At 34.9% G+C, this 288358-nt stretch overlaps 1 pseudogene; it reads right to left on the reverse strand.

The window, feature by feature from the left end:
* Positions 1-23256: 23256 nt before the first annotated feature.
* LOC112931072 (eukaryotic translation initiation factor 3 subunit J-like) lies at positions 23257-192470 on the reverse strand (annotated as a pseudogene).
* Between the last annotated feature and the right edge of the window lie 95888 nt (positions 192471-288358).

The raw sequence follows: 288358 nt of genomic DNA on the forward strand, positions 1-288358 counted from the left end.
GGATTTCCCAGGGAGGAGGCATAGGTCCTTGGAGTTCTGAATTTTCACAGAACTCAGAACACCTAATATGTAAATGACTTTTGCAAGGTCCATCTTCAAGAACTCCTTGTCAAAGACTCATGATACAAGGGAATTGCCTGTTTCATTCCATTCTGGAAGGGCTCTTCAGTTTTACACAAACTGTTATTTTTTTAGATGTGCTTTTTTTAGATGTGCTCAGCTGTTGATTTGTGTAGAAAAATGTCAGTGCTTCAATGATTCCGTGATGATTAATGAAAATAAAACTAGGAATAGATGAAACATGAGATGCCTTTTATATTCAGAGTCATTAGTAGCCATATAGGGAGTTCTGAAAGGCCCATTAAAACAGATTATTATAACAAGGCAAATTAATGGTTTCTTTAGAGTTTAGAAAATAAACTCGATGAGTTATATGAGAAATTCATTACCAAAAATCATTTTTCATATCTGAATAATAAATTACAGGCTATGTACAACCAATTTAGATCCATTTTTGTGATGACATATTTGACCTGCCTTTGTTTATGGAATAAATGCAGCTGCTAAATGTGTTTATATAATAACTAATTAATGGTTGATGGTCCATCAACTTGATCTATGAACTCTATTGTAAAGAAAGCAAATAGAAACTACCAATTTGTGTTCCATGCCTTGAAGCAGCCAAGATTCTTATCAGGAAAATACTTTGAAATAACTTTTTTTTTGCAGGGTATATTTTATTATTTTGCACAGTAATATGCAAGTCAAATAGCTCATTTCAGAAGTGCTATTTTTCCCCAAGTAAACTGATTACCAACAGAATCTTTACTCATCTCCATCTGTTGAGAAGTAATACACCTTAATTTCAAAATATCACCTTAAGATAATGTATTTTGAGGTGAATAACTTTTAGGGGGCAAGTAAAGTTAATGGGGAAAATTGATTTTTTTTTTACAACAGAAATTTTATACATATATTGGATTTATGCATGTTGACATTTTCTATTCAAAATAAGAATATGAAAGTTAGCTTTAAGTTTCTATTTAAATCATGGCTGGAGAGCAGGCATTTGTCTCCTTTTCCTTCTGAAATCTCATTGTTATTCAGTGAAAACTACAGAAAGGAATAATCTCCTAAACCCTATCAAGCAGCATATGATATGGTTATCAGCAGATGAGAACTCTTAATAAATTTCTGGAAAATGGAATATGGAAAGTAAGTTGATGGATGAAATGATGAAAGTAAGCCACTACCTAGGATTAGTATTTAGGTGAAATTCACAGCTGTGGTGAAGATGCTTTGAGGCCCCTGGTCCAAGCAATGGGCAGGGCAGGGGGTACTAAATAATGAAGATTGATTCTCTATTTAACTATGGAACAGCTAGGCAGCTCAACATCCTATATACCTTCCTTAATATGAGAGCAGAACAGCCAGTTTTTTACTCCCTGGTCAAAAAATAATGAAATTTAGTGAACTATTTGCTTTCTAGTATTGGGGTTAGTGCTTCTGAGTTAAGTGCTCTTCACTCTGGCATTGCCTAAATACCACAATAACTTAAGAGGAAGTACATTGCTGGATTTTTCCTTTTTTGCTGTAAACATTAAATCAGCTAAAACCAGCAGATGAAAGAGGAAAACAAAGAAACAAACAAACAACAAAAAAAAAACTAAAGGAAAAAAATCTTAATTCCATAATGGAAGGAGGAAAATATTTAGGCATGAAATGATACAAATAAAGGAAAATAAATCCTAAAAGGGAAAAAAAATGCAAGATCTAATTAGAATTGAAAATTAATAGAGAACTAGAAGTCAATGTTTTGGGGGAAGGTACTTCTTCAGAGCAAACAAACAAACAAAATAAAGTAAATAATCTGGGATTCAGGACACAGTGAATGGAAAGACAAGAGTGCAGTGCAGTGAAATCTATGACAACTATGTTGCCGGCCTAATCTGAGAACAGATCTCTCTCTTTTTTGACCAGGGAGTAAAAAACTGGCTGTTCTGCTCTCATATTAAGGAAGGTATATAGGATGTTGAGCTGCCTACCTGTTCCATAGTTAAATAGAGAATCAATCTTCATTTTTTAGTACCCCCTGCCCTGCCCATTGCCTGGACCAGGAGCCTCGAAGCATCTTCACCACAGCTGTGAATTTCACCTAGAGAAGGAGTTTGAAAAGTCTAGGAGGGAATGTGGCTAGCAAACACACTAGAGGAGTACATGAAACTCTGGATAGAGTAGATATATTGTGGCTATAAGAAACACTCATTACAGTTTTGTTAATAGAAAAGAAAGGCAATTAAAAGCCCCAGGAAACAAAATATGTAGACCATCATTTACATATAAAATACACATTAAATGCAATTTGAACTTAAGCAAACAGTGGAGAGTAGGACAAAAATTGATTTTGCTTTGATGCTAGACACATTTTATGTGGTGCAAGAGTTGTCATGTTGGGTATAAAGACAAAGAAAAGTAATTCTAACATAATAATTAGCTCTGATGCTAAAAAATCCACACAATAATTTCTCTCTTTAATATTGAATTTATATCATAATAAATTATTAAAATATGTATATTATATATACATATATATTATACTTTTTAGAATTTGGAAACTAGCTGTAGAGAAAGCCAATGACTTACATGTTATTACAGAACAGAATGCAAACAGTACCAAGTAAAGTCAGGCAAAAAATGTTGCAAGAATAAAATGGTGGGAAGGGTTTGTAGGAAAACATAGTTGTTTTAAAATTTTTATCTGAAATAGTGGAACATTTGGAGAAAATGTATCAAGTAGGTGGGGGTAAAAAACAGATTTAAGCACATTTTATATTTAGTAGTATCTAAGAGAATCATACAAATAAATAATGCACTGTTTGATCATTACCACCAAAATATTCCACTGTCTTTATGTACTTCTTTGTTTATCCATTAACAAGGACTTCTTGGTCGTGCCTAAGTTTTGGCAATTATGAATGAAGCTGCTATAAACATCTGTATGCAGGTTTTGGTGTGGACATAACTTTTCACCTCATTTGGTAAATATCAAGGAGTGCAATTGCTGTAATATATGGCAATCCTATGCTTAGTTTTCTGAGAAACTGTCTTCCAAGGTGACTATACCACTTTACATCTCCCTCAGCAATGAATGAGCGTTCCTGTTAGCCCATATCCTCGACACCATTTGGTATGGTCAGTGCTTCGGATTTTTGCCATTTTAATAGTGAATAGAGGTATTCATTGTTTTAATTTGCATTCCCCTGAGGATATATGACCTTGAGCATCATTTCATATGTTTATTTGCCACCTATATGTATTCTTGGTGTAATTACAGATCTTTTGCCCATATTTTAATCAGGTTGTTTAAAGAGTTCTTGTATATCTTGGATAACAGTATTTCATCTAAGGTTTGTCTTTTCATTCTCTTGACATTGTCCTTCATGGAGCAGAAGTTTTGCATTTTAATGAAGTCCAATTTATTAATTTTTTTCACGAATTGTGTCCTTGGTATTTTATTTAAAAAGTCAGTCAAACTTGTATGTTATCTTCTAGGAGTTTTACAGTTTACATTCTATATTTAGGTCTATAATCCATTGGAGTTAATTTTTGTGAAGAGTATAAAGTCTGTGCCTAGAATCATGTTTTCCATGTAAATGTCCAATTATTCCATCACCATTTTATCAAAAGACTATCTTTGCTTCATTGTATTGTAATTGCTTCTTTGCGAAAGATCAACAGTGTCTTTGTATATTTGTATCACTCTATTACATTACATTTTAAAAGGTGGTATAACATGTCTAACAATTATTTGCACTATCACCCTTTGGAGATGTTTCTGATTTAGTGACTTGAACAGACTCAAAAAAGAAAACACAGGAGGAGAAACTTAGTGGGGGAGGTGCCTGGGTGGCACAGGCAATTAAGACCCCAACTGTTCTCCACATTCTGATGTCCAGGTCTGCCTGGCATCAATTTTTCTGCTTTTTGAATCTCTTTGGCATTTTACTGTATGTAATTTAGATTTATTCAACAAGCAGATATCAAATACGTAATGTATATCAGGTCAGGCTACACTAAGATAGTGCATCTTTCATGATAGAAACTGCAAAAAACCAAAAACTGTACATGTTTTAGGTATCCATTATAATTCAATGGGATCAAAGCACCTAATATGATGGAAGGGGGCTTTATTTTCATTATTTAGAAAATTGAAAACATTTTGACTATCTGCCACTGGTTAATTCTACTGATGGTCCACTATGTGAAAAATAGTCCTCAAATTGAGAAAATTTGAGACATTCTCTATGGTTATAAGGCAATATTATACCTACTACTAAAATATTTCTCAGAATAAAATCTGTTGAGAAAGTAAAACTTCTTAGTACATTATTACAGAGAATTTTAAATGTTTCTGTGCAATAAATGAACTCCATAATAAGTATTTTTATGACTTGTTTCTGAATTAATATCTACCATTAAGAGAGGAAATGAAGATAATTTCCTGTTGGGGTGCATGTATGTGTGGAAAAAGACAGGGATGGAAGAGGTAGAGAGATGGGAGAAGAAGTAAAAGTTTAGAAGCTTAGATTTTATTATCACATATTTCCTTAATAGTTACTTGATGAGGGTTTTTTTCTTTTTAACATTTTTGACATTGTACTGACATCTTGGAAAATTTCAGTATGGTATCCTGAATTCTTTACTTTAGGAGACAAAATAATTCCTTGATTTGACTTAGTTATACATAGAAAGAGCTGGAAAAGGATAGCTCAAATTGATGTAATTTTTAAAATTAATTACATGGATATTTTAAGAAGAGATGAAGCTTGAGGAAAAGAAAAGAAAAAAGTAAGGTACCTTTCTATGAGAAAACCATTAAAATGCTATTTTGGTCTACTATTTGCCACAGATATATCTATAAAACAAACTTTCATATTTTTTCTAATTTCTTTTATTAAAAAGTGAGTTATTGGTGAAAATGTCAATTGGTGCAGCCCCTATGAAACAGAATATGGAGGTTTCTCAAAAAATGGAAATAGAAATACCATAAGACCCAACTATTCCACTTGTAGGTATTTGCCTGAATGAAACAAAAGCGCCAGCGCTAGAAGATACCTGCACCCCATAGTGCAGCATTATTTATGGTAGCCAAGATATGGAAACAACCTAAGTTTCCATCTAGGCATGGGTGCATAAAGAAATTGTGGTGTATATTTACAACGGAATATTATTCTATCATAAAAGAGAATGAATTCTTGCTATTTGTGACAGTGGGGATGGACTTTGGGGGCATTATGCTAAGTGAAACAAGTCATATAAAAAAGGACAGATGCCATATCATGTCCTAAACATGGAATCCAAAAGGGAAAAAAAGTTCATTGATACAGAGAACAGATGGGTGGTTGACAGAGGCAGGGATCAGGGATGGAGAAAATGGGCAAAGGGGATCAAAGGGTTAAAAATAAAAGAAAAAAAATAAAGATGCCTTTCTGATTAAAAAAAAAAGCTGAGTAACAAAATATGTCATTATTTTCTCCATTCCTTTGAGTAATGTAGCTGAATTTATATTTTATATGCTTTAAGACAGAAGAAGCAGAAATTTTTCAGTCAATGAAGAAACCAGATCCAAACGTATGCTTTATTTTATAACTCAGCTTGCCTTTTTGTGTTTTGCCTGAGAGTCATGTAATGATGGCGGAGTAAGTTTTTCCCAATTTCTGATATTTATGTGGGATAGCCTGATTTAAAATATAGTCAAAACGATGCACATAATATTCCTCTGGGGCCTTTAGAAGCAGCACTTCAAGAGGCAGGTTGTTACCCTCTGGGGCGACAGAAGGCACAGTGTAAGGAGAAGCCCTGGTAATGCTGACCAGGAACAATTCCCTGTGACTTCCGACACCGAGAACACTGAGAAGAATGGTTTCATACTGAACTCCAAAGTCAAAGCCAAAAAGATAGACAGTGAATTGCAAGCATTGTTTGGCTTTGGGAATGCTTCTCTGTTGAACATGTTGCTCCACAAGAAGCAGCATCCAAGCTTCATTTAATGAGTGATGATAATTTTCAAAGTACTTAGATAGGCTGGGGTGTATTTTGAATATATGGAAGCATGTAGTGTTAGCACAATAACAGTCTCTGGAATAGATCAGCTCATCATGAACATCCGTTGTCCCAGTTCTAATTTCCTACCTCAAGCAGTTTGGTTTGAGTATCCAAAGGATTTTGAAAACCTAAACATACTGATCTGTAAGCAGGTTGCTGCCACTGAATTTCTAGTCTACTATCTGAAATACCAGCACTTGCCACTCCCACCCCCAGAATATCACAATCCCTGCTGTTTTGGTCAGTTAATCAAGTGACTGTGGGATGCCTGGGTGGCTTAGTGGTTGAGCATCTGTCTTCAGCTCAGGTCATGATCCAGGAGTCCTGGAATCGAGTCCCACATCAGGCTCCCTGTGGAGCCTGCTTCTCCCTCTGCTTATATCTCTGCCTCTTTCTCTGTGTCTCTCATAAATAAATAAATAAAATCTTAAAAAAATCAAGTGGCTGCATTTATATTCATATTTATTATGAGATTTGTGTTAATATGTTCAGAATTTTAGTTCCTAAAATGTTGGTAGTGCTGTTAAAGGACTTTAATTACAGAGAGAAAAAAATATTTTTTAAATTGAATTGCTTATTTCCTCTTTGCAAATATACTCTTGACATATTTTTATTTAAATCCTTCTGTAACAATAACAAAAAAATCGAAACAACATTTTAACTTTTAAACTATAAGTTCCCCATAATGTTCAAGGACCATATTTTCAATAAATATTGTAAACTATTCCTAGAAAAGTAATGCTTTTTGTTCATAGATGGGTAAATATTTAAATAAAATATTTTAGGGATCTCTATATTTTGTCTATCCAATATTAAAGGCAGTTATATTATGGGAAATTGAAAGACTAAATCCTTTATTTTTATGTCAAAATTTGGTGAATAAAAACATCTTTAGAAAAATATAGTTATAGCTTATAGAAATTAATTTTAAATATGTTATTACAAATTTGAACCTCTAATACATTCTATATAAATGTGAAAATAGCACATAAACAATACATTAAAATTTTAACAATGCCAATTAATGTCTAGAAAGATTATCTGTTTTCAGATATATGTTTTTCAGTAGTGGAAAACTTCCAACTTTCATAATAGGGAAGAAACTTCAGATATATTCATTGTGACTTCATAGTATAGACATAGACCCAAATAATTAAGCAATCTCTCTCCCTCTCAAATAAATAAATTAAATCTTTTTTAAAAATCCATCTTATTTTATATATTTTTTCACTAGGTGGAGATTGGAAACAAATGATTACTAAGGTCCTGTCTGATATCTAAGATACTCTGATTGTTTCTCTCCTCCCCATTCACACAAATATCCTATAAAAATGCAATTTTTCTAGCTGTAAGTTTATAAAGTAAAAGCATTCTTTTGGATTTATGCTGTGGACCTTCTTTATGTACCAAGAGAAAATTTTCTTGATATTGAGTCACAATATTCTGCATGTATATAGTCGAAAATAGTTCAGTTACGTTCTGTTGCTCAGCTTAAAATTTATTTGGCAGACTTTTCTTAGAGTTTTCAGGACTCCATTCAAGTATGACCAGCTCTCTGCAACCTTGCCTGACACCCTTCCCTTTCAAGCAAGTAGAATCAACCTTTGTGGGGTTTGTATTCTCACTGCAGCCTCAATAGTTTTCTATTTTTGTCATAGTCATTCTATTGCCCATGATTCTTTATAAATCTTTTGTCCCTTGATAAACATAAGCTACCCAAGGACAAATTCTTATTTATCTTAATTGTTTCTAATGTCTAGCATAATATCTGGTACCAGATAGGTGTCCAATGATTATTTAAAAATGAGTAAGTTAGTATATAGATAAGAAACTCACAGGTAGCTTCTATAAATTTGCTTCATTTGCATAATTCTATATCCTATAAGACTAAAATTAGAAAGTAGGGATTGTTTCTGTTTTCCTAAAAAATTATCTCTTCCATAAAATAACTTGATAGTATATTATTTGGATAGTGTACAATTTATATTGAATTTCAACAAGGGAAGCTTGTCTGTGACTAAGCTTTTAAATTATTTTATTCTGTCATTAAATATCAATCGACTTTTTAAACTGCTATCCAATAATCTAAACAAAATCCACATCAGGTTTAAAATAATGTAGTAAAAGAAGAGCCAATGAAATTGCCACTAGGAGTTAGAGGATAGTGATATCACCAAGAATGTGTGCTTGGTATCTACTTCCATTTATTCCCATACTTAAAGCATTTCTTCTCACTTGATAGTTCGTTTCTGAGTGACTGGAAATATTTTATCTTGCTTCTTTGAAATTCACTTTTGCAAAGTATATCATAAGAAATACACAGGGTATTCTTTAAAATCCAATGTAAAATGTTTTGATGTCCACTATAATATGTAACATAAATCACATATAGGTCTACATGTTTTTGCTAGTTATTATATGTACCATTTATTTTGATATTTAAAAATGGTCCCACTTTTTTTTATGTGTATGGAACCCATCTATTACATCTGATTGTAGTCCATCAAAAATAATCCAATCTTACTGTTACTTGGACAAACAGATTCCCAATATTTTCTTTTTACACTTTTAGAATTCTTTGCAGTCTTGAATGACTGCAAAACATGAATGACCAGATATACCCTCTTCTTAGTCAATCTAGAATTTTCATTTTCCAGCAGGCCTTTTATTTCTCCCTCAGTTCTAGATCCATTTTCTTTGTCTTGGAGACAGTAGGACTCATGTCACATCGCTGTGACTTGTCTACACACTGGCAAGTCCTATTCGCTGTATGTATGTATGCACATGTGTATGTACGTATTTTTGTTTTGAATCCTTCCTTTCTTTTTTCCCCTTTATTTTTATAACACCCAGTGCTCGCTGCAAGTGCTCTCCTTAATACCCATCATGCATTTAACCCATCCTCTCACCCATCTCCTTTCCAGCCACCCTCAGTTTGTTCTTCATAGTTAGAGTCTGTTTTATGGTCCTGTCTCTCTTTTCCCCTATGTTCATTTGTTTTGTTCCTTAAGTTCCACATGTGAGTGAAAGTGTTTGTTATTTGTTTTTCTCTGACTGACTTATTTCACTTAGCATAACACACTTCCTCCAACCAAAAGCTTTCATTCCTTCTGTGGCTGAGCAATATTCCACTGTATATCTTCCACATGTTCTGCATCCATTCATCAGCCGATGGACACTGGGCTCTTCCCATAATTTAGCTATTGTAGATAATGCTGCTATAAACATTGGGATGCATGTATCCTTTTTAATTAGTATTTTTGTATCATTTGACTAAATACCTAGTAGTGTGTTTGCTGGGTCACGGCAGAGTTCTATTTTTAACTTTTTGAGGAACCTGCATACAGTTTTCCATAGTGGCTGCACCAGTTTGCACTCCCACCAACAGTGTAAGAGAATTTTTCTTTCTCCACATCCTTGGCTATTTGCTTTAGATCCTAACAATGCTCCAGAGAGAAGCTTCTACAGAACAAACAGATCATCCAGCATGCTCCACTGGTATGAAGAGAAAGTCTATTGCAAGAGACAGGGATGCTTATTCTATAAGTTTTTCACAAGTGTCTCCCCAATATAAAGATTTTTATTTTCTGAATGGTAGGGATGTTATAGATTCAAATTGCATTCACTCCAACACTGAAAAAATGTTTCATATTGAGTAAATACACAGATGTATTTATCAGTTTCCTTTTTTCATTCAGTACATGACTTAAATGATCATGAGAAAAATTTTACCTTACAATGATTTCAAACTTGGAAAATCCAGTGAAAAGAAGATATCATCTTATAAATGAGAAAAACAATTACAAATACAAATTAGATTTTAAAATAAACTATGGATCTTAGGGATTTCAGTGTGAATTTTCATTCTCAAAAGTCTATATGTCATTGGACTATTACTAATCAAATATCATTAAAGAGCAGTGATTGCAAGAGAATTATCACAAACCATCTGATTAAATATAAATTAAAACAATTTCATGAGATAGTTTCAATTTATCATTAAAATTATGTTTACACTGAAGGTAAAAGAAGTATTATGTGCTTCTTTTATAGCCACTATGTCTTCTAATGCTATGTTTTGATTATATCTAATAATCAAACTATATTTGTGAAATAAATAAAGAATACTTTGTGGTATTAAAAATCGAGCAATATGAAAACAATATATTAAAACACTCATTTCTGTAATGAGAAATAAAGGATAAGAAACTTGCTAAGTACCTTTTGTATTTTTCTAGAACCTGGTATAGAAATATTATTTTAAAATGGCAAATATTTCCAGTAACTTCCCATGTATTATTACTTCTTGGAAAAATTTTGTCTGCTTTTAGTCTTGCACATAAAAGAGCATGACATTTTCCTATACAATATCTATGAGGCATCATACACAGAAACAGTTGAAAATCTTTAATACTTTGAATGATAAAAAATGTATGTTATTTTACCTTTCACTTTAATAGACTTTTCCCTGTCTCTAACCATTTCTAAGCAATTTCAACTTCCTTGTCCTTGTCCTTCCATTTGATAAGCAGAACATAAAAATAGATGACACAAATATCTGTGACCAATTCAGAAAATCCGTCAGGGCTGAGAAGGCAGGAATTGACGGAGGGTCAATAACTTGTGTAAATGTGAACTGAAGTGAAAGGTGCAAAGCATTTGAATTCCAATTACATCTACACCTTTTAGGTGTGTTTCTGGAATGCAGAATGCAGGGGGGGATAAACCTTTCATCCCCTTAAATCCTTCTCTTTGAGCCTCTCCCTAGGAGAATCTTTTAGCTGGGAGAGTGCGTGTACAATACTTAGTGGGCCATTTAATCTAAAATACTACTTTTCTTATTAGATTTTAGGGGAATAAAAAGATAATTAGTTAAAAATACTGGTAAATAAAAAGTTTTGTTTAAAAAAATATTTAACTTCAACATTAAAATGTAAAATGGAGGCAAAAGAGAGTCTTCTGAAATCTTTCAGTTTGAACATTTTCAGATATTCTCAGAGAATTTATATTAGCTTTATGTCTGTGTGTCTTCTAATTACAAAAGTAATGCTTGTTTATTTATTTACTTAGTAATTTCTATAACCAACATGGGCTTGAACTCCTGACCTGAGATTATCTCATGCTTTATTAAATGAGCCAGTCAGAGGTCCCAAAGTAATGTTTGTTTATAATGAAAATAAATGAAAGGATAAAGAAGAAAACAGTACCTAAAGAATCTTAGCAATTCATTTTTTATTTACATCAATTAACAAAAACCCTGGGATATACTTTTTGAAATATATATTTCACATGTTGTTTTATGTATGGCCTTGGGTAATTTTTTCCCACTATTCCTGTGATTTTTTGCAATATTTTCTCTTGTCTTCCTCGTTTCTGTTTTAAATACATACTTCTGTATTAAATGCATGCAAATCATTTATAACATGTGGAATTATTAAGAAAAAATAAGATGAACTCCCATATGCCCAGTACAATTTAAGAAACAGTATTTTGCTGTGGGATATTGCAGATTAAGCATCCCATAGGCATTTAGGAATGTAAATGTAGAACGTCACACTACCAATTTATAAAGGTCATGAATAAAAAAACAATTATAGGATAAATATGAGTTTACTGAGGAATACAAGAAGTGTGAAGAGAAACACAAATTAATTAACTGTATAAACCACCTGAAATTCAGTTTTAATCTTTTTCATGCCATATTCATAACAATTTGTCCCTAAATCATTTATATTTTAACAGACTATTCCCTTAGTGTGCTACTTTAAAATATGATATGTTTCTATAAAATGTTTTGATCACATTCGGGACATTATTCAAATCCACTGATAAATTTTTTTTAATAGAATCTGATAACACAATATAAAATGTTGCTGGAAATCTGGCATGGCAAAATACAACTATTTTTTTATTATTTTAAAGATTTTTCATACTTATTTCTTCAGCATTAGATTTCCATAAGCATTTTAGAATCATTTTTCCAAATCACCTCTAAATTGCTTTTAATCCATAGGTTATTTGTGGAAGAATTTTATAATATTATCATCCTGTTCTTTGACCCAATATTTATTTAGGAGCTTATATTTAACCTTGATCTCTCTAGTGTATATTGTTTACAATTTTGCAACTAATTTGAGATATTTTGCACCCTATTTCAAGAATGTGTCCTGCAAATCAGGAGGCCCAAACTTCTCAATCTCTCATCACAAATCTTTTCATAATTAGGATCTGTTTTACTTTCTAAATAGCTCTCAAGTGTCTATCTGTCTTGGGAATCCATCTGGGAAGGGAAATATATGCCAGTAAATAAATAAATAAATAATATATAATTACAAGTGAGACATATGATATTAGGAATTAATATATTGGCACACCTGGGTGGCTTAGCAGCTGAGCATCTGCCTTTGGCTCAGGGCTTGATCCCAGAGTCTGGGGATCAAGTCCCTCATCAGGCTCCCTGCATGGAGCCTGCTTCTCTCTCTTCTTCCTGTGTCTCTGCCTTTCTCTCTGTGTGTCTCTCATGGATAAATAAATAAAATCTTTTAAAAAAATCAATGACTTCAGTGCTAAAATAAAATGCTAAAAATTCCTGGAGAACAGTAATTTTAAAAAGTGCACAATAATTAAAATTTTAAAAACATAGTACTAGTTAAATGAACCAGAGTGAAATAAGCATTTTTAAAAATAGCTTTTGTTTTGTACTTTATTTCAGCAAAAACAATTTAAATACCAAACTGAAAGAGCCTCAAGGAAATCTTGGTTTGGTTTTGTTTTGTTTTATATTTAGCACTTTAATCTCTTATATTCATTCTTAAATAAGGAAATACCTACCTATATGTAATGTTTTCCAATATACAATGAAAGTTTAATACATTATCTACCTACTTCTCTTTATTTTCACTCTTGCTCAATAATTGTGGGTAGAAAACCTAGTCAAAAATTAATCTGAAGCACCATCTCCCATCCATTAGAATAGCTATTATATATAAAAAGAAAAAGAAAGGGATCCCTGGGTGGCGCAGCGGTTTGGCGCCTGCCTTTGGCCCAGGGCGCGATCCTGGAGACCCGGGATCGAATCCCACATCAGGCTCCCGGTGCATGGAGCCTGCTTCTTCCTCCGCCTGTGTCTCTGCCTTTCTCTCTCTCTCTGTGACTATCATAAATAAATAAAAATTAAAAAAAAAAAATAAAAAAAAAAAAAGAAAAAGAAAAAAAACATAAAATAACAAGTGTTGGCTAGAATGTGGATAAATTGAAACCATTGTTCACTGTTAGAGATACAAAATGTAGTGACTATAGAAAACAGAATAGTTGTTTCTTAAAACAACAACAAAACAATGAATTACCATATAATCCAGCCATTCCACCTCTGGGTATATACCCCAAAATATTGGAAACAGGGTCTCAAAGATATATTTGTACACTAATGTTGTAGCAGCATCATTCACAGTAACCAAAAGGTGGAAGTAACTCCAGTACCCATCAAGAGATGAATAGATAAACAAAACAAAATGTGGTATTTGCATACAATAAGATACTATTTAGCCTTAGAGAGGAAGGGAATTCTAACATACACTACAGTATGGATGAACCTTAGGACATTATACTTAGTAAAATAAGCGAGACACAAAAGGACAAATAATGTAGGATTCTGCTTATATGGGATAATTAGGACAGTTGAATTTATTAAGACAGAAAGTCAAGTAGTAGTTGCCAGGGGCTGGAAAGAAGGAGGAATGAAATTTAAAAGGTAGAGTTTCAGTTTTGCAAGATGACAAGAGTTCTGGGGTGGATGGTAGTAAATGCTGCACAACAGTATGAACATATCTCATGCCAGGAACTATACATATAAAAATGGTTATAATGGTAAATTTTATGCTATATGTATTATACCAAAATTTTAAAGAATAAGGAAGAAAAATAATAATACTGAAGAAGCCAAGAATTGGAAACAACTTAAATGTTTATCATATAAATTAAGAATTTTAAAAAAAGATATTAAAGAGTAGTGTGCCAGGACTTAGGTAAGTTCTTCATAGCGTGGTCCCAATGAAAAAGCTATGTCAGAATTTCAAACATTTTTGTCTCTCCTAAAAGCTTGAAATAAATCAACCTCTAAAGTAACTGTATAAATGCTCAATTTACACATCACTTTAAAATAAGAATAAAAATGAAACTTGAATGAATTTAGACTGTGTTTTCAGAAAGCTTACATTTATTCTTACAGGTTTTTTCTTAAAACACATGCTAATGATGATTTAATTGAACATACATTGGCCAAACGGAACATTTTAGGATTGAAACATATTCTAGCAATATGCCACATTTATACCTCTAGGCACTGAACAAACTTTTTGCCATTGTTTTATTTATAGAAAATCAATGGGTTTTTTGGTTATTCTCAAATGTATTAATCATGCCTTTGATTGAATCATCCAAATAGAATCCATAAAAATGGTTTAATTTTAAGCAGTTTGGTTTTCTTTCTTAAGTAAAACTTTAGTTCTTCCAGTATCTCAACTTTCTTTGAAAAGGCAAAAAAAAAAAAAAAAAAAAAGAAAAGAAAAGAAAAGAAAAGAAAAGGCATATCTGCTTTTTAAATCAGTGTATATCTATCTCTTATACACAGTGTGATCGATAACTTTGAAAAGTTGTGTAGAAGGAAAGCCCAGACTTAAATGTAAAAATACAACCTGTGAGATGTGCACCATAAAGACACTTGTACTCAACCTCCTTCTAAGAAGAAGGATCATTGATATCAACCAAAGTCAGAATTGTTGGAGAAGCATAAATGTAAAGCCTTATATTATAACATGAAGGGTTTTGTTATACAATAAGGTATCCATAGGTGCTTTTTTCTCCTTTGTGACTAGTGATGGCTTGGGTCCAGGCAACTTTTTGGGGGAAGTTTGTGCAGATCAGGGTGGGCTCCAAAGTCAATGAAAGTGATTGGAGAAGATACTATCTCTGTTCTAGCATTAAGATCTTTCTTTAGTTTACCTTTAAATTATTTGCACTCAGCCTCAAAGTGTCAAGACTGAGAAGAATAAGATCAGATCATTAGTCTGAAGTAACTTGATCATGAAGACAACATAGCTTCTTATATTTCACATTGGATCTGTTCAATTCTCTTTATTAAAAAAAAATTGTTCTGGAGCCAAAGTAATGTAACATAATGTAACATAAAGTAATATAAAATTGAAATGCTCGTACCTCTTTATCCTAATTGATTTTACTTAAGGCAAGTTCAATCTAAGCATGTGGAGGCACGGATTCAAATACTCCACCTATTCTCTCCATTCTATCATAGTTTCACAAGAAACATGATATTTACGTGGAAAAGGAATATAAACAAAGTATGATTCTAAAGTAAGATCCTATCTTCTACATGAATTAGAATATCACAGAAATTATTTTAAGAAAATGCTGTCTTAAAATTCTATAACTTTTCCATATGAGATTACAGTGAATAAAAATTTTAGCTATAATTTATGAGTTATTAAAAACTTAGTATTCACTATATGTCTTTAACAAGTAGGTACTTGTCAAATTTGTTTTATCTTGATATGACAAGTAAGAGAAAGGTTTTCTGACCTGGCATAGATGTGTTATATTTCAAGTAAAATATAGTCAGTTATTTTCCAAAGAATCCAAAATCTTGATGGCTTGTACACAGAGGAAATATGTCATGGAAATAATATTATTAAATTGAGTTTAGGAAAAAAAAATTGAGTTTAGGCAAGTATTTTGAACTATGAACACATAGATGCCTTGTGACGTGTAGAGATAGCAATTTTTTTACATATGTACATTTCAAAATATTTAGCAATGGACAAAAAGGATCTTTGCAACTGGGCTATAAAGAGACAGAAAAACACACGGATATATACACACAAAAAAGTAATATTTTCTGGAGTTGAAGTTGTGTCAGAATAAAAATATAAACTTGCAATCACAATTCTCAGCTTCTGAATTCTTAAAAACTAAGTGTGTAGGAGAATGATGCATGTTAAGAGACTTTCTAACTTCTGAAAAAATCATTCTGATATTTATTAATCTTTAATGACTTTATTGTGCATTAAAGAAATGGAAAATAAGTTGGTTCTGTGTGCAATCAGACCCAAATTGTTTGCTTCTTCCTCACACAAGCAAAATCCTTAATGCCTATATTAAGATTAAGAAAAAGAAGATCCACCACATTTTGGATCACCCCACCATGCCACGCACAGGATAAAATAGAACACTTGTAAAAAAAACAAAAAACAAAAAACATGTGATTGTCCGTTAGCATTCAGACAACTATCTATATAGACTAAATTGACCTTTTTAAAAAATATATTTATTTGAGATAGAGAACATGTGCATGTGCATGTGAGCAGAGAGAGAGGGAGCAGAAAAGAAACAGACTCCCTGCGGAGGGCAGAGCCCAAAGCAGGGCTTAATGTCACCACCTTGAGATATCGTGACTTGAGCTGACATCAGGAGTCAGACAGTTGACAGACTCAGTCACTCAGGTGCCCCTAAATGAACCTCTTTAAATAAAATTAAACCTGAAGTGAAATATGTGCCTTTCACATATCCATACACTTTCTCTAAAATAGTACATTTTTAGTAGTTCAGGATCAATAGGCAAACTCTACTAAAAATATCAGGGAAAATGCCAATGTTGTTTTCTCACAGAGACTTGTTTAGAATTTGGTAGGTAAACTTGCTAGAATTATATAGTCATAAATACATTAATTTGGCTGAGTTCTAAAGCATAGATTTAAAAATAGCAAACTCACTTTTGCCATACGTATCAACATGATAATATTTTTTGTTTGTTGTATGTTTTCTATGAACTTAATTTACTTGGTGGGGAATATCCAACTTTAACAATTTCATCCTCATGATCAACCAATTCTTAAAAGTGTATATATATCATTAAAATACACACTTGATTAATCATGCCATGTATATTCTATACCATTTTTGCAGTTTCTCACTTAATCTTTCTTTATCTGATCTACCTGTGCATAATTATCACCTGGGAATTTTGTGGAATGTGAGTAAATCTACACTATGTAAAAACAACCTCAATAACTCTAATCGAGGTGATGTCAAGACTGAAAATACTGGAATAGTACATTGTAAAGTGGTGAATTGAAGAAAAATTTGCATTCTGCCACAAGTCCGCCAGAATGATTATCTGAGAATCCCTTTCAGCTCGTACATTATCTCCATCTTTTGTCAGTTGCTCTATGTTTGCCAAACAGGATTCTTTTGGATAAAATACTGCATAAAAACCAAGAACTAAAAAGAAAAAAGAAAAAAAAAAAAACAAGAACTTGTTCCCTCTCATTCGTTCTTCTTTCTCTTCTTACCTCACCTTCCCTTTCTTCTCCTCCTTGCCTGTTCTTTATCTTAAAGTATCTTAGGATAGGGTGTGGTCTATATGATCTATAAACTTTTAGGGCAAATGTTTAGGCTTTCACCACAAGAACTCTTTATTTACTTCTAAATCACACAGTTACTCATCAGTCGATTCAAAACCTAAGATTTCATCTTGCTTTGTAATCTATTACTTTTTGGTTGTACCACTTGGAGGACAGTACTAAATCTCATAGTACACCATTTCCAGAATTCAGGAATGTCAGCCTAGTTGGTATATCTTGGCAGTTTCTACCTCTAACATGAATGGTGCAGAAGGAAAAGAGTTTGTGTTTTTACAAATCTGGATTCTTGATACTATGCAGCCAGGTATTTTTAAAAGGGGAAGATTGAGATGCCCTTTAATTTTATCAAGATTTATTTTATTCACATGTAACCATAGTGTGAAAATAAACAACATAATAGGAAATAATAACATAATAGGAAAACTACCTTAATTTTCCCAATTCCTTACACTTTTTTTATTGTTTATTTTTTTTTATTTTGTTCAGACCTTTCTGTCCTAATCATTGTCAGTGCCTGCTATATTATGTCTAAGGCCTATTTTTCTTTCATTTTGCACATTGGAATTCTTCTAACAATCTATACAATCGTTTTACTTTATCATAGTAGTCTTACTTAGAGTCTGCTTTACTTTCCAATATTGTGTCATAAACAATTTCTTAAAAATTTAAGTCTGTTCCACTTACTTCCAGCAATTCCCTAATTTGAGCAGTGGTCACTACATCTTATCTACTTCTCAAAATACCATTTGGCATTTGAAAATTTTATCAAAATCTATCACTTTGTTCCATATTCTGTAAGTTTACTCTTTCTTCCTAATTCTAATTATTGTCATGCTGTGATAACAAACCCATTCCAATTTGAAAATAGTGTTGAATCTTGAATAAAACAACACTTTTACCAGTTATAGATTGGAACCAAAGTTTTGTTTTATTTTTTTAGTGGGTTCTCATTAGTGTTAGCTAAGAATGGATGTGGGACTGATAATAGGAAATATCCTGTAGAGATGTAGTTTGACATTAAGGACCCACAAAGTAGAGATTTTAGAGAAAGTATGTGAACAACCAGTGTTTATTATATACAGACTAGTACCTTGTTTTAGAATTTGTCAAATGTGACAGCAAAAAAGGAGGCAGAGAAAACAATGAGCTGAAGATACAAACACAGAAACACTGTGACTTAAAGGGTGATTTGCTTTATCTTCATCAATACCTCAAAGCCAGTGTAGACACAACTCAAGATAAAAATATAGTTTCCTATATTTTTATAAAATATGTTACATATTAATATTCCATAAAATATATATCATATATTAATATTTTATATATTTATATATTTATGAATATTTTATAAAATATATATTATATATTAATATTATAAAGAAAAAAATTAAGTTTCCTGAAAAAGAAACTTGATCCTGAAAATTCAAAGGGCATGCCTTATTAAAAAAAATCTATCTATCTATCTATCATCTATCTATCTATCAACTATCAATATTTATGAAGAGAGAGAGAGAGAGAGAGCAAGCAAGTAAGCACATGCAGGATTTATACCAGTCAGATAACTTTGATAACAAATTAACCCTAAATTTTAATGCCATAGTCTAACAAAGCTTTGTTTGTAATCCAGGCTACATGTTCATTGAAATATATGAGATTGATTGCCATTTTCTGGGTAAAAATGGTCAAGTAAAAACAGTTTCATGTGGTTCAAGCTGTAGATTGACAGTGGGCTCTGAATCACAATCCACTAGCTTTACCAATTAGAACATGGTGGCTCCTTGACATAGTAGCATATGTCAATTTACTCTTTTTCATGATTTTGCCAAGTTTTGTTTATTACCTTCTCCCATATCCCATTGGTTAGAACTACTCATATGGTCTTCCTTTTCAGCAATCAAGTTGGGAAGTATAGTCATCTGTGTTCCCAGAAGATAAGGAGAACCGAATATTGGCAAGTATTTGTAATGTCAATACAGAGACAATCAAGTACAATAAAAGGTGAAATATTAAATAGTCTTCATAGTTCTACATGGCAATACAAGCCAGGATGGTTGAGTGAGTGTAGAAAATTCTGGTACAATTAAAATAAAATTTAATGTTTTTCTACACAGTTGACTTTCAAGTATGCAAACTTGTTTAAGTATACTCTAACTTAGAACATAATTATGACATTCATAAAAAAAAAGCTGCGAAAAGATAGACAAATAGCCCAACAATCTAATAACAATCTAATAAAATCTAATAAAATAAATCTAATAAAAAAAATCTAATAAAATAAAAATGGCAATGACGGGATCCCTGGTTTAGCATCTGCCTTTGGCCCAGGGCATGATCCTGGAGACCCAGGATCAAATCCCACGTTGGGCTCCCGGTGCATGGAGCCTGCTTCTCCCTCTGCCTATGTCTCTGCCTCTCTCTCTCCGTGTGACTATCATAAATAAATAATAAATAAATAAATAAATAAATAAATAAATAAATAAAAATAAAAAATAAAAAATAAAAAATAAAAATGACAATGAGCTATTCAAAAAAGAGAAACCATGATTTAAAAGATAAATCTATTCATATATAAACAAAGCCTAGACATCTGTAACCATTATGCATCAGGGGAAAATGTAATTTTTTACAAAAATTAATTTTGTAAAAGTAATATTTAACCCAAATAAGTCATTGATAGGAAGAACAAGAATTGGAAATAAAAATAAGTGTAGTGATCCCATTATATTTCATTTTGATGTCAGTAGATATTGCTTGATATAGTGATAGAAATTTTTAAAAAAATGACTAAAACCTTTACATTTTCTAAACTGCAGAGGAATCTCAAAATCAGCATCTCCTTTGACAAAGAATTATAGCTTTATTTTAGCCATTTTTTCGATATTAATTTATTTATACTTGGTTAAATAAGGATTCAGTTCAATATTTTTATTTGAAAAATAATATAGAGCAGATTCTGATCTAATCAAACTTTAAATTCCTAATATTTGATGAATATTTATTTTATGCTCACTAGGTGCCACTCTGTCGTTGCAGGTAAAATTACCTTATTCCCTGTCCCTATAGAGTTTGCATTCTACAGGGAACACATTCAATAACATTACCCAAATAATCATACGATATAATTCTCAGTAAATATAAATGCTAGGAAGAGAAAGACAGTGGGGTAAGAGATAAGACACGGAGCTGGCTATTTTAGGATGGTCAGGTAATTCCTCTCTGTGGTCATATTTTAGCAGAAATCTAATAAAATACAGGGGCAATGCATGAAAAAAAAAAAAAACAGGGAAGAACATTCTTGGTGGGGAAAAGAGCAAGTGCCAAGGCCCTGAGAAGAAATGACCTAACGTCTCAGTATGAATGAATCTGAGTGGCCCAACGGGGAATTGTTTGAAGATACTCTCAGCTCAGGGACACAGGCAGGACCACATATGCCACACTGAGTTGCATTTTATTGTAAAGGTGACAGGAAGCCCTATTATGGTTTTGAGTGAGGGAATAAGAAGGTCTGATTTTTATTTTAATGGGCAATTCTCACTACTCTGGTGAAATCCCATGAAAGAAAGAGGTGAAGCAGGGAGACCAGAAGCCTATTGAAATAGTCAAGGAGAAGCATTAAGAGGAACTTAGCATTATTGCTGGCATTGATGGTAAAGTGGTCAAAATCAGGAAACATGGTTTCTTTTACTGAAATATATATTTTTTGGAGTTGGTAGGAAGTTAATGCTATTTAAAGCCACAGAACTACATGAGATCTTCTGGGGGTGAAAGTGGAGGGAGCTCTTAATTTCATCCATTCATCCATCTTCCATCTGTCCATCCACTCATCTGTCCATCTATCTCTGTACATCTCTGTACATCTTGAAAAATATTCTGTGATGTTATGAGATTTTTAGTGACTTTTTCTTTTGTTTTTTATTTACTTTTTTGGTCTTACTTGATGACGAATATATGCATATGCCATTTTTATAAAAATAGTAACCTCAGTTATTGACGAAGAGTGTGAGATACAAATAAGCATGATGGTTATTAAAAATCTGACGAATTAGTGTCCCCTGGAATAATGAGGTTATTTCATGTGAACACTTTTAGTGACAAAAAAACAAAACTTAAGTATCATCTAAAATGAGAATGCTGAATGCCCACACATGTCATTTTCTGGACATCTGTGTTTAGAGTTTGCCATTCGGCTTCTCAGAAAGAACTAGAAGAAATAGGTAATAGCAACAAACAACATATGGTGGGAATTAAAGGGATAAATAATCCAGAGAAAATGTGATCACTAACAGTTAAATTTTAATCTTTTAGGAGTAATGCCAAATAGTAGATTGAGTAAGAGCTTTTCAAAATTTCTTGGATAAACTTTTGTTTGTTTTTCAAGCAACACTTTGCTAATTAAAAATCCAAATACTCTGTGCTGCATATTTAAAAGGCAAATGTTGACATGCAACTTTGTCAGATTTTGACAGATTTAGGTTGAGAAATTTTGAATTTCACAATAAAGTGAAATAAATTCACAACACCACAAGTTAATTGGACCAGAGTTTTAGTCACAGTTTTGTAAATACCTAAATGAGGAAACAGATCAAATGACATTGTTAAAAAAAACTTATGTAACACTACCAGCCTGAAATGTTCCACCCCTGGCACATTCTTTGAAACTAAAATGACAAAATGTAACATGCCAACATTTTGAAAATAATGAAGTTGTCTCATAATAGTCATTATTACATTATTATACAAGAAGCCAGTTCTATTTCTCTCTCATGCTTTCATTCATTAAAAAATAAAATCCCCTCCCAACTTTACAGTACCCACCTATTATCATCTTTCTCTGATGCTGTTTTTTGTCTAGATGGTTGACTTCATGGCTAATAATCAAAGGTAGAAAGGGGCTGCAAATTTGTGGATCTTAACTCAAACACTGCTGTGGCACTTCTGCCTTTTATCAACAGCTCTCTATAGGGATTGATGATCTTCCAAACAACCACACATCGGTTTCCTGATTGCTAGCTCTCCCATTTGTACCAGTATTTTAATTTGCTTTATTTCACATATTTTTTAAAAGAATTTACTGTTAATATATGTAGCCACAATTCAATATGCTTTGTCCATCTATGAAATTCTATTTTGTACATATGAACAATAAAACTATTTTGATTTCTTTTTTTTTTTTTTTGAGAGATTCCACAAGTTGTAATGCAACACAACGGAGAGGTTTACCTTCTTCAGCTTCAAAGTTGGAGGGTTTTGGTCATTTTAATTTTTAAATATCAAGCTAGTGCTTTTCAGCCGTTTTATCTTCACTCTGAGATAAGCAGTCTTCTTCACAATGTAATTTAATATCCTCACGCTCAATTTTAAGACACAGCAATTTTAATACGAGGTGCACACCTCATGCCCTTGCTGCAAACTGCTTTTCTTGACAAGTTATGAAGTAGTTCAAGGAGGTATGGTTAAGGCTGTATTACTGAATGGTGCTGGTAAATACTACACAATTTTTGTCATGTTGCAACCTTTGCTTCCAAGTCAGTGACTGCTGCTATGGAATCAGATAGCAACAATGACAACATTATTAGGTTTGTTTTTTTAAACTATGATTTAGTAGCAACTGAGGTTCCCAATTTTAACCCCTTGGCAGCAAGATCCAAGTTCCCTGGTTCGCACATTAGCACCTAAGTGTCAAGGGGTTAAATAACCAGCACAAAAGATACTGCACTTCTGATTGTAGCATTTGGCAGAACTGAAAGGAAAGGAAGTTGTGCTACATGTTGAAGGGATTGTGGGCAACAGAAAGAAGACACCAGGAGAAGAGAAAATGTCACAAGAAGTCTTCATAGTCTTGTACATATCCTCCGTCATAGCCACCATAATCTGCCAGATCGTCTTTCATGGTGGCCTTTAATCCCCCTCCAGGGACCACACCTTTCTTCTTCTTTTTGGCTTTGCTTTGCTTTTCTTGCTTTTGTTTTTCACTGCAAAGCACGGTCAATGAATTGGTAATCTTTTTCAAGTCATCAATTTCCAATGAAATACACACATCTCGAACTAAGGCTTCCAAAAAACTGGCATAATATAGTGACTTTTCATATTGTGTAATTTTATCTTTTAGTAACTTCCCAAACTCTGTGAAGTCATCTCTTGAAGATGGGTTCATAGCATCCATTCCATAAACTGTATTATTAACACCAAAAGTTTCTTTTGCTAATATAATTCAAGGTCTGACTCTTCCTGTAATTTCTTTAGCCTCAGTTTATCTGCTAATAGTTCTTCTGGTGTTAGCACTTTAGGTTCTTCAGGTTCTTCTAACCTCTTTTTAATTTCTTCTTGCCTTTTCTTCTGTTGCCGTTCTTTCTCTTTTATTTTCTCTGCTATTTTTTTCTTTTCTGAAATTTTTACTTCTGGTTTTACTTCTGCTTCCTCTTTTTTTCATCGTCATCATCATCCCAGTTATCCTGGACGTCCTTGTCCTCGTCCTTGCCTTCCCAGCGGTGCCCCCCGCCCCCCCGGCGGTGCCGCCGCCCCCACCTTCCACACTGGGTCTTCCACCAAGACCGTGTCGGCGTCCCAGGAATCAGAGTCCCCCTGCCGCCGCCACCACCATCTCGAACCGGGCGACTATTTTGATTTCTCCATGAAAATCTGGACCTTGTTATTTTTTAAACCAATGTATTTCTCTTTTTTGAATTACAAAATTTATAGCATTTATTTTTCCTGTGACTATACTTTCTATATTAAGAAACTAGAAAAAAGATGGACAGATTAAATCAAAAGCAAACAAAGAATGCAATGATGAAGGACAGAAATCAATATAATAGAAGCAAACAAGTAATTTTAATGCTATAGTAATAAAAATAACTTGGTATTGGTTATAGTATAGACACACAGCAGAATGGAATGGAACACAGAGCTTGGAAACAGGCACACAAACACAGTCAACTGAATTGTAATTAAGATCAAAGCCAGTTAACTAAGGAACAGGTAACTATTTTAACAAATTGTGCTAGAACTGTTGAGTGTAAACACACAAATATAAGAAAACTCACCTATATCTTGCAAATTATTCAGAAGTTAACTCAGAATGGAATATAAACCTAAATGTAAAATGTAACTATACAATATCTAGAAATAAACAGGAAAAATGTCTATGCTACCATGTTCACTAAAGACTTAAGATATTTATTAAAAATGAAAAATCAAGTACTTCTGATATGTGACACTATTAAGAAAATGAAAAGACAGACCATGAACTCAGAGAAATTGTATTTGCAAATTGCACTTATGATAACAAATATAGAATGAGGAACTTTCAAACTCAATACTCAGTAAGAAATCAGAAAAAAATACAAAGTTCAGCAAATGTCTTAACAGATACCTCACCAAATAATGGCAAATAAGCATGCAAGAATATGCTCAACAGCAGTAGTCATTAGAAAATTGCAAATTAAAACAAGATGCTACTACATACCTATTCTGACAATACCAACTGATTGTGTAGTTGTTGAGTTTCCAGACTTTCATACAATCTGGTGAAAAAGAGAAATGGTAGTTACTTTTTGACATTTTTATAAAGTTAAATATATGTTACCCAATGACCCAGCAATCCCATGGCTACCTGTTTACCAAAGAAAAGTGAAGACTTATGTTCACACAAGAACCTGTATGTGCATATTTGTGGAAATTTTACTATAAATGTCCAAAGGTGGGAACAACACATACATCTTTTGGTATATTCAATAAATGGAATATTATGCAGCATTAAAAAGGGTATAAACTATTGAGTCATGTAGCAACATGGATAAATCCTAACTGTATTTTGCAAGTAAAAAGGAGACAGATTGCAAAAGCTAGATCTTGTAGGATGCTGTTTATATGATACTCTGCAAAAAAAAGATAAATTTTAGTGATAGGGAATACTGTTTTCTAGAATACTGGGTATACAAATTGTAGTCATCCCTGAAAGATGAGCCTAAATGTATTGTAAATTCCTTTTCTCCTTTTTAGTATTTCTCTCCATCAGATGCTTGGCCTAGGGACACGTTTGTGTTCATAGGATCATATTTTATACATAATAATTGTACAAGTGGAAAAGGAGAATGGGCATATCTAAGGATATGGCAAAACTGCCCTCGTATATAAAGTAAGAAATGTTTATAGCACTGAAAATTATAATGCCTTGACATATTTTCTTAATTTCATTAGTTTTATCAATGAACATACAAATGCATTGAATGTTCTCAACAAATCTACTCATTTTTATCAGTGAAATATCTTTTTCATGACAGATTATTTTTAAATAATTCTACTAAGTCTTTGCAAACGGCTTTCTTTCTTAATACTTAATTAAATTACTTAATCCTAATTAAGATATTCTAGATGTGAGGAAACTAGAAATGAAGTTGATTCACTCACTTTAAGTGACACCAAGAAAAAAAAAAAAGGTTTATTTCAATGGTAGTATATTATTTCTTACAAAAATGGAAGATCAAGTATCATATTTGTGCCTTTCTTCATTCATGGCAACTGTGTAGGTAGGCACTTGACTATTAAAGGTAAAGTTCACAGATCATGTTGCTCTTCTGAGAAAATCTTTTAGTGGCTTAGCATTACTTTTGGAATCAAGTCTAAATTCATTTTCATAGGTACTCCATTCATCACCAAGCCAAGTCATTCTGAATATCATCATATCTACAAGAAAACAAAAGGTTTTTACTGTTTTCATTTTCTTTTCTTCCTTCATCTACTCTCCTTATCAATATTTCATATGAAACTAATAGTGAAAGCACAACTTAGTCCCACTGAAAAGAATCTGTGTCTCCAGAAGAGGTATATCAGCTATTTAAACTCAAGGGGGTATCAAAAAGATAGCTAAATATCCCAGTTAAGTGTCCTACTTAAAGTTGCTACTGCTGAACTACAAACGATCACCGCAATAAACAGTGAGAGAGAAAATATCATTTAATTAGAAGAACTAAATTGACCAGAGTACTGCCAACAGAAACAGATTTTTATTTCTGAAACTGGGCTAATTATGATAGTCATTATACGCAAGTACATTTTTAAATTCCAACTTGGTATACATTCCATTCTGACATAAATCATGAGAGACTGCATAAGGGAAGTACACTATCTGCCCCATACAAAGTTGAATAATTTTTGCTATATTGGACTTTTGAATAAATAGAGGATTTAATAAGAATGATGATTTTTAAAATGTGTGTTGTAACATTCCCCTAACATTACAAACTAAACTTAAATCCATTTCACCCTTAAATCTTTACAAAATAATAATGGGTACTGGAACAAAGACTGTTATCTCTACTCCAAAGAGCAACAGCTAATATTTATTGACAGCAGTGTATGAGATACTGTACCTGGTAATCTAAACTGTGGAGGCCGAGAAAATTAAGGCCATTCCACTTTAAGTTCAGCGTTATCACAAGTGCAGCCGTCCCAGGCCCCTGTGAATGAGAGCTGAACTTTACCTTACTTCAGTTACAGGAAGAAAACAACTTACAGCTTAATGTCCCAAGCTCGAGCTTATAAATAAACCCTCGTGTGTTTGCATCGGTGTTGGCTCCTTGGTGGTTTCTCAGATTCACAATCTTGGGCACAACATAAACACATATCTCATTTAATTCTCAAAGCCATCCTACAATAAAATGACTACTGTTTTACTATTCAAAAGACACAGCTAGACTTAAAGGTAAATGGCAGGCCAGGTACTAAGATTCAGGCCCACTGAAATGTTCTTAATCCCTACGTGTGACGGCCTTCTGAATGAAGACACTGAAAACCTGAAAGCTAGAATTAGGTAGCTAAGCCGGATATAGAATCCAAGTTTCTAACTGCTTATCAGACAAATTTTACTTCTATTTCACAAACCATATCTTTATGTAATGCCTTCTCCAGCATGCACACAACCTACTACTATCCGCCTTTTCATTTCAGAGTTATGCAATAGATCTGTTCATAGGTAAACATGCCAGCATAAAACTGCTTTTCATCTTCATTCAGTCATTGGTACCTTTAAAAGAGTTACATTGCTGAATATTGATAGTTACATCAAACAACTCATTTCACAATACCTACTGATCTCTAAGAAGTTACTCAGTGCTTTTACTCACACACCTTTTCACTTATCTTTATTAGCAAACAAGACAACAAATATTTGCCATTCATCCAATTGAGAACCAAGCCCTTTCCTTCTTTCTTTCTTTTTTTCCTTCTTCTTTTCTTTCTTTCTTTCTTTCTTTCTTTCTTTCTTTCTTTCTTTCTTCTTTCTTCTTTCTTTTTTTGGGAGGGGGCATGTGGAGGGTTCACAGAAAGAATACTTGGCTCTGAAAATAGTTCTAAACATAATTTTTGATGCTTTACCCGTAAGAGAAAATAGTATCAACAGCAGCTGTGAGTCTTACCTGGACAATGTCCACAGCATTAATGTAAGAAGGTTAGGTTGTCTGGATCATATGCTAATTGCCCTACCATTTTGCATGTCTTTCTGAAATCTTCCAAATGTTAGCATGTTTGAATTTAAGATTTAGAGTTTCCATGTACATTAGATAACATTGGGTCCTACTGCCCTACCTTAATAAAGCAGTAAGATTCAAGTGTCATTTTCAATTTGTACTTAATTTTTCTTATAGTATGCACTGAGGCTTTTTTTGTTGGTTAAGGAAAGGTAGAATTTAATTCTTTTTAAAAGATAACCATCAGATTACTCTTTGTGATAGATAATACATTCAGAATCTTAAGAAGCATGGCAATGATTTAATTGCATAGAATTTACATGTGTTTTGTCATAGACTGGGCTGAGATATAGGTTTAAGATCTCACTGGAGAAATCAGTTGTTACAAGAGTGAAGATGGAGTCTGGAGCCAGAGTAGTGTGCAGTCAAAAGAGCCAAAGGTGAGTGAGATAATTCTTTGTGTTACCTCTGTATCCTTGGACAAGCTTTCATTTCTTTCTTATCTGTAAATCTGGAATAATACTTATTGTTATAATGATTTGGTGAGTCCATGCTAATAAACTCTTACTGTAGAAGCTGACCACAGAAAGTACTTAAAACATAACTGCCTTTAATAATCAACATTTCCAAAGGTCAAATAGCCAAATGAATTTCCCCAGATATTACATGACCAAATCAATTATATAATATAAATGTATACATAGCTCATTTATAAGTATAAAATATTTATCAAAATCGGGTTAGTCACAAGTTTATGAAGAAATTATGTTAAATTTTGTAATATTGCAAACATATGGAATAGTTAATATCATAATCACCATAGGTAAATAATATATTCAATATCTCAAAGCCTTCATAAATCTTAAAATATTCTCATATTTTCTATATTTACATTTTTAACTAAAAGTTGAAAATAAAGATGAAGTCCCTAGTATACCCTTCCCTAGGCCATGACTATGAAACTTAATTTTCCCCAGAACTTTACTACATCTTAGAGAGTCTTCCTCCTGACACTAGGCTCTAAGCTCCCTTTTCTTAGAACATTTACTTTAGAAAATTACTTTAGAAAATTCTTTTCTCTGCTTCTTTGAGATGTCCACACAATTTTTTTTAAAGCTTCTAGCCAGTTTCACAACCTAGGAATGTGATCCTGAGAGGAGATAGCACTCCATCTCCTGGTTTCTGAGAGAGAGTAGAAAGCCTTGGTTTGATGAATGCTTTGCTCCAAGTTGTAAAATTACCACCTATCTTAAAGCCAATTAGCAAATTCAGATGGATTTATATCCTACAGTACTTTCCTACCAGCTTATGCCAAGCTTTAAAGCCTACTGATGAGGGAGCAGGAGGCAAGCTGAGGACCAAGCACAAGGTGACACCCTGCAACCCGACACCACCCCCTCCCGCCCCGCCCCCCACACAATCCTGGGTGGGATATGTGTGACATTCCTCCAGAAAGCTGCCACTTGTCTTAATGTTAATGCTTTACTATAGGGAAAATAACCTTAACTTGATAATGGCCATGCCTCAGGTATCTTGTAGGTCCTCTTTAGCATGTGAAAGTTCTTTTGAAACCTCTTTTTTCCCTACCCCCAATTCCTATGTATATAATCAACCACTCTCACAACCACGGTGCACCAGCTTTCTCTGCCCATGAGTTCTGTCTCCTTGCTTTAATAAAGCCACCATTTTGCACCAAATGCATATCAAGAATTGGGTCTAGGTATTTAGCTCCAGACCTCACTTTACCCAACCTCACCTCTAAAACTACATCACTACCACCACCCTGCTTTAAGTTCAGACTTAGTCCTGGCCTTTCATTCCTATTAAAATAGTCTTTCACAGAGTCTTCTTCATCTGTTTAAGATGTTCAGCACATTTTTTGCTGTGATGTGCATTATCTTCTATCCCCAATTCCACTGAGAAAATTTGCAGCATTTGCACAAAATTCAGAAACAACAAAGCATACCATAAATAGTTAAAAACAAATAAAACAAGCCAAGGCTTCAAACAATATACTAAATGAATTGATAGTTTTCTCATAGACACAGGTATAACCCTCTGTCTTTTAAAGCAGGTTTGCAAATTCTGTCATTATTTCTAACATATTGCTCAGATTGCAAGACATACTCACAATTTCTTCTTTGCCAAATATCTGTTATAACTAAGGACATACTCAGAAGTTCGGCACATGTATATTTTAATCTCCATGCTTTCCTCCTCTAATGTTATCAGTCTTAAGGTGGAACAAGGAAGGACATTAAAACTCCAAATAACAGACTCTGAGGTTTGACTTTGAAAATATCCAATGCAAACAAAACTAGATTATGTTTTGACAAGTTCTCCTGCTGAACCTTACTTACCACCTAGTGTGCCTTCCCCTATAAATGGGCTTTTTCAAAAAGACTACATGATGGATTATCCATTCATTCAGCCTCTTTAAATGACTCACTAGGACCCCTTCATTTACAATGAGAGCAGCTGAGAGAGCTAATTACCAAACTAAGCAAGACACAGCAGGAAGCAGTAATCATTAGTCACACATTTACCACACCTGGTAGAGGAACACTTTTAGGGAAGAGAGCTTTGCTGTCTATCATTATTCAATCCAGAGTTAAGTGAAATTCTTGATATGAACTATTGGTGGACAAATGTCCTCTCTAAAAAGAAGCTAATTTCCATAAAAATTTTATAGAAGAGAAATAAAGAAACTGAAAGAAGGTGATAAAAGTATTGATAAATTAAGGAGGAAAAACCAGTCCTTCTCTTTCTTTTTCAGTCTCTGTCTTGGCTTTTGGAAAAAAAAAGAAAGAATATTAGCATGAATGGATTTTTAATGAACAAAAAGATTGCATATTTTGCTTGTGATTGTGGCATAGCGACAATATTTACATTCATTATTCATTTAGTAGATAACACTATTTTTTTTTTTTCTCAATCCTGCAAAGTCCTTTCAAGGCTAATTCTGTGGGACCCAGGAAATTTAACAAAAAATCCCCTACACCTGGACAAGCAGAGCAGGACTAACTCCATTTTGTGCTGCACCTGCCACCTCCTGTGTGACCCCCACATAACCTGCTTATTGCTTAAGGCGCTGGCCCGCCCTAGTCAAACCGCCGGGCACACCCTAATGGGAAATCGGCTCATAACAATGTAACCCTGCTTTGTGCCCGCCAAAACTGCGCGCCCATTCTGACCAAAGTATAGGCCAGCTCAAGTGGATACTATAGGGTAAGGTGCAATTCAATCGGCCACCTGCGTGTGGACCGACATGACTGTGCAACTTTCTGTGTATCCCATGGGCCACTGGCCCCTACAAGGCTGCTATGCCTCTTAGTCTCGGGGTCCAAGTCCCTGCTCCACTGCATTGGGTACACTTGGACCCAGGCTCTAGCTTGTAAATAAACCCTCGTGTGTTTGCATCGGTGTCGGCTCCTTGGTGGTTTCTCGGATTCGCAATCTTGGGCACAACAATTCCAAAATAGAAAAAGATTGATTTTTCTTCATACTTTTAACTGTGAAATTTAAATTTTAAATATAACTCATGAGTGAATGATGAAAAAAGAAAGACTCATCATTTTTACAAGTAGAGATTTCCATCAGACAGCTAAAGAAATAACAAGAAAACAAAACAAGAGCTATGGATATGATGGGGAGCAGAGCGATTGCTGAGGACAAAGCACAGACTGATATCCCACAAACGACCCCTCACCTGGGTTGGGATATAAGTGACATTCCTCAGGAGGCTTCCAATTGTCTTAATGTTTAATGCCTTCCTAGAGGGAAAAACCATCTTTAACTTGATAACTGCAAGGCCTCCAGTATCTTGTAGGTCCTCCTTAGCACATGAAAATCCTTTTGAAATCTCCCTTTTACTTACCTCCCCCAACTACAGGCTATATAATCAGCCACCCCTTCAGAGTCCCGGGGCAGCAGCTCTTCCTGCCCATGGGTCCTGTCCCCATGCTTTAATAAAACCACCATTTTGCCCAAAGATGTTTCAAGAATTTTTACTTGGTTATCGGCTCTGGACCTCACCTATATTCCAAAACGTCATCAGATATACATGTACATCCAGTCTAATATCACGCCTAATGTCATTTTACTCACTCTGATGGGGTAACAGAGGACTAGCTGAGGACAAAACACATTGACAAGTCCTTGAAACAGGGAGAGTGACATTCCACCACAGACATAACTGCCTCGATGTTCATACTTTGCTAAGGGCAAAAAGCAATCTTAGCCTGACCACCAGGAACCTCTAAGTCTACCCTGACATATAAAAATTACTTTATAAATTTCTCTTTATCTCTAAACCCCCAAGATACATGTTCACAATCATCCTCCAAGCACATGGCCCACCAATATACATCAGAAGGGGTCTCATGACTCAGGTTTTATTAGATGGTAATAAGTGATCTTTTCCCAACAATAGCTAGCTCCCTCAAGGTCCTGGAAACCTTGCTTCCAAAATTCCTTAGAGAATACACTATCTTCAAACCCCTCCTAACTCCCAGGTGTGTAATCAGCCATGCCTCACAGACCCAGGGCAGCAGCTCTTCCTGCCCACGGGTCCAGTCCCTGTGCTTTAATAAAACCACCATTTTGCACCAAAGATGTCTCAATAATTATTTCTTGATCGTCGGCTCCAGACCTCACCTATGTTCCAAAACTTCACAAACTCTATCAAGGAAAACAGCAAAATTAGTGTAGCAAAACTTTTCTTTCTGAATCCATGCTGACTGTAGTAATCATCTTTGTTTTAGTAAGGGCTCACATTTCATGAGTTTAAAGGTTCAATTTAGAATAATAGCTTCTTAATTCATAAACATTTTAATGATATACTCAATTCTGAAAAACAATAAAACTTTGAGAGATCTATTTGATTAATGCATTGTGTTTTGAAATTCCCCAAATGTGCATGTATTTATAAGAAGCACTATTTTCAGCGTGGGTCTGGTCCACCAAATATCCCTCTGATATAGGGAAGCTGAAGGGACTCCATTTTAGAAAGGCTCGGTCTCTGGCATTTTTCTGTTAGGCCTTATTTACTTGTGTTGTATATTTTGTCTCTGAATAAACCAAAGAAGCTATGTTCTCACTTCAAGGGGGAAGCAAAAGTTAGTCATTCTTTGAGTTTTATCTTAGGTCCCGAACACCTAATAACATTTAAGAAGAGACAGATCCCAAACCCATATCAGGACATTAGCTTAGAACAAACCTCAGCTGACAATACCATCAATACCCCGACCTTCAGTGATGTATGGAATAACACCTATTGTTCACCTGACACTTGCTTTTGATCGGAACCTACCCTGGATTCCTGAGGGAACATGTACCCTAAACCCCTTTCCAAGTGACAAGACTCATTCTCTTTTCCTTTCTAAGTCTTCCAGACATTGTCTGCTATTGATGTGGGAAACATGGAAGAAGAAAAATCACTAAATTTCCTTACTACTTACAGCCTACTGACAAGTCATTGAAACAGGCAGAGTGACATTCCTTTAGCGACTTAAAGGCCTGGATATTGACACTTTGTTTAGGGCAAAAGGCAATCTTAGCCCATGCCCCCCTCACTCCCATACCCTGAGGATCCTGTGAGTCTATCTTAAAATATAAAAATTCCTATGGAAACTTCCTTTATCTCTACCCCCAAGATACATGTGGGTACTTATCCCCCAAGCATATGACCCACTGATATACATCTGAAGGGGCTCACGACTAAGGTTTTATTTATTTTTTTGTTTTTGTTTTTTTGTTTTGTTTTGTTTTTTGTTTTTGTTTTTTTCCGACTAAGGTTTTATTAGACAGTAGTAAATGACCTTTTCCTAAACAATAGCTAGCCCCCTCAAGATCCTGGAAACTTTGCTTCCAAATTCCTTAGAGTCTTACCCTTTCCCTAACCTCCTAATTGAAGGTATATAATGGGCCACTCCTCATGACCCCGGTGCAGCTCTTTCTGCCTTCAGGTCCAGGACCCTGTGCTTCAATAAACTCACCTTTTTGCACCAAAGATGTCTCAAGAATTATTTCTTGGTCATAGGCTTGGGACCTCACCAACGTTCCAAAATTACATCATTTGGCAACCTATTAGAGAATTTGGCAACCTATTAGAGAATGTCTCTCACTCTAAAGAGCTTTCATTCTGTTCTAAACTTCACTTGAAATAAACTATCACTTTACTTTTTTGTGTCCTCAAGATTCATTCTTGGACTCCCTGAGACAAGAACCCTGCAATACTGCAACACTATTTCCTGTCACTTAGACTATTCAATAGCTGTTTTCACTTTCTCAGTTTCAAGCTTGATTTCTATCTTGTGTGAAACCAAGGACCCTCTTGACTGGACTTGTGGGACCCCCTCTGGGTCCTCAGATCTATGTGCCTGCATCACCTTTCCTAAAACTGCATCTGGATCCTCCCGCAATGGTCACACATGCAAAGTGTGATCCCAGCCTCCTGACATGGGCATCTGAGAAATGGTGGGCACACAAACCAAGTCGTGATTATCAGAAATACTCTGCCAGGAATATGGAATATGTACTGAAAAACAACCAGTAAATCTATGTGCACAACTAAAACTTCAATATTACAATCTCTGGAACATTGGAATGTCTAATTTCTATGATGTAGTTTGAAAATAGGAATGTCTAATTTCTATGATGTAGTTTGAAAATAGAAAAAGAAAAATAATGATGCAGATGTACAGAAATAAAGCAAGAAGGATGCCACAACTTAGGTGCCTCGGAATCCTTCTAGCTCCCCACTCCAGTTCCTGATGTCTATCTGCAGGTGTGTTTTAAAGGTGCCGTTCTTGTTTCTTGTTACCACAATTTCCCTTTTTACAATACAACTGGCAGTTGCTCAAGTTGTATTCCTTTATGTATAAGATGACCAGTAAACTGTTTGCAGAGTCCTAGTTAATGTCTATTGCTCCAATTCCCTAACCAGTGCAACATTTCACATGACTTAATATAAAAAGGTGTTGTTATTAGCACTTTGCCAAGTGTATTGTAAACGATATTTTACTTAACTATCATAATAATTCATGACATAAATAAGATTACATTACATATTTTTACTGATAAGAAAGGTAAGTTTTTAATAGTAAATTTTGCCAGGAACCAAAGACAGAAAGTAATAGAAACTGAACTTTAAATCTAGATTTATCCAATTACAAAGCTTCTAATATTTCATCAATGATTATGTATGCTCTGAAAGGCAGATCTGTTGAGAACAAATGATTTGTTACAAAGGACAAAAATGTATATGTCAAAATGTTCTCAATTGGATCAAAAGAAAGAAATTTACCTATTTAACAGTTCAAGTAATAAATGTGTTGAGGAAAAAAGATTTTATCAAAATTGTTTAATCAGATATTATTTTTAATTATTATTATTTTAATTATTGTTATTAAGATTATTTAAATAAACCAAGATAGTTTGGTGGACTTTCTATTTAAATTTCTAATCTATGTAAACACAATTCCAAGGTAATTTAACACTTTCTTTCAATAGAGAGTAGTCAGTAAGGTATGCTCAATCAGGGATAGCTATTTGATACTGTTGCCCTTGCTGGCCATTTGGTGTAAAAACCAATTGTGCCATTGCCATTGTTGGAAACTGTACGACATAGGGAGCTGCTAGTTGCTACCTGGTAGTATCAGTGGGAAATGTGGAAAATTATCTCATAAAAAAATATGAGAGAACACTTTCTAGGGGGGAGGGGCAAGATGGCAGAAGAGTAGGGTCTCCAAGTCACCTGTCCTCAACAAATTACCTAGAAAACCATCCAATCATCCTGAAAATCTACGAATTCGGCCTGAGATTTAAAGAGAGACCAGCTGGGGGATCCCTGGGTGGCGCAGCGGTTTGGCGCCTGCCTTTGGCCCGGGGCGCGAACCTGGAGACCCGGGATCGAATCCCACGTCAGGCTCCCGGTGCATGGAGCCTGCTTCTCCCTCTGCCTATGTCTCTGCTTCTCTCTCTCTCACTGTGTGCCTATCATAAATAAATAAAATTTAAAAAAAAAAAAAAAAAAAAGAGAGACCAGCTGGAACGCTACAGTGAGAAGAGTTCGCGCTTCTATCAAGGTAGGAAGATGGGAAAAAAGAAATAAAGAAACAAAAGGCCTCCAAGGGGGAGGGGCCCCGCGAGGAGCCGGGCTGAGGCCGGGGCGAGTGTCCCCAGGACAGGAGAGCCCCGTCCCGGAGGAGCAGGAGCTGCACCGACCTTCCCCGCGGAAAGGCCTCCCGGGGATTGGAGCAGGATCCCCAGAAAGGCGGGGATGCCCTCGGGCTCCCTGGGGCAGTAACAGAGGAACTGGGCCCCGGGAGAGTGCGCCGAGCTCCCTAAGGGCTGCAGCGCTCGGCGGGACCCGGAGCAGCTCAGAGGGGCTCAGGCAGCGGCTCCACGGAGGGGGCTGCGGGGCGGGAGCGCGAATCCAACAGCGCAGGCCCCGGAGCACAGGGCGCCGGGACACAGCCCAGGATCCGGCCTCCCCCGGGACAGGCAGAGGCCGGGAGGGCCCAGGACAGCGAGGACGCTCTTGCCTGGAGCTGAGCAGATCAGCGGCCCCGCCCCTGAGCCTCCAGGCCCTGCAGACCGAGAGCCCCAGAGTTACTGCGGGAGCTGACTCCAGGGTCCCAGAGCTGCCCCCGCCACTGTGGCTTCCTCCCGGGGCCTCACGGGGTGAACAACCCCCACTGAGCCCTGCACCAGGCAGGGGCAGAGCAGCTCCCCCAAGTGCTAACACCTGAGAATCAGCACAGCAGGCCCCTCCCCCAGAAGACCAGCGACACGGACCAGTTACAGGCGAAGTCAAGGGACTTAAAGTATACAGAATCCGAAGATACTCCCCCGTGGTTTTTTTGTTTTTTTGTTTTTTTGTTTTTTGTTTTTGTTTTGTTTTTGTTTTGTTTTGTGCTTTTTTTTCTTTCTTTCTTCTTGATTTCTGATTGCTTCCCCCACCCCACCCCACCCTTTTTTTTTCTCCTTTCTTTCTTTTTCTTTCTCTTTTTCTTCTCTTTTTCCCCTTTTTTTCTTCTTTCTCTTTTTTTTTTCTCTTTTCTTTCCTTCTCTCTCTTTTTCTCCTTTTCCCAATACAACTTGTTTTTGGCCACTCGGCACTGAGCAAAATGACTAGAAGGAAAACCTCACCTCAAAAAAAAGAATCAGAAACAGCCCACTCTCCCACAGAGTTACAAAATCTGGATTACAATTCAATGTCAGAAAGCCAATTCAGAAGCACTATTATACAGCTACTGGTGGCTCTAGAAAAAACCATAAAGGACTCAAGAGACTTCATGACTGCAGAATTTAGATCCAATCAGGCAGAGATTAAAAATCAATTAAATGAGATGCAATCCAAGCTAGAAGTCCTAAGGACGAGGCTTAACGAGGTGGAAGAACGAGTGAGTGACATAGAAGACAAGTTGATGGCAAAGAGGGAAACTGAGGAAAAAAGAGACAGGCAATTAAAAGACCACGAGGATAGATTAAGGGAAATAAATGACAGCCTGAGGAAGAAAAACCTACGTTTAATTGGGGTTCCCGAGGGCGCCGAGAGGGACAGAGGGCCAGAATATGTATTTGAACAAATCCTAGCTGAAAACTTTCCGAATCTGGGAAGGGAAACTGGCATTCAGATCCAGGAAATAGAGAGATCCCCCCCTAAAATCAACAAAACCCGTTCAACATCTCGACATTTAATAGTGAAGCTTGCAAATTCCAAAGATAAGGAGAAGATCCTTAAAGCAGCAAGAGAAAAAAAGTCCCTGACTTTTATGGGGAGGAATATTAGGGTAACAGCAGACCTCTCCACAGAGACCTGGCAGGCCAGAAAGGGCTGGCAGGATATATTCAGGGTCCTAAATGAAAAGAACATGCAACCAAGAATACTTTATCCAGCAAGGCTTTCATTCAAAATGGAAGGAGAGATAAAGAGCTTCCAAGACAGGCAGGAACTGAAAGAATATGTAACCTCCAAACCAGCTCTGCAAGAAATTTTAAGGGGGACTCTTAAAATTCCCCTTTAAGAAGAAGTTCAGTGGAACAATCCACAAAAACAAGGACTGAATAGATATGATGACACTAAACTCATATCTCTCAATAGTAACTCTGAACGTGAACGGGCTTAATGACCCCATCAAAAGGTGTAGGGTTTCAGACTGGATAAAAAAGCAGGACCCATCTATTTGCTGTCTATAAGAGACTCATTTTAGACAGAAGGACACCTACAACCTGAAAATAAAAGGTTGGAGAACCATTTACCATTCAAATGGTCCTCAAAAGAAAGCAGGGGTAGCCATCCTTATATCAGATAAATTAAAATTTACCCCGAAGACTATAGTGAGAGATGAAGAGGGACACTATCTCATACTCAAAGGATCTATCCAACAAGAGGACTTAACAATCCTCAATATATATGCCCCGAATGTGGGAGCTGCCAAATATTTAAACCAATTAATAACCAAACTGAAGAAATACTTTGATAATAATACACTTATACTTGGTGACTTCAATCTAGCTCTCTCTATACTAGATAGGTCTTCTAAGCACAACATATCCAAAGAAACGAGAGCTTTAAATGATACACTGGACCAGATGGATTTCACAGATATCTACAGAACTTTACATCCAAACTCAACTGAATACACATTCTTCTCCAGTGCATATGGAACTTTCTCCAGAATAGACCACATACTGGGTCACAAATCGGGTCTGAACCGATACCAAAAGATCGGGATAGTCCCCTGTATATTCTCAGACCATAATGCCTTGAAATTAGAACTCAATCACAACAAGAAGTTTGGAAGGACCTCAAACACGTGGAGGTTAAGGACCATCCTGCTAAAAGATGAAAAGGTCAACCAGGAAATTAAGGAAGAATTAAAAAGATTCATGGAAACTAATGAGAATGAAGATACAACCGTTCAAAATCTTTGGGATGCAGCAAAAGCAGTCCTGAGGGGGAAATACATCACAATACAAGCATCCATTCAAAAACTGGAAAGAACTCAAATTCAAAAGCTCACCTTACACATAAAGGAACTAGAGAAAAAGCAACAAATAGACCCCACCCCCAGCAGAAGAAGACAGTTAATTAAAATTCGAGCAGAACTCAATGATATCGAGACCAAAAGAACTGTGGAACAGATCAACAGAACCAGGAGTTGGTTCTTTGAAAGAATTAATAAGATAGATGAACCATTAGCCAACCTTATTAAAAAGAAGAGAGAGAAGACTCAAATTAATAAAATCATGAATGAGAAAGGAGAGATCACTACCAACACCAAGGAAATACAAACGATTTTAAAAACATATTATGAACAGCTGTACGCCAATAAATTAGGAAATCTAGAAGAAATGGATGCATTCCTGGAAAGCCACAAACTACCAAAACTGGAGCAGGACGAAATAGAAAACCTGAACAGGCCAATAACCAGGGAGGAAATTGAAGCAGTCATCAAAAACCTCCCAAGACACAAGAGTCCAGGGCCAGATGGCTTCCCAGGGGAATTCTATCAAACGTTTAAAGAAGAAATCATACCTATTCTACTAAAGCTGTTTGGAAAGATAGAAAGAGATGGAGTACTTCCAAATTCGTTCTATGAGGCCAGCATCACCTTAATTCCGAAACCAGACAAAGACCCCACCAAAAAGGAGAATTACAGACCAATATCCCTGATGAACATGGATGCAAAAATTCTCAACAAGATACTAGCCAATAGGATCCAACAACACATTAAGAAAGTTATTCACCATGACCAAGTAGGATTTATCCCCGGGACACAAGGCTGGTTCAACACTCGTAAAACCATCAATGTGATTCATCATATCAGCAAGAGAAAAACCAAGAACCATATGATACTCTCATTAGATGCAGAGAAAGCATTTGACAAAATACAGCATCCATTCCTGATCAAAACCCTTCAGAGTGTTGGGATAGAGGGAACTTTCCTCGACATCTTAAAAGCCATTTATGAAAAGCCCACAGCAAATATCATTCTCAATGGGGAAGCACTGGGAGCCTTTCCCCTAAGATCAGGAACAAGACAGGGATGTCCACTCTCACCACTGCTGTTCAACATAGTTCTGGAAGTCCTCGCCTCAGCAATCAGACAACAAAAAGACATTAAAGGCATTCAAATTGGCAAAGAAGAAGTCAAACTCTCCCTCTTCGCCGATGACATGATACTCTACATAGAAAACCCAAAAGCCTCCACCCCAAGATTGCTAGAACTCATACAGCAATTTGGTAGCGTGGCAGGATACAAAATCAATGCCCAGAAATCAATGGCATTTCTATACACTAACAATGAGACTGAAGAAAGAGAAATTAAGGAGTCAATCCCATTTACAATTGCACCCAAAAGCATAAGATACCTAGGAATAAACCTAACCAAAGAGGTGAAGGATCTATACCCTAAAAACTATAGAACACTTCTGAAAGAAATTGAGGAAGACACAAAGAGATGGAAAAATATTCCATGCTCATGGATTGGCAGAATTAATATTGTAAAAATGTCAATGTTACCCAGGGCAATTTACACGTTTAATGCAACCCCTATCAAAATACCATGGACTTTCTTCAGAGAGTTAGAACAAATTATTTTAAGATTTGTGTGGAATCAGAAAAGACCCCGAATAGCCAGGGGAATTTTAAACAAGAAAACCATAGCTGGGGGCATCACAGTGCCAGATTTCAGGTTGTACTACAAAGCTGTGGTCATCAAGACAGTGTGGTACTGGCACAAAAACAGACACATAGATCAATGGAACAGAATAGAAAACCCAGAAGTGGACCCTGAAATGTACGGTCATCTAATATTTGATAAAGGAGGAAAGACTATCCATTGGAAGAAAGACAGTCTCTTCAATAAATGGTGCTGGGAAAATTGGACATCCACATGCAGAAGAATGAAACTGGACCACTCTCTTTCACCATACACAAAGATAAACTCAAAATGGATGAGAGATCTAAATGTGAGACAAGAATCCATCAAAATCATAGAAGAGAACACAGGCAACACCCTTTTTGAACTCGGCCACAGTAACTTCTTGCAAGATACATCCACAAAGGCAAAAGAAACAAAAGCAAAAATGAACTGTTGGGACTTCATCAAGATAAGAAGCTTTTGCACAGCAAAGGATACAGTCAACAAAACTAAAAGACAACCTACAGAATGGGAGAAGATATTTGCAAATGACATATCAGATAAAGGGCTAGTTTCCAAAATCTATAAAGAACTTATTAAACTCAACACCAAAGAAACAAACAATCCAATCATGAAATGGGCAAAAGACATGAAGAGAAATCTCACAGAGGAAGACATGGACATGGCCAACATGCACATGAGAAAATGCTCTGCATCACTTGCCATCAGGGAAATACAAATCAAAACCACAATGAGATACCACCTCACACCAGTGAGAATGGGGAAAATTAACAAGGCAGGAAACCACAAATGTTGGAGAGGATGCGGAGAAAAGGGAAGCCTCTTACACTGTTGGTGGGAATGTGAACTGGTGCAGCCACTCTGGAAAACTGTGTGGAGGTTCCTCAAAGAGTTAAAAATAGACCTGCCCTACGACCTGGCAATTGCACTGTTGGGGATTTACCCCAAAGATTCAGATGCAATGAAACGCTGGGACACCTGCACCCCGATGTTTCTAGCAGCAATGGCCACAATAGCCAAACTGTGGAAGGAGCCTCGGTGTCCATCAAAAGATGAATGGATAAAGAAGCTGTGGTTCATGTATACAATGGAATATTACTCAGCGATTACAAACGACAAATACCCACCATTTGCTTCAACGTGGATGGAACTGGAGGGTATTATGCTGAGTGAAATAAGTCAATCGGAGAAGGACAAACAGTGTATGTTCTCATTCATTTGGGGAATATAAATAATAGTGAAAGGGAATATAAAGGAAGGGAAAAGAAATATTGGGAAATATCAGGAAGGGAGACAGAACATAAAGACTCCTAACTCGGGGAAATGAACTAGGGGTGGTGGAAGGGGAGGAGGGCGGGTGTTGGAGGGGAATGGGTGACGGGCACTGAGGTGGACACTTGACGGGATGAGCACTGGGTGTTTTTCTGTATGTTGGTAAATTGAACACCAATAAAAATTAATTAAAAAAAATATGAAATAACCAAGTTCATCTATTATTTTATTTATTTTGTTGTTGTGTAATTATTTTTTATAGCTTTATTCATTGCCTTTTTCCCTGCAATAAACTAAAAAATGCAACTTTATGCTTAATGAAAAAACACTGACTTTCCCTGTTTCATTATTTAGATTTTTCATTTATAATAAATATAATTTGCTTCAAATTAATTTTGCATCTTTGCCTTTTTTTAAAGATTTTATTTATTTATTCATGAGAGACAGAGAGAGAGAGAGAGAGAGGGAGAGCCAGAGACATAGGCAGAGGGAGACGCAGGCTCCATGCAGGGAGCCTGAGAAGGGACTCAATTCCGGGTCTCTAGGATCAGGCCCTGGGCCAAAGGCAGGCGCTAAACCGCTGAGCCACCCGGGCTGCTCATTATCTTTTCTTTTCTTAAGAAAGATTTATTCATTTATTTGAGAGAAAAAGAAGAAAAAAACGTCAAGCCACTAAGTTTGTGGTAATTTTTTACAGCTGCATTAAGAAATTAATACTCATGGCTTCTACTAGAGAGAAAAACAAGAAAGATCAGGATGGAATCTTCATAATTTCTTTTATAATCGAATTGTGGAGGGGATATACCATCACTTTCACTGTATTCTATTGTTCCTGCAAACTAACATTGATATAATGTAGTAGGGGGTTAAAAGCATATATACCAAATGTCAGGGGTTTGGGAGGAGGGCATTTGAAATGTATCTAGTACATGGGATATCCTTAAAGTTACAAAATCACTTAAAATAATTGTTCCTGTGGCAATTGGAAATATATGCTTCCAAAATGTGTTTAAGCAATCATAATGTTAGTATTTTGTAAAAAGAAGCTTCTATCCATGCCTAATGTCTAGTTCTTTCAGTGTTGAATTAATTTGATTATAAATTTTCAAAATTATTTCTAAAACTGAAAAATGTACTTGTTACACATGGTACACACTGATATAATTCATGCAAAAATTTCTTTAACCTTGAAATTGCAACAAAAATATTTTTCCAAACAAAGCTCTGTGTAGTACTAATCAGGAATTTTGAGTTCATTATTGTATTAGACATAGGAAATGATTGTGGACTTTTCATTTGCTTATTTAATAAGACTGAAAATAAAACTCATTCAAATCAAACTATCAATGGTATTATAAAAGTTAATCAATGCTTACATTTTGATGGAGATGACAAAATTAAAGCATTTGAAATTAAAAATAAAGTACAGGTATGATACTTATTACTTAATACTTTGTTATAAAATACAACAAAAGAGATTAAAAGTGTTGACAAGAGAGGTATCAACAAACTATTTTTTCCAAAGGAAAATATGAGTATATACATAAAGATAAGACTAGAGAAAATGTCAAAAATTGTGAAGACTACATTTGCATAATGAGGCTAGACAACAATTATGGATAAGCTTGAAAGCCTAGCAAGTATATTTAAGTTGATATAATGTAAATAGGGAGCAATTGTTGAAGTTGACCAATAATGTAAGCTAATAAAATTACCACAGCTTACAGTAGGACTAAGCATTTTTTAAACACCTATATTTAGATCAAACTTACTAGAAGATGATTTGGAAAACTGTGTCAGAAGAAACAAGTTGATTATTCTATACATGCATTTATTTTTTATTTGATGCAAATGGATGATTGCTGTGCTAGAAATGTTTCAAACAGCAGTAAAACACATTGCCTCTGTTCCCAGAAGATTTAAAATATAATGAAAAGGACAGACAAAGAATAATTTGCAATTCTGTAAATGGAGTGCTGTATTAGATCTATTTTCACAGATTGTTATTGAAGAATATAAGCAGGCTATAATCTAGATTGGAGGGTGAGAGATCACAGGGAAAATCTTAAAGTTTGAGATACATGGCTGAGTCCTAAGGAGTGAATAGAAATTTCCCTAGTAAAGAGTTGTGTGTGTATGTGTGTGGGGTGGGGTAGGAGGGCAGATTAATAGCATATTATTCACCTAAAACTACACAAAATTACTGTCTTTCAGTTTTGAAGGTCAAAAGGTCAGAAGTATGGTATGGGCCTTATTGGGTTAAATAAAGGAGGCTGCAGCGCTGTATTCCTTTGTCTCTGGGGAAAATGAATTTCCTTCTTATCCGGGACTTTAGCAGAATTCCGTCTCTTATAGATGAAGGACCAAAATTCCCCTCTTTTTACTGACTGTTAATAAGGGTTGTTCCCGGCTTCTAGAGCCTATTTGTTTCATAGATATTTTCTTCCATCTTCAAAGTCAGTTATTCATTTCTTATTGATACAATAATCCATTACCATAAACTCATGGCTTAAAACAGTACGGATTTAGTTTTTAAAATGAAAGTTTTGGCAGAGCTGTATTTTTTTTCCCTAGGGGCTTCATGGGAGAATCTACTTCCTTGCCTTTGTCAGCTTCTAGAGGCTTCTTGTATTCCTTGGCTTATATCTCCTTCCTTCATCTTTAAAACACATCACTCCAATGTCTGGTCACATCTTTTTGTCACTTCAATCCTTCTGCCTCCCTCTTACAAGAACCCTTGGGATTAGTTTGGGCCCACCTGGATAAGCCAGGACATTCTCTCCATCTCCAGATGATTAATGTAATCACAACTGCAAAATCCTTTTTACCATTTAAGTAACATATTTGCAGGTTCTGGGGATCAGGAAGTCATATTCAGAGGATCATTATTTAGCCTATCACTGCCAACAACCGTGGGTCAAATGCATTTTATTGTGATTTTTCTCTTCTATACTTGTGTATTTTGAGGCTCTGTGATTAGATGGACTCATCTGGACAATTCAAGATAATCTCCCTATCCCTACCTTCACTATATCTGCTAGGTTCCTTTTGCTATTCCAGGAATCAAGACATGGATAATATTTGGCAAATATTATTATGTCTTCCATAAACAACTGTTAGGCTTTCCACAGAAAAAGAAAGCATGGTGACTGGAATAAACAAAACATACACTACTAAATAATACACATGATCCCAGAAGGTTGAAATATACAGCATGAGGCAAAGAGAAAACATAAGAAATGGTATAAAGGGTTTGTCAGTTAAAGAATTTGCTTTTTTTTCCTTAGAAAATGAGGAGCCTATGAAGTTTACAATGAAGAGGAATGACTGTTAAATCTGCAATTGTAAATATTTTGGCAGCACAATTGTGGACACACAGGACATTGCCACAGAATGTAAAGTTCATTATAGCAAGAATTTTCATCTATTTTTTTTAACCAGTGTATTCCAACACCTAGACCTAATGACTGGCATATAATTTTTATTTAATAAATATTTGTTCAATGAAAGCTTGATGACTGCATGATGACTTGGCAGTGAGACACCACATTTTGCCAGAGATGTAAGCATGAAATGACAAATGCCATAATTAAACCAGTAAAGTGAAATAGGATACAAAAAAGATCAAGGAGCTGAATTAACCTGACTGAGGCATTGATTTTGAATGGGGAATAAGAGAGAAGAATGATTCAGATTGGCTACTTACTTTTTTGTTTAGGCATTTGGAAGCATTATGGTACATTCAGAGAAATAAGAGCTATAGGAAGAAAAGCAGGTTAATAGGGGAGCACAACTCTGGATTGAATGTGAGTACATCCAAGAGGAGAAATCAAGCAAATGAATACTGAGGTGTAGGGCTCAGGGAAATGACAATGTTAATGCAGGAATATTTATATTCAATAACTATTCTTACTGGCTTTTCTTGGAAAAAGGAAGCTGTATAAAGGATGATCTTATTATTTATTTATTTGTTTGTTTGTTTGTTTGTTTATTTATTTATTTATTTACTTTTTAGAGATTTTATTTCTTTATTTGAGTTAGAGAAGGAGAGGTAGCATGTGCGGTGGGCAGAGGCAGAGGGAGAGCAAGAAGCAGACTACCTGCTGAGTGGGGCACCCCATGCTGGGGCAATCCCAGAATTCTAGGATTATGACTTCAGCAGAAGGCAGACACTTAACCAACCTAGACACCTAGGTGCCCCAAGATGATCTCATTTAGATGGTAGCAATTTTCTAATTAGATACAAATTTAATATGGAGTGTAGTTAATGTGTTTATTTAATGACTTGTCTGTTTACATTTGAAGTACGAATTTTTCCTCATACTTATGAAACCAGGGTAAAACCAAATAGTGTTAGGTAATATTACAAGCATGAAAGTTAAGTAAAAAGGGTTTAAATAGATCCATGGTTACTCTTTAGGACAACAGATTTATGAAGTGTATGTTAGATGTTTCCAGAAAGATTCAACCAGAAAATAGAGACTATTTTATGGAAGATAAATAAACCCTATAATCTTGTTTGATTTTGAAAGAATGTTTCTTTTATTTAGCAGTGGTAACTGAAGAATTGTTTATTATTGATTTAAACAAAATTTTTCATACTGCATTAGACAAGGTTTTGCTTTTATTTGGAATCAATAATAGTCCAAGTTACAGATAGATTTCCTGGAATTATGGGCCAAAATTCATTGTTCCTGTGTTTTTTCAAATTTTATTACCCATTATGAAGAAGAAAATTATCACTTATGTACCATTCTTATGACTACAATATCTTTAGGGATTAAAATATTTTATCAATAAGCCATATTAAATTAATGTTTTCTCTCTCTCTTAAATATAAACCTTATAAAAGAAACATACTCTATTACTTTGTTATATTACAGTGGCTTTAAGTTTATAGGAACCAAGCTAAATAAAAATAAAAGTCTCTTGCCTCCTTAGAATAAGAGTTAAATATGAAATGGAAAGAATTTCTTACAAACGTGAATGACAATGGGATATTAAAATTATTAGGCAACTATAACCAGCATCACTTTCTCTCTGCCAATACAATCTACTTCTACATCCTGAATGCACAGAAACTCCTCTAATAACTTAAGTAGATCAATAATTACAAAGGATATTCTGTTGTCTACTTTACAAGCATTTAAATTATATTTACTTATTTTTAGTTTAACAATGTATGATAAAAATTTAGAATATAAATATATAGAAAATTCACCTCAATTAAATTTTATACATTATCAAATTCCAATATCTGCCCTTCTTGTTATATTTATCACATAATATTTCCATTGAAGCTTTAAAAAAAACTGTAACATTTATTGTTTTTTCCTGTAAATATGTTGTATGTATAATAAACCAAGACTTTGAAACATAATACAAAACAAAATAAATTACAATCCCTTAATATTACCTAATGCTCAGTGTGTGTTCAATTTTCCGTGGTTACCATAAAACTTTTATGTTGATGAGCTAAAATCACTATCCAAAACATACTCACTTGGTTACTAGATCCTTTAATAATCTTTTTTATTGGCTTTATTTTTAGAACAATTTTAGGTTCACAGAATAATTGAGAGGAAAATATAAATAATGCCCATCTACCCTGTCCCCACACATGGGTAGCCTGTCCCCTTATCAACACCATTCATCAGAGTGGTATCTTGGTTATGATTGATGAACCTACATTCACAAATCATAATTACCTGCCTAAAGTCCATAGGTTTTTATTTCATTCTCTTGGGATCATGCATTCTATGTGTTTAGACAAATATATAATGACATGTATATCCATAATTACAGCATCTTATGGAATATTTTCACTGCCCTAACCATCTTGTGTTTTGCCTAGTCATCTTTCACCACCTCTTTTCTCCCAACCTGTGGCAACCACTGACCTTTTTACTGTCTCCACAGTTTTTTTTTCCAGAATTCGTGTAGTTGAAATCACATAGTATGTAGCCTTTTCATATTGCTTTCTTTCACTTGGTACTATGCATTAAACACCCCTGTAAGTCTTTTCATGGCTTGATAGCTCATTTCTTTTTAGTGCTGAAAAATATTCCATTGTTCTGATCTACCACTCTTTATCCATCTCGCTGCTGCAGGACATCTTGACTGCTTCCAAGTTTTGACAATTATGGATAGAGCTGCTGTAAACATATTTGTGTGCATGATTTTGTGTGCATATAAGTTCTCAGTTCCTGTGGGTAAATACTAGTGAGCAGGACTGTTGGATTGTATGGGGAAAGTATATTTAGTTTTGTAAGAAATTACCAGTCTTCCAAAGTGGCTGTACTATTTCTCATTTCCACCAGCAATGAATGAGATTTGTTGCTCCACATCCTTTCCAGTATTTGGTATTGCCAGTGGTCTGGATGTGGGCTGCTCTAACAGGGGCGAAGAGGTATCCTGTTGTATTAATATGCATTTTCCTGATCCATATGATGTGAGACATCTTTTCATGTGTTTGTTAACTGTATCTCTTTGGCGAGCTGTTTGCTAAGGTCTTTGGTTCATTTTTTAATCAAGTTGTTTATCTTCTTATGGTTGGGTTTAAATGTTTACTGTAAATTTTATATAAAACTCCTATATTGGATATTTCTTTTGCAAATATTTCATATATTTCATCACAGTCTACAGGTTGTCTTATTATTTCCAATATTACCTTGCACAGAGTGGAAGTTTTTAATTTTAATGATCAACACATTGATTACTTTTTCACGGTTCATGCCTTTGGTGTGGTATCTAAAAATTCACCACCATACTCAAGGTCATCTAGGTTTTCTCCCATGCTATCATCTAGAAGTTTTACAGTTTTATATTTTACATTTAGATCTGTGATCCATTTTGAGTTAATTTTTGTAAAGTAAGTTCTGTGTCTCAATGCATTGTTTTGCATGTAAATGTCCAGCTTTTCCAGCACCATTTGTTGAAAATACTGTTTCAGTTCCATTGAATTACTTTTGCTCCTTGGTCAAAGATCAGTTGACCATTTTTATGAGGCTCTATTTCTGGGCTCTCTATTCTTTTCCATTGATCTATTTGTCTATTTTTCATCAATGCCACACCTTCTTACTGTAGTTTATAGTAAGTCTTTAAATCAAGTAGTGTAACTCCTCCAACTTTGTTCTCTTCCAGTATTGTGTTAGCTCTCCTTGGTCTTTTACTTCTCCATATTTACTTTAGAATCAATTTGCCAATATCTATAAAATAACTTGCTGAGATTTTGACAGGTTATGCAATGAATCACATTAAGAAGAACAGATATCTTAAAAATATTGAGTCTACCTATCCATGAACATGAAATATTTCTCTGTTTATTTAGTTGTTTCATTTTGTTCAACAGATTTGGGAGGCTTCCTCCTATAAATCTTACACATAGTCAGTTAGACTTATATCTAAGTATTTCACTTTGGGAGATACTAATGTAAATGCTATTGTGTTTTTCATTTCAAACTCTACTTGTTCCTTTTGGTATATAGAAAAAGGGTTGACTTTTGTATATTAAATTTGTACCTTACAACCCCTTTAAAACTGTTTATTAACTCCAGCAATTGTTTGGAATAATCTTTTGATATATACCAGTTTTTCCACTCCAGATATCTTTTTTACTCTCCATTTAGTGGATCATATCATTGTATAGACTTTTAACATATTGCTTTATCCCATATATTTCTAGGTATTTAGATCTAAAGAGTTTATTAGATTAACATTTTCTGCCCCCCTCTTTATTACTATTTTTCTTTATTTGTTTTGTTTTTGGTAAGCATACTGCTTAGTGTTGCTATTTAGTTTTTATCACACACCATCATGAGGCACGTAAACTCTGGCCATTCCAATTTAAATGATGTTAGGATTGGTTGAAGTGTTGTTAACCTTATCCATCCATTATGAAGTTTGCTGTCAGCATTTACCTATGGGTTTTAGCAACACTTGATTGATTGCAAAGTGCTTGCTTTTCTAATTCTGACATGTCTTACATTTACTAGATATGATTATTTTAGAAAAAAAATTCCCCTTTATTAACTATTGGTTTCTTGGCAATATAATCTGTATGTGACAGATAGATAAATGCTTTACTTTTATATATTCAGACTACTGAGTTGGTAATCTAATTCATTCCAAAAGCCATCAAATTTTTTTTAATAAAGATATTATTTATTTATTGAACAGAGAAAGCACAAGCACAAGCAGGGAGAGTGGCAGGCAGAGGGAGAGGGAGAAGCAGGCTCCCCACTGAGCAGGGATCCTGATAACAGGGCTTGATCCCAGAACCCTGGAATCCTGACCTGAGCCAAAAACAGAGGTTAACCTACTGAGCCACCCAGGGCCCTACAAGTCACTATTTAAAAAAAAATGTTTTGGACAATTACTATAAATTCACAGATTTTTATTTATTAGACATGCTATATCCACTGTAGTCATTATAACAGCTCTATTTAGGGGTAATAGTATATAAAGAACTTACACATACTTAATGTGTGCAATTCAATGAGTTTGGAAATATGCAATAAGCAAACACCAGTGATGCCATCACAATAATCAAGATAATGGATAAACTCAACACCTCCCAGAGTTTTCTTGTATCCCTCAGGGTTTGTTGGTTTTTTTTGTTTTCTGTTTTGTTTTTTTTTGTGTGTGATAGAAACAGTTAACATGGTATTTACCTTTTTAATAAATTTTGAAGTGCACAATGCTGCATCAATACAGTTTCAGTTATGATGGGTGCGTAAGTTCTAGAGATCATTATCACTTTGGTACTCTAGTGGTCTTATCTCTTCCCAGTGGAAGACTTTTCAAATTGCATCCTTATCCCTATAGACATGACATCATTAGTGGTGCTGGCTTTGAAGCCAGACAAAATATTCCTGCCTCATTTTGTGCATATCCTGCTCAAAACAAATAAACAAACAAACAAACAAACAAAAATCAACTCATTCTCTAAGGAGAATTAGCTCCTTTTAGTGAGAACTGATATTTAGAGACTATGATCAGATGCTAGCATCACTCACTCGGTTTTATTGGTGTCTTTTCTGTTTACTTAGGAACTATGCAGTTTCTAGAAAGAAAAAGAAATAATCACATGTTCATGCTGATATTTTCAGTTCACTGTTTAAAATTACATAGTTTTTAAATACAATTTTTGGTTCTATATCATTACCTCTTTACCTTATGCTGAAAATCTACATAGACACACACAAAAACACACATATACAAGTGTGTGTATATTGCATACCAATATCACTAACAATATGATTCATGAATGCAATAAGTGCCATTATCATTATTGCTAAATGACATTGTTATTATAATTTGTTAGTATAATTTATTTTCATTGTTTGCAAAAATATTTATACATATATATTTATATATCATTATATATAATGATATATATAAGCAAAATGCTATTCTAGTTACTTGACAGTTTTTCTCTCTATGATTTTACCACCAAATTGATATGATATGCAGTTAAACTCAAAATTTAATTTTAAAAAATATTTTACTGATTGGGTTTTTTAAATTCTTAAATTTGCCCTTTAGTTATATAAAATATTTACATCATCCTTAGCATGATCTAGCCTTTATATCTAACTCGTATATCCTGTTCTCTCCCTTTGACACAGGGTAGCCATTGTTATTCAAATTTTGTTATTTTTATCTCATCTTTTTAAAAATATAGATACAAAAATACATATACAATCCATTTTCCTACACATTTCCTACTGTCAGACAAAATTTAATAGGGAGTTTGATGTCCTTCATTTGAGGTAAAACCACCCTTGGATTGGAGGAGTACAGGGTCTCACAAGCAAAGGAGCACTGTTCGTTCTTTCTTTTTTTTTTTTTTTTAGCTTTTATTTATTTATTCATGAGAGACAGAGAGAAGCAGAGAGACATGGGCAGTGGGAGGAGAAGCAGGTTCCATGCAGAGAGCCGGATGTGGGACTTGATCAGGGACTCTGGCCCTGAGCCGAGATAGGTGCTCAACTGCTGAGCCACCCAAGCTATCCAAGGGAGCACTACTCTTGTGGGATCTGAGGCAACAGTGAGTTTTCTAGAACATTAGATGAAGCAATGAGGAAGCAGCACATGATTACCAGGAGATCACTAATTTCCTTATAAGGCTAGCAGGTCCTGCTTTCTAGGGTAAGATAAGTCAGCTAAAGCGGAGTAGGAGAATTGTGATAAGTGTATGTTAGGATCCTTCAACAAGTGTTCTCAGTCAGTGTGGGGTGATACAGGTTTAAGTCTGTGTGATGGGCTGTGTGATGAGCCACTGGAGTGGCTTCCGTTTTGTAGCTCCCATATAGAAATTAACTGTATCACTACAAATTATCAAATTGTGTATTTTCTCTTCAGGATATTACTTAAGAATATACACAAAATAGTATGTAGAGATGATGTCTTTTTAATACAGCAGGCTGCCTCTTTATTTGGATGCTCCACAGTCTTCCTACCAGCATTTTATTATAGAACATTTGAGGTGCCTTCTGCCTTTGCCCCTTATTAATACGCAGCAATGAATTAATGGCTTTGTGTCAAAATCATTTGGTTTTGTCAATGTATCTTTGGGACAGAGATCAGTTTGTTAACTTATCTTTCTGTTTTGTTTATTGTTTGCCATGTAAATTTTTTTCATGTAGTCATATTTATTAACCTTTTCTCATTTTTTTAGATTAAAATCAGAGTAAATAATTTTCTCCATTTAGTTACTATAAAAAATCTAATCATGTTTTATTCCATTAATTTCATGGTATCAGGGTCACTTGGGCAGCTCAGTGGTTGAGCATCTGACTTTGGCTCCGGTCATAATCCTGGGGTCCTGGGATCAAGCAGTGCATCAGGCTCCTTGCAGGGAGCCTGCTTCTCCCTCTGCCTATGTCTCTGCCTCTCTCTGTGTGTCTTTCATGAATAAATAAATAAAATCTTAAAAAAAAATTACATGGTATCATTTTTTTTCATTTAGATTTCTTACTTTATTTAGAATTTATTGTTTTATGGTGTAAAATGAGTCTGATGTAGAAAATGTTGGGGTTCAGAGCTAATGGCTAAGAAAGAATTCTTGAGATGTCTTTGGTACAATAGACGGTTTTATTCAAGCACAGGGACAAGACCTGTGGGCAGAATGAGCTGCAATGGGGCTATGAGGCGTGGCTGATTATGTGCTTTCAAGTTGGGAGGGGGCTAGGGATAGGGTAAGTCTCCAAAGAATTTTAGAAGCAAGGTTTCCAGTATGTTGAGGGGGCTAGCTATTGTTAGGAAAAGGTCATTTACTACTGTCTAATACACCCTTAGACATGAGACCCTTCAGAGGTATATCCATGGGCCCTGTGAATGACTGCCAACATATATCTTGGGCTTGCGGAGGTAAGAGATAAAGGAAGTTTCCAAGGGAATTTTTATATGTTACAGTAGATTTACAAGATCCTGGTCAGGCTAATGTCAAATTAAGGTTGCCTTTTGCCCTTAGCAAAGTATTAGTACCAAGGCAGATGAGTTCTTAGAGGAAGGTCACTCTGCCTGTTTCAAGCACTTATCAATGGGCTGTAGGCAGTAAGGAAATTTACTTTTTTTTAAAATTTTGCCTTTGTTTCCCACATCAAATCCATTTTTGTACTTTTCCATATAATTATCCAGTTGTTCTTACACCAATTATTACAACTCCTTCTTTTCTCCATCTATTTCAGATGCCACCTGGGGCTGTCCAGGCAGTGATGTATGCTGTATTTGCAATTAAGGAGATAGTTTTCTCGTAGGCAGAATTCGCTTTGGCTCTGCTGGCACCATGACAAACAGGAAATGCATGCCACTAACTGGCAGGGACAGATTGTTACCCATATGCTCTTGCCTTAGTGGACTTTTGGGGACTCTGGCATTCTGTGATGCTCCTCCCTCTGCCAGAGAAGGCCAGGTGCTACAACAAAGCAGGGCAGGGAAATGACTGAATAATTGGGGATGAAAGCAGCTGATGACTAATCATTTCCTTTCTCTTCTCTCAGATGAACTTTTCCCAAGTGCAGTATTTCATTTGGTTTCTCTAAGCAAATACCATTAGCCTGAGCGATCAGTTTGAAGCTGTGGTAATTTGGTGAACACTCTCACTTAGGGTCTCCTAACTCTTCCGCCACACCTTTTCCCCCATTTCTCTTTTGCTTCCTTCAATTTTCCTTCTCACATCCTTAACCTAAGCCTCTTGGCTCAGGCTCTATTTGTTTGGGAATCTGGGCTGAGAATTATCTGTCAATGCATATAGCAATCACAAATTGTTTTAATTATAAAGCCTCTGAATTATTAGTTAATATGGACCATGATAGCCTTAATGTTCCCCTCACTGGGACTAAACTTTCAACGGATGACTTGCTGACTCCTAGTTCCTGGTCCCCTCTTCCTCGAGGTCATTACTTTAGAAGATTTATAATTGTAAACTCTGTTTCTTCCCCATTGGGCTGGAAATATTTTACAAAGCCTTTGACCAGTTTTATAGCCCAGGCCATGGGAAGTCAGAGATCGGGGCACCTGCACAGGGAGGCTCTTGGTGAACACCTTCCTCTTGGGTTACAGAGGGCTGTCTTCTCGCTGTGTCCGCACATGGTGGAAAGAGAGCTGGCTAGCTGCTGAACCTCAGCATTCACATTAGGAGTTTAAAGACAGATGTTTATATGCTATATTAGAATGTCAAAAAAAGATGAAATATGGTATCATGTTAGGGAGGTGCATGGCACATGAAAGAAGAATTTAATTATGTTCTGCATAGTAGGGATCCCTGGGTGGCACAGCGGTTTAGCGCCTGCCTTTGGCCCAGGGCGCGATCCTGGAGACCTGGTATCGAATCCCACGTCGGGCTCCCGGTGTATGGAGCCTGCTTCTCCCTCTGCCTATGTCTCTGCTTCTCTCTCTTTCTCACTGTGTGCCTATCATAAATAAATATTTTTAAAAAAGGTTATGTTCTGCATAGTAGAAAATTTTCCCAGAAGAAAAAAATATGGTGGTATCTGCATTGGAAAAAAAAAATATCAACAACCATAGAATATCTAAAGAATATGTACTAGTATAAACTCTTCAGAGGCAGATGGTGTGACAGCACTATCTTTAAAACAGTAATTATTATAACTATGTGTTGAAATCAATAAATATATTATGAAAGGGCCATCACAGTAGCTTGGCCAAATAGCATGAAGAACATAGCAAGGGAGATTTAAACAGCCTCTGCTAAAGAATTTCTCTAGAATGAAACTTGAGTCAACCTCACATTGGCCGATTTTTTTTTCTTTAATAAACCTTTTGAAAAGGTTTGAGTTTGCCTTAGTGCAGTTTTATTAAAAATGTCATTCTAGGTCCGGTTTGAGTTTGCCTTAGTGCATTTTTATAAAAAATGTCATTCTAGGTCCTGGAGCTATCTCTTTGATAGTGGGAGGTGGAGAGGCAGGGGAGGCCTGCCCCTTGATGATCATCAGCATCAAAGTAATGGCTAACATATATTGATTTGCTTACTGAAAGCTGGACTGTACCACATGCTTTGTAAACATTACCTCATTAAATTGCAGAGCACCCCTAAAAGTTCGGTATTGCTGCTTTTTCTATATCTCAGATGAATAAGTTTAGACCCAAGGGGCTTACTCAAGACTAAAGAGATAGTAAATTTCAGGAACAGGAATGTGAATCCATAGTAGTCTGACTTCAGGTGACAACTAGTTTTCAGAAACATTCACTTTTGGGTTTTTAACTGTTAGAGAAAACTAGAAGGAGAGAATTGAAAACAGTTGACTTTTTTTTTTTTTTTCGTAAACTGCTTCATTGTACTTTCTGGAGTAGGATTCCAAGTACACTTTTGAAGTATTATTGCAATAACCAAGATCTTACATGTGATTGTTCATATTTGAAAGCTATCTTTGAGGCTATAGATCTGTGGTGTTTACCTTGCAACCTCTGGTTTTCATTGTGTGAGAGTAATTAATTGCATTAGCTCAATCCATTGCCTATATAATGTAGGATAAATAAGATATTTGTCTTTAAGAAGGTAATAGACCTCAACTCCTACCATCAAGACCAAGTATTGCTTTGCATTGTGTTCTTTCTCCAAACTGACTGAACTTTTTGAACACTGATTTTATTTTCAGTTTGAAGGAAAGTCTGTGCAACTTTTAATGCAAATTTGAATTCATTGTTGATATATGCAAATATGTCATAAAACAATTATGAAACATTCCCCAAAATTCTCATTTTTTTCAGAGAAAACAAATCTTTTTTCTTCCATCACAGGAAAAAGGAGGAATATGAAAAGTGGCTCACATTTAACTACAGTTGTTTTAATGTGACTTCTTTGTGATATGAAATATATATCATGCACTAGTTTTATTACTTTTGAGATATAGGTATATTGAATTAAATTTTGATTAGGCTTCTTCTTATGATTTATAAACATTTCCTTACCAGCTGCCAAATTCAATTTATGTCTACCTGGCTTTCAAAATGAAAAGTAAAGTGACAGGGATGAATAGAAAGTAGTAGTTTGAAACTAGGGTTTTATGCTAAATTTTAATGAGAGTCATTACATGTGATTTCCACAATCACAAATATGAGAGTGTTTGCACTAAAAATGACTGCTGTGCTATCAGTGAAATATTTTCTCTGAGTTAATGCCTGCTTCCTCTTTGAATTGATTTTAAGCTAGCTTTTTTGAAAGATTCAAATGGTAAACAAGGTGGTTAACATTTCCTAAAATCTCCATGGGCTTTCACATATTCAGGCTTCACTTACAAAATCTAAAATGGTTATTTTCAGTACAGTTCATAACATTATTCAGAATCTCACAAAATTCCTAATACATAGGAGAATAAAGCCCCAGTTCCTAAATATGTGTTTTGTATTTGGCTACCTAAGAATCCAATGTGTTAATCACACTCGAATAAATCTTTTGGGGGAATGGTAGTAATTAACCTTTACTTTCAAAGCTGTGGTTGCGGATTCTTAAATAGAATGCAATGTAAAAAGGAAAGAATTCAAGCAAATTTTCTATTCAGATAAGTTGGAAAGAAAGAGGTAAATGAAGAGAGTAAAGAAACATTAAGATCAAAGTTGTTCTTTCTAAAATTTTTTTTTAATTTTTTTATTTATTTATGATAGTCACAGAGAGAGAGAGGCAGAGACACAGGCGGAGGGAGAAGCAGGCTCCATGCACCGGGAGCCTGATGTGGGATTCGATCCCGGGTCTCCAGGATCGCGCCCTGGGCCAAAGGCAGGCGCCAAACCGCTGCGCCACCCAGGGATCCCAAAGTTGTTCTTTCTATATTAGCCAACTCAGTGAGGTTCTATCTTGAATGTGACACATGTCACTTTCCTCATTAGCTCCCTGTGCAGAGTATCTAAAAGGTAAAGGAAATTAAGAAAGAATAATTTGGGCAAAATGAAGTCCAATGAGGTTAGAGTGGTGGTGGTTCCTCCACAGATCTAATCAATAAATATTTATTGAGCATGTATTGTATATCAAACACTATTCTAGGAATTTAGATCAGTCTGTAAATAAAGTAAAAAAAAATCGGGGTTTACTTTCTAGTAAGAAACAAGACTTAATAGCCACAAAAATATCACAAATAAATTAGATTTTATTAGATGGTGATCCATACGGTGGAAAAAACAAAACAAAGATGATGAGTGACTTTAGGCAGAGCGCAGTGTTGGGTTGGGAGAGGGTGGTAGTTGAAAGTTTGAATAGGAGTCATAACAGGCCTCATTGAAAAGTTGAAATTTAAGCAGAACTTGGGGTAAGTGAGTTAAGAGGTCATGAGGCTATCTGGGGAAATCATTCTGATAGAAATGTCAACCAGAAGTGTACACTCAGTGTGTTCATGGAACAGCAAAGATGTCTATGTGCCTGGAGATGTGTGACTGCAATCTAAGATAATCTGCATATTTAAATACTAATTTCTAGAAATAATCCTCTTTAGACTACAAATGCTGATATCTCATTAGGCAATCTAATGTCACATTCATCTTTATGGTACACAGCTCAGACTGATGTGTGATTTCCTCTGACATGGGGTTACCTAATACTTAAACCATATTAAATGTTAAATCATCTCTGATATTAGAAACATGTGACTCCCAGTGACCTTCCAACGTTTGCTGCCTGTTTATTCAATGGAAGAATTTGTGGTTTCTCAAAATCTGCTGTATACTTCTACTTGCATATGCTTAAATTTTCTTCTTGAAATTTATTTAAAAAGAGTCACTAAATATTTTTAAATGACAAATATTTAAACTGCCATCATATACTTATATATCTGCCATTGAATTCTACTCAAGCTTTTTTATAATAATTTCAGTAATTCCCATTAATAACTATTAAAAATATATAAAATATTCTTTAAAAGTTTTCAGTTAATTACAGAAACAAGTAAATAAGGCTCTAGATTACCACCCACATATTATTCCTTTTGCCAGAAATAATGATTGTTAACAACTTAATGTGTGTCCTGGAGAGCAACTTCTCATGCAATTTATATTTATGTAAATGTGTGTGTGTACAAACAGATGTATAGAGTTTCACATAAAAAATGTCCTATTGTCCATGAACTGATTATTTTTTACTTACCCTATGTCTTAAAAACATTTCCATGCTCATATTTCAAAACTATCCAATCATTTTAAATTGCTGCATATTTTCTGTATAATGGATATAATATAGCTTATGTGTACATTGCTATATTGAAGGACGGTTAAAGTTTTTCAAATATTCACTCCAAAATAAAAACATGTTTCATGAAAATTAGAAATTCTCACCCAGAAAATGTTATGAAAAATGAAAAAAAATTCCCAAACTGAGAAATATTCACAATACATATATCCAAATGACAACTTGTGTGTGGAATATATAAATTACCTTACAAAACAATAAGAAATAGCAAACAATCCAACAGAAATGGGCAAGAGTCTTCGACAGAAACTTTATGAAAAAGATATATGAATGGCACATAAAAGCCTAAAAATATGTTCAAAATCACTAGTCAATAGAAAAATGCAAATTAAAACCAAAATTGAGATTCCACAGTACATTCACTACAATGACTAAAATTAAAAAGATTATCAATCTAAGTGCTGAAAAGAATGAACAAGTACAGCTCTCATACACTCTCCATGGTAAGGTAAAATAGTAAAACTAGTTTGTAAAACCATACAACAGTTTATTACAAAGTTAAAATATACACTTTTAATCCCAAAATGTTCTTTGGTAATTACCCAGAAATAAAAAGCTATGTCTATCTACTATCTACTAGTAAAAAACTAGTATAGGAAATGTTTTTTCAACTTTATTCAGGATAGCTAGAATTTAGATACAACCTAGATGTCAATCAACAGAAGAACAGATAAACAAATTGTGTGAATTTTGTATTTTTGTGGTAAAAAAAAAAAATCCAGGGGCACCTGGGTGGCCCAGCCAGTTAAGCATCTGACTTTTGATTTCAGCTCAGGTCATGATCACAGGTGACATCTTGAGATCATGTGAGAACACATATGGTTACACATGGGATCAGCACCTCCCTCTCTGCCGCCTTGGGCCAGCTCCTCAGTGGGGAGTCTATTTCTCTGCTTCCCCCTTTCTCTCTGCCTCTCCCTCTGTGCTGAAGTGTACACACACACATTCTCTCTCTTAAATGAATAAATAATAAATCTTTTTAGAAAATCTAAACATAACACTGCTAGATATAAGTATACAAACACTTTAAATGTGGGTAGGCCTTTCATATTTCCACCCAGAAATATGTAAAAATGATAGTGACAAAATTTTACCATCAGATGCCCTTCTACTCTCAAAGCAGTTTATCATTCCTTTTCATATTATATTATTCAGTCATACAAAGCTTCAGAATTAATCTTAAGTAGTTCTGAATCATGTACAAATTTCAGAATGCTGATTTAGAATTAAATGAAGCTTTTAAAAAAGTGTCTATTAACTTCATGGATTGATGTGCTTAAAATTTTTAAATTAATATAATTAGACATAAAGCCAGTCTCTGATTATTTTTTCTATGTGTATAGAAGGCAAGTTCAGAGCACTTTACAAAAAAAAAGGCTTTGCACATTAGAAAAATAATCAATATTTTATGAAACAAGTGAAAATTGCATTAACCTGGGCACAGTTTATCAGGTGAAACTGGTGTTTGGTCCACTTAAAGGAATCCCAGTTGAACATAAAGATCTTGAACTTTAGCTTCTGATAACTTTTCAGTTTAATTCTTAACCTCATATTACTAAGTTCTGATAGAGAAAATCTCATTACCATGTCTATTGGCACCAGTACAAATTCAGAGCTTCTTACCTCATAGGGACATTATTTTACTTGCTGCTTTTGTGAGATTTTTCTCACATTCTTTGTTCTACAGTCTTTCTACTCTTCTCACCATCCCCTTGCCTCCACTTCAAACTTCAGGAAAGTAGAAACTCTTACACGTGAACACCTATTGAGTTCACACAATCTCATCTGGACTTGACTCTTCAAACACTGCACACTTTTCAAGTCTTAGAAAAAAGATTTCTCTAAAATTTAGTTCTCAGTCTACACATTAGATCTCATTCTCTATCCTATCCTTCTAGAAATTTCTTCCCTCAGTTATCCATTCTCTTACCTTTAATTTCAATATTAATTTTTCTCTGGTGTGTGTGTGATTGTGTGTATTGATTATATGGTTGGTATGTGTGTATGAATTATGCCTCAGTAAGCAGCTTGCATCCAGTGAAGGATACCTCATCTTAAGGTGATCAACACATTTTTAAACCTAATTTACATATGTGTAAGACCTACAGTCATTGGTGGGAATAGCTGAGGTGGTATACACACTCATCAGATCTAGCACCAATATATTAGACTTTATGAAATATAAAAACCCTGGAGTTTTTCCAGGTCAATGAGTAGCTCTTAGCATTAGAAGCATGCTGTGCCTCTGCTCTCTTAACACTGTGAGTTTAGGTTTGGGTCAAGAGGATTTGTGCCTCACTTTGAGGAGACCCTGTGTCCAATCCAGTGCACACTGACAGGTGAGTCAGGTTCCAAAGATATCAAGGCGACTATTCCAGGTGACCAATGGGCTGTCACTGACATTTACCGAGAAGTTTCAGTAACATGGCTTTCTACTTCTACCCCAAAGAAGTATATGTGTCTCTGCATATACATGTGCAGTGTATATTAAGAGAAATATTTATTTTAGATATACCTGTTAGTTTTATTTTTGGTGATCTTTCTTAAGTCGAATTAATTCTCTAAAATGGCTAGTTGTGCATTTTGTGGAGTTAATGGAACCTGGCCATTGCAAATCTTAGACCTTTAAGGCTTGATAGTTTGCCTCCTTTCCTTTGGCCTGCAAGTAAGTTTTACTTTGTTACTTTCTAACTTATGTCCTCATTAACCCTTTCCTTTATTTTAACCAAAGTTTTACTTTGTTACTTTCTAACTTATGTCCTCATTAACCCTTTCCTTTATTTTAACCATTTTCCTTTATTTTAACTTCTGGCATTAAATATTGCTTCCATTTCTACAACTTGTAATTAAGAAGGTTTGTTTTACCACCCTGTCAATAGTATCTCTTATACACACCATCCACACATTCATTAGATAAGGGCATAGATGTTTTTTCCAAACTTATTCCCAAACTGCCAATTGTTCCAGATGGGTTGCAGCAATAGAGCCACTTATACCTAGAAATTCTAGAGTTTCTTCTCAGTGCTTTAAATTACTCGGGTAAGCACCATTCCCTTTACCCATATAGAAACTCTTCCTGTTAATATGAAAAACATCTTTTTACTTAAATCAAATGGTTTAACATCTTTCTCCTCCTCAATCTATCTAAACATTGCACCATTTTCAGCAAGATTCCTCTATCTTAAAACTCTCCAATCTTGTTTTTTAGTATATAACACTTTCCAAACTCTTCTATTTTTTACAGTTTCTCCTTAATTGACTACTCTTCTTCAACTTACACAAATTTGTATGTGGCCCCTACGTCTTCACATTTACATTTCCCACTTGGACACTGTTCTGGAAGTAGGACCCATGTACAAAAAATTAACATCTGCTGGATGGTGAAGATTTCTTCATAGACATTTCCAGCCAGGTATGGTCCCCCATGCAGATGAAGTTCTTGGAGAAACTTTAGACTTCTAACCTCCCAAATGAACTCTATTTTTCTCCCTTAAAATAAATTTTATAACCGATCTTGTCACAGTTAGCAAACAAACAAAATAAGTACTTTAAGCTCTTTTTCTTTCTCTAATCTCATATCCAAATTTTATGTCATCCTCTTACTTCTACCTCTGTAAAATCGCCTAAGTATATAACTGAATATTTATCCCCACTACCACCAGCTTAGTGAATCTTTTCTCTGGAAAATTATAGTCATAGCTAAACTTTTTATTTTGCACATATTTTTTTTGCCTTAATCCCTATCACTCAAAAAATAGTTTAAATATTTAAAAAATCCTCATACTTTCCCCATGCTAAAAAATGCAGTCAGCTTATCAAGTAACTAATATGTGCATGTCACTCTTCTATGTGTTTCTACATACATTAACATTATCCTTGGGTTTCCATTTTTACAAAGGATAAAAAGTTCAAGGCTCTAGCTTGTCGTACACAGACTATTAGAGAAGTCTCAACTCCCACCAGCCTCTCAGATTTTGCAAATCACATTATGTACATGCATTTACACACAGAATAAAACCATGCACGTGCACATAGACACATCTCATTAATAAGGGTTCAGTGTCTAATTTAAATATTCTGTGTACAAAGTGTTTAGCACCATTATTTCATGCTGATATTGATGCTGTTATTCAATTCCCACATTTGCAATATGCATTATTGATAACTTCTAAGCTAGTTTTAAAAAGCATAGTTTTTTATTTCAAGTTTAGATCTTCTTCATTGTTCTTGAATATCAAGCTGTAAAGTTATCATGTTATTTTATTTGGGCTGTGTTTTTCAATGAATCAAATATGAAAGCATTCTAAAGAGATACTCTTACAACCTCAACTCAAGGTCTTCTCAATGGGAAAAATAAATAAAAATAATTTTAAAGATAAGCTTATAACAAAACATCTTAAAAAATAGATTCAGCATACCATCCCTGAGAGCAGATAAAAGTAAGATTAAAAATTCATTAAAAGATCTCATATGTGAGTAGAATATAAAATGATTATGTCTACAATAAGTATATAAATAATAGGAGGGATTAAAATCATTTATAAGAAAAGAAGTAAATGCATGTGTAAAAAGAACAAGCAAGGATCCCTGGGTGGCTCAACAGTTTAGCGCCTGCCTTTAGCTCAGGGCATGATCCTGGAGTCCCAGGATCAAGTCCCATGTCGGGTTCCCTGTATGGAGCCTGCTTCTCCCTCTGTGTGTGTCTCTCTCTCTGTTTCTCTCTCTCCCTCTCTGTGTCTGTGAATAAATAAATAAAATCTAAAAAAAATAAAAAGAACAAGCAGATTGGGAAATTAATAGTGGCGAATTTCTAGAAATGTTACTTAAAACATTTAGCAATAAAAGCATAAAATGATTGCACCTAGACAAAGTGTCTATATACTGCAAGGCAGATATTGGAACCTATTAGGGAAATACAGAGATAAAAAAATAAGAGTGATTAAGAGAAAATAATATCAATAATAATGTGATTAAGAGAACAAAGAGTAATGACAAGTTCTGAGTATTAAAATAAAAATAAAATAATACATAGAAATACCAGTATACTTAGGATACCAAAAGCATTTAGTCAATCTCAGAAGTGAAAAACTAGAATCCCTAGCCTAAAAACCCAAATCTTGAAAGCAAAATTAGACAACAAATGATATAAGAATGATAAAAGAATACCAAATGATGGGATGCCTGGGTGGCTCATGGGTTCAGCACCTACCTTTGGCCTAGGGTGTGATCCTGGAGTCCCGGGATCGAGTCCCACGTCAGGCTCTCTGGGCTCCCAGCATGGAGCTTGCTTCTCTTCTGCCTGTGTCTCTGACTCTCTCTCTCTCTATCATGAATAAATAAATAAAATCTTTAAAAAAAAAGAATACTAAATGATATAAGAATATATATGTAAACACACACACATTCTTATATATTTTTATACATATAGACACACATTCTTTTTTCTTAAAACAAAGGAGAAAAGACTAAATTCTTATGGAAATTCCAAAGATAGAAAGAGTTCCTCTAGCTAGGATATCTAACAATCCTTCATGAACAAGTAGAATTTAGACGTGGGGAAGAATGGAAGTATAGAATTAATTAACTGAAGAAATGAGAAGAAATAGAGGAATGTGAAACTTAAAATTGTCAAGAGTATAGTTTGATTGGAGCCCATGATGGGTGAGGAGAGTAAGATTAATGGTAAAGACAGATGATGGAGGCCTACGGCCAGATCCTACTGTGCTAAAGATTCTAGGCTGCATTTGAAAGCCAATAGAAAGTCATGGGTAGACATATGTTATGCGTCTGCACATCATATAATACAAAGAATTATGGTAGGAAATCTAAAATAGATTTATGGCTCTTAGGTCTTCTAAGTTTATTCTTCAAACTGGCTAAGAAATAACTCCCCTATGAAATTGATAATGGCTGTATAATTGCAAGAGTCACACTGCTATGAGAAGAACCCTGACCTCAAAAGAGAACTGTACACTATTCTTGTTCTTCAATTTACTACCCAAAGGTATGTCACATTCTCAGTGCCCCAGTTTCTTCAGCTGTAAAATAAAATTTAAAAAAAGAGTGCAAATCTCTGCTAAGATAGCTTAGGGATCTGAAGTCTAAGAAATCACTAAAAACATACTGAAGACATGGAGGAATTAAATCATTCTCCAATTGCCACAAATGTTAGTACTCTAAATATATTAAAGAATTTCTAGCAAGTTACTCATTCTAATCCAAATTAATAAAAGATTTGCCTAGGAATATGAATAAAGCAATTACTTATGCAAACCAGATGAAATGATAACTTTGTTTCAATATGAGATCAATAAACTTTTGTTTTTCCTTTCTGTTGTATTGATATCCAGGTGATTCTCTACTTCATTCACTGATGTGTTAAACTATTGAACACTACTAAATTCCTCAACTACTTCCATTCCCAACTGGTACAAACTTTTGTGAACACCTGTTGAGACAATGCACATTTGCAAAAGCCTACCTTTCTTCCCCCGCAACCTCCTTCGGACCTTTCCTAAGTGTCTTATAAGAGGAGCAATCAGGCTCACCTTTTATTGTGTATTTTGCCAGGACAGACTAACTTTGGACCTTTCCTAAGTGTCTTGTAAGAGGAGCAATCAGGCTCACCTTTTATTGTGTATTTTGCCAGGACAGACTAACCCCATAGAAATAAACTGGTGGTGACTCCTTATAAAGCTTTCTTTTTCCTTTGGTTCACACAATAAATTGTGCTTGCTGGGGTACTGTTATAGCAATATATTGTTTTGTTGTTGTTTTGTTTTGATTCTTTGCATATTTGTCCAAGGTCTTTCCAGATTCTTGGCCTGTAGAAGCCACCACAAAATGTGTAACATTGAATCACACTGGGATAGAGAAGCCATAGTAGCTCTCACAAACTGTCTGCTAATGACATTTACAGTGCTGCAGGCAAAAACCTGAATCGTCATTGAATACAAGCCTTATCCTTGTGACAGGTATGGCTAGAGCAATCAATTCTTGTACCCAAGTTAGAAATTAACACTAAAAAAATGTAGGGGTACAAAAAATAAAAAATTAAAAAAAATTTTAAAAAATTAAAAATGTACCAGTAAAGGAGTGGGAACCACTGGGGTTCTATGAGAATACCCTTAATTCAGCTCTAGATTCTTATGGGAGACAAGCAGTCAGATTTGAAGATTATGAAAAGAAGGCACAAACTCATATTTGACTTTTACCTCTTATTATTAAAATCTCATTTTTTCCAGTTTTGCACGCTTCTGGGAAATGATTTGTATAACTGATGGTTTTCTAAGGAATGGAGAACCAAGTTAGAAACAAAAAACTTCATAGCCTTGAGTGTTTGTACTTCACCAACATTCTACCTCTGAAATGTTAAGAGCTTTAATTTCACGCATCCTCTACAGATAACAGTATACTAAGATTTTCATGCAAAAATTCTGTTACTATTGTCCATGGAGTGAATGACTTTGGGTTGAACACCTGTAGGAATTCTGGAAGCTTGCCTGAGAGGAGTCAAGCTTTAGCACAAACATGATCTCCCATGGCCTTCTTCAAATCATTGCAAAGGATCCTTTGACTGAAGCTGTACTTTACCAGGCCTATCACAGTCATTCATGCTATTAATATGAACACGATCTCTTCAGATGTTAAAGAAATGAATACAATATAAAATATTGAAAAAAATATTTCTTGCAAAAGGGAATTATGATTCTGCATAGGATTTAGATCGAAATGCTAAATACAAATGATTAACAAAGAAAAAAGGAGAAATGACTGTTGAAGCCATCACCACTGAATTAGAAGAAAAAAACCAGCAGTTTTGGCAGTTTTATCTCAGCATGTTCATTGTCAAGGAATTTGAGGTGCACTGCTCAATATGTGCAAGTTTCTCAAGGAGTACTACAAGAAGCTTCCCTTCTTCCATGAATGAGTGAATAAGTAATATTACAATTGGTATATAAATAAGTTAAGGATGCCTAGGTGGCTCAGTCAATTCAGCATCTGCCTTTGGCTCAGGTTATGATCCCAGGTTCCTGGGATCGAGCCCTGCTGTCAGGCTCCCTGTTCATCAGGGAGTCTGCTTCCTCTCTCCCTTTGCTGCTTCCTCTGCTCATGCTCTCACTCTCTCTCTCTCTCAAATAAATAAAATCTTTAAAATCAATCAATCAAAACATATTTATTAAAGTCATGATGAATGTTGAACACTCAAAGATACAATAAACATATCAGTAATTCCAAAGCTGTTTATCAGCTTATTTTTATAGATATCTCTGGGGCATACTTGCATTAATTTCTTAGTACTCTTTGTCCAAAGAAAAGCTAGGAAGGGTGTCCTCTCTCCCTTAGAAATTACACCACTAGGAAGCTTAACTGTAGAGTCAGATGAAGCCACCACTAGTTATTAATCATGCTTTTTTGTTGTTTTTTAATGCTAACATCTTAGACATGTCTCCCTGTCCCACTGTCATTCATTTAGAAATAAAAAATGCAAAAGAAAAAATCATGTGTGATTCCACATCCAAATACACAATTGCTATTAACCCATTGGTATATAATTATTTAGTGTATTTTTTTTGGCATTTAACAGCTTATTTTTTTAAAGATTTTACTTATTTATTCATGAAAGACACAGAGAAAGAAAGAGACAGAGACAGAGATATAGGCAGAGAGAGAAGCAGGCTCCATGCAGGGAGCCTGATGTGGAACTTGATCCTGGGACTCCAGGATCATGCCCTGAGCCGAAAGCAGACGTTTAACTGCTGAGCCATCCAGGCATCCCAACAGCTTTTTTTTTTTTTTTTTTTAATTTATATTCAATTAGCCAACAGAGAGTACATCCTTAATTTCAGATGTAGAGTTTAGTAATTTAGTGTATTTGAGGAATATCTGTATTTTATATTAATTGTGAATGTATATAGTTTTAAATAACTCAAAAAACTTGTTTTTAATTGCTTTTTATAAATATCATTATTAATACCTAAAAATTACTAAGTTACTGGGACTCCTGGGTGGCTCAGCGGTTGAGTATCTGCCTTCAGTTCAGAGTGTGATCCTGGGTCCAGGAATCGAGTCCCACTTTGGGTTTCCTGCTGGGAGCCTGCTTCTCCCTCTGCCTATGTCTCTGCCTTCTCCCTCTGTTTCACATAAATAAATAAATAAATAAATAAATAAATAAATAAATAAATAAAATATTAAAAAAAAGATTACTTCATTACTTAATCCAGTGGATTTGGTATACTTCTAGTTATCATACACTTAAATGGAGTTAGTTACCAGGAGATAAATTTCTTGATTTGTGGATTCTCTGTTCACAGTTTTTAACCTTATGTAAATTTTGGGCTTAGTATTTTACCATCATTCTTTTGAATAAGGCTAGATTATCTCCATATTAAAGGATACATATTAGCTGAAAAACGTAAAATAAAAGAACTCCATACTCAAAATGTGCTCAAAAAGTCAAGTGATTTAGAAAGGCTAGACTCTTTCTTATAAATGAAAAATTTATATTTTCATGGAAGAGAATTATGTAACATCAAATAAATGACAATTTTCAAATAGGGCTGCATATGCCAATAAAGGTTATGTCTGTACTGTAATTCTTCTGGATATGGTAAACAGTAAAAATCTTGTGGGCCTACTTTATGTATATGGCATCATTCTGTAAAGTAACGACTAAATGTTACAAATAAAATGAAAAGTTATAAATATATTGTATAATGGGAAAAAAGTGGCTAGTAATACTAATTCATTAAAATTTCATAGTATTTGACAATTTGATCATTTAATTTAACAAAATTATAAATTCATGGTTAAATCAGGAATCCAGATGTCCAGGAGTTATTTTTATTTCCTTCAAGAGACTCAGAGGAATAGTCATAAAAAGGAATGAAGCTGGTCATTTGTGACAAGATGGATAGACATAAAAAATATTATGTTAAGTGAAATAAATCAGACTTAAAGATAAATACTACATGATTTCACTTATATGTGGAATCTAAAAGATAAAACAAACAAATAAACAATAAAAAAACAGAAATAGACCCATAAATACGAGCACAAACTTACAGTTACCAGAGGGCAAAGAGGAGTAGGGGATCTTCCAGATATGGGATAAATAAGTCATGAGGATAGAAGATACAGCATAGGGAATATAGCCGGTGGTATTGTAATAGGATTGTAGGGTGACTACACTTGTGATAAGCATGGCATGGCATAACAGATACTTGTGGAATTACTATGTTGTATAACTGGAACTAATGTAATATTGTGTTTCGACTATCTTTCAAAAAAGAAAAAAGAAAAAAAGAAAGTGTCTCAGAAAAATGGTGTGTAAAACTAATAATGAATTGACTACTTAAACTAATGACTCTAAGAAGATTTCTAGCAAATTCTATTAAATATATTTAATAATACATGCTTAGTAGAATTTTGCTTGTGGCTTTCTTTATACTTGTATATTTAGGAACTCATGGAGAGAACAAACATCTGACAATCAATCAACTGAGAGGAATTACAAAAATTCTATGAGATTTTGCCAAGATTATATGAAGAGGTCTATAAATAATTCTAGGAAGCATTTTATCCATAACACTCTAATGGTTCCCACTGTTGTATATTGCAATAACCTGTCAATATTTCACTTTCCCCATTGTACTGTGAGCTCCTTGAGGGCAGGATCTAATTCTTGGCCTATCCCACCTGTCCTTTCTTAGAGATAGACCCTCAAACAGATATGTTGTTGGCAGGAAGTCAGGTAGACAGGTAAGATTCACTGTAGGGTGTGAATATAATACATCAGATATGCACAAAAACATAATTCTCTTTAATTTTATGCTACAATCCATTCGCTTTTACAAACCCTCACTCGACTATGCCACTCTATCAACCCTCCATTGTTCTTCCTCTATGATTTCACAATACCTAAGGACTCTGGAATTTTTGCTTATTAGAAACCTCCTAAGGTTAGCTGAATTACTGCAAGGCTTTTCTAAATGCCTTTCTTTCTACTTTTGATTCCCTACGTGTGTTTACATCTAAGCCTGACTATGCCATTCCTCTCTTAAAAGACTCCAACGGCCTTCTATTCAAGGTTTGTAAAAGCCAGAAACTTACCACATCCTGAACTAACCTTTCATGTTCTCAAGTCCTTCTTTTCCCTCCACCTCCTCTGCCTCTTTCCATCTCCATCACTCTGGTTGGGCCCAGTCTCCTTGGTAGTCATGAAACTTGATCCAACATCAGGACCTTCATCCTTATATTCTCTCTACCTAAAATGCCCCTTCCCATATAATAATATGGCTCTTTCATCATTTGTGTAAAGCTTTGCCAAAAAATAAACTGAATTATGTTTGCCCAATCACTCTATAAAATAGCAGTTCACTCTAACATTAGTTCACCATATCCACTATACTCTGCTTTATTTTTTTCATGGTACTTGACATTTACCATATTCTAATACACTCTGTATTATTTTACTTATTTATTTATTTGCTGTAGATCTCTCCTCTAGAAAATAAACTTGATGAGGGCAAGGATTTCATTTTTTTAACTGTTCTACCCTCACCATCTAAAATAGTACTTGTTATATAGTGGACACAGAAAAAAAATTGAATGTATGCATGATTAAGAAAGATTCCATATTCAGAATCATTCACAAATTTCAATGTAGCCTAGTGTGGATGCCATATCTCACTCCATTACACTCACTTTTCAAAAGCATTCTCTTCCTTATCATCTCAAGCCTCTTGAACATCTTGGCTTAGTCAATCTATTTGGGCTGCTATAGCAAAAATCACAGACTGGGTGTTTTAATTAACAAACATTTATTTCTCACAGTCTAGCAGCTCAGAAGCCCAGGATCAAGCCATCAGCAGATTCAGTGTCTTGTGAGAACCTGCTTCCTATTTCCCAGAGAGCCGACTTCTCACTGTGTCCTCACATGGCAGAAGAGAGACCTCTCCTTTCACGTGACCTAATCATCTCCCAAAAGCCCCACCTCCAAATTCTGTCACATTGTGGGGCAGAATTTCAACACATGAATTTGAGGGGCATATAAACATTCAGTGCATGACATATATCCTTCCACTGCAAATCTGAAAACCCATTTCTGCTTCATCAATATTGATATGCTGCAGGAATATGCATTACCTGTGAAAAATGCCAGCAACGGCTCATAACTACCACCTCTAGCAAAAATAGCTGACACTTGCATAGTGCTCTTTATCAGGGCTTGTTCTTACCTGCTCTACATATATTAATTCATTTCATCTTCATAAATATGTTAGGTATTATTATTAGCCCTATAGTACAGATGAGGAAACAGAAACACTATATAGGGCACATTTATTAAGATCACGTGATATCATGTGGTAGAAAAGGGTTTTGGACACAGGCAGTGCACATCTCAGGATCTGTGCACTTAGCAATATATTTCATGGCTTTGGGGTACCCTTAAATTTTAGTCCACAGAAATTTTGTAATCTTTGCTCTGAACTATGAGATGATCATTCCATAGGAAAGTATACATTGGCAGCTGAGAAGCAAATGATGAAAAATCTAGCTTGCAGCAGGAAAAAGTATTTATTGATATTTCTTGTCAGTATGTGATAGAAAGAAGAAAGCATCAAAAATTGTTACAAAAATCATCTTTAATTGAACATTGGGCTTGTTTGGGCTTTGAGGCTCAATCTTAGTGATAGATGAGAATAGGCTCTTGATACACTTAATTATGTTAATTATGCTGAGTAAAATCTTTCTATACATACAATTACTAATACATACAACAAATTATGGTGAGCAAAAAAAGCCAGACGAAGAGATAAACAACTACTTGATTTGACTCATATAAATTAAATACATATACAATTTTAGAAAAGACAAAGTTATCATAATAATAGGAAGCAAATCAGTAGTTGCCTGATGACAGGGGACTGGTGAATCAGAGAAAGGACGTGGGGGAAGAATTACAATGAGGAACAAGAAAACTTTTTGGAGTGATGTTTATGTTCATTCTCTTTGGTGCACACATATGTCAAATTTATAAAGCTGTACACTTTAAATAGATGAAATTTATTTTATCTAAATTATATATTAATAAATCTATTTTAAAAACTTAAAGTTTATTTTCAGCATAATCAAGATCCTTCCCCCAAGATTAAAATAGGCCTGTCCTCAATATCATTCTATGATAATCCTCATCTAAATTAGGGAAAGGACAACCTGATTTTATCTTGGCCAAAGGATTTACTTATCATATAGTCAAGCTTTATTGAACTGGATGATCATTTCACATAAAAGCAGATTGATCTCTTTTCTTGTCCTCAAATTAACATATGTAATTTGCAAATAACTAATAGATTCATACCGCATTGACCGATTGGAAAGTGAGCAAGTCATTGCAGTCATATATATGAGAATACCAAAAACATTGAAAATTATGTATATAATAAAGATTCCTTACTGCTTTTAATAAATTATATATATAATAGAAAAACTAACTTCTAACAACATGTATTATGCACAGTAAATGATTTTGAAACTTTTCTGATATTGGTACTTCATAAGAGATTCTTGACCAGGGTTCTCATTTATGAGCCTTCAAATACTAATATCTCACTGACTTGAAAACACATTTTTCTTGAGCTTTCCTTGGCCTTCCATTGCCTTTCAAGATTTGTTTTTTGGTTAGGAAAGAACTGAAGTTTTATCACCCAAGTCTAAAAAAAATATTTACTGTATTTCTGTGTGTTTGTGTGTGTATATAACCTGATTTTAAACTTCCCCCTTTCTTTCTTTCCTTCTTTCTTTTTCTTTCTTTCTAAGATTAATTTATTTTAGAAGAGAGGGTGGGAGAGAGAGAGAGAGAAAGAGAGGGAGAAAACACCAGATGGAGCAGAGGGAAAAGTAGAAGGAGAGAAGCAGACTCCCTAATGAGTGGGAAGCCCCATGTGGGGTTCAATCCCAGGACCCTGAATCATGACCTGAGCCAAAACTGAGGCAGTTGCTTAACCAGTTGAGCCACCCAGGCACCCCACCCCCAAAACATGTTTCTTTTTTTTGTTTGTTTTTAAAGATTTTTATTTATTCATTTCACAGAGAGAGAGAGAGCATAAGCAGGGGGAGAGGCAGAGAAAGAGGGAGAAGCAGGCTCCCCACTAAGCAAGGAACACAATGTAGGGCCTATCCCAGGACCCTAAGATCACCATCTGAGCTGAAGGCAGGTGCTTAACTCACTGAGCTACCCAGGTGGCCCCTGAAACATGTTTCTAACAGGCATGCTTGTGTAGGGTAAGGTGAAGGATGAGAATGGGTATGCTGCTGGGTGAATTTGCATTGCTTTATTTCAAAGCCTGTATCATTAGATCAGAGTAATAGTTAAAGTCAATGGACAGGTAACTGAGAGAAGGTGATTCCAATCCTTTCTTTCTTTTTTTAAAAAGATTTTATTTATTATTTATTCATGATAGACAGAGAGAGAGGGAGAGAGAGAGAGAGAGAGAGAGAGAGAGAGGCAGAGACACAGGCAGAGGGAGAAGCAGGCTCCACGTCGGAAGCCCGATGCGGAACCCGATCCCAGGACCCCAGTATCATGCCCTGGGCAAAAGGAAGGCACTGAACCGCTGAGCCACCAGGGATCCCCAATCCTTGCTTTCATATCAAATTTAATAATGGTCCATAAACTTGCAGTTTCTTTTATTACCAGATAAGTTATTTAGGCAAATAATCCTAAAGAAAATGTTACTAAAATTTGGATAAAAATAATATATAAACAAATATATATGTAATACATAAATAGAACACTAAAATCTCCCTGGAAGCTTACTTCATTGATTCTTTCTGGTCGTTAAACTCCTTCATCTAGAATAAGCACTCTTCTGACTTTTAATACCAAAATTTGTTTGGTTTTGGAATTTATATATAAATGATATGATTCAGTTTGTGTACTTTTGCATCTGGCTTCTTTCTCTTGACCTTATGCTTATAAGTCTGTCCATTTGGTTAGGTATAGAAACTATTCATTTCTTCTTATTTCTTTATAGAAATGGTTGTATGAACGTGTGCCAATGCATTTATCCATTCAACTGTAGATCAATATCTAGATTATTTCCAGTTATGGGTATGCTATTGTGAATTTCTTGTTCATATGTTTCGGTGCATATATATGTGAATTTCTTTGACATATATATGTGGGAGTTGAATTGCCAGGTAATAGTCATGTGTATGTTCTGTTATGTTAAATACTGCCAAAAAAGGTCATATAATTTGGGCTATAGTCAGTAACGTCTGAAGGTTCCAGATATTCCACATCATTGCCAAACTGGCACTGCCAGTTTTTAAATTTTGCAACTGTTGTGAGTATAGTTTTAACAATATGGTTTTAATTTACATTTTACCAGTAGCTAATGGTATTGAACAACTTTTAACATGCATATTAGCAGTTTAAGACATCTTCTATCTTAAAGTATTTGTTTAAGAAGTTGCTTGCCCATTTTTCTTGAGCAGCCTCTCTCTTAGTGGCTGCTAGGGGTTCTTTATGTTTTCTGAAATGGGTCCTTTGTCAGATATTTGTGTTATAGATATATTCTATCTTGAGGCCAGTCTTCTCATTCTTTTAAGGATGTCTTTTGAAGAACAGTTCTTAATTTTCAGAGAGTTCAATATATTTATCTTTTATTCTACAGCTGGTGTTTTTTTAATTTAAAGATTTATTTATTTATTCATGAGAGAGACAGAGGAAGAGAGAGAGGCAGAGACATAGGCAGAGGGAAAAGCAGTATCCCCTCATGGAGCCCAATGTGGGACTCGATCCCGGATCCCAGGATCATGCCCTGAGCGGAAGGCAGACATACTCAACTGCTGAGCCACCCAAGCATCCTTACAGCTGGTGCTTTTGATATCCTGTTTAACAAATTATTGTGGAATCGAGGAGCACATAGATCACAAAGATGATTATCTAGATTTTCCCTTGAAAGCTTTATATAAAAGCCATCAAGAATTGATGGCTGGACACTTAAAATAACATGGGTGACATCAAGATACATTTTACCCCCATATGAATGTTCAGTTGATCCAGTAGTTTTTTAAAAATATACTTTTCTCCTCAACTTTACTGCAGTATTAGCCCTCTTATAAAATTAAGTGATGTATGTGGATCCTTTTTTGGACTAGATTCTGTTATATTGGTGTATTTGCCTCACCTTTCACTAGTATTGCTCTGGCTTATTTATTATAATTTTATAATAAGTTAATATTTGATCATATAGATATTTCAGAGTTGTTCTTCAGATTGTCTAGCCGGTTTTTGATCCTCTGTTTTTGTGTATAATTTGAGAATAAGCTTGTCAATTTTCATTTTAAAAAAATGATGGAGGACAGCCCCAGTGGCGGGGTGGTTTAGTGCCGCCTGCAGCCTGGGGTGTGATCCTGGGGACCTGGGATTGAGTCCCATGTCAGGCTTCCTGCGTGGAGCCTGCTTCTCTCTCTCTGCCTGTGTCTCTGCCTTTCTCTCTCTCTGTGTCTCTATGAATAAATAAACAAAATTTTTTAAAAAAAAAAGGTGGATTCTGGGATGTCTGGGTGGCACAGTCAGTTGGGCATCCTACTCTTCTTGGTTTTAGTTTAGGTTCTGTTAGCAGTGCGGAATCTGCTTGAGATTCTCTCTCCCTCTCCCTCTCCCTCTGCCACTCCTGCTCGTGCTCTTTCTCACTCTAAAAAAATAAGTCTTAAAAATAAGTCTTCTTAAAAAATGATGGATTTTTATTGTCAATAGAATTTGTAGTTCCATTGGAAAGCAATTTCTGTTTTGAGGGCATTAGTCTATGAAGATGCCATATGCCTCATTTAATCATTTAAAAATAATTGTGTGGTTTTCTGTATAGAGATCTTGCAGAAGCCTAGTTAGGTTTATTCAAAGATTTTTTTAAAGATAAAAAAGATAAAATTAATGTATGCTGACCTTGGTTTTAAATGTTTTTTCTGTATTCTTATTAATTTCATCAATTTTATGGATTATTTTATTCCTTACATGCAAAATAATGATGTTTGTAAATAATGGCAGTTTTATTTTTTTTCTGTTGCAATACTAATAACTTTTATTTCTTTTGTTTTTTTTTTGACTTTGTAGGCTAAAACTACTAATACAATGATAAATAGACATGATATGGTAGGCATCCTTGACTCCGGCTGGATCTCTAAAGAAACATTTTCAATTCACCATTAATAAGAATGATGCTTTTCTAGATCGTTTTTTAAGTACTTTATGATTTAGGAAAGGCATTTCTGTTTGTGATTGCTAACAATTTTTTTAAATTCATCTGTGCTGAATTTTATCAATCGTGTGATAATTTCATTGCAATATTGATACAGCTATTTCTACATCTTGATACCTCTCTGATTTTCTTTAGGTAAATTATCATTAGAATTTCATGAATTTTGGGATGCTTGGGTGGTTCAGCAGATAAGCATCTGCCTTTGGCTCAGGTCATGATCCTGGGGTCCTGGGATCAAGTCCCACATCAGGCTCTCTGAAGGGAGCCTGCTTCTCCCTCTCCTATGTTTCTGCCTCTCTTTGTATTTCTCATGAATAAATAAATAAAGTCTTAAAAAAAAAGAATTTCATGAATTTTTTTTACTCTTTTCATAGAAATAATACTTTTTATACTATATTTTATTTTACTCTTTACCCTTTTCTGTTATCTTTTTGTTGTTCTATTTTTTTAAAAGGTTTTATTTATTTATATGAGAGAGAGAGAGAGAGAGAGCAAATAAGAGTACGGGTCAGAGGGAGAGGGAGAAGCAGACTTTCCCACTGAGCAGAGAGCTCGACATGGGGCTAGATCTCAGGACCTGGGATTCATGACCTGAGTCTAAGGCAGACATTTAACAGACTGAGACTCCCAGGTACCCTGTTCTATTTTTAACCTTAATTTATTATGGTTGTTGTTTTATCCTCCTTGCTATTTATTCTTTTAGTTCAATTATGTTTTTTATAGAACACACTCATATTTCAAAATCCAGGGTAATTCCTTATTAGTGTGTTGTTTTAGATGTTCTAGATGGATTTTAGTTTTGCTATTTAGTTATTCTATTTGTTTTAATTGTAAGATTTGGGAGATTAAAAACTATATTTCCACTGTTATCTTTTTTTGGGGGGGGGGAACTAAGACTCATAACTCCTACTTAATGCTATGCAACTTCTCAGACATAAAAAAAAATTGAATAAAATTTACTATTTTTAGACTACTTTTTATAGTTTTTACTTTTAAAAAGATTTACTTGAGAGAAAGTGTGCACATGCAGGTACCCATGTGAGCAGTGAAATGGGCAGGGGGAAAGGGAGAGAATCTCATACAGACTCTGAGCCCAGTGGAGCCCACATGTGGCTCGATCTCACCCTAAAATCATAACATGGGCCAAAATCAAGAGTTGGAGGCTTAGCCAACTGAGCCACCCAGGAGCACTTATGTTTTTCTTGGTATATGCTTCAGTCCAATGTTTTATTTCCTAATACCTAATCTTTAAGCTGCAAAGACTATGAAGTTCACCTGTTGTCACCTTTCAAAAACTACTGATAAGATAGTTCACTTGCCTTAAGATCATATTTCTCTTCATGAATCTGGTTCAAATGTGAAAATGTTTTATCATTCACAAAAGCAAATTCCACAAAAGGATGAAGCATTTTAAATAACTCTGTGATTCAATAATATTGAATTAGAAATAAAAATGAGAGTTTATATGTCCACAAGTGTGTTAATAGTAATAATATTAATAATGTATAATAATTAGTAATCTATTTATATGTCAGCATTGGAGTCTCTGAAATATCTTCTAAAAAATAAAACCCAGAAAACTAAGGATAGTTATTGGCTTGATTTATTATTGCTTTTGGTGATATAAATTTTATATTACTTTTGTGAAATTTTCTGATATGGTTCTCAATATATGGTTCAATATACATCATTTCCTGTTATTAATATTTTAGTTGAGAGTTAGACTCTTATCTTACCCTGTTTCTCCTTTCTCTCCATCTCCTTCACTTTCCTGAATATAACCAAAACATTTGTACTTTAATTATATTTAAATAAAAATTCAGCATTTGCATGAGTTACTATGCAAAAATTGTCACATAGAAAACATCACATTTATTTTGTGTTGTACATTATGGCTGTATCTTTTTTATTATGCGCCATTTTGTTCTCCCTGAAGTTGAAATTTTGGCACAATTGGCTGCCTACCCAAGCATTGATTGTCTCCTTCTTAGTGGTAAAAAGTGTTTAGAAAGTCACATTGCACTCGAAATAAAAGCAGTTACATATCACCAGGTGCCAGGGGAAGTAGTATTTGGCAAATTTTTCTTTAAAAGGTGGCTTAAAAAAATTAAAAATAAAATTTAAAAAGTGGCTTATCTAAGCAATAGCTCCTTTCTTCTGTCTGCTTTAATTCTACTAGTGAAAAATTCCAAGTGATGGTCAGAACTCCAACACCATTTTAGGAGTTAGAAATTTTATTCTAAGGTCTCCTTAGGTACACCTATTATATTTGATACATCTTTAGCACTTAGTTCAAAAAGTTTTTTCCTTTTAATTTTTTCCATGATCTATACCTTACTTTTTTTAAAAAAATAATTTATTTATGTATTTGACACAGAGAGAGAGAGAGAGAGAGAATACAAGGTAGGCAGAGCAGCAGATAGAGGGAGAAAGAAAAGCAGGCTCTCCCCTGAGCAGAACGCCCCAATTTGGGCCTCCATTGCAGGACCCTGGGATCATGACCTGAGTAGATGTTTAACCAACTATGCCACCCAGGTGCCCTGATCTGTACCTTATTTAAGAGTATTACATAAGGGTGCCTGGGTGGCTCAGTTGGTTAAGGACCTGCCTTCCACTCAATTCATGATCCCAGAGTCCTGTGATGGAGGCCTGCATCCAGCTCTCTGCTCAGTGAGGAGTCTACTTCTTTTTCTCTTTCTCTCCCTGTCCTCATCACTTATTTTCTCTCTCAAATAAATAAATTAAATCTTAAGAAAAAAAAGTATTGCATAATTTCCAAAAATTTGGAGGATTTTCTGCATATTAAAATGTCATCAATTTCTTAGTTAATTAATTAATTTCTTAAGTTTACTCCACATAATCATATATAAAAATAATAATACAAGAATTTAAAACTTAGTTGACAATGTTTTATTTAAAATGCTATTATCACAATGTTATAAGCTACCAATTTAAAAAAGGAGAGTAGTAAATTGTGATTTATTTGCATCCTCTGAATTGTCAAAATTGTGAATAGATTAACAGTATATATATATCATTATTTCAATAAATCCTACTGATCACTTACTATGTGTCATACTACCTTTAATACCCTCAAACTCTGATGATAAAACATCCACGATTCTTAGGAATTCATATTCCTGTGAGATAGCCATAGAATAAGGCAATATATGCTTCAGGAAGGATGTGATTAAGTTTCAAAGTAGGCACAGAGGAAAAGTGATTAATTTTCCTAAGATGATTAAAAAAATATAGGGAGATTGACCACACTGCTACTTTAAATCATTAAGATTTTGTCACATGAATAAGAGCAAGCTGGGCTTTCCATGTCTCATAATTCTACATTCAAACAATTGAAAGTTCTATACTAAAATTATCATACACACTTATTACAGCAATATATCTGATATTTATTATGAAAAATTGGATTAAGTATCTCATAGCATTCCAAATTTACATCTTCATGTCTAGCAACAATGATTCAATTTAGTTACATCTTATAGTTTAAAGGTCAAGGGAATGAGGTTTAGCTGTGTATCACTTAACAAAACTGATTACAGATATTTTGCCTCCTGGCATGGTAATGTGGAAATAGATCAGTAACACATCAAAAATAAGGAAGTAACAACAGAAAAATCATAAACCCAAAAAAATCTTCCCACATAGTCTTTTCAAACTGATGATTTATTTGGGTTAAAATAGTATCTTCTTTGAGAATGGAAATGCCTGGGGATGTCTCTGTCGTGCGTTGGAACTATGTTTTGGCAAGTTTTGAATTCAGACATTAGAGCTTCTTTATAACAATGCATTTGTCAATTTTGTTCAGTGCAAATTAAAATTGAACTAGTTGAATCATATTGGGAAGTTTTTTTTCTTTTAAGATTTTATTTATTTATTCATGAGAGACACACACACACAGAGAGGCAGAGACACAGGCAGAGGGAGAAGCAGGCTCCATGCAGGGAGCCTGATGTGGGACTCGATCCCAGGACTTCAGGATCATGCCCTGGGCTGAAGGCAGGCGCTAAACCACTGAGCCACCCAGGGATCCAGGAAGTTTTTTTTATTTCATACTATGCACCCTTTTCAGTTTTTTTATACCTACATAGCCTCTCTGAAAAAGAGAGAGCTATACAAATAAATTTAAATAATTCAAAATTCAAATAAAAGGAGGATCCAGCAATTGCACTTCTTGGTATTTACCCAAAGAAGTTGAAAACTTATACCCACACAAAAACGTGTACATGGATGTCTTTAGCTGCTTTATTCACAATTGCCAAAACGTGGAAGCAACCAAAATGTCCTGCAGGAGGTGGGTGGAAAATTAAACTATGGTACATCCAGATAATCAAATAGTTTTTAGCACTAAAAAGAAATGAGCTACAAGCCATGAAAACATACAGGGAAATCTTAAATGCATATTACTAAGTGAAAGAAGTTTATATGCTAAAACTACATATGGTATAAAATCAACTATGTGACATTCTGGAGAAGGCAAAATGATGGAGACAGTAGACATATCTGTGACTTCCAGAGGTTGGTGGGAAGAGTAGGTAGAGATAAAGTGGTAGAGGACAGAGGATTTTTAGGGCCATGGAACTCTTCCTTATGATACTATAATGGTGGATACATTCCATTATATATGTGTCCAAATCAATAGAATGTATGGCATCAAAAGTGAACCCTCATGTAAACTATGAACTTTGAGTGATTATTATGTATCTGTGTCGATTCATTAATTGTAACAAATGTACCACCTTGTTGAGAGATATTGATAATGAGGGAGACTCTGCATGTGTGGAAGCAAAGGGTATGTGAGAAATCTGTATAGTTTCTTTTGATTTTGCAGTGAATATGAAACTACTCTAAGAATGAAGTCTTCAAAACAAAAGCAAGCAAACAAAAACAGGAAGAAATGTGCAAGCAGATTCTTTAGAAAAAATTATTGATGGGATAAGTTAGTACTTTTATAATATTCTGTTGTTAGCTCAATAGTTTATCAAATGGTTTGGTTTCACTAACACTCATTGTTGGAGAAGTAAAAGATGGGAGCAGCTGTGTTTCAAGATGACTTTTGTCAAGCTAATGGCATGGAATTAAAAGTCTAGGATATTGGACTGATTAGTTAATGAAAATATTATTAAAAGTAATGTTTCCTTTCTCTAAAGATTCAGCAGATTGATGATTTCTAAAAATTGTAATTTGACAAAAATAGAGGATGGCTAACAGATCCAAGTGCTAAAAGGGTGTTATGTGCACCAGACCAGTATTTCAGTTATTATGATGTCACCATTCTTTGGTTAGTTAATAATACCAAGATCACTGTCCAAATCCATAAGGATTCATTATTTCCTCAAAAAATTGTTAAATTCTTAAAAAGATGTTGTTTTGAACATAAATTAATGATAAAGAATGGTACAATGAACTCTCTTATCTCTTTTACCTAACTTCAGTAATGAGCAATTTGTGGGCAATCTTATTTTTCTTGGATCTTTAGTCAAACCTCCAAATTTTTCTGAAGAAATCAAAGATATACTATAATTTTATACACATATATTTCAGTATATTTCTCCAAACAATAGTTTCCTTTGAAACTACATATGTAGGGGCATCTGGTGGCTAAATCCAGTAAGCATCTATCTTCAGCTTAGGTCATGATCCCAGGATCCTGGGATCCAGCACATTGGGCTCCCTGCTCAGCAGGAAGCCTGCTTCTTCCTCTGCATCTGTCCCTCCCCCTTGTTCATGCTCTCCCTCTCTTTCTCAAATAAATGAATAAAATCTTTTAAAAATAAAAAATAAAACTATTTATGTATATAATCATAAAGCTATTATCACATCTAAAGATGTTTAAAAATAATATCTTTAGTATCCAGTGTTCATCCTTCCCTGTCTCATATGATTTGCACTTTTACTTTGAATCATGATCCAAATAAGGACCATACATTGAAAATGATTGATAGCTATCTTAGTTCTCTTTAAACATATAGATTCTCTCTCTCTCTCGCAGCAATTTATTTCTTGAATAAATTAGCTCATTTGTTCTGAAGTTTACCATGGAATGCATACTGCTGATTGCATTCCTGATGACATTTAACATATTTTTATCTCTCCTATATATCTTATAAATTAGTATTTAGCTAGAGGCTTAATTAGGTACAGGTTTGATTTTATGGCAGGAATCCTTCATTGGTGGTTTTATGTATTTCCATCACGAGGTATGTACTGTCTAGCTGTACTTTTTGTGCTATTAGGAGCCATTGATGATTATTTAGATACATTTAATTAAATAGGCATTTAAAAATGATAATGTCCTAATTTATCACTTAATTTTTTACTAATTACCTAGATTTTTCCTAAAAATAGAGCTGTATTTCTTTATATGTATAATGGACTGACTTCCTTTCTTGAACTACGTATTGGAACTAATGTAGATTTAACGTCAGAAAGTCAAAAAATATATATTTGGTTTCCCCCCATCCCATTTACCATTTCTAAAACTTCATTACTCCAGAACCTTGTTACTTTGGTATCCTCTAAAGGAGACCAAAGAGAACTGTGTGTGAGATTATAGACTCATTGATTGAAAAATATTTCCACTGTTTCAATTAATTGTAGTTGCTATTATTATATAAGTTGGATCTTTTAGGAATAAGATACTAATAGAGTAAGTAGTTTGAGATTTACAAACTCTGGGGACAATTCCAATGAGAAATGAAAAGTGGAAGAAGCAGCATTGGGCATGAGAAGCCTCAGTCCAGAGTGATGATTGGACAAAATCTTAGTCAACTAGCACAGAGCTGTGAAACAGAGATTTTTGGAAGAGAAGTTCCATATTGGGCAGAAATGATCAAGCCTTTGTTCTACTGTGCTCAGCCATTGACTGTCTACATAAAATAAATAAAATACAGACAGCAACTATAGGGATTTTTAGCACTGGCTTGTATGGTATTTACATCTACGTTTTAAAAGAATGTTGTATATAAGACTGTTTATCAATTTATATGCTGAGTCACTTATTCTTGGATTCTAAACTTTGGCTTATCCAGGTAACTGAGCTATATCTTAGAGCAAATTTACAAAGAATTTTTTCACATACAGCATTTTTTTTAACTATTACACATTTGGAATTATTTTTATTACCTTTACCTATGAAAAAACACACAGTCTGAACATTATAGGCTCATAATTTGTTTCCTTCAAAATTCTCCACCTATTGGTCAGCCCCGATGGCCTAGTGGTTTAGCGCCACCTTCTGCCCAGGGTATGATCCTGGAGACCCAGCACCGAGTCCCATGTCAGGCTCCCTGCATGGAGCCTGCTTCTCCCTCTGTCTCTGCCTCTGCTTCTCTCTCTCTCTCTCTGTGTATCTTGAATAAATAAATAAAATATTAAAAAAAATTCTCCACCTATTAAAAACATAGAGGAGAATCTACAATCATTCCTGTTCTTATATAATTGAATGTTTAAATTTTTTTATGCTTGATTTTTTTTAAAGATTTATTTATTTACTTATGATAGACATAGAGAGAGAGAGGCAGAGACACAGTAGAGGGAGAAGCAGGCTCCATGCCAGGAACCCAACACAGGACTCGATCCGGGGACTCCAGGATTGCACCATGGGTCAAAGGCAGGCGCTAAACCGCTGAGCCACCCAGGGATCCCCCTTATGCTTGATTTTTAAAAAGTTATCAAGTTGTGTCCTGAAGTTGTTTTATCATAATTATTTTGTCAGTCTTTCTTTTCTTTTTCTTTATGTTTTAATTCTAGTTGGTTAAGATATCATGTAATATTAGTTTCAGTAGTAGAATTTAGAGACAATTTATATATAACACCCAGTGCTCATCACAAGTGTCCTCGTTTTTGTTTAAATTAATTAATTTATTTGAGAGGGGGAAATGGGCAGAGGGAGATGGAGAGAGAAACCCAAGCAGACTCTGAGCTGAGCATGGAGCCCAACAGGAGGCTCAAACCCATGACCCTAAGATCATGATCTGAGCTGAAATCAAGAGTCAGATGCTTAACCAACTGTGCCACCCATGTGCCCCAAGTGCTCTCCTAACCCCCCCACTTCCCCTCCAGTAACCTTAAGTGTGTTTTGAATAGACTATAATAGACTATAGTTAATAGTCTCAGGTGGTTTGCCACCTCTCTTTTATCCTCCCTTCACCCATGTTCATCTGTTTTAGTTCTTAAATTCCATGCACGAGGGAAATCATATGGTATTTATCTTTCTCTAACTGACTTATTTCACTCAGTGTAATATGCTCTACCTCCATCCACATCATTGCAAATAGCAAGATTTCAATCTTTTTGACAGCTGAGTAATATATATGTATATATATATATATACCCCATGTCTTCTTTATCCATTCATCAGTTGATGGACATTTGTGCTCTTTCCATGATTTGGCTATTGTTGATAATGCTGCCATAAACGAGGTGCATGTGCCCTCTCAAAACAGTATTTTCATATCTTCTGCATAAATATCTAGTAGTGCAATTGCTGGGTTGTAGGGTAGCTCTATTTTTAACTTTTTGAGGAATCTCTGTACTGTTTTTCAGAGTGGCTGCACCAGTTTGCATTCCTATCAACAGTGTAGAAGGGTTCCCTTTTCTTCACATCCTTAACAACATCTGTTTTTTTCCTGTATTGTTAATTTTAGCTATTCTTTATTAGTCTTTTGTTATCTGAATTCTTAGACCTTTGTTTCTTAGGACAGTCATGCTAATGTCTTTACTACTTATTCCTTTGTTTTTGATTTTTAATAGGGATTCTATTACTTTTGTTTCTTTATGGGGGGTGACTAACTATTCTCTATAAGTCAACTCTCTGTCTTAAAATCTATTTTATCTTCTGAAACTTTTATATATATTTGTACTGTTCTCACTTTTTTTTGTTGCTGTTGTTGACTTTCTGTCTGCTTTTTGACAATCTTGAGAGAATATCCATATCTAGGACACCAGGAGATTATCCAAGGCAGAGATTTGCAAGCTTATTCTGTGAAGAGTCAGCAGATATTTTAGCCTTTGCAGGTTACCTGGTGTCTGTCACAAGTCCTAATTCTACTGTGGAAGCAAAAAGCAGCTGTAGACAATAGGTAAAGAAATGGGCATAACTGTGTTCTAATAAAACTTCATTTACAAAAAAGATGATGTTAAGAGACATTTGTCTGTGATTCTGGTTTCCTCAAGTCTTCTGAGAAAAAGGCACTGCAAGGATGTCTGCATAACACCTCTCTAAAATACAAGTGTAAAGTTATTCTAGAATAGTAAAGCTTTCCTCCTTGGGAGATTTGCCTATACATCTAGGTGATAACCATAGTAAAAACTTACACCTTATTCCTGGAGACATTTAACTACATTCTAGAGTAAAATAATAGGGTCTGTCTCCAAGGCAAATGTCGGACAGGTTTGCTAGCATCTTTCTTATAAGATTAGGAGAATTCTAGGTTCAGTGTTCCATGTCTGAAACACTAACTTATGTGGGCAGCAGCCACCTAGTTTGGCATTGCAACCTAGGTGGGAAGGAGAATCAATGTAATTAAAGTTGTTAAAATAAATTGTCTAAATTTATTTAGGCTTGTTGTTTTCTTACTGATTGCATTTTTGGAAGTATGACAAGCCAAATTTAGGATTTGCTTGAACTCCTGATTTAACAGATAGCAGGTCATATTTGGCCCCAAAACTTTGGAATGTTGACCCCTTCTCTGGATGATGATTATTTTTTACAATGTACAAAAGAAGTGTGCTCTCACCTCTGTCCAGTCCTAAGTATCTAATCCTGGGAATTTTCTCCCACACAGTAATCAAATGAGTATGCTAGGTATGCAAACCTGGATAAGCAGGCACTTGACTGAATACTTCATACTGATGGATTAAGTATGTCCGTCCTTTGAAAACTAAGGTTAACATTTTGCATAATTGAGAGTGGTGAGAGAACTGAGAAAAATTCTTGATTACTTCGTAAAAAAGTATGAAGGAGACAGTATTTGCTGAATGTCTAATTGGATTAATTATTTGTGTCACCAAACTAAGGATCAATAATAAGGATGAGTTTTAATGTCCTGCTATCTTCTATTTAGCTCTTCCTACTTGGTTCTGTGGAGCTATGGAAATATTTCCTCACTCAAAAAAATATTTATGTATTTGAGAGAGAGGGAGAGAGAGAGAGAGAGAGAGAACACCCAGTGGGGTGAAGGGCAAAGGGAGAAGCAGACTCCCCACTGAGCAGGCAACCTGATATGGGGCTTGATTCTAGGACCCTGAGATCATGACCTGAGTTGAAGACAGATGTTTAAGTGACTGAGTCATGCAGGCACCCCTCTTTCTCCACTTTTGGCAAAGGTTTGTTAAGTCTTCTAGCCCTGCAGTGATGCTAAGCTTATATTGATTTTCCTTCATAATTATGTTAATATGAAAAGAGTTATGTAACTTATCTTATGCCATAAGAAACTCAGTTAAATTGAAAGATATATATGTATTTCTTTTTATAATGTTTGTGCAACCTATACATTAGAATTTAGAATGAAATTTAAATACACACAAAAGTAAAATCTATTTTGGGACAGTTTAGAAACTTCAGTTTTACTCTACACCTGGATTGCAAGTTTCAGCTAAAATTATAAATTACATTTCAAACAAAAATCCCAAAGCCAAAATATAAAAGGTACAGAAATTAATTTGAAGGACAGTATATAATTAAACCCATTGATAAAATATAAATAGATCCTCTAGAAGTGGCATGTCACATCAGTGAATATTTACGCGATAACAAAAGGCACCTGAATCTCCAACATGAATTTCAAAAAGCTTAAAGATTTTTTGGAGCTCCTTTCAAGGAAGAGCTAATGGATTTTGATAGTCTTTCTCATTTTCGGGAGAGTTAATAAGCAAATTAATCAAATCCAACAGTGCAGTCATATTTACAGTCTTCAGAAATTCCAATCATGTGTCTGCAAATATTTGCTCATGAAAACTAAAGGTATACTACTTAAATGGTCAGCTTTAACAGTAACATTTGGTCGGCTAAGAGTCTCAAGAAAAAATTTATCAACTAAACCGAATGATATCAATCTCATTTAACCGAAGACTGGAAGAGCTGCTAGACTTGTTTTTCCTTTCTTTGGCAGATCAAAAGCCAACTATCCATCTTGACATGTTCTAGTATATACATGTTGTTAGCAATATGAAAATGACACTGTATCTTACTAGTTTGTACTGTGTGTGTTTGACTAAAGGTAACCTGGATATATTTGATTAAGGATGTGCTATATGCTTGTTCCTATACTCAGAAAAAAATACTGAATGAGATTCTTAACACTGCCAAATCTCTTGCAAGGAAACACACTTTCTATGTGGACATCTGGATATATGTGTTCACTTAAACATATATAAGGAGTTCTATAACCTTTCTTATGCCATAAAGAACTAGAAAATGTATATAAATATGTTTAAATATATATATATACACAACTGCATACATTTAAATAAATGCATATGTGTGTATGCATACACGTGGCTATAAATGCATATATATTAAATTTATATATTATATATATATATACAAATCTATCTAGACATTAAATTGATTATATGTGTATATATAATTTAAATGAATTCTTGTCTACTTTGTAATTTGTAATATAATCAATCTGTTCTTAGGAAATGATTTGCCCACAAGTTGTTCTAGGTCCTACTTGGAACAATTTGAATGTGAAATAATTGTTCCCAGTGCATCAATCTTTACAGAGTTATGTATTATTTGTATCAAAAAGTTCTGATAAGTTGGGCTTAGGAACAGCCCTGGTGGGGCTGGATTTTATCATAAGGGATAAACCTAAGTTATATTCACATTTTATTCCCAGTGAATGCATCTGAGTTAGTTTCTGCTTTCATAACAACTTCAGGAATATATTCTGGACAAGCTAAAAAGCCATGAACCCTGCTCAACTTTAGACCTTGATTTCACTGGTTTCAAACTTCTTTGTATTCACAGTAGGCCCAAAGTATTTACTGGAAGATAGAGAACAGGAAATATTCAATCTTGGTAGATGCCCTGCAGTTTTCTGAGAATCCTTTTCATCGGTATCAGAAAGAGGCCCATTTCTCTTCAGAATCTTGTTATCATTTGTGAACAAAGTGAAGCCACAAATATTAATGATTTTCTTTCTTTTTTTAAAGGTTTTATTTATCTATTCATGAGAGGCACAGACAGAGAGAAGCAGAGACAAGCTCTCTCCATGCAGAGAGCCAATGTGGGACTCAATCCTGGATCCCAGAATCGTGCCCTGGGCCAAAGGCAGATGCTCAACCACTGAGAACCCAGGCATCCCTGATTTTCTCTTAATATCAACTGTGGAGAGACTTAATTTAGGAAACCTACCTAACAAAGTTTAAAAACTTGTGAATTATGAGTTCTGATGGTACTTTTGGTTTTATTTTTCACATTATTTCTTTATTTTGCCCCAAGTTGTCAACATCTTTTAGAAAGATACCTTTATGATGGAATATGATGCATAGATTAACTGGAATATGATGCATAGATTAGCTGTATAACTATATAAATTAAGCACAGGATGGATATTATCAAGTTGTCTGGCACAATTTTGACTGAAGTATTGGCAATTTTCTTTTTTTGAAATTTTGTGTTTAATGCTAAAAATCAGTAACTTTTATGGTCATACACTTACTCTTGTCTTCTCATGAGTGTTGGCCATTTTCATTATGTTATTTCTAATTTTAAATTCAATTTATTGGCAAAGAAATCATTCTCCAACTTATTTTTATTATAGACTTTGAAATCAATTCACAGCTATTATAGCCATCTTTATATCATTGTCATTATTTAAGTAATAAAAACTCATACTATCATTATAATAACTACATGCCAACTGATATTCTCATCATGAGTAAGGGATTATTATTCTGCTGAGGCAGCCATATTCTCTGATCAAAATCCCCAGAAATTCTTAGCTTATTTATCTCTCTTTTTCAGGAAGAAATTTCCTCAGCCTTCTTTCTAATAATTCATCAGCTTTAATAAATAAGAATTAACCACTTTATACAGCCATAGCAAAGTCAAAAGATAAAATGAATTCCCTCTATGAATCAATAACCCATGATTAAGATGCCCATACATTCAAGTTGCCAGAACAGTCCTGATTTACAGCTGGTGTCTAGACACTCAGTCTGGTGTTGGATTTATTTTTAATAAAATATTTTTAATAATAATTCCATCAAAATAAGCTGGGATGAATATGACCTCCATGTATACTTTTAGCTGCTTGTTTTTATTTAATAGCCTTTGACATGCACAAACGATGAACAGATTTCTGTTAAATGTGTTGGAATCTAAAAAATGACCAACAATAACCTAAGGCTTTCCAGAAGCAGCACTAACAGTTACTTTCAAGGACAGTGAGAAGAGCTTTATTGATAAAATAAAATATGCTGAGACCCTGTGACACCAATGGGTGAGGACATCTAACTCTTGCTCACAGTGATGAGGAATATATGATGATGTTGCCTCTACTGACAACCTAGGGTACCAGCCAGTGAGCTTCTATGATCCATAGAGGCTGGAAAATACTGTGGCCTGGAAAATACACTAAGCTTGTTCATATTAATAAGCTAAAAATTGAAATCATATCTTTAATGAAAAATCAGGGGCTGAATTGATGTTTCTCAAAAAGCTGATGATAAACATACAACTTGAACAACATTTTTGTTGACATTTACCACCACCATGGGGACAATATTGATTTCTCTAACATGAAAATCAGAAGACACAAATCTGCTGAAGAAAACTGCATTTGTTTCATAGGTAAGTAGGTTTTTAAAGAAGATTAAAACTGAAGATTATATATACTTTAACACTTGTAACCATAGAAGCAGTAACATTTCATTCCAAGAAGCATGTTGTTTTTTTTTTTTTTTTGGTTTCAGAAATCATTTAAACAATTTTCTTTCCTTTTTTATTCCAAATTTTTTTTATGTACAAAAAGTGGTGTGGTAGATCTTAAAATGTTATCCTCATTGAAAGTTGTATATCAGTGTCAGAAATTTTAAAAATATATTTGTTTCTAAAAAAGTTTGACTTTAAAGTTACAATATAAAAAATTGCAAATTCCTTCCATCAAACTTGAAACACGTTATATAATTGCTAATATTATTATAAATTCAGATAAAAAGCCCTTTATTTTTTTAAAGATTTATTTATTTATTCATGACAGAGAGAGAGAGAGAGAGAGAGAGAGAGAGGCAGAGACACAGGCAGAGGGAGAAGCAGGCTCCATGCAGGGAGCCTGACCTGGGACTCAATCTCAGGTCTCCAGGATCACACCCTGGGCTGAAGGCAGCGCTAAACCGCTGGGCTACCGGGCTGCCCAAAAAGCCCAACTTTAAAAATAAAATTACTTGCCTAAGTGGTGATAATTCAAATACTAATTTAGATGTAGCATCGTGTTGGATTAAAAGCAATGTTCTTAGGAAATTGAGAACCTAGGACACATAAATGGGCTTGGACTTGGTTGATGTGCACACATAATTTAAAATTGAGTATGATCAAGTCACGGTATTCTACAATCCAAGTAGAAAATTAAATTGTCAAAATATATAAAAGTTATAATAAATACACAGAATAACAGGACTATAAAATATTTGTGACAAAACTGATGTTGAATAGAAAATAATGCCTTGGCATGACAGCAAATACTTTCTTTCACTGCTCCCTATTATTAATTGTATTTTATTCTGCATGTCAGAGAGTACTACCTCCAATTTTTTCTTTTGGGGTGAACTTTTCCTTCTTGTCATATTGTCCAGAAAAGAAAGGAAGAAGGAAGCAAACAAAAGAACTCCAGCCTCCAGCAAAAACAGCAGTAACAACAACAACAACAATTACAACAACTTCAGAAAGTGTTTCTGGTGTATGCAGTTTACACTCTGCTGTTGTGTTTTGATTGTTCTTTCTCACCAGTCCTTTCTCTAAGAATGAAGCTGGACCATTTTCTTCCACTATACATTAAAATAAACTCAAAATGGATGAAAGACCTAAATATGAGAAAGAAATCCATCAAAATCCTAAAGGATAACAGAGGCATCAATCTCTGTGATCTTAGCCACAACAGCTTCTTGCTAGATGTCTCCAAAGTTGAGGGAATCAAAGGCAAGCATGAACCAATGGGATTTCATCAAGAGCAAAAGCTTTTGCACAGCAAGGGAGACAGTTGACAAAACTAAAAGACAACTGATATGTTGTTTCGGGAGAAGATATTCCCGAATGTCTTATCAGATAAAAGGCTAATATCCGAAATCAATAATGAACTTGTCAAACTCAACATCCAAAGAGCAAATAATCCAATCAAGAAATGGCAGAAGACATGAACAGATATTTCTCTAAAAAAGACATACAGATGGCCAAGGACAACAGACACATGAAAAAAATGCTCAACATCACTTGGCGTCAGGGAAATACAAATCAAAACCACAATGAGATACCACCTCACACCTAGTCAGAATAGCTAAATTTTTTTATTTTTATTATTTTTTTCAGAATAGCTAAAATTAACAGTTCAAGAAACACTAGATGTTGGTAAGAATGTGGAGAAAGGGAAGCCCTCTTACACTGTTGGTAGGAATGTGAACTGGTGCAGCCACTCTGTAAGACAATATGGAGGTTCCTCAAAAAGTTAAAATAGAGCTATCTTAAGAGCTAGCAATTGCACAACTAGGTATTTATCCAAAGGATACAAAAATAGTGATGCATAGGAGCACATGCACCCCAATGTTTATAGCAGCAATGTTCACAATAGCAAAATATGAAAAGAACCTAGTTGTCTATTGATGTGTATACATCTTATTTATCCATTCATCTTTCAATAGACAAATATATATATATATATACATATATATACATATATATATGTATATACACACACACACACACACACACACCATATGGGGTATATATTTATTTAAATATTTATTTTAAATAATTTAAATATTTTAATTTATTTAAATATTAAAACATATATATGTTCCATTGTATATAACAGAATATTAGTCATCAAAAAGAATAAAATCTTGCCATTTGTAACAATGTGGATAGAAGTAGAGGATATTATGTTAAGTGAAATAAGCCAGTTAGAGAGAGACAAATATATGATTTCACTTATATGTGGAATTTAAGAAACAAAAAAAAGAATGAAGGGAAGGAAAAATAAGATGAAAGCAGAGAGGGAGACAAATCATAAGAGACTCTTAACTATAGGAAACAAACTGAGGGTGCTGGAAGGGAGATGGGTGGGGCGGATGGGGTAACTGGATGATGGGCATTAAGGAGGGCACTTGATGGAATGAGCACTGGGTATTATATGCTACTGATGAATCACTAAATTCTACCTCTGAAACTAATAATACACTATATGTTAATTAAATCTAATTTAAATTTTAAAAGAGAAATAAAAGCATACTGGCAGAAAAAAAAAAACAAATGTTTAAGACTTCAAAATGCTTTGTAACTCAAACTAAATTATTTAAATTCCATTGACGTTTTTGTTAGTGGGTTTTAAAAATTGTATTTGCATTTTGTTCTGAACCTTTGAAACATTTTTTAAGCAATTTTTAACCAAATTTTTAATCAAGTTTCCAATGAATGGAGGATCAAAAAACTTTAGTTTTCAAAGTCTTCATCAAATTGTAATTACTAAGAAGATGCTTGTAAACAAGAAAGTATTGACATTTATATCTATAAAAGCAAGAGAGGAACATTACAAATTAACAATTGGTGCACAAATGAGGCACACATTATAATTTTAAAATTCTATACCTGTTTTTGGAATAGTTCAACCTGTGGAAGAAATTTTTGATGGGCCTCCAAAATGTAATTGGATAAATTTATTTTCTGTACCAGAATGGAAATAAATTCCAAAGGTTTATAATTTTGATAAATCTAAGCTCAGTTAAATATTAAAAAAAATCATAAACATATGAAACACTTTTTTATTGTAAAAATATATGCCAAAGTAGGTACTGGGACTTGAGGAGGAAAAAATGAAACCTTTTCAGCTATGACCTTAATATCTATAAATTTAAATATTAAGACATAGAATTTAAAACACCAACTATTTTGCAGCTTTTGCTCTTAATTTACTAGAATCCTAGGATCAATATTTTCTTTGTTTAAAATATTATAGTTCATGTATCAATTATACTTTAGTTAAATATTTTTTAAGAAGAAAATATGGCTCACAGAGAAAGATCAATTGAAGATGTAAACAATATGTTTTAATAACCCTAAAATAAAATTTTGGAGAAAATTGAAGGGAATTGTATAAAAAAATTAAATACATATTAAAAAATACATATTCTTCAAAAAATAAAATCAGTGGCATTGAATTTTATTATTTATTTATTTATTTGTCACATTGAATTTTAGAGATACGGCTAGAAAACAGATTACTGTTTGTGAATATTATTTATAAAGTTCAGATATTTCGTAACACGAAGATTTTTTTCTCTCATGTACAGAGATTAAAGAAGTTTGAAACAAAGTATTTATAGATCTAGTGATTATTTTAAATCAATCTGTCAGGTAATAAACATTTTAAAGTATATAATTTTAATTATTTTGGCACTCTCTTTACTCTCAAATACTTACAGTTTATTTGATAAAGTATACGGTTATTCTATTTATTGCATGCTATATTAGAAAATAACTTTGTTGATATCCTAGTTAAAATCTCTCACTTTACAGATGGAGACCTAGAGTGGAAAAGATTATATATAACAGATGCACTATCTCTCAACCAGTTTAAAGAGCCAGGACAAAGTATTTCCTACTTTCAAATTAGTGTTTTTGATTTGTTTGTTTCTTTTTTTAATTATACAAACTGCGATATAAATTGTTTTTTTTTTTGGAACCATGGTAAAACTATATCATTCTCATTCCATCCAAAGGAGATATGAAGGAATTATTATTTATAAAGTTTTTTCAATAACACCATGTTGAATATTGAGTATCCATCTCATCAAGCTGACAGAAAATGATATCTTAATAATTTTTGTAGTTTCCTCTCTGTTCATATTTTTGAGCCTTTTCTAAGCATTTCATTTCTCTTGGGAAAGCATCTCATTCTACACCGTCCCACATATTTCACTATTCAGATGCTTATGAACCAAGTCCATGTGATTTTTTTTTTTTGAAGTTCAAATGGTTCTGTGGTTTTCAAACTTCTCTATACAGCTAGCTATATTCTTGAACATGATGAAAAAAAGTAAATCACAGTTCCTATTATCTTGGAGAATCTGTATACCTCAAATCCCTCTTGAGACTTGGAGAAACTCCTCTCCTTTTCTCTATTTTTATGTCTGTCTTTTTGAAGTCCCTCATCTTGCCCTCCTTCCCTTCTGGAACACCAGAAGGAGGGGTTCTCTACAGTTTCATTTTTGTAGCTTTACAATTTAATTTACCTAGAGGGTAAGAGGCATGTATGATCTAGCAACCTTATTCATTTTATTAGTAGGAGTAAAAGTGAAAGGGTAATGTCAGCAAATGATCCTACAGCATCTGTATAGAGCTTCATTGACCATTTCTCTCAAGGCTGACATGGTTCTTTTTATCCATTTCCCACGAGGAGAATATGCTGTTTCTTTCTGATAGAATCACATAATAGGATTGCTTAGTAGCTGCAATGTTTAAAGAACACAAGGTATGAATCATATATGCTATGTATAAATTTCCAATTTCTGCATCTGTTGGCTATATAGGCTTTAATGAAATACCTAGATAAGTCTTTGTTCCTTATTCATAGGACAGTGGTAACAACATCCAAAGCATGGAGATTTGTGAAAATCCTGTTGGCATTCAGTATTTTGTTAGATTTATTTTTTCCCATTCATCTTAAATTTGAGGTAGTTGGTAGTGATGGGGGGAGTGTAATAGATTTGTCAAAATTCATTTGTAATTTATTATTATCATAGTTTGTGTGGGTTTTGTTGTCATTGCTGTTGTTCCAAATAACTCCAAAGTTACAACTCTCAATTGACAATAAAAAATATATAGTGAAATCTGGAAACTTTACAGCTAACAGGTTAAAGCTAAAGGTCTCATTGTCCTAGGTGCTATTGCCCCAGGTATGCTTAAGCCAAGTTTCAAAGATGTGAACCTTATCTTTTAAGTTACAATAAATGTATTTTATTTTGATAGCAAGCAACTTCCTTCAGGCTTAGGTCAGAATTTCTCTGAAGTAAATTGACAACATATCTGTACTTTTCCACACTTCTCAGTAAACCATTATAGCTTTGTTTTGGCTCTCTTGTAAAATTTATGTGTTTTTTAAAATTCCTTACACATGTATTTTAAGACTGCAAGGTCAAGGATGTCTGTTTGCAATGGGCCTTGCCAGATATATATCACCAACCCAAGAAAGAGGAGAAAATCTTCCCCTACTTTTTTAATTGGGATCCTTCTAGGAGAAGGCCTTATATTTCTTTGCATCCATTTCTAGGATGAAAATAGTCCTATCTTGTTCATTTTTTTTTCTTCTCAAGTTATAGATAAGCTCACCCCTACTACATATAATAGTCTCATTGAGAATATTACAGCTACATGTCCATTCCTTCCAAAATGTCTGCATTCATTTTACTCATGATGATATCTCAATAACATCATTACCCAGAAATGCTATGGTGGTGGGAAAAATAGAACAGATGCTATGTGCATTGTCACCAGATAGCAGGGAGGAGAACTGAGTACTTAGTAACCCTTGAAGGGATAATTGAGTTATCTGTGGTGGATCCACTGGAATTTATTATTTTCTTAACTACTGATAGGTGGTACTTAGTCTTGGCCTTGAGTGCTTGAATGATTGCATTGTTATGGTGATAGTATGTCCAACATTGCTAATGATTGGAGCATTGATTATAGGCCTCCCTTTAAAACACACACAAAAACTTGTGACAAAGACTTAATTTGAGATGACTCAGAGGTTGATCTTCCTTTTTCTAAAAAATATTTCAGTAGCAGCTGTGTTTTCTGGCAGAAATTCTGCCCAAATGCTGACCTAGCTTGACCCTGGAGATCCCCTTCTGAAACACAATTTTGTGGATAGCTTTCTTATTAACAAATGAACCTTATTAAGGTCCAGTAAGAGATACCCATCCACTAGTAAAATGTAACAGTTTTGCATCACTCTACTTGTTAACTTTTATTCATTTAATCACAAGAATGCAACTATCTGTGTTGTAATGGGTAAAACATTAATAAATGCAAGCAGGATTTTAGCTAAGATTGATGTTTAGTTTATATGTATATTGGTTATACAGATTGTGAGGACATAAAAGTACTTCATATTTTTTTTTTGTCAAATTTTCACATGTTTTGAGTCCCCCCCCCCCTCCCCATCCACTGCTCCAATACCTTGGAAATTTCTTTAGAATTCCCAGATCTGCACACAGGGGGTATACAGGACCTCACTCCAACTCTGTCTACTGTTGATTAGTGCTATGCCTGCTAGGCAGTCCCAAAGACCCCTACCTTTTCGTGACCATTATTAGCTCTTTCTCACCTTTGTCCCATGCCTGTGAGTTAGCAAGGTCACCATAGCTCTTGAACATCTGTTTTTATCTATCTCCAGGGTCAGAGTAGGCCTAGATACAAGCTAATGAGGGTGATGGTATTTCCATGACGGGGATGGCAGTACTCCAGAGGGCAAACACTCAGTCTCCATGTGCATGCCTCACAGACCAATGTGCCATTAGCCAGTCTTCCTTCACAGGTACCCTTGTGTTATCATTAATACAAACTACAACCTATACAGTACTTGCCTCAACAGAGCCAGGGATACTGGGAATGAAGCCAGGAGCAGTTATGAGACGCACATCAAGCATTGGTTTATACAGGGGCTCTTGCAAATAGGGATTGTAAGTAACAGAAAAAATGATTGTGAGTAGTAGATTTTGGGTTGTTGGGGGGTTGGGAACACCCAGGTGTGGATATTCCTTTTTACTATTAGAGATCAATTTCATTACCATTTAATAAGATGGCTTATTAAAACCAACTGAATTCCCACACATAATAGGCATTATAACAAAATTATTAGAAATGAAATATAAAGCTTATATAATAGTCAATTTATGTTGCACATAATCCTTTTTTATTTCAAGTTTTTATTTAAATTTTAGTTAACATAGAATGTAATATTAATTGCAGGAGTTGAATTTAGTGATTCATCACTTACATATAACATCTGGTCCTCATAACAGCAAATGCTCTTCTTAATACTTATCACACATTTAACCCATGACTGCATCCACTCCACCTCTGGCAGCCCTGTTTGTTCTCTATAGTTAAGAGTCTCTTATGGTTTGCCTCCCTCTCTGTTTTTTTTTTTTTTCTTTTTTTCCCTTTCCGCTATGTTCACCTGTTTGTTTCTTAAATTCCACATTTGAGTAAAATCATATGGTATTTGTCTTTCTCTGACTGACTTATTCACTTAGCTTGATACAAACTAGTTCCATCCATATTGTTGCAAATGGTAAGATTTCATTCTTTTTGATGGCTGAGCCTGAGTAATATTTAATGGCATATAACGTATATATATATATATATATAAATATATATATTTATATTTATATATATATATATACACACACACACACACTGCATCCTCTTTATCCATTTATCAGTTGATGGACATTTGGTTTCTTTCATAATTGTATTATTGTTGATAATGCTGCTATAAACATTGGGATGCATGTGCCCCTTTGGATAAGTATTTTTGTATCCTTTGGATAAATATCTGGCAATGCAATTGCTGGGTTGTAAGGTAATTCTATCTTTAACCTTTTGAGGAATCTCCATACTGTTTTCTAGAGTAGTTGCAACAGTTGCATTCTCACCAACAGTGTAAGAGGGTTCCCCTTCCTCTGCATCCTCACCAACATCTGTTGTTTCTTGAATTGTTACTTTTATCCATTCTGACAGGTGTGAGGTGGTATCTCATTGTGGTTTTGACTTGTATTTCCTGGATGATGAGTGATGTTGAGCACCTTTTCATGTGTCTGTTAGCCATTTGTATGCTTTCTTTGGATTCTAAACATATAATTAATCCTATTGATATTATAATTATCATTACTATCCTTATTGTACTGATGAGAAACTGATGCCCAGCGATGCTATTTAAAATTTAAGTAGCTAGTGTGTTTTAATCATGTCTTATTCATCCTATTGGTGAAAAAAGGATTCCCATCCAAGGTTATGAGGAATGGTCAAGCATGCAATATTTGATATTAAACAGATAAGATCAATAGAAATTTATTAGTAACATATACTCATAACTGAGATGATAAGCATAACAAGCCATTCGGGGCCAGACAGGGGTTATAATGAGGAACACAGTGAATGACCACAGCTTTGATAGGAATATTTTGTTGTCATCAAGAGGATGAGGTGCCTCCTACTCATGCATAAGGATGTGATTGACTAGAATAAATCATTCCTCAGGCAGGCAGAGAACTAGAACTGCTACTTAGGGATAAGTGGGGGATATGCCATTTTGCTGGAGGAAGTTGTTGGGAAAGCAGAGGGAGGGAAATTGTCATTAGATCATTCAAAGCTCTTTGGGTTTCACCAGGTGCTAGACAGCAGATAATATTGGGGCTTAATTTTTAGACCTTACAATAGAAGTATCATGGTTCATATCTTAAGCAGTCAAGTAAATTTTTGTGATGTGATGTGATGATGTTGAAGTTAGAGATGTTGAACTTACAAAATTTTTACAGTATCATAAGAGCTACAAAAACTTTAATATCATTTCTTTTAGTTCTCTGATATTAAGAAAGAATAGAATAGCATCAACAAGATGGCAGAATGGGAGATTCCAGCATAAACATAAACATTATTTTACAGCCACCCATAGATAAAAACACCTTTCATGAGAGCTCCAGAATCCAGGTATGCTGGTAGAGCACAAATAAAAGAAACAATGTATTTTAAAAAGTTAAGAACAGTTTCATTTTACCTGCATCATCTGTTCCCCCAAGCCAGTATAGCTTTTTGCTCTGCAAATCTCTAGGTGAAAGAAGAAGTGAAATAAGTGTTCAACTATGTTAGCCTTTGTAGGCATATCTCTGAGAGATATGCTTTGGTTTTACTCCCCACAAAATATAGTGAAAATCAACACAGCTGGAAGATTTCAACAGCCAACCATGATCCCTGGTAGAGTATTCTCTTATGTACCTAGGCAGCTAGCCCACCCACAGATTCCACCAACCAATCCACCCAGAATCTTGGCCAGATTCAATGATGAAAGTTTCCCTTGCCAAAGCTAGTCCATAAAGACTGAAAGGGTGACTGGTTCTTCAAATACAAGGACATGAATGCAAGGCTACAAAGATCATGAAGAATAAGGGAAACATCACATTACCAAAGGAACAAAATAAAGTTTCAACAATCAACCTTTAAAAAATGGAGCTCTACAGGGACACCTGGATGGCTCAGCAGTTGACTGTCTGCCTTTGGCCCAGGGTGTGATCCTGGAGTCATGAGAATGAGTCCCACATTGGGCTCCCTGCATGGACCCTGCTTCTCTCTCTGCCTATGTCTCTGCCTCTTTCTCTCTGTCTCTCATGAATAAATAAATACAATCTTTAAAAAAATAGGGAGCTCTACAATAGTCCAATAGTGAAATAAAGCTAAGTATCCATTATTAAAGAAAATGTTATATGTATATAATGGAATGTTATTCAGCCTCACAAAGAAAAGGAAATCTTGTAACTTATGACAACATGGGTACACCTGGAGGACATTATGCTAAGTGAAATAAACCAGGACTAGGAAGACAAATACTGCATGATCTCACTCATATGTGTAATCTAAAAATAGTTGAACTTAATGAAGCAGAGAGTAGAATAATGATTACCAGGGCTAGAGAGTAGTGTATTGGGGGGGAAATAAGGAGGTGTTACTTAAGCCTTACAAAGGCTTACAAAGTTACAAAGTTTGGGGGCACCTGGTGGGCTCAGTGGTTGAGCATCTGCCTTTGGCTTAGGTCATGATCCTGGAGTCCTGGAATGGAGTCTCACATCAGGCTCCACACAGGGAGCCTGCTTTTCCCTCTGCCAATGTCTCTTGTCTCTGTGTGTGTGTGTTTCTTAAGAATAAATAAATAAAAACAAACAAACAGAGTACAAAGTTTTATTTATAGTGGATGAATAAATCCAAGATCTAATATATAGCATGATGACTATAATTAATAATATTGTATCGAGTACTGTAAATATGCTAAGAGAATAGATTTCAGGTGCTCCCATCACAGAAAAATGGCAACTATGTGAGGAGATGATATGTTAATTAGCTTGACTACAGTAAACATTTTATGATATATATACTATGTATATAAAATCATCATGTTATATAACTTAAATATATATGTTTAATTTTATTTTTACATACTTTTTTTTTTTAAAGAAATGGAGCTCTATGAACTGGTTAGCAGAGATTTCAAAAAAATTTTTTTTATTATTTATTTTTGATAGTCATACAGAGAGAGAGAGAGAGGCAGAGACACAGGCAAAGGGAGAAGCAGGCTCCATGCACCGGGAGCCTGGCGTGGGATTCGATCCCGGGTCTCCAGGATCGCGCCCTGGGCCAAAGGCAGGCGCCAAACCACTGTGCCACCCAGGGATCCCGTTAGCAGAGATTTCAAAATAATTATTTTGAAACTCAGTGAGCTACAAGTGAACACAGATAGACAACTAAAATCAAATAAGGAAAACAAAATATGAAACAAAATGAGAAGTTCAACAAAGGGGACAACAAATAGAAATTATTAAAAAAACAGAAAATATGGAGCTGAAGAGTACAATGTATGAAAATTTCAGTAGAGGATTTCAACAGAAGATGCAATGAAGCAGAGAAAAGAATCATTGAACTCAAAGACAGGTCATTTGAAGTGATCCAGTCAGAAGAACAAAAAAAAAAAAAAAAAAAAAAGAGAAAGTAAAGAGTATAATACATACTATTGTTATTAAGATATTTCTTCTATACCTAGTAAATGAAAGATGTACAATGACTATCCATTTAATGGAGAAGACTTTTAAGAAGATTAATGTAATTCTGTATATAGAAACATGGCTCACACTGGGGTCTTACTGAGGTAGTGATAGTTGTGTCCAAAAATGTCACACAAAATTGGTGGCTTGAAAATACCAGACTGATTTTAAGGATGGTTTACAGTTCATATGGATAAAACTTGTGAGGCATGAAGTATATGCAGAGAGATTACAAATTTAGACCAACCTCAAAGTTAGAGCAGAGTCTCCAGAATTGTTCTCACTTCTGATGCCATCTACAAATTCAGGTGCTTCCCCCAAACCCCTTCAGATTTGATAATTCTCTAGAAAGACTCAGAGAACTCACTGAGAGATGTTATGCTCTCTGCTAAAATTTATTAAAGGGTAAAGATATAGATTAAAATCAGCCAAAGTAAGAGATTCATAGATCACAATTCAGGAGGATCAAATTGGACCTTCTATTGTCCTCCCCCACTGGAATTAAGATGCATCACTCCTCCAGCATTGACATGTGATAATACTCATGGATTACTGACTACCAGAGAAATGAACTCAAGCTTCAATGTCCAGAGATTTTATTAAATTTCCATTACTAGGCATGATTGATAAATTGATTGCCTACATGGTTGATTTCAGTCTCTAGGATGATTCATATCACACAGAGCCCCCACACAAAGTCACATTGTAAAAACTATTCAGTATGATGTAGAGTCCTCAAATAAACCAAGACAGGCCTATTTTGCACAATATTCCAGGGGTTAAGATATTACCACCTAAAAGATGAAAGCAAAGGTAAGAACTCTTTGGACAACTGCAAACTCTTCATTATACAAATAACATCATTTTAAATATTTGAATTATATTAACTCACTAGTTCTCAATATCCTGCATACCACTTCTGATTATATTCATATAAAGAAAAGAATACATTTTAATCTCAACCTTTGTCATAGTTTTTTGTTTAGTATGTAATGTATATCTTTTATAGTTAAAAGTAAAATGTATATATAAAAATAATATTGCTAGAATATTTTCTTCCTACTAGAACAAAATACTTGAGGAAAAATCTGAATCTTCTACCTATTTGCAATAATTATTCTTTTGACATTTTAAAAATTCATTATTAAGATGGGTATGATATGTGTTGGTAAAAATACAGCTGCCTTTTATTAAAATTATGATTAAACCTCAGGTATTTGAAAATAAATTTTGCTTTTATTATAGTTTTTATTCGTTTTATTTTGAATTGTTTTAGTTATTGATTAGAAAATGTTTTCAAGGTATAAAAAAAGTATCTTCTGTTTATTTGCATGGCTCTGAATTCTGGAATATTCTTTTTTAAACTCCTAGATCATATATCTAAAGTATCCTTGTATTGTATTCTATAAAAAGTAAATTCTCTTGAATTTGCTGGTCTTTTTTTTCTTGATGTAGCACCCCTGACATGACATGAATTTTAGAGGTGGAGGTTGAAATACTCAGCCATAAAATCTTGTTTTTCTCTTTTGAAGTTCTATGAAAAAAAAAAAAAAAGTAGATGGCTGTGACATTTGCCATCAATTAAAAGAGTTAAGTTTAAAAATCTGTAGCTTGGCCATCTGTTCATTTTCTTCAATTTAGTTCTGCCTAAAGTCAGTTTGTTACCAGCTAAGAGATTCTGTCTTATAAAAAGAAAATCTTTTGACTGAACAGCAAAATTGTCCCTCAGATGTGGCTAAGAGAGGGAGATTATTATGACTTCTTCTATTAAAGTGTCCTAATTTCATTAACACATAAACTACTTAAGCAAGTCAGAAATAAATTCACCTTCCTCTTTTAAGAATTTATTTATTTATTTGAGAGAGTGAGAGAGGGAGAGTGAGCATGAGCCGGGGTGGGGATGAAGAGGCAGAGGGAGAGAGAGAGAAGCAGACTCCCTAGCTGAGCAGGGAGCCCCATGCTGGGCTGGATCCCGGGAATACCTGCGCCGATGGCAGACCCTTAACTGACTGAGCCTCCAGGCATCCCCACATTCTTCTTTTTGAACCAAAGTTTCTATGGCTGGGGTATGAGGCCTGATCTTCTTGGAGTCCTACCACAGAAGTACATTATATAAGATTGGGAGTTGGGTTTCTTTCTTTTTGTGCTTCCTCAGGTAAGACTATGGCTATTACTGTAATACCCTTGCATGGTTCTTCATTCTCTCAGGATTTAAATGCTATTTGCTTCAAGTTTTTACTAATAGAGCCTTTTTAAGCAATTGAGACTTGATGGATTCTAATGAGGGCAGGGATGCTATAATTGCCCTTATTAATGTTTTGTAACTGATTTGGACTAACTGCAATGTACACTTTCTAAATTAATGGTTTCAATCAAGTAAAAATTGACCAAGTTCCTAAGGTCAATCAATAAAGTAGTCAGTGATTCATTAAAATAATTCTTATCATTAGGACAGGCAAGCACGTAAGAGGCAAAAGAGAAGAGGATGGATGTCAATGGCTTGCTGCCGAGTTGCAGGTCCTAATTCAGTTGTTTGTGCTTTTTCAATATTAAAAACAAACTTTAAGTTAGCATAAGACATTTTATTGGAGTTATCTTGAAACCACTAAAACTTAAGAGGTTAATCCATACCAAGTTGAGGAGTTTTTCCTTAAGGAAAAAAAAAAAAAAAGCAATTCATTCATGTCAAGCCAATGATCATTTTGGTTTAACTTGCAGATAACAGTTCTCCACAAACTCCCTATTTTACTCCTCAGCAAAAAAATGGCATGTCATCAGCTTGATTGCAATTTCATTACTTCCTACGCTGAAGTACATTCACCTGGCAGCAAAGCCCATTTAATAATTGACTATATGTTCTCTGGAGCTTCTGACATGCACAAGTAACCACTAATTGTTTGGTCTCTGACTGGTTCCCTTGAGGCCCTGGGAATGCAAGGTCTTCCCTATTAGCCCTCTATTTACCTTGGCAATTTCACCTCAGGCCAACTGAACACATAAAAAGGTAAAGATGACTGTCTACATTGAAAAAATAACTGTAAAAAAAATAACTGTAAAACTCCATTAAGGCCTCCTGCAAAAGTACAGACAGACATCCACATCATAAAGAATAAAATCGGGCAGCTGGAGTGGCTCAGCGGTTTAACCTTCGGCCCAGAACGTGATCCTGGAGACCTGGGATCAAGTCCAGTGTGGGGCTCCCTGCATGGAGCCTGCTTCTCCTTCTGCCTGTGTTTGCCTCTCTCTCTGTGCCTCTCATGAATAAATAAATAAAAATAATTTTAAAAAGAATAAAATCAATTATGGAAAATCAAATGTTCTTCCCTGCTGCTGGGTAACATCAGCAACGTGAACAGCAGATGTTTTGCACCTGACAACCAGCAGAACATGAAGACACCAGGAAGAGCACAAACTTTCCCACTTGACTCATTTTCAAAGCTGTCTCAGACTTTCTTCTTTTAAAGAGGCTTCTCTACAGTGAAGATACTGCATGCACTATGTGACATAAAACAGTTAACTCACTTTTTAATGATGACCACTAAATCAAGAAGCAGGGAAAAGGCCAGCAATAAGAACAAACTGAGACTATTTTACTTTTTTACATAAGCTTATATTGAATTATTTTGTTGTTCCAAACTGAATTTGAGAACTTTTTGAAATAATTTATCTTTCTGTTTGGGGGTAGAGGTAAATGCTTTCAAACAGATATTGCCGAGAGGAAAGAAACTACTCTAATTGTAGCAAATACCTTCTGAAAGTTAAATATTTAATAAAATCAGTATCTGTAATTCTTAAGCCTCCTTGGGAATGAAGGGCCTAAAACCATGAATAGATTCTAACAGTGTGTAGCTCCAAGGCTTCAGTGTATTATTTAGCTATGAAATGCCAGATTCCATGATATTTCTGGCTGTTAGATTTACTTAACGGTTTTTATTGGTTTAGGTAAAGTTTAAAATAAGTCCTCTGTCCTGAGCCCATAATCACTGACAACCAGAGAAGGATTGATCTAAGTACAGACTGAGCATCTGTAGCATAACCAGCTGAAATGAAACAATTTTAAAGTTGTCATCAACAAGATGAATAATTTACTCACAAATAAATGAGTTAGCAGCATTGAATTATTTAAATATCAACCAAAATGCATGGCACTTTCATTTCAAATCACTTAAAAATTATCCTTTGTGTATATAAGATTTTTAAACAATAGAACTAAAATATTTGGAAATTAGTTTAAAACATCTTAAAATACATTAAATTTCAATTGCCTATTGTGGACACTACTGGTGAGAATGAAAACTGGATGACAATTGGACTATATCAAAAGGATTGAAAAATGCACCGATTTTACCTCAAACTCTTTGAGAAATAAATACAAAGGGCATGAATGGAAGATATGCATAAACATATGCCCATCAAAGTAGCATTCAGAATAGCAAAAAAAAAAAAAAAAAAGAAAGAAAAATAAAAAGAAAAAGAAACAATTAGATGCACATGCTAGTGAATTGGTTATATACATAGGTTTTATATATTTATATAAACATGCAAATGTATATCTAGTATATGTATTATATATGTACATATGTATATATAGTAACCTCCTTGAGCCAGAGCATAGTCCTGCTGGAGCCCCCTGGAGGTCCATAGTTGGTCCTGAGATGACAGCAAGCAAGTGGGTGGTGGGACCTTCAGGTGAAGCATCTCTCCTACCTGCAGAACCTGTTCAGCAATGGTGCCAATATCCTGCTATGGCATGCACTCCTCCTGCCTGATAAAATGTCCTACAACCTCAAGAATTTCAATATGCATATGGACTTCTCAGAGGACTATCTGTTCAAACTCCTTCAGTGACATTCACAACCAGAATCTACCACCCCAATGTGGGCAACAGTGGAGAGATTTGCAATGATAACTGGAAGCCTTTTAGTAAGACCGGCCAAGTGTTGGGGGCCCTCAGTGGGCTGGTGAATAGACCAGACCTGGGGCAACCTGTTTGTGTGGAACTTGCTGACCCGCTGAGGTAGAAACCAGAGCTGTACCACAGGGAGGTCAGAGAGTTCATCGTCAAGTCATGGAGTGGGCTGGTTCTCCTAACTCTCATTCTGACCCCTCTCTGCACTGGAACTTCTTTGTATGTGGATGGACACATGACACTGACTGGGAGTCAGAGTCCCTTTGTAGCCCCTTCCCTGCTCATTTGTTCCATTTTTTTTCCTTTTTAGTTTAGTTGTGTGTGTGTGTGTGTGTGTGCGCGCGTGATGTGGATTCATTTCCTGGTTCTGGCCACAGTGGGCTTTTCCCACTACTTTTCTCTGCCTCAGAGCCAAGGGAGTTCAGATTAAATCTTGCTTTTACTAATTGCTCTGTCTTGGACACACAGGTTATCTTCCATGACAACTGGCAGGAAATGAGCCCAGAAGCCAACTAGGATCCCCTAGCGCTCAAGCATCAGGGAGCAGAGAAGACTTAGAGGCAGGGCACTTGTAGGGAATCATATTTATGATTGATGACTGAAATCAGCCAGACTACTGATAGATACTGCATGTCTAGATTTAGGTGCTGAACTTTCCTCCGCCACCAATGAATCACAAAATGAAGAATCTAATCTCCATCCTGGAAATCTGACTACATGATTTTAAGACCATTTGCAATTCCATTAGGTTGCAAGCTCCTGGGGCCAAGCTTCAGGCAAGGAATGCCCTCTGCAGCTTCCAGTCCAGGGGTAGCCACAGATATCACGTGCTTGTCCATCCATTAAAATCACAGATGAAAAAAAAATATGGTAACCTCCTATATGGCTGAAAAAATTAATAACTACAATTAATGGTCTGGTACATGAGTGTTTATCATGTACCAGACACTATTTAAGTACATTAGATGAATTAACTTTTAAATTTCCATTGCTTTAGATTAATTCCCTCAGTATTATCTTTATTTTACAGATGGGAACACTTAAACTATCAGAGGTTAACTAACTTTCTCAGTGTCAGAACAATAATAAGAGGTAAAGTAGGTTATGAACTTAGGTTTGTGCTTTTAACCACTACACTCAAAACCATTAAAATTATTGAGACATTTCTGCAACTATTGGCATGAGACAATGGTCATATTTTTCAGACTGAAACAAAAGCAGTTTTCTGAGTATATTTTGTGGATTGTTTTATATATAGTACATACAATTATATACTTAAATTTTCTAATTATTCCATAGAAATTTAATTTCAAATATATGCTTTTGTTTTGAAACCAGAAGTGGTTTGCTATATGATAATCTATTATACATAATTTTATAATACACACATCATCTACATATACACATTCATAGAAGTATGTGACATATTGTCATATGTACTTTGAGGGATGATAATAAATTAGTGAAGGTATCATGTTTACTATATGGATCTATAGTCTTTATTTACTAGAAGGTAAATTCATGCACACTGTCAAACTAAAAGGAATCTTTTCCATCTTCTATATTCTTTGCAACTATTTGGATAATACGCATTTACAGTAGAAAGAGATGCACTGAGATATTGGAAAATCATAGTAAGAATTTCAAGCTAACAACCTAGAACACTTTTGAGAAGAAATCTGTCTTCTTTTTTTTTTTAATTTATTTATGATAGTCACAGAGAGAGAGAGAGAGAGAGGCAGAGACACAGGCAGAGGGAGAAGCAGGCTCCATGCAGGGAGCCCGACGTGGGATTCGATCCCGGGTCTACAGGATCACTCACGCCCTGGGCCAAAGGCAAGCGCCAAACCGCTGCGCCACCCAGGGACCCCGAGAAGAAATCTGTCTTATTTAATCTTTCACCATCCAGAGTATGTTCTGGCCAGAATCTTGCTTTAACAAGTGCACAGAGAATGGATCAATTTCTCAAAGTTAGACTCTAAATAACAAAGCTTATGAGTACATTAGAATAAGCCAGAACTCCAAATTTAGAATAAGAAAAAAAGTTCAAGGAAAAATCATATGTATGTGCATATGCTAGTATATGTATGCACATATTAATATATTGATATATATATATACATATCTATATTTAAGCATACAGCATATATAATCACCCCCCCAACACACACACATATCGTCTTTTGCTATGGAATGGCTACATGTGATGTCAAGTTATAATTTGTTGGCTTCTTAGTAAATCTTAGAGTAAAACTAAACTTTGTGTAGCAGGGAATGCTGGGCTAGACTGTGAAGAAATTACAGTTAACGTGTACTTTTGAATACTGATAAAATACGAGGGAAAAAAGCAAGTAGGAAGTAATGTCATAATGCTTTCTACACATTTCATGATAATTTAACAAACTGTCTTCTACTATTTTCCAATGAAAAAATAAAGCAAGGGCATAACCAAGGGCAAAGATCAGGATTGCCACCACCAGAAGTCTTGTTTGATGTATCTCCCTTGAGAGGGTCCTCAGGTGAGTAGCAGTAGAGGAAGAGAGCTCAGCAAAGAGCTCAATGGGTGCATATTGAGACTGTGAATAAAGGAGGCTCAGAGTCATTTGGAACCATCTGTTTTCTCCCATGATAGTGGCCTCTGTGGCATTCAAATAAAGTCTGCATTTCATTTTCCAAGGTTAGAACATCGTGAATCTCATTTCATTGACTGCAAGCTGTGCGTGCTTCAGCTGGGCTATCTCGGTCAGCTGTGGAGTGCTGCCTGCAGCAGCAGGAAATGTTACAGTGGCGATTGTCGCAAAGGCTACTGTTCTGGTTTTCTATTGCTGCACAGCAAACTACCCCAAGTCTCGGTAAAACAATAACTGTTTTATTATGCTCATGGATTCTGTGGGTTGGGAATTTGAACAGATCCCAGCAGGTACAATTTATGCCCCAGATTGCATTTTCCAAAAATAACTAGGATTGTATCTCTCATCTTGCACGCTTTTCTGCAAAGTGACCTTGCTAGAGCCCCATTAAGATGTGGAACCTGATTCTCCTCACATGCATTTGGGCTGGCCTTAAGGACTCAGAGGCTCAAAGGTGGAAGGGATGCCATGTACCTTTTGAGGCTAGGTCAATAAAGGCCATACAGCTCCTGTCTGGTTTTCATGGGACATTTGTTGTCTGCATCTTGCCTCTTGGAAGGCTTCCTCTCAAGACCTGTTTGCTGTGCTGTGGGAGGCCCAAGGCAGGTGGAGAGGCCTTATTTCACAGCTGTGTTTGATAGTCATGCTTTAACTCCTACCTTCTTGTGTCTTATACTTTGGCTCAAGAGAAATTTAGTTGTTAGAGAAAACCTATTTGGGCATAGCACCATGTTACCATGGAGGAGGTTTTGTCATGTAATTCATAGAAGGAAAGGGGGAAATGCTCTTTTTGTGACATGAAGTGAAGGTTTCTCTTTTCTCACCATGGGATCAGCATTATGTTAATAGGATGGATTTGTCACCTGGATCAGTAAGGAAGGTGTTGGAAGGGAGACTTAATCCTCAGAGAATGAGGTCTGTTTGAAAAAGTGTTGTTACCAGGAGCTGCCTGGATGGCTCAGGAAGCTGAGCCTCTGACTTTGGTTCACGTCATGATCCCAAGGTCCTGGGATGGAGCCCCACATCGGGCTCCCTGCTCAATGGGGAGCCTGCTTCTCCTCCCTCTGCCTGCCGCTCCCTCTGCTTGTTCTGTCTCTCTCTCTCACTCTCTGTCTCCCTCTTCGTCTCCCTCTCTTCCCCATTTCTCCCCCTGTGTCAAATAAATAAATAAAATCTTAGAAAAAAAAAGTGTAGTTACCATAAGATAAACTCACTCACACTACAAGGAAGAGACCTCTCCTTCCCACCGTGACTAGCCTCATTCCTAACAGTTCATCTTGCTGTCTCCAGGAGACCCAACAGACTGGATGGAGAAACCAGCCTTCATAAGATCAAAGCTGAAGGTAGGAGCAGATTCAAGACTCTGAAACAGTAAAAAATAGGAAGGGCGCTGAAGGAAAGTGAGATGTGCTTCTGTGAACAGGAGGAATTAGCAAAACCTAGGAAAGGCATGGTACAAAGAGGGAAAAGTATAATAGGAAAGAGCAATAGGAGGGAGAAAGGACTGAGCTGGGAAAGAAGACAATGCACACAGGCCAGCATTTCCCAGGCCTAAGCACTGAGACATTGTTTCCAGCAAGGGCATGGAGCCAATTCCTCAATCCGCAAAATCTCACCAGCCAATTCCTCAATCCGCAAAATTTCAACTTTCTATAGCACTGGGAGTATTAATTTTAGAAACTATCAAACAAACAATATGACTGCCTTATCTTCTCCAAGTTTCTTTTCAGTGGAAAGTGAACTGAAGCAGTATTTAAAGGAGCTATAGAACAAACTCCACCTTAACAGACAGGGAAACTTCACTAGTACTTCATTACTGACTAGTGTAGAAAATCCATTACCAAATGATGATCTACCTGTAGATGCAGCTAGGTGCATTACAGCTGTGACTACCCTTGTTCCAGTCTATAACAATAACCAAATATGTTTACTGTGTTAGAAATTGTTCATGACATCATGATAAAATTGTAGGTTAAGAATATCATTATATGTACTTAGTATTTTTAAGGACAAAAGATTTAAGCATTGAATACTAGGTACAAGGGTACTCTTTTTTTTTTTCTATATCCTATTAGTTACCAAATGAATGGGAGCTGTTTCTTTAAGTTGACTCTCTATCTCTGATTTCATCTGTGTGTTGATTTTATGGGTTAAGATATATATTTTTTATGTCCGAATTCCATATTGTTTTCTGATGGTGGGGGTAGTGGAATTTCTAATTCACATTTCCCAATCAATTCTGTGTGTGCAGGGAGAGAGGGAGTTATGTAATTGTGTGGGCAGTGAGAACACAGAAAAGGGAAAATGATCAAGCACGTTATGGAGGCAGGTCAGATGATAGTGCAGGATCAGATGTTCAATCTGAAATCTTATACAAAAAAACAAGTAGCAAGACAAGAAGTTGATCAGAAGCCTGAGAGCAAGACAAAAACAAAGGGGGCTCAAAAATATAAAGAAATATGTATGGCACTACAATCAGATCTGAAGAAACAAGTGAAAAAGAAACCCAAGGGGCCAGGACAAGAAAAATCAACAGTGTTCATCGGCCTCTCAGAGGGCCCAAGCTGGCCTCTATGGATATATAAGAACACTTTCTGAAACAACAAGTGAAGGCAGTCACCAAGTTACAGAAATATCAACATTTTAACTCTTCCATTGCTGTTGTCATCCACTTTGCAAAAACAAAAACCAAGACTCATAATTGGTATTTAAAGATAAATTGTGATGAATAGGATCTGGTCTTTAATGCACACTCAGACCATAAAGGGATACAAGTAACCTATGTGACTTGGTGAGTGGCAAATAGCTTCTGAATCTCAGCCTTAACTTTCTCCAAGGTCTTAGGCCAGTGAAACAGCACTAAGTTCTAAGTGTTCTATAATGTATTAAAATATATACCATTATGTTTTAGAAAAAAATATTTAAGGCCTTATTCAGCCATAAATACTAGTATGGGATTTCAGTAAGAAACATTGAAAATGATTTTTTGATTTACTTTATATGCCCTGATGATTTCTAAAAGGTCATCTATCTTAAGAATGCATTTTCATGGTTTTTAAAATAGCATCCACAAGTGAAAGTTGAGCTGAACTTTAAAGTTACAAGAAATATTGATATGTCTTTTATGATCCCAATAACTTTTTTGGAATTATAGAGCCATTATTAATCATGCTAAACATTCTTTTCTTTGTAATATATATTTTTCATTAATACAAACATCCATTACAAATTTAGTTCATTTCATAAATTCCATGTTCACTTGAGTAGTTTATTTTTTATTATTCACACTATTATTTTTATAAATAATTTATGTCTGTTTGCTTTTTCATTTTGAGCATTCTTCTATTTTATCTGAATTTTAATTATAGTGTTAAAAATTACATATTTAACTCTTGAAAGCTATCTTAGAGTGATGAGTACATTTTATTTTCTGTTGTGATGGAAAGCATGAATTCTTATGCCTATGTTAAACTCTTTGTTGTATAAATTATCAGGTATGAGACTTCAGGCAAATTATTCTCTGATTTGTAATTTCACCACCTGTAAAATGAAAACAACAATCATACGAATTTATAGGATTATTCGTGAATAAAATTTAATAATCTACATAAAACTTTTAGCACAGCACATCACAAATTGCAGGCACTCATTAAACTTATTTTCTATTATTAATAATTGGTTTTTGCAAAAGAGAAAAAGGCTATGGTGGGGAGAAGTGGATGTACCAAGTTTGAAGTTGTTAAAGACAACATGGAAGTAGAAAGTAGAATGCTTAGGTAAAAGGGGAGTGAGAGAACAGAGGGAATATAAGCCATTCTAAATAACTAATCGATTGGGCAGCATAAAGCCCTTTGAGAACTTCAAGCAAGACTATGACAAGATCAGATTTAAATTTAAGATGGATACGTATAAAATATAATGGAAGCCATCTTACCTTCAGGCTACAGAAAATGACATGATAAAAGATAATAATATTGGCATCTAAATAGAAGATGATGAAAAGTATAATAAGACAGTGGTAAAAAGAATAGGCAAGTGAATGGTTAAGAAGAAATAGAAATAGAACTCGAGCATAAGAGAAATAGGTAATGAGAGAAAACAGGCACTTGAGGATTATTTTAAATGATTCAGTTTTGGTGATTGCTGAGGTAGTGATGATGTCAAGAAGAATTGTGACATAAATGTATAATTAAGATCTTTGGAGTCAGAAAGAATGGACTTAAAGTGTTATACCATAAGATGGTGTCAGTGTTTCCTTGGTAAACTGCGGAACTTTCAGCATTTTCCCTAAATACATCGTGGAGTAGATGACGTTAAAGAGAAAATCTGTAGAAGAGACAACACATTGCCACAAATATGGTAGTTGATGAAATCTTAATATACTTTTACATTAACCGAGGGAAAGAATGGATGATAATATTTAAGATAATAAGAAAGAAGAAATAGCATTTTTGGAATAAAAGGAGCAGTTAAATTCTAGGTATTTAAAATTCGTATAATTCGTTTAGAAGACACAAAAACATGATGTTTGTATTGGGAAATTTATGATTTGAAACTTGGAAAAGGGATTGGTTATGAAGTTATATTCATTTGGGACTCATAGAGGCCAGAAGTAGATGGATCCATGTATGTTTTTAATCATTCAAAAACAGTTTAAAAAACACTGCAATCTCAAGAATCTTAAATAAGTCAAATTATTACCTTAGAACTAAATAATTAAACCAATATATAAATGATCCAGTCAAGACAATGTGAAAATTACCCAAAAGAGGTTCCATGTCTCCCAGGTCTTCCTAAAGAAAGAAAGAGGTGCTGGATTGGTGAACAACTGGAAATACAGAAAGAGGAGAGTGGAACCCTAAGAAGATCCTAGTTAATTATTATCCTAGGAAGTTACATCGTTGTCCAAATGTTTTCCTTATGTCAAGCAGGCATATCTCCATTGTGTAGACAAATGTTGCATCCTTAACTGGTGATATTAAACATTAATATGAAAAATTAATCCTTTTCTTCTGGATGTTGGCTCAGCAAGCAAATTGTTTATTGAATTTTAATTTCCCATCTATCTATCTATCATAAGGGGAGAATGCACTGGATAAAGAAACCATCTACCCCTCTACTTTGGAATTTACAATTCTCAATCTAAATGGATATATTGATATTCTAGCCTTTATACTTTAGTCTTTTTGAAAGAAGTTAATAAATCTGGACTTCAGAATGATAGATAGATCCTCTTTGGAGTGATGACAAATCATGATTCTTAGCCTGAAAACTGCGTGACCTGGGATTGAAATATTGTAAATATACTGGGAAACTGCTACCATGTAGGGTTTTCTTTGGGAGCTGGTCAGTCTTATCCAGGCATCAGATCTTTTTCCAGATCTTTCACAATCAATCTCGAATAGGTTTCTTATGAGATTTCCAGGATTTTTAAAAGTCTAATGAAATATGTTAATTTCCTATGCATATGATGCTGTCAGTTTAAACATCTGGTGTTTATACCATAATTATATCAGTGGTAGCACTGCTCAGTTTATACTGGAAAAAATATTATTTATTGTTGTTGATATCACAGGATGATTGACAAACATTTGACAACCTAGGTATGAACACAAACCAACAGATCAAATAACCTTAAGTAAGGATGTGCGGTAGATGAGCAATCACAGACATGAATTCAGAACAATACTCAGTAAAAGTATCATGTAACACTTGAGTATATTATAATCATGACCATGTATTATGTATTATTTTCATTATAGTTTTGTTATTGCTTACACTTTCATATCTTTGGCTAAAATTTGGAAATTTATCAAGAAAAATGGAAGGACACATGATTTTATGAATAAGTTCATAAATTCAATATATTCAAAATAGTATTTTCTCTAAGAAACAGATCAAGAACCAAAGTGAGGAGATCTCTAAGTTCCCTATTGAAAAAGATGTTAAGAAAAGGGGGAAATTGGGGAGCCTAGATGGCTCAATTGATAAGTATGTGCTTTTGGCTCAGTTCATGATCCTGGGGTCCTGGGATCAAGCCCCAGGTCCGGCTTCCTATTTAGTCTCTCTCTGTCTCTTCCCCCCTCCATTCTTGCTTTCCCTCTCTCTCGTTCATTCTCTCTCTCTCAAATAAATAAATAAAATCTCTTAAAAATTAAACAGAAAAAAAAAGAAAAAGGGAAAATCCAGAGGGAATAGAAGTGAATATAAAGTTTTAAGAACAAAGATGCATTCAAAAGACTTCAAATAAGATGAGAATTCAAATACAAAGGTGCAGATATTTGGAAAGTTGTTTGTCACTGCTGATGTTACTATGATGGTGTTAACTGTAAATGCATTTCAGAAAAATGGGCATCATTAATGAATACTGAAAAAAGGGCATGATATTTGCTCTTAAGGAGTTTCACACATCTGGGACAAATCCTTCTCTCTTTATAATAATCAAAGCCAGTGTGTGTTTAGTTATATCCAACAAAAGAATTAGTGCCTTTGAAAATAGGAGAAACCTGTGTCCAGTTTATCTATAGACCATAAAAACAAATTTGGATCAAAACAGCTTAGAGAAAAATGGTGCAATGTATTTGGAAAACCTTAACTTTTGTTGACAAAACTTGTGTTTACTGATATGGGACTGGATTAAAAGAAAGTTTTTGTCCAAATTTCTAATCTTTTACTAAGAGTAAGTATAGATTGGCAAAAGTCCATCACTCTCCCAATAGATTCAGAGCTATTAAATATTTCAATTTTGCTTTTTTTAAAATTTGTATTTATTTATGAGAGACACACACAGAGAGAGAGGGAGAGAGCGAGCGAGAGGCAGAGACAAAGGCAGAGAGAGAAGCAGGCTCCATGAAGGGAGCCTGACGTGGACCTCGATCCCGGGACTCCAGGATCACGCCCTGGGCTGAAAGCGGCGCTAAACCGCTGAGCCACCTGGGCTGCCCTCAGTTTTAGTTTTAAAATGCTTTTTACTATATGAATATAACACATGCCAAATAAAGATTGTTCTAAAATGCAAGAAAGCTGTTAGCAATTCTATCAAGAATTAAAATACTACCGTTTAAAGCAAAAATTCATTTTAAATTATGCATGACTCTTTCACAACCATCAAAAATGTTTTTGTATGTGAAAGACAATTTGATGGTGTTTGTATCCTAGAACTTTATTATTGTAAACGTTTTACATTTTGTCTTTCTTGTCACATATATGTAATTTTATTATTATTTGATTACCTATTCTGAAGGCTCCCTTAATAATTAATTAATTAAGCACCATCTGAGTGAATCCAGTGAGTTAAGGTGTTTATATCTCTGTGTGATTCTGTATATGTAGTTTTGCTTAGACATATTGAGATTTTCTCTATAGTTAATATAAAAATATTTTTTGTTTATTTTTAGAGTGCTATATATTATAAAATGCCTGGATATTGAAGAATTTTATGACCCAGTTGCCTGTATTAGTGGCTCTATATACTGCCTATTTTTACTTATTTAGTTCTGGTATGGATTTAGAATAAATAAAACTGACAATACCACCTTTAATCATCCAGAGGATATTTAGATAGTAATGATTTAGATAGTGTATTAGTCACAGTCTCTATAAACAGAATCAATAGGATGTATAAATATATAGAAAGATTTATTATAAGTAATTCTTTTGTGTATTCTATTAGGGACTTCAACTGATTGGAAGAAACCCAATACATTAGGGAGAGTAATCTGCTTCATTCAGTCTACCAATTTAAATGTTAATCTCATTCTCAAACAACCTCATAGACACACCTAAAATAATGTTTGACCAAATATCTGAGTGCCCAATGGTTCAATAAAGTGTACACATAAAATTGACCATCACAGATGGTCTCTTCATTTTTTATAAAATAATGTATTACTTTGGAAATTAGTAAGATTGCTAATGATCATTTATCTTTGATTGATACTAGATTCTCAAACCATGTGCTACTTCTGACTTTTGACAATTAAATGACACTTCTCCAAAAAGCTATCATGATGAGGCTATTAGAATTATTTCATGTTATTTTCATGAAAATAACAGTGAATACTTTTTTAAAAAAATTACCATTGTTTATGAAGTGTTCACGTGTAGCAAAATAAATAGATTTGTTCTATAGTATTTATTCCAGAAGGAAGATATAAGACTCTTCAGATAGATTTTATTATGGGGATGGTTTTAACTCAATGTAGGCAACCATCATCTAAAACTAGGTATGAACAACAAAGGGGTCCATTTATCAAGAATTGTAGAACCTGGTGTGCCTGGGTGGCTCAGTTGGTTTAAGCATCTGCCTTTGGCTCAGGTCATGATCCTGGGGTCCTGGAATTGAGCTCTGCTTTGGGGTCTCTGCTCATGGGGCAGTATACCTTTCCCTCTCCCTCTGTGCAACCCCCCCCCCCCCCCGCCCCCAGCTGTGTTTTTTCTTTCTCACTCTCTCTCAAATAAATGAATAAAATCTTAAAAAAAAAAAAAAGGAATTGTGGAACCCTGGTCATGGAGCTTAAATGTGCTCTGGGAGACCACACACCAGGACTGCTTTAAAAATAGGTTCCAGGGCTAGGTCAGATGTTATTCTAGGGTAACAATAACTTTCTATTCTTCTAAAAACTATAAGATTGAATTTCTGAAAGACAGACTTCTAGTATCTGTTTTCAAATTTGTAAAACATAAGTCCTACCTTGTAGGCAAAGAGCAAATAAGATATTTAATAAATTATTTTTAACATGACAAAACTGGGCTTTAGTATGCCATTACAACAACAAACAGCAGTACTCAATTTCCTAAGTGTCTTTGGGTGGCAGGATCCCTGTAAAGCATTTACATAATCCTGCTCAGCTAAACTTTGCAATATTTCTTTGAAGTGTGGATTATTAGCCCCATTTTAAAATGAGTAAATGAAGGGTCACAAAACTATGTAAATTATCCAAAGTCACAAATTAACATAGGCAAAACTTATTGGTAATGTAGTCGCATATGAAATTGGACAAACCTTTTAACAACCCTTGAAGAAATAATTTTCTTCAGTGAAGTTTAGTTATCAAGGACATCAGATCTTATTTTGTGCAGATCCTTATATCTGTCAATGGTCTTCAGAGTTTCTTAATCTTTCTGAAGGTTTTTTTTTTTTTAAGATTTATTTATTTATGAGAGAGAGAGAGAGACAGAGGCAGAGGGAGAAGCAGGCTCCATGCAGGGAGCCCGACGTGGGACTCAATCCTGGGACTCCAGGATCACACCCTGGGCTGAAGGCAGCGCTAAACCGCTGAGCCACCCGGGCAGCCCAGATAGTTATCTGTTATAGAAAGGGCTCAGAATTGCCTTAAGTTCCCCACCTAACACAACTTAATTATTGCTTTCATTTGTCTTTATCCTTATCTTTTGGTTTGCCTGAAAGGCTCTTCTTCTTCTTCTTCTTCTTTTTTTAAAGGTATTTATTTATTTATTTATTTATTTATTTATTTATTTATTTATTTATTTATTTATGAGAGACACAGAGAGAAAGAGAGGCAGAGACACAGGCAGAGGGAGGAGCAGGCTCCATGCAGGGAGCCTGACCTGGGACTTGACCCCAGGTTTCCAGGATCACACCCTGGGTGAAGGTGGTGCTAAACCGCTGAGCCACCCGGGCTGCCCTCTCCGAGGTTTTTTGAACAATACTGTCTTATGTGTGTATTTGTGCTTCTCTCAGGTGAGATTACTTATATTTTAGTAGATTTGTCCTAAAGGCCTGTGACCTAAATGACTTTGAGAATCATTAAATTCTATTAAAATATGTTCATTACAGGGATCCCTGGGTGGCTCAGTGGTCTAGCGCCTGCCTTTGGCCCAGGGCGCAATCCTGGAGACCCGGGATCGAATCCCACATCAGGCTCCCGGTGCATGGAGCCTGCTTCTCCCTCCGCCTGTGTCTCTGCCTCTCTCTCTCTCTCTCTGTGACTATCATAAATAAATAAAAATTAAAAAAAAATATTTAAAATATGTTCATTACATAGAGGAAGACCTGAAGTGGTTATATTGCTTAATCCTATGTAAAAACAGATCCAGGCCTAGAAGAAATAGATCCAGACCTGGCGCTAGGACTGGGGTAGGGAAAATACAAGATAAGCCTGTAGTATTTCAAATAATCAGAAAGTAAGAATTACAAAGAAGTATTGAAAAAAGAAGAAAAAATGAGTCATATTAAAGGGCACAGAAAGAAACCTGAAAGACCTCCCAGCGGCCAAAATTAGAGCAACATAAGCAACAAAATGAATAACACATTGCTGAATAGGAAGCCCAATGTAGGGCTCCTATTGATTGATTTATAAGCCAAAGTATAAAGTAAATATTTGAGAATCATACTGATATAAATAAATAAGTTAATCAATAATCAATGGGAGGAGAACAGATAAATCTTCTTTAAGAAGAATTCCATATAATATATAAAGAAACTCTCTCCTCCTGAGAGGTGAAATATAATTCCTTTCCCCTTAAGTAAAGGCTAGACTTAACTACTCACTTTGAAAGAACAGAGTATAGAAAGCAAAAATAATGACTTTAAAATAGAAAAGCAAACACTTTCTTTTTTTTTTTTAATTTTTATTTATTTATGATAGTCACAGAGAGAGAGAGAGAGAGAGGCAGAGACATAGGCAGAGGGAGAAGCAGGCTCCATGCACCGGGAGCCCGATGTGGGATTCGATCCTGGGTCTCCAGGATCGCGCCCTGGGCCAAAGGCAGGCCGATGTGGGATTCGATCCTGGGTCTCCAGGATCGCACCCTGGGCCAAAGGCAGGCGCCAAACCGCTGCGCCACCCAGGGACCCCAAGCAAACACTTTCTTAACCAAGTGATCAAGGTTAAAATCACCAGTAATAAGTTATATTGATGTCACATACCTCCTAATACAATGTGATGAGAGGATAGCATCTCGTGGTGGTAATTTTTCCCCCAAATCCATAACTCTAGTATAATAAAAAAAAAAAGTATGAGACAAACATAATTGAAGAACTTTCTACAAAATACCTAGTCAGTACTCTTCAAACTTACAAGATTGTGAAAAAACAAGAAAGACTAAGAAACTATTAGCTCCAAGGAAACTGCGATCCTAAATGCAATGTGGATCCTATATTGAAGATTGGAACAAAAAAAATCATTAGTGGAAAAAAATGGAGAAATTTGTATAAAGTCAGTAGAGCAGTTAATAATAATGTACCAGTGTTGATTACTTAATTCAGCAAATAGGTTGTTGCTATGTAAGATATTAATATAAGAAGATTTTGAATGAAAGGTATATGAGAACTCTCTTGACTATCTTTGCCCCATTTCTGTTATTCTGAAATTTTTCCAAAAAGAAAATAAAAAATATAGAGCCAGAAGCTCAAACCATATCTGTGGGATTCTCCTATATTTTACCTGCCAAACCAAATTGAATCCATTAAAATATATAACATGAATAAATATATTTAAAATGCATATCTACTCTCAGCTTGTCTCTGAGTTCATAAAGCAATCTTAGAAGTGCTGTTCTTATTGGCAGAAATGGTCATGGGTATGATAAAACATATTATTTGGTTACAACCTAAATCTCCTGACATTTTCAAATAAAATGTAAACCTTTTTACAAACACTACTGAATAATAATAAAAGGATATGTGCAGAAAATCTTTGATAAATTCTATTTCAGTGCTTCTTTTCCCTTTTATATCACAAAATCTTTATGATGACAGATTTCTTATCTGTATGCCAGGAAAAAATACATTGTTTATATCACACAAATAAGGTCATGTTATTGCAAATAAATGAAGTTTAGTTTTTGTGATTCTTGTTTGCTAGATATTGGAATTGGCATATCCAGAGAATGTGATGTGGTAGTAATTGAGGGCATAAACAGGAGACTCTGTGGCTTTCAGTTGGAGTCCATAGACAAGACCTGGCTATTCTGATTAAGTCAGTAATAATATATTTTTGAAGCACAGAGACTTAGTAAAATGAGATATGGTTCTATTAAATAGTGAAAGATAGATAAATTGAACAATGTACATTATAAGGAAACTGCAGAGTTAGTACAAAGGCTCTAAAACATAATTAATATTGTGCGTTAATTAGTTCAAACTCTTATAAACATTACCTGATACCACAGAAATCTGAAGTTATCAATCACATTGTTTTTAATTATTAAAAACTTATCAGATAAGAGCTGAAACAATTTCAGACAGAAATTTCAGGGCCTATTATCACTCCTAAGTAAAGCAATGTTTCTGCCTAGTATTTTTTTATGAAAAGAAATGACAGGAAAAACCTGTCATTTTTATGAGTAAAAATATTTTTTCTTCGTCCCTGAATTGAGGATGAGCACAGAGAAGTTAGGTTATATAAACCTATTAAGTAAGTAATGTTTTTTTTGTACACATCATTATCTTTTGCTATAAAACTCACAGCTGTTCTTTTAATCTGCATTCAGCAATAGTCTCAAACCATTTTTCAGATGGAGAAGCAAGCCATTGGATAAGGTTATTGTCAAGTTCTGTAATCTAGAAATGTAAAGAAATGATGTGACTTTTCATATTATTAAAGTAGATGTAGTAATTGTCTTTGCATATTACTACAAATAAAAATATTGACTTTTTTCAAAAAAATAAAACATTAATTTTTGTACTAGAGCTTTGTCATTATTTCTCTGGGATTCTTGACATTTAGGCATTTCTTTTGGTTTTCTCCATTTCATTCTTCCATTCTGTCTCTGCCGTCCTGTGAAACTAGCTCAGCCCTACCTTTTTCTGAACATTTCTCATTTCTCAGATAATTTTCATTTTCACATCTCTGATTACTTAAGATACTTTGTGAACTGCTAAGAATAGCCTTTTTTTTTTTTTTTTTTTTTTTTTTTTTTTTTTTTTTTTTTTTACCAGAACAGTTTCTAGCATTAACAAAATTTAAAAGTTAAGAATTATTCTGGATGGTCTCAGTAGCATTTGAAAACAGTGATTTTCCATACTCCCAATTCTGAATGACAACTTTTGGAGAATTGTTACTTTAATTTTGACTTTTTAGTCATTAAAAACTTTGCTAGTCCAAATTAGCCAAATTACCATACAGAAGTCCAAGTTACCATACACAAAGTTATCCATAGTGCTAATTACTATAATAACTAACTGAAGCAGGGCCTGAGAATTAGCTTAATAATTACCAAAAGGGAAAACTGAGAATCTTGTTTCTACAATGTAATTTTGGCATATAAAAACCATAAAGAACTAAGAATCCAAAATTTTAATTGATCTAGGTATTACATTTCCTGCTGATTTTTAAAAACATTTTCAGAGTTTATAATCCATATTACTCCCTTGGTAATTAGTCAAGTAGTCCTCATTTCAAAGCAGTTTAGAATGTCAATAATGATTTTTAAATATAACTGACGTTCTTAATTAGGGAGCCATATTAGAACCAATTATATTTGGCTTATATGTAAAAATGGGTAAAAGATTCCTGTCATTGCTTATTGATGAATATCTCTGAGTGACTTCTAATATAAAGCAGCATTTGTGGGCTACACTGCTAAATATAGTTGCTAATGCCTAAACAGTATGCTTAAAGATTTTACAGTATAATAAAAAGGATTACTAAAATATGCATAATTATAAGTAAGCAGTACACAATAAATAATATTTTTAAAAATGTTCTACAGGTTCTAGAAAATAGAAGTTGCATATATATGTGTGTGAGAATAGAATTAGAAAGAGATTAGAGGAAGACATTCTTTAGAATTTCATCTTTAAGGTGGTTATGAATTTTACAAGTGATGGTTAGAAGAGACTTTTAGTGGTTCAATATTCACAAATGAATCATGATATAATTCTATCACGAATTCATGATATAATTATGAATAAGAAAAAGGATAGGGATGCCTGTGTGGCTCAGATGGTTAAGTGTCCAACTTGTCATTTTGGCTCAGGTCATGATCTCATGAGTTGTGGCTCTGGCTCCATGCTCAGTGGGGAGTCTTCTTGACATTCTCTCTCTTCTCCCTCTGCCATTTCCCCTACTTACCTGCTCTCTCTTTCTCTCAAATAAATACATAAAATCTTTTAAATATGAAAGGATAAAAACCATATGATCATTTCACTTATGTAAAGCATTTGACAAAGCACTACATCCATTCATGATTTAAAAAAAATAAATAAACTCAACAAAGTAGGTCTAGAGGGTATATATCTCAGTATAGTAAAAGGAAAATATCTCAATATAGTATATGAAAACCCCACAGGTATCATCATACTCAATGGGGAAAAACAGAGCTTGTTCCCTAAGGTCAGGAATGAGACAGGTTGTCCACTTTCACTATGTTCATTCAACATAGTACTGGAACTCCCTAGCCACAACAATTAGTTATAAATAAATAAATAAATAAATAGCCAGCTTCCAAATTCATAAGGAAGAAGTAAAACTTTCACTATTTGCAGATGACATTATACTATATATAAAAAACCTTAAACACTCCACCACAAAACTACTAGAACTGATAAATGAATTCAGTAAGGTTCCAAGACACATAATTTATATACAGAAACTTCTTGCATTTCTATACACCAATAATGAAGCAGCAGAAAGAGAAGTTAAGAAAACAATGCCAATCACTCCCATACCAAAAATATTAGAACATCTAGGAATAAACTCAACCAAATAGGTCAAGGACTTGCACTCTAAAAACTATTAAATATCAATGAAAGAAATTCAAGACAACACAAAGAAATGGAAGACATTCCATGCTCATGGAATGAAAGAATAAATGTTGTCTATACTGTCCAAAACAATCTATATATTTAATGCAATCCCCATCAAAACATCAATATCATTTTCATAGCACTAGAACAAATAATCCTAATATTTGCATGGATCTACAAAAGACCCCAAATAGTCAAAGCAATCTTGAAAAAGAAAAACACAACTGGAAGTATCACAATCCTGGACTTCAAATTATGTTACAAAGCTGTAGTAATCAAAAGAGTATAATGTCAGTACAAAAACAGACACATAGATGATCATGGAACAGAATAGAAAGTCCAAAAAGTAATGGTTAAAAGAAGAGCCTTTAAGTAGTTCAATATTCACAAATCAACATCAACAAGATAAAGAATAGGGATGCCTGAGTGGCTCAATTGGTTATAGTCAACTACATATAGCCAATTATACAGTCAATTAATTTTGACAAAAGAGGCAAAAACATACAATGGGAAAAAGATAGTCTCTTCAACAAATGGTATTGGGAAAATTATACAGCTACATGGAAAATAATGATACTTTACCACTTTCTGGCACCATACACAAAATTAAACTCAAAATAGATTAAGGACCTGAATGAGATATTTGAAACCACACAAATCCTAGAAAAAGAATACAGACAGTAATTTCTCTGACATTGGCCATAGCAACATCTTTCTAACTATGTCTCCTGAAGAATAAATAATGTATTGGGTCAGGTTACATGGAAAGGAAAAACTTCTGCAGAGAAAAAGAAAAGCTTCTGCAGAGAAAAGGAAATAGCCATCAAAACTATAAGTCTGAAGAGGAGAAGATATTTTCAAAAGACATATCCAATAAAGAGTTAGTATTTGAGTTAGTATGAAGAACTTAGATAACTCAATACAGAAGAAAACAAACAATCCAATTAAAAAATGGGAAGAAGATATTATCAGATTTTTTTCCAAAGAAAACATAAGATGTCAACATAATTCATCATCAGAGAAATGCAAATCAAAACTACAATGACACATCACCTTACACCTGTTAGGAGGGCTAAAATAAAGAACTCCAGAAACAAACAAGTTTTGCAAGGAGATGTGGAGATAAAGGAGTCCTCCTTCACTGTTGGTAGGAGTGCAAACTGGTATAGCCACTACATTATACAATTTAAAGTTCCTCAAAAATAAAAAAAAATAGAACTACCCTATGATCCAGTAATTGCTCTACCAGGTATTTACCCCCCAAAATATAAAAAATACTAATTTGAAGGAATATATGCATCCCTATGTTTATTTTAGCATTATTTACCATAGCCAAGATATGGACTCAACCCAAGTATCCATTGATAGGTGAATGAATAAAGAAGATGTAGTATACATAGAATGGAATGTTATTCAGCCATAGAGAAGAATGAAATCTTGCTATTTGCAGCAACGTGTATGGAGCTAGAAAGTATAGTGTGAAGTGAAATCAGTCAGTCACAAATACCATGTGATTTCGCTCCTATGTGAAATTTAAGAAATAAAACAAATGAATAATCAGGGGGGAAGAGACAAAGGAAAAAGCAGACTTTATAGAGAACAAGCAGATGTTTACCAGAGGGGAGGTGGGGGGATTAAATAGGTAAAGGAAATTAAGAATACACTTATCTTTTTTTTAAGATAAGGATTTTATTTGTTTATTCATGAGAGACACACAGAGAGAAGCAGAGACATAGGCAGAGGGAGAAGCAGGCTCCATGCAGGAAGCCCGATGTGGGACTTTAGGATCACGCCCTGAGCCAAAGTCAGATGCTCAACCTCTGAGCCACCCAGGCATCCCAAGACCACATTTATCTTGATCAGCACTGAGTAATATATGGAGGTGTTGAATCACTGTATTGTATACTTGAAACTAGTATAACGCTATGGTAACTACACCTGTATTAAAATTTCTTAAAAAAAAAAAAAAGAAGAAGAAGAGCCTGGGCAGCCCGGGTGGCTCAGCGGTTTAGCGTGGCCTTCAGCCCAGGGTGTGATCCTGGAGACCCGGGATCGAGTCCCACGTCAGGCTCCCTGCATGGCGCCTGCTTCTCCCTCTGCCTGTGTCTCTGCCTCTCTCTCTCTCACTCTCTGTGTGTCTCTCATTAATAAATAAAAACCCTTAAAAAAAAAAAAAAAAGAAGAAGAGCCTTTTAGGCAAACCAAAAAATAAGGATAAAGACAAATGAAAGCAGTAAGTTGTGTTAGGTGGGGAACTTAAGGTAGGTTGACCAGTTAGGAAGTTATTATGGTTGTATGTGTTAGAAATAATGAAAACTTTAAAAAAGTTATGCACAAATAGAAATGGGTAGGATGCTACAGATAGCACAGATATGACAACAGGGGACTATTTCTAATTTCAAGGGAAAATATAGGAGAGAGAATACTTTTTTTTTTTTTCAAATTTTGTTAGCAGAATAGAACTGCAAATCACATCGCTTTCCACATATACTTAGGACTTCCAAAACTGTAACCTCAATCTAGACATTTTTCATGGTCTTGACAATGATTAGACATTTTCACCTAAATATTTCATAGATACTTCAAACTAAATATGATGAACTAACCTGAACTCCATTGTCCTCTTTCTATATCTCAATTCAGTTTACTCTCTACTATCATTTACTTCACTTTTATGCAAAGTTTCCAGTTTAGTAGACAATATTATTTTTTAAATAATCTGAAATGTAAACATTTGGTTTTTAACTACTATTGCCATTTAAATTCCCCATAAAATTTCTATATTTTGGTCAATACACTCTACTAATATAAGTTTGTGGAATATATTTTCCTTAAAATCAGAGATTCTTTACTACTCGATGCATGTAAGGCAATTATAAGAACCTGACAATAAAGACTAACTAATATTTTTATCACTAGAAAAGGTTTTCTTTTTAATAAAAATATGTAATTTTCTGTGTTGGAGCACATGACTCTAACTTGTCTTTTGATGATATGTACATGTGTTTGTATAAATGTGTGTGTGTGTATATAAAAATGAACAAATGTCTTTTGGGTGACCTACATATATATGTGTATATACATATATTTAATGTGAACTTATGAAAGCAATGAATTAAGTAACGTATCATTAACGAGAAGATTATACAAACCACAGTGCCATAATATATGCCTGAATTTTTATGTTTGCTTTGTGATTATAGCAGTAAATACATGTAGAAATATGCTATCTTTGGGGCACCTGGGTGGCTCAGTGTTTGAGCATTTGCCTTTGGTTCAGGTCATGATCCCGGGGTCCCAGGATCAAGTCCCCATGTCAGGCTTCCCACAGGGAGCCTGCTTTAAAATCTTTTTAAAAAAGAGAAAAAAAAATGCTATCATCGTTTTATAAAGAACTGATTTTGTGATGTACACTTGATACCAAAGATATTAGGATTATGAGCTTTATGGGTTTTTTTTTTTTGCTTTTTATTTTTTTAAGTTTTCATTTATATTCCAGTTAACATACAATGTTATACTAGTTACAGGTGTATGATGGTGTATGATATAGTGATTCAACGCTTCCATACAATACCTGGTGCTCATCGCAACACGTGTACTCCTTAACCCCCATCAGCCTATTTCATCTATCCCCCCACCAATGTCCTCTCTGGTAACCATCAGTTTGTTCTCTATAGTTAACAGTTTGTTTCTTGGTTTCTCTCTCTTCCTTTTGCTCAATTGTTTTGTTTCTGAAATTCCACAAAGAGTAAAATTATATGGTATTTGTCTTTCTCTGACTTATTTCACTTGTATGAGCTTTATGTTCTGAGCAAGATCTTTTTTCTATCTCCAAAAATTTTTATGTGGTTCAGGCCATTATCATTTCCCTCTGTGCCTCCTCCCTAATATTCTAAACAGGACTATTTTCCTCAAATCCATCCATACAGGAAAGTACTAAATGATTTATTCCAGTAGATCTCAGAGGGGCTGACACTGCCTCTGGGGACAATTTTGAATATTTGTGTCTTTTGAAAGAGATATGACTGAGAATTTACATATAGCAATGTATATTATTTTCATATAAATTACTGTTCTCATACTCGTTTTTGGATTTCAGTTACACATTGTATTGACATCTTCTTATTGGTTTTCTGGAGATATAAATAAGTACAAAAAATTCAGCCATATTAACTGTACATTTTGATGAGTTTTACAAATCAGGTATAGTCAGGTAATTTCTGACAAAATCATGAATGAATGTAGATATCACCTCAAAAGTTTCCCTTATGTACCTTTCCTATTAGTTTCCTCTCCTACCCCTGGTCCCTCGCCACCATTGATCTCTGGTCTGCCATAAAGCATAATTTTCACAGCACTTGTGATCTCAGTTATATTAGAAAATTTGCATAATTTACTAAGTATTGTGCTTTTTAAAATATTTTATTTATTTATTGGAGAGAGAGAGAAAAGGAGAATGGGTAGGAGTAGGAGGAGAGGGAGAAGAGAAGCAGACTTTCCACTGAGCCAGGAGCTTAACCTGGACTCTGGGATGATGACCTGAGCTGAAGGTAGATGCTTTAACTGACTGAGCTACCCAGATGCCCCCTAAATTACGTTTCTTTGTCTGAAACTTACATTCCCCTATTTAAAAATGGTAATAATGAGGGGCTCTTGAGTGGTGCAGTAAGTTGACTGCAGTAAGTGCAGTAAGTTGATTCTTGGTTTCATCTCAGATTCTGATCTCAGGGCTGTGAGATGGAGCCCCACATCAGGCTTCACATTCAGATCGGAGTCTGCTTAGGATTATATTGCCCTCTCCCTCTGCCCCTCCTCACCCTCATGCATACACTCTCTCTCTCTCCAATAAATAAATAAATCTTGAGATCCCTGGGTGGCTCAGCAGTTTAATGCCTGCCTTTGGCCCAAGGCTTGATCCTGGAGACCTGAGATTGAGTCCCACATCAGGCTTCCTGCATGGAGTCTGCTTCTCCCTCTGCCTGTGTCTCTGCCTCTCTCTCTGTCTCTCACGAATAAATAAAATCTTTAAATAAATAAATAAATAAATAAATAATTAAAATAAAAATGATAATAATGATATATCCTCTTTGAGCTGTAAGGATTAATATAAATAATGCATATAAAATTTAGAGTTTCACTCCTGTTAAGTTCTTAAATGTTAGATAAACCAAAGTTACTGCCAATTATTATTAGTGTTGGAATATTAGTATTGCTAGTAGTAGTATTTCACTCTTATCACCATTCCATTGATAAAGAAAGCTGGATCTGGTGAGTTTAATCGAAAGTTAATAGTAGTAATTCCAGATTCTAAAACCAAATCTTTTGACTTCCAGCCCAATCTTTCCTCTTGTCATGAGACCCATAGTGGCCTTTTGAAAACTTTACTTCATTATTGTGTATTATCTTTGGAAGAGATTCTTGAAATTTGTCTGTATGTGTCAGAATCTTTATTATTTACCTCTCTCATTTAAAAATACATTTAGGGCAGCCCTGGTGGCTCAGTGGTTTAGCACCTGCCTTCAGCCAGGGGCATGATCCTGGAGTCCTGGAATCGAGTCCCACATCGGGCTCCCTGAATGAAGCTTGCTTCTCCCTCTGCCTGCATCTTTGCCTCTACCTCTCTCTGTGTGTCTCTCGTAAATAAATAAAATCTTTTTAAAAATTTTTAAAAAATAAATAAATAAAAATACATTTAGTTTGAGAAAAACATGAAGATGAAGCTTGTCTTTGATGGTCTTTTACATAAAAATTGAATTTTTGATAGAAAAAATTATTAATTCAGGTTTTATAGGTTTTCTTGACTTTTTTTTTAAGATTTTATTTATTTACTCATCAGAGACACACAGAGAGGGAGGCAGAGACACAGGCAGAGGGAGAAGCAGGCTCCATGCAGGGAGTCCAGCATGGAACTCAATTCCGGGTCTCCAGGATCACGCCCTGGACAGAAGGCAGTGCTAAACCGCTGAGCCACCAGGGCAACCCTTTCTTGACTATCTTTGAGAAGAGATGAATAATGAGTTTAGACACAACATTTCTTTCCTTAATCATTTTATGAGAGTTAGTTGTCTTATAGTATCTGGCTTCTGCCAGGTCCAAGACATATTCTTAAAGACCGATCTAATATTTTGAGATCACATTGATATTATAGTGTGTCTGAATTTAGACAAGTTGAGAAGATAATTGGTGTCATCACAGATTATGGCTCTGATTTTATAGATTATTCTAGTAAAACATTTAAGAATAAATGCTTCTGGAGATAAATATAATATTTTAGCATATCAAGACTAAAAGCACCTCAGCATTTATCTTTTTTTCTTAATTAATTTTGTTATAAAGTGCTAAAAGACAACTAAAAACATAGGTTAATAATCTATCAAAATTCTAGGGATGCCTTGGTGACTCAGTGGTTGGGTGGCTGCCTTCCCCTCAGGTTGTGATCCCGGGATCCAGGATCCAGTTCTGCATCGAGCTCCCTTCGGGGCACCTGCTTCTCGAACTCTGCCTATGTCTCTGCCTCCCTCTCTGTGTCTCTCATGAATAAATAAGTAAATCTTTTTTTTAAAAATCTAGATGTTACGGTGGTTTGGCATAATTCTGTTACCAAAGCATAAAAACTGGAGAAAAGGAAACTGACTCTTACAATATGTTCCTCATGACTGTTCTCCATTCTCAATTTCATCTCCATCCAATTTATATCAACACTTTAATCTTCCTGTACATTTGAGTTGATTACCTTTAAATTTCTCTCTACCTTAAAATTTGGTAGCTTATCTGATAATACTGCTCTTAAGGTCCCTTACTCCAAAATATGTTATTGGCTTCCTAATCTTCACAGCTTTAAATCTAATCTCATCGCACTGACTATCAAAGCCATCCATTCTAATCTAATCAATTTTATTTTTAACTCCTCCAAAATGGACCATATGCTTGGATATTGCCAGTGTCACTAGTGTTGCATAAATAGTTTACCATTTTCATCTTAGTCCTTGATTATGATGCCTTTACTCATGTTGTCTTCACAGAAAATCTCTTTTATACTGAGAGGCATACTCCAAACAGTGCTCTAGGTCCTCCATCTACTTGCTGAGAGTTGTCCCATTAGTTGTGATTTAATGATTCCCTTTATTTTTTATAAAGATTTTTATTTTATTTATTTGAGAGAAAGTGAGTGATAGAGCAAGAGCACAGGGGAGGGTCGAACAGGGAGTTTAACATGGAGTTCAATCCCTGGACCCCAGGATCATGACCTGAGCTGAAGGCAGATGCTTAAATGACTGAGCCACACAGATGCCTCTAATGCTTTCTTTTAAAAAAGCTTTTTAAAAAATTTGTTTATAGCTGACATACAATGTTACATTAGTTTGTACATTATACTATGCACAGCATAGTAATTCATCTTCTCTATCCATTATGCTATGCTCACCACAAGCATAGCTTCAATCTGTCACCATGCAACACTTTTACAATATCATTGACTATATTCCCTATGCTGTGCTTTTATTCCCATGACTTATTCATTTCATAATTGGAAGCCTGTCTCTCCCATTCCCCTTCATTCATTTTGCCCATCCCTCTTGTAACTTTCCTTCTGGCAACCATCAGTTTGTTCTCTGTATTGAGAGGTCTGATTCTAAGACGTTTGACTTTATAATCATTCTACCTTATACATTTTCTTTAGCTGGTGGGTGGTAATATGGAATGCAGTAGCTGATCATGAGCAAGGGTCATTGAAATTACAGCCTTGGTTATAAATGGAATCCATGCAGCTCATTCAATTGTAGTCTGCAGGCCTAAACCATAGGAATTTAGATATTCAATTTCCCTAAAAGAGAGATGCACTAATGTGCTTGCTATTTCTCTTTTCTTTAACTTTTTCAAATCTCTGCTTTTATCTAATTACTTATGCATCATCTTCTTATGAAATATTAAACAATTTAAATATTTTATCAACTATTACCTATTCCAACATTATTCAGATTATACTATAAATATTTTATTCCTGTCATTTGTCATTTGATAAGTGTTGCCTTTTATTGCTAAAAAATAATTAACAAAGTTAAAGTGTGTTTACTTTTTTTCTAAACTATGCTATACGGTACTTCAGTTCAGACTTCAGCTCATACTCCATAGTTTAACAAGTGCTTTATTTATTTTTTTTTTAAGATTTTTATTTATTCATGAGAGACCCAGAGAGAGAGAGGTAGAGAGAGAAGCAGGCTCCATGCAGGGAGCCCGACATGGGACTGGATCCCAGGTCTTCAGGATCATGCCCTGGGCTGAAGGTGGCTGAGCCTCCCAGACTGCCCTAACAAGTGCTTTAAACATTTAGGCTTGATTTTGCTTCTACATCAATTTATAATTAGTAGTACAGTTATTGATTTTGGAGTATATTTATTCACCTATTTTTCATTTGTTCTGTGTATTGTGTACTGCTGTAGAGTCTAAGAATCTTGAAAGTAAAGATACTTTCTTAAGATCTTCTGTACAACCCTGAAGACCAGTGTTAGACATACATTTGATACTTAAAATCCTTGTTAGTTGATTGATTGATTGAATTAAGGATGAGTTATCTGACTGAAAATGAGATCCTAAGAAGAATATTCAGTTAAGCTTGGTACCAGGGGCTTTACATTTAAATTTTGAGTTATTCATTTGAGATGCACCTTTGTGGATGACTAATGTTTCCATTTCTAAAATAATATAATGCTTATTAATTGGCTTGAATCTAAGAACATTAAATTAAGTATGTTATTGGAAACTTTTACATGCCCACCCACATATGGGTATCCCCCAAATCACAATAGGCTCGGGTGGAAAGCATATAAAAAATTATACTCTTATTAATTCAGTGTCATACAGATCTTTACTCCTTTATGTCATCCCATAGGGAGTTTATTCCTTATTTTTTTTTATTCTTCTCAGATATCCTAGGTTCTCTTCATCTTTTTTTTTTTTTTCTCTTCATCTTTTTAATGACTTTGCTTATAATTTCACAAAGACAACAGAGATTGTCAGTTATTAACACACTTATGTTAGACATGCTTGCCTTTGACTTTATCTGTATATGCAACTGCTCTAAAATCTAAGTCAGAGAAAGTGATATTCAGACATATCAAACAATTTCTCTTTTCTCTTTTATTTTTGTCTCATTCTCTTCCCAAATATGCAACATTCTTATTTCATTAAATATTCTCTAATATCTTCCTCTACATTTGTTTTTCCTTTCTACAAATAAATATTTTTAAAATTCTTCCTTCCACAAAATATGCCACTTTGACATTAAATTTCTTTGCCATACCTTCACATACTTCTCCAAAAGTTTTGTGACTGGAAAGCCTACATTATGAGTCTGAAGATCAGTACCTCCTACTCATTCAGTGTTTTATTCTAATCTGAGTTTTGACCTCATTATGCCACTGAAAATATTCTTGCTGAATTTGTACTATAAAAATTCAATGAGCATTCTTCAGACTTCAGTTTGTTTGTTTGCTTGTTTTTTAATTTCATGGCAAAATTCATTACGGCTGACCATTTTTCCCTTCAAACATTTGTTTCACCCTTGTTTTCCGGGATAATTATCCCTTTCCTTGCACCCTACACCTCTGGCTACCCACTCTCAATCCTCTCTATGAATTCCTGTTTGCTATGCATCTCATGAGACTTAACACTCTGAAGGATTCTATATTTTAAATCCTTCTTAACACACATATTCTTCCTGGGAATTGATGTATATCCAGGGAGCAATTATAGTCTACACTTATAATGGCTAAATAAATTTCATCTCGCTTGCAAACACTAATGTGTTAATAGATTTTTCTTTATTTCACTTCCCTCTAAAACCAATATGTGATAAAAAACTTTAAATATTCATTCAATCTATTAAATTCAAAGTATATAATATCTATTGCAAGATTTTGGATTTTCACTATATCTTGTTTGAAATTTTTAATAGTCTTTTTATTATATTATTTTAAAAATATTTTTTAAATTTATTTCTTGGGGGGAGGGAAGAGGGAGAGGAGAGAGATCATCTCAAGCAGACTCCATGCCCCGTGTGGAGCCCAACATAGGGCTCCATCTCATGACCCTGAGATCATGACCTGAAAAGAAATCAAGAGTCCAATACTTAACCAACTGAGCCACCCAGCTGACCCATCTTTTTATCATATTCTTTACTTTTCTAGTCTCATTTCCCTTCAATCTAGTCCTCTTCTGTGGTGAGTGTACTCATCTTGTTCTCACCTCAGTTTTTCAGTTGCTCTCTTTTGCCTCCGGATGGAAATCCAAATTATTATATATGGCATTAAAAGTGCTTCAAATTCTGATCCTGCTCTCTCACCAGTTCAATCTTTTATGGCTTTCCAACCTCCCATTCTATACTATGTAGATCCCAACCACACTATGCTCTCTTACGCTTCTATGCTTTTGCTCAAATGTTATCCCTTCTGTTAGGAGAAGCTGTCCTTGAGATTCCCTAACTGTTCCTTCTCTATACCCCTCTACTCTTCATCTGTAGCTTTTCAGACCAAAAAGTATTGTAATATTATAAGGTTTTATTATTTCAACGTATTTTATGGCCATATGCCTTTATGTTCCATAAAATGCACTCTTTATTTTTTTTCTAATAAAAATTTATTTTTTATTGGTGTTCAATTTGCCAACATTCAGAATAACACCCAGTGCTCATCCCATCAAGTGCCTCAGTGGCTCAGCGGTTTAGCACCTGCCTTTGGCCCAGGGCGTGATCCTGGAGACCCGGGATTGAGTCCCACGTAGGGCTCCCTGCATGGAGCCTGCTTCTCCCTCTGCCTGTGTTTCTGTCTCTCTCTCTCTGTGTCTCTCATGAATAAATAAATAAAATATTTTAAAAAATAAAAAAAAATGCACTCTTTAAATCTGAGTGTTATTTTAATCCACAAATATGAAATAATGCTATATATAATGTTGCATATAGTGAGTTTTAATCAACAGATAGTAAAAATACAACTATTATTAGAAAGAGTGGTCTTTATTATTCTTTTAATTCTAAAAATGAATCCACATGAAATGGTTAAAATATTTGAGAAGCAAACTCATTAGAAAAGTAAGCCTAAGTTGAGAAGCAAACAAGGACATTTGAGCTGGTCATGTCTGGCCCTATTAATTTACCATGTGACTTCTTGAAGATTACTTATCCCTTCTCAACCTGTGTTCCCTCCTCTGGAAAATGATGGATATATACTAAATAGCCAAAAATTCTTTCTTCTTTTCATTTAAAATGAGAGCATGTTTTTGCATCATTATCATCTTTAACACAAAATGTTTATTTATAAGGAAGCTTAAAAAATATTCCCAATAGTTTCCAATTTTCATATTTTCTAGTAATATTTTTTCATTCTGTGAAAATTATGGATTTTATTAAATGAAAAAGAATGACCTCATTGGTTTATGTCTAATTTTATCCAAAATGATCTTTTATTGAAATATAAAAGGTGTGAGGTGACAGACCAGCTTGATAACACATATTCCATTTTAGGACATAGTGAATGTTCAGGACCGCCTTTATATTCTATGGCTTTTAAAGGTCAAAATATTCAGAATTATCTTTAATATTTTTCTAACCTGATATCATCTTTTTTCATATGTCATGCAATTGTCTAACCATGAAACCTTGTAGTTCAACCAAGTTATGCTGATAAAAGAACTCACATTCTATTAATAGAATTAGCAGATTTCAAAGCAGGGAAAGCATTAGTGATTAGCGGTCGCGAGGTATTTGAATTTCGTCTAGGTTTCATTTGGATCTAGATTTCATTTGGTTGCCTTTTTGTGTTTTCTGTGTTCCTCACATTTCGACAAACATGAATCATAAGTCTAATGACAGAATAAAAAAAATAGAATAACAAAAGCCTATGGACTGAGTGTTGGATTGCATTTAAGTTGTAATTATTTTGTCAGTCATTTTTGTTATATTTTTTCTAATAGTCACTGAGATACAACTTACTGCATTTTTATACATATTCAATCTAATGTCAGATAGAAAAAGCACAGTTTTTTTTAAAAAATGTAATGCCTGATGAAATAATTTAAATATTTTTGCCTAAAATACTGAAAACTATATCTTTCAAATGTAACATTCTTTTACCTACCTGGCTTTGCCCTTTGTCACCCAACACTATCAGTTTGCCTACTTTAAGGAATAATCAAGGTAAATATTTCAATTAAAAATAGCAAACCAGATTAGATTAATACTGATATAAAAGAATACGGTGTGAAAGAATAATGAGACAGAAGGTATAACTACTGATAATAAATATTTATTAAGGGGATCCCTGGGTGGCGCAGAGGTTTGGCGCCTGCCTTTGGCCCAGGGCGCGATCCTGGAGACCCGGGATCGAATCCCACATCAGGCTCCCGGTGCATGGAGCCTGCTTCTCCCTCTGCCTCTGTCTCTGCCTCTCTCTCTCTCTCTCTCTCTCTCTCTCTCTCTCTCTCTGTATGGCTATCATAAATAAATAAAAATTTAAAAAATAAATAAATAAATATTTATTAAGGATTCTTGTGTATGTATTTTAGACCAGGCTTTGAATACAGATGGTCACTGTCCTCCAAGAAGTTACAGTTTAAGATGGCAGTCATCAGATGGAGAAATTATATAATGATTATACTATATCTTTCAGGAGTGAGAAGAAAAATGTCATTAAGGTGGGAACAGGGGGGATCCCTGGGTGGCGCAGCGGTTTGGCGCCTGCCTTTGGCCCAGGGCGCGATCCTGGAGACCCGGGATCGAATCCCACATCAGGCTCCCGGTGCATGGAGCCTGCTTCTCCCTCCGCCTGTGTCTCTGCCTCTCTCTCTCTCTCTCTGTGACTATCATAAATAAATAAAAATTAAAAAAAAAATTAAAAAAAAAAAAAAGGTGGGAACAGGGGAAAAAGCAATGATATCCTCACATCCAAATAGAAGAACATATCAAGTCTTCTTAGATAATTTTAAAAAGCATTCATGGCAGAAGTAATACATAGGAAAATTTTAACCATGGAGAGGATAATAATGTTCCAAATATTATGGAATAATAATTACATAATTATTCCATAATATTTGGAACACACTAGAGTGCCCAGTAGAGAAAATGATTTTTTGAATGACTGAAATGAGTGAAATATGGCAATTTAATTATTATAATGCTATTTCACAAAGTATTTTAATAATTTCTCTTTAATAAAAAGCTTCTGCATCGTGAAGAAAACAACCAAAAAAACTAAAAGTCAACCTACAGATTGGAAGAAGATATTTGCAAATGACATATCTGATAAAAGGTTAGTATCCAAAATATATAAAGAACTTATGAAATTCAACATCCAAAATACAAATAATCCAATTAAAAAACGGGCAGAAGACATGAACAGGCATTTCTCCAAAGAAGACATATAGATAGCCAACAGACAATGAAAAGATGCTCAACATCTCTGATCATTGGGGAAATACAAATCAAAACTACAATGAAATATAACCTCAAATCTCTCAGAACATGGCTAAAATAAAAAATTTAATGGAGGGGGCACTCGGGTGGCTCAGTGATTGAGTGTCTGCCTTTGGTTCAGGTCTTGATCCCGGGATCCTGGGATCAAGTACCTCATTGGGCTCCCCACAGGGAGCCTGCTTCTCCCTCTGCCTATGTCTCTGCCTCTTTCTCTGTGTCTCTCATGAATAAATAAATAAAATCTTTGAAAAGATGTTAAAAAATGCAATGGAGGCTCCTCAAAAAATTAAAAATACTACTACCCTATAGTCCACCAATTGAACTGCTAAGTATTTAGAATACAAAGATACTAATTCAAAGGGACACGTGCACCCCTATATTTATAGCATCATTATCTACAATAACCAAATTATGGAAACAGTCCAAGTGTCCATCAACAGTTCAATGGATAAAGAAGGTGTAGTATATATACAAAGGAATATTACTCATACATAAAAAGAATGAAATCTTGTCATTTTCAAGGACATGTATGGATCTAAAAATATAATAAGTGAAATAAGTCAGAAAAATAAATACCGTATGATTTCACTCATATATGAAATTTAAGAAACAGAACAAAGAGGGAGAAAGAGAGAGGAAAAGCAAGAAAGAGACTCTTAACATTAGAGAACAAACTGATGTTTATGGGCGGGGGGAGTGAAATAGGTGACAGAGATTAAGGAGTACACTTGTTATGATGAGCACTGAGTGTTGTGGGGAATTGTTGACTTACTATAGTGCACACTTGAAACTAATGTTACATAGTATATTAACTGACTGGAATTTAAATAAAAACTTAAAAAATTCTTATTCTTAAAACTTAGTGTAATTATTAAGGAAGTTGAACAGTCTTCCTGGGAAGAGACCTGAATCGCAGCAGAGACATTACAAGAGTAGAAATTGAAGTGAGGTTCAGAGGAGATGAAAAGAGTCTGTTCCTGCATTTATAATCAAACCTACTTTAGAGATTATAGCATTTGTATGTCCAGTGCCTAGCACATTGCCTGTTCAAGTTGGCTAAAAATTGTTGCTATCAGGTATAATGATGATTAAAGCACCCCAATATTATATGGCTTCTGAATAATTGTGTAGGGCTTTTGAAAACTGGATTCTTAAAGTAGAATTACATGTGTTTTATTTTGCAATCAGTATTGATTATAGTAAATGGAATGTATTTGGATCAGAATAGAAGGAATATTTGTGAGCTATTAATCATCACTGTCTACTAAAAGCAATGGTTTTCAATGTTTTTCTTTTTCTTTTTGTTTTTCATTGTTTTACTTTTTTATTCAGCTATATATTTCTCAATAACTTGCTTAAATATAAATCACTTAGTAATAGTTATTAGATAATCACAATTTTATCATGGAAAGTATGAATTGTACTCTTTTAATCATTACTATTATTATAATTTTTAGATCTGTTTTCAATGAGTTCATTGAAATGTTACAGATTGGTTCTATAGTGTTGTATACATACTTCTTCTTGGTGTTAATAATTGCTTATTTTTTGTCTGATAGTTTTTTTCCCCAAAAATATAAATTCCCACTCAATACTTTCAAATGCATGAGATGATCTATAATGTCTGTTCCCTGTCACCCCCCACACCCCCGCAGGGCAACAGTTCTTCCAGAGCTTCTTTCTTAAGTGATTTTTTTTTTCTCTAGGCTTGCAATACAGTTGCTATTCTACAACCTGTCTTCATCATTATCTTGTAAATTCTTTAAGTCCTTTTTTTTTGATCCCCTGTTTCTTGATTCTCTTGAGTCACTCTTTCTTGATGCAGTCTCTTGTTTTGGCAGTGCACACCCATTCTGTAGTTTCTGAGGAATGAAAACAAGAAAAGATGGATGTATTAGTCAGGGGTCTTGCAAGAAAGAGACAATTTTAGAGCTTTGAAAACAATGAAGAAATTATATACAGAGGAATTAGCGAAGGTAAGGTAAGGAATTAGCGAAGATTGTTGATGTAAGCGTGGACTAGAAAACTAGAAAATGGTATCAGTTTATTTCCTAAAGAGACCAAGGAATGAAATGGGATTACTAGAACATGGAGAGAACAGGAACCTTGGAAGAGTAACTGCCCCACAGTGTCTATAACCATAGAAGAAAACAGCCATTTTCATGATCCTGGTGCTCAAGCAGAAAGGAAATAGGATATCAAAGAGAAATATTTTTCCTTCACCCTCATTTTCTGATCTCCATCTAGTCCCTTTTATTGGCTAAGTCCAACCAGAATCCAAAGGGCAATGAGCTTAGATGATTGTGCCCTTAGAGGAGAGCCTACCTATGGCACAGAGCAAGGGATAAAGGGTAAAGAATGATCTTGGGGAATAAAAAGAGAATGGCCAAATTGATAGGATATCTAAAATTATATATAAAGAGAAGTTCTAGTATCTTCTTCCCATACCAAAGAAGACCATAAGCATCCTGCTTTGGTGAACCTTGCTTTAGACCCCAAGAAGCAAAGTTGAATATGGAAGTGAGATGAGGTGACTGTGGGACAACTCTTTCCACCCCAAAACTTTCTTAATGAGAAGTACTTGTTACCCTTTAATGTGAATCACCAGGGATTTACTAAATTGTACATTCTGATTCAATAAATCTGGAATGGTTACTGAGACTATGTATCTCTAACCAGCCTCCAGGTGTTCCAATGTTTCTGATCAGAGAATTACACTTTGAATAACAACTTTCAATAGGACCAAGAATATAAATTACCTGCTGTATGTATTACTTTTAAAATTCTTTAAGTTTAAGCCTGGGAAATCTGCAAGTCTCCTTGTGAAATCAGAAATTTAGTCAACTTCAGCTCAGTTCCTGATCCTAGAGTTCTGGGACCAAACCCTGCATTGGGCTCCCTGCTCTGTGGAGAGCCTGTTCTCCCTCTCTCTCTCTGCTGCTCTCCTGCTTGTGCTCTCTCTTTCTGTCAAATAAATAAAATCTTAAAAAAAGTTTAACCAGATAAATCTCCTATAGTCTATAAACAATAACTGGGATTCTAGAGGTATACAGGGATTTTTTTAACTTTATTATTTAAATCACAAATTATCAATGACTTTCCCATATTTCTTTTAAAATAATTCAAGGTACAAGTTAACAGGGACTAGTACAATTTTAGAGAAAGAATTTGAAAGCTAGACCTCAAAACTAAGAAAAAATACAATATGAAGAGTGGGAAAATATATTATTTTCTTATATATTTGTCATGTTAAGATCATATGGGATTAAAAACTCCATTGCTTTTGGTTTGTTAATACACATTTTAAAGCAATGACATTATTAGTAGAGCATATTTATAACAGAAATACTGTTTGTCTAAAGTACTATTGACTTAGAAATATCAACATATCCATAATTATAGCTATGGTTATGGCTAAAGCTTTAATGAGTTTAATTAAATCACAAAGTGCATTTATTATATTATTCTGTGTGTACATCTGTCTTAAAAAGCCTACAAACTCCTTATTTACTGATGCCTATCTGCCTCCTCTAACAGACTGAGCCTTTAAAGTCCTGGAACAGCATAAAATGCATGCACACATTTGTCTAACTTGAGGTATATTTGAATGTTTTATTGATGTCTTGCATGACCTCATGAAGGATTCAGGAAAAAGGAAGAAGTATGAATCAGAAGCTGTTTAAGCTGTTTATCCACTGTACTATTTTATTGTATCTTTCCCCATTGCCTCTTTTTCCCCATAACTTTAAGAATTCACACACCATCTTTTTATGCAAAGATGGAAAGAGTGTGTCTTCCAGGGGGAACTTTGTTCCCAACTTTGTCTGATAGACTAATATTATCTTCTTGGGCTTTGTAACTTTTTAAAACCCACTTTTTAAAATGACATAATCCAAATTCTATGATTTGGATTTAAATATTTGCCTCTGACTACATAAGATATACTGTTGCATTAGGTGTTTTCTCTCCATCTCTCACCAAAGTTTTACTTGGGTCTTCCTCATATACATCAGCAATAGAGAATAAAGCATTTATTTAGATATTACTCATTAATTTGGGGAAATGTGAAAATGTAAATTCAGTGAAATGGCAGTGCAGCTTATTCAATGTAAAATATGTATTTCTAAGGAAATCTAAGATGATTAATAATAAAATAATACTTTAAAAAAACAGATCTTAAACATCTTAATTTCAGCAGAGTCCAGAAAAGAACTTCCAATTCTGATCAAAGCCCTTACCTATTCCATCCTTAATCCTTTTCACCTTAATGTTCTCATTTGTAATAGAGAATGAAATAAGAAGCTAAGTATCCTTCCGTCTCTGAAACGTATATAAGATTTTTATAGATCTCTAAATTTGTGCTTCTCTTAATTGCCAGTTAAAAATAAAATATTAACATATTCAAAAGTAAAGACATTTAAAAATGATCACACTTTGATCTAACCTGATCTCCTTAATCATCCCTTTTCCTCACCCAAATAACTACTGACTTGTAATTTTAGTTTTTCTTTTTTTTCCTCAGAGCCATTTTATATTTATATTTAAACATTTTGTAAAAAAAAAAAAATCCCTCCTGCAATAGTTTTTAAAAACTATTGCAGGTGTAAATTAATCCACTACTTAAGCACATTTTGGAATTTCTCATTACGGTATTTCAAATCACTGTTAATTTGCATGGAGAATAGTCTGCATTGCGGAATATCATTTTGCTGTAGCGGTAAAGGAAAGGAACGTGCTACATATTCTGAGTTTGAATAAAATTTCCCTAAGCCACATTGAATCTCAAAATTATGTGTTGTCTTTTTTTTTTTCTGTCTTTTAAAATAAGCCATGGCTAAGAGGAGAAGTAACTTATCCAAAACCACAGAGTTTGTTAACAATCGTTTCTAGACTAGGACTCAGGTATCTCCCTATCTAATGTGCTAGTGATTATCCAATGTGTCTTTGCAATTTTAGTTTGCTAGCTGTAAGCATACATACACATGGAATTTAAGGCAAAAATAAAACCAGTAAATTTTGAACATCTGTTCTCAAGCTAGTGTAGGAAAAAAATACTACTTAGAATTATAGTGATACCACTTAACACATGCTTCTGTTTGCCACTTAATGAAAATATTATTTTATTTCTAGTTCCTTGATTTATTAACATTCTAGCTGAATCAGTATCTGTGGTTTGGTTGGAATGACAGAATGTAGAAATTGGAATCATAGTGCATCAAATGCTCTGGGTGTCCTGCCTAGATTCCAATTACTTAGCTGATGCATCCATTCCCCAGATGCTGCAATTATATCTTCCCCAGAGGCCTGAGCATAACAGATGGGAACTGTTCCAATGGGAGATGCCTGAGAATCTATGCCCTCTCTTCACTGGATGACTTCTAACCAATCATTGACTCAGAGAAGTGTATATCCACTTGGCTGCCTTATCTCCAGGTAAGACAGCCCTTGTCTTGCAAGTCACACTCCAGATTCCCCACAGGATCATACTCAGATAGTTTCCTTTTGCAACTGTATCTTATTTACCTTTTCTTCATTAACTTGTTTTACTGAAGCCCTTCTTCTTAGAGCACCCATTATCTATTCAAAAATCTCTGTCTCAGTCTCTACTTTTAGGTAACCTGTATCTCATATGGTGACATGTAAACATCAGTCCACTCCTGGAGGAACATAAATGATTTGATGGATTAAACAGCTATAGCAAAAATAAAACCTAAATTGTCTTGATTGAATTAACTCATCCACATTAATGGCCTAACAGAAGATGTGTGTCCATTTCTAAATTTAAACTCTATCCACTCTGCTTTCTACTCTTCTATGTATGACAACCGAAATTCCATAAAAAAATTTGAGACATCAATAAAGCAGGAAATAACTTTTAAAAATCAGACTCAGAAAAGACATTGGAGCTACTGGTCAAGAACTATAAAATAGCTGCTACCAATATGCTAAAGGATTTACAGAAAAAAATTAGACAATGTGCATGAACAGATGAGACATTTAAGCAGAGAGATGGAAATTACTGAAGGTCACATAAAAATTCTAGAAAAAAATCACTATCAGAGATGAAGAATGATAAATCAGCACATACAGCAAAGACAAGCAAAAGTGAACTTGAAGATAGATAAATCGGAATTATCTACACCAAAAAATGAAGAGAAAAAGAAGTTAAAAAAAAAAAAAGAAAATGAATCAGAACAGAATATCTAAGAGCTAGGGACAAAGCATAATAATATTTGTGTAATTTGAGTTCCAGAAAGAAAGACAGAGATACAGACAGAGACAGGAGGGAAGAATAGAAGGAAGGAAGGAAAAAAGAAAGGAAGGAAGGGAGGGAGGGAAAAGGAAGGAATATATATAGAGAAAGAACAACACAGATCTAAGATGAAGAACTGTAGGCAAGATTTAAAACAAAAAAAGAAAGAAAGCTAAAAGGCAAACTACGCACTGAGTCTTGGTGTTAAGATATTCTGTTCTCGGTATTTTTATCAATCCTCCTAGAAAACAAAATGTGCATTCCATCTATGGTAGTCTTTGGTAGGAGAAGTGTTTCTGCCTAACCTCAAATGGTAGCATATCTCTTAAATCTAAGAGGTTCCCCTCCCTGCTGCATTGAGGCACATGGGTTTGCTTCCTCCTCTCCCACAGAAGCACCTCCTCTTTTCTTCAACCATGAGGACCATGGTGTTTCCTGCTCTTCCTCCAACAGTTGAAGACTCCCTTTCATATGAAAAAAAAAGGTCTCCAGGTATTTTTTTCTGGTCTCTAGGAGCAATCAATAACCTCCCACATACCTGTGCCACCAAGAGACTCTCTAGTCTTCTGTTTTATGAGCACTCAGTGGAGGGTCCTGGGAAAAACTCAGTGAGTGACTATGTACTTCCCTTGTGTTTGATGCCAGTTTCTCTTCTAAATTGACATGCTAAGTCAAACTTAGCCTTTCATGATTTGCTGGCTTTTTAGATGAATTCTTCTCACCTGCTTAAACGGCAGCCATTTCTTCCACACTCTTTCAAATGTGAAACCTTTTGTTAGTCTTCATCTCCTCCTGGATAAGTTTGTCACTATTTAGTATTCAGTTAGCCTGGGTTACTTGAAAACTTGGCTCTCTAATGGACTCATGAAAATTTATGATTTTTTTTCTACTTGTACACGTAACATTTTCATGTGGCTTTGTACATCTTAAATAAAAGCAGAATTCACAAAATGCACCTGAAGTAATAAAATAGGACTTACTTCCTAAGTTACTAGGATACTACAGGTCAAGTACTTTGATCTTCTTCAATGACACTTTGCGAAGGGAGTGTGTCTTACACATTACTGCTCAGTTTCCCCTCTTCTTTGTATGGTCTATGGGGAAAGAGGATAATGTGTACCAGGGCTATTTGGCATTGATTGATGCTTATTTTCCATTGCAATATGAGAGATTGAAATTATATGAATGTGTATGCATTTAAGTTAGAACAGACAAATAAATATATGTTGGAAAAAGATGTAGTATACCTGGAAGTGGAACTGGGAAATTGCACTAATACCGTTTTAAATGAGAGAGAAGATAATACTTAGGAGCAGTGTGTAAAAGTGGAAAGAGAGCTCTAATGCTATTCTGGACATTTGAGTCTAAGTTCCTGCCTGGGAATCTGGGAAACTCACTCAATTTCTGTACCATTACATCTAATTTTTATCTATGTATTTGTCAGGATCTGTATACTAATCATAGTGGATAATATCTGTTTTATTTATTATCTTCTCCCTTGTGCTTAGAACACTGCTAAGGAAATAATAAGAGCTCTAAAGCTGTCAGTGCTGGTTGAAAACACTAAGAAAATTATTTTAAACAAGGAGTGAAAAATGTGTTTTTAAAATTAATTTTTATGTTGAGATATGAATAATTTTCTAAATTGCTGAAGATTTTAAAACTATTTACTGGAATAAAATTCACTATGCCTGTGGGAAAACTCATTGCTGACCTCATTTGCAGTTAGGATCAAATGCGAAATGTAAAGTGAAATAAAAATAGTTATTTATGTTATGCAATTGAAAGTTTATAATCTGCAAAATAATTCAATTTTCTGCTCAGCTTGTCTTCCATTCTGTTTAATAAGATTTTAATTTATGCTTTCTACCAAGTACCTAAATGGCAGAGAAAATAAAGATATCAGTTAACCTATCACTGAATCATTATCAAAAACATCAAAGAGAAAAAGAAAATGTGATATTGGTAAGACACTGTTTAAACTAATGCTACAATTCTATTTAATTGATTAACTGCCTATTAAATTCTTCTTTGAGATGAGGAGTTTTTAGTGAGTGGGAAGTGGGAAAAACATTCACTTCTCTGGGAAATAAAATTTAGACTTGCAAGACACAAGAAACCCTGCAATGCTAGATTTCTACAAATTTCACGGTGACTATGTTAAGTACCCCAGTAAGAATTTTGGGAACTTGCTTCAGGAAAAGGGTAAGCAAAACTCATCTGGCTCAGAAAAAGGCCAGGAATGCTCTCTGTTTCCAGCCCAGAGGTTTCTGCACCACTCCCCACCCACATTGGTTTGATGAGAGGATGTTAAAATTCTTGTCTTTTAAAAAGAAGAAAACAAAACTTTCCTGGGCTAAAGATTTGTTCCAAAACAGATTAGAGTTCTGCTATTATTTGAGGAGATACAAAATACCCTTTCCCACTCAAAACTCACCACAAATATAATAAGGTATTTCTTTGCTTAAACAAGGAGAATGGCAGGAATTCAGAGAATGTTCCAGACACCAGGTCTGCACTCACAAGGCTGACCTAAGACCGAGGCTCAACTAGGAACATCCTAAGACCGAGGCTCAACTAGGAACATAAGGATCTCACCTAATTCCACAATGATTGATTGATTGATTGATCAAGTACCAAGTAAGAAGCTATAGCTCAGGGAGGGCAAGTGTAGAGAAAAATCCATCTGTGAGTAGCAGAGACTTGCAGGGATTCTTGAAAGCTGAGAATGCAGTAAAAACACCATAAAAACCTTTCATCTATGCAGACATTACGCTAAGTTAAAGAATGGCCTACATAGAACAATGGAACAGAATAACAATCCAAGAAATCTGCAGATATATGAACAGATTTGTGGTAAAGATACACAGGGACCATTTTATTTTAATTTATTAAAGAAAAGATAGCCTTTTCACTAAAAGGAACAGAAACAATTGGATTTCCCTATGCAAAACGAGAACTTTGACATATGCTGCACGTACACAAATTTTAGCATAAAATGGATCGCAGGCCTAAATATAAAAGGTAAAACTATGAAATATCTTTGAAAACATATAATGGGAAAATCTGTGTAACAGTGACTTTAATAACAAGGTTTTAGATAAACACCAAAAGGAAAATTAATAAATTAGCCTTTATCCAAACTAAACACTTTTCCTCTGCAAAAGATGCTGTTAAATGAAACAATAGGCCACAAACTAGGCAAAAATATTCCCAAATAAAACTTAACTATAAAAAATAACCCTTTTAAAAAATAAACAAAATACCTATATAGTCACTATATGTACCAAAGGAGATATATGGGTGACATATAAGATGTTCAACACCATTAGTCTTTTGATAAATACAAATTAAATCACTACAAAATTGTTAGAGTGCCTAATTTAAAAAAAATGGAAAATATCAATTTTGGCAAAATTGATGAGTAAAAGAAGCCCTCAATGGAATGACAAATGGTTCATTCAGTTTGAAAAAGGTATGGTAGTTGCTTATAAATGTAAACACATACTTACCACACACATCATAGCAGTTTCATTCCTAAAAATTTAGTGAACAGACACTTAGGTTCACATAAAAATCTTTGTATGGCTGCTTTTGGCAGTTCTATTTATAGCCACGCAAATCTGAAACCAAACAAGATGTCCCTAAACACACACACACATACACACGGCTCATCAATACAGTAGACTACTCTTTAGCCATCTTTAAAAAATCAAACTAAAAACCCAAATTGCAACAACAAAGATTTGATGTCTTTTTTGTTTGTTTTATATAGATTATTTTGAATGCATTTTGCTTAGTGTAAGAAATTAGACTCAAAGACTACATATCATTAATTTTTCATTCTGAAAAAGGCAAAACAATAGGGGCAGAAAACAAATCAGTGATTACCAGGGGTTGGGAGAGATACGAAATATTGACTATAAAGGAGTCACAAAAGGGACTTTGAAAGTGATACAACTTTTCTGTATGGTATTTTGTTAGAGGATACCTTACTTTATGCATTTGTCAAAATCCATAAAACTGACCAAAACAGAAAGTCAGCTTTGTGTACTGTGTTTGCAATTTTTTTCAAAAGTCAACCAACAGCCAGGTTTCTCAGAGTCAATGGTAGAAGTTATAAATTAGCAAGTGGGAGTTGGAGGAGGAGGAGTATGGGTAGAATCAATCCTGTGGTGCTGGGTTAGAATTAGAGATATCGGTATGGACTCATGCTTATTTTAATCTATAGATGATAAATAAATAGATAAATAGATACATAGATACATAGATGATAAAGTGGTTTCAGAACAGTAATTAATATAACAATGTATAGAATTGAATATACACTATGTATATGAATATACATGTCTATTTAGAGCAGCATAGCTTTAAAAATAAAAAAAAGTAGATAGCACATAAAAAACAATTAGGGGGGCACCTGGGTGGCTCAGCCAGTTAAGCATCTAATTCTTGATTTCACCTCAGGTCATCATCTCAGGATCCTGAGATTGAGCCCAGTTTCCATGGTAGGTGTGCTTAAGATTCTCTCTCTCCTTCTCTCTGTTCCTCCTCCTGCTCTCTCTAGAGTGCACACATGCTCCCCCCCCCCAAAAAAAGACAATTGGTAAGAGAAAGGATGAATATATAGTTGTAAACTTATGCTAAGAAATACTATGTAGCTGTTAAAGTGAATAATATCGCCATATAATAAAACACTATCTGCCATATATCATTCACTGTTTAATGCTACATATAAATATAACTATATAAAAATGAAAGCATAGAATTAAATACAAGTGGTAGTAGGCGGGAAGACAGAAGGAGTGACCTGGTAAGTCATTATAAGTTTTGTAAATATTCTAGTGGTTGTGGTTTCATGATTGTTTAATGTTGTATCACCCATAAAAAAATAAGGAAAAGGATCTTTCTTGGGCCAGTATTAAGATATTTCATGAATAAAGGATAATATGTTAATGAACCCTATGTAACCACTCTCTAAATATATGTGTGTGTAAATACACATTCACACAGATATGTATATGAAATTGTCATATTTGACAATCTAAACTATGTAATTATATATTTATATAAACCAAAGTCATCAGAATTGTTATAGAAGTCATTTCCACATGATGGGATCATTATTAATATTTCAAAAATGTATATTTAAAATACTTCTATCAGGAGGAATCAACTTCATTACCTATGGTAAGTAAATAGTTTTATATAAATTTTCTTTTTAAAATATTTATTTGTTCATGAGAGACACAGAGAGAGAGAGAGGCAGAGACACAGGCAGAGGGAGAAGCAGGCTCCGTGAAGGGAGCCTGATGTGGGACTCGATCCTGGGACTTCAGGATCACACTCTGAGCTGAAGGCAGATGCCCAAACTCTGAGCCACCCAGGAGTCCCTACATTTTCTCTTCCATTTCTATCAGCCATATATAGGATACCACGATATTTGTTCTCAATACCAATGATATGGAAAACTCATCCTTTATATTAGCAATTAACATACTCCATATCAGAAAAAATATTATAATAAGTATTTCAATTTTCCATCTAAGAGTAGTAATAATAACTTCAATTTAATGAGTACCTACAATACCACATTCCTAATATTCTTACCCCATTTTTAATTTTTTTCACCTCAAATTTAAAAGTTAGATATATCCAGAGAAAGATAAATGCCGTATGATTTCACTCATATCTGGAATTTAAGAAGCAAAACAGATGAACATATTAGAAAGGAAAAAAAAAAGAGGGAAGCAAACTGTAAGAGACTCTTAACTATAGAGAAAGTGAAGGTTGATGAAAGGTGGGGGGTGATGGTTTAAATGAGTGGTGGAGATGAGGAGGGCACTTGTGATGAGCACTTGGTGTTATATGTAAATGATGAATCATTAAGTTCTTCACTAGAAACCAATATTACACTATATATTAACCAACAATAATTTAAATAAAAATTTGAAAAAATAAAATAAAATAGAAGCTAGGTATTATAAAAAATAATCAATCAATAGTTAAGTATGGTAGCACTTCTAGAAATAACTGAAAGAAATAAATGGGGGCCTGGAGATGAACAATGCATGACGTAAGTTCTCATAACAAATAAGTCTTGGAGACAGAATGAATTTTGATTGGTCTGACTTCAGTTCCTCCTAACAAAATAGTTCTGTTGTAAGAATATGATTCCAAGGTGTCTGATTACACTGCACTTTTGTAGTATTTTTTAAATTGTAATTAAACAATTATTATATCTTAAATCCTTCTTAGATCATGATCAGCAAAAAACTGGCAATGCAGAAAAGGATGAAGAAGGAAAAACTCACTTATTATCCTCCAACTTTTTTTTTTCCCCTCCAACTTTCAAAATCAATTCTTGTTACTATTTGGGGAAGTTTTTATATATTTTCCCTCTTCTAATTCTTACATAAATAATTCCCCACATTATAATAAAATTTTGCAAACATCATTCTGTGATTGCGAAATAGCCTGTTACATTGATGAAGTATACTTTATCTACCCCTTATAATTGGATATTTGGATGTTTTTGTAAAAATCATAAAGAAAAATAATATATAAAATTCCTTTGTATATAGATGTATATATATAGACCCTCTTTTCAGTTTTTCTATTTATTATATGTTTCTAAAAGCATTTTATATTCTCAAATTAATTAAATCTCCCGATATCTTTCAAAATTTCTTTGCCAGTTTTAATTGCATAAATTTCTACTTTAACCAACACATTACGGCAAATCACGTTGCATTTTTTTAAAGTTTTTATTTATTTATTCATGAAAGACAGAGAGAGAGGCAGAGACATAGGCAGAGGGGGAAGCAGACTCCCTGTGGGGAGCCGGATGTGGGACTCTATCCTGGACCCTGGGATCACAACCTGAGCCAAAGGCAGATGCTCAACTGCTGAGTCACCCAGGTGTCCCAATCACATTGCATTTCAGATCTTATTTATATATATTGGCAATTAAATTATTTAAAAAAACAACCATTCCTTTGGAAAATATATTGATATACAGAATATTGAAATTTCAATATGAAATTTTGAGCACTAATTTTTATGAATTACAAATTTTAGTAATCTTTAACATCTAGAAGCAGCTTTTTTTTTAAGATTTTATTTATTTATGAGAGACACAGAGAGAGAGAGAGAGACAGAGACAGAGAGAGGCAGAGACACAGGCAGAGGGAGAAGCAGGCTCCATGCAGGGAGCCCGATGTGGGACTCGATCCTGATCCCGGGTCTCCAGGATCAGGCTCTGGGCTGAAGGCAGCGCTAAACTGCTGAGCCACCCGGGCTGCCCAAGGATTATGGGCTGCCAATAATCCACATATACCTCTCTGTACTTCCAAATTTGCAGGACTAACCTAAAATTAGAATCTGAGTACAGAATTAAAGTATTTTATTTTGCTATGTTTCAGGATAAGGATAATGGTCACATGTGTGTTATGTCCAGCAAGAACCATTTTTCCTTTGTAAGAACTATTGTTTAAACACAAACCAAATAATAAAAACAAACCTAAATAAGTCTTAAATTAAAAAAAAAGAAAATGCAGAGAATTGAATATTAATGAGAAGACTTATGCTAAGTGTATATTGGCATAATGTATAGGAAAACTGCTATCGATGCTTCTTATTTATTACACTGTTTAGACACATTGTGTGATATTTACTTTGAATGGATATTCCAATTATAGGGAAAAATCTAATGTATAAGGTAATCATTATTTTAATCTCATGTAAGTTGTCTGATACTTTTTGAATGGTTTATTATAGATACCTCATAGCTGAGTTTTAGCTGTTGACTTAATCAATTTGGGCTGCTATAAAAAATTACCATAGACTGGATAGCTTAAGCAGCAAACATTTAGTTCTTATAGTTCTGGAGGTTGAGGAGTCAAAGATCAGAACACTGTCAGATCCAGTATCCAGTGAGGATCCACTTTCTGCTTTGCAAGTGGTCATTTTCTCACATGCAGAGAGCAGAAAGAGAGCAAGTCCTTCTGTCTGTCTGTCCCCCCCCCCTCTTTTTAAGAATGGCAATAGCTTATTTTCCCAGCTCTATTGAGGTCTCATGGATGACTAAAAATTGTGTATATTTAAAGTATATACTTATGTTTTGATATATATATATATGCATACATAAATACATTCATAAATGAATATCTCTCAAATATTCATGAGAATTTATTCACCATAATCTAGCTAATTAACATATCTCTCACCTTATATAGCTTCCATTTTCTTTTTTTTCTTTTCTCTTTTCTTTTCTTTTCTTTTTTCTTTTCTTTTCTTTTCTTTTCCTTTCTTTCTTTCTTTCTTTCTTTCTTTCTTTCTTTCTTTCTTCTTTCTTTCTTTTCTTTCTTTTGTGGTGAGAAAGCTTAAGATTTACTTTCTTAGACAATTTCAAGTATACAATACATTATTGTTAAACAGTAATGTTAATATGGCGGTATAGTCACATGGCAGTACATTAGATCTCTAGAACTTACTCATTGTACTAACTTGTATAACTTTGTGCTCTCTGTCTCTCTGTCTCTCTCTCTCATTGTGTATATATATATATATAATCCTATTTGCCTACTTTTGCTTTTGTTACCTGTCCTTTTGGGATCATATCCAAAAATTCATTGCCCAGACCAATGGCAAGAAACATTTTCCTACATTTTCTTCTAGTGGTTTTATGGTTTCAGATCTTATGTCTGCTTTTAATCCATATTAAAGAATTGAATTCTGTATATGGTGTGAGATAAAAGTCCAAATTAATTCCTCTGCATGTGGGGCAGCCCAGGTGGCTTAGTGGTTTAGTGCCACCTTCGGCCCAGGGCCTGATCCTGGAGACCCAGGATTGAATCTCATGTCAGGCTCCCTGCATGGAGCCTGCTTCTCCCTCTACCTCTCTCTCTCTCTCTGTGTGTGTCTCTCATGAATAAATAAATAAAAATATTTTTTAAAAAAGAAACTCTTAAAAAAAATTCCTCTGCATGTGAATATACAGTTTCCCAACACCATTTATTGACGCGTCTGTCCTTTCCCTTTTTGTGTATTTTTGGCACACTTGTCAAAGATAAATTGACTGTAGATGTGTGGATTTATTTTTGTCTCTCTATTGTGTTCTCTTGGCCTATGTGTCTATTTTTATGCCAATACCGTGCAGTTTTGATTATGAAGCTTTTTAATATATTTTGGAATTAAGAAGTGTGATGCCTCTTGCTTTGTTCTTGTTGAAGGTTGCTGTGGCTATTCAGGATCTTTATGGTTCTTTTGTTTTGTTTTAAATTTATTTATTTATTTATTCATGAGAAACACACAGAGAGAGAGGTAGAGACACAGGCTGAGGAAGAAGCCCTGCAAGGAGCCTGATGTGGGACTTGATCCTGGACCTTGGATCACACCCTGGGCCAAAGTTAGATACTCAGCCACTGAGCCACCCAGGCATTCCAAGGGTCTTTATGGTTCTATACAAATTTTTAAGATAATTTTTTTCTATTTTTGTAAAGAGTATCATTAGAATTTTTCAAGATTTCCATTGAATCTGTATATCAGGTTGGATGTTATGGACATCTTAACAATATTAATTCTTCCAATCCATGAACACAGGCAGTCTTTTCATTTTTCTGTACCTTCCTTAATTTCTTTCATTATTGTTTACTAATTTATAGTTGCAAGTCTTTTACCTCTTGGTTAAATTTATTCCTAAATTTGTTTGTTTCTATTATGAATATGATTATGTTCTTAACTTCTTTTTCAGATTTTTTTTGTGGGTATGTAATTATGACTAAATTTTGCATTTGATTTTGTATTCTACAAATTTTCTGAATTTACTCATATGTTCTAAAAGGGTTTTGGTTCATTTTAAGAGTTTTCTACATACATACATGACCATGTCATCTTCAAATAGAGATGGTTTAACTTCTTCCTCTCTGATTTGGACTTGTGTGTATGTGTGTGTGTCTTTGTGTACTTAAACTAGGACTTCTAGTATTATGTTAGAATAGGTAAGAGTGGGCATCTCCACCTACCCTGTACTGGATCTTAGAGAGAACCTTACAGTTTATCCCCACTGATTGTGATGTTAGCTTGGGATTTGCATACATGCTCTTAATATGTTGAGATAAGTTCCTTCCATAATTATTTTACTGAGAATTTTATCATAAATGAATATTGAATTTAGTGAATCACTTTTTCTCTGTTAAGATGACCATGTGTTTATTTTCCTTTCATTGTTAATGTGATATATCACATTATGTGTTCTTTAATTTGCACATACTTGTGAATTATCCATTTTCTTAACATTAACGACTTATAATTCAGTTCTGTTGTGATCAGAAGACACTCAAAGTTATTTTAAGCGTCTTTCTTAATCTTATTAAATTGATTAAATCTTGTTTTGTGACCTAATTTGCAATCTATCCTAGAGAATGTTCCATGTGTACTTGAAAAGAATGGTATTCTGCTGTTGGGTGGAAAGTTTTACGTATATTTGTTAGTGTTATTTTAAGTCTCAATATTTAAAGCAAATATTGACAGGTATGAAGAGAAATTGACAGCTATACAAGAATGGGAGACTTTCATACCCAACTTTCAATAATGGATAGAATACCTAGACAGAAAATCAAAAAACAGCTGATTTGAACAATAATCTTCTCTTGTAAGAGTACTAGTATCATGAGGGCTGCATTCTCATGACCAAATTATTTCCCATAGGTCTCACTTCCTAATAGTATCATGTTGAGAGTAGGAATTTCAATATAGGAATTTTGAGGGTACACTAATATTGGGGAATAACACTTCTTTAGTCATGAAAATATGGCTTAGTTACATATACAAAATCTAACAATTACTGAGCATCCAATGTTTCTTAAAAAGATGAATACTCTCTGAAAATGTACTTAAAAAGATTTTCTTGTCTCCTAAAAATTTAAATCACAGCTGATAAAAAAATACATTAAGAAAGAAATAGATGGATTCATTATAAGACTGTCTGATAATGAGCAGTTTGAGAATGCTGTTTCTCATTGGCCAGGTCACAAAGCTCACTTGTATCTGAATGACAATGAAATAGACCAGGAATTTTATTCTTTCCATATAAAATAAGTTGTGATAACTGAGGAATAATTTTGAAATTCAAGTAACCTTTAATTAAAAGAATGTAGGGAATGTTTTCATCAAGTATTTATCCTAATGTAAAATAAAGTATGTTAGTTCTAAGTGGTATGTCATCAAAAATCATAAGAATCATATCATGTAAACTGATCTTGATGGGATATAGATTATAATAAAATCTAGGGCTATGAAATTTAGAAAGAGAATATTCCACCACTTTTAGTGCTATTATGTGGTGTGTGTGTGTGTGTATGTGTGTGTGTGTGTGTGTGTGTGTGCAGCTGTATAAAGGAGTAAGAGATTCACCCAATGGGCAAATTATTTTATCTTAGTTATTTCACCTTTAAAATGAACTAGTTGGGGGGCAGCCTGAGTGGCTCAGTGGTTTAGCACTGCCTTCAGTCCAGAGTGTAATCTTGGAGACCCGGGATAGAGTCCCGTGTCGGGGTCCCTGCATGGAGCCTGCTTCTCCCTCTGTCTGTGTCTCTGCCTCTCTCTCTCTCTCTCTCTCTCTCTCTGTGTGTGTGGGTCTCTCATGAATAAATAAATAAAATCTTTAAAAAAATAAAATAAAATGAACTAGTTGGACCTGATACCCTGTAAGATCTCTTCCAGTTATAAAATTGAGAGAATCTATGCTGCTTTGGTGATACGTCAGTATACTCTTCTAAGTGAACATTGAAAGGCCCTAATTAAAAGAGAGATAATTACAACCAAATTAGGATCATTTCTCACTGAATTCTTCAAGGTCTAATTCCAAATGACAATTGTAAAACCATTTCAAGCATACTGACTTCTTTGGTTATAATATTGTCCCAGTACGAGGCATTTTATATATACATTCAGGTTATTTTTTCTTTCCCTTTTTTTTCTAAAATTTGTAGCCAAAATTTTCTAAAATTTGAAAACAAATGGAGCCACAGACTTCTGTACACATATACTATTTCAGATGGACAGGGTGAGAGTATGAGAAAAACAGTGGTTTCTTAATACAGATTCTATAAAAGAGGAGTCTAACCTGACTTTAGCTTCACTTTGAGTCTTATGTATGATCTGCATTTTGGTAATGCCACACATGAGTTTACGTCCAGATCAATTTTAGAGAAGGATGAGTTTATGAAATATAGTATTCCCTCCCATACTAACCCTAACCATGATAGTTAGCCTTGATTTTCCCATCAAATTGACTAAACTTGAGATAGATTTCTTCCTGACTATGGCCCCTAATCTCCCTTCTCTTAGACCATTTACTTTCAAAAATTTGCAATTGTGAATTCTTTCTCTGCCTCTTTGAGATATATAAATCTTCTTTTATCCTCTTTGAGATTTACAACCCAGGAACATCTTTCTTAGTGACCTAGGAGTCATCCCTTTGAGATATAATAAAGAAAGGTAGGTTCCCTATTTCCCAGTCATTGTGGAAGGGTAGGAACCTAACTCCTTTGAGTATTTATTAGCAAACACAGATAGCCTGATCACATTGACTAACCTCCCTACTACTGTCTTCTACTAGTTTTCTGCTATATTACCCCAGCACTTAGAAACTCTGCCTTTTGTTTAAGTAGAATTGTTTCATTCCCACATAATTATAATCTTGACCCCTATTGCAGTAATCTTGAATAAAATTTTCTTTGCCTATTTTACTTGTCCATTACATGTTTTCTTTTACAACTCCAAAGTGAAAGAAAGTATGATGCATGTTAAATTCCAATTTCCCATTGAAAGATTAATCCCAATTAATCAAAAGTGATGTGTTCTAATTTTGACATAAGTGATTATATTTTGTAACATGATTCCAAACTTAAAACATTAAGTATATGTATTATTATAATTTTTAAGTAAATAAAGCTATGCTATATATGCATACAACATGTAGTTGTTACTTATATTCGAAAATATGTGATATACTATTATTTACATTAAGGGTTATATTCTATTAAATATTATACATATCTGAATAAGAACAATTTTCCTGGGAAGCCCTGGTGGCGCAGCGGTTTAGCGCCGCCTGCAGTCCAGGGCGTGATCCTGGAGACCCAGGATCGAGTCCCATGTCGGGCTCCCTGCATGGAGCCTGCTTCTCCCTCTGCCTGTCTCTCTGCCTGTCTCTCTCTCTCTCTGAATGAATGAATAAATAAATAAATCTTTTTTTAAAAAAAAGAACAATTTTCCCTTTATGTTTGCCAAGTTTTTACTTTATAAAGGACAATAATGTAATTATTTGAGCATGTAACTATTTTAACAACATTTGCATAATAAGGTTATAGATAGGTAGATAGATAGGTGATAGATACATGTATATGTATAGCACATTAATCTTATGCTGTCTCTGTTGTTGAATTCATGAGGCAAATAAGTAACTTACAGGCTTCAAGCACTTAAAGGGAACTTTGTAAAGAACAGGGAGAAATTTTAAGAGAGAATTGAGAAGAAAACAATAAGACAAAATAAAAGGAATAGGTTGGCAGATAGGAATATGTACTTTGCAAAGAAGTCTTGAAGGAGTGAAGTCTTCCAGCAAACGGCTTGATATTGCATGTAGGTTTGATTCAAGGATGGAGCTTTACCATTTATTTATTTTTTAGTAGTTTTTATTTAAATATTTATTTATTAATGAGAGACACACAGAAAGAGGCAGAGACATAGGCGCAGGGAGAAGCAAGCTCCCTGAGGGGAGCCTGATACAGTACTCCATCCCAGGACCCCAGGATCCTGATGAGCTGAAGTCAGACACTCAACCACTGAATTACCCAGGTGCTCCGGAGCTTTAACATTTAAATAAAAGGTTAATGTAGGCATTTTAGAACTGGTACTTCAAGGGATGCTATGAGGTAACCTCATGTGGGTGAGGTCAAGGCTACTTTGAATTATTTTATTATTTATTTACTATTTTTTTTAATTTTTATTTATTTATGATAGTCACACACAGAGAGAGAGAGAGGCAGAGACATAGGCAGAGGGAGAAGCAGGCTCCATGCACCGGGAGCCCGACATGGAATTCGATCTTGGGTCTCCAGGATAGTGCCCTGGGCCAAAGGCAGGCGCTAAACCGCTGCGCCACCCAGGGATCCCTATTTATTTACTATCTTACTTAGCACATCTCTCCCAGATCCCACCAATGTATGGAAATAGTGATAGCTAACAATATCTAAGAGCATGCATCTGAGGCTGTTACCTATGGTTGGATTGGGAAAAAAAAAAAAAAAAAACTATTTACAAAAAAAAAAAAAAAAAGTGTTAAGTTTCTCCAGCTAGATTGAGTCTATAATTGTGAAACATAATTAAATAACTGACCTCTGAGGAAGTAATATATATTGGTAAGTTTCATTTTCTCATCTGACTGAAAAACTGCTTTAGTATTTTTGTTTGTTTGTTTTTGTTTTTCATTTAGATTCATTAGAGAATTCAGGTAACATGGGTAAAATCATGTATTTCCCCCTGGTGCTGCAGTCTTTTTAAATGTTCCACAGCAGACAGGCCAAATCTCCTTGAAAGGATGAATCATGCAGAGATCACATTTGTTTCAACAAATGTCTGTCGTCTTGTGCCTATTGTACTTTTTTAATGGAAGAACAGACTAATTTTTAACCACAGGGGAGCTGGATATACTATGTATTACTCACTGACAAATATATGAACTCTGTTTCCAGCTTTTCTTTGAAGAATTGCACTTAGGAACTCCTAATTATACAGTATATCAGTGAGGAGATATGGAATGACAACTTAAAGGCTTTCTTTCAAATTATGACTGCCATTTATTTTTAAGTGATATTATTTATTATAGAAGAGTAGACATTCACAGCACTTTGTACTTCTTAAAACTGAAGGAAGCTTCCAAAGATCTTAACATCTGAGAACTTCTACTAAGTATTATGTCAAGCAAATGAAAGTTCTAGTAGGTTGTAAAGAAGTGGAAGAAATAGCAAAATTAGTGAACAGTGACTATACAGGGAAAACGGACTACACAAGAACAACTTGAAGGATGGGAAAACCAATATTTAATGTATACTCAGATTAGGATAGACATATTTTTCTCAGTAAAAGAAATAGTGTACTGGGTAGCAAATGAAGCAAACAGAAAATGGATTGTAAAGAACTCATGGTAAATGGTAGAGACTTTTCAAAAAATTTTATATATTTATTTGAAAGAGAGAGACAGAGTACAAGCAGGGGAAAGGGCAGAGGGAGATGGAGAAGCAGACTCCCTGCTCAGCAGGGAGGCTGATGTAGGGCTCCATCCCAGGATCCTGGGATCAGGACCTGAGCTAAAGGCAGATGTTTAACCCACTGAACCACACAGGCACCCCTAGAGACTAACAGTTGAATTTTGAGGGTTGGGATTTTTGATCATAGATTTCAACATTTTAGTCTTCCTTTGAGTATTGGTTATTTCATTCACTAAAATGATACTTTATAGTATCCTTTATTTGGAAATGATTAATAGTTTTAATCTGGTATTAATAGATATTTTTTCTCCACATTTCAAATGTTCCAAATGTGTTAAATAACAAATTCATAAGATGTTATTTATTTATTATAAAGGTGTAATAACATATTTTAAAGTCTCTGAGGTACACTTCTTGGTGTCAGGTATCCTTTCCTCTAAGTGAAGATGGAGTGAAAATACCTTTGGCTTTCAAATAAGACCTGCCTGGGTTTTACCACTGTAAGAATTCTAGCCTCACTAATAACGGTTGTGTTAATTAATCTCTTCGGATCTCCTTCTTCCAATTTTTAACATAAATATTAATGTTGACATATTAGTATTAATTAAGATGATATATATTCCTACAGAAAAGGAGATGATCAATAAACTGAAGCTATAGCTGTCCTTTTTCTGTCAGGTAACGGGGCTAGTGATTGTGATACCCTATACTTAAGGCTGTGCTATGCCACATGAATCTCCTTAGAGCTTTATAAAAGATAATCTCCAAAAGAAAGTCAAGAAAATGCTATATGTCCATGTACCAAGATTCCTATAGAAAAAAAATTATGTTCTTTTAATGTTGCGCAAAAGAGTATATAGTAAGTTTTCTTATTTTCTTAAAGGAAGGGACAATTTATTCTGGCATGTGAATTTTGCTGCTTCATCTCTTACATTTTACCCTTAGTTCTTCCAGAAAAATGTGTCATCTGCTTGAGGTATCAGATATATTTCTGGTTAGCTACACCAATATCTGTTCCCAAATTTGTTTCCTTAGCTATGTTTTGGCTACTTTGGATACTATTGGCCAAAGTATGGCAAATAGAAGTTTGCTTCTGTGTTCCTAGAAATTCTTTGCACTTTCTTGACATAGGTGTTACTTTACCTTCACATTCTTCTTGTTGAAGATAGTTGTAATTAACAGAAGCAATGAGTCATCAGCTCTGACAACTCGAGCCCTAAAATCAATCCAAGTGATTTACTTTACACTTCTTGTTATATAAGCAAAAATATCTCTTTGTTCAAGCTTGTGTAAATGGTATTCTGTTACCAGCAGCTAAAATCTGATCTGATACATTTCACTATGAAATTTTTCCTTTCTGGCCTTGAATCACCTCACAAATAAAAGGAAATGTGATGGTTAATTTTATGTGTTAAGAATTGCCCAGGTAGCCCCTAAACTATTATGTCTGGGGTATATCTGTCACTGTGTTTCTGGACGGGCTTGGCATTTGAATCATTGAACTCAGTAAAATAGATTGTCTTGCCCTGTGTGAATGGCATCATCTAATCTATTAGACTGAATAAACAAAATGCAGGGGAAAGATGATTCATCCCTTTTTTCTTCTTGCCTCTCTGCTTGAGTTGAGACATCTATCTGCCTTTGGACTGAGATTTACAACAGCAACTTCACTGGTTCTCAGGCTTTCAGACTTGGAATGGAATTATACCACTATCTTTCCTGAGTTGTCAATTTATGGATGGCAAATCATGAGACTTCCCAGCCTTCATAATTGAATGAGTCAAATATTCATATATCTATATCTAAATTTCCTATTGGTTCTATTTATCTGGAAAACCTTAACTGATACAGTAGGGGTCCAGTAATGGAGCATATACAGGATTTTTATTCTCAAATATATTCATTCCTGTTCTCTGCCATGTTTGTCCAATTCAGGTTATGAGGACTAACTGAGAATTGAGAAAACAAAGCTAATCTAGAAATAAATTTCAATTTTAATACTGTCAATTGCATCTGTTTCCAATCCATTAGTGGCCAATTTTAATAAAATGATTTTAATCAGCTTTGCTAAAAATTGAATGAGAATAATTATTTTTTACTATTCTGACATGGTTCCCTTGGTATCATAAATTCACCTTCATATACGAATTACTAGAGAGAAATGTCCAACAAATAAAGGAAATGATTTTGTTACCAATCTCTAGTTAAATTCAAACAATAAACACATAAAATTAATAGGAAATGGCCTATCATACATATTTTTTATTTCTTCCACATCTCTATGTCTGAATGCTTTATCCTTTCTAGCTGATCTTGCCAACAGAGTTTTTTTTTTTAAAGTATCTGTTGGAATTGACTTTTGCGCCGTTTATAGAAAATATGGCAGAAACGTTTCTATGTGATATCTCTGTTATAATAATTGCATAGCCTACGTGTGTTTGGGAAGAAAATTTTTCACTCCTCTTCAATATTCTTCTAGCTGGTCTAAGATTTCTAGCTAGTCTAAGAATTATATTGACATGACACAGGTTAACAGGAGAATAAAAATTACATGTGTACAGAGAGCCAATAATAAAATTTGAGATCCAAAAGGCAACCAAGGCATGAAACTTTTATACACTTTAGAAAAAGAAACATAAATGTGTGAGAAATTGATAGAATGACAAAAAAAACCTTTATGTTTAGAATCTTCAGATAGTATGGAATTATAGACAGAATTTAGGCTGGGATAGTAAATTACTAAAAGTAAGAGTTTGTTTATATCAGCTTCTTTGGCCCTAAATTTCCTGTCTCTAATGATAAGGAAATCTTTTTACCTCCTGGTATAGGGAGGATAAGTTTTACATGGGAGATTTATCTCCTGCTTTCAGGAGACAAACGAGGATCAGAGTGTTCTTGAATTAGCTATTTCTTAAGTAATATTAATTTAAAATAATTAGTATGCTATTGTGGCATATTTTGGTTTGGCCTGCTCAAGGCCCCACTCTGCTATCTTTATTACCAAGAGAGTATGATTATAGATTTATAGGAGTAAAAAATTAAACAGAAATGATGAAGAAGGGATTATATTGAATTTGTAGCATTGGTCTCATTGGGGTTGAAAAAAATAGAATTCTTAATTGGATTCTTTTGGCTAAACACCAAAAGAGCTATAAAATGTGAATAAATAAGGGAAAGTAAGAAAGCAATATAACGACTTATCTATAAAAGTTAAATGTCTAAGGCAAAAGTGAAATTCGTAAGCCATGTCCCAAATAGATTCGATATGTATCTAAATTATTGACACAAATGCCCTAAAATATACAGATAAAGGCTATATTACTTATGTGATACAAAAGGGCAATTTAATAATTTGTTAATCTAGGCCCATTATATTGGGACTAAGTTTATCTGAGGCTTAAATTTCAGATGAACTCTACTTTACATCCTCACTGAAGTATACATGTCTTTGAGGGAAACATGTACTACAAATTTCCTTCCTGAGGTAGGAATCATGTCTAAATCACTCATAAGAAATATTAAAAAAAAAAAAAAAAAAGAAATATTTTTTTTGAACTATAGTTTTTGACCCTTTTTTTTTAAATTTTTATTTATTTATGATAGTCACAGAGAGAGAGAGAGAGAGAGAGAGAGAGAGAGAGAGGCACAGAGACACAGGCAGAGGGAGAAGCAGGCTCCATGTACCAGGAGCCTGATGTGGGATTCGATCCCGGGTCTCCAGGATCGCGCCCTGGGCCAAAGGCAGGCGCCAAACCGCTGCGCCACCCAGGGATCCCTGTTTTTGACCCTTTTAGTACTATAATTAATCACAGTTTGACTTTTATCACTCTGCCTCATTGGCACACTTGGCATGTCTTCTTGGACCTAAAATAGGCATTTAGATTTTTCTGTTGTTATGAAGTGATTTGATTAAAATCCTTTGTCATAAAGAAATCCCTTCTACTTTTTGGTAGAAAATTGAATGTGAAAAATAAAGAGAAACTCAGCAGACAGTGGTATAGTGTTGACTAATGACAATAAAATGAAGTGGTAGCAAACAAAAGCCATGATTAAATAGAAGCTATGATATAGGAGGGGAAAAGAGCTATAAGTGGAACAGAAAATGACTGAGTCACCACAATCATGATTCATTTAATGTAGGTTTTATCTCGAATGACATTTCAATTACTTGTGGTATGACTGTACCATTACTAATAGAGTTTCTTCTCTTCTTTACTTCCCTATGCATGCTTACAATATTTTTCTAAATATATTAACTTAAATAGGTTTCTGCAACCTGGAAAATCCTAAGTAATACAGTGCTTGAGCACAAACCCTTATATTCTGATATGGGTGTAAAATAATACTGGATGCTGAATTGTACTGAGGTCAAACCCTAAGCAAAAATTGAGCTTTGCCAAGACAGAAAACAGAGTTGTCTGTTTTTATTTGTTTTCTTTGCTTATTTGTCGGACACTAATATTTGTTTTCCTATCATTTAACAAATGCTCTATTTAAAACTTTAGCAAAACCACAATATTTTTACTGTATTTGAAACAAAAAATATAGTCAAGCTTTGATTTCTAACACTAGTTCCTCTCTCTTGGTTGACATAACTACCATCACATGATAATTGAAATACACGGTTCAACTATAACAAACAGTATACTATCCCTCAGGTCTGTAATCCTCTGTTATCTTCTAAATGCAAGTCACTCCTGTCACCTGTCTCTACTCCACTCTTACCTCTATGTTTTGTATTTCTTCCCCTCTGATTTAATCTCTCACTGTAGGCTTCCTTGCCAACCCATTCCACTCTGCCATCTGGAACATCAGTACACTGTTGAAAACAAAACAACACAAAATTACATGTCATCAGCATATTCACTGAATGTTCTCTTCTGTTTGCTTTAAATAAAAATTTTTCTCTCCTTTAAGGATATTAAGGTCCTTACAAACATATTGAGTGACTGGAGAAGTTTGATTCTTTCATTATGTATGAACAGAGAGATCAGGATCATGAGGAAGGAAGAATGAAGCAATTTCAATTTTTTCCCATTTTTTTCTTCTCCTTCAAAAGTATTCCCTTTCATGCTTATGCAAAGACACTTCTTTTGTAGAAGATCAACCATTTCTGTTTATCTGAAACTGTTAATCTAATATGGGAAGTCCTATACCATGGGAAACTCCTCAGTCATAGGGAAAATTGGACCATTGGTCATCCTAGATCTTCAAGTAACATCCCACATCCCTCCGGTAAACATAATCCCTGCTCTCATGGGGCTGCATAGTTAAATATGGCTTCCATTTCTGCGGCTTGATTGAGACTACTGTAAGTTTAAAGGTCTGCCTATTTGATGAAATTTTCCCTTTTCTAAATTTGTGAGACAAAGTTCACTTCTAGTTTTTCTTCTGTCTTTCTGGAAACTTGTCAAGTCCTTCAAGATTTCTCTGACTCCATTTCTGTTTAAATATCAGCGTTTCCCATAAGCCATGTTCGTTCTCCTCACTGCTTATGTCTTCATGGATGGATTTACTTAATTTCACTGGATTTAATTGTTAATTATATACTAATGATCTCCAAATCTATCTCACATTTGTTTCCCATCATATACTTATTACCCGCTGGACATCTATCTCCCCTAGAAGTTTCACACTCACATCAATATGTCCCATACTAAATCCTAATATTTTCTTCCTCTTCTAGTTTTTATTTGGTGGAAAATACAAGCATACACTCAAGGATTAAGCAAGAACAAACACTGTAACTCATCTATTCATCTGCCTTATAGCCACCATCCCCACACTCCCATACCAGTGTCTAACCTGGAATACTCCACCTCATTGATACTTTTATTTTAAAACATTTTTAATTTGAATATAATTGGCACACAATACTACATTAGAAAACACTTTCTAGAAGATATATGCACCCTTAAGCATATATTTTTTATTATAACATTATTTACAATAGCCAAGATATGGAAACAACCCAGGTGTGCAGCAATAGATGAATAAAGATTATTTATATATACATGCATATATATACATATATATACATATATATGTGTGTATTTTATGAATGAATATGTGTATATTGTATAAATATGAATGAATATACAGGTATATATATATATACATATATATATGAATATTACACAGCCATATAAAAGGATGAGATCATTGGTACATTTTATTAGAGAAATTATGCAAAGGGGGAGGGGCAGCATACTCCATATTGAGCATGGAGCTCCTTCTCATGACCCTGATCATGACCTGAGCCGAAATCAAGAGTTAGATGCTTAACCAAGTGAGCCACTCAGGTGCCCCAATTGGTACCACCAATTATATGCCCCTCTTATCTATCCAATTTATCAAGCAAACCAAGATACATTTGAGAGCAAAAGACAATGTTAATCACACAAAATACTGGAACAAGTATGTCAACTGAGACTCTTCATGGTCTTTGTGTTAAGATTTACCAAAGGAACAGAACCAACAGAAATATATGTATGTATGTATGTGTGTGTGTGTGTATATATATGTATATATATATATATATATACACATATATATACTGTATCTATTATAAAAATATAGTGTAATATATTTATATATAGAGAGAATATAATTATATTACAAACTTTATATATATATAGAGAGAGACAGACAGACAGACAGATGGACAGAAAGATTTATCTAAAAGAACTGACTGCCATGATTCTGGGATTGCCAAATTCAAATTCTGGAGAACCAGAGAAGAGTTGATGTAGTTTCAAAGGGCAGTCTGGGGCAGCCTGGGTGGCTCAGTGGTTTAGCACCACCTTCAGCCCAGGGCCTGATCCTGGAGACCCTGGATCAAGTCCCATGTCGCTCCCTGCATGGAGCCTGCTTCTCCCTCTGCCTGTCTCTCTCTCTCTCTCTCTCTCTCTCTCTCTGTCTCTCATAAATAAATAAATAAAACCTTTAAAAAAAAAAAAAGCCAAAGGGGGCAGTTTGGAGGCAGAATTCATTCCTTTTTGGAAGATCTCAGTCTTTTAAGGTTTTTAAGGTTTTTCGCTTTTGATTGAAAAGCCTATCAATATTATAGAAGGAACAGTCTGTTTTACTCAGTCTAATTATCTGAATGTTAATCACACCTAAAAAGTACCTCCATAGCAATATCTAGACTGGTGTTTGACCAGATATCTGGGAACTACAGGCTAGCCAAGTTGAAACTTGAAATTAACTACCACCTTTTTTCTTCATACACTTTTAGCTTCAATATTGTCCCTCCTTTTTGTCTGTTAGAAGTTCCAGAATGAGTCATTCTTTTACATATATCCTCCAGCTACCCAACACAGCTATCCATTGCCCTGGATGACCTCTCTATCATTCCCTAAGGATTGATTGTACCCTCTTCAGAATCCTGTGAACTGACAGATATGCAAATATCTGTCAATTAAACACAATCTTGTTTGTTAATCATTGGTTTACATGTCTCAGTGAATCCTTAAGATTAGGTGCCAGATCTTATTCAACCTTATATTCTTTAGCATTAAGATGGTGCCTATCAAATAATAGATATTGATAAGTAAACTTTTATGTACATCTGCTATTGTGAGGCACTGTGCTCAAAATTACTGTTAAGATGAAAATTCAAAATGCATATCTTGCTCAAGAGAGTATACAAAAAAATTGAAGAGGTGAATAAAAATGAGTAATTTTATATATCATAAAATAGGAGCTTGTACTTCCTACAGTATGTCATAGAGTGGAGGATGCATGAGAATATTAGCAGAAAAATCTAAACATTCCCACATAGAGAAGTTTTTAGTATATTCTTCATTCCCCTGATGACAATGTTTTATTTTAGCATTGATTTTGTTGACATGGACTGAAGAGACCCTAAGCCCAGTGGCCTCCTCTCAGCCCATCCTTGGGAAGTCTTCAGACACAGATGTCTCTGTCTCAAAGACAGACCAGACACAAAGATTGAGTGGTGTAGGTGGAAAGATTGATTAAAGTGAGAGTATACTCTTGAGATGTGAAAGTGGACAAGCTCAGGGGATAGCTGTGTGTCCAGTGTTTGGGTCTCCATTTTTTATTGACAATTGTTAATTAGAGGGTATTTATTATTTGGGGAGAAGATTTCTTGGGAGTAGGGTTTCATAACTTTTCTCCCTTATTTGGTCATATCTCCAGCTTTCTTTGTTTTGGGCCTGTCTGGTTTGATTCAGCTACCCATAGCTTTGTTTTTGGAGTGTTGTCAGAATAGTTGTCTAACTTTTCTGGTGGGGGCCATTACTCCACCTTTTCTGGCACCCAGGTATCTTGCTAAAGCCTCACTTCTTACTCTATTTGTGGGGGAAAATTATGAAACCGTCCCAAGATTCAGTTTCTCTATCTAAGAGTAATCAAAGCATAGTAAAACTAAAGTACAGGAAAAATGAAGAAAGAAAAAAAAAATTATTAACAACTGGCATTCAACCTAACCTAAGCATTGAAGTAGAACTATTGTATGCTGACTTCAGTTTAATAGAATTGTTCCAATTGTCTTAAAGGAAAAAAAACTTTTCTAGCTGTGAATTTTCAGTGAGAGAATTGAGCTATGTTTAAGCCCAAAATCAAATTCTATAGTTTTTATTTGATTTCATTTTTATTCCATCTAACTGAAGGAAAAAATTAATCTGTCTTTCATAGTCAGATATTTTCAAATTGTGTAGCCTAAATAATAATAAAAAAACAACCATGAATGTCTATTCCATCATCTCAGCTCTAATTCAGTTTTATTGCTAAATATTGCCTTGTAGAAAATCCTAGAATACTTTATAATAGAATGATAATTAATTAAGATTTTGAAAGTATTTTTTAAATAAACTTGTTTTGAAAGCATATTATGGCTCTTAGTGCCCTACTACTCATTAAGAGGAGGGCTTTTTGTCTCTTCCTTTTCTCCTTGATTTTACTTCCTTATTTATTAAAAAAAATTGCTATAACTTTCCCCATGAGAAAAAAAGATAACCAATGATGCACAGATCATTGGTTACTTTTACAATAATGTTTATACAAGCTTTATACATGGCAATCTGAGGAGAAATTTAAGATGATAATACTTTGAAATAGAATAGACACATTTGAATTCCAAAGAGCATGTTCTATTTCATTAAAAGCATTGAATATTGGTGGTGCCAGTACAGTAAAAACTCAATTAACTGATACCTGACTTGTTTAGAATTCTAATTAGCCATGATACCCCCAGATTTGATTTTTAGAAGATAATGACAAAGGAGGAGGGTGGAATCCCACACTGAAATAAACTTGAATAACACTTTAATCACTCCATTTTTCCATTCACACTTCTTCAGTTAGTCTCCTTGACTTTCAATGTCTTCTTCTTAATAACCTTGCCCTTTTCTAATGCAACTAGTTATCTTGTGAAATGCAAATCTCTATCCCTACTGTAGTTTAAAAGTTTGAAGAACTCTCTCTTTTTAGAGTCAAGACAAAATTCCTTGAAATGATCTTCAGCCCCTCCATAGTCAGCACCCCACCTTCCTCTCCATCATTACATCACATCACATCACACTGCACCTTGCTTTCTCTAATGCACTGGCCTTCTATCATTCCTGCTCATGCTTACTCCTGTCAAAGGAATGTTTTCTTTGTCTGGAAATTCTTTCTTTTCCTCCAGCCTAGACAATTCCTAAACATTATATATCAAGAAGGGTAACTATAACATGTGAATAGAATCCAGCTCAATCTTTTTCCTTAGGGAAACCTTCTTTGACATCCTTGACCCAAATTCTATATTATCTGCCTCTCTTGGCACATATTCTTTTTTATAATAATTATCATAGCTGCAATTCATCAAACACTTTATGATTGTTTTATTGATATATAAAGATTTCTCATGTGTAAGCACTTCAAAGGGCATCAAATGCATTTTTTTTCATATTACTTCCAGGACTTAGCACAGCACATAGTAAGATTCAGTAAAAATTAGTTGAATGAATATACATATGGACTTCTCACATAAATATTCTCCAGAAACAAATGAATACTTTCCTCATGAGGTGTTTTGAATTTGAGACTCAATGCTCATTGCTATTTGAGACCAGAGTGAAAGTCATCTACAATGCTTCTACCCACATATACTTATGGGACCAACTTACAAATATAGCAAGTAAATTTAGTAGATATCTATAGGACAGAACTCTCCCTCTTACAAGTCAGATCAAATCTGGTAAAAAAGAGCAAAAGAGTTATCCATGGGAAGTTTATAATTTGTGAGTTATAAAAAGAATTTAGAAATGGACTTCTTTTGTAGGGAAGGTTGGCAGGCTGCAGGAAAAAGAGTACAAAAAACAGACTGGTGAGTGAGGTTAAGGAAAATGGTGACCAAAGGTGAGGTGAAAGGAAAAAGAATGAGACATGAGGCCATGACCCCAAGAACATGAATCAAACATCACTAGTTGATACCCACCTTCATTCCACACACATCTGAACCTTGTAAGACTTTGAAACAACTTCCTTAACATTTGTGTGTAGAACCTCTGAAAACTTTATAGGGGACCTTTTTGAAATGGTTTGTATAAGTCAGGTGAAATACTATCTAGAACAAGTAATGCCCTTCTCCATGGCTATCATTGTTGGCCATCAGCAGTACAGCTATTGAAGATGAAGAAGTAAAAGATATCTATTCACACAAGAAAACCTAAATATATGACTATAGAGACCAGATAAACCCAGCCACCTAACTTCCCTCATGTCTTATCAGAAATAGCTCTTTGTACTTGCTTCATAAATATTTTGTACACTCACACACACATGTCACACATGTACATGTTTATGTATATATTTTCATACACACAGATGTATACTTAGATGCAGATGCCAGTATAAAACATATCCATCGCAAAACAGAATGGAAAAGCCCTGATAAAATATAATTAATCTGAAGAAATTTTTGTAATATATGCCATGTATATAACTCAGTGTCATTTATGTTGAGGCCATTAGAATAGATTGATTCACTTCCTGTTCTTTAACATTACATTTTGTCCAATAGGGGTATGGACTAAAGATGAAAAATAACACATTTGGCATAGTTGTTTTTCAACTTTCCTAAACTTATGGTTTTTCTGAATTATGCAGTTTAAGTCTGAATACAAAAAATATGCAATTAGATGCTTTTTTAAAAAAAGTATTTACTTGAAAGCCTCAGATATTTTTCTCTGATGCATGATAATTGCTAATCTAATAGTGAGATCAATATATTTGAAGTTTCAGAGCTGTGAGAGAGTTCTGTGATTATTCATTCATTCATTTGTTCACTCAAGTAACATTTATGGATTGTCAGTACTCTGATAGAAAATAGGTAAAGTACTGAATCTTTAATACATAACTACATATGAAGCAAAGTGTTCTAAGTTTTTAGCAGGATCATGGCAAATACTTTAAAAACTTAGTCTTAGATGGCTCATAGCAGGGGATATCTGCATCTACCAAGATGATAACGCTTTCATGAGTTAACAATGAAGTGGATGGTTGAGAACTATTGCTAAAAGCTATATGCCCCAAGGAACTTCCAGAAAACCCAGGTGTTCTCATCTACAACACTGCTTCTGGAAACTGAAGCTAGGTGTCTTACATCTACATCTTGTGATAACATAGTCAGTTAAGAGTAAATAACTAGTTAACAACAAATAAAGGGGAAAGAAGTTAAATCTGACTTCTATTTAGGATGGAAAATGTAGAAAAATAAAAAATAAAAAGGGACTTTGGGGTCAGACATTTGACATGACTCTCAACTCTGTTACTTGCTGGCTGCTTGCTCTTAAGCATCATATTTAACACCTCAGAGTTTGGTATCCTTATCTTATAAATCAAAAACAATGTACAGTAATTTTTTAAAGCATCCGAGAACATAGTAAGGGCCCCCAAAATCATTAGAAAAGGACCCTGAATTTGTGCAATCTCCATATCCACATATGAATGCTAATATCACAAAATTTTTCTTAAATGTATGAGGGCACTATATATTAACTAAATAGCACACATTTTCCCATAATATATAAATTCAGTTTGGCAAGGACACAAAACTGCACCACAGATTGTCTTTCATAATAATGGAATATTATTTGGATATTGTGTTAAATATTGATTTTTAAAAAGATTTTATTGATTTATTGATTTATTAATTTACTAGAGAGAGAGACTGAGAGCATGCAAAGACAGGAGCAGAGAGGAAGGGAGAGAGAGAAAGAATCTGAAGCTGACTCTGATGTGAGGCTCAATCCCTGTGAGACCATGATCTGCGCTGAAACCAAGAATCTGACACTTAACCAACTGAGCCACCCAGGCTCCCTAGTTTATTTTTTTAAGGAAATTGATTAAAAATTGAGGAGAGCTTAAATGAATGACAGTACAATTGGGAGTTGGCTTAGAATCATTAGGAATACTGAAAGTGGTGATTTCTTGGCCTTAATCAAATACTCATACATGAAACTGGCTGCATATTCAATTAAAGAAAATATATGAATATACATGGGAGTTCTTCTCTTTGTTTATCTGAACATGTGTTCATTGTAAAAATGAACTTTCATACTAAAGGGGAAGAAAGTAGATTTATTTTAAAAATAAATCTAGTTTGTGGAAAAAAAAATGGTTATCACACACACATACACACACACACACACACACACACACACCTCAGTTCTCCCAATGTAAAGACAGATACCCAGGTATACAGAATAATGGTCCAAGATAGCTTTATACATATGTGTTTACAGGAGAAAAAAATAGTTTTCATATTTCTCTGGACAAGTTTTCAAAAATTTATATATTTGAATATATACATTGCTATCTTGGATTGAACCTACTTACATACACGCATACAGATCCACCCATGTGCATGTGAATTTATACTTATATTCACACATATCACTATTTCTTGCTCATTTTTTTTTTGATTTCAATTTTTATATATATGTCCAAGAGATATTTAGGTATGAAAGTAGAAGATGGCTTTTTTGCCTCTCTAGTAATTATGATTAATATGCAAATATTTCATTTCCTTGAAGCATGTTATTATTACAAAAAATCTAGTGAAGGCAGAAAACGAATGTACCTTGAACATCCTATTCTATTTATTGAATTGGAACCCTCAGAGGATAATCTCAAAAAACAAGTTGAGTGACTTTTCAACATGAGAAAGAATTTATTTTGAACATGTGCTGATTCCTGTTTTTAGTCAAATGCTCTGCTACCTGAGGAGAAAGATGATCAAAGTTTCTGGGATATACATATATTAGTTTTACCTTCAGCAAGGCTGACCAAATCTTGTAAAGTGTAAGGACTTCAGTCAATTTTTTATCTGTCACTTACATGAACTATCATCATTTATTGATGAGGGTACAGCTGAAGAAGAGTTACCTCTTCACCATTATGTCTTTATATTACACAAGATGGAATGGAGATGGACAAAAGTCAAAACATCTCAAAACAAAACAAAGCTCTAGCCTGAGTCTTAGAAATTTCTAATGATAGTATGATACTGTTTCTTAACTTTTCTTGGTCTCAGTTTGTTTATCTTTTATTTCAAGGGTATGAAGTACTGCACAACACTCTTTAGAGAGTAATTGACATTATAATCATATGATTTAATATGCAGGGACATTTTGAAAAGCATAAAGTGTCATACAAATGCACTTAATATCTCTACTTAAAAGATAATAGTCCTATTCTATTCAGCACACAATAGGCCACTCCAAGAGAATTTCATTCTGTTCAAAGTGTACATTGGAGTATATTCTGAGGTTAAAAACCAGAGGTAGAGAGGATCTGCTAAGTCATGAGATAGAGGAGATATAATGTGATTAGTGAAGAGAGGTAGAGGGCTTATGATAGTGATAAAGATAGAAGTAATTATAAATAAGTAGAGGAAAGAGATTTTTGCAAATAAGAATTAGTGTTCTTGATAGATTTGATTCAACCATTTTAACAGGTGGTGAGTTTATTGATATATTTGAAATTAAGCAGACATTAAATTGACACCTAATGGCAGTAAAAAGAATTGAAACCTCAGATAGGTATGTCATTCTGATTTTGAAAGATTTATGGAAGACTATTATTATCACTGCATTGTTTACTATTTTAATCATCTATTGCTGTATAACAAGCCACCCCAAAACTTAGTGACCTAATAAAATAGTTTCTTCTCACAATTCTGTAGGAGAATCTCCAGGTTACCATGGTATCATTCAGGGTGCTGGGAAGGCTGGAAGGTACAGGAGAATCTTCTCATATAATTGAGCAGCTGGTGGTGGTCTGTCCTTGAGAGGTCAGCTGAGACTTAGTTTACCTTCATAGATGTCTTTCCACATGACTGCTTGGACTTCCTTGGACAGAATGATGATAGAGTTTCAAGAAGGTGTGTTTCAACAGGTCAAAGGGGAAGCTATAGACTTCTTCAAACCACGATGCCATTGTTACACAGCATACTCCCAAAACAGTCCATGTCAAAGAGCCAGCCCAGATTCAATGTGTCAGGAAAATATAGTAGATCTTAAGTTTCAGGCCCGAGGATCATTGGGAACCATTTTGGAGAGTGGCTACCACAGGTATAACACTTGTTAGAAGAAAGAGAATGTAGTAAAACACAATTTTAAACAGAAATTTTGGAAGGAAAGAAAGGAGCCCAGAAATTGTTGAAACTAATTAAAAGATTGGAAGGTAAGTTAAAAAAATGGGTATCAGAGGTTAAATATGTTAAGTTCTAGATTTTAGTCAAGCAAAGGATATGAGTGAAAGAAGGTTCGTCCACTTTAACAAATAATAAGCATTTACTAAGTGACAAATAGGAGACTAGTTAGTGAGGTAACAAGACTTGCCTTATAAAATATCTGTCCTTGAGAAAATTCCTGAACAGTTGGGCGAAGACTGGAAATTAAGTGATAATAGCATAATATAAACAATATTAAAATATTTATAAGGCACTTTGGGGAATATATTTGAAGTGACCACAGAGATGAGGTTTGATCTCTTCTTCAAAAGGTTAGTGTGACTGGTTCCAGCAATAAAAAAATGGGGTAAGTAAAGGAACTAACTTTTATGATGTGCCTACTTTGAGTAAGGTGGTGTGCTAAGTGGCATTTATGAACTGCCTACTTTGCTTTTTAAACCATTCCCTTGAAGCAGATATTATAATGCCCATTTTATAAAACAAAGAAACTGTGTGGCTCAGAGAGGTTAATTAACTCACCCAAGATTGAAACTATCAAGGGGCTTTGACTCCAAAATCCATAGGTATTACCCAGGAGACACATCTATACAGTAATAAAAGCAAACCCAGTGAGTATTGACTTGGAGCACACTGGATTGGAAACACTTGCAGAATATTTAATACCCCTGCCATGAACATGATTGGATAGGTATCATATAAAAAGGCACAGTGGGGATCCCTGGGTGGCGCAGCGGTTTAGCGCCTGCCTTTGGCCCAGGGCGCGATCCTGGAGACCCGGGATCAAATCCCACGTCGGGCTCCCTGCATGGAGCCTGCTTCTCCCTCTGCCTGTGTCTCTGCCTCTCTCTCTCTCTCTCTGTATGACTATCATAAATAAATAAATTGAAAAAAAAAAAGGCACAGTGGACTTATACATCATCTCTAGAATCCCTCAGATCACCTCCCATGGGCTTCTGTAACAATTTGCTATGGAGGACTATGATAGGCCTGACTCTGCTGGGCTCTTTTCTAAAGGTAGAAATGTGCACTAAATAAGAAGTTGGAAATGCTGACCTATGGCGATGGAGAGATGGGGTAGAGATATAGATTAGAGATCATAAGTAATTAGCTAGTAGTAGTAATAGTGGCTAGTAGAAACAACACAGGAATAGCAGCAGCAGCAAAAGTAGTAGTAATAATAATAATAGTAATAATTCTAATATTAAAAATAAATTGCAGTGCATCCTAATGATGCAGGAACAGTCCACATTGAGAAATTCTGAACATTTGTTAAGTAAACACTACACTACATTTGTGTCTTAGCTTATGCAGTATATCTTCAGTGTTTTTCCCCCAATTTCTCCACTCTGGGCACAATTCTCACATTTTCTTAAAGCATCATATCTTTACAGAAGAACTTTTATAGAACCAACTATAATTTCTTTGTTCAAATATTTGATTTATTCCTATATCGCTTTCTATTGTAAAAGCTCTATCAAGTCAGTTTTTTTTATTGGAGTTCAATTTGACAACATAGAGCATAACACCCAGTGCTCATCCCATCAAGTGACCCCCTCAGTGCCCATCACCCAGTCACCCCCAACCCCCGCCCACCTCCCCTTCCACTACCCCTTGTTCATTTCCCAGAGTTAAGAGTCTCTCATGTTCTGTCTCCCTTTCTGATATTTCCCACTGATTTTTCCTCCTTCAGCCTTTATTCTCTTTCACTATTTTTTATATTCCCCAAATGAATGAGACCATATAATGTTTGTCCTTCTCCGATTGACTTATTTCACTTAGCATAATACCCTCCAGTTCGATCCATGTCGAAGCAAATGGTGGGTATTTGTCATTTCTAATGGCTGAGTAATATTCCATTGTATACATAGACCACATCTTCTTTATCCATTCATCTTTCAATGGACATTGAGGCTCCATCCACAGTTTGGCTATTGTGGACATTGCTGCTATAAACATCGGGGTGCATCTGTATCTTTGAGGTAAATCCCCAGCAGTGCAATTGCTAGGTCGTAGGGCAGATCTATTTTAACTCTTTGAGGAGCCTCCACACAGTTTTCCAGAGTGGCTGTACCAGTTCACATTCCCACCAACAGTGCAAGAAGGTTCCCCTTTCTTCACACCCTCTCCAGCATTTGTTGTTTCCTGTCTTGTTAATTTTCCCCATTCTCACTGGTGAGAGGTGGTATCTCATTGTGGTTTTGATTTGTATTTCCCTGATGGCAAGTGATGCAGAGCATTTTCTCATGTGCATGTTGGCCATGTCTATGTCTTCCTCTGTGAGATTTCTCTTCATGTCTTTTGCCCATTTCATGATTGGATTGTTTGTTTCTTTGCTGTTGAGTTTAATAAGTTCTTTATAGATCTTGGACACTAGTCCTTTATCTGATACGTCATTTGCAAATATCTTCTCTCATTCTGTAGGTTGTCTTTTAGTTTTGTTGACTTTTTTTTTTTTTCTGTGCAAAAGCTTCTTATCTTGATGAAGTCCCAATAGTTCATTTTTTCTCTTGCCTTCATGGATGTATCTTGCAAGACGTTACTGTGGCCAAGTTCAAAAAGGGTGTTGCCTGTGTTCTCCTCTAGGATTTTGAAGGAATTTTGTCTCACATTTAGATTTTTCATCCATTTTGAGTTTATTTTTGTGTATGGTGTAAGAGAATGGTTCAGTTTCATTCTTCTGCATGTGGATGTCCACTTTTCCCAGCACCATTTATTGAAGAGACTGTCTTTTCTGGTGGATAGTCTTTCCTGATTTGTTGAATATTAGTTGACGATAAAGTTGAGCGTCCACTTCTGGATTCTCTATTCTGCTCCATTGATCTATGTGTTTGTTATTGTGCCAGTACCACACTGTTTTGATGACCACAGCTTTGTAGTACAACCTGAAATCTGGCATTGTGATGCCCCCAGATATGGTTTTCTTTTTTAGTATTCCCCTGGTTATTTGGGGTCTTTTCTGATTCCACACAAATCTTAAGATAATTTGTTTCAACTCTCTGAAGAAAGTCAATGGTATTTTGATAGGGATTGCATTGAATGTGTAAATTGCCCTGGGTAGCATTGACATTTTCACAATATTAATTCTTCTGATCCATGAGTATGGAATATTTTTCCATCTCTTTGTGTCTTCCTCAATTTCTTTCAGAAGTATTCTGTAGTTTTTAGGGTATAGATCCTTTACCTCTTTTGGTTAGGTTTATTCCTAGGTATCGTATGCTTTTGGGTGCAATTGTAAATGGGATTGACTCCTTAATTTCTCTTTCTTCAGTCTCATTGTTAGTGTATAGAAATGCCACTGACTTCTGGGCATTGATTTTGTATCCTGCCACACTGCCAAGTTGCTGTATGAGTTCTAGCAATCTTGGGGTGGAGTCTTTGGGGTTTTCTATGTAGAGTATCATGTCATCGACAAAGAGGGAGAGTTTGACTTCTTCTTTGCCAATTTGAATGCCTTTTATTTCTTTTTGTTGCCTGATTGCTGAGGCTAGGACTTCTAGTACTATGTTGAATAGCAGTGGTGAGAGTGGACATCCTTGTCTCGTTCCTGATCTTAGGGGAACGGCTCCCAGTGTTTCCCCATTGAAAATGATATTTGATGTGGGCTTTTCATAGATGTCTTTTAAGATGCTGAGGAATGTTCCCTCTATCCCTACACTCTGAAGAGTTTTGATGAGGAATGGATGCTGGTGTGACCCAATGCTTTCTCTGAATCTATTGAGAGGATCATCTGGTTCTTGTTTTTTCTCTTGCTGATATGATCAATCACATTGATTGCTTTACCAGTGTTGAACCAACCTTGCATCCCGGGGATAAATCCCACTTGGTCACAGTGAATAATCTTCTTAATGTACTGTTACATCGTATTGGCTAGTATCTTGTTGAGAATTTTTGCATCCATGTTCATCAGGGATATTGGTCTGTAATTCTCCTTTTTGGTGGGGTCTTTGTCTGGTTTCGGAATTAAGGTGATGCTGGCCTCATAGAACGAATTTGGAAGTACTCCATCTCTTTCTATCTTTCCAAACAGCTTTAGTAGAATAGGTGTGATTTCTTCTTTAAACGTTTGATAGAATTCCCCTGGGAAGCCATCTGGCCCTGGACCTTTGTGTCTTGGGAGGTTTTTGATGACTGCTTCAATTTCCTCCCTGGTTATTGGCCTGTTCAGGTTTTCTATTTCTTCCTGCTCCAGTTTTGGTAGTTTGTGGCTTTCCAGGAATGCGTCCATTTCTTCTAGATTGCCTAATTTATTGGCGTACAGCTGTTCATAATATGTTTTTAAAATCGTTTGTATTTCCTTGGTGTTGGTAGTGATCTCTCCTTTCTCATTCATGATTTTATTAATTTGAGTCTTCTCTCTCTTCTTTTTAATATGTTGGCTAATGGTTTATCTATCTTATTAATTCTTTCAAAGAACCAACTCCTGGTTCTGTTGATCTGTTCCACAGTTCTTTTGGTCTCGATATCATTTAGTTCTGCTCGAATTTTAATTAACTGTCTTCTTCTGCTGGGGGTGGGGTCTATTTGTTGCTTTTTCTCCAGCTCCTTTAGGTGCAAGGTTAGCTTTTGTATTTGAGTTCTTTCCAGTTTTTGGATGGATGCTTGTATTGCGATGTATTTCCCCCTCAGCACTGCTTTTGCTGTATCCCAAAGATTTTTAATGGTTGTATCTTCATTCTCATTAGTTTCCATGAATCTTTTAAATTCTTCTCCCATTTCCTGGTTGACCCTTTCATCTTTTATCAGGATGCTCTTTAACCTCCACATGTTTGAAATCCTTCCAAACTTCTTCTTGTGATTTAGTTCTACTTTCAAAGCATTATGGTTTGAAAATATGCAGGGGACGATCCCAATCTTTTGGTGTCAGTTAAGACCTGATTTGTGACCCAGTATATGGTCTTTTCTGGAGAAAGTTCCATGTGCACTTGAGAAGAATGTGTATTCAGTTGCATTTGGATTCAAAGTTCTGTAAATATCTGTGAAATCCATCTGGTCCAGTGTATCATTTAAAGCTCTTGTTTCTTTGGAGATGTTGTGCTTAAAAAAAAAACCTGTCGATGGGATCCCTGGGTGGCGCAGAGGTTTAGTGCCTGCCTTTGGCCCAGAGCGCGATCCTGGACACCCGGGATCGAATCCCACGTCGGGCTCCCGGTGCATGGAGCCTGCTTCTCCCTCTGCCTATGTCTCTGCCTCTCTTTCTTTCTTTCTCTGTGACTATCATAAATAAATAAAAATTTAAAAAAAAACCTGTCGATTTTAGAAAGCACTACCTTCAAGTCACCAAGTATAAGTGTATTATTATCTAAGTAGTCTTAACTTTGGTTACTAATTGATTGATATACTTGGCAGCTCCCACATTCGGAGCATAAATATTGATGATTGTTAGATCCTCTTGTTGGATAGATCCTTTAAGTATGATATAGTGTCCTTCTTCATCTCTCACTACAGTCTTCGGGATAAACTTTAGTTTATCTGATATAAGGATGGCTACCCCTGCTTTCTTTTGAGGACCATTTGAATGGTACGTGGTTCTCCAACCTTTTATTTTCAGGCTGTCTAAAATGAGTCTCTTGTAGACAGCAAATAGGTGGGTCCTGCTTTTTTATCCAGTCTGATACCCTGCGCCTTTTGATGGGGTCATTAAGCCCATTCACGTTCAGAGTTACTATTGAATGATATGAATTTAGTGTCATCATGATTCCCATTCAGTCCCTGTTTTTGTGGATTGTTCCCTTGGACTTCCTCTTTCTATTATAGAATCCTCCTTAGTATTTCTTGCAGATTTGGTTTGGTGGCCACATATTCTTTCAGTTTCTGCCTATCTTGGAAGCTCTTTATCTCTCCTCCTATTCTGAATGAGAGCCTTGCTGGATAAAGTATTCTTGGCTGCAGGTTTTTCTAATTTAGGATACTGAATAAACCATGCCAGCCCTTTCTGGCCTGCCAGGTCTCTGTGGAGAGGTCTGCTGTTAATCTAATATTTCTCCCCATAAAAGTTAGAGATTTCTTGTCTCTTGGTGCTTTAAGGATCTTCTCTTTATCTTTGGAATTTGCAAGTTTCACTATTAATTGTTGAGGTGTTGAGCGGTTTTTCTTGATTTTTTTGCGGGGGGGTGGGATCTCTCTATCTCCTGGATCTGAATGTCTGTTTCCCTCCCCAAATTAGGGAACTTCTCACGTATGATTTGTTCAAATGCATATTCTGGACCTCTGTCCCTTTTGGTGCCCTTGGGAACCCCAATTAAACATAGATTTTTCCTTCTGAGGCAGTCATTTTCCTTAACCTATCCTCATAATCTTTTAATTGTTTTTCCTCTTTTTCCTCTGTTTCCTTCTTTGCTATCAATTTGTCTTCTATGTCATTCACTCGTTCTTCTACCTTGTTAACCCTCGTCAACCCTCGTCATTAGGACCTCTAGTTTGGACTGCATCTCATTTAATTGAATTTTAATTTCGGCCTGAGTAGATCTAAAATTTGCAATCATGAAGTCTCTTGAATCCTTTATGCTTTTTCTCTAGACCCATCAGTAGCTTTATAATAGTGCTTCTGAATTGGCTTCCTGACATTGAATTGTAATACAAATTTTGTAACTCTGTGGGAGAGAGGACTGTTTGTTTCTGATTCTTTTTTTTTTTTTTTTTTTTGAGGTGAGTTGTTCCTTTTGTCATTTTGCTCAGTGCAGAGTGGCCAAAAACAAGTTGTACTGGGAAAAGGAGAAAAAGAGAGAATAGAAAAAAAAAAAGAAAAGAAAAGAAAAAAGAAAAGAAAAGAAAAGAAAAGAAAGAAAGAAAAAAGAAAAAGAAAAGAAAAGAAAAGAAAAGAAAAGAAAAGAAAAGAAAAAAAGAAAAGAAAAAGAAGAAGAAAAAAGGGGGGGGGCGGGAAGCAAACAGAAGACAGAAAACAAGGGGGAGTATCCTCTGATTCTATATACTGTAAATCCCTCGACTTCCCCTGTAACTTTCCAGTGCTGCTTGCTTTTCCCCTGTCCGTCTAGCTTGTCTTCTGGGGGAGGGATCTGCTGGGCTGATTCTCAGGTGTGAGCACCTGGGGGAGCTGCTCAGTCCCCTGCCTGGTGCACGGCTCAGTGGGAGTTGTTTATCCTGTTTATCCTGTGAGGCCCCAGGAGGAACAACAGTGGCAGAGGCCAGCTCTCCAGCCCTGGAGTCCGCTCGGGCAGTAACTACAGCAGCTCCCAGTCCGCAGGGGCCTGGATGCTCTGGCGGGAGGGCTGCTGATCTGCACATCTCGGGGCACCCAGTGGCAGGAGCGTCCTCGCTGTCCTGTGCCCTCCCGGCCTCTGCCTGCCCCGGGGGGAGCGCTGGATCCTGGGCTGTGTCCTCCGGTGCCCTGGGCTCCGGGGCCTACGCTGCTGGAATCACGCTCCTGGCCGGGCAACCCCCTCCTTGTGGAGCCGCCTCCGAGCTGCTTGCGGCCCGCAGGGTGTGCCCTGCAGGCCTTTAGGAAGCTCGGCCGCTGTCCCCGGGCGCAGGTGTCTGTTAGTGCCCCTGGGAGCCTGAGGGCATCCCCGCCCCTCCTGGGGTACTGCTCTAACTCCTTGTGAGCGCCTTTACATCTAGGAAGATTGGTGAAGCTCCTGCTTCTCCGGGCTGGGGTTTTCCTGTCCTGGGGGCACTCGCCCCGGCCTTAGACCGGCTCCTCGCGGGGCCCCTCCCCCTTGGATGCTTTTTATTTCTTTATTTTTTTTCTGTCTTCCTACCTTGATAGAAGCATGAACTCTTTTCACTGTAGCATTCCAGCTGTTCTCTCTTTAAATCTCAGGCCGAATTTGTAGGTTTTCAGGATGATTTGAAAGTTATCTAGGTAATTTGGTGGGGACAGGTGACCCAGGGACCCTACTCTTCCGCCATCTTGCCCCCTCCCCTCAAGGCAGGTTTTGTTCTTGTTTTTATTTTGCCATTCTACTCCTAGCTTGTACTCAGTACCCAGCATATAGTAGATATATGTACAGTGTAAACATAATGCTAACCAATATCAACTCTTAAGCAGTGAATTGAAAAAGAGGTGCCCTTGAATGAGGCAAAAGAAAATGCTATTGTCCCCTATAGTTAGAAGCTCTCTCCACAAATATATCAGTCTTAATGTACCTGTATTTGCATGCTGATAAGTTCACTAAATTGCCCTTGATCACACCTACTTACAAAACTATTACATAATTACCAATAGTAATCTTTGGGTGATTTTATTATTATATATGTTCCTAAGAAAAATATTTGTATTCAAGAGTGTAAAAAGACCATTTCAGCAGCCAAATAATCAGACAGTGAAAGAACCAGATTTGTGAATACAACAGAAATCAGTATATTCATTAGTTAATGAGACACTTCCTACAACTTTCAAAATATAGAAATTGTGATGAATCATTGCATGTGTCAATGTGAGATTAACACTGAAATTGGTGAAAGTTAATAAAGGTGCTTACCTTCCATAATGTGGGTGGAACTCAGCCATTTGAAGGCTTGGATAGAACATATCCAAGAATGGACTCCCTAAGCAAGAGGAAATTCTCCAGCACACTATCTTCAGACTTCATCTGCAACATCAGCTCTCCTGTGTTTCTAATCTTCAGACTAGAACTCCTGTTGCCTAGGGTCTCCAGCCTGTAGCCCACACTGTAGATTGTAGAACACCAACCTCTGTAATGGTGTGAGCCAAATCTTTACTAAAACTCTCTCTCTCTCTTTCTCCCTGTATATATATTACCTAGAGTGATTCTAGAGACCAAAATCTTAGGGATGAATTTTCTGAATTGGTTCTGGGATTTCCGCAAGTGGTTATCTAATCTGATTAGATTTAAAGATACTAATAATTCTATGTCCAGCATTAAAGAGAGCACTGATAGGCTTTGGTGTGATCTGGCAATAGAGATATGCAAAGTATCAATAATAAATACTCCTTGTTAAACACTTGATGGAAGGATTAAGGGACAAAGTTTATGATACTTTTCAACATTTTTTGTCAAGCTAATGAGCTTAATGAGATTGGTGGTTTAGTTTTAATGTTGCTGGACAAAGTGGAGAAAGAAAAAATGAGCTTAGGGATTCAAATTCCCAGCTCTTTTCTCTTATAGCTGCAGAGCTAAGTTGCTAAAAAACAACACAAGAATTTCATCTGGTTAGTAGCTGACTAACAATGGTTCTTGAATTCCCAGTCTCATAGGGTATCTGTCTACTATTCAAGTGAGTGTATTCACTAGAAAGGAATGGGGGACCCAAAATTTGGAAAGGGGCTGTATGCAAAGACACTGATGAAAATGGGGATACTAAAACGCTAAAATCTGATGAGTCTTCTCCAGTAGAAGCTGCCTCTCCACCACCATCTGAGGAAATAAACCTTTCTTTGCCTCAGGAAATTGTAATGGGTTCTCCTTAGGCAGTTGCCTTATAAGACACTGCTAATTCTCCTCAGATTCCACCTCTACCTCCCTTTTTTGATTCTAGACCTATGACTAGACTCAAGTTCCAGCATACCCCCTAAAGATCAGGTACAAAGTCTGACACCTGACTAGTGCACTGAAATCCAAAAGAACTACTGGAGCTTTCTAATTTATAGAGACAGAAATCCAAGGAAGATGTGAGAATGGTTATTAAGTGTGTGCCATAATGGTAGAAGAAACATAAAATTGGACCAGGTCAGATTTATGGCTACAGGCAAACTAAGAGTCTGCATTTAATGTTAGGTTAGAGAGTTAGAAAGGGATCTAATAGTTTGATTGGTTCATTGGTTGGTTGGTTGGTTGGTTGGTTGACTGAAATATGGTCTAAGAAGTGACCCATAGTAAGTGAGTTCACGATGCCAAAGCTGCCTTGACTTAATGTAGAGGAAGAGCTTCAAAGATTTAGAGAAACTGTAACATTGATGTGGATTTGTCATTTAAGAACTCCATCTGCACCATGAAAGGGAGGATCTAGAAGATACACCTTTGACCATGACTTTGAGAAGTACATTTGTGAGCAGAGCCACAGAATCTTTCAAGAGTTCCTGGATCCCTCTTCTGCATAGATAAAGACTTAAAGTGGAAGTTGTACCTACCAAGTTGAGAATGGGAATTACTGGATCCCAGGATGGTAGGGGTCGAGAGGTGACATTCAAACACTATGGGCAGAGTGAGCATGGCTACCATAGAAGACAGCAAGTCAAGCAGCACTCAGAGTAGCCTGACTTGTACAGACTTATGGAGTTGATTAGTTAATGTTGGTGTTTTTAAAAGTGAGATAGATAGGAAGTCTAATAAATTCTTATTTGATCTATATCAGCAGAAAAGTTCTAGGTCAAGTAAACAAAAGTCTAAACTGAATTATGAAACACAGTCATAGCCTTTCAGTCAATTTTACACTTGAGCCAGCTTTCAGAACCAGATCCTTTTGAATGAAGGGGACGCCAGAGCCTTTTAAAATAAAGACTTTAATAAACTACCAAAAATCTACACTATTAAGTTTTCTCCAGCCTTCTCCAAAGGACACTATGATCTTTCACCAAGTATATTAATCTGGATTTTCCAGAGAAACAGAGCCTATAGGCTATGTATGTAGGCTCTGTCATCTGAAAGCTTGCAGATTCAGGAAAGCTGATAGTGTAATTCAGTCTTAATTCAAAGGCCTGAGAACCAGAAGAGGTGATGGTATAAGTCCCAATACAAGTCCAAAGACCTGAACATGAAGGTGTGTGTGGAGGTATAGGGTAAGGAAGGGGGGTGGGATTATCGGGTAAATTCTGGTTCCAGTCCAAAGGACCAAGAAATAGAAGAGCCAATGTCCAAGAGCAAGAGCAAGATGGTTGTCCTAGATCAAACAGAAAGAGTAAATTTGCCTTCCCTCCACCTTTTTGGTCTATTTAGCCCCCAACAACTTGGATGATACTCACTTACATTGAAGAGGGTGATTTGCTTTACTCTGTTCATCAGTTCAAATGCTAATCTTTCCCAGAAACACTCTCCAAAGAAACACATTCAGAACAATGTTTTACCAGCTATCTCGGCATCCCTAACCTCAGTCAAACTGATACTTCAGTGATAAAATGAATTATTACACCAGGTAGCTGTATTATGGAGAAGGAAATAATCAGACCTTTCAGGGACTACTGGACACTGGGTCTGGAACAAATGATACTAATTTTAGAAGACCCAAAAAGGTCACTGTGGTTCACCACTCAAAGTAGAAGTTTATGGAGATCAAAGGATCAGTGGGGTTTTAGTTTGAGTCCATCTGACAGTGGGCCCAGTGGAACCCTAACTCCATCTCATGTCATTTCTCCAATTCCAAAATGCATACATAATTGAAACAGATATACTCAGGAGCTTGCAGAATCTTCACATTGATTCCCTGAGCTGGGGACTGAGGGTTATTATAGTGGGAAAGGTCAGATGGAAGCCACAAAAACTACTTCAACATGGGAATGTAGTAAAAATACCACATTCCTGGAGAGATTGGAGAGATTAGTGCCCCATTAAGGACCTCAAAAATAAAGGGGTTGCAATCCTCATCACATCCCCACTCAACTCCCCTATTTGACCTGTGCAGAGGAGAGATGGATCTTGGAGAATGATAATGACTTATAGTAAGCTTAACCAGGTGGTGACTCCAGTTGCAGCTCTGTACCAGATGTGGTTTCACTGCTTGAACAATTAACACAATCCCCGGTATCTGGTATGCAGCTATTGATTGATCAAATGCTTTTTTTCTCAATATCTGCTACTAAAGCCATAACAGTTTACTTTCAGATGGCAAGGCCATCAATACACCCTCATTCTTACACCTCAGGGATATATCAGCTCTTAGGTCTCCAGATCTATGTCATAATTTAGTTCACAGGGATTTTGATCACTTTCCTTTCTGCAAGATATTTCACTGGTCCATTACATTATAAAATCATGATGACTAGACCCAGTGATCAAGAAGTAGAAAATATTCTAGACTTATTGGTAATATAGTTGGGTATGAGAGGGTGGGGAATAAATCTTACAAACTCAGAAGCCTCGAACTCAGTGAAATCTCTAGGGGTCCATGTTTGAGGCCATGTTGAGATATGCCTTCTCAAGTGAAAAAATTGTTGTATCTGGCCCTTCCTACAACCAGAAGAAGCACAGCTCTGAGTGAGCCTCTTTGGATTTTGGAGGAAACATATTTCTCATTTGGGTATGTTACTCCTGCCCATTTACTGAGTGATCCAAAAAGCCACTAATTTTGAATGGGGCCCAGAATAAAAGAAGGCTCTGGAAGAGGTCCAGACTGCTGATAAGCCTCTCTTCCACTGGGCCATATAGTCCCACAGACCCAATGGTGCCTCAAGTATCAGAGGTAGATAGTGATACCGTTTGGAGTCTTTGGCAGGCTCCTATAGATCAATCTTACTACAGGCTCTTCAGATTGCAGACTAAAGCCTCATCATCCTTTGTGGACAACAGTTGCCCTTATTAGAAATAGTCTTATTCCGCTACTGGACCTTAGTAGACACTAAGTGCTTAACTTAGGGAAACCAAGTTATCATGCATCCTAAGCTGCCTATCATGTTATCTGACTCAGCAAGCCATGAAGTTGGGGATGTACATTATAATTGTATAATCAAATGGAAATGATATATACAAGGTCAAGTGCCAATCAAGGCACTGAAGGCACAAGTAACTTGCATGGAAAAGCGGCCCAAATATCCATGGTCCCCACTCCTGCCATACTATATTCTCTCCTAGACTGCACTTACTACCTTATGGGGGAATCCCTACAATAAATGATATAGGAGAAGAAGACTTAGGCCTGGTTTATAGATGATTTCGCACAATGTGCAGGAAATACTTGAAAGTCAACCATTGCAGTACTACAGTCCCTGGATGGGACATCCTTGAAGGACAGTGACAATGGGAAATCCTCCCAAATGGCAGAGTGTCAAGCAGTGTACCTGATGGTTCACTTTGCTTGGAAGGAGAAATGGCCAAATGTGTGATTATATACCAACTCATGGGTTATCTCCAGTGGTTTGGCTGGATGGTCAAAGAAGTGAAAGAAACATTATTGAAAAACTGGCAGCAAGGAAATTTGGGGAAGAAGTATGTGAATAGATCTCTTTGAATGGTAAACACACACACACACGCACACACAGATGAAGAGGGATACCTGGGTGGCTCAGTGGGTTGATCATCTGCCTTTGGCTCAGGTCCTGATCCTGGGGTCCTGGGATGGAGTTTTGCATCAAGCTCCCACAGGGAGCCAGCTTCTCCCTCTGCCTATAGCTCTGCCTCTCTCTGTGTCTCTCTTGAATAAATAAATAAAATCTTTAAAAAAAATGAAGGCATTTGTTTCTCATGTGAATGTTCACCACAGTATGGCCTCAGCCATACTATCTATCAAGTAGATAGAATGACCTATTCTGTATATTCTGTATATCCCACTTTCTTTTCCCAGCTTCCACTTGTTTTATTTTAATCAGAGTTCTGCATTACTCAGAGTTTTACTTCACTGGGACATAGCACAATAGAAATAGGAGGGTATCATTTTCTACATAGATACAGAAGTTTCCATTCATATAGTTGAATTTCTATTAGACTCCTTGACCTGTGCTTCCACGACGGCTGTTCCAACTACAGCAGCCACCCTTGTGTCACCCAGTGAGCTCATGATGGCTGTAGTAGCAGGAAATGAAGTTATATCTTGGTTTAATAACATGGCCTTCTACTTACCAAGGCCAACCTGACTATGGCCACTGTTGTGTCCAGTTTGCCAACAGCAGAAACCAACAGTAATTCTCCATATGAGGCCTTTCTCCAGAATGATCATCCAGCTACTCAGTGACAGACTAATTACGGTAGACCCCTGAAGGACAAAGTTTTGTTATTATTGGAATAAACAGTTACTATGGATATGGATTTGTCTCCTATATTCAATGCCTGTAACAATACCATTTATGGACATAGAAAATGTCTTGGTTACCATCACAGTGTTCCACACTGTATTGCTTCTGATCATGAAACTCTTCACACCAGAAGAATAGCAGCAATGGGTACATATGTTTATAGAATTAATTAGTCTTATCATGTTCCCCACAATCCTGAGCTAGTTTGAAAGAAGAGTGGAATGGCCTTTTGAAGACCATGGCATTAACTAGTTGGAAATATCTTGCAAGGTTGGGACAAGGTTCCCCAGAAGGATGTATATGCTCTGAATGAGCATTTAACAAGAGTATTGTTTCTCCCAAAGCCAGAATTCATGGGTCCAGAAATGAACAGGAAGAAATGGGAGTGGCATCACTCACTATTACCCCTAGTGACTCACTAGCAAAACTTTTCCTTCCTATTTCCATAAACTATGTTCTGTTGGCCTAGAGATATTAGTTCCAAAGGAATAAATAGTTTAATCAATGGTTTACTGAATATGTCAATGATTTACTGAACTTGAAGTTAAGACTGCTGTCTGGCCACTTTGGACTCTTCATGTCTTTGAATGAAGACAAGGGAGTTACCATGGTGGTTGGGGTGATTAATCCTGACTACCAAGGGGAAATTGAACTGTTGCTCTATTAATAGATATAAGGGAGACTGTATCTGGAATACAAGAGATCTTTTAAGTCATGTTTTAGTATTATCATGCCTTGTGATTGAAGTCAATGGAAAATTATAATCCAATTCAAAAAGGACTACTAATGGCTCAGACACCAGGAATAAAGATTTGGGTCACCCTTCCAGGTAAAGAGCCACAACCAGCTTAGGTGCCTCTTAAATGCAAAGGGAATATAGAATGATTAGTGAAAGAAGGTAGTTATGAATACCAGCTATTATCACATGACTAGTTACACAAATGAGGACTATAATTGTCATGAGTATTTCCTCATTTTTATGAATATGTATAGATTCTAAATAGATAAAATGTTTATATCTATAAATCTTTGTTTCTTCTCTCTTTTTATCTCTTTATCATACACAGTAGGTTATATTGGCTTTATCTTACAATATCTAAGTATTTTTAACTGTAAATCATAGTATTTAAGTTAAAGGATATCAAGAAGAGCATACATCAACCAAAAACTTTGCATCCTGTTCTGGGGAAAGGGTTAGTTTCCATTTTTTAATCATAGACATGATAGTTGCATTATATCAGGTCATATTTTAGTATTACCATGCCCTATGATTGAAGTCAATGGAAAATTAGCATTTCGACCATGCTATTGTCTTTATTTAGAGATTAAAAACAATTTAAGGAAAAGGGTATGAGTGTCATTTTGATATGCAGTAAAGTCATGATGTTTAATTTTGTTTGTTTTTTTTTAAATCAAGATTTTATTTATCTGAGAGAGAGAATGATTGAGAGAGAGGGTGAGCTTAGTGGGGGCAGAGGCAGAGGGAAAAGCAGACTCCCTACTGAGAAGAGCCCCCCCCCCCCCATAACATGGGGCTCAATCCCAGGACCCTGGGATTATGACCTGAGCTGAAGTCAGAAGCTTATGTGAATGAGCCAGTCAGGTGTCCCTTGATGTTTAATTTTGTATGTCAATTTACAGAGTGTTTTTATGAGATTGATGTTTAAATTGATGTACTTTGGGTCAAACATTTTACTCTCCATTTGTGGGAGAGTCTCATCTAATCAGTTGAAGATCCGAATAGAATGAAAAGACTGACTTCTCTGAGCAAGAAAGAATTCTCCAGAAAACTGCCTTAAGACTTCATCTGCATTCTCAGCAGCCTGGGTTTGCAGGCTACCGATCTTTGAATTGGAACTGTACCATTGGCTCTTCTGGGTCTCAAGCTTGTTAACATATATTGCCAATTTTGAACTTGCCAACTTCCATAATTGAGTGAGTCAATTCCTTATAGTAGATATCTTTCTATACATGCACATTCTACTGGTTCTGTTTATCTGGAGAATCCTGAGTAATATGAAAATGTATATAGACTTTTATGTTTTGGTTTATTCACTGAATAGGAAAGACAAAGAGGAGATGCTGGAGGAAGTGCCAGGCTTGGACTACAACTACATGTTGGGTTATAATTCTTGCCAGCTCTACGATGAACCTATTTGCAATATCACTGCCTCATTTACCAAAGCCGAAGAATACATTTTTTCATTCCGAAATGCAAGAAATCTGGCTCTTTTCTTCAAATTCTCAAGGTGATTTTTGAAAACTCTGGATAAAAATGGAAGCTTAACGGATAAGAAGCCTCATTGGGACTTTATTCTGATGGATTATTCCAGAAAGTATAAGAAGTGGGAATTTGATGGCCCATTTCTGGAAAAAAAGTTTCTACATATTGAGGTGCTTTTTGCCAAATGTTGGCCTAATTAAGCCTGAGAAAACCCGTTTCTCTGCAGGCCTAGAGCTACTGGGTAGAGACAAGCCATGCTGCAGCATCATGAGACATCATTATCATGTTGGCAAGACTCTTTTATTAGCAGGAGTTGGGAGGACACCTGGGTAACTGGGGCTTACAGGATATATGATTTCTGTAACATTGCAGGTGGAATGTTAAAGAGCATAATGCAGTTTCTGGAGGAAGATGCTCTGCAATTGCTAAGAGCCTCAGCATACCAAAACTTATAACCTTTTCTTTTATGTTTAGAATGTTCTGCAAAGCAAATGAAACATTTGAGATGGTGGAGATGGGCTTGTTCCTCAAGCCAGTAACAGCAGTTAATAAGATCAGGCCACCAAACTGACTTTTCAGACTCATTTCCATGTATTTCCTAAAAACAAAACAAAACAAAAACAAAAACAAAAAGAAAGCACAGGGTGCATACAGCATGATCACACTCTATAAATAACATAAGCCAAGAAATCTCCTTCCTCTCTACTCCTATCCTCAAATTAAATTTGAACTAGTTTCAGTTTGAGCCTTGAAACTAGTTTTGTTGGTCTTTCTTGTAAATATTTTGTTACAATATTCACTAAACAATGGATATCATAGGAGTGACTCCTGGGTCATTTGCTTATTTTCGAAGGGTTTCATATACACTGTGTGAATGACCTTGTTCAGTTTCTTCACTTTTTAAAGCAAATTTAAACATTACTGTTAGCAAACTATAAAAAACTATCTGAAACTTATTATATAATTGCTATTATTCTAGAGGAAGTTGTAGCCTTCTTATATTAAGTCTTAGCAGTTTTATGCACTTAACAAACATACGCTTCTGAGATTTCTGACAGCAAACAATGAAGGAGAGTTGCAATTTCTCAGATCTTCCTCTATTATTCTTTCTATATCTTTTAGGATGTTCTTTTACAATTTTAAATCAAAAGACTTTTTGAAGATCATGTTTTGTGGGTTAGATTGTGTGTTTGCCACTATATATAGCCTATCAAAATTACAAAGTGATGGTATTTGAATTTTTCTGTAAGGGATCACTTTCATCTACATTTCACACACCTATTTCATTCCTTATATGTTTCCTGTTCCATCTCTACATTTTATACAACTATTTTTTCCTTATATATATTTCATGTTCCGTCATACCTTGAGAGCATTTTTTTATTTCTCAATTCAACATAGTTTCTTAAAGACCAGAGGATTAGTGTATTATTATGCCACTTACAAGACGAAAATATTTTCAATAGAAATGCTCCCTCATAAGAGAGATCAAGATACTGTGTGCTTACAAAAACATTTTGTTTATAAACACACATATATAAAATTATACTTAACATATTATATGCGATATATGTAATATGTAGTATTATGTAACATGCCCATAATTTTAAGAAAATCACACATAATAAATACAGTGTCTTATTAAGATAAAGATTGTTTCAAAAAAGTCTTTGCTAGCTCTTCAGTTACTTATGAACTGACCTTATGACATTTTATCTTTCTCCTTCAATATTCTTTCTTGCTCATCAATCACTGTTTTCTTTCTGTTCTATGTCAGTAAGAAAAGTAGTGATGCAGCCACAAATAATGAATCATGAACAAGCTTTTGCCGTTTATAACATAAATACGACAGTGCAGTGCCTGCAGACAGTGTTATTTCCGGTCTGCATTCCTGGACACTGAGGTCAATAAAATTGCTACCAGTCATAAAGCATGGACAGGAGACATATTTGTGTGCGGTGAATCTTCTGACTGGAGAATGAATTACTACTTCAGGATGACAAAATCAAGGTATCTGGGGCCTCTTGGTGGAAAGATTACTATACTTTGAGGTTATTCCTTGCACATTCCTTTCATGATTTCCTATAACCCACCCCCCTAAGAACTGGTCTATTTTCTTTATCGTTACTAAATAAAGCTTTGCCTGGGTTTCTCTGCTTCCCTTGATATGCAGATATAATAGGTCTCTAAGTCAACTTTACCACTTTGACCACTCTCAGAAGCAAGTATAGCCCAGCACATAGTTTAATCCTGTTTGAAGTCCTGTACTGCTGTGGATCACAGGAAACAGCCATTGGTTAGAACTGATGAAGAGTCTCTCCTTGACCAAATTCTAGCCAGGCTTCTCTGAATTCTCTTTTCAATTAGGCTCTGCATTTCAACTTCCATGAAAATCTCTACATTGTTTTATTTTAGCAGAGATCTGGTTAAAATCAGCTTATCTAAAATTCCCATCATTTATATCTATATCTGATTGACCTTGATATCTGATCAGGCTCCTCAAACTTCACCATTCCGTAGGTGATGTGCGATCACCCAGCCTGGCCTTTAGCAAAAGTCCTGTTAATCAGAATTCCCCTCTTAACACAGATGCTTCCTCATTTTTTTTTTTTTTAGTAGGCTCCTTGCCCGGTGAGGAGCCCACTGTGGGGCTTGAACCCACAACCCTGAGATCAAGACTTGGGCTGAGATCCAGAGTCAGATGTTCAACCAACTGAGGCACCCAGGTGCTCCAATGCTACCTCTTAGTAATATTCCAAGTACTAACCCCCATTCTTCTCCTTGAATATAAATCCCTACTTTCCCTTGTTGTATTCAGAGTTGAGCCTAATTCTCTTCCCTGCTGCAAAACTCCATTACAGTGGTTCCTTAAATCTATTCCAGTAGTCCCTCTGAATAAAGTTTGCTTTACCATCTTTAACAAACATCACTAATAATTTTAACAGATTTTTTTTCTTTAATAGAACCAGTAAATATTCAGAAAAATAAAATCTTTGAGTCTTAAATCTCAGCTTTCCAAAATTTTCACAGCACCTTTTCTTCTCATTCCCTCTTTAAAGTTTCTTCAATGTTCATATTTACTCTATAAATAAAGAGTTACTTAATATACATTCCTTATTTGAACCACACATATCATATTTCTCCTTCTAAACTTTTTGGAGCTCTTGATAGCATCAAAGAGTAGGCATTTAGCATCTTTTACACAACCCTAGATCAAATGGAATTTATTAATTTATTCTTGGGTTCTTGGCTCCTTTTGCACATGTTCTGTTTGTTTTTTTCTGGTTATCCTTCTTGGCCTCATCCCTACTCACTAGCAGGATGTGAAGGGATATAAACAAAGCCTACCTCTTTTCCGTTGTGCCATGCAAGTTTTTCTGACCCTGTTGCATCAGTTATAGTTTGTCTCTGGGTCTTCTCCATGGTTCCCGATTTACTAGTTTGGGATGATACCTTCCGCCCTGCCATGTCAGGACAAATAAAATGGTAAGGGCCTCATGCTGATTCTACTTTCTGTATGCTTCATCATTGCCCTGTTGATTTCTTTAACCTACCCAAACCTCTCTAAATAGTTCTTGCCTTAAATTATTTTGAATTAAATTATTCTGAACGTGCCATCTATTTCCGAATGGGACCCACAATGAAATGTCTCGACCATTCCACCCTTTGCCTACCCTGGCCCCTTGCATATAATTAAAGACTCTTTTTGTTTAATGCTAGCTCAGTCTGTTATTGTTTCAGGAAAAACCTATTCAACTAAGTAGTTCCATTACTAGCAGTCTCAAAAAATACTCTAATTTTTCTCAGAAAGTTAAAATATTATATTTCTTTACATAATTATCTTACTGTCTACCTCATGTAATGCCATTCTCTATGAGAGCTGGGTCCAGGTCTCCTGTGCTCTTCATTATATCCCCAGTGTCTAGTCAGGCCTTCTAGCAAATTATAGGCACTCAATAAATAAGTTGAAGGAAAAACTGAATTTCAATTCTGATTCAAGTTAGCATGCCCTGTGTTCTCTTATATCAGTAACTCCCCAGGCATTCTTTCTTCTTCTTCTTCTTCTTCTTCTTCTTCTTCTTCTTCTTCTTCTTCTTCTTCTTCTTCTTCTTCTTTTCTTCTTCTTCTTTCTTCTTCTTTTCTAAATTAGCCAAGGTGGGCCATTTGCTGACTTTTTCTCATTACATTTTAGCAACAGATATTGCTCAAAATAAAATCTAAAAAAGTTCCTTGAGGAAAAAAATTAGGTTGTACAGCCTAAAAAAGAGATCTTTAAAAACATAATTGTATTCATTTGAGGGTGGTCATTTGCTGATCAAAATATTTGTTTGTCAATATAGGCATCATTACTTAAAATAACTAAGGGCAAATCTAGTCAAGTCTCAGAAAATTTCTGCCACAGAAGACTAATCTGACTTCAGATCGCTTGACCTTTCCAGATCCTTGTAAAGGTCAGGATGCAATTCCCCTACCTCTACCTACTCTCTCTCTGATTTTGAATTTAGCTAGAATGCTTCCTTTCACTTTCATTATTCTTTTCTCCGTTTATTTGTTTAGTGCATCTATTAGATACTCTCAGTGATCTCACTGAATTTTTAATTTAATTCCCAAGAATTGTAATGTAATTTTTCCTCTTAATACAAATAGATTTATGCTTGTTTGCCACCTCCACACACAGTTTCTTAGTTATTTTGAGTATAATAAGAATATAATCCCACTGCAGAAGTTTTCTTCATTGTGTTTAGCTAGTACTTCAGCTTCTAGTGACCAGAAGAATCTGTTTTTGTCTTGACCACTTTGGCAAAATTTTAAAATTTAGTAAATTTCTGAATAAGTATCTCCACTGATAACAAGCATAGGAAATTCCTAGTGGGATAAGTAGTTGGGAATGTCAGCAAGCTGCAAAGGATTGTACAATATTATATTACTTATTAGCATAACCAAAAACCATAGCCCTTATCTTGTATTTTATTTTCTCTTCAGTTTCCAGAATACTATTCTTAAATCAATTTTTATACCAAAATAAGTGTAGTGATGGTGCAACATCTTCAAAAATCGCATATTGACATTTAGGTGATATACATTATTTAGGATAGTTTATGATTTTTGATGCCAATTTTTATCTTTTCTTATTCTAAATATTGACTAGAAAACAGTTTTAAAAATTAACTTGGATGTCATTGGTAGCAATAGTTTTATATGAGCAATCTCTAGAATTTATACTCATGATTTTTAAGTAAAAATCACAATAGTTACAGCTTATTGTATGTTGGCCATTTTCCAAGAATTAAGACAGGTACTTTACATGTTTATTCTCTGTTTTTTTTTTGTTAAATTATAAAAACATTATAAGTTTATCTCTACTTTATTGATAGAGGAATAGAGTTTAGAAAACTTAACAAGTGAGACACACAGCCCAAAATTAAAATACAGGTCTTCAACAATTCATAGCCTCTTTTTATGTTTCCTCAGAAGAGTCTGGAGAGCAGGGACACCCATGTGGCTCAGCTGGTTGACTATGATATCAGTCCCACCTGGGCTTGGAACTCTTGAAATCCTCTCCCCCACCTTCTGCCCTTTCCCCTGCTTGTGTGTGTGCATGTGCCCTCTCTCTCTTACTGTCTCTCATAAATAAATAAACATAAAAATAGAATAGTCTGTAAAGCAGAATAAGAAAGTGACTAGACAGGCTAAATAAGTTCTACATTTTACAATACTGTGTTTCAATGACATCTTTATCAATAGAAACGAATTCAAAAGAATATATTTATGTGGAGAATCTAAAAACAAAACAAAACAATGTGACCAAGAAACAAAACAGAAACAGATTTATAAATATAGAGTACAAAATAGTGGTTGTCAGAGGGTAAGAGAATCGGGGCATCAGTGAAATAGTTTAGAAGTATGAACTTCTAATTATAAAATAAGTAAGTCAGGAAGATGAAAAACACACATATAGAACATAGTCCATAAAATTGTAATAATTTTGTGGTGATAGATGGTAACTATACTTACCATGGTGAGTATTTTGTAATATATGTAATTGCCAAATCATTATATTGTACCTCTGAAACTAATATAATATTATATGTCAACTATAATTCAATTACAAATAAAATAAAAGGTGAAAACAATACGAGAGAAAGAAAATGCACCTGATATAGATAGGATCTCAATATGCTAACTCTCATTATTATTGTTATTATTATTTCATATTCTTTGCTCTAAGCCATGTCATTTGAACAATTAAAAATAGTTACTTTCTGAATGTCAGAAGTTTCTCCTAGAAGATGTCTTGGTTTTGGACTAGATGGAATAGCACAAGTCAACCTATTTCTTCTCTTGATTACAAGTAAAATCTGGACAAAATATATAAATCAACTCCCTGAGTACTCAAAAAAGTAAAACTAAATAATTAAAACTCCAATGATCTTTGGAGGGGAAAAATATGAAAAAGTAACTTTTGTAGAAGAGAGTTTTCCATTTTTCTTTCTTTTTTTTTTCTTGCAACTTTTCCCTCAAAGGTAAGCTCATTCATGTAGTTAAATGTCAGTAGTGGTGCCAAAGGCTGAAAACTCAGAGAAACCTTATCTTTCTGGCCAGACAACAGGGAACAAGTCTTCCTCCTATGCAAAGTGTGCATACTGAGAGCAGAATTCTGTTGTTTTTTTGTCTCTTTACTTTTGTAGTTTTACCCCAAGAGGGGGCTCCAATAATAGAGCCCATAGTGGCAGCAGCATAGCCATCTAAAACTCTAAAAGAAACTCCACATTCAGGTCAGAGAAACATAAAAGATAACTATCCAAAGTTTGGGAGAAAGCAGAAATTCTAGAGGGGAGAGCTGTAGAAGTTTACCAGTAAGCTTTCATGTGAACCTTTACAAGTCTTGGGCTCAACCTTGAACTGAGTATACACTGGAAAGTTCCAAAGCATCACAACAAATGATTTGAGAACTGAACTAATATTTATATCACACAGAAATCTCAGTTTCATCCTTAAAAGTCACATGCATATGACAGACCAAAGCAGTATACCAAAGGCTGAATTGCCATTCCTAAAAAGGTAAGAGAAAACTATGCTTTCAAACTTAGTGTTTTTGACTGTCTTTTAAGACAAAACATAATTAATTCAGAAAATGAGGATTTTCCAGAAGCTTCTAAATCACATAAAATAAAGCTCAAAAACTAAAAAATAATATTCAAAATATCTTGTCATACAAGAAACTAAGGAAGCATGACTAATTATTAGGAAAAAAGACAGTCAGCAGATATCAACACCACATGACAGAGATGTTGGCATTATCAGATAAAGGCTTTATAGCATCAATTATTACTATGTTCCATGAGATAAAAATTAAAATGATTAAAATAAATCAAGACACATTCTCAGTAGCAAAATAAAAATTATAGCAAAATAATTGAATGGGAATTCTAAAACTCAGAAAATACAATATCTGGCTAAAAAGCTAACTGTTAGACTCAATAACAGAATAGAGATGAAAGAGGAAAAACTCAGTGAACTTGAAGAATAATTGAAATTATTCATTCTGGAGAACAAACAGAACTGGGATAGTAACAAAAAGTCTAACATTTATGTCATTTTGAGTCCCCAAAAGAGAGTAGAGATTGTTTCAGAGGAAATACAGAGAAAAATGGCTGATAACATCTCAAATTTGGTGGAAGAAATACACTTACAAAATCAAGAAAATCAGAAAACCACAAATACAATAAGTTCAAAGAAAACCATGTCTAGACACAGCATAATCAAACTCTTGGAAACTAAAGATAAAATATATAAATTCACAACTGTATATATATCTATGCTATAGATAAAGATTAAACATCTTGTTACATATAGAAGTAAAATAAGTATATATCATATATAGGTACATATTATGTATAACTAGATACACAAAGTATACATATCATATATTTATCTAATCTATATATACACATTAATATATCTGTTGAATCTACATATTGTATGTGTATCTTTCTATCTGTCCTTATATATACATCTATGTATCTGCCTAGCTATGTGAATATATCTTGAAAGCTGCTAGAAAAAAAATGTTGCATTATATAAAGAGGTACAAATGATTTGAGTGACTGAAGATTTCTTATTAAATACCACAAAGGCTAGAAAAAGAAAATAGTGGAACAACCTTTTTTAAGTTCTGAAGTAAAATACAAACAACAGAAAACTACCCAGAAATTTATATTTAACAAAAATATCCTTTAAGAATATGTATAAGGATATATAAATACAGTCTCAGGAAGGCAAATAACTAAGAAAATTATTCAATAGCACATTTAAGATAAAAGTGGTGAAGGAATATCTTCAGGCTGAAGAGAAATTATACCAGAAAAGAACATAGAACTTCAAGAATGTATAAAGATCAAGTGAAAATGTATAACTTTTAGTGTATATTAACTTAAGATTAGTTTAATTTTCCCTTAAGTTTTTAAAAAATAAGTATGAAAACTACACTTATTATAAATATTAAGCATACATTAAATGTAAACCAGAGCTTAGTAAACCTTTTCTTTAAGCAATTCTATAAGAAATATGTTTGGCTTTGTGGGTCATACGGTCTGTGTTGCAACTAATTAATTTTGCCAATAAGTTTCAGAAGCAGCCACAAATAATACATAAGCAAATGGATGTGACCAGGTTGGACCTGTAGCAACCTGGATTTAGCTCATGAGTTGTAGACCGCCAGCCCTAATTCTAAACATACCAAATAAAAGAAAGATCTCTTATTGAATAAAAACACAAGACTTAACCATTCTCTCTAGAAGAAATCTGCAGCCAATATAAATACATGGATTAAAGGATGGTTAATTCTGAACAATCAGAAAAGAGCAGGAGTGACTATTATGATATCACAATGTACTTTAGAACAAGGAATACTTTTAGAGACAAATACATCATAATGATAGTCAATTTGCCAAATAGACATAGCATACTAAATACACAGACATCTAAGAACAGATCTTCAAAATGCATGAAACAAAACCTGATAGAACTGAAAGAAAAAATAGACAAATTTGTGATCATAATTGGAAACTTTCACCTTCTTTCAACAACAAATAGAAAAAGTAGACAGAAAATCAGTAATTCTAGAGATGAACCAAACAAGTATCGACAACCTTGATCTAATTGACATTTATGGAACATTCCATCCAACAACAGCAGAGTGTACATGTATATAAATTATCTTAATTCTCATCCCTAAAAAATTATAAATGGAAGAGTATATAAAATTAAGCAGGGGAAGATAATAATAATGGTAATGTATATATACAAATGGAAAACAATGGAGAAAAATTACTGACAGCTGTTTTTTAAAAGAAATCAATAAAATTGATAAACATTTAGCCAGGCTGATTAATTAAAAAAAAAAAAAAGAAGAAGAAACAAAGACTGACACAGAAATTAAAGAAGAGATATAACCACAGGAAGTAAAGCTACAAGAGGAAAATAAAAAATATTACCAACAACTTTTTGCTTAAATTTGACAATTCAGATTAACTGGATTAACTCCTTGAATGATACAAACTCCAAAATTTCACTATTTAAGGAAAACATCAATATTTCTAAATCTATTTTAAAAATTAAACTTAGAGTTAAAATCTTAATTTAAAAAATCCATTTTTAGCTTAACTCTCTTAGTGTGTATACTAGCAAACACTTAAAAGAGGAAACATCAATTCTACATAAATACTTCCAGAAAGCAAGAGATTAAGAAACACTTATCAACTCATTTTATGAGGCCTTCTTACCCTGGCTCCAAAACTAGACAAAAATATTACAAAAAATGAAAGCTACAAACCAGATTGTAAATGTAAAATGCCTTAAAATATTAGCAAATCTAATCCAGTACATATAAAGGGTAGTATAATGTGAAAAATGAGATTTATGCTGGAAATGCAAGACTGGTTTGATTCAACATTAAAACATCAATCAAGTGTAATTTATTATATCAAAGAATTAAAAAGAAAGAAATATGATTATCTTAGTCGATGAAGAATAAGTATTTGGCAAAATTCAATACCCACTCATGATTCAAAACTCACAGAAAACTCTGACTACAAGGGAATTTTTTGACCTGACATTGAACATCTATAAAAACCTTCGCCTACCATCTTAATAATTAGTATCCTTTTTAGTAGTATTTTTTCTGTAAGATTGGAATCAATGCAAGAATGTTTATTCACCTTTACACTGGTGATCCCAGTCAGTGCAATAGGGCAATACAAAGAAATAAAAAGTATACATATTAAAAAATAAATAAAAATATTGATATTTACAGACCACATAATTTCCCAAGTAGAATCATCTCCCAAAATTTGCCAAAGAGCACAAAATAAAGCAAAATGTGATTAGAACTAGGAAGTGAGGCTAGCAAGTTTTCAGGATGCAAGATAATAAAAGTAAGCAATTGTATTTTTATTCACTAACAATAATCAGCTAGAAAAATTTAAAAACAATTATCATTTACAATACTCTAAAAAAAAGCACAATGAAGTATTTTGTTATATACATAATATGTGAAGGATATTACACATGAAAGCTGCATAACCAGTCAGTGTTCAATTAGTATGGTTGCACTGTGCACAGATTTCAGGCATCATGGTTCAGTTTAATAATGCCAGTATCTCAAACACAGGTCAAATTCAGTCACTATAATATATAAACCATGATTGAGTCCATAAAATATAAACTTTGGTGCTAGTCCTTTAGTCTACAATTTTCTGCATGAATAAGCAGATGTACAGCATGATCAGTAACCAATGATGTCACTTCTTCTACAGTGTGTTGATTGGTCAGTTTGCATCCTTTATTTAGTTCATACTCATACAGAAAAGTGTGTAATTGTGTTGTCTCCTATGTCCTCGTAACAAGCCCCCATGACATTTTTCAAAATGAATGATCAAAAAATGGATTGCCCAAAAGAGATGAAAATACAGCAAGGAAACACGAAGTGATCATGCTGGAAGTGAAATAATAATCAAGCGTAAATGGAGTTACAGAAGAAATATCTGGTGGGAATGTTGACACTTCCATTTTAGACACTTTACTTATGCAGCCAGAGGAACTTAAAAAGGAGAACTTATCAATATAAATGGGGGAAAATAATGAAAAGATGAAGATACCCCAGAGGAAGTAATGTTGACAAAAAACCTTGCATTAAGGAAAATCTCAGGGATATATTACACATTGAAAGTATAAAAGGTAGAATGATGGAAGTTAATCCAAGTTTAGAAGTATGAGAATCCAAAAAAGCCCAGAAAGGATCCTCACTCTCTATCATCACTTATAAATGACAAGTTGTATGCAAGTATTATTCACACTTCTCTAAAATGTGGAAAGAAAAATCTATAAAAGTAAACATGAAAAGAAATGTAGCTTGCTAAAATAAGGTTATTTACCTTTGCCATAACATATTCACTTAATTTTCTATAATGCTCCTCCGAACATACTTAGACTTATTTTTCTGTGGTTATCAATTAAAGTGATCACATGATTTCTTGTTGGTTTACTTATTGAGCAAAATACTATGGTTACAAAATATGTTTAGAGTATTGTAATAACCTCCAACAAAGTATGAGTTCAGGGTAATCAAAGATGGTTAAATTTTATAAAATATGCTAATTAAACCATTTTTTTGTAAATGTTTTTTTTCCTTCATGATCTGAATTATCAGTACCGTTAAAAATCTGCAAATTGGAACAAAGAATGTAAGAAAGCTAATTATCAAAATATGTAAATTAAAAATATCAATCAGACTAAGGTTTATTTTTGCTCCCTATTATTACAATCATTGCAATTCCTTAATATTTCATCTTATTTGAAGTGAAATGAGACTTTGAAGAAAAATGCAGGAGTAGTTCTTTGCAATTCCTCATTTCTCTGGCAATATTCTGCATTGGCATGTATGGGAAGGACGTTTCACTGTTTCCATGAGTCTCAACAACTGGCTATAGTCCAAATGGCTCAGAGGGATACCATTAGAAAGATTTGTTTGTTTTATAATTCTTTCACAACAGTGTATTTTAATTAATTTAACTTTGATTCGTTTAACTTTGGGACTCATCAGATTAACATAGTTTGTAACCATTTTTCTTTCCTGGCGATTTATTTTGAAGCAATGGACTACAGCGTGTGCAGGAATACTGGAGTGTTCCACTGTCCTGTAAAGGAATTCCCTGTTGTTTCAAAACCACTGAAAGAAAAAACTCATCATCATTATCATTAAATGTGCTTGTTGCTAGTTTCCTATTATAATGAAGTTGATGATGTCACAGGACTTAGTCTAAACATTTCAGACATTTAACTCACCAAATCCACATTAAAGGAAGTAAGTGCTATGATCTTCCCTCATTTACAGAAAATAAAACAGAGGCACTGAGAAGTTAATTACTCAGTGTCAAAGAGGTAGCAGGTGGTCAAGCCATCATTAGACTTAAGCATCTGAAATCCAGAGTTCATGTTCTTAACCAATATCCTAGATTGACTTAGGACAAGTCCTGAGAGGAAGTCCAGGGCTGTTGTAATGCATTTTCTCTGCCACTAACATCAGTGTGATCTCAGACACTGTAAGTGACCACTCTAAGCAAAGTTTCATTTTCTGTAAGATGCGAGGTTGCACTGTGGCGCAGTGGGTGGCTTTTATACTTTCATACGATCCTATTTACTTTGACCAGATCGAAAGCTTCTTATGATCAGGTCATGCTACACAGACCTTGCCCACTTTTGCAACCAAGGTTTTAAGTGCTTTGTAAATATATATATATATATATATATATATATATATATATATTTCCCCCCCCCCCCCCCCCCCACAAAACCAGTAGGAGGAGGTATGTGGAAAGGGAAGGACACAGAAATCTGGATGATCTTTACTTAAATAATGAGGAAATTTTGTGTTTGATTTGGTGGAATAGGAAAATATTTCTGACACTCCTTCAACAATATCCTTTTCATCGTCCCATTAGCCATGATTGGAGAAACACTTGCGGTGCATATGGGTACTCACATGCTGAAAACCCACATGCATAGAAACCTAAACATATAGACTATATAAAAGACACGCAATCTAAATCAGTGTTTGGAAGATATCTATAGTTAAGGGAACAATATCATTTTTCTGACAGTGCCACCTGAGAAGTTGTTCCAGTGACAGAACAACTACCATTGGAGAGTGTCTTTCCTAGATGTGGAGTTAGAACATATGACCCAAAGTTCCATTAATATAGAGAGTATAGTTTATTAGTCACTTAAGTTATGTCAATAGGGTATGAGTAAATCAAATCAATGTTGCCTTTGTACAAATTAGGCAAACGGAAGGTGGTTGGCATTTTGTTCTTTTACATCCCTTAGGCCAAGCATTTTTTCTGCAGGGCAAATACTGTATGTACAACCATATTTGACATCCCTAATAAACATTAAAGAGAAGCTGTTACCTTTGTCCTCAATATCAAGAGGTTTTGTTGTTGTTGTTGTTTTTAAAATTTTGAAAGTGAATGGAGTAGAAGCAAATAGATATCCATCTGTGACTTCAATTAATAGAGACCAATTCCTGTGACAAAGGTGGTATGGCAAAGGTCAGTTAGGTCTTATCAATCAATTTCCTGCAAGAAGCCAAAGTCAAGCAGGGCTAACATCTGAACCATGGGCTAACATTGGAGAGCAACTGTAGGTTGTTAAAGCAATAAGAATTTTTAGAAAAAAAATCTTATGTACTTCATTAAATTGAAGTAAATTGAAGGAAATTGAACCTAAATATGTTTGGAGACTTTCCTAAGATCAACAATGCCACAGAGACCTGGCATATGATCCACCTGTCTCAGTATACTCTAGAAAATACATGGGAGGGACACTTAGGTGGCTCAGTGGTTTAGAATCTGCCTTCGGCTCAGGGAGTGATCCTGGAGTCCCAGGAATGAGTCCCACATCCGACTCCTTGCATGGAGCTTGCTTCTCCTCCCTGCCTACGTCTCTGCCTCTCTGTGTGTCTCTTGTGGATAAATAAATAAAATCTTAAAAAAAAATACATGGGAGATATAAACTATAGAAATATGAGTAAGGTTTTTTTTAAGTAAATCTCAAATCTTTCCCCTTTGTGGGGAGGTACTGCAAAGGTGGCTGATGGTTTTATTACTTATAGATTCAGTCGATAAATGTTTAGTCAGTGATCGCCAATCTATTCATCTTCCCTTCAATGGTGGATATTACTTTAGGATACAGGCATTGCTACTTAAAGATTGGCCATATTGGTTATACCATAAAAATCTTATGCCAACACAATAGAGCTTATCTATAAGTACAGTGCAATGGGTTGATACACACCTTTATTCATCCTTTTTTTCCCATCCTTATTTATCTTTCTTCACAATATATCATAGCAATCTAGAATACCTTGTTTCTCATATATCTCATATGTCACAATCATCATTTTCTGTTCCCTCCTTAGAATCAAAACTGATGATGATTTTGCTATATTTACAGCCAGGAAATTCTGCTAGAGCTCTTCCTACAACATAATGCCATCTCCTGACTGTCAGATCAGTGTTGTTACAACAATTACATTGTTTTCTAGTAGGCTAACCTAAAGCATACTTGAAGACAGATGATAAGTGGAAAAGATACTTTATCCATGATGTTCCCCTTCTTTCAGGCTTGAGAAAGACCCCCCCCTTTCTTTCTGAATACTTTTCATTTCCTATCCCACTTTTTGATTCCTAAAAATAATATGATTATTTTTGAGCTGTGAGTGGAGAAAACTAATCTTTGGCATATGGTCTCATCACAGATTGTGACAGTTATTTCTCAGAATAAACTGAGGCTCAGTAATTATTCCCTCCATGAATCTTATTATCTCTAGGGAACTAGAATGAGGAAAAACTTGAGATTTGTGTTGGCAGTGAGCAGTGTGCCAGCATGATCGGAAGCTTTAGCTTTCTCAAAATTCAATCTTTTGTCCAATGTTAATCTTTGATTGAGTTACATAGTGTCCATTTCTTATTACCAGGGTCAGGAAGCTTTGCTGATTCAGTACTAGGCGTAGAGTTTCCTCCTACTTCTTTCATCTTCCAATACCTGTACTACGTGAAAATATCCAGTAATTGATTGCTGGATTTAGAAGTCTGCCATTTAGAAGGATTGCCATTTCAAATATATTTATTCATAAAAGAGATGTACTGCTCAACCACATTTTTGACAAATATTAATTGAAATTTAAGGAAACAACATACACAAAATTTGTGGTGAACTGAAATAAGAAGATTTATCATACAGAATATATAACAAAAAAGCAATTCAGATGATTCAGAACCAGAGGGATCAGCAAGATTGTCCAAGAAATGTGAAACATCCTGAATTTCATCAGCAGCCACAGTGGTGGATAATGTTGGAGTGAGGAGTGTGTGTGTATGTAAGCTTTTCTAACCATGGTGGTTCAGTGTTAAGTTTCAGACTTAAGTTATTTTAAATGTAACCACAGTCTGCCTGGTATAATCCAGCCCCTGAAATAAATAAATAAATAAATAAATAAATAAATAAATAAATAAACACACACACAATATATATGTACACATTTACATTATTATATAAATATGTATTTATTACTTTTTATTATTTATTTTACATTTTTATTTTATTATTTATATTTATTTTAGTATATATTTATATGTGAAATATAATATATATATTTCAGAATTAGAAGGTACATATATCAGAAGATATATTAAAATTAGAAGATACAGAACACAAACAGTCAAATTCCCAATATTCAGGCCAATTTCTCAGACATCTCTATTCAACTTGTCAAAAAATAATTTTGTGTATTTTCTAAAATTTTTATTATTTACCACCACCCCCAGCAAACCATTAAACTTTTTAATTGTCTCTACAGTTTTGTCTTTTCCAGAATGTCATATAGTTGGAATTGTACAGAACACAACCTCTCATATTGGCTTCTTTCACTTATGAATGTGTATTTACCGTTGCTACATGTCTGTTCATGGCTTGAGAGCACATTCCATTTTAGTGCTGAATAATATTCCATTATTGGAATATTGGAATATATTCCATATATATTGGAATATATATGGAATAATAATGGATATAATGGAATAATAATAATAATGGAATAATAATAATAATAATGGAATATATTCCATTATCTGGAATATACTACAGTTTATCCATTTATCTACTTAAGGACATCTTGTTTGATTCTAAAGATTGGACATTATGAAAGAAGTCATTATAAACAACCATGCACAGGTATTGTGTGGGCATAAGTTTCTAGTGCCTTTGGGTAAATACCAAGGAGCACAATTGCTGGATCAGATGGTAAGAGAAGGTTTAGTTTTGTAAGAAACCATCAAACTCTCTTCCAACATGGCTGTATTACCAGCAGTGTATGAGAGTTCCTATTGCTCTACATCCTCGCCAGCATTTGGTGCTGTCAGTGTTCCAAATTTTTGCCATTCTAATAGGCAAGCACAGTGTTACCTATTTGTTGTTTCAATGTGCATTTCCTTGATGACATATAATGAGGAGCCTCTTTACATATGCTTATATGCCATCTGTATATATTCTTTGGTGAGATGTCTGTTAATATCTTTGGCCCATATTTTAATTGAGCTGTTTTCTTCATTGTTATTGAGTTTTATGGCTTCTTTGTGTATTTTGCATAACAGTTCTTTATCAGATATGTCTTTTGCAAACATTTTCTTGAAATCTATTGTCTTTTAATTACATTGATACTAGCTTATACAGAAGTATTTTTAAATTATTATTTTAGTGAAGTCCTGTTTATTATTTCTCTCATGTATCATGTCTGTAATGTTGTATTTAAAAAGACATCATTACATCCAAGGTCATCTAGGTTTTCTCTCATTATTTTCTAGGAGGTTTATACTTTTTGTACTTTACATTTAGCTCTTTATCCTTTTTGAGTTAATTTTTGTGAAGGATATGAGGTTTGGGTGTCTAGATTCACTTTTTTGCATGTTGATAGCCAATTGTTCTAGTATTATTTATTGTATAGATAATCTTCACTTCATTGTATTGACATTGCTCCTTTTTCAAAGATCAGTAGACTATGTTTACATGGGTCTATTTTTGGACTTTCTGTTCCATTCCATTAGTCTGTTTTTCTGTTCTTTTGCTAATATCACATTGTCTTCATTATTATAGCTTTATACAAAGTCCTGGAGTTGAGGGGAATCTGTCCTCTATCTTTGTGTTTTTCCTTCAATATTGTGTCAGATATTCTGGATCTTTTCTTATCCGTATAGACTTTTAGAATTGGTTTGTTGATATCATAGATCAACTTGCTAAGATTTTGATTAGGATTGCATTGAATCTGTAGATCAAGTTGGTAAGAATAGGAAACTTGGCAATATTGACTCTTTCTTTCAATGCAAGAACATGGAATATATCTCCATTTATTTAGTTCTTTTTTATTTCACTCATCAGAGATTTGAAGTTTTCCTAATATAAACTATATACATATTTTGTTAGATTTATACTCAAGTATCTCATTTTGGCGAGTGCTGTTAAAAATGATATTGGGTTTTCAATTTCAAATTCCACTTGCTCATTGTTGCAATTAACTTCTCTATATCAATCTTGTATCCTGCATCCTTATAATCGTTTATTAGTCCAGGAGTTTTTTGGTTGATTCTTTCAGATTCCCTACATAGCCAATCATATCATCTGTGAACATGAACGGTTTTATGTCCTCCTTCCCAATCTGTTTGCCATTTATTTCCTTTTCTTGCCTTACTGAGTTAGCAAGGACCTCCAGTAGGATATTGAAAAGCAGTGATGAGAGAGAATTTCTTGCCTTGACCTGACCTTAGAGGGAAATCCTAAATTCTCACCATTAACCCTGATGTTAGGTATAAAGTAGATAGTCTTTATCAGGTTGAGGAAATTCTCTCTATTCTGAGTTTGAGTTTTTATCATAGGTGAGGATTGACTTTTGTCAAATCTTTTTCTGATTCTATTGATATGATCATGTTTTTTTTTTTCCTTTCAAGTCTGTTGATGTGATGGATCAGATTAATTGGCTTTCAAATGTTGAACCAGTCTTGCATACCCAGGATAAATTCCTCTTGATTGTGGTGTATATTTATTTTTCATCCTTTGCTAACATTTTGTTGAAGAATTTTCCACCTATGTTTATAAGAGATATTGATATAATTCTGTATAATATTACTGTTTTGTTTTGTATAAGGATAAGGCCGTTTTCATAGAGTGAGTTAAGAAGTATTTCTTCTGCTTCTAGTCTCTGAAAACAATTATAAAAATTGGTAAAATTTTTTTCATTAAAATATTTTAAGGTTTTGGGATCCCTGGGTGGCGCAGCGGTTTAGCACCTGCCTTTGGCCCAGGGCGCGATCCTGGAGACCCGGGATCGAATCCCATGTCGGGCTCCCGGTGCATGAAGCCTGCTTCTCCCTCTGCCCATGTCTCTGCCTCTCTCTCTCTCTCTGTAACTATCATAAATAAATAAAAATTTAAAAAAATTGAAAAAAAATATTTTAAGGTTTTAATTTTTTTAAGTTATCTTTACACCCCACATGGGCCTCAAACTCTTGAGGCTTTACCCCAAGATCAAGAGTTGCACTTTCTTCCAATTGAGCCAGCCAGGCATCCCAGTATAATTTTTTTTCTTAAATATTTTGTAGAATTCACTAGTGAACCCATTTGGACCTGGCTTTCACTGTTTTGGAGGCTATTAATTATTGATCCAATTTCTTTAATAGATACAGGCCTATTCAGACTATTTCTTTTAGGTGAATTGTGACAGATTGACTTTTTCAAGAAATTGGTCCATTTCATTTAGACTATCAAATTTTTGTATGTAGTGTTGGTCACAGTATTCCTTTATTATCCTGTTAATTTTTATAATCTTTACGGATGTCCCTTCTTTCATTTCTGATACAAGTAATTTGTGTCCTTTTTTTCTTAGTTTAATTAGAGGCATATTGATTTCATGGATCTTTTCAAAGAACCAGCTTTTGGTTTCATTGGGTTTCTGAATTAATTTCTTGTTTGTTTTGTTTTCTATTTCACTGATTTCTGTTCTAATTCCTTTTTTTAAGTCTCAGTTTCCTCATCTCTACAATAAAACACTGCTGGAAAAATACTTAGCAGCACCTAACGTGCTAAAAAGCAACAAATGTTAGTGATTATTGTTATTATCATGCCTTGTTAAAAACAGTGTTTCAGGGTATTTCAAAATGTGTTCTTTACTCTTTCTTCTTCAGGAAGCAGGTGGGGATTTTTCCCTGATGTTTCCTGTGGAAGTCTAGCTGAGCTCCTGGAGTTAAATCTCAAGCTATTATTGCCCCCAACTCCATCACTGGATACCCCAGGAGTTTTTAACACTCAGAATTGTCAGCTCTGAGCCTCTAGCAATCAGTCAAACACTGTTTGAATTTTCTTACCCCAGCACTGGTTTTCTACAGTTTTCAGCTCTGAAGTTTCTGTTCAGGTAAGCAGCAGTTCCCTATATTTGTCAGCTTGTCTCTCTGATCTTGGGGTCAATGATTGACAGTGCCATTCCTCCTCTCATGGAGCTGAGAATAGTTGATTTTTCAGTCTACTCAGCTTTTTACTTTCTAGGATGAAGTGGCCACTTTCAAGCTTCTTAGATGCAAAATTGGAAATCATGTGTTACACTTACATTTTTAATTCATTTTTTTTATCATTAAGTAAGCTCTACTCTCAAAGTAAAGCGTGAACTCATGACCCCGAGGTCAAGAGTCACATGTTCTACCGAGCCAGCCAGCTACCTCTTTAATTCATTTATAAATGCATTTCAAAAAACATCTCTTTCAATATATGTTGGCAAATTGAACTCCAATAAAAAATATACAAAAAAAAAACTTCTTTCAAAGTATTTCTACCAAATTATAAGTTACAAGCAATAGAGTTTAATCTAATTTATAACACTCCTTATAGGAAATAATTTCCCATTTTGTTCCTGCTGGTAAGGATCCCTTTATCTGGTTATAAATCAAATTAATAAATACCACAGCTTTTGTTTCTTTTTCAGTGAAAAAATGATATTTTGGCAGAACTTATAATGAGATGAATCAGTCAGGATTCTACTTAAACCAATGCATTTACCTTTTCAAAACCTGTAATTAATTAGGTTATAGTGGATTTGTAAGTACAAGATGATTAAAATAATGTCAATATCAGATGCTGTGGAGACAAAATATAAGCAATAGCAAACATTACCATTTGGTGTTTCACCTGTAGATAATCTCCATATTTTCCTCAGGATTTTGCTATTTTTTCTGCAGCTGCAGATGTTGTTCAGCTCTCTGCTCCCATTCACACCTCATTCTGCATTTTCCCTTGCTTATTGTGACTGTCAGTGAGAGCATCTCAACTATATGCAACTGACATCATTAGACCAAAGGGCAGGGCAACAGCATGGCCTTAAGTGTGAAACTGTCATCTCTATACTATGACAAACTGGCTAAAAAGGTCCATAGAGTTTTCAAAGTAGATTAAAAAATAAGAAAAGAAAAAGGCCACCACAATAATACAAATCAATTCTATCTTTCACAAAGTACTGTACATGTATAAGAAATTACTAAATCTTAATAGTGATGATGTAGATTATAATGAGAAGAAGGAGTGGAAAGTGTAGATCCTCAGCAAACTGGCTACAAAATGATAAAAAGGAGCAAAATCAATAAAAGATAATTAAAACAGATTGGTTATGAGGTAAAATAACCAATCATTCAAAGTATTAGGTGAGAGGCTAGCTGTTAAACTGGATAATAATATTAGTTTTGAGTTCTTACCCCAGTTTACAGCCACTGGCTTAGATTAAAAGAGTTCATAATTTTTTTATCATGCCTAGTGTTTATGTAGTATATTATACTTTTTTAAAAAATCTAAATTTTGGACAGCCTGGTGGCTCAGCAGTTTAGCACCACCTTCAGCCCAGGGTGTGGTCCTGGCAACCCAGGATTGGGTCCGTGTCGGGCTCCCTGCATGGAGCCTGCTTCTCCCTCTGCCTGTGTCTCTGCCTCTCTCTCTCTCTCTCTCTCTCTTTCTGTGTGTGTGTGTGTGTGTGTATGTGATGAATAAAGAAGTAAAATCTTTTTTAAAAAATCTAAATTTTTATAAAATTATATTTGCATTTTACATATGAGAGAGAGACAGAGAGAGATGTAGGTTACATTTTGGCTTAAGCTTCATAGATGGTGACAGAGGAGGGCTCAGTACTCAGGATCTCTGATCCAGCACAGTATCTGTTACAGTATACCTCCTAAACATATGTTTGATTTTTCCTATCCACCCCTACTCTTCATGGCCAATTCATCACTAAACTTACGAACTATGAGGAAAGTAGCTTGGAAAAGTTCTGGGATTCGTAAAGAGGTTTAGCCCACTGCCTCTCCCTCATCCTGTTTGTCATCTGTCAAAGAATTCTAATACCATGCAATCAGTGCTTGCTGATGAGAATGTTGATAAAGTCTTAGGTGTGAGCTGGAAGTTTTATGTGAAATTGAGTATTTTGAACAATTTTTTACACTAGTAAATCCTTTACATCCAATAGCTAGAAATGTAAAAAAAAAAAAAAAAAAAAGCATTTTTCCTATTTTTAACTAGATTCCAGATTCTAGGTAGATATAAATTTAAATTGGGGTTCAGAAAGTAACATATTTATGTATGCATAATTGTTTAGTATAAAGTGTGCATACAAATTGGTTTAAACATTAAGAAAAAAATATGAAGTTGGGATGCCTGAGTGGTGCAGTTGGTTGAGCAACCAACCCTTGGTTTCTGCTCAGTTTGTGATCTCAACCTTTTAAGATCAAGGCTCCTTGTCAGCCTCCACACTCAGCATGGAGTCTGCTTGAGGTTCTCTCTCTCTCTCTCTCCTTCTGCCCTCTCAGATGTGCACAGTTTCTCTCTCTCTCAAATAAATAAATAAAAATCTTAAAAATAAGTTTTAAGTTATTAGACTCTTCAAGAGCTTAACTATTCCTCATACATCTTTCTTTAATGAGTTAATAAAATAGTAAGTGTCATAACAATTTCTTATTCATCAAGAATGAAAATAAGTAAAACAATTTGTAGAAACTTGCCCTTGATTTTCAAACAAAGCTCACAAAAAATTCCCAATTTTCAAATTAGTGAAACTTCCATTGATTATTTTTCCTGATACTTTAGGCATTAAAAATCTTCCATTGTTTACAAACTTTTAAACTAACCACAGGTTTCAACAAGCCACATTGTTTGCATGTAATTCCTAATCTCATGAATCACCTAAGGCCACCAAACTATAATTTATTGACAGATGATTTTCTAAAGACACAAAAGAAATTCAAATTAAGCATAGTAATGAGAGGACTCTAAAGCTAAAGTAGGCGTAATGCACTGCAAACACCACACCTTTGTCACAAGTACTGTAATAAAAGTTGAGGTAAGGTAGGGGAAAAACTCATAAGGAAAGGATTATACTCACATTATGAATTTTAATATAAGCATAACTTATAAACAGAAATCACTTCAGAAAAGAAATAACTTTATATTTGGCATTTAGTGTGTGGTACTTTTTCAACTATTTAATGTGTTTTGCATTAAGGGAATCAGGAAAGAAACAGACATATGCAATTCATCAGTATATAAAAAATAAATCAAAATGTTTTTGTCTGATAGCTTTAGTACCTTTACAATCTCATACAAAGTGTTTACAAATGTCACAAGATTGGAGGCTGCTGCTAATGGAAGATAAAATATCATTATTATACTTTAGAAAGAGTAACTCAATAGCATATTAAAAATGTTAGTTTCTCTGAGTCCTAAAAAAGACTTCCAAACTTCACAAAGATCCTTTTTGAAATCACAGTATGACTCATATTTGTATTTAAAGGGCCAACTGCAAATAATATGTTACGACAGTTATGCCAACATCTAGGAACATATGAGATAAGGAGGCAAACTCAGCGTGACATCTAAGATCTCTTTCTAAGAAACATGTTGGAATATATTTTTAACAACCTTATTAGGTGTCTACTAGGCCTTCCAACTTTGAAAGATCCACTTCTCAGTAAAATGACTCTCTGGTTACTATTTTTTTTGTGGTTTCATAAGTACTTTTGCCTAAAGACAGCTTCTTGGGCAATTAATGAATATCCAGAAATGTCTGTGTATGATAATATAATGATGTACACTGAATGTCCAAGAGAAATAACTGAATTTTTTAGAAGAAAAGAGTGAATTCAGTAAAGGTAAATCATATCTCATTATAGAAAAAAAAGAATAATATTTTAAAGATAACAGAAAATACAATGAAAAATTATACTAACAACCATAAGAACATAAAATACATACAAGTGAGCTTCAAAGAGTGGTGTGAAATTCTTCCACAGAAAATATTACAAAATTTGACTAGAAACATGAGAAATCTATTGATATAGTTCTGGAGGAAGAGACTTACTACTGTTTAGATGTTTATCCACAAAAAGTGAAGAATATTTTGAGGTCAATAGGAAATTTGTTTCCACTCAAATTGATGAGTCTTCATAAAAATATAATATCATATCATATCATATCATATCATATCATATTTTATTGTATTTTACTTTATTTTCCTGTTGAATTCTCTGTGGTGCTTAAGGACTAGAAAGTCTTACCTGTACTTCCAGAAGAGGAAGTACTGGTAATCCCCACTGGAGATTAAAGCTTTGGAAGCTCATTTATCGGTGAAAGGAACTAATTCCCAGGCCAAATCAAGACTCCCTGCTACAAGAGAGGCAGTCTAGCTATTGGGGAAATTTTATGAATTCAAAATATCCTTATGAGACTCACTCTTGACAAAGAATGTTTCTACCCCAATTCAGTCATATAGGTCTGGCTATTAGGAAGAAAATGGATAAACTCCCTTATGGTAATGAGCTCCAAAGGAGGAAATAGTTAAAATTCTATTGCTTTCCGTTTGGTGATTCACTTTAATTGGAACTCCTCAGTTTTTAAATTAGGATAGCTTTGACTGAAGTCCACTAGCAAGAAAGTCACCAAGACCTCTGACTGTGAGAAGATGGGTACTGATTTAGTGATCCAGAAACAAGACAGAGTCTTGGGAGTTTGTGGGAAAATGGTTTACTCCACGAATATGTCATACTGAAGCTGAAAGTTGCTATAGAGCAAGATATGTGACATAGACTTGTGTTCTTGGGAACATGTATGAGCATTTATCTATAAAATAACCGAATCCTTGGGAAATTGCTCAGAAGAAGTATTTATTATATTTTAAAGCCAGTTTGACACTAAAGGTCATATTTTACTGCCATCTGAAGAACTATTTTTTATCAAACTCCAAGAAACCAGCAGTTCTAGATTGAAATTTCTTTTTGTGAAATTAATTAATATATTTCTTTAAGGATACTTTTCAGAATATTTATTCCTGTTACTCAAAAGCTTCTTTGTGAGTCCTGTGGGAGAAACATATCCACAACAGTTGCATTCCTCTTGACAATTAGTTAGTCTTTGTCTTGTGGGGCCTTGCAGGTTTCCTGAATGACTGAACCTCTCTTTTCACACTATGGCCCTTGAAAACTTATTGCTATGTTTGTAGATACAAAAATAAATGTTTAGAAGATTGTGGTATGTATTATTACTTTTCCTTTTTCTACCTTTAATGGATGCTTTTGGTGGGGTTCAATGTAACTTTCAAAGTCATCTTAAATTCTTCTGTGTTTTTGGTTAAACTTTATAGAACAGACACTGGCATTGATTGCCACTCCTTCCTAATAATTCATAAAAATTATGACAAAAAATAAAAAGACAACCTCTTGTCCTTGTGGGTTTATTCTCTGCTATTTCCATCTTTTAATGTGATTTTAAAAGGACAGAGTGATAAATGTATACATTCAGTTTGCCTTGTTTATTTATACAGAAGTCAGCACAAACTTTTAAAAATAACAGGTAATAAAACTGGATCTTAATAACATTAAAGGAACTATTATGTAAAATTGGAAATAGCAACTAATAATAGTAATCACAGCAACTATTTGTCTCTTAAGTGCCAAGGACTCAGCTTTGCATTTTAACATATATTGCTTCCAACCCTTATAGCAGTGTTGTATATAGGTAGTAATAGTGTTTTACTTATTTCATGTTTATTACTAGATAAGTCACTTATGAAAACATTCTTGATGTGATTGAAAAATTCCATTAAGATGCACATAAACAAGATAAAAGTCAAAGGTCACTTCAATTTCTCTAGTTCTAATCTTCTCCTTGGAGATGCCACTACCCTACCGAATCATGTTAAAAAACAACAACCTGTTATTAACTATGATGGTCAAGATACATGCTTATAGTTCAGCTTGGTGCTGTTCAGGTAATCTCCACTGAAGTTGCTCTCATCCTGGATAAGTGATCTTTTAAATTCACATCAGTTGACTGAAACCAAAGTTCCCCAAGTGAGTAAAGAATGCTCAAATCAGATGTGTTAGTAAAGTTCTCTTAGGTGAAATCTCTATTAACTGTAGTTAATTTGCAGCTTTAGCTTTGCCATTACTATCTTCCCCTTTAATTATACAGAGCACTGACAGAAAATGTACATAACACTTTTCACAGACTAGACAAAGAGCCATACAAAAAGAGAGAGAGAGAGAGAAAGAGAGAGAGAGAGAGAGAGCGCAATACCAAGAGCACACACGCAAGGATAGGAGAGGGAGAGAGATATGAGAGGGAGACAACGGAAACTGCCACCACCAAATGCTTACACATGATTAAGTATTGCACATTCGGGTAGATGATTGCACATGAAAATTGGTGCTTTCCTGTCCTGGAGGCTGTTTGAGAACATAATTATCCATTCAGCATTCAGGATTGTGTTTTTCACTACTCAGACATTAGTAAATGCATATTTTCCACTTCACAAACTTATCTAAGGGTCCTATTTTAGCACCTGCATTTGAAAACACTGTTGCTTGTGTAAACTCTCATTTGTGATAATTTTAATGCTTAAAATTACAAGGAATTATTTGATTTTCTTTTATATAATTTTATTTGGAAAAAAAATATCACTAAGAAACCTCATATTTTCTCCATAATTAATTCCATTAAAATTTATAGATATAATACATGCTAGTAAATAAAAACCTATCTGATCCTTCTACACTAGAATCCACCTTTTCAAGGAGAATGGAGAAAATTCCACCATCCCACTAATTTCATCCAGAACCATAGCACATACTATGTGTGTTCTATTAATGCATAGAGGAAAGCAATACAGATAGCTTTGTAATGATCACCATATTTGAAATTTTATGTGACATATTCTTCAACAGTAAGAAAATAATTAACTATGCTAGGTGTTATGAGTTGAATTGTTTCCCCTTCCAAATTTCTATGTTGAAATCCTAATCCCCAGAGCCTGAAAATATGACTGTATTTGGAGACAGGGTCTTTTACAGAGGTGATGAAGGTAGAATGAGGTGGCATGGATGGGTCTGATTCAATATGACCAGTGTCCTTATAAGAAGATGATATTAAGACGCAGACAAAAACAGAGGAGGACCGTTAGAAGATATAGGACAAAGATCTCTGTCTACAAGCCAATGAGAGAGACCTTCAAAAGAAACCAACCCCACTGACATTTTGATGTTGCACTTCTAGCCTTCAAACTGTGAGTAAATACATTTATGTTGATTAAGTTACCCAGTTTGTGGTACTTTGTTATGGCTGTCCTAGTGAACTAATATAATACACTAGGTGTTAAAGAAACAAGAGTCCAAGTTACTAGAGAAAAAACTATAAAAATAGCACAAAGGGCAGTGGTAACTAATCGAATTTATATTTGTAATCACATGAATTAATATTTAGGAAATAAAATGGTGATGAATTTGAGATAGATACTATGCAATTGATATGACTTTCTTTATTTGATGTCTAAATTCTCAATTCCACAGTTTTCCAATGTACCAACTTTATGAATTCACCAGCTTTGTTGAATTACTGGGGATGCACAACATAATAAGGGACTTCTTGAATAAGTAAATCTTATTTGTATAGCTATAGGATTAGAGGAGACCTTGAATCACCTTACAACTTCTTCCTTTGACAAACCATTTGGACTATGCTTTCTAACACAATCTTGTGAAAGTGGTTGTCCCTGTAACTTGTCATAAGCTTGATTTTCTGTCTTTCCAATAGTAAGCCCCTTACATTTTCTGTGATTTTATAACACTGATTTCTATCAAGCCATGCCAAATTAGCAACTGTCAACCTCTAATTGGGAACATCATAGCATGTATCATCTTCTATCTCGTTAAATATTCTGGTTAGTTCTCTGAGTTTGAAACTTAAAGACAGGGGGGATCCCTGGGTGGCGCAGCGGTGCGATCCTGGAGACCCGGGATCGAATCCCACGTCAGGCTCCCGGGGCATGGAGCCTGCTTCTCCCTCTGCCTGTGTCTCTGCCTCTCTCTCTCTCTCTCTCTCTGTGCGACTATCATAAAAAAAAAAAAAAAAAATTTTGAAACTTAAAGACAAAATAAAATGAAAAGCAATTGCCTTTGAAAATGCAAATTCCCAGGCACCTGGGTGGCTCAATTCGTTGAGCATCTGAGTCTTGGTTTCTGCTCAGGTTGTGATCTCAGGATCCTGAAATTGAGCCCCATGTGAGCCTCCATACTCACCGGGGCTTCTTCTTGGGAGTCTTTCCTGCTGTCCTCCCTTCTCCCTCTCTTGCTCTCTCTCCCTCTCTCTGTCGAATAAATCTTTAAGAAAAATGTACATATCTTTATAGGATCAATATGCAGATTGAATATCATGACTAAATCATTCTTGACTGGTAATAATTTTATTCTTATTCAAAGAAAGTTTGCTAAATATTTAAAGATCAAAGATAAATTTATAATTTCTTCTTATGATTAACGGGAGTTGCTTATTATTTCTATACTAACTTAAATATCTAGAAATACATGTGCACACGCAAGCCATTTTTTCTGTATAGTTGCCATTTACCTTTATATTTTACATGTATACTTTCATATCTTTTTGGCCTGGGAAATATTTTGTTATAATCTAATCAAAGAGGATTTTTAAAAATTTGTTTATCTGTTTTCAAATAAACCAGAAATATTTCTGATCATGACCTGAAAATCTCTTTGATTATGAGGTAGCAGAGGTAGAAAATATGTATGATCCCATATATGTGAAAAGATACAGTAAAGATTTATCAGATGAAAATATATGTCTCAACTCAGCCAGGAGTGTTTTGGAGGTTGTTATCCCGATTTTCCTTTACTCTTATCACTAAAATTAAAGTTCTGAGGGTAACTTTTTTCATGAGTCAAATGCAAGATTGGGAGGGGCTGAGAAGGAATTCATGTTGGGTCTAAAACCCCTGAAGGTAAAGGGCAGATTTCATTGATTTCAAAGGTCGCTGTCCAAATCCATTGTCATCAATAAAACAGCTTTTTCCATTCTAAAGTTTCAATCAGCTAAGCAGCAAGCAGCAAATTGGAATAAATTTCTCATCTAGGTACTGCTGGTTTTTCTCCCTTATCATATGTTCAGGCAGGTTGCTAATCAGGTGGTTTTGTGACTATAAGTTCAGAATAATTTGAGAAAATGACAGATACTCAACAAACCTAATGCAGGAAGTAAAAATAGCTTCTACACAGTTTATACACTGCAAAATAAAATTCACTACTAAGAAAAGAGAAAAAGTGATTTCTGGCTTTTAAGATGTAAAAATAATTGAGAGTTCCCAATTTCCTTAATAGGTAGCCTGTAGTTATTGACTGCTAGTTGTGGTTGCAGCTCTAATAGAAAGGAAAATAATGTGAACTTGTAATATACTGCAAAAGGGGCCTCAAGGAAAATGCTTACCTGCATTTAGCATAATCATTATTATGCTATAGAATGCACTTAATGTAATCAAGTACAGAACAGGCATGTGATAGATACACCATTGTGAATCCTGACAATTACTGTTAACTTTATTTACAAATATATGCTTATGTTTTGAAAGGAAAAATGAAAAGTTATTTGAGAGATACTAAAATAGTCTTCCTACAATTTTTGTTACACTGAAAAGTAGAATTGCTTGTTTTGCTTAGGTGAAGTTGAAGGCTTTTCAGGATTTAAAAAACAAACAAGAATCCTCATAAACTAGTCAAAACTCTATTTCTGAGAAACTTTAGTTGACATACCTTAATATATTAAATAATCTTGGAATATGTTCTTGTAAATGTGATATTATCTGTGGGAGAAAATTACAGCTACCCTTAGGGAGAAAAAAGACACTGCTTTTCTAGGTGACACAGTATATATTTTGAGTGTGGGGGCCTACATTCATGGGAGTATTGTGTGTTGAATAAATTCTTGATGTTGCAGAACTTGTAGCTGCAGAGGCCTCACCTCCTTCCAGGATTGCGCTAGTTTCCTCGGTTTTACAAAAATCTAGAACATAATTTGCTCCTGTGGAATAGTCTTCCTCAAACCAGATGATGGCTAGGTTTGTCCAAGAGTTATAAATGTTTTGAATTTGAGAACAATAGGGGGAAAAAATAGATGATGGCTTCTTATTTGCAGATCATGCACCAATGTCATTAAATTGGAAGGTTCATCATCAAATCTAAAAATGGAGTGATCAGCTAGTCTTGCTTTTAATCATTTTAATACCAGGCTTTTGGATAAACCTAGCCATTGTGTGATCTCACAGAGTTTTAAATTTCAAAAGCATCAGATAGAATATCTAAGACTTAATCAGAAAATGAAATAATACTACTACTTGCTTAATAGTGAAACTATGATAGTTTACCTCAGGAGATTCTGATATATGCATCAAACAACTCCAGCTGAATGTCACTGATTAAAAGTGAAGACAAAAATCAATAGCTGTTGTATAACTAACTACCTTGTATATTATAAAAAGGTAATTACATATTTCATGTGTGCCATGTTTTAGTACACATGCTATTTAATTAATACCTTGATTTGTTTTAAGTATATCAAACATATATTAAACTGAAAACAAACAAAAAAAAGATTCCAAGACATAAAACTATGCAATTTACTTTTATAATAGGTAGACTATGACCTACCTCAGACCACAGGTGCATCACCCCCACATGTACTATTATCTCATTACAGCACATAGTTTAGTTCATCTGAGCGGACCAATCATGTCTTCTTATTCACTATTTACATTAAGTAATGCACAAAAGATGCCATTCTGTAAAACCATATTCTTACAGAACCATAAATGTTTTTATTGCCCCAACAATATCAACTGTAAGGTTTCAACTGTATGATAAATGAGTGAAATATTGATAAAGTATTCAGATTTGGGATCAAAAAGATATTTAAATTAAAGTGAAGCAGAACTTGAGAATCCAACCAGATGATCCTCATGCTTTTCTTGAAAGAGACAACTCTTTATCTCTATACAGTCTTATCAGCAAATCCAGTTGGAAGATTGGGAGCTTTTGACTATTCCTCTCTTCTGACAAGAAATGCTAATATTCCTATTACATCAAACACCCTGACACTCTTTTGCATTTACACTCTGAAGAGAGGTGAACTGCATCTCTGTTTTTCTCATTTAACCAGTTTCTAACACAAGATTGAGTAGTGAGGGTTCCCCTTTAGTCAATTCTCTTATTTCACAAATAATTAACCAAGGTCCAGAATAGTTACTTCACATTCATCTAGTTAGGGCCAAGGCCAGGAGCAAAGCCCAGTTCAGCTAATAATTTCATTTCCATGTCAAATTGCCTCAAGCAAGCAAGTAATCAGGCAATGCATTTTGCACAGTACTCATTAATAGCCATTCTGTGTATTATCTGAAGACCATCAAACTATTATGAGGATTTCTTCCCAACAGCTATGCAGCATTTTATAACATTAGGAAATTTACTCTGTAATTAAAGCCATAAAAAGCATGCATTTATGACTTTAACAGATCATTAAAATATATGTAAGTGCCGTTCTTAGAAAATGCTGAGTCTTAGAGAGACTTTTCTGGGAGTCATGTATTTTTATAAAGCATATTCAAAATTTTGCACTTGCTCTGCCAATCTTTACTGTACACTTCACTGCACAGACAGAAGGCATTCTTTCCACTGTAAAACAGTTTCTCACTTTATTCTTTTCATGCCATTTGCTCCTATCTGAAATTATCTTGTCTGTTTGCTGTCCTCTGCAAAATGGAAACTCCATAAGGCCAGAAACATTGTTTTATTTTTTCAAAGTAGCAACTGTTACAAGTGAATGAACCAAGGAATGAATGCAAAAGCACATGTGAAAAAAGGGGGCATGGCCGTCTAATCTTGTAATAAATTTCCTATGAAACTTAGAAGATCTTGGACTGTCCTTCTAGACAGAGTAGAGGAATTAGTAATAACTTGTATCTGCTGGACTTTCCCGGGAAAGGAAACCTCAGAAAACTAGTCACAGCTTTGCTGTCTTATATGGATTTGGAAAATTCATTTAACTTAACATTCCCTGAGCTTCAGACTTAGAAAGATTGGCACGTTTTCTGAATTAATGACAGGATTATTACATAGACGTCTGCTTTCCTTGCGTTCAGTTCTATTATTCTCTCCTTCCTCTTCTTGGGATCATCACCATAGCCAATTTTGATTTGGCTGCCACCATTTTGTATCTGGTCAATACTGGTTGCCTAGGAAACGCAAAGTAATTTCAAATCATCTCAGTAAAAAATTGAATTGGAACTGTGTGAGTTCTGTTCCCTTCCAGCCTGTCCTGCTCTCAAATTATAAGAGATTCCAAAACCTCACAGAAATTACTTGAGGTTAGTCCTTCCTTGTTTGGAAGAAGCAACAAATACCTTTCTATGAGCAGATGCACAAGTGAGAATCTGACAAGATATTGTTGACAATGTATTTGTAGTTAAAAACTTACCCAAACCCAAACAAGCAGTCTTCCCAAAGGGAAAGAAGTGTGCCCCCAATAGAGTTGGCATTCACTTGAATTTTACATAATTTTATCCCCAGGTTGCTATCAATGAGAAATAAAATTAATTTATTGGCAATTGAAATGTGTCGGATCACTTTTCCTTAATCTTTGAAGACTTTCCAATTTACCTCAGGAACTGAGAAAGAAGGAGATTAAAAAGTTCTTCAAAATGAACCTTAATTTGCATTAGCTTTTCTTTGTAGTTAAATGTTTATGTAACTATGTCTCTGAATAGATTATAAACCTGGAAGCTAAGGGCAGTGTTTTGTTTTGTTTTCTTGACATTTCCCAAATTTCAACATTAGTGCTATTAATAAAAAATAAGGAAATTATCATTTTTATAAACATAGTTATTAATGTTTTAAGAGAGGTTTCATGAACATTAAGACAATCAAATCTTCCAAAGTTCAAAATTTCTGACACTAATGTGCTGCCAAGGAGACAATACAAGACAGTAGTGCTTCTCAAGGGAACAAATTCTGTTTTGTTTAACTTTAAATTCCCAGTTTGGTCCATAGCCAATACCCAAGAGATAAGTCCTGATTTTTTTTTAAAGTTGAATTTTTCAGTAAATTATAAGATATCATGATATTTATAGTTTGGCATCTTTAGACCCCTTCAATAATTGATCATTTTAAGATTCCTGGAATATTCAAGATTATTTACCATATCTGGAAGGAAATGATATTTTAAACAAAAGTCACGAAAGAAATATGGAGAAAGGTCTTATCCACATATATATATATATATTCACTTTTAAGTAGATATTATATATTATATCTTTTCATAAGGCAGAATAAACAAAGAAGTCAGTGGAAAAGGAAGCAAAAGGGATTTTAGAAACCTATTTTGGGAACTTTATTTTAGTTCAAAAAAATCAGGTTGATGATATTCAGGGAGAAATTCAATTTTTTAGTATTTTTAGACTTTGAACACCTACACAGAACATCCTGAGACTCTTTGAATCTGATAGAATTAAAGTGGTCTGTAGTATCTGGTCCTAAAATTAAAGCATCCTTTCATATCTGTAGAAATAGCAATAAAGTCAATACTGTGAGTAATCTAATTTAAATGGCTATTTTACAGTTTTATTTTGACCAGGATGATGATATGTCAATATTAATGTGATCATTAAAGTATGTTATATTGTGTCTACAGAAAAAGTACTCATTTCAGTAGGGTATTATCACTTTTTAAATATGCAGAGCTTGTGCAAATGTCAACATCAATAAAGTTGCACCTCGGTGTGTATTCCTAATTGAACACTGAGATAGATTCTTCATTTTTGATTCTGCCAATAACATTTAAGACAATTATGGTTTGTCTTATAGCAGAATGAGTTAATAAATTTTTAACTGAATACAGCTTTTCAAATGCCAACATTAAAGAGAAGGAATGAAATAAGGGAGTATGTTTATGATTCTTCTCAAAGGATTAAAAGGTTTGAAAAAAGTGTGACATTTTGTCTTTACTTGTACATTTTCCTATGGATACTTGGACATTTCTCTGAGATATTTATAGCTGGCATATATTTTTTTTAATCACAAAAGTCATAGTATGTTGACTCTATAGATGGTTAAATGTTATTTTTGTATATGTGATCTCAGTCCAAGTTTGAAAAAAGAGAAAAATAAATACCACATTTTAAGACTATTATTAAAAATGTAAATTAATTTTAATTGCTTTTCCCCAACATTATTGAAATATAATTGACATATAATATTGTGTAACTTTAGTGTGTGTAATGTGTTAATTTGATATACTTATATTTTGCAATATGATTACCATCTTAGTATTAGCTAGTTACCTGTCCCTTCAGTTAATTACTTCTTTTTCTCTTTTTTTGTGGTGAGAACATGTAAGATGTATTCTATTAGCAACCTTTAAGTATGTAGTACAGTACTGTTATCTATGTGCTTATAGATAAGCACAATGCTGTGCATTAAATCCCTAAAACTTACTCCTCTTCTCACTTTGACTAACATCTCCCATTTCTCCTACTCCCAGCCTCTGCAATTTCAGCTTTTTTAGATTTCACATATAAGTGAGATCATGCAGTATTTGTCTTTCTATCTGACTTACCTCACTTAGTACAATGTTCTTGAGACCCATCCATGTTGTCTCAGCATGGATGAGAGAAGGATTTCATTCTTCTCAAAGATGGATAATATTTCATTATATGTAATTGTATGTGGATATATATATGTATTTCAAATATATATAATAGATATATATATATATCAAATCTTCTCTATCCACCTATCCAATGATAGATAGGGAAGTTGTTTCCATATCTTGCCTATTTTGTATAACACTGAAATAAACATAGCAGTGCAGATATTTCTTTGATATTCTGTTGTCAGGTATTTTGATTATTTACCCAGAAGTGGGTTTGTTGGATCATATGGTAGTTGTACCTTCAACTTTTTAGGAAACTTCCGTACTATTTACCATAGTGGCTGCACCAATTACATTCCCATCAACAGTGGACAAGGGTTCCCTTTGCCAACACTTGGTATCTAGTTGGTTTTGGTTTTGGGGGGTTTTTTGATGCTAGCTAGCTATTCTAACAGATTTAAGATTGAAGTTTTGATTTGCAGTTTCCTGATTAGTGATATTAAGCCTCTTTTTTATACCAGCTGCCCATGTGTATATATTCTTGGAAAAAGTGTCTGTTCAGTTCCTCAGATTATTTCTAATCAGATTGCTTGCTTGGTTTGTTTGGTTTTTTGGTTTTTTTGATTACTGAATTCTATGAATTCTTTGTATATTTTGGATATTAACCCCTTATCAGATATATGGTTTGCAAATATTTCCTCCCATTCAGTAGGTTGCCTTTTATTTTGTTTAACATGGTTTCTTTTGCTTTGTAGAAGACTTTTATTTTTAATTTTTAAAAATATTTATTTATTTGAGAGAGAAAAAACAAGCAGGGAGAGCAGCAGAAGGAGAGGAAGAAACAGAGAAATCGATGCAGGGCTCTATCCCAGGACCCCGGGATTCTGACCTGAATCAAAGGCAGACACTTCACTGACTGAACTACCCTAGGTGCCCTAGGGGCACCCAGGTGCCCCTCTGTGCAGAAGCTTTTTAATTTAATATAGTCCCACTTCATTATTTCTGCCTTTGTCGTTTGCACATTTGTTATCATACTCAAAAAAACATTGCTGAGACCTACTGTCAGGGAGATTTTCCCTGTTTTCTTCTAGGAGTTTGTTTCAGGCCTTATATTTTAAGTCTGTGATCCATTTTGAGATCATTTTTGTGAGTGAAGGAAGATAGGTGTCCATTTCTTTCTTTTGTATGTGCTTATATAGTTTCCTCCACTCCATTGCTGAAGAGCCTATTCTTTCCATATTGAGCATTCTTGGCTTCCTTGTCAAATACTAGTCAACTGTATAAGCAGACATTTATTTCTGGCCTCTCAATTCTGATCTACTCATCCGTGTCTATTTTTTGCCAGTACCACACCATTTTGGGTACTATAGTTTCATAGTATAGTTCAAAATGAGGAAGTGTCACGTCTCTAGCTCCATTCTTTCCTGCTATACCTTCTGAGGCTTCCTCAGACCATGAATAAATGTTATTTGCTTCATGTTTCTTGTTCTGTCTTGTGGCAGGATTCTTAAGCTTTTGTATCTCAGACCTCACAACACACCAGGCTGGCTGCTCCTAAGCCTCTCTTGTTTCCCTGAAAGTGGCACTACAGCTCAAGTTTGAGGGTTTTCCTTGGCCCACAGACTTCTGTGTATGCTCCCTGTCTACCAGAACTCTCGCAGCCTTCCTGAGGAGTGCACAGAGAGGAAGCCAGCCAAGAGCAGCATGAGGTGTTGCTCAGCACCTGGGAGCTGGGCTGTCTTTGAATCACTTGGGGGGAATCTGTGGGTGAGCCTCTTCCCACAGCTCCATAGCAGGCTTCCTGATGGCGTTCAGAATGCATTTAGCAAGAATCCTGTTTCTTTAATGCCCACTGAGAGTCTAATATGCAGCTTTCTTGATCTGTTCCATTCACATACAGCTACCATTTCAATGCTATGAGATCAGATGCTGTGAGAGAGAAAAGAATCTCTTTAGCAGCTTCCTACACAGCTGAGGAAGCCAGGCATTTACTCACTGGCTCTCTCTTTATTCTGTGGGAGAAACTATGGGCTGTCTAGTTTTGCCCTAAGCTGTGACACCTTGGAGGAGAGATTATGGAAAGTCAGGTTGTTCCTCTTGCTCACTGTAGTGCATCCAAACTCATTTGTTGCTGTTGTTGTTTGGAGTTTTTGCTTATTTCCTTGTTTCTTGTTCAGTTTTTTTTTTTTTTTTTCCTCCAGTGGAGTAATGGAACTTCTCTTCTTGAAACCCTTGCCCATACATAGGTGACCACCTAAGTCAGTGCTCTGCAGTTTCCCCAGGACTACCGCCAGGAAGGGCTAGAACTGGTTTGCAGTCTTCTGGGGGTTCCACAGCTGGCACCAAATGCTGTTACCTAGTGCCCAGATGGGTGACTTCTCCCAGGTTCCTTGGCATATTGTGCTGATTCTCACAACTCTCACAAAGGTACATCTGTTCTTGGATGAATGCTTAAGAGGGAGACAAAAAACAAGGAATGTTTTTTGCTGCCATGATGCTGACATCACTCCCAAATCACTTTTTGTTTTGCCTTAAAAATTGTAAACAATTTAATCTCTATTTTTCCAGATAAAGACATTCAAGTTGAGTTAGGTAATCTCACATAGCTAGGAAGTAAACAAGGTTGGATTTAATTCAAATCACTGAGATTACTCAGCTAAATAAAAAACTATAAAGTTTAAGTTCAATAGAATATTTCCTCAAATTTGATTTGTGGACTACCTTTCATGTCAAAACCAGACCTTTATAATGTGGTTGTAAAATCAAGAGGATTGAGGAAGGTGGATGTATTTTAACCCTGTCTTCAGATGTTTCTTTGGAACTACTCATGTTAAAGTGTCTTACTAGAATTAAAGAATAGATATCACAAGGTACTATAAACAGATATTCTTTGTTAGCATCATCATTATATCAATATATTATTATATTTATTATCTTAACTATCTTTTGTTAAAACCTACTATTTTTAAACATGATGCTAAATGCCTTATTTGTGTTATATAGTCTTAGCAACAAAGCTAGGAATTTGTAATTATTAATAGCCTGATTATACAAAATGAGGAAGCCAATTTACAGAAAAGTGAGGCTAATTTTTCAAATTGCATAATGTACCAATAACTGATAGAATTCAGAGTAATACCAAAGGGACATATGCTCCAGAGCCTCAACTTTTAAAAACAGTCAATGATAATTGAGTTAAAAATTAGATCAATAGTACTTACTACCAACAGACTAACAAAATTTGGGGGAAAGAAATGAAAAAGGATTAATTTATAATGAGGGATAAAAACATGTTTGGCTTTGTTTAAACTCTGGCCTAAAAATATGAAATACATTAAACTCTTTTTCTCTACAAAAAAAAATGACAAGAAAATGTGAAACATAACACTTACCTAGCTAATAATCAAACATTAAAATGAAAAAGATCTTTTCTTGTCTATTGAATGAGTAAGCTGATGAAGCTACTTTGGAAAGAAACCTTACTATCCTTTTGTAGAGCAATTTGATAATATTCATCAAAATAAAAAGCAAACATACCTTTTATCTAGAAAGCCTAATATTAATAAATCCAAAATGAATATTAAGACAAATGGATAAAGGTTTATGGGCAAATATTGTCACTATAGTATTAATACAATAAAAAGTAAGAAATAGGGGTGCCTGGGTGGCTCAGTTGGTTAAGTATCTGCCTTTGGTTCAGGTCATGATTCCAGGGTTCTAGGATCAAGTCCCTCATCAGGTGTCCTGCTCAGCGGGGAGCCTGCTTCTCCCTCTTCCTCTGCCTGCTGGAGCCCTGCTTCTGTTCTCTCTCTGTCAAATAAATAAAATATTTTTATTTATTTATTTATTTATTTATTTATTTATTTATTATTTATTTATTTAGTAAAGATTTTATTTATTCATGAGAGACACTGAGAGAGAAGCAGAGACACAGGCAGAGGGAGGAGAAGCAGGCTCCATGCAGGGAGCCCAATGTGGGACTTGATCCTGAGCCAAAGGGAGACGCTCAACCACTGAGCCACCCAGGCGTCCCTAAATAAAATCTTTAAAGAAAAAGAAGAAATAAACTAAATACTCTTATATTATATAGTAGCTTGGTGAAATAAATAATGTTTTATCCATTTATATATACTATAGTTACCTTTTACCTGTTATATTATGTATGTGTGTGTGTCTTAATATGCATATTTAATATGTTCAATTAAATATTTTAAATTTAATTTATAATTTTAAATTGAATTAAAATGATAACTGTATTAAATTAAAAATTTAATACATTTATTAGACTTAAAATATATTTAAGATATATTAAATAAATTCATTGTTTATATAATATGCGTTAAAATATATATGGATCTATGTATTCCTATGTGCATAAGTAAGAGTTAAATGCTATGAAAAACCCTTCCACAGTTTGATGATTGTTTCATTTGATGACATAATCAGAAATAATTTTGCCTTCTTTTGCACTGTTGCTATATCGTGGAATTTTCTATGGTGGTTTTGTAGCTCTTTGCAAACAGAAAATACAAATAAATGAAATACAAAAATGCATTTAAATATTTTTTTGATATTTTCTATGTCTGCTTATTTTTTTCCTGTATTTTGAGCTTGGTATTCTGAATCTACTAAACATGAAATAATAGAAATTCCTATAAAAGAAAAATAGAAACGTGTCTTCATATATTTTTCAATTTTTAAATGTACCATTGTGAAGCTTATGATTAGCAATACTAGGGTCTAAAAAATTTATTACAATTTACACTTCAAAGCTTGAAATGTGTTCAAATGTGTAGGTTGTTTCACACACAGAAGAATTTTGTCTCTAAGTACTCTGAATTCTCAGCCTTTTATTTTATTTAAGCAAATATTAGTCCATTATTTCTGTGTGTCTGACCATAGTCAAGGGTTTTAATGGAAAGTTGGAAAGCATTTTTGTTCATGTCCTTTAGTGCTAGGTCATCTTGTATTTTGTAAATGAGATATAATTATTGCACCTTTATCTTACATGAGGACATGGCATTAGTCATAAAATTTTCTAATGTTAGCCATGATCTTACTGATTTCTTGCTATTATAAAGTTTCTAAGTTATTTTCCTCTTTGCAAAACGCTGTTACCTTTTATTTTTGCAAATAGTTTGGCCTTTTGTTTGACAAAATCAGTAATATAATTGAGTAGCTAATTTGGTTTGGGTCATAATTTATCAATGCTGTGTAGGTAGCATTAACCTATCAAAGAACAAACTGTGAGAGACCCTGGATTTCAGATCTCTCCTTATCATTCTTTTAGCTCCCTAACCTGAAATACATGTCTTCAAATATCATATCCTGTTTCTTCATATATTTAGCAAATTGAATCAGAATTTTGCCTCTTTACTTTCTAAAGAAGTGAGGTACAAAGCAAAGAGAAAGAAAGCATTTTGGGTAAGGTTTCTGGGCTCAGCCTCTCAAATGGTTGGGTTACTGTTTCACACACACACACACACACACACACTGTCAGCTTACAATAGAAAATATGACACTATTTCATTCTATGTCCAGTGAATATTTGAATACCTAAAAATGATCTAGTGTAGATATAGTCTTTGTGCTGTTTAAGATGCTAACTAGGTCAGCATATTACAACTTTAGTGTAGAAGGAAAATGGTGTATTCTCTGACTCTCTTTTTAATTGCTTTTATCCCCACATGCTGTGGCTGAATAAACTATCTCTTTTTATTGTCTCCCTAATATTACTTTAAAATATTTTACTATTATTTTTCTCTAAAACCAGAGCAACATAAAAGTCTATCTTTTGCAGTTCCCATTGGGGCACTAGTTCAAGAGTTTGAAATGAATAAATGGTTTTATTGTGGCTAGAATTCTTTATATAAATACTCTCTGGCAATTTTTTTTTTCTGATATAGAAGACCTACTTCTCAAGAAAGAAGAAGTTTTGTCTTGCTTTATCTGGGTTTTTTTTTTTAAGATCTATTTATTTATTTATTCATGAGAAACACACACACACACACACAGAGAAAGAGAGAGAGAGAGAGCAAGAGAGAGGCAGAGACACAGGCAGAGGGAGAAGCGGGCTTCATGCAAGGAGCCCATGTGGGACTCGATCCGCGGTCTCCAGGATCACACCCCGGGCTGCAGGCGGCGATAAGCCACTGCGCCACCGGAGCTGCCCATTGCTGTATCTGTTTTAATGATGTTATATTTACGGGACTAAATGTTAAAACTGGTTATAAGAGCAGTGTTTGTTTCCTTATATTTTCCTTATAATTTCAAATAAACTATATATAATTTTAATAAATAATCATTATAAACCAGTGATTTTTATCGTCAGAAACACTCCTTAATCCACTAAGAGAAGCTTGAGATATTAAGACATATCTCCCTAGTTTACATGATTGGCTTAAAAAATTAAGGAATATGGGGTACCTGGGTGGCTTAGTCAGTTAAGAGTCTGGCTTGGCTCAGTCATGATCTCAGGAGTCCTGGGATTCAGCCCTGCCTCAGGCTCTGCACTCAGCTGGGAGTCTGCTTCTCCCTTTCCCTCTCCTTCTATCCCTCCTCTTGTTCACCCTCTCTGTCTCTTTCTCTCTCACACAAATAGTTGAATTAAAAATCTTTTAAAAAATCAAGGAATGTGGCAACATTAGCATAGATTTGCCTTTGTAAGTATTAAGTCTGTAGTTTAGCATACCTGCAACATCTGAGGCAACAGTGGGATGATGGAAGAAGCAGTGAATCATAAAGAATGCTTAATAGCATGGGTTTTGGAATTAAAACAGCATTTGAATTCTTGTTCCGTGCTCTTAGAAATTAAGTAACTTCTCATCTGTAAATGGGAGGTAATCATAAACATCCTTATCTATAAGATAGAAGTTCCTCAAAGAGTTTTTGAAGAGGTAATGTCTACACACGGTAAATGATTGTCTAGCATCCAAGTAACATTCAATAAATGATATCTATACTTGCAAAGTGGAAAAAGGTGAGAAGAAGAAGAAGAAATTAAAACTGGGATAAAGAACCAGCTTTGGAACTCACTAGCAATGTCATCTTTGGCAAAGTGCTTGAATTCTCTATACCTTAATTTTCACACCTATAAAATAAAGATGAATATGGCTATATCTGACTATATTTGTTTCTGTTAACTGCATAGCCAATTGCCACAAAGCTAGTGGCTTACTCATTAAGTCACCCAGTAATGCCCATTAATTATTTTACAGCTTGTTTAGGCCAGAAGTCCAGTCACGACCAAGCAGAATTTTTTCCTCAGGGTTTCACCGGGCTGCCCAAGGCGTCCGATGTGCCTACATTCCCATCTGGAAGCTCACTGGGCAAGAATCTGTTTCCAAGCTTATCCAGGTTGTTTGGAAGAACTTATTTCCTTGTTGCATGACTGAGGTCCCTGGCTTCTTACTGGCTGTCAGGTGGAGGCTATTCTCATGTCCCAATGCTGCCCATAGTGCCTGCCACCTGGCATTCCCCACCCATCTTCTCACAACATTACTTCAAGGCAAATAGCAGGATCTCTCACTCTAGTGAGCAGAAATGGAGTCTTACAAAACATAATGCAATCTGTGTGATATCTTATAGTTGCCTAATCAAGGGAGTGACAACTCATCACCGTGGCCATTTCTATTGGCTAATAGCAAGTCCTGAATTCCCCCTTTGGAGAAGCGTCAGGGATTTTACAAGTGTTTGACCTATTGTGGTTACTTTACATTGTGTCTGCCACAGTATTTCATAGGTTTTGGAAATGCAAAATGAACAAAATAAATGTTTATTATGTAATTATGAATAGTCTTTATAAACTTTAAAGTATTATGCAAATCTAAGAAGGCATTAGTTTTGGTAAACTATTTCGAGCAGGATTTATTTTAGTAATAAGCTAAAAGCCTACAAATATCTTCAACCATCAAAGAACATTTCTGGTATATGTATGAAGATGTAGATGGATGGATAGATATTCTATGATTAATTCAGCAAAGTATTTGCATAGTTTTTGAAAAGATCGCCAAATATAATTAACATTCTAAGTGGATGCAAAAAGGAGGATACCAAATTTAGTCAAATTTGCCCTTTTAACATCTCACAGACCTTAATTGAATTATATTTTATCATAGTCATTTGTCATCAACATTAGAAAGGTTGATTTTGAAGCGTTTAAACCTAGTTTTACTAATACAAAGGAAATAACATTAAAACTAAGAAATGGAACATAGATGTGTACGTGATATCAACTTTCAAAGAACTGTGATTTTTGCACTAGCTCCCATATATATCATTTGATTATGGTGACATAAATTAAAAGATATCTCTCTTTGGCATTGGTTTGATACTATTCCTTCAATAAGTATCTTTCAAAATTTCATTAAAAATTGGCTAAGACTTGGCTTTTCCTTTATATAATTTACAGAGTTTATGAAAGAATTTCCAGAAATTTTCATGTAGTGTAATAAAATATATTAATTCTGGTCAGTATGGACTTCATAGAAATGCCAGAAATCTCCCAGTGGACTATGAGGATTGAAATACTAACTAGAAAAAATAACTCAAAAACATGTTGTAATCTTGAATTCTCTAACTATTCCAAGCCTTCATTGTCAACAGAAAGTATAAATGGAGAATGATTTCTCTGGGAGACAATATGTGGACTGGTCTTCTTTAGAAGGGGCATACATGCTTTCAACTCATGATTTAAACATGATTTAAAAGGTCACACATAGTAGTCTTTTAAATTATTTTGTATGGTGTAAAAATGTCTGTTTTATTCTTCATCCAATTCAGCTGAAATATATTACTTCTTTTTCTGTTAGTGGGAACAGAAAATTCTAAGATTTTAAGAAAATCTTAAGATTTTTTAAAGAGACTAGTCCTATTATGTTTCTAAAACATTTTATATTATAATAGCATTTAATTAAAATTTATGAAGTTCTCTGTGCCAGAAATTAATGTAATTTTTCCATATATTAACCATATATTTTCCCAACAATTTTGAGAGGAATATGCCCACAGGGAAGCTGAGATGCAGGAAATGGAATAATTTATCCAACATCACATGGCTATTTAATGGTAAAGTCAAGATTTGAACCCATGCAGTCTAACTTGAGAGTGCTTGTGTTTATCAAATATACTCAACTGCCTTCATATGTCATATTGTTGCTTCTGGTATGAATTCATAATCTACTTGTTAAATTTAATGTTAGCATGATAGCATTATAATGGCAGACTCTCAGAGAAATACTATTCTTCTCAATTAATTCTAAGTAGGTACAGGTTCATTTTGATGAGGGTAGCAATTTTATTTTATTTTATTTTTATTATATTTATTGAGGTTCGATTTGCCAACATATAGCATAACACCCAGTGCTCATCCCATCAAGTGCCCCCCTCAGTGCCCGTCACCCAGTAACCCCATCCCCCCGCCCACCTCCTCTTCCACTACCTCTTGGTCGTTTCCCAGAGTTAGGAGTCTCTCATGTTCTGTTACCCTCTCTGATTATTTACCCATTTTATTTTATACATTTATATGTTGACAGACATTTGGATTATTTCTACATCTTGGCTATTGTACACAATGCGGCAGTGTACGTGTTGTTGCAGATATCTCTTTGAGAACCACATTTCATTTCCTTTGGCTATATGCCCATAAGTAGGATTGATGGATTATATAATAGTTCTTTATCTGAGCTGAAGGTGGTACTAAACAGCTGAGCCACCCAGACGGGCTGCCCAAATTTGTTACATTTTAGACCTAATTCGTGTACCAGTATAGTTGGCTAGTTATCAGATCCTCACACATTTTGGAGGTTAAGCAAAAAGGAAGAGATTGTGGAGAGTGTGGAGACATGATTAGCCATAGAAATGACTAATATTACACTATATATATTATGTATATATAAATATATATACTATATATATTACACTATAATATTGCACTATATATATAAATGACCAATATTACACTATAGGTTAGCTAATGAAAATTTAAATAAAAATTTGAAACAGAAAAAATATTTTAAAGCAATTAAAAGTTTAAGGATTAAGTTAACAAAAGAAAATTTATTTAAATATTTCTTGGTATAATTTCATTAATTCACATTACTTTTAATATTTAGTAAAATTCTTTTCACTGAAGGCTGCAGTGAAAAAGATATCTAGAAAGATTCTATGACTTAAATGCCCCCAAACATTATAACACAGAAATGTTATTGTGAGGAGGTTTTTTTTTTCAATTTTTAAAAGCATTATACTTTATTTATTTATTTATTTATTTATTTATTTATTTTTATTGGAGTTCAATTTGCCAACATATAGCATATCACTCAGTGCTCATCCCGTCAAGTGCCCCCCTCAGGGCCTGTCACCCAGTCACCCCCGCCTACCTCCCCTTCCACTACCCCTTGTTCATTTCCCAGAGTTAGGAGTCTCTCATGTTATGTCACCCTCTCTGATATTTCCCACTCATTTTTCCTCCTTTCCTCTATAATCCCCTTCACTATTGGGAGTAGCAATTTTAAAAGGAGGAAAAAAGATATTCCAAGATGCTTTTAGACCTAGTAAAGTGGTTAATGGATTAAATAAGTTTGAAAATCACTAATGAATAACTGACCAGAAAAGAACACATTTCTACACTAACAAAGTAGTTACATGATTCTGGAAACTCAAAAATTAATGAGGAAATTTATTCCTATTTCTTCTTAATCTCCAAATGTGTTTGTTATTTTTAGTACATTCTAGAAAACATGCTTTACTGTGCATGTGTGTGGGTGCATTTATTCAAGCACATAAATAAATTAGTCCAAAAAAAAACCAAAACAAAACAAATAAAGCAAGTAAACACATACAAACCTTAATTGACATTTCATGTTAACTTGGATGTATTTGTTACATTTTATTTATTTTTATTTATTTTTAAAGATTTTATTTATTTATTCATGATAGAAACAGAGAGAGAGAGAGGCAGAGACACAGGCAGAGAAGCAGGCTCCAAGCAGGGAGCCCGACATGGGACTCGATGCCTGGTCTCCAGGATCACGCCCTGGTCTGAAGGCGATGCTAAACTGCTGAGCCACCCAGGCTGCCCAAATTTGTTACATTTTAGACCTAATTCATGTACCAGTTAAGCAAAAAGGAAGATATTGTGGAGAGTGTGGAGAATGATTAGCCATTGAAATGACAAAAATCTATGCTTATCAGAAGTTTCTTCCCTAAGCACTATGGTCATTGTTTGCATTTTCATTATATTTGTATGACCTTGTGGTATCCTAAATTATTTTTCTCTGTAGTGGAATGTGCAAAATAATCCAATGGAGTACAATAAGAAAATACCAAAGCATATATTTATATTGTTAGTTCATCTAAATAAGCAAAAACAATGTTAATGCATGCAATAAAATTAACTGAATTCATGCATCAGCTAAGCACATGCCATAGCCCATAAAGCATAAGGAGAAAAGGGAAGTTCCCAAAGTGTGGGCAGAAGTGCCTTTACAGCTTATTGTCTATTTCGGCCAGTTAAGGAAATTTCTGCATTAAGTTATCTATTTTAAACCATAGTAATCCTCAGAAAATGGGTAGCTTAAAAATATTACCTATGGAGAAATGTAAATCTAAAATGACATTTATAAAGCAAGCTCCAGAATTAAACAATGTGGCTGGTCCATACATTCACTCCTACCCTTGGATGAGCATCTTATCAGCACATTACATTATGTATAATGACAACATATCAGAAGTGACTACTTTTGATGTATGAATTTACATTCTCAATAATAATGAGACTTTCTCAAAGTGGATACTGAATAATGTATTTATTGATTCCTTGGGGATTATATGTTTAGCTATGATAGAAATAACAATTAAGTATTAAAGTGAACTGAGAATCTAATCTTAGAACATTGCTCTCACTAAAACCATAAAATCTATTATTAGTGAAGAAGAGTGGGAGATACAGACTTCTAGTTATAGAAAGAATAAGTCACAGGGATAAAAGGCACAGCATAGGGAATATAGTCAATGTTATTTACCCCCATTGCATTTTTTTTGTATAATTATTTGGTAAGTGCTTCTCTTTACTTATATCTTTATAGCAATCTTCTGGGCCTATTCCTGGCCATTTTCTTAAGATAAATCTTTAGAACTAGAGTTTTTGAGTCAGAGTAACACACATACTGTATTAGAGCTCTAAATAGATATGTTCCAATTTATCTTCAGAAATATTGAGGGGCACTTGAGTGGCTTAGTAGATTAAGCCACCAATTCTTGATTGCAACTCAGGTCATGATTTCAGGTTGTGAGATGGAGCCCTGGGTTGGGCTTCATGCTCAACAGGGAGTCTACTTGAGTCTCCCTCTTCCTCTGCTCTTTCCCCTGCTCACATTCTCTCTAAATAAATAAATAATTAATTTTTAAAAAGAGAAAAGAAAGAAATGTTGATTCTATTTCAGTAGCAGCTATGAATTATCTTCTTGGCTGCAATGGAAATTTGATACTTTCATTACATTATTAAAATTATGAGGATTATGAATACCACTGAAAAAATTGTTCCAGGTAAGCTATATACCTGCCAGCAGCAGTACCAAAGTGTTATCTCTGTGGGACAAAGAGCTTTTATAATATTAATAATACTTTCACAAATATGCCTTCTTCAGGGAAAACAAAAATAATTTATTTCCATCGTGTACACTGATGAGTAACTGGTATGATTTGTCAGTGGTTGAGAATCACTAGCCTGGATCATTGTTTGGTTTGAAATGAATAATATCTAAAGAAACATTTTTAAAAGACAAACTATACTTGAACTGATTTCATGGGCATATTTAAATTACAAAGTACCTCTTGTACTGGTTCCTATAAACACAAAAGTATGATCTTGAATCATATTCTAAACTCCCTCATAGCCAATAATTTTAATAAAGCAATTATGCCATTTGATTTTTTGCCACTTTATAAGCACTTAAATTAATGAGAAAATAAATAGCCAACCAACTCCAGTACAGCTGAAGAAAATAGGATAAATTATGTATAACTCCATAGCTCCAGAAGAATGTCTAAGAGGTTATGAGTTTTTTTATCCTAAAATAGATAAAAATTAGAAAGATATAGATTTATGGAATTATATGTGTCAATTCAAACAAAATTGGTTACTGAGTACAGAAGAAACACTTGAATCTCCATTCCAGACTGTTTATTCATTTGATTTACATTTACATTTCAAATGATATTTATATTCAGGAGGAAGAAGCTTATAAACTGTCACTCTTATTTCTCAATAGGCTGATGATTTCAGTTAAATTAATTTCTAGCTAAGTCACTTTAAAACCATTGAACATGCTAATTTGCTTCTATTGGGTGGAATAGATTTCTGTTTTTCTTATGCTGATTGTAATAAAAAAAATCTATAAATGTTAAGGACATAAGGCACTCACATGGTGTTTGGCATAATGGAAAGTGTCAAACTGTTCCTAGTGATGCTGACAGGTTTTGTACAATTTGTACTATTTTATTGGTATGATAAGATCTATATGTTTACTTGGGAATGAAAAAGTACAAGGGAAAAAAAAGTGTTCCAAATGTGAAAAGCAATAAAAGAAATCACTTTTTATGAAACCGTATATAAAATTTGTTACTGATGATGGATTTATAGTAAACTAATTTGTGGAATAAATGAAGTGTAGAGATTGAAATGTGTTTGAAGTATTAAAACTTACCTTGCATTACCCATTGTGGTTACTGATAACTTTAGGTGCTTATAGAAGATTGAAAATGCTTTTGATATGAAAGCACCGTGGTTTTGAGGTCGCATCATACTTTGGGAACTTCATCCATTCGTTCGACATTTTTATTTGTTATGCAGTAATAACTATCATAATGAAGAATTCCTTTCCTTGAAATATACATATTTCTCAGAAATTTCCTATTTAGAGGAAGAATAAAACAAGATTTGCAGAGGCACATTCTAGAGTTTTATTTTTTTAAGGGGGGCAATAGCATTAAAAATCCCAATGGAAATGTCAATAAATATGTTAGAATTAATAAAAGAAGTCATATGTCTCTGGGATTTTTGATTTGGCTAAAGAGAAAATCATATTTTGGGGTCAAATTAGAGAGATTTAAAGAATAATAGAAATTAAGCTCTGCTTCTTAGCAATTTTTTAGAAATGTTTTCTGATGAAAAATCTGACAACGGAACTGCAAATCAGAGACATTGATCTCAAATCCCATCATGAAAGACCTGTGATGAAGTGACACAGACTCTTCCACAGTTGAAATCTCTTGAGACTATTTTATACATTTACCACTACACCGTTTCCTCACTTCTCTGGGTACCCCAGGGCTGCTTGTGAAGAACAGACTTGGATTTCCCCATTTCCTCACCCTTACTTCAGTCACTCCCTGGACCTGCACTATCCAAAATGACAGCCACAAGCCAGTACCATGCCCCATGAAGCCATGAACACGAAAATGTGACTAGTCTGAACTGAGATGTATTGTGTACATGAAATATACATTTTAAAAATCTTAGTACAAGAAAAGAATGCAGGATATCTCAATATCTTTTACATTAATTATGTATGGAAATGATAATGTTTGGGATATTTTTAGTTACATAAAAAATTATTAAAATTAGTTGTATTTTTTATTTTTTATGTGACTACTAGAATATTTTAAATTGTCTACAAGGCTCAGATGATGTTTCTAGTTGACAAGTGTCATAGCAGACAATGAGCACTGCAGGGTTCTCCCATCTGCTACCTCAAAAACCCCTGAATAGTCTCTGAAATTCCAGTAGGTTTGGATGAGTGAAAGGAAAGGAGAAAAATTTATAATATAGAAAGCTGGACATGCTAATGCCTGATGGAAGTAAATGTAATGTGAGTAATGCATAAAGTGCATAAAGTCAATGACTTCTCTTAAGGGGATGCTACTGATAATTCATGAGATCTTTTCCTGTTTTGGCTCAAAGATGGTCAGCTGGAGTGAAACAAAGAAAAGTAGATTATGAAGATAAGAGAGTTTGGGGTGGATTTAAGGAAAGGCATTGCTTGCAGTATAAGATGGCAAAGGAAGACTGCAGGGCATGATGCCTATGAAAGCAGAAGACAATTCTTATTACTTCATAAATTTGGACAACACATACCTTCAATTAGGCCATAACAGTAATTAGCTATGTAGGGCGGTATTCTCATAAGCTGCAGATCCAGCCATTTCTTCAATGATTTAAAAAAAAAACAAAACAATTCTGCTTTAAAAAATAATTTAAATCAGAATTCTCAGAAGAGAGTTCTTCATCTGACAGTTTCCATTTTAGTGAATGTAAACTCTAACATGACATTAAATCCAAAATTCTTTTATTTACATTATGCTGCAATCACTATTTTGTCAAAAAGTGATTTTTCAAATAAATTGCTATGGAGAAGTAAAGATATCTAGCTTAATGAATTGTGGCTGTACTTATGCCAAACAAATACTTTGCAAATGACGACAAATTTTTTTCTTTTCCTTTCTGGGCAATACGGGGCTTATCAAAAACAATAAACTAACAAAAAACAGCAAAAGGAATATTCACTTGTGTGGCATATCTATACTGTGCAAGCATTTAAGCAAGGTATAGTAAAAAAGCCAGGCTCAAAAATTCATGATTCTTTTCCTTCCTTGTTACGATTATTCTTATCAATTTTTAAAATTAAAAATCGATGATTAAGTAACATTTCATTGTGTGTGTATATATATGTATAGATCATACACACACACTATATATATTGATATATATATATCATATATATATATATGATATATATATATATCAAATCTTCTTCATCCATTCATCTATTGATGGATACTTGGGCTGCTTCCAAATCTTGGCTATTGTAAATAATGCTGTTACAAACATTGGGGTGTACATATCTCTTTGAATTAGTGTTTTTGTATTTTTGGGGTAAATAACCAGTAGTACAATGACTGGATTGTAGGCAGTTATACTTTTCACTGTTTTCTACAATGGCTGCTCCAGTTTGCATTCCCACCAACAATGTATGAGGCATGAAGTTGGTAATAGGGTAATAAAGAGTATACTTATCATGATGAGCACTAAGTAATATCATTGAATCACTAAATTGTACTTCTGAAACTAATATAACATTGTATATTAACTATACTGGAATTAAAATAGAAAACGTAATTAAAATAAGTTTTAAAACACTTAAAAATCAATTGCTAAAAAGAAATTTTAAAAATGACATTAAGATAGGATGATAGATGTTTATGCTTGAGCAATATAAATTTAAATATAGGTCTGTTTCTTTCTCTACAAAACTTTTTTTTTTAATTTTTATTTATTTATGGTAGTCACACAGAGAGAGAGAGAGAGAGAGAGAGAGAGAGAGGCAGAGACATAGGCAGAGGGAGAAGCAGGCTCCATGCACCGGGAGCCGGACGTGGGATTCGATCCCGGGTCTCCAGGATCGCGCCCTGGGCCAAAGGCAGGCGCTAAACTGCTGCACCACCCAGGGATCCCCAAAACTTCTTTTTTATATCATTATATAAAGAACAAAAACATAAAAGCATAAAGAAGTTAAAAAAAATCCTGAATACTTATTGTATGAAGGTCTTCCACAGAAGTAAAGTAGTAAAGTAAAATAGTATGAGCTCTTATCAATATTGATGTAGATAAAAAAATTGACATAGAAATTTCTTTGAGATTAAGTGAAAAAGAAATATGTAGGCTCACATCTTCATAAAATATAAATATATATTGTTTTTATACATATGTAATGTGTATACGTAATATACACATATGTCACATATATAATATTCCCTATACTTATTTGTGAATAAAATTCTAGAACAATACTCAAAAATTGTTGAATATTTGCCTATGAAGGAGAGTATCTGAGTTAAAGGCTTGTTTTTCATTTTATAATATTTCTAGATCTATGATTTTTAATCATTTTTTATATTTCAAAGCATAATTATCATCTGCAAGACTGTATAGAAATATAGTAATATTTATGAGAGAATATAAACTTAATATAGAATATAAATGATTAACCACATAGTCATTGCATTTCTGAAATTCTGTAATGTAAAGATTTGCATATAAAAGCAAATATATAAGTGTTATGGTAGTTGATTTAGGACATTTATTTCTATAAATGTCATGTTAAAAATGTTTTGCTCTATTATATCATGTTAGCCAAATCAAGGTGAGCTGATATGACTGGTATCCTTGTACAAAGGGGGAAATTTAGGCCGACATACATAAAAGGAAGATGGTGTGAAATAGTCACGTGATGCATGAGGCAGTAATTGAACTGATTCTGAGGCAAACCAAGGAATGCCCAGAATTGCTGGCCACAGCAGAAAGGCAGAAAGAGGAAACAAAGAATTCCATCAAGAGACTAAGAAGGAACATGGCCAGGCAGACAGCTTGATTTGGGACTTCTACAAGACTAAAAAACAATTAGTATATGTGTTTTTTTTATTATTTTTTTATTTTTTTTTATATATGTGTTTTTTTTAATTAATTTATTTATTCATGATAGAGAGACAGAGAGAGGCAGAGACACAGGCAGAGGGAGAAGCAGGCTCCATGCTGGGAGCCCGACGCGGGACTCGATCCCGGATCTCCAGGATCACGCTCTGGGCCAAAGGCAGGCACTAAGCCGAGGGACCAGCCAGGGATCCCCCAGTATATGTGTTTTTAAGGACCCAATTAGTAGTCTTTTATTACAGCAGTCCTGGAAAACTATTACAGTGGTTCTTTTCTTTTAAACATTCACTTCACTTTTTTCTTATCCTTGCCCCTGTATAAAGTGATTTTCCCACTCTGGCTTCTTTCAAGATTTTTCTTTGTGTCTTTGATTTTCTGCAGTTTGAATATATCATTCTTAAGTGTAAATTATTTTATATTTATCTTGCTCAGTGCTCTGAGAACTTTGTGGTTTGGTGTCTATCATTTTTTTGAGGAAATTCTCATTATTTCTTCAACTATTCTGTTTTTTTTATTTCATCTTCTATTATTCCCACTATATGTATACCTTTTATAATTGTTTCATGGTTCTTAGATATTCTCTTCATATTTTTCATGATTTTTTTTCTCTTTGAAAAGAGTTTCAAAGAGTTTGGAAAGTTTCCATTGATATTTCTTCTGGCTCAGATTCTTTATCTTTATCCACTTTATGGATGAGCTAATCAAAGGAACTTTTATGTTATGGTGTTTATTTCTAGCATTTTCTTTTAAGACTTTTTTAGAATTTCCATTGCTCTGCTTATATTACTCACTTGTTTTTGCATGTTGCCATTTTATTCCATTAGAAACCCTAGCTTATTAATCATGGTGGTTGGAATTCCAAAGTTATTGTTATATCTAAATCTAGTTGTAATTCTCTTCAAAGTCTGTTTTTAGTATGCTTTGCAATATTTTGTTGAAACTCAGGCATGGGGGATCCCTGGGTGGCTCAGTGGTTTGGCGCCTGCCTTTGCCCAGGGTGCGATCCTGGAGTCCCGGGATCGAGTCCCGTGTTGGGCTCCTGGTGTGGAGCCTACTTCTCCGTCCTCCTGTGTCTCTGCCTCTCTCTCTCTCTCTCTCTACATCTATCATGAATAAATAAATAAATAAATAAATCTTAAAAAAAAAAAAAAAGAAACTCAGGCATGATGTATAGGGCAAAAGGAACTCACATAAAATATTTAGTGTCAAGTTTTGTTTATCTAGCTAGGACCTGGGCAGTGTTAACCATTTACTTCAGCTGTGTCAGAGATTAAAGCTTTCTCTGGTGGTCTTTCCGTTTGTTTTCTCCTTTTAATATATTTGGTTTTCCCTAGAGACTTTTTAAATAAGTTTTGAAATATGCAGAGTTTGTTTTGTTTTGTTTAGCTTTATTTCCATTATTACATAATGGGGAAAATGGAAGCATGCTATATTCCTATGATTAGTTCTCAGTCTTTCATTTTTTCTTTTAAACATTTATTTATTTATTTGACAGAGAAAGCAAGCACAAGTGGTGGCGGGGGGAGGGGTGGAGGGAGAGGGAGAAGTAGGCTCCCTGTGGGGAGCTCAATGTGGACTCTATCCCAGGACCCAGAGATCACAACCTGAGACAAAGGCAGATGCTCAACCACTGAGTCACCCAGGTGTCCAGTTCTCAGTCTTTTAGTGGTCCTATGCCGCTAGGCTGTGACCTCATCAAATGGTTGCATTTAGGTCTAAATAGGTGAAATAGAAAGTCCATAAGGACTAGAGGGTATTGATGAAGGATAGTTGGAAGAAAAGCAGGTGAGGACAAGGGGCCCTTGCCCTAAGAGGAAACTACCCTAAAAACAACCATCCTGGAAAGAAACCTTCAGCCTTTCCCACATGACAGGTAGATGACAAAAACCTGATTGGATGAACAGACACCCTGGGTGTGTGTCTGTGTGAAGGGGTTAATCAGATTAAAACAGTCCTCAAATAAGCCCATAAAACCCCCTAGACTTAGAAACTGGTGGCAACCCTCTCAGGCTCCCTCCCTCTTTGGTAGCTTTGTACTATTGCTCAATAAACTTTGCTTTGCTCACCACTACTCTTCCTTAGGTCTACCTCTTCATTGGTCAGCAGTATTACCAAGAACTATGGGAAAAGGAAAGAAAAAAGAAAGAAAGAAAGAAAGAAAAGAAAGAAAGAAAGAAGAAAGAAAGAAAGAAAGAAAGAAAGAAAGAAAGAAAGAAAGAAAGAAAGAAAGAAAGAAAGAAAGAAAAGAAACCCTCTGATGATATTTCCCTTCTACCAGGTCTTTCAGACTAAGGCAAAACCCTGGTTGGTTAGACTCTGGTATAAAATTTCCCTTGAGAGGAGGCCTTGTTAAGGAGAACAGACCGCTCTGGAAGTTTTTCCAAATGGCCGCTTTATACCCTGTGCTGTCAAAATGTACCAGATCTAAATGTAGTAGATCAAAAGTACTTTTTTTGTTGTTGAAAAAAAAATAAAAATATTTAAGGTAATTTGAAAAATCTTGAAAATACATACATAGCTGTATCTTCTTTCTCAATACAATATATATTTGTTTTCAGATTGAAAACCCTTACCTCCAAAAGCATATATAATCTTCTGTTCACAAGTAGCATACATTACGTACCTACGAGAATTTTACCTTCATAGCTAGATAAGCCTGAATATTTGCTCTACTAGCATATTTATTTCCAACCTGTCTTTAGTAACCTAATTTGCCATCATTATTTGTAGATTTATTATCTTTATATAAACTAAGATTTGTTTAAGTAAACATATTCTTAAAACTAGAATAAATTTATTACCAGAAATAAACTTTGAATTTTAAATATTTACAGTTGTGAGACTACCAATCTGAAACCACCATTGGTGCTCTGGGGCCTTGTTAAATAACAACAAAAATATTATCCTTATGACGTCTAGAAGTAGAGGAATAGAATACAAGTTACTCATGAAGTCCAGTTTTAAATAAACTATGTTTGTAAACATTGTTCTAAGAATTATAATTTTGTTGAGCTTCCATTTTAGTAATTGTATAATCACAACTATAGCAGTTAAACTGAATAAGAAAAAATCAAACTTATTTTAGATGTGACAAAAACATTGTTGTTTCTGGGTCAATAAATGCTATAATCATATAATAATAACCAAAATGCTATACTGTTTTACTATGTAAAAATCAAATAAGGTAGAAACTATTAGCTAATTAAGTTCACATTTTTATAATACACATTTATAAAACATTACCCTAAAAGTTATGAATCTGTCAAGTCTCAATTTGAGGTATGATATAACCACTTAAATAACAGTAGTAAAAGCAGAAACAAAGAAAGAAAATCAAAATTATTTTAGAAAATAGACAAAATTAAATTCTTGCCATGTTTTTGATTTATTGTGGTGGACTTATTTACATTAACAAAATATTGTAATTATGCTACTTAAAAATAGAATTAAATGCAAGAATTAATTTGAGTCAGATTAAATAATCTACAGCTATGGAACATTATCTGAGTATTCTAATCCTATTAGCTTTCATTCAAGCCACTGTATAACCACTGATACCAATAAAAATAAATTTTTTTTGAATATGGCAAAAAAAAATTTTTGGTTGTATTTTATAGATGGCCAGCTCCTCATCTGCATGGCTGATTTTGTCATAAACTTTAGAAAGATTTTCCACTCTCATTACACAGCAAATTTGCCCTAAATTGGATGTTTGGCAAAAATTCCATTTATTTTTCTTGATTTAAGTCCCTTTCTAATGGTGTGCATGGGGGAGGGTCTTCTTCCCCACACCAGACTGAAGCATTCTAAGTTTGGTAAACCATCACACAATCTTTAATGCATCTGTTTTACTCTTTGCAATTAATTCAGTGTGCAATTAGTTTCTTAGTCAAGAGTTTTCAAATAAATATTAATTCAACTGCATCAATCAGTTTCTTCAAAAATTTTTTGTCCATCTCTTAAGTGGTCCCCATTTTCTGATGCTTTTTTTACATCCTCATTCCAGGATCCCACCTTTTATACTGTCTTCTCCCAAAAGCTTAGTCTGATTGCTCATCAAGTATACATCTCAACCCAGGAGCTTCATGTAACTTTAGACGTTTTATTTTTTTTTCCTGTATAATAAGTTTATTCACTTTCATTTTCTATTCTTTAGCTTCTTTTAAAAGCAGTTTTGGGGGCACCTGGGTGACTCAGTTGGTTAAGCATCTGCTTTCGGCTCAGGTCGCGATCCCAGGGTCCTGGGATTCAGCCTTGCATCAGGCTCTCTGCTCAGCAAGGAGTCTGCCTCTAATTTTCCCTCTGTTCCTCCAGCCCTGCTCATACTCTTTCTCTCTTTTCAAATAAAATCTTAAAGAAAAAACAACCGTTTTAGACTTCCCTAATAATAAGTATCTGCCACAGCATCTTTTAGAGCTTCCTGAGGCTGTTCTTCATTCTTGTAATGGGTTATGAACAATGTTTTCATGGCAGCTGCTTGAAATTGCATGTGTTCTGTTGTATTTGAAAAAGATTGTCTTTCAGGCACTGTCAGACATAGACTCAACTTGTTCTAAATGGTGAAATTTGTCTTCTGTTAATTCTTTTTGAAAAGTGTTCATTTTAAGCCCAAGGAAAAAGTTGCATTCTTGGGGTAATTTCATTTGTTATGATTCTTTTTATACATTGTTTGATTCAGTTTGCTAGTGTTTTTTAAAGATTATTTTGTTCAAGATATATTGGATGGCATATAGGAAATGACACATAAATATTTTATTTTATTTTTTCAGGAATGGCATGATAGGGACACCTGGGTGGCTCAGTGGTTTGGCACCTGCCTTTGGCCCAGGGTGTAGTCCTGGAGTCCCAGGATCAAGTCCCACATCGGGCTCCCTACAAGGAGCCTGCTCCTCTCTCTTTGTGTGTGTGTGTCTCTCATGAATAAATAAAATCTTAAAAAAAAAACACAAAGAAATGGCATGATAGCTTCATGGCTTATTGGCTTTTATTAGATAGAGAATTCTGTATTCTAAATAACTATACTATATATATTATATATCTAAATCCTCTATATTGTATACTATGAGCTATATACTATAGAATGAATCCAGAATTCTCTATTCTTCCTATTAATATGTTTGTGCTATACAATTAGAGACTAGTTTTACATTATTAGTTGTATGACTTGAGATGTGCTATGTAAAATTTGTGTTTGTTCCTCAATTTTCTGATCAGTAGAATAAGGATGAAAATATCTATCAGAGTGGTGAATATTACAAGTTAATGAACACAAGTGCTAAAAGCAGGACATGGCACCTAGAAATGATCACTGAGTAAATTTTAGTTACTATTATTATTTATATTACTATATATTATCACTATTATTATTAATTTTGGGAATTTTTCTTGGTGGGTCACATATTTTTTAAAGATACACTTTTTTACTATTTTGTTAAGTATAAATGGTGTCATACAATTGAGGTTGATATCCATTTATACTTTTCTTTTATGACTATTTTTGTATATAATTATAATTGCAATTTCTGTCTTAACTTTCAATCAGCCAAATTACTGATTTTCCTTATCTGTTGAATAATTCTTCTACTGATTCTCTACAGTTTTATAATTATTGAAGCATATAATCTCTAAATCACAGCTTTCACTTCTTCCTTCCAAAGTCCTTATTTCCTCTTTTGTTTAATTTCTTGCTTAATTTCACTGGCTAACATTTTAAGAAATGTGAGAATATTTTAGTCAGCTTAGGCTGTCATAACAAAATACATAGACTAGATGTCATAAACAACAGGTCTTTATTTTTCATATTTCTGAAGATTGAGACATTCATAATCAAAGTGCTGGCCGGTTTCATTCTCTGGTGAGAGCTCTGGAGCTGGCCAGTCACCCCATCACCATGTCTTCACACTGTAGAGCTAGAGAGAGGGAGAAAGAGAGACAGAGAAACAAGTTCTCAGATGTGTCTTCTTACAAGGGCACTAATCCCATCTTGAAGTCCCCTCCCACATAAACTCATCAAAACTAAATTACTTCCCAAAGGCCCCATTTTCAAATATCATCATATTGGTACTACAATTTCAACATATATTTTAAGAGGACACAATTCAGGCCATAGTAAAAATATGCCTCTTTAATTTCTGAACTCAATAGAGATTCATGTAGTATTTTTCTTTAAAACATAATGCTAGCTAGCCCTTTGGGTCTTAATCACATACCCATTAAATAAATATTTTTAAATTTCATGCTCAAAATTCTCCTAGGGAGGTGAAAATACAGTTTTGAAACAGTAACCTTGGTCTCCAAAAAACATAAACCCCCAAAATGATACCCTAAATTCAAGAGTGTAGAATAAAAGTAAGTGCTTAATTATTTAGCAGCCATAATGTTGTGGGAGAGCAAAGGGGATAGAGTTCAGTACAACTTATCAGGATTAGTTTCTAGGAGAAATGGCACTGATCACAGATTTGAAAATCTGGGGTACTAGGTTAGTTGTATGCAAGGAAAATGAAGTCAAATTTCAGATTAAGCATGTAAATACAGTTCAGAAACATTTTGTTAATAAGTGTGATATTTGGGATGCCTGGGCTGCTCAGTAGTTGAGCATCTGCCTTTGGCTCAGGGCATGATTGCAGGGTCTTGGGATCGAGTCTCACATTGGGCTTCCTGCATGGAGCCTGCTTCTCCCTCTGCCTCTCTCTTTCTGTGTCTCTCATTAACAAATAAATAAAATCCTTAAAAATAAAAAGTAAATAAATTTAAAAATGTGATATTTTACAATTTTTCTGAGATTCAGAAGCTATTTTTTTAAAGATTTTATTTATTTGAGAGAGAGAGAGCACAAGCAGGGGGAGGGGCAAAGGAAAAAGCTGACTCTCCCCTGAGCAGGAAGCCCAATGCAAGGCTTGTCCCAGGACCCTGAGATTCTGACCTGAACCAAAAACAGACACTTTAACCAACTGAGCCATTCAAGCACACCTGAATCTTTTTTTAATAAACCCAATTTTAAACATTGAAGTATATGATTTGTACATATTTACTTAGAGTGTTGAAAATGTTAAAAATGATGAACAATTCATGTTAATAGAAAAGAAAACATAACATTTCTGAAAGTGGAGTTAATGAGGAAAAAAATACATATGTGGAACAAGTATTATTGTTTTCCTAGACTGTGTCTCAGAACCCCCTAAAAGCTATATGTATTAGAAGTGTCTCTTGTACTACTAAGTTGAGGCTGTTTAGCTTTGGCAGATAAAATAACTAAGGTACAACTTATAAAAAGTGTCTTACAGGGGAACCCTGGGTGGCTCAGTGGTTTAGCGCCTGCCTTCGGCCCAGGGCATGATCCTGGAGTCGTGGGATTGAGTTCCACATCTGGCTCCCTGCGTGGATCCTGCTTCTCCCTCTGCCTCTCTCTCTCGCTGCCTTTCTCATGAATAAATATATAAAATATTTTTTTAAGAGTCTCATTAAAAAAAGTGTTTTACAGCTATATTAAAGAAATGACTTTACTTAGAGGAAATATAATTCTTATTAAACATTTCAGTTGTGAAGTATTTTGTATATATGCTCAAAGAATCAGTGGCATTGCTAAAATAGTACTTTGTGTTTTCTAATCATAAAGTTTTTCCATCAAATACACACATGTACAAGTGAAGAAACAAAAAGCAGTGGAAATTTGAAAACATTGTTGCAGTTCAGTTTCAAAAAACATTTATTTACTTATATGTATATCAGTATGTACACACAATACACACATATATACATATACACACACTACACACATATCCTTACATATACATGCATATATATTCCACATATACACTTGTGTATATGACATATATATGTTCCAAATATATGATTTGTATATTCCACATATGTAATTAAACATAAAATTATGAACGTGATTTATTATACATAGTTGTATTTTTAAAGGCTCTCCTCATTCCCATTTCCCTTTTTGTTTATTTTCTCAATAACACAAGTGGACTGACTGAAGCTAAACTTCAGGATTGTATGAGCCGAGCAGTTATCAGACACAAAGAAGTAAAAAAACTGATGGATGAAGTAATTAAGAGTATGAAACCCAAATAAACAACCACCACATTTTCAAAATGGATTTGTAAAAACTGTATTTCTTACACTGTGCACAAACCTTTTATACTAAATAAATATCAAACTACATTCTTCAGAAAAAAAAAAAAAACTCTCCCCTGCTCAGGGGAGAGTCAGCTTACTCCTTTCTCTACCAAATTATACTTTAACATTCAAGTACCTCATATAACAAAAGCACTTATTTTTTTCATAATTTTCTATCTACTCATATAATTATGTATAACATGAAATGTGACATAAGCACAGAATTCAAATACACAGATTTTGTCATTACTTTTATACAAAAAATAGCAAATTATACACAAGATATGGCATCTTGTTCTTTTTACTTGTATATACAATATGAGAATCCTGTTAAGTCACCAAAATTCTATTTAATTCTTCCTAATGATTTCATGGTGTTTTTAGATGTGATTGATAGCAAAATACATTCAACTATTTACCTGTCAATAGGAGTTCACTTTGTTTTGGCAAAACATAAGTAATACCATAATAAATATCCATATTCTTATATACTGGTACTTTCTGTTCTATGGGACAGATTATCAAGGATAGAATTGCTGAATTTTTTTTTTTGTTTTACTAGACAATGACATTTTTTTATTAAATTAAATTTAATGTGTGATACCAGTTATTATATATTTTATTAACATGCATCCAGTCAAATATATTTGTTTTTTTTTTAACTTCTGAGTTTTTCGTTTTAATTAATAACCTCTCTTTCCTTAGTAGTATAAGTAGATTTTTAAGATTTATTCTGGAAATGTCATTGGCTTATTTTTTACATTTATGTTTTAACGATCTTTATTTTTTCATTCTATTTTTAAGAAAAGGGATGAATTTAGCTTTTTCCAGATAAATATTCAATAATCATTTTTTTCAATATTCAATACTTTGCTGATTATAATATCATCCTCATATATCTATTAAAATCTCATTTGTAAATTTGGATTCATATTTTTATTACTCTCCATTTTGTTACACATAACTATTTTCTTCCCTCCATGACAATCTGATTTAATATGGTTTCAGTGGCTTTATGGATTTATGTTTTTTTCTTTTCTTTTTTTTGCATATTTTTATTGGAGTTCAATTTGCCAACATACAGCATATCACCCAGTGCTCATCCTGTCAAGTGCCCCCCTCAGTGCCCGTCTCCCAGTCACCCCCAACCCCCGCCCACCTCCCCTTCCACTACCCCTTGTTCATTTCCCAGAGTTAGGAGTCTCTCATGTTTTGTCATCCTCACTGATATTTCCCACTCGTTTTCTCTCCTTTCCCCTTTAATCCCTTTCACTATTTTTTATATTCCCCAAATGAATGAGACCATATAATGTTTGTTCTTCTTCGATTGACTTACGTCACTCAGCATAATACCCTCTAGTTCCATCCACGTTGAAGCAAATGGTGGGTATTTGTCATTTCTAATGGCTGAGTAATATTCCATTGTATACATAAACCACATCTTCTTTATCCATTCATCTGTCGATGGACACCGGGGCTCCTTCCACAGTTTTGCTATTGTGGACATTACTGCTATAAACATTGAGGTGCAGTTGTTCCAGTGTTTCACTGCATCTTTGGGGTAAATCCCCAGCAGTGCAATTGCTGGGTCATAGGGTAGCTCTATTTTTTTTTTTTTAAGATTTTATTTATTTATGAGAGAGAGAGAGAGAGAGAGAGAGAGAGAGAGGCAGAGACACAGGCAGAGGGAGAAGCAGGGACTCTGGCGTGGGATATGATTCCAGGTCTCCAGGATCAGGCCCTGGGCTGAAGGTGGTGCTAAACCGCTGAGCCACCCAGGCTGCCCTCTATTTTTAACTCTTTGAGGAACCTCCACACAGTTTTCCAGAGTGGCTGCACCAGTTCACATTCCCACCAACAGTGCAAGAGGGTTCCCTTCTCTCCGCATCCTCTCCAACATTTGTTGTTTCCTGTCTTGTTAATTTTCATCATTCTCATTGGCGTGAGGTGGTATCTCATTGTGGTTTTGATTTCTTTTTTTCCTGATGGCAAATGATGCGGAGCATTTTCTCATGTGCATGTTGGCCATGTGTAGGTCTTCCTCTGTGAAATTTCTGTTCATGTCTTTTGCCCATTTCATGATTGGATTGTTTGTTTCTTTGCTGTTGAGTTTAATAAGTTCTTCATTGGGCTTGGATACTAGCCCTTTATCTGATAAGTCATTTGCGAATATCTTCTCCCATTCTGTAGGTTGTCTTTTAGTTTTGTTGAGTTTTTCTTTTGTTGTGCATGAGCTTTTTATCTTGACTGAGTCCCAATAGTTCACTTTTGCTTTTGTTTCTCTTGCCTTCATAGATGTATCTTGCAAGAAGTTGTTGTGGCCAAGTTCAAAAAAGGTGTGGCCTGTGTTCTCCTCTAGGATTTTGATGGATTCTTGTCTCACATTTAGATCTTTCATCCATTTTGAGTTTATCTTTGTGTATGGTGTAAGAGAATGATCTAGTTTCATTCTACTGCACGTGGCTGTACAATGTTCCCAGCACCATTTATTGAACAGACTGTCCTTTTTCCAGTGGATAGTCTTTCCTGATTTGTTGAATATTAGTTGACCATAGAGTTGAGGGCCCATTTCTGGATTCTCTATTCTGTTCCATTGATCTATGTGTCTGTTTTTGTGCTAGTACCACACTGTGTTGATGACCACAGCTTTGTAGTACAACCTGAAATCTGGCATTGTGTTGCCTCCAGCCCTGGTTTTCTTTTTCACTATTCCCTGGCTATTCGGGGTCTTTCTGATTCAATAAAAATCTTAAGATGATTTGTTCCAACTCTCTGAATAAATTCCATGGTATTTTGATAGGGATTGCATTAAATGTGTAAATTGCCCTGTGTAGCATGGACATTTTCACAATATTAATTCTTTGGATCCATGAGCATGGAATATTTTCCATCTCTTTGTGACTTCCTCAATTTCTTTCAGAAGTGCTCTGTAGTTTTTAGGGTATAGATCCTTTGCCTCTTTGGTTAGGTTTATTCCTAGGTATCGTATGCTTTTGGGTGCAGTTGTAAATGGGATTGACTCCTTAATTTTTCTTTCTTCAGTCTCATTGTGAGTGTATAGAAATGCCACTGACTTCTGGGCATTGATTTTGGATCATGCCACCCTGCCAAATTACTCTATGAATTCTAGCAATCTTGGGGTGGAGTATTTTGGATTTTCTAGGTACAGTATCATGTCAACTGCAAAGAGGGAGAGTTTGACTTCTTTGCCAATTTGAATGCCTTTTATTTCTTTTTGTTGCCTGATTGCTGAAGCTAGGACTTCTAGTACTATGTTGAATAGCAGTGGTGAGAGCGGACATCTCTGTCATGGTCCTGATCTTAGGGAAAAGGCTCCCAGTGTTTCCCCATGGAGAATGATATTTGCTGTGGCCTTTTTGTAGATGGCTTTTAAGATGCTGAAGAATGTTCCCTCTATCCCTACACTCTGAAGAGTTTTGATCAGGAATGGATGCTGTATTTTGTCAAATGCTTTCTCTGCATCTATTGAGAGGATCATATGGTTCTTGGTTTTTCTCTTGTTGATGTAATCTATCATGTTGATTGCTTTACGAGTATTGAGCCAGCCTTGTATCCTGGGAATAAATCCCATTTGGTCATGGTGAATAATTTTCTTAACGTACTCTTGGATCCTATTGGCTCGTATCTTGTTGAGAATTTTTGCATCCATGTTCATCAGGGAGATTGGTCTATAATTCTCCTTTTCGGTAGGGTCTTTGGTTTTGGAATTAAGGTGATGGTGGCCTCATAGAACGAGTTTGGATGTATTCCATCCCTTTCTATCTTTTAGAACAACTTTAGTAGAGTAGGTATTGTTTCCTCTTTAAATATTTTATAGAATTCCCCTGGGAAGCCATCTGGCCCTGGACTTTTGTGCCTTGGGAGGTTTTTGATGACTGCTTCAATTTCCTCCCTGGTTATTGGCCTGTTCAGGTTTTCTATTTCTTCCTGTTCCGGTTTTGGTAATTTATGGTTTTCCAGGAATGCGTCCATTTCTTGTAGATTGCCTAATTTATTGGCATATAGCTGCTCATATTGTGTTTTTAAAATCGTTTGTATTTCCTTGGTATTGGTGGTGATCTCTCCTTTTTCATTTGTGATTTTAAATTAGAATCTTTTCTTTTCTGTTTTTAATAAGGTTGGCTAATGGTTTATCTATCTTATCAATTCTTTCAAAGAACCAACTCCTGGTTTTGTTGATCTGTTCCACAGTTCTTCTGGTCTCTATTTCATTGAGTTCTGCTCGAATCTTTATTAACTCTCTTCTTTCTGCTGGGTGTAGGCTTTATTTGCTGTTCTTTCTCCAGGTCTTTTAGGTGCAGGGTTAGCTTGTGTATTAGAGTTTTTTCCAGTTTTTTGAGGGATGCTTGCCTTCCGATGTATTTCCCTCTCAGAACTGCTTTTGCTGTATCCCAAAGATTTTGAACGGTTGTATCTTCATTCTCATTAGTTTCCATCAATCTTTTTAATTCTTCTCTAATTTCCTGGTTGACCCTTTCATCTTGTAGCAGAATGGTGTTTGAATTTCTTCCAATTTTCTTCTTGTGAATTAGTTCAAGTTTCAAAGCATGATGGTATCCAAATATGCAGGGACAATCCCAATCTTTTGATGTCAGTTAAGACCTGATTTGTGACCCAGTATGTGGTCTATTCTGAAGAAAATACCAAGTGCACTTGAGAAGAATGTGTATTCAGTTGAGTTTGGATGTAAAATTCTGTAAATATCTGTGAAATCCATCAGATGCAGTGTATCCTTTAAAGCTCTTATTTCTTTGGAGATGTTGTGCTTAGAATATCTGTCATTTGCAGAAAGTGCTGTGTTGAAGTCTCCCAGTATAAGTGTTTTATTATCTAAAAATGTCTTTACTTGGTTCATAATTGATTGATATACTTGGCAGCTCCCACTTTAGGGGCATAAATATTCATGATTGTTAGGTTTTCTTGTTGGATAGATCCTTTAAGTATGATACAGTGTCCCTCTTCATCTCTTACTACAGTCTTTTGGATAAACTTTAATTCATCTGATATGAGGTTTGCTACCCCTGCTCTCTTTTGAGGACCATTTGAATGGTAAATGGTTCTCCAACCTTTCATCTTCAGGCTGGAGGTGTCCTTAGGTCTAAAATGAATCTCCTGTAGACAGCAAATAGATAGTTCTTTTTTTTTTTTCTTTTTATCCAGTCTGAAACCCTGCATCTTTTGATGGAGTCATTTAGCCCATTCAAGTTCAGAGTTACTATGGAAAGATATGAACTTAGTGTCATCATAATACTATTCAGTCCCTGTTTTTGTGGATTATTTCTTTGGTCTTCCTCTTTCTTTTACAGAGCTCCCCTTAATATTTCTTGCAGAGCTCGTTCGGTCATCACATATTCTTTGAGTTTCTGCCTATCTTGGAAGCTCTTTATCTCTCCTTCTATTCTGAATGAGAGCCTTGCTGGATAGAGTATCCTTGGCTGCATGTTCTTCTCATTTAGGACCCTGAATATATCCTGCCAGCCCTTTCTGGCCTGCCAGGTCTCTGTGGAGTGGTCTACTGTTAATCTAATACCTCTCCCCATATAAGTTAGGGATCTCTTGTCTCTTGCTGCTTTAAAGATTTTCTCCTTATCTTTGGAAATTGCAAGTTTCACTATTAAATGTCGATTTTAGTCGGGGATCTCTCTATCTCCTGGATCTGAATGGCTGTTTCCTTCCCCAAGTTAGGGAAGTTCCAGGCTACAATTTGTTCAAATATGTTTTCTGGTTCTCTGTCCCTTTCAGTGTCCTCTGGAACCCCAATTAAATGTAGATTTTTCCTTCTGAGACTCTTGTTTATTACCCTTAACCTTTCCTCATGCTCTTTTAATTATTTTTCTCTTTTTTCCTCAGCTTCCTTCCTTGCCATCAACTTGTCTTTTATGTCACTCATTCTTTCTTCTACCTCATTAACCCTCATTGTTAGCACCTCCAGTTTGGATTGCATCTCATTTAATTGATTTTGTATTTCATCCTGATTAGATGTAAATTCTGCTGTCATGAAGTCTTTTGATTCCTTTATGCATTTTTTCCAGAGCCACCAGTAGCTTTATAATTGTGCTTCTGAATTGGTTTTCTGACATCAAATTGTAATCCAAACTGTAATTCTGTGGGAGAAAGGACTGTTTCTGATTCTTTCTTTTGTGGTGAGTTCTTTCTAGTCATTTTGCTCAGTGCAGAGTGGCTAAAATGAGTTGTACTGGAAAAAGGAAGAAAAAAAAAAAAAAAACAAGGAGGGGTATCCTCTGGTTCTATATACTGTAAATCCCTCGTCTTCCCCTGGAGCTTTCCAGCACTGCTGGGTCAGAACTTGCTGTACCCCTGTCCTTCCAGCTGGTCTTCTAGGGGAGAGGCTGCTGTGCTGATTCTGTGTGTGCACCTGGGGGAGCTGCCTCCCCCCCCCACCGGGTGCAGGCTCAGTGGGAGCTGTTTACCCCATGAGGCCCCTGTTTCCTGGCGGCCCCACCCCTCCCAGGTACAGGGTGGAACAAAGAGGAACAACACTAGTGGCTGCGGCCAGCTCTCCAGCCTTGGAGTCAGCTTCCCCAGTAATTACTGCAGTCTCCCAGTCCTTACTGGTCCAGATGCTTCGGGGGGTGGGGGCGCTGATCTGCACATCTTGGGGGCGCCTGGTGGCAAGAGAGTCCTCCCTGTCCTGTGCATTCCCCGCTCCGCCTGCCCTGGGGGGAGCGCAGGATCCTGGGCTGTGTCCCCCGGGCGCCCTGGGATCTGGGGCCTGTGCTGCTGGAATCAGGCCCCGAGCCGCGCCCCCAAAGCAGCAGCTGCAGCCCCTCCCCCCCAGAGCCGCCACCTGAGCTGCTCCCGAGGCCCCACCGGATCCAGCCCTTTACCGCGCTGGGCCCACAGCCTGTGGCGCACTCTCCCCCAGGTGCCCTTCCTCTATCAGTGACCCCGGTGACCTGGAGGCTCCACTGCCCCTCCTGCGATCCTACCCGTGTTCTCTGCTGAGTGCTTTTCCCTCCGGGAAGAATCTGGAGCAGATTTTTTTTTTTAATTTTTATTTACTTATGATAGTCACAGAGAGAGAGAGAGAGAGGCAGAGACACAGGCAGAGGGAGAAGCAGGCTCCATGCACCGGGAGCCTGACATGGGATTTGATCCCGGTCTCCAGGATCACACCCTGGGCCAAAGGCAGGTGCCAAACCACTGCGCCACCCAGGGATCCCTGGAGCAGATTTTTAAAGTTCGTGCTTCTCCGGGGCTAGGCTTTCCTGCCTGGAGGCTCTTGCCACCAGCCTTAGCCCGGCTCCTCCTGGGCCCCCTCCCCGACTTAATTCTTTTTTATTTTATTTTATTTTATTTTATTTTATTTTATTTTATTTTATTTTATTTTATTTTTTCCATTTTCCTACCTTGTTAGAAGCGCAAACTCTTCTCTGTGGCATTCTAGCTGCCCTCTCTTTAAATCTCAGGTTGAATTTGTAGGTTTTCAGGATGATGAAAGTAATCTAGGTAAATTGGAGGGGCCAGGTGACTTGGGGACTCTACTCCTCCACCATCTTGCCCCGCCCCCCATTATATTTTTTTTCTGAATAAAATAAGGCAATTCATTTATTTTTTATTTTTTTCCATCCTGTGCATGTATCCACTCTTGAAAACTTAAACAAATTCAGAAAAAAATAAACTGCTGAGCTTCCTAATCAGAATTGCACTATATTAATACATTAATTTCAGATATCCAGCACTTTTCTGATATCATTTAGAATATCCCCAACCAAATCCAAGCATGCCTTGAAACTTTGGCAGTGAAAATTTTGATGGGGTATAAGATTATTTCAACAACTCATGCTTTGATGACATCCACAATTACACTGATTAATATATAAATCAATTAACTGCTTGAGAATTTAACAAATGGAGAACTCTGGACTCTAGAAACACCTCACTAATGTGGAGAAAATAAATATGCACATGAAATTTAATTGACATGAAGTCACACATAAAACACTAATGTTTGACTACTGGCAAGGAAAGATAGCTTAGACAATTTAAAGCTATGTTCTGAGGGAAGATAACAAAGTGATGCCTTTGGATTAGGTATTTCACAAATAATTCAGTTAATTGTTGGCTCTAAACTGTACTTTGCAAAAGAATACAATTTAAAAAGAATAAAATGGATGAAATTTACCGAATTGGGAAGAGTACAAGTAACACTGTGGAGATAAAGCCTTTAAGTTTATTTACATCAGTGGGAGACCAGTTAAACTAATTGTAGAATGTTCATGTGAGGATAAGAACTTGAGATTAGATTGGTATATAGGTGCTTGCCTGTAGAAATTTTTGAATCTAAATTGATTCTGAGTTCTTAATCGCCAGTTTTTACTTTTATTTTTTTGTAAACTTGACAGGGGCATAATTTTGCAAAGAATATCCTGGAGGCAATTTAGGAATGAATTGGATAGAACTTAAATTGGAGATGTGGAGACTAGTATCATTCATTCAAGCTAGAGTGGATAAGAGAATACATTAAAATATTGGAAGTAGAAACTGAAAGAACAGGTGTGATACTTTCTGAAGGAAAAATTGAGCTTTAGTATTTTTATTAAAAATGTTTTCCTCTACTATGTACTCAGATGTGTGAAAAATTTATGGTATCTCTGTCAGATCCCAAAACTTTATTTTTTATTTTTTATTTTTTTGGGGGGGGTTCAATATGCTTTATTAGATAACAGCAAGATTGTTTGATTACGGAATGTTGCTCTCCTTTCATCTATTAGAGTATTAATGAAAGGTGTTTTGTTTTTGTTTTTGTTTTTGTTTTTTTTTAAATAAAATTATTTTTTTTTGGTGTTCAATTTGCCAACATACAGAATAACACCCAGTGCTCATCCAGTCAAGTGCCCCCCTAGTGCCTGTCACCCATTCACCCCCACCCCCCGCCCTCCTCCCCTTCCACCACCCCTAGTTCGTTTCTCAGAGTTAGGAGTCTTTATGTTCTGTCAGAGATATATATATATATATCTCTGTCAGATCCCAAAACTTTAGATTTAAAACTGGCCAAACAGCTAGATATCATACAATTATTCTATATGACAGGTGTTGGGAATGATAACTCCAACCACATTTTAGATTTTCTAGAGTTATCATATCTAGATGGCACAATTTGCTACAGCCTATGCCTGTGTCTTCTGAGATTTCCTCTGTCTGTGAATCCATGCCCAACAAATGCCTCATTCTTTGCTAGGAAATGAGATAGTCACTTTCAAAGGAAAGTTTGTTTTCGCATAGTGTTAATAGTATAATATACTTTCTTCATGGAATAAGAGAAGATAAAAGCTGTTGAACCACTGATTTCCATCCTACTTGACCAATACTAATCTCAGATGTTTCAATTCCTTGAATGCACCAGTGCAGCCTATGATCTCAGTTTAAGGGTACTTTTCTGTTGCTTTCATTCCTTCCTGCTGCCAATGTTCCAATGTCACAATGTTTTTTAACTCTGAGAGTGGTGATTCCCACAAGTTAGATTGGAAATAGGGGAAATTAGATTGAGCTCTATTACCTACCCAAAGTCTATTAAAATATGCTATACAGAAAGAAAATAGGAATGACAAAAAGAAGGGAAGGAGGGAGGGATGGAAGAAACCGGTATAACTAAGTCAGGATTTTTACTTTATTCAACATCAAAATAAGTACACACACAGAACTCACCCATAAAGAAAATAATTTGCAATGAGAGAGTTCTTAGATTAGCTGATTAACATTTCTTAAAGACTATCATTCTAATCAATTTATAAGACTACCATCTCTTTTGGAAGTTTCGAGACTTCCAAAAACCATCAATTGTCAGGGATGTAACCCACTTCATCTGTATGATTTGTCCAAGTTTGGGAAACATTTCTGCCATACACCAAAATTATCTGTGTGAATTCCAACCACAAATCTAGCCAGGCCACTGATGTCTTAGAAGATTTTATATCAACGTGTAGGCAAGAGACAATTTGACCATCCAAAAGTTAAACAAAGAGGAGAATATAAAATTGTCAAGGGCAGCAGATCTCAGCTCTTCTTGCAAAGAATACATACCATTTATGTGATGCAGTGTGGAATTGAAAATTAGAATGTGCTCACATTTTATACCGGGCAATGACATCTCACTAGATGTTGAATGTATTTACCAAAAAGAATGTAGGAGTTGAGGCATCCAACAAAACTTGTTCATTCCTATATGAGAAGAAAGTTATAATTATTTCTGAAGCATGGTGAAATTTTTCCATTTCTTTTAAATGTATTGTACATGTAAAGCTTTTATTTTTCTGTCATACCTCTTTATTTTAGTGGGACACTTGAAAATATAGTTATTGTACTAAAAAATGTACCTTAAAAGATTAAATTTCTAAGGTACATTTTTATTTCAATGAGAAAAATCTATTTTCAGAAAATTCTGAATTTGTAGCAGAATATTTTACTTCTCATTTAAATAATAGATATCATAGTTATCATAATCATATGTCCAAGTAACTTTTCTTTCATTAAAAACGATGAAGTGACGAGATATTTAATAAGTGGAATTATATATATAAAAGTGATAATATAAATTTTCATAAATGATATATCTAAGGGATATTTGTCTTATGGACTTCTTTGAATTTTATTCCTAAAAGATGAAGTATTCAACATTTGAAATTATGCAAAATAATTAATACAGTGATCATCTCATTTTAGAGAAAGAAGAATGAATACAATTGTAATTATTATTGGAGGGGAAATTACTGGATGGATAAATTGAATGGTACTGTATGTTTTTCTAGCTCAAGGTTATATATGGTGATTATTTTACTAAAATTTTCATTAAACATGGACTGATAGCAGATAGGACAAAAGAGATATTGTAATTTGAGTAAAGGAAAGACTTACAATTACCAAAGATACATGGAAATATAGCCTGAAACAATCGAATAGGCTTCCTACATAGACATCTAGAGTCAGACACGGTATTGCTGCATTTACCTGATCAGTCTGCACCCAGGAGGGGGTTTCTGCATTCCTTAAAGATGGCTCATAGTAACTAAGTTATCAGTCTGGTAAATAACAGCAGAATGCCTATTTACAATTTAAGAGTCTCTCTGTCACAGAGTTCATGTATTCTCTTCCCGTAGGCACACTAATACAGGAAATGTTTTATTCAGAAGGTTATTTGATGAACATGGGATTAGAAAAAGAGAATTTAGTTATATGATTCAAAGGTTTAATGTCATTAGTTATCCATTCCAACATAAGTTCACCTGCTAAATGTTCTGCATTATGAATTTGCTTGGCAAGAACTTACTCTCATGTGGAATTCAGACTTCCAATATGAGTGATGTCCTTGCGACTGTCTTTTTACTTGTTATCTTAGCTGACAAAAAGCACTTTCCGAGTGACATTTTAAGGAAACTTTAGTATCATACAGCCTTTAGTGTGTATTAAGTATATCTGTGCTTGAATTTATGTGGGACAATTTATTTCTAATTTACTAAGGAAAATGTCAACGTGGTTCCAATGTGTTAATAAAAATATAAAGGAGAACCAGAAGACAGATACATAGCAAATAGACTTTAATATTCAATTTTTCCACAATAGATAATTATTTTAAATTATATGTGAATGTTAGTTAAATTAAAAAAAATTTTTTTTCAATGTGACATTTCAAAATTCTGATGAGAAACATTGAAAAAAAACAAACATTTTAAGCTTAAATATCTCTATATCTGCTCCTAGCATTTTAAACTTGCCCAACCTTCTTCTCTAGTCACCCCCCCCCCCCCGCCCCCGCTTACTCCAGACCTCACAATAGTATCTAGGGATCAAGCTCACCTTCTCTCTAGAGCTTGTACCTAAAGACTCTTTCAGAGCCAAAAAGCTCACTCATGCCAGCCTTCCATCACCCATTTCCAAAAATAAATCTACTCTGTTCAGGAATTGAGAGCCCTGTTTATAACCTTTTTTGCTTTGTTAACAATTCTCGTTCTCTTTTTATACTTGCATTACAAAAGGAAATTTTGTATCCCTAAATGTGTAAAGATATATAAATGCATAAAAATGTATATCTTAAGCTAACACAGCTTCCTGACTAAACTCAAACAGACATTTCTACATGGACCTTTTTCTTTTTCTTTTTACTCTTTCTTTTCTTCTTTCTTTTTCTCTCTTATTCATAAGGGATCATGTAAAATGAAAAAAAAAAATTGTAAGATCTGCATTTAACAAAGATGAAGATCCTAGAGGTAGGTCAACTTTTATTTAAAAATATACATTTTAAAATGATACTAAGAATAAATTCTTTAACTATTCCATGAAATGACTCCTTTAACTATTTTATAAAGAAATAATAAAGAAGTGAGAAGAATTCATTCATTACACATTTAAATGATTTCCAGGGAAATCCTCATAAGTTATATATTTACATATATTTTATATACACACACTTAGAAACTATTTTTAAAATATAAAAAATGTAGAAAAATTCAGTTATTATTACTAAGAAACATCACATCTTATTTTCTAATGAATATTTTTAAGTTCTCTTATATTTAAAAATTCTTTGAAAACAAAATTGAATTACAATCAGCTATTTTTCTATATATACGTGTATATATATATATATTTGAGTTTATATACATAAACTCATGTCTAAGAATATCATTGTGGATTAATTTTTAATTTAATATATATGTCAACACACATACACACACACACACAAGGTGACACTGTGGATAAAAAACAAGACCCACCACATGCTGCCAACAAGTGACTCACTTCAAACTAAAAGAACCTGCAGATTGAAAGTAAGCAGATGGAGAAACATTTGTCATGCAAATGAATGTTGAAAGAAAACTGGGTACCAATTCTTATATTAAACAAAGTAGACTTTATTTTTTTAATTTAAATTCAATTTGCCAACATATAGTACATCATTAGTTTCAGATGTAGTTTTCAATAATTCATCAGTTGCGTATAATAACCAGTGATCATCACATTATATTTACTCCTTAATGCCTGTCACCCAGTTTAAAACTAAGATCGCATCAGGAGACAAAGACGGACACTATATAATAATAAAGAGGACAATCCAACAAGGGGCTATACCAATTATAAATATTTGTACACCCACATGGGAGCACCCAAATGCATAAAACAGTTAACAACAAATGTAAAGGAACAAATCAATAGTAATACAATAATAGGGGACGTGTACATTTCACCTACATTGATGGACAGAAAATCAAAAAGGACACAATGGTTTTGAATAACAGACCATCAGAAGATTCCATCTTAAAACAGCAGAATATGCATCCTTTTCAAGTATGCATGGACATTCTCCATAATAGATCACATATTAGGCCACAAAACAAGTTTCAACAAATTCAAAAATATAAAAGTCAGACCATGCATCTTTACTGACCACAATGCTATGAGTATAGAAATCAACTAATAGAATAAAATCCGGAAAGAGCACAAATATATGGAGATTAAATAACATGCTACTAAACAATGAACTAAGAAATCAAAAAAGAAAAAATTACATGGAAACAAATGAAAATGAAAACACAATGGTCCAAAATCTTTGGAATGCAGCAAAAGTAGTCCTAGGAGGGAAGTGTATAGCAATACAGGCCTATGTCAAGAAACAAGAAAAATCTCACATAAGCAACTTTACATATAAAGAAGATATAAAAGAAAACAACAACAACAAACAAAACCCAAACCCAGCAAAAGGAAGGAAATAATAAACACTAGAGCACAAATAAATGATATAGAAACTAAAAGCCAGCTCTTGGTGCTTTGAAATATCAACAAAATTGATAAACTTCTAGAAAGACTTATTTAAAAGAAAAGGGTAAGAGAGAAATCAAATAAAAAATCACTAATGAAAGAGGAGAAATAACAACCAACACCAAAGAAATAAAAACAATTGTAATTGAATATCATGAAAACTAATATGCCAACAAATTAGACAACTTAGAAGATATGGATAAATTCCTAGAAACATAACCTACCAAAACTAAAGCAGAAAAAAAATAGTAAATTTGAACAGACCAATTAACAGCAATTAAACTGAATAGGTAATCAAAAAACTTCTAAAAACCAAAAGTCCAGGGGATCCCTGGGTGGCGCAGCGGTTTGGCGCCTGCCTTTGGCCCAGGGCGCAATCCTGGAGACCCGGGATCGAATCCCACGTCGGGCTCTCGGTGCATGGAGCCTGCTTCTCCCTCTGCCTGTGTCGCTGCCTCTCTCTCTCTCTCTCTCTCTCTCTGTGACTATCATGAATGAATAAATAAAATCTTTAAAAAAAAGAAAAAAAAAAAAAAACCCCAAAAGTCCAGGACCAGATGGGTTCACAACTAATTTCTAACAAACATTTAAAGAAGAGTTGACACCTACTCTTCTCAAACAATTCCAAAAAATAAAAGAGGAATGAAAACTTCCAAATTCATTTTATAAGGTCACTATCACCCTGATACCAAAACCAGATAAAAAGACACAAAAAGAGAACTGCAGGCCAATATTTTTCATGAATATAAATGGAAAAATCCTCATCAAAATATTAGCAAACCAAATCTAATGTGTTTTAAGAAATCATAAGTGAGATTAACTCTCAGATGGAAAAGTGGATCAAATTTGTAAAATAATCAACATGATATGCCACCTCAATAAGAGAAAGAGTAAAAAGAAAACCATATGATCATTTCAATAGATGCAGAAAAAGCATTTGACAAATACAACATCCATTCATGATAAAAAATTCTCGCAGAGTGGGTCTAGAGGAAACGTATCTTAACATAATAAAGGCCTTCTGTGAAAAATCGACACCAATGTTGTACTCAAGGATGAAAAATTGAGAGCATTTCCCCTAAAGTCAAGAGTAAGACAATGATGTCTACCGTCACTTTTATTCAAAGTAGTACTGGAAGTCCTAGCCACAGTAATTAGACTACATAAGAAATAAAAGGCATGCAATTGGTAAGGAAAAACTAAAACTCTCACTATATTCAGATGACAAGGCACTAGATACAGAAACCCTAAAGATTTCACCAAACCATGACTAGAACTAATAAATTCAGTAAACTCTTAGGATATAAAATCAATGTACAGAAATCTGTTGCACTTCTATACACTAATAATGAAGCAGAAGAAGAAGAAATTAAGAAAGCAATCTCATTCACGATTGTACCAAAACCAATAAAATATTTAGGAACAGACTTAACCAAAGAGGTAACAGATTTGTACTCTGAAAATCATAAAACACTGATGAAAGAAATTCAAGATGATGCAAAGAAATGGAAAAACATGCCATGCTTATGGATTGGAAGAACAAATATTGTTAAAATACTACCTGAGGCAATTTACACATTTAATGCAATCACTATCAAAAAACCAGCAGCATTTTTCACAGAGCTAGAACAAACAATCCTAAAATTTGTATAGAACCACAAGAGACCCCAAAAGTCAGAGGTATCTTGAAAAAGAAAAACAAAACTGTAGCTCTTAAATTCCAGACTTCAAGTTATATTACAAAGTAGTAGCAATTAAAATGGTATGGTACTGGCATAAAAGTAGAAAGTAGATCAGTGGAATAGAACGGAAAACCCAGAAATAGAACCACAATTATATGGTCAATCAATATTCCACAAAGGACAAATAAAATTTAAATGTGAAAAAGGCTGTTTCTTCAACAAGCAGTGTTGGGAAAACTGGTTAGCCACATGCAAATGAATAAAACTGGACCATTCTCTTTCACCACACACATAAAACACACATAATGTGTTAAAGACAGAAATGTGAGACCTGAAACCATAAAAATACTTGAAAAGAGCATAGACAATAATCTCTCTGACATCAGATGTAGCAATATTTCTTTTAGATATGTCTCCAGAAGAAAAGGAAAGAAGAAAAGGAAATAAAGACAAATATAAACTATCAGGGACTACATCAAAGTAAAAAAGTTTCTGCATAGTGAAGAAAAGAATCAAAACAAAAGGATAATCTGAATGAGAAAAGATATTTACAAATGATATATCTAATAAAGAGTATCCAAAATATACAATGAAAAAAAACTTATAAAACTCACCACCCAGAACATGAATAATCTAATTAAAAGTAGTCAGAGGGCATGAACAAACATTTCTCCAAAGAAGACATCAAGATGGCCAACAGACACATGAAAAGATTCCCAATGTCATTCATCGTTGGGGATGCAAATTAGAACTACAATGAGCTATCATCTCACACCTGTCAGAATAGCTAAAGTAAAATACACAAGAAATAAGAAGGTTTAGTGAAGATGTGGAGAAAAAAGAACTCCTGTGCACTGTTGGTGGGAACCCAAACTGATGCACTGTGGAAGACACCCTGGTGATTCTGCAAAAAGTTAAAAATAGAACTAACCCTATAATCCAGCAATTTCACTACTGTATATTTACTCCTAAAATACAAAAACATTAATTCAAAAGGATACGTACAGCCTTATGTTTATTGCAGCATTATTTATAATAACCAAACTATGAAAGTGGCCCAGTGTCCACTGATAGATGAATAAATAAAAATGATATGGTATATATATATATATATATATATATAGCGAGTGGAAGAATGGATTAGATAGGTGATGAGGATTAACCAGTGCACTTGTGAGGAGCACCAGATATTGTATGGAAGTGTTGAATCACTACATTTTATACCTGAAACTAATATAACACTGTATGTTAGCTAACCAGAATTTAAATAAAAAAATAAAAAATAAGTTTATTTTAAGTGAAAGATAGCATTATTTATTCCATTCTATTTTGTAGAATATTGTATAAAAATGGGATCTTACTCTACATAGTTTGAAAAATTTTCACCAAAATTATATTTACTATGACTCAAAGTAGTTTATTTGACTTGGTATTATGCACTAGTTTTGATGGGTTCCCTTTACTTATTATTTGTAAAAAGGTGAGAAAGAGTAGTATTTTATTAGTTTAAGATTATAAGGTGTACATACATAAAAAAAGGTTTGTAAATGAAAACTTTATAAGTAAATTAAAGAAGTCCAACAAATTATAGTGAGTCATCACTGACTAAGGATGTTGAAACTGGCATTTATTTATAACAAAGCAAATAAAAAGGAAAATCTCTATATATGGCTCATTGACAAAGTGAAGCATTAAAAACATCAGAGAAACAATCTCATTTCATGTCACAACTTTAGAGTTCTTTCAGTAAATTAAATATTTCCTCAAAAAAATTCAAGGTAAGTATGAGTCATGCCTCCATTGGGTGATCAAAATAATATCAGAAGTGTGAATATTTTGATTCCTTAAGAAATGAAGTTGAACTAGCTTCATTGCTTGCATTGCCTATAAAATGTGAATACAGTTTTGGAAAAGCATGTCTGCTACTTTGTGAGATTTAAACTAAAACTAAAAAGACATGACAAATTCAATAAAAGAATAATTACGTATTGCTCTACATTGGGATATGCAGTTGTTCAAATTTTCTGGTAAGTTATGTTTACCAGCATGTTAAATTAAACCTACATATTTAATATTAATATGAAGTAGCTCAAGAGTAATCACTAGGGGAAAATGGCATGGAGAAAAAAAGTCCAATTTGTTTTAATGTTGCTTTAGATAATATTTATTTTTCCAAAATAAAGGAAATTTGAAAATGATACAAAGGTATTTAGTTTATATTTAAAAACATGGATAGTGCTTAAAAAAAACCAGTCTTGGTGAATATTCAGAAGGAAATGATGCAATTCTAGAGAACATATCGACCTTTGAAATTAAACAGAAATTATATAGCCGAACAAAACCAACATAAATTCACCTTAGATATACCTGGAAGCTCAAATATCAGTAACTAAATTCCAACTAAACCTTATAAATAAAGCTCCAACCTACATGACTATAGAGATTTTAAAGGCAGTTCTCAGGGATTTAGGGTTATAGCAAGAGGATCTTCACTTGTTCTTAATTTCCCTGAGCAACTCATATAAGTCTTCTATGCAGAAAATGCTCTTAAAGAAAGAGCAGCAAGTACTAGTGGGAATATCACCAGGATGAGAATTAGAAGCCTGTAAGTTTTATCTCTATGACCTTCTTTCCTTATCTGTGGAGGCAATCCTACTTCATGCTGAGAGTGCTGAGAATTATAGGTAATTTCTCTAAAGTGCCATCTATCTCTGGATCAAATGAACACCTGTAAATGGAGTAATGTCCTATAGACCTAAAATACCATGGAGTTCCTACCATGAAAACAAGATTTAGGTGGCACCTAAATACTAAACATTCCAAAACACATCAGTCTCTTCCTGAGAATTCTAGTAACTTTTGATCTATTTTTTTCTAATACAGCTTCACAATTCACCATGTTTCATGGTAACTATGTGCACATAATTTCTTGATAAATGCATTATTCTTATCTCAGCCAGCCAAAATAATGCCTTACTGGTAGTTGGCATTCAGCATGAGTTTGTTGCAGGTGAATGAAGGAATAAATGAATGAAAGAGTAGATCTTAAGGTCCGGCAAAAAGCAGACCTTTTGAGATAGAAATATGACACAGTTAAATAGTCGTATAATAAGTATGAAGTATTCTCTGGATTATGATATAAATTTTAATAGAATATATTGAATATTGGTCTTGTAGAAGAGTCAATTTCTTAAAAATAAGTGAACAAGAAAGTGAATGAATGACTACAATACATTATAATATACAGAAAGCTTAGACTGATTTTTGTATAATATGAGCTGCAGTAATTAACTGCTATATCCCACAATCAGTTCATAAATATTACTTTAATAATCTGTATAACATTTGTCTCTGATGTTTGCTTTAATTAAAATTTAAATCCCATTTCATTTTCCTTAACCTAACAATGCAATATTGTGCACAAATTATTGGAGAAATAAGTTTATGTTTTAGAATCAAATATAAAATAATAGGAAAAAGTCCAAAACATTTAATTTAGCAGAGAAATGTCAGAGGCACACCTTTCACAGAATTATGCAGAGAAAAAATTGTAGTAGAAAATGAGCTCAAATATAGCATCCATTATTCAGTATCTGGATCATGCATATTAATGTGGTGTCAATGGTAGGTTGGTAGCAAAATCTTTGGCCCCTAAAATCCCATAGGTCTGAATTAAATACTGAAATGAGAGATATAAATATTTAGAAAAAAATTAAAATAATGGATAATCAAAGCTATTTTATCTAACATCTTAGTATTTATAAATCTGTTTTAGTTTTTTTCTTCTTTTTAAGATTTTATTTATTCATGAGAGACACACACACACACAGAGGCAGAGACACAGGCAGAAGGAGAAGCAGGCCCCTTGCAGGAAACCCCATGTGGGACTCCATCCCCAGACTGAGATCACAGCCTGAGCCAAAGGCAAACGCTCAACGGCTGAGCCACCAGGCATTCCAGTTTGTTTGTTTTTGACCAGCACAATTGTTATGGCTAGTCAGAATAAAACACAGTATCTGAAAAAGTATAAAAAGAAGTTTAAATTATATTCATTTGGGATGCCTGGGTGGCTCAGCGGTTGGGAGGCTGCCTTCGGCTCAGGTCTTGATCCTGGGATCCAAGATTGAGTCCTGCATCAGGCTCTACATGGAGCCTGCTTCTCCCTCTGCCTGTCTTTGCCTCTCTCTCTGTGTCTCTCATGAATAAATAAATAAATCTTTAAAAATAAATAAATTATATTCATTGTGTTTCTGATTAAGTACTCCATTATATTGTGTTGCTTTGAAAATGAATGATATTCAAAATATGTACATATATCCTAATAAACATTAAATCTTGATTGCCAAAGCACATAATTTACCAAATATGCTTGAAAATTAAGTTGTCTTTATACAAATAACCCTTTCTTTTCTTATTTTTTTAGATTTTATTTATTTATTAATGAGAGACACACAGAGAGAGACAGAGACCTAGGCAGAAGGAGAAGCAGGCTCCCTATGGGGTGCCTCATCTGAGACTTGATCCCAGGACCCCAGGATCACTCCCTAAGCCAAAGGCAGATGCTTAACCACTGAGCCATCCAGGTGCCCCTACAAATAACTCTTTCATAGGCTTATTCCCAACAGAAACTGTATTAAATGAGGAAAAATTCAAACTAATATAGTCTAAGATCACATAGTGATATTCTATGAAATAAATTTTCAAAACATAACCACATCAGATTGTGTTTCTATTGTTTTTAAAGTAATGATATAATCAAGATTTTACTTTTGTCTTTGCAAATGTTATAAATAAAACTCACTTCTTATATTCACACCAGAGAAAGCAAATTCTAAGTATAGAATATCTTGAACTACTCAATAGAAAGATGCTTTTTAAAACAAGACAATTTTTATCTTCAAGCTTAAATAACTATATTCTAACCATGCCAACAACATTCAAATTAATAGTTGTATAGCTTGCTATGGAGTGTAAATATTAATAAGTACTTGATACTTCCAAATGCTGATCATAATTGGCACTCACTAAAAACTGTAGTTAGACAGTCTAATGAATAATTCAACTATTTCTTAATTTGGAAAGAAAACCACTCTTTCTGAGAAGTGTGTTCTATTAGGGCTTTGACAGAAACACACAGACCAGTGGTTATCAAAATATGGTTCCCAGACCAGCTGCAACAGCATCATCTGTAAACTCAGAAATACAAGATCTTAGGGTCCACCTTAAGTATATAGAATCTTCTGTAGGTAGAAGCCAAAAATTTGTGTCTATAAAAACATCCAACTGGTTCTGATGTAGGCCAACGTTTGAGAACCACTCGACAGGGCCATAGTTAATATCCGTTAACCTCTTCTGATAGAGGAAAGTGATGGCATCAGAAAGCAGACTTTATTTACTGGTCTCAGAGAGCTCAGGGTACTCTTGGCAGAGGAGAGGCAGGTGCCCAAACTGTCAAAGTCTAGATAGAGTATAAGAATAAAAGCGGGTCTATATTTTAGAGGTGCTTTGAGTCAGACCTGGAAAGGAAAATTATCAATTAAGGTAATTAGAATAAAAGTAAAGAAACCAGAGTTTAGATTCAAGTACAAAGGAGATCATACTATCTCAAATTCCAAGAGAAAGTAGACTATTACAGCCAGATAAATTAAAGGGCTTGGACACAGATTAAGCATATTTGCAACCTTAAAGAAATCATTTATGCTCTCTAAAACTCTTCATCTTCGAAATGACAAATAGAATACTAATTGTAGAGATGCCCGGGGGCCTCAGTGGTTAAGTGTCTGCTTTCAGCTCAGGGCATGATCCCTGGGTCCTGGGATTGAGTCTCATGTCAGACTCCCCGGGGAACCTACTTCTCCCTCTGCCTATGTCTCTTTCTCTCTTTCTGTGTCTCTCATGAGTAAATAAATAAAATCTTTAAAAAAGAATACTAATTATAGAATTATCATAAGAATTCATAACAATAATAGTTGAAGTGAGCACATTCTATGTGCCAGAAATAGGCAAAAGCTTTCATGCATTATTTCTATTGGTTTTACATATTCTATGAGACTGTCATAAATGTCACCCCTAGTCTACAAAGCAGAAAACTACAATTTTGAGGGATTGAGGAGAGGGGATTCAGGAGTCACCAGCTTCCACTGGCCTGAGCACAGGCAGTTAAGAACCCACCAGAACTTCTCCGCCTTCCAGGAGAAGGCCTGAAGTGTAGATCCTTCAACCCAGCAAAGCCCAAAGCAGCTGCACCTGATCCTGGCTTTCCTGCCCCCTTCTTCCCATCCTACTGCCTGGATGTACCCGCTGGCTGCTGCTATTGGGCTGGAGAGATCTAGGGTCAGAGCCACAGTCGATCTGCTCCGCTGTTGGGGAAAGACCATGCGAGACAAAAAAAAAAAAAAAAAAAAAGCTTTCCTAACTTCATATAGCTGGAAATGATGGAAATGAGATATAAAGAGAGGAAAAAGTACTGGAATTTATGCTCTGCAGACAAAGTACTTAGTACGTTTGCTTACACAGAGTAAATCTAACTAATAGGGAAGGAAAAATTAGAAAAGATGTGTGAGATTGTCTGAGGGGATCAGCTAATAAGACTAGAAACACCTTCTTATCCATCAAAGTGCAATTCATTTCACTGGTCTATGTTTATTTTGAAATACAAGGACAAAATGGGAAATTAAACCAGATGATATTATATTTGTTCCCTTTAATATCTTTATCACTTTGAAATTCTTTTCACTGCATTTGGAAGATTATAACACAATTTATAATTAAATTGTTAAATAAATACTCTCCTGCTGTGACAATATACCAGTATGTTGGATTTTAATATCCATGCCTAAAAAAAAAAATTGACAGGCACAAAGTGACAAGAGCTTTTATTTTTGCTTAGTCAAATTAAAAACCTGGACACCAAGACTGAGAAATAAAAAGGGAAGTCTATCGAAATTACGACTAAATTAGAGGTCAGCAAGGGAATGATCACGTACCATTTTTATACTCATTTGAGAATTTGTACAGATATTGTGCCTCCCTATGTTATATAATTCTTTCCTGATGAGCAAAATTTGGTACAACCATGTCTAATGAGTACCATTTCTGATTATCTCCCACGAATTAGACTACTGTTAAAGGAAAATTTGTCAAAGATTATTTAGGAATTATTTACCAGGATGAGGAAAATAATTCCCAACACTCTCTGAGCTCTAAAATGAAGAGAAGTCTGGTGATGTATATCACAGAGCTAGAGAAAGCTGGAGTATACATTAAGGAGAACCTAAGGTATTCAGGAGGGAATGTGAGATATTCCCAAGATATTAAAGAGAACCTGAGCTATTCAGGAGGGAATGTGTTCATGGGAAGTCTGTACAGAAGAGGGCGCTGCAGTCCTGTGACACAGCAGAAATGACCTCAGGGTTTTCCAATAGTTGCCAATGGAAATTGGGCCAAAGGCTATGCCACAATTCTGAGGTGTATTTGGCAGAAACAATTCTTGCCACGTCTACTGTCATTGTATTCAAGGAGCAAAATCAGAATTTTGATGGCAAGTTGGCAATAATTTGCACAAGAAAAGCTCCGTAATTTGCAATCCTCCTCTGCCCCACCTCTGCTCTGCTCTTAACTGAAGGGAAGTGCTACAGGGAGAGTTGCTCAAATTCACAAATCCTAAACTAGCTCCATGCTTACTTCTTCTTTAGCCTTTGGCAAGTTACTTAATCTCTTTCTGTCTTGTTTTTCTCATTTGAAAAATGAGGATAATAATATGTTCTTCTTTTCCAGAGTGGTGGTGAAGATTAATGCATTTTGAAGAATTTGAAAGAAAAAAAAACAAAACAAAACAAGCTACTCATGTACAGCACAGTATTGTCTTCCTTTTTCTTTTAAAATAATACAAGAACATTGTGTCCTGTTTCAAGACTCAGTTCTTCAGCGGTATTTATAAATGTTCAACTACTTGGTTTAGTGTCCAGTGATCTAGAAGCACAAACAAGGTTGTGAACATTTTCTATTTTGGCTACTGAGCATAAATTTCCTCTTATATTCCTAAGTGCAGTGGGTATTTCTTCTGGGGAACTGCCTCTTTCCTACTCTTGCACTCTTGGTGGTGCTATATTTCAATGTGTCCTGCATTCTTTTTTTCTTAAACTGAGCCAATATCATATTTGGGTACTTTGAATGTTCTTCAAAGTTAATAAAAAAAGATAATTAAAGAAAATAAAACTATAAAAAGCATACACTCCAGTTACTTTCTGAAAATATTTTCCCTAGCTTTCCAGCTAATTCTAAAATTAACCAAATATGATTCCAATCACAACCAGAGTCAATTAATCAATTCATATTATTTGAGAACTAAAAATTCATAGACAGAAGAAAGTTCTGGGTATGGCTATTAAGCAGGACACTCCTAAGAACAAAACTTAGGAGCATTCTACAAACATCAAGTTAATGACTTATAGTGCCGAAAAAAGTAAAAAAATAAAAAATAAAAAAAAATACAGATTTGATAAAGGAGGAATTTGCTAACTTGCTAGAGTAGAATTGTAATCCTTTAACCAGTTCCCACCCTTGACTCAATTCTACAAGCTCATATACCTCTAAAGAAGAGGTTGGGTGATCCTGAGAAAGGACATTCCTGTAACAATACAAAGGCACATTGCCAATATTCTAATCTTCCCCTCAGAAACCTGTAGCCATTCTTGTATGTTCATGTGTCCGGATCACGGAGAAAAGCCAAGTCTTTAAAAGAGCCACTGGATTTGGATCTGAACTAACACTAATCCCAACATAGAGTGCCACCGTGGTCTTACTGTCAATGGAGGAATTCATGGAAGTCAAATGATTTTAGATCTCATACCTTGGAAGAGCCAATAGGATTGAAACCCACATGGGATAATTTTCTAAGTTACTGATTATGGAGTTGAAGTAGATAACTTCAGCAATGGGGAAGATTCAGTAACTTCTTGACTTGTGAAATTGACATTAAAGGTAAGAAATTTTTGGACACAGACGAATGTTATGACAATAGTCATCAAATTTGTTTTTTGGCACTTGAGCGTGCATCAAAATCATTTGGTGGGCTTCTTAAAGTACAGAATGCTGACCCTACCACTAGAGTCACTAATTTAGTAGGTCTTGGTGAGCTCTAAACATGTACATTCTTAACAAGTTCCCTATTTGATATTGATACTGCTGGTTCTGGGGACCACACTTTAGAAACCACTATGCTAGGCCATGATTTTGGCAACTTGAATCCTGTTGTGAGTTTGAGAATTTTATTTTTTATCCTTATTGAACTTATATTCTAGTAGGAAAAACAGACAAAGTGAAAAACCTGAATGTACAATATTATCTCAGGCAGTACAAGTATTATGAAGAACAAAGAGCAGGGTACGAAATAAACAGTAAGAATTGCAGTTTTTGAAGGCTAATCAAGGAGGGCACCTTGAGGAAGTAACATTTAAGTGAGTTTTCAAATAGAGGAGTAAGTCATATGAGACAGGAGCTTTTCCGAAGAAAAACACGTGAAAACGGAAAGGTATTGTTAAGAAGAGCTGAGTTTCTAACATAATACAATGGTGTGCTAGCTAGTGACTTGAAAGATGCACAAAACATGAGTATGACTCTATTCTCATTCCAATCTCCTAGTTGATTGTGATCAGAACACTAGGCGATCTGATAGAATGATATTTGATTCTTATGTCAGCTTAGTCAAGTGGTGACTCCAATTGAAGCTGCTATTCTAGGTATGCTCTCCTGGTTGCAGGAAATCCAGGATTACCTGATAATAGACATATTGCTCATGATCAAATAAATTTGTCTCCCTTCTAATGTGAGCACATAAATAAATGATGAATATGAGGTGTGGTTAGAGGTAAGACTGTAACACAATGGGTGGGGAAGGATGAAAATCATTAAGAAAGCTACAGACATCTTAACATGTAACAAAAGTTAGCACTGCAAAGCAACTTTCTTGTTCTTTCATTTATACTTATATAGATTTTAATTAACTTTCTCTCAATTTTCTTTCTACTGTATCTAAAGTGTGTTGGTGGTTATTCAAGCACTTACCACTTAACCCATAGAATGAAGAAAAACACAAAAAAAAATTGGGTCAAAAGTAGAAGAGAAATGGACAGTGTCTAGACAGAGTTCACTATAGTAACAATGAGATTTGTCTCATTTTGAAAAGTACCAAGTGAAAAATAGCTCCATTATTTTAGATTAGAGCATTGTGGAAACCATAAGTGTGAAAAAGAAGGGGAGGTAAGGCAGCACAAAGGAAAGACACCATGAACATGGACTATTTTGGGGACTTGTCATCCATAGCACATTCTTAAAAGATACCAATTTTCTTTGGAGCAATTATCTTTCTCCTCTTGTGTGCTCAGAAATCAGGCCATACTGCTTTTCCATAATGGAAACCAATGTTTTCCCTAGAGTATCCTTCTGCTAGATATATATTCTCACTTGGGTCTGGCCAAGAGGCTGCCTCATAATCCACTTCTGTAAGATTGGACACCTTTTCTCAAGTGGAATGGGAAAAAAATGAAAGAAACTATCGAAAACTATTATTTTGTTCAGTGAAAGAACTCAAGGTGAGTTTCTTTAAAAGATATTCTTAATGCAGATGCTGTGAAGAGTCCTGAATTCTTTGCTCTCCCAAGACTAATGATTCACTCAGCTCTTTTTTAACAGCCTGTAGCCACTTCTCCATCTCATATCTTCTCAACAATTTTCTTAGTTTTTATGTGGTATTTACAATAAAGTTACTATAGTTTCATTTGAACATGATTTCAAATGTTTGTTGGCCATATATATAATATACATATATAACGAGTTTCATTATAACTTACCTATTTTTCTAATATTCTATTTTGTCTTACATTTCAGGCTAGTTCTTTACATATTCTTGGCACTGAAATTTGTCTTTTTAAATGTAACAAGTATATTATCCTCATCTGCTGATTAAAAAATGTTTATGGTATAGTTTTCCTTCAGAAACCATAAGTTCATATTATCAAACAAATAAATATACATTGTTTATATCTTATTATTTTTGGTCTTTCTAACTTGTAAGTGAAAATATTTTCCTGTATTTCTTCTAAAATGTTTCTAATTTTGTTTTTATACTTAGCTCTCTTTACAAAATTTGTGCATAATGTCAGGCAGAAAAAACTTTTGTTTAAAGAGATGGCAAAGAAGCACCTGGGTGGCTTAGTCAGTTAAGTGTCTGCCTTTGGCTCAGGTCATGATCTCAGGGTTCTGGGATCAAGCCCTGCAACAGGCTCCCTGCTCAGTGGGGAGTCAGCTTCTCTCTTTTCCTCTGCCCTCGCCCACTCACACTCTCTCTCAAATAAATAAATAAGATCTTTAAAAAGTTAGATGGCAAATTTTCTCAGTATTATTTTTTAATAGGTCATACTTTCCAATTGACATGGGATGGCACTATTTTATCATTTCTCTCATTTATTTTCACAATAGTACACTATCATAATCTTCTTTATGTACTTATTTACTTACTATCATTTTGCCCCAAGTGGAATTCAAGCTCCATCAGGCCAATGAATCCATCTATCTTCTTCAACACTTCACTTCTAGAGCCTAGAAAGCATTGGCACACAGTAGGTAACAAAAATATTTATAGAATAAATGAATAACTTTTTTAAATACTCAAATGAGCAATTAATTTTTTAGCAATTACATTTTTTGCATATATGTGTATATATACATATGTATATAGATGTCTATATGCATACACACACATATATATGCACTTTATATACATATATATTTAGATATATTGAACTATTTAAATATAAATATATATTTATATATATTTGATCTATTGAGAAGAGTAAATTAAAACCTTCTAGTGCTATTTCATTTCTCTAAATATCCTAGGTCTTTTATGTGTTGTATATTTTTAAGAATATCATATATTATTAGTTGCTTAAGAAATAATGGTTAGGGCAACCTGGGTGGGTCAGCGGTTTAGTGCCGCCTTCAGCCCAGGGCGTGATCCTGGAGACCTGGGATTGAGTCCCACGTCAGGTTCCCTGCATGGAACCTGCTTCTGTCTCTGCCTGTGTCTCTGCCTCTCTCTGTATGTCTCTCATGAATAAATGAATAATACATATATATTATACATATATATATATCTGAAATAATGGTTATTTATTTTGAAAAGCATCTGTATCTTTAATATACCTCTGTCTCAATAAATATTTTTGTCTTGAATTTATTGTTGTGTAATTTACTTGGGTTTCTGCATTTTTTGAGTTTTCCCAAGCCTTTATTTTTAGTACTTCTCTGCTATTTTATTATACATAGTGTTAATGGATAGTATTGAAGACATTGCCTGATGTAGGCCTGGTATAGAAAAAGTTGAGTAAATGAGTAACTAGACACAATTTCACTATTTCATTCTGCAGATTTATTTGAAATTAATCATACTTTTTAGTTTAGTGGGGTTTTTGTTTGTTTATTTGTTTCTGATGAACCTCCAACAATCCTTGAAATATCAGTGAGAATTTAAATAGGAAGAGCCATGTAACATTTGTCATTACCACCTTGGGCACTAACCGGGGGGAAAGTTGGCTGTTTTAAGTGTGCTTTATTATTATTAAGGGGTCCACCTACACTTGTTCCTCAAAAACAACACTTAATCATAAGATCTACTATCCTTTCATTAGCTGAGGACAAACCTGACATGAATATTTGAGACAAGGTGCAACATAATAAAGGGCTAATATGTTTGAACAAAACACCTGATTTACCTCCTAAGGGAATTTCAGTTTTTAAGATCTGGTACTTTGATTATGTCTGGTATTATGTAATACATTTAGCCTTTTTTTTTTTTCTTAAAGTCAGCTCAACCAAATATATTGTATTTGCATAGGCATCCAGATTTCAATTCTGAAGTAACTTTTTCCAAGACTTTTCCTTGAATTATTAAATGTTTATTATTCAAATAGAAAGCACAAATAATAAGAAAGAAAAAATTCAAAGCATTTGGGGACAGAAAATGAACAATGAGACCTGGTTTCAGGTGAGAGCAAAATTTTATTTTATAATATCTTTCAAGAAAATGTCATCTTTTCTATCCTCATTGTTATAAAGGAATTTTGTCAAAGAATGTTCCTTTTACTATTATTTTTTTATGAGAGAAAAGGGCCAAAAATATTTTTGTAGAGAGACGTGATTTTCAGTTAAAAGCAGGAGCTAGATTCATTGTTTTATGGAATGAACAGTCTCATAAAATATGGTGGGAATTATTGTTTGCTTTCAGCAATTTAATTAAAAGCTCAAACAAGTAAAGCCCACAGGAGATTTCTACCAAAGGCTAATTTATTGCTAAATGCTATTCTGAGTAGTACAGCACAGAAAGTAGAATGTCTGGTGTAAGTAGCCTAATTTATGATGGGAATAAATAAATTTAGCAGTTCTTAGAAGGTATACCTTTCTGTGTTGCACATCCTTTTAAATATTCATGTCAGGTTTGTCCTCAGCTAATGAGAGGATAGAAATTCTCGTGATTAAATGTTGATCTTGAGGAACAAGTGTAGGTGTATCCATTAACAACTTTAAACTCAGTCCTAAAGAGGCCATCTGTTAAGCCAAGATGGTGGAGAATATAATGAGATCAGTGAATTCCATGAGCCTAGGCCTCTTGCAACAATTCTTTTGGTGTGAAGTGAATTCCTTGATCATGAGTAATGTTTTGTGGGATATCACAACAGTGGATAAGACATTCTGTAAATCCACAAATGGCGGTTTTGGCAGAAACATTACATTTAGGAAACACATATCTAAATGCAGAGTGTCTATTCCAGTAAAAACAAAACATTGCCCCTTCCATGATGGCAGTGGTCCAATTTAATCAATCTTTCACTAGAGAACTGGCTGAGCACCCAGGGAATGGTGCCATATCAGGGACTCAGTTTTGGTCTCTTCTGCTAACAAATTAGCACTCGGAAGTGGGCATAGCGAGGTCAGACTTGGTAATTGGAAGTCTATGTTATTGAACCCAGGCATAACCTTGATCCCTGCCACTCTGTTCACTAGCCCTTGGGTGATGACAGTAGTAGCTGCGGAAAGAGGCCAACTGGCAACCACAAAATGTGCCAGCCTATCCACTTGATGATTACAAACCTCCTCAGATAAGGTCACACTATAGTCCACATTCTCATGGGACTCAAATACATTCATGATTTTTACCCATTCAAAAAGTTCTATCCACTTTTGGTGGATTAATTGACAGGAATGGAGAAAACAAGATATGCCAAATTAATAACAGCATCAAATACTAGGGGATGTGATAGTTTCCTCAAACAATGAAACCACATTTGGTACAACAGCGCCGTTGGAGTCACTACCTGGCAGTTTGTCATAAGCCATTGTCATTTTCCAAGGTCCACCTTGTCTCTCTGCACAGGCTAAATTGGGGGGTTGAGTGGGTATGTGGTAGAAATCACCAACTCTACATTTTTCAAGTTCTTTTTGGTGGTAATAATCTTGTAAATCTCACAATACTAGAATCAGAATTGCAGCATTTCTTTTGATTTATTTTCTTATGAAAGGCAGTTCTAATATCTTCCACTTGACCTTTCCAATTATAACAGCCCTCACTCCTCAGGTGAGGGAAACAGTGAGGGAATTCTGGCATCTACTGAATATGTCCATTTCAATTATGTATTTCAGAACTGAAATTCCAGTGGGATTTAAGAACCCAATAGGCCCACTGTGAGATGATCTGGAACTAAAACTCTATTAGTCACCTGACATCCATGAGCCTCTTCTCTGAGTGGTGGATCATAATGACATTTTAGGTCTCCTGGAATTACTATCAGTTCAAAGCTAGTATCTAATAGTCCCACAAAGTTCTCATTATTTCCTTTACTCAAACTCACAGTTGCCCTGCTAAAAAGCCTTATGTCCCTTTAGAGAACACTGGGAGGAAGACTATACATTTTTGGTAGTGTACCAAAATCTTTTAAAAAAAAAGATTTATTTATTTATTCTTGAGAGAGAGAGAGAGAGAGGCAGAGACACAGGCAGAGGGAGAAGCAGGGTCAAATGCAGGGAGCCCGACATGGGACTCGATCCCAGGACTCCAGGATCATGCCCTGGGCCGAAGGCAGGTGCTAAACTGCTGAGCCACCCAGGCTGCCCTCAGGTTCCTTCTTTAATGAGTTCTTGGTCTGTAAGCTGGCCCTAGCCTGGAGCTGAATGAGGTACCATGAACCTCCATGAGGTCTCTGTTTTATTTCTCAGTTTAGACTTTTATTTATTTGACCTAGAAATTTTATGCGGGTCTCTGTTTTATTTCTCAGTTTAGACTTTTATTTATTTGACCTAGAAATTTTATGCTTAGTGGATCAGGTAAGAATTTATTTGAATGCTTATTTCACTTGGGAGAACACCATGATCAACTAGCTAGACAACTTCACAGGTCTGAGTGATTTGGACTATTCTGACTGCAGCTCTGACTCTATTGTCCGTTACAGTAACCATGCCTACCTTGCCTTTGAGAGTTGAGTGCTGCCATTGGTGCCTGCACCCTGAGATTCAATAACTTGTTGCCTTTTGGTTTTTCTATTAGTAACCATTTAGCAAGTCCGACTGTGAGGTCTGATCTATGGAGAAGAGTGAGCACACAGCCTTTTGAGAATGCTGAGGCTCCCCTCACAACTGTATTTCTTATGGTAGTGGTAAAAGCTATGTTCTAGAGTAAAAGCTATGTTCTAGACCCTTTCAGCATGGGCAAGTCATTTTAAATGATGAATACAGTATAACATTCTTATTTCCCTAATCCTTTTAATTCCTTCCTCTATTTTAAACTGGGGCAGATCTGATCTGGCCTTCCTTTCTTTCTTCCTTTCTTTCCATCTTTCTCTTTCTTTAAGATTTATTCATTCATGAGACACACACACACACAGAGAGAGAGAGAGAGAGAGAGAGAGAGAGAGAGAGAGGAAGAGACACAGGCAGAGGGAGAAGCAGGCTCCTTGCAGGGACCTGATGAGGGACTCGATCCCTGGACTCCAGGACCATTCTCTGAGCCGAAGGCAGATACTAAACCGCTGAGCCATCCAAGCATCCCCAGATCTGGCATTTCTAATTTGCTTACTCTGGATAAGCTTTTGGACTATGTTTCAGCCAACCAATCAAATAAACTGTTAGAGCTTTAACTTTTTAAACTTCAGCATTAAATGCAGAATCTCTGTTTAGTGAACACATATCAATAGGTTTGGCCAGATTGAACTTTTTGTTCCTTTTACCACTATCCTATACCCTCAATTTGCATTCCCACACCTACTCCCTGGATTTTTGCCCAAATAAATGACAGAACACAAGTAGTTCTTTTTAGGTATAAAACACCTCCTCATGGAGCACACTTTGTAATGCACCTTTAGAGGCCTGCTAGAATTTCAGTCTAATTATGGTCAAAAAGCAGAGAACTGCTATAGGTGGGTCCTAAGGAATATCTGTGTTGTCTTGCATGGAAACTGGAGGCCATTATCATTTCCTCAGGGAAAGCATAGTGAATCCTCCCAGATAGGGGTAGAGAGGCTGCATCCATTGGGTGTGGGGAAGCTGCTTCTCCTGGGAGTGGGTAGATCACTTCTCTCCAGGGGGTCAGGAGATTGCTTCCACTGGGGATAAGGAGGCCAATTATTCCAGATAATTTTTCCTATCTCATTGAAATGCTTTGTAAACATAATTCTAATGTTTGAACAGTATTTCATTATATGGATTAAATGTGACCACTTTCATTATTCCTCTGTTGTTAAAGATTTAATTTCATTCTTAAATTTTTAGTACATAAATAATGCACTATCATAAATCTTTGCCTGAGTTTTGGATTCATCTCCCTAGAAGAAAGTTATTTAACTGTAATCGCTGGTTCAAAACAAAAACAAAAACAAAAACAAACATTTTAGAAGCCCTTAGCGAACATTTGGTTGAATAAACTTATATTCCCACAGGTGGTGGATGATAGTCTCACTGACTCTTGTCCAGCATTGAATGTTATGTTTTGTTTTTGCTAATGTTGTAGTAAAGACTTCATGTACTGCTAATGAAATTGAATATATTTACAAACTATCAGATTTTGTATTTTTCTTACAAACAATTATAACATAAACTTCCATGGAAAAGACTCAGTATTTAATAAGAATTCTCAGTGGGTGGAAGACAGATGAAGGAAAAAGCAACATCTCTTTAAGAAAGGAACAGACACAGAAAAGCTAACAGGCTTGAATGAACTTTGATCTGCAGCAGAAGCTTCCTGCAGTTACTGACTTCACAGAGAAAGAGGGGTAATGAGATTCCTGCAGGGGAACACAGCAAATTGAAGGTAGATTCATTGAGCCCATCATGGTTGCTGTGCATTAATTTTCAGATAATGGAGCATAACTAAAACAGGTGTAGGCTGAGGGGGCAATATAGACTTCAACTTTAGAGGAAGTCAGTGGGACATGAGGAAGAGTAGACAGTCTTCACTACCAAAGAGTCAAAAAATAATCCAGGACTAATCTTATTAGAATCAGATGTGCTGCAGTGGCAAGCTTTTAGCAGCATCTTAGGAAGATAAAAATTGTATGATGCACTTATAAAAAGGCATTGAATATAAACATCAACACTACTTTGGTGTAGAGTCTAAATGTTTTCTAATGACAATTTTATAGGATATTTATTCCTTTATTCATTGAGCATAAATACAATTAAATGTTCACTATGTATTAGGTCCTGGGCATAGAGAGATAGACAAAACAGTGTTCCTATTCTTTAGAAGCTCAGAGTCTCCTTAGTGAAATAATATACCAGTGATTCTAGAAGAAGAAGAGTGGTTGTAGCATGTGTATAGTGTGTACAGATGTGGTACAAAGAGCATGACCTCATTGAATTCAGAATGGGGAAGAGGTTTCCAGAAAAGCTTTTTTCAAAGAATCCTTGGCCTCAATATTTCTTAGAGCAGGTAAACAACTTTTTTTTTCTTTTCCTTTTCTTAACTGCACATTTGAAATCTGAGGAGGACTTATATTTCTTTCTTTCTTTTTTTTAAAAAAGATTTTATTTATTAATTCATAGAGACACACACACAGAGAGGCAGAGACACAGGCAGAGGGAGAAGCAGGCTCCATGTAGGGAGCCCAAGGTGGGACTAGATCCAGGGTCTCCAGGATCACGCCCTGGGCTGCAGGCGGCGCTGAACCGCTGCGCCACCGGAGCTGCCCAGGACTTATATTTCTAACTTAGTTTATGTATATTTACTTGAATGCAGTATTCTTGGATTTTGTGGTAGACTCAAAATTATTTTTTGAGAGACATAGATACCTCACAAAGGATTTAATCATTTTTCTCTGTGGCAGCCTTAAGGATTAATAAAAATGACTTTAAGTGGATTAGGCCAATTATCCCATGCACTAATTTCCCCAAATTTCAGTGCACGCACACACATACACACACACATACACAGGTATGTGAATGTGTGTATATATATATATATGTCTGTATATATATGTATATATGTGTGTGTGTATATATATAAAGACATACTCATATATACATACATATATATATATATCTGTATATAAATCTATATCTGTCTATACACACACACACACAGGATATTGAAATTAAGTTGCATTTGAATATTTTTTCTAGGCCAGATGCAAGGTAGGCTTGCTAGAAATAAGTATGTCACAGTGACAGGTTTTTTTTGATCCTCCTCCCCTTTGGAGGTGGATTGAACATAAGATGTGCTTCCAAGTATTCAAGGTTAGAAATGAAAAAGTAGTAGCCTTACAAGGGAGAAACTTGGTAAACACTAACCTTAACCAGCGACATCATGTAGATATTGTGCACCCCCAGATGTGATGAGATAAGACCACTTCATTTCTTAGATACTTTTAAAAAATTATAACCCTAATCTAATCATGAGATAAATATTAGACAAACCTAGGCTGAAGGACAGGGGATGTGGAGAGCACTCTTCAAGAATGTCAGGGTCTTGGGAAACCTGGGTGGCTCAGGTTGAGCTTCTGCCTTTGGCTCAGGTGGTGATCCCAAGGTCCTGGGATGGAGTCCTGCATTGGGTTCTCCAAAGGGAGCCTGCTTCCCCCTCTACCTATTGATCTGTGCCTCTCATGAATAAAACACATTTTAAAATCTTAAAAAAAAGAATGTCCGGGTCTTGAAAAACAAGGGAAAACTGAGAAACTATCACAGACCAGAGGAGACTGAGGAGACACAATTAATAAATGCAATGTGGTATCCTGGCTTGGAGCCTATAATAGAGAGAGAACTTTAATGAAAAGACTAGCAAAATCTAAATAAAGTCTGTTTAATGAATAGTCATTAACAATGTTGGTTTACAAATTTTGACAAAACTTTGTACCACAGTGTCAGGTGAAAGTAAGAGGGAGACTTGAATAAGGTGTTTATGTGAACTTAGTATTCTCTTGGCAATGTTTTTCTGTCAATCTCAAATTTTTCTTCTTAAATTAAAGAAAAATCCTTTCAGAGAGCTATCTAACATGAGAATAATAATGCCTGTTTTTCTAATATATTAGTTTTTGGGGTTTAACTTCAAACCAATCCAAAAAATGAACCAGAATATGTCTTAATTTAATGAGAATGTTTTATCAAGACTTCGTAGCTGTGAGTGAAAAAAGAACCCATGATAATAAATGACAGAAATTATTAATACCTACAATCGAACAAATATAAGTCATCTCATTGGAGTGAAATGTGCCTTCAAAGTTTATAAGTATTTTTTGCCATTTCTTTTTCCTGTAATTAGCTACACTTAGCAGTGTGATAGATACAGATGACAATCTACAAGTCATTTAAATATATTACAGAATTCTCTCAGATACCCTTCAAATACTGTGAACCCAACTAATTAAAAAAATAAAATGTACAATTACCCAAAATTTCTATCTTTATATGTGCTATCTTGTCTTAGAAATAACATTATATTTATAATTTTTTTTCTTCTTGTATACAGATAGTAAACTAAATAAGTTACAAGATTAACCTATACTGGAGAGCTTGGATAGTACAGTTTCATACAGTTGTACTTTTATATATATTGTAATTTATATATTGTAAGTATATATAATACATAAATGATATATATATAAAATGATAATATATAATGCCATTTATAATATGTTATATTCTATATGTATGTTTTAAATGAACACTTTTGAAATAGTTTCTTCTTTCTTAATTTTCTTAACTTCAAGCCCTCATTTTAAGACACCTCACTGTAAGTATCTTGCAATTTTAGGGACATCAATATCCAGATTTTTTTTTTTTAATATCCAGATTTTTGAGGCTCAGAGTGCACCACCTTGCAAGCCTTTGATATGCACAACCCTAGTGACTTTCTAGTTTATTTCAGCTAATTGTTAAGGTCACTCCACGACTCTCATTATTACACTCTTCTCTTGGACCACAGCAGCTAGAAGCAGGGTGCAGTCATAAAAATGAGTGAGATCACATATTAAGTTGAACTTTCTGGGATCCCTGGGTGGCGCAGCGGTTTGGCGCCTGCCTTTGGCCCAGGGCGCGATCCTGGAGGCCCGGGATCGAATCCCACGTCGAGCTCCCGGTGCATGGAGCCTGCTTCTCCCTCTGCCTGTGTCTCTGCCTCTCTCTCTATCTCTCTGTGACTATCATAAATAAATAAAAATTAAAAAAAAATAATAAGTTGAACTTTCTGAAAGTACTGATATCAATCAGTTTTTTTTTCTTTTTTTAATTATAAATGTATTTTTTTATTGGTTTTCAATTTGCCAACATATAGAATAACACCCAGTGCTCATCTCATCAAGTGCCCACCTCAGTGCCCATCACCCAGTTACCCCCACCCCCAGCCCACCTCCCCTTCCACCATCCCTAGTTCATTTCCCAGAGTTAGGAGTCTTTGATGTTCTGTCTCCCTTTCTGATATTTCGCACTCATTTTTTCTCCTTTGATATCAATCAGTTTGAATGAAAACAGAAATGACAATTTCACATGGTCCAGCCTAATATACAAATATTATACCATTGTTCTCCTCACAGAGTTTTCTGACCTACTGAAATTCCCTTTATCTAACCTGTTACTTGGTGTCTCACTAATCTCTGGAAGTCAACCTGGAATTAAATTAGAATTTTTTTGGCCAGTGTAATATGAGTATAAAATCCTAGAATCACGACTCTTCTTTGTATTCGTGGTGTAATTTGATAACACATTTCTCTGTCTCTCCAAGTTCAGTTTCCTCACTGAGAAAAAAGGAGAAATGGATAGAACATGTTTTATCCTTAAACATGTTTTGTGAAGATTACATAAAGGTAAATATATACAATTGAGATGTGTAGTAGATCATTGATAAACGGTAGGTCCTTTTCTTTCTCTATACTTTCGTGTGTCACTTCCAGCCTGAAACTCAAGTTGAACCATTACAACCAATCCAGGCCTTCAGTGCAAAGCATTCTTTTAGCAAGAAATTGGTGAACACCTATGTTTTTAGCACTATGCTGATGATAATCGGTAAATAAACAAATACTAACCCTCATTGAGCTTACCACTTAATAAAGTTCCTCTCAGAAAATGAATAAACATATGAAAACAGAATTGTATTAAACAGGGATTTTAAAGAAAACAAACAGGTTACAATAGAATAATAGAATATTAGTGATTCAGTGAAGGGCGCCCCTCTCTCTCTTTCTGTGATTTATTTTCCAAATCCAACATCTGTTTTCTCACTACTGCTTCAGAGTTGGTTAGTTATGCTAAAGAAAGTCCAAATATATGACTGATTGTTTTAATTACAGTAGATTCTGTTTGAACCTGACCACGATTTATGAACCCTAAATAAAAGGACTGGCCAGGAACAAAGGTGGTTTTCAACAATTCCTTAACTATCCATTCATATTCAAACAACGTAGTTTGGAGAACTGGATTACATCATTCAAGTTCCTTACTTCTGAGAAGATATTTTGAAGAAAGGGGTTGACAGTAACTGTCAAAAACAGGGAAGCAGATCTCAGGAGGAGAGCAGGTACTGACCAGAAAGGGAGATTCAGGAATTGCCTGAAAGAGTGGGGAGTGGGGAGCTGTGAGATCCCATAATAACCAGCCTATTCTTTGGTCTTCAATAACTTCCTGCTCTTTAAGCGCTACCCAACCCTCCTTTTGCTTATTTTACCTCGGTGTTTGCTTTGTTGTTCTAAGAGAGCAATGTTTGGAAAGCTTGCTTACCCAATATTTCCAGCAGCTAAAATTTTCCTTTTGTCTCAGCCCTTTCATACACTCCCTGTCTTCTCTGAATTTACATATCCATTTATCTTCCTCTTTCTTATGTTTCTTAAACGTTCTACTTCAAACTGACATTGCTTAGGCATAGATACCATTCCTCTATGAGACTTTATCTCTTTGAGATCAGGGTCATCATATTTTGTATGTCCACATCTTTCAAGGTGTCTGCCATATTGCCTTAAGCAAGAGACATATTAAAAAGGTTTGAAAGAATAAAGTTGATGCAATAAGTGTTTATTCGTTAAGTGTTTACTTTCTAAGCATCAGTAAAAGACATTTACAGCTGCAATGAATGTTTTTTACATTAAAAAAATCATCAAAGATTCCCTAATAAATTGCTTTTTCAAATTGTAGCTCTAAGTTGAAGTACATAACTTTTAAGATCTCAAATATGGCTACTTTGAAAAGAACGGTGTTTCTAACAAAGTTAGGACTAAATTTAAACAAAGGATTCTTTCACTGAAAAAACTGTAAAAATGCATGAGGTTCTTTGATAGAATTAAGTTATTTTTAACAGGGAACTACTCCTCAGATTTTCTATACTTAACTGACTTCTGAAATAATCAGGGATCCATGGGTGGCTCAGCAGTTTAGTGCCCGCCTTTGGCCCAGGGCATGATCCTGGAGTCCCGTAATCGAGTCCCACATTGGGCTCCGTGCATGGAGCGTACTTCTCCCTCTGCCTGTGTCTCTGCCTCTGTGTGTGTGTGTGTGTGTGTCTCATGAATAAATAAATAAAAAAGAAATGAAATAATCAATATGTCCCTATCTGTACAGTAGTCCTCTGGGTGCTTATTATATGAAAAGACAGAAATGTATCACTGCCTCCAATGTACCTACCACTTTACTTTCCTTCTTCTTTCATTTTTAATTCATTTTTTGCTTCCTATCTGTTTTATTCCTTCATTTGTCTTAAACTTGTCATTGGTATGTGTGGGGGACACATTGTTATTTAGGTATACATTGATTATGGACCTTTACTCTGGGTTTTATAGTTGGAGAATGCACTTGGCAGTGTATTTCTGGTTCACGGAGGGGAAGAATGATCAATAAGTTTCATTTACTTGCTTTGGTCCCTTCTGAAAAGTACTGAGACAATTCTTTCAACACCCTTGCTGTCCTCATGGCTGGCACCCAATATACTCCTGAACAAGGCTGCAGTATAGATGTTATTTGTCCCGTTGTCATTACCTTATGCTGAGATAGTATTTTCCTAGTTACAGTTGTAGACATTTTTTTGGTCGGTAACGCTGGATAAATAATTCTCCCAATTTATCCTAGTGGAAAAATTGGCAAATACATCATACTCTACCTTTTCCTCTAAATTAATATGAGGCTGCTAACAGAAACATTTATGTAAATGATACACATTAGCAGCTGACCTTGAAGAATAATAGCATTTCCCACATATAAACAAGTCTCCACTTGGCACTTCACTCATGATAATGATCCAGAACAGGTGTTAATTCTCAGCTTGCAGGTTCTTTATGGATCCGTTAAAGTTTAGAAGTTGAGCATTTCTCTCATGTGATTCCAAATTTTGCTATTTTCATCTATACAGTGGGTTTATGTTCTCTGATTTCCAAAGAACATATGCTCTGCAATGGTAATATGGTCCATAGCATATCCAATATTACATAAACATACTTTCTCCTGAAGCATTTACTTACAAATATGATGTATACTTAGCTCCTATACTCATTTTTAAAGTTCATTAAAATGACAAACTGTGGATTTGTTGCAAATGTTTTTACTTTTTGTCCAACGTACTTGTATTAGAATTTGTACATGTTTTTATGCTGCATTCTCAAGAACATTTATTTCCAACAACACAGATA

This window comes from Vulpes vulpes, chromosome 4 (genome assembly GCF_048418805.1).
Source record: "Vulpes vulpes isolate BD-2025 chromosome 4, VulVul3, whole genome shotgun sequence".
NCBI lineage: Eukaryota > Metazoa > Chordata > Mammalia > Carnivora > Canidae > Vulpes > Vulpes vulpes.